The sequence below is a fragment of the Phyllobates terribilis genome, unplaced genomic scaffold (assembly GCF_046119375.1).
Source record: "Phyllobates terribilis strain yellow unplaced genomic scaffold, ASM4611937v1 Scaffold_5__5_contigs__length_657084704, whole genome shotgun sequence".
Taxonomy (NCBI): Eukaryota; Metazoa; Chordata; class Amphibia; order Anura; family Dendrobatidae; genus Phyllobates; species Phyllobates terribilis.
The window spans coordinates 327,336,062-327,624,419 of NW_027362765.1; the positions used below are offsets into that span (position 1 = coordinate 327,336,062).

A 288,358-nucleotide genomic window follows, 5' to 3' on the forward strand; every position below is an offset into this window, starting at 1 on the left:
GGGGCGAGTCAGCTTTGGCGTAGTCGGCAGGATTTCGTGCCCGCTAACAACGGGTACTGCGCGCCTGAAAAGAGACTGTTTCGTTGTACTAAAGATGGCGCCCACCCTAGAAGAACGAGCGCCATAATGTGCGTGCCAATAGACCACAGGAGGCCGTCTCCCATCGTGGGCTGGGTCCCAGAATGGCGCCAAAGAGGAAGCCCGCCCCCGACAACCATGAACACTGCTGTGGAAATGTCCGTCAACGTGGGGGGGCTGCCCCTGAGAGTGATTGTCAGCAGATGCCCCCAAGACCACCCCCCATGGGGGCGGATAGGTAAGAAAACTGCGGGGCAGGGGGTGGTCTGGATCAGTCCAGACAGACCGCACCCGGGGATGGACGCCCTGAGCAGCACCAGCCTCCTGGCCCGAAACCTGCTGCAGGCCGAACCGCTCTGCAGCCTAGCAGGAGTCCTAGCGCAGCTCCCCAGAGACCCGGAGCGTGCACAAGCTGCACTGGAGGACCTGGAGCGGAGGATGGTCCGGGCGCAGCGGAGTGCACTCACCGAGTGGAGAGAGGAACTGGCCCGGCAGGCCGAGACCCACCAGCGACAGGCCTCAGCCGCACCCCGGGGTTTGCCTGCCTCTGAGGACGGCGTAAGAGGAGAGAGGACCAGAGGCGACGCCGCGGAGGGAGCCACGAGGACTGAGGCAAGTGAAGGGGACGTCACCACCCCAAGCCCAGCACCCGCAAGCCTGCCCCAGCCTCCCGTCGCTGCACCAGAAGCCCCACTCACCGCACCTGTTGCCGCGCCGCCACTGCTCCCGGCTAGGCCTCAAGTGGCGAGCGCCGAGGCCACGCCCCGCCCAGCGCCACGCCCCTTGACCCCGGGCGCCGTAAAGCAGGAAGCATCATCGGCCCGGTCGCAAGGCCTGGATGACCCGGGCGCAATCGCCAAGCCTGCGCCCCTGTTCCGGATGGGACTGCCACCTAGCGCAGCCACAAGACCCCCGGCCTCGTCGCGAGGCCGAGTGCCCCCGGGCGCTGCTCCAAGATTAGGTCCCCCCACTATACCATCGCTGGGCGTGGACCTATTGGCACATCACACCGGTCCGGATGGACTGCCGCTGGAGTGGCCGGCTGAAGTGACCGGCAATCAGCCATGGAAGGCCCAACCCCCGCGCGAGCCTCTGATACCGGCTCCTGAACCCGTCGAGGTCACCCTACCCCCACTGGAGGACGTCCAATTTGCGTGGGACCCCACTAGCGAGAACTTGATGGGGTTCTCTCAAGAGACCCGGGCAGATGCGGTCCGTCGTCTGGAGGCCTGTCATCAGCAACTGGCGACCTTTGAGCGGGAGCGACGAGAGAGGCGCGTCAGAGAGGAACGGCTCCAAGCCCAGAGTGCTGGACAAAAGCGCAAGGCCCGCCAAGACCCCCAAGCAGCCCGTGGTCCCCGAATCACCGGGACCATAGTCAAGTTCCACATGGAGAACGGCTGGGGCTTCATCAGGGGCCCAGAAACCGCAGGCGACATCTTTGTGACCCGCAGGGACGTGGAGAGTCATCTACCTGAGGGACATCGTGGCCGTGACCTATACCCTGGTGATGTGGTCGCCTTTACCCGCCACGTAGGTGCAAAAGGACCATACGCCCTACATGTCCATCGGCTCACCGAGGAGGAGCTACAATACCGCGGCTATGAGGAGAGCCAAGAGGACCCGGACGGGTCTGAAGAACCATATGAGGAGGAAGAAGGAGCATATGGAGGACACCGCTACTAGTAAGTAGCAAAGTACCTGTGTACATAGTTACCCGTCAGGGTATCAGAACTGTTTTTGGGACTGTTCCCGTCTTGAAAGTGTGGTCCCCGTTGGGACAAATATTGAACTGTTACCTGTGTGCCCCTCATCCCCTACCAGGCTGAGGACTGTGAGCAGCCATTCCCTTCCCAAAACTGGCCGAGGACTGAGAGCGGTCAAATCCCTTGTATATAGTTGCGCTTCCTAAAGCGCCCCCTACTGGTTTTATACAAAAACCGCAACGTCTACCTCAAGATTTACTAGACTGTTGCACCTTTACCTGGTCGCAAGTTGCACCGCGGCCATGATCCAAGAATCCAAGAATGCGCTTTACTTAAAAATGTTTTACATGAGAAAGTTTAATATGCTGCTAGGTGATAATGCAAATGTTTTACAAGGTGTTTATATGACAAAAGAGTTCCAGAGGCATTAGCAAAGTGTTTTGTCATAGTGACAAGAAAAGAAAAGTGTTTCCCATAAAGGGAATTGAACCATGTTGCCTGCTTTCTGATGTGAAAAGTTTTAAAAAAGTTTTGCATGTCCTGTAATTAACTGTTTTTGCTCTTTTCCAGCCCGAGGACGTGCTGTGCTTTACCAGGGGGGAATGTAGCGCCCCGAGGGTTCGGCCGCTACAGGGGTATTGCACCTCAGTCCAGAGGTGTGATATTCCACTCCCGGGTAAGGATGGAGTATGGACCAGGGCTCAGTTAGCTGCATACAGCACACACACCCCATTTCCGAGGGACAGCTCAACGGTGCTCCCACTAGACATAAGTGCAGGCACGACCGACTATGTCCCCGCCTGGAGTGGGGAGGGGGGTGGAACACCCAGTGCTGTAGGGGCAGATAGGGGTTGGTTCCTGAGCGTAGGAAGGAGCCCATTGGTTGCTGGTCACCTGGGCTCATGGTCAGAGGGAGGTATAAAAGGTGGGCACCATCTTAGATCTAGGTTCGTTCGTTCGGTCAGTTCAGCCAGAGGAGAAGACAGGGAGTAGAGGCTCTGTAGGAGCTCTACTCCAGGAGGGCCTAGTGAGAGGCCGAGGAGGAGGTGAAGGGGAGCTGGGATTTTGGCTCATCTCAGCTCCAAGAGAACGGAACAGAAAGGAACAGAAAGAAACAGAGAAAGAGAAGGAGAGACAGAGAAACAGAAGGGCTCAGGAACAAGAAGGTGGAAGGGACCCTAAGAACCCACGAGATTCCAGGGTGCAGGGTCAGGCAGATTAAGGGTACCGGATCCCAAGTTGGTGGAGGAGAAACTACCCTCAGCCAAAGACCGGTCGTCGTGAACATCTATTGGTGCGACACCTCATCAAACCTGCTAGGAAGGCACCATATAGGACAGCGGAGGACGGGGCCCACGTTTAACCGCACAAGTCCGCGGCAGCCGGACAAAAGTGGGTCACTGGTGAGGCAGGCCAGAGAAAGGATTAAAGGGGGTCCTGTGCCATGCTCCTGAACTGCCTGGGAGTTGACCGAGCCCCTCACCTGGTGGACGCAGCACGGCTCGGGCGGTCACTGCCGACGGAAGTGACCCGGAACAAACAAACTGTGAGTAAAGACCCTGGACTGTAAATTGTTGTCCGTGTGCTCCTTCGCTCCTCCGGCACTAACGGTACTGGGACCTTCACCACCATCACTCCCACCATCCACTACACTGCCCTGGGGCCGCAGTCTTCCCGTGGGGAGTCACACTACCCTAGCTGCACACCTCATCAGCCCCAGCGGTCTGCATGCAGCGGCGGTTCCTAATAACCGCAATCCACGGGTGGCGTAGTCGGACATTATCTGAAGCACGTAGCAGACTACCATTGGCCTGACCACCCTGAGCCGCGGGACCGGGCCGCCACCACTACTTCCCCCATCGTTCCCCTATCGCCCGGATCCGCGTGCCCCACAGCCCAGGGGGCGAGTCACTTGCATACCGATTACCCTTATATAGTAAAGAGTGTATATGGGACGGCTATGGAGCATGTAGCCACATCATCCCTATATAGTGAGAATAATAATACATATACTGTATATTGAGGCTAATACTCTGGATATACTAGATATGTATACATAAGTAAACTGCATCGGGGGCCTGAATACAGGTCACACATATATAATGGGCAATGATCACTTTCATACACAGGATCTGTACACATAGCATGGTCCGTATATAACAGATTAACATATATAGTGAGTAATGATTACTTTCATACACAGGATCTGAACGCATCCATACTTCATACATAGGAAGGGGAGGGGGGTTAATATACATTGTCCTGACAGGAATGCAGCTTCTCCTCTTACATGCATTCTTACATGTACCATCCCCCACCCCGCCTGTTCCTCTCTCACCAGTCTCTAATAAATGTGGCTGCTCAGCCCCAATATAGAGAGCATGGTATTGGCAGACACTGTATGAAACCATATGTGATGTAGGAGCTAATGCTACATTAGTACATGATGTCTGAAGTGAATGTGGTCATATCAACAGTAATATGAGGGTGATGTCCTAGTATTATACTTTCTTGAGGCTGCAGATGATGTTCCTGATGTGTGCTCCAGGGAGATCATGCTGAGGGGTCGCTATGGATGCTGCAGACGTGGGGCTGGAGAGAAGGGAACAGTTGGGAATACACGTGGGGCTGCTGGAGAGAGGATGGGGCTGGAAGGGAACTCAGCAGCAGAGGGACACAGAAGCTGCTGCGACGGTGGGGCTGGGAGCCAGGAGCTGAAATTCAAGCAGGACAGGGGGGAGAGAGCACATGGGCAGGGGCCAGGGGGAGAGACAGAGGGGCAGGGAGAGAATGCATTGCCAGGGGGCAGGAGAGAGACAGAGGGACACAGAGGATGCTGCGATGGTGGGGCTGAGAGGCAGGAGCAGGGAGAGGCAAGAGAAGAGAGAAAGAGGAGAAGCAATCTTATCTGTGTCCAGGGAGTGGAGGGATCTTGTGTTGTCCCCTGAAAATGGTGAAAGAGACGAGGCAACTCCTCCAATGGCTTTATAAGTGGCCCCCACCCCTCCCTATACCTGTCTCCACCTATGCCGCATCCCCGCTGCCTTAGGCTGTTGCTCCAGCCTTTTCTTTTTTGAAAATGAATCATTGCAGACTTTTATGTACTGAAGGTTGATGCCATTGATTAAAGCTGCCATACCATCTTGTCTGCCTGGATGACTATCCACTGACTGTCGCCTGTACCGTTCAGCTGCCTCCAGTGCTGATGGATCACACGCTGCCAGGCTACTCCCTATCCATCATGACATCTAAACTATAGTACTTCTGCTGCGGGGGCTAACATTGCTGGCCCTATATTGCCAAGCATCTCCTTGCCTATCCCATTTGAATTTTCTGCCATGCTGTTCCTGCTGTAGCCATTGCACAGCCATGCCAACCAAACATCTCCTTCCTGTCCACTGTGTTTCATATTGTTTCTAGCATTATGTACTGCTGCTACAGGCTGCTTTTACTGGCCATAAACTGCCAAGCCACTCCTTGCCTGACCCAACTATGCTGCTCCTGCCTTAGCCATGCCAATTACACCTCCTGGTTATACACTGTGTTTCAAAGTGCCTGACTGTCCTGCTTTTGCCGGGGCTGTCATTTCTGGCCCTAAACTGTTTTTGTACCCTCAAGAAACAGCTTTCAAAATAATAATAATAATTTTTTAAATGGCTTGGTGTCAAACAATCATAACTTCATCATATTCAAAACAGTACAGAAATAAGAGGATATTTTTTGGAAGGCTTGATAATTGCTTTATTATTTTGTGATTAGGAAACCAATTGCAGACCCTAAAAAATGGAAACTTTCTTACACTCGGTTGAGAAGCCACAACTTCTTCACATTCTAAACAGTGCAACCAGAAAAAAAGAGGGATAATTTTTGGACAACTTAATAAAAAGCCTTTATAATTGACTAATCATTTTGTGATTAGCAAACCAGTTGCGGACCCCCCAAAAAAGATATTTTTTTTTACTTCTAGCTGAAAGGCCATTACATGTACATAGTCAAAACAGTACAGTACATCCGTTTTGTCTTCATAAAGGGATAATTTTTGGATGCCTTCTGAAAAATCTATGAAAAGCTATTGTTTCTTCATTTAGCAAACTGCAAACCTTTTTATACTCACCATACAGGGATAATTGTTGGACCCAGCCATATGAAAATACCACACTTTCTTCCATTTGCAACACCTGCCTATAAACATCAGTAATTCATGCATCTGCCCCCTCCCCAAAGAGTATAATTTTTATAGCATTTATACAATTTAAGTAACTTAAAAAGTTTCATACTGCAGTATATTGTTAAATACGGTGTTGGTTACCTCTAGCTACAATTCATTTTCCTCTAGCCAGATAGGTGGAAGTCATTTGGACAATAAAAAGGCTGCGTTTGCATTACAGAACTGAAAATGTGTAAATTTGACTATAAGGAGAACTCACAGTGTTATACACATATTTTATAGGCAATTAGAGACACTTTAATTATGCAATTTTCCAAAATGTATTAGACGTGAATCTAATTTTTGAGGAAAATATTGCAAAATCGGCAAATTCAAATTTCAAGCAATCTGCTCATCTCTAATAGTAATATCAAGAGCTCCAAGGAATTTACATTTATCTGTCTGTTATAGCAATATAGAAACCACTCCTTAAACTTGAAGAGGTCTTTTACATACCCATTAAGTACAATAATCATAGATGTGCACAAATCTGCAGGTTATTACAACTTTAAGAATTCATTAAAATGGTAAAATCACTTAGAAATGTAAAACAGATGCATTAAAAAAAATCAAAATAGCACAATTGGTGATAATAATGAAGCTGAAGTAGCAAATAGATATAATAGATACAGCAATTCATCTGATCATACCCTTTTATAATCTATTTTTATTTTTAATAAGCTTTGGAAATAGGATATTACACATTGGTTTCAGCATTCTATCACTTATCTTTTGTCACAAGCAACCAGTTTTAGGAAGGTGTATAAACTTCAAATTCAAGTCCATTCATACTAATTCAATACCTATTCCAAGTTAACAGATAGGGTGCATTTATTCAATTCTTAGAGATTTTTTAAGCTGATTTGATGTGCATGGCTTAAGGGAATATTCTGTAATTAGGCCATTGGTCTAGCTTTGACATCTTGGAACACATAAGGTGGTGGTGCATTTTCTGGTGAAAATGATTGAGCATATCCTGCAAATGTGGCTGGAACTGTAGAAAGATTCGTGGAAACCACAACATCATTTTGGATCAAAAAGACCTACAGTGAGAAGAACAAATAGAAAATACAGTAAACATAAGGAACATAGAGAAAACATGTAACTTTTTTGGGTTTCCAATTTTTGAGGGTTCAAAATCCGTGGTAAAGATTTTGAGATGTGATAATAGGATTATATGTACAACTGGTCGTTTAAGCTAATTAGGTTGGCAATATTTGGGAGCATAGTAATTCTAAGATGATGCTGGTCGCCAACTATCACACCGCTTGTGTGATAGTTGTAAGTGTATTAATATACTGAGCGATCTCTGTCTTCCCCAGTTTGCAGCACTTCTCCAGTCCTCTTCTAGATCACGTGAGCACTCTTCCTCATTGCCAGCTCACAAACTGCTATGTGGGGTGGTGCTACTATCTCCTTTATATGCCTATGGAGTCTCAGAATGAGACACCATAGACTTACATTGTGAAAGCTACTTTGGGTCCACACATAAATCCCTGTGTAATTCAGTGAGTCTAAATTTAAGTCAGGTAACTAAAAAGGGGATTGAAGTGGCGCTGCAAAAAGGGAAAGATGGTGATCGATATGTATGTTAATGCACTTACACTTCATTGTATAAATAGACAGGATTAGGTAAAAATGTTGGGAGTGCTTCTTTAATCTATAAGACTGTTCACATAGACGACTACTTTATGCAGCATCCTCTACATCCATCCGTTTTTCAAATAGAAAACACCCATTGAAGTCTGAAGTAAGTAATTCACACATGGGTGCATTTGTTTTTGTTCTGTATTACATCAGTATTTCATTAGGATTGGCTTGTCTTCAATTTACTTTTGCAATAATTTTTATTGAAAATTTTAAAAGAGTATAGGGAAGAAAGGGGGAATAGGGTAGTAAGAGGTGAGGTTTTCAATCAGATGGGGGAAAGGGCAAGGGATATAGGGAGAACTTAATTTGTTACTGGCTTGCTATAGCAGAAAACAGTATTATAGTATGCAAATAGAATAAACAATTCAACTAAAACAATAAGGCCACGGCCCCTCTATCAGTATTTGGTCAGTATTCAGTCAGTATTTTTTCTCAGAAGTGGGAGCCAAAACCAGGTGAGGAATAGTGTTGAGCCACCCCCGTAGTGTTCGAGTTTGGTTCGGTTCGTCGAACACCCGTGTGTTCGCCGAACTGTTCGTCGAACACCTTTGAACACCGTTAAAACCAATGGCAGGCAAACAAAAACACATAGAAACACATAGAAAACACCTTCAAAGGTGTCCAAAAGCTGACAAACTGCTCAGAAGACATAACTAACACATGGAAAAGTGACAAGTACATATAGTCATGCGAAAAGAAAAGAGGTGGAGGAGTAAAAGGAGGGGGAGACACAGATATAGGCATGTCATGCCCTTCTAAAATCCAAAAAGTGAGAAGCCGACACGTTCAGTCCGCTCCTGCCCGTGCCACCTCCGTGTCGCCGGGTTTGTGCCAGAGCCGCGGTGAACCCTGACGGCCAGCCCCCCTCTCCCAATACTGGTGCCTGTCCGCTGGTGGGTCGAGCGAGCCCCCCTGTGGTGGAGGCAGCTCTAAGCTTTTTAATTTAAATTGTCTCTCTAATTTGAATGAATACACTTTAAATCCATTTACAAGGATCTATTGGAGGGCAAGTCTCATGCCAGCAGCCGCGTAATTCCAGCTCCAGTAGCGTCCACTAAAGCTGCTGCAGTTAAAAAGCTTTTATAAGGATGGAGCTCGGCTGTCCACCGCAAGGCATCCTACTGCCAGTCCCAGCCCCTATGCCTTGGGGTGCCTCCTGATGCTCTTCACTGAGTATCCCGTGGTCCCTAAGCATTTCCTTTGAAAAAATTAAGTGTCCAAACTACAGGTGGTGTAGCTTGCTTAACAGCCGGGATAATCCGCTGACTAGCAGAAACTGCTACTAGGCACAAAGTATTTCCTGGGCTAGATGCAGTTAAAAATTTGTAATTAGATACTCTCGTTGGATGCTGAGAAAGCATTCCATAGAGTCTCCTGGCGCGCCATATATGATTCTCTTAAAAAGCTTGGGGTAGGGGTCTAGGGGACCCTTTTATAGCCAAAATCACGGCCCTGTATCACAATACGTCACCTAGGCTGAAGATAAATGGAACTGTAGCACCCTGAGGGCTCGGTTGTTACAGAGGCATTGCACCTCACCCAGAGGTGTGATATCTCACTCTCAGGTAAGGATGGAGTGTGGATCAGGACCCGACACCTGCATGCATTACACCACATTGCCGTGGGGCAGGGCTACCAATATGCCTCTGAGATGGGCACGACAGTCCCTGTCCCTGGCTGGAGTGGGGGGAGGGAACACTGAGGAAGGGGAACCCTGTAGTGCAGGAGCAGGGAGGAAGCAGTTCCTGGGTGCATTGAGAAGGGAGTATAAAAGGTGGGCACCACTTAGTTCAGTGCAGAGAAGTCTGAGCAGAAGTGGCAGGGAGCAGGGGCTCTGCATGAGCTCTGCTCCGGAGGCGGGCCTAGTAATAGAGGCCCAGGCCTGGAAGAGGGAGAAGGAAGGAAGAGGAGCGGAGAAGGCTCCAGGAACGAGGAATGAAGGGATCCCAGGGGTGCGGACGGGCGAGTCGCCACCGCACGCCCAAATCCACCTGCGTGGAGGGGTCAGGCCAAAGGGGGAGACCGGTCCCCGAAACTAGTGGAGGCAGGAAACGACCCTCAGCTAGAAACCGGAGGCTCTGACATTTTATGTGGCGCAGCCCCTCGCTACACCCGCTAGGAAGGCACCACATAGGGTTAGGGAAACTGGCGCCAAGTTTACCAAGAGGAGGCCCGAGGCAGCCGGACAGAAGGGTTGGTAAGAAAGGCCAGACAAAGGACACACAAAGGGGGTCCTGTGAAGCGCTCCAAAGTTATCTGGGAGTTGTCTGAGCCCCTCACCTGGTGAGCACAGTACGACGTGGGCAGCCGTTACCTGCAGACGTGGTCTGGATAATAAGAACTGTGAGTAAAGGCCCTGGACTGCATCACTGACTCCGTGTCGTTACTGCTGCTGCCCTGCACCATCACCCCCATCCTCCGCATACACTGCCCTGAGGCTATACTCCTCCCGTGGGGAGTTATGCTACGCTCTGCTGCACCCACAACACCAGCCTCAGCGGTCTGCCCTGCAGCGGCGGTTCACTCTGACAGCAATCCACGGGTGGCGTAGTCGGACATTTAAACATCAAAACCACATAAATAGTTCCGCCACTGGTTTGACCACCCTGAGCCACGGAACCGGGTCGCCGCCAAGAAGACTACAACCACCAGCATCCACCAAAAAGGGTCCGGCTCCGGGTGTCCCAAGGCCCAGGGGGTGCATCAGAACATTTTCATCACCTTTCACAATCACCAATGGGACAAGGCAGGGATGTCCTCTGTCCCCTCTCTTATACATCCTAGTGACGGAGCACCTGCTCTCATCAATTCGCCATAACCCCAATATTAGGTGGATTGAGGTGGGAGGCACCGAGTACAAGTGCTCTCTATTTGCTGATGATGTCCTAGTATATATCACTCAATCACATATTTCCATCCCTGCTGTTATGGCTGAAATAGATCACTTTGTTACATGGTCAAATTTTAAAATCAATGCAGCGAAGTCTGAGGCCCTCGATGTCTCCCTCCCCAAATCCATATAGGATTCCATCCAGTCCAACCTTCCCTTTGCCTGGCCCTCACAGGGTATCAAATACTTAGGTATTCCTATTCATAGAGAACTCTCCCATCTATGTTATCTTAATTTTGGGCCCTTTATTGAACAACTCCATACAGACCACGGTTGGCAAGTTAGAACTGTAAGATTCACTACGTGAACCACTGGTGTTTTGTGGAAAAGCACATGTACACTGTGTTCCAAATTATTATGCAAAAAGTGTTTAGGAGTGATAAGGGAAGAATTTGTTTGTTTGTCAGTTAAACTCATTGATGGTGATGTGTGTCAGGGCTCTTTATATCACTGTAAGCAATTGCAGACACCTGTGCTAATTAGTTTGGCAGGTGTGTCCAATGAAAGGCAAGACTACTTAAGAAGGCTGTCTCACATTATTAAGCAGCCTACATTTTCTGCCAAAATGGGAAAGAAAAAGGATGTGTCGGCTGCTGAGAAGCAACAAATTGTGGAGTGTTTAGGTCAAGGCATGACTACTATCAACATTGTGCGATGATCAGGATGAAGTGTCTTGGCAATCAAGAAGTATGTAGCTGATTCACAGTACACACGTGTGCGTGCTGATAAGGGCAAATTGAGGACTCTTTCCTACAGGCAATTACGTCAGGTTAAAAGAGCAGCGGCAAAAAAGCCATAGCAGCAGACAAGTTTTTGAAGCTGCTGGTGCCTCCAACGTCCCCCGAACAACAAGATGCAGGGTCCTTCAGAGGTTTGCAGCTGTGCATACGCCATCCTGTCGACCTCCTCTATCCACTTCACACAAGCAGAAACGGCTCCAGTGGGCTAAACATTACATGAAGACTGATTTCAAAACTGTTTTGTTCACGGATGAGTGCCGTGCAGCGCTCGATGGTCCAAATGGATGGAGTGGAGGATGGCTGGTTGATGGACACCCCACGCAAACACGGCTACAGCGCCAACAAGGAGGAGGTGGAGTAATGTTTTGGGCTGGAATCATGGGGAGAGAGATTGTCGGCCCCTTTAGGATCCCTGAAGGCGCTAAAGATGAACTCCATAATGTATGTGGATTTTTTCAAACAGCACTTCCTGCCATGGTTCAAGAAGAAGAACCGTGTATTTCACAGCAAGATCATTTTTTTGCATGATAATGCACCATCTCATGCTGCACATAAAACATCTGCATCTCTGGCTGATATGGGCATAAAAGGGGACAAACTTATGGTGTGACCCCCATGCTCCCCTGACCTCTACCCCATTCAGAACCTCTGGAGCATCATCAAAAGGAGTGTCTATGATGGCGGGAGGCAGTTCACATCTAAGCAACAGCTCTGGGAGGGTATTCTGTCCTCATGCAAAACAATTGAAGCAGAAACCATCCAAAACCTGACAAATTCAATGGACGAGACAGTTCAGAAGCTCCTTTCGAACAAGGGGTCCTATGTGAAAATGTAACATCACCTAGAATAAAGTTTTGAGTTGAAAACTGTTTGATTTCAGTTTCTAATAACCTGCTAATGCTTATAATTTCAAAAATGACCATTTTTTTGGTCTTTATTAAAATGAAAAGGTTTAATCGAAAAGTTTGGGGGATCTAAGAGTGTGGCAACCCAGTAGTCATGATTACTTCGAATTCTGACAATATGAGGGTCATGTTGCAGGTAGTGCAGCAAGAAGGCACTTATGTGTCTTGCGCATCTCGGAGCCCCAAAATTATTTTCCGGGCTAGATGCAGCTAAAAATTATTATTAATTTTAAATCTCGTGGAGCTTAGTATAGATGGCCTAATAGGATCAGTGCTGCACACTGCTACAAAGCCCAAATTATTTTCCAGCCAAGATACAGATAAACATGATTAGTAATTTTAAATCTGGTGGAGCTTATTATAGATGGTCTAATAGAATCAGTGCTGCACACTGCTACAAAGCCCAAATTATTTTCCAGCCAAGATACAGATAAACATGATTAGTAATTTGAAAGCTTAAAACGGTTGGTAGGGTGATTTTAGCCAATCATCAAGCTTTTACTCTCCCCAGGATGACACAGGGGTAGAAAAGTCGTTTCGGATCCATGATTTGTTCATCTTTATGAACGTGAGTCTGTCTACATTATCAGTGGAGAGCCGCGTGCGCTTATCTGTCAGCACACCACCAGCAGCGCTGAACACACGTTCAGACAGAACGCTGGCTGCGGGGCATGACAAGATCTCCAAGGCGTAAGTGGCTAGCTCCGGCCATTTATCCAGATTGGAAGCCCAAAAAGAGCAAGGGTCCAGTGACACAGTCATGGCTTCAATGTTTACTTGGAGATACTCCTGTACCATCGTCTCTAGGCGTTGACTATGTGTCAGACTTCTTGTCTCCTGTGGCCTTGCAAAGGATGGGCTAAAAAAGTGGTGAAATGATTCCGCAAAATTGATGTTACCAGCAGATACTGTGGTTCTGTTACGGTTTGAGTGCTGAACACTTGACGGTCCCACGGTTGGCAAGTTGGAACTGTGAGATTCACTACGTGCACCACTGGTGTTTTGTGGAAAAGCACATGTAAGATTCTGCAACAGTCTCTGCTGATACTCCTGCATGCGTGCATCCCTTTCTATGGCAGGAATAATTTCGGCAAATTTACTTTTGTACCGGGGATCTAACAGTGTGGCAACCCAGTAGTCAGGATTATTTCTAATTCTCACAATTCGAGGGTCATGTTGCAGGTAGTGCAGCAAGAAGGCACTCATGTGTGTTGCGCATCCAGGAGCACCTAGTCCCTGTTGTGTTGGTGGCGAAGTAACAATCATGATTCTTTCCTCTGTCCTCTCCCCCCAACCTCGCACAACAGAAATGTGATCAAGGTCTCCCTCATCTGATGAGTCTTCCATCAGTTCGTCCTCCACTTCTTCCTGGGCTCCTGCACCTTCCTCACTAGTTTGGCTGCTACCATGCGCCCTGGTAAAACCATCTCCCCCACCCTCACATGCCTGCTGCCTTGGTGCTGCCGACCGTCTGGACCTTGCAGATGTTAGCCCTTCCGCATACAACTCCTCCTCCTCTACTTCCTCCACCTCCTCTTGTGCCACCACCTGACTCCGAATTCTGTTTAACATGTGCTCCAGCATGTAAATCACCGGAATAGTCATGCTGATAATGGCATCGTCAGCACTAAACATCTTCGTCGCCATTTCAAACTGTGCAGAAGGGTGCATAGGTCCCTGATCTGAGACCACTCCTCCAGCGTGATTTGCCCCACCTCTGGATCTCGTTGGCCCAGGCTATACGTCAGAACGTATTGCACCAGGACTTGTCGGTGCTGCCACAGTCGCTGCAACATGTGCAGAGTTGAATTCCACCGGGTAGGCACATCGCATTTTAGCCGGTGAAGTGGCAGGCCCAACGACTTCTGTAGAGATGTAAGTCGCTGAGCTGCGGGATGCGAACGGCGGAAGTGAGCACACAGTGACCGTGCCCTCTGCAGAAGGCCATCTAGTCTGGGATAGTGGGCTAAAAATTGCTGGACAACCAGGTTCAACACGTGAGCCATACAAGGCACGTGTGTGACATTGCCCCGGTTAAGGGCCGCACCCAGGTTTGCAGCATTGTCGCACATGGCCTTCCCTAGTTTCAGGTCCAGTGGAGACAACCATTCATGAAATTGGTTCTCCAGAGCTGACCACAACTCCTCAGCTGTGTGACTCACATTTCCCAGACATTTCAAAGTAAAAACTGCCTGATGACGTTGAGCCCTACTGCCAGCATAGTAAGGAGGTGTGCAGGATCCCTTCTGCGCAGTTAGAAAGCTTGTGGCATGACCAGACAGGCTTTGGGTGCAGGTGGAAGACCGAGAGGAGGTTGAGGAGGCAGAAGCAGTGGAGGAACTTTGACATAAAGAGGATTGACGCACAACTCGTGGGGACGGCAAGACTTGGACAGCAGCCCCTTGTCCTGCTGTCACCATAGTTACCCAGTGCCCAGTCAGCGACATGTAACGCCCCTGTCCATGCCTACTCGTCCAAGTGTCTGTGGTGAAATGCACCCTGTCACACACAGAGTTTCTCAAAGAAGCGGTGATGTTGTGTGCGACATGCTGGTGGAGCGCAGGCACACCTTTCTTTGAGAAGTAGTGCCGACTGGGCATCTGGTACTGGGGCACTGCGACGGACATAAGGTCTCAAAAATCCTCTGTGTCCACCAGGCGGAAAGGCAGCATTTCTGTAGCCAAGAGCTTGCAGATGGTGAAATTCAACCTCTTAGCTTTCTCATGGCTAGGAGGAAATGGTCTTTTTCTTGTCCACATCTGAGGGACCGAGGGCTGGCTATTGTGCTTAGACGGGGTTGATAAGGGTGTCCCCGGCAAACTGCCGGTCTGTGAGGAAGATGCAGGCGGACATGTTAGGTTGCCTTGATCCAAAGGTGGTGCTATCGATGTCGGACAGCGCTCAACACCAGCTGGTGTTACCACCTCCAAAGAAAATGATGACCTGCCAATCACGCTGGCTGTTGCGGGTAAAGAGGTGGCAGGTCTGCGCCCCAAAACAGGTGTGACTGCTGTCCCCCCAGTCACAGAGGATGAAGAGGCCGCGGATGCACAAGATATGGCAGACGGTGGTTGGCCTGGCCGGCTAGGCCGCATTGTAGCACACTGAGCTTCCCACTGCAACTTATGCTTCATGTCCATGTGCCGGTTCATGCATGAAGTACTCAAACTATGTATTTTTTGGCCTCTACTTAGCTTTTGCTGACAAATGTTACAGATAACACGAGTTGGGTCATCTTTATCGATCTGAAAAAATGCCCAGGCTATGCAAGGCTTAGCACCCATGCGACCTGAAGAGCCACCACGACTTGTGGTGAGAGGCAGAGTTGTGTTTGAGGATGCAGTTGTTGACGTGCTTCCAGTACTACGTCTCTGTCCAGGAAAACGCAACCTGGCCTCGTCGTCACTAGCATCTTCCTCCACCTCCTCTGCTGACCTCATCTCTTGGCTGACTGTGGGTTGACAGTAAGTGGGATCTCCAACCTCATCATCATCACCCTGTGCGTTATCACACCCATCGTCCTCAGAGCCAACCTGTTCCTGCCCTGACAAAAAACTAAAGTTGTCGCTCCAATCAGGTATTTGAGTCTCATCATCGTCTTCCTCATTGTCTCCACCAACAGGAGTTACAGTTTGGGAAAGAGGGTCTACATTATGGTCAGAACCTTCTGTGTCTGGCCCTGGATCCGACTCATAAAGATTCTGGGCATCAGTGCAGATCATTTCCTCGTCTGGATTCACAGAAGCGCTGGAGTCGACCTCTGATTCCCAGGCTATAGTATGAGTAAACAGCTCTGCAGACTCAACCATCTGTTCTACCTCATACTCAGACGGGCAGCTGGAGATTTGGGAGCTGTGAGGAAGCAAGTGCGATTGGGGTGACACCTTTGAGGACTGGAGTATTTGTGATGTTGAAGTTGATGTGGAGAAGAGCCCACTTAAAGGAGCACTTGATATCCGTTGAAGCACCTGCTGTTTTTGTGCCTCATCTGGAATTTGTAGCGATTGGCGTGACCGTAAGAAAGGGATCTTATCACATTGTCCGCTAAAAGAAGTAGACATTTTAGTTTGGCTGGAAGATGGTCTTTCTTCTGCAGATGTTACTGTTGCTTTAACACCTACCCCACGGACACAACCTTTTTTCCCCTTCCCAACACGCCTATTCCCCTTTCCACCAGCAGCAGGCCTTTTTCCACTCATTTTGGTGGTTAACTAATTCACAACTCTGGAGTTGTTTGCACAAAAAAACAATGGATGGGAACCGAGCAGAGCTGAGTGGCCAAACTGTGGTATTAGGCCAAAACTATTGGCTGGGTTAGATGGAGAAAAAAATTATATTCGATCTGATGGAGGTCAGTATAGATGGACTAATAGAACACAGCTAGAAGCCCAAATATTTTTTCAGAGGTAGATGCAGAAAAAAAATATATTCAGTTTGCAACCTGATGGAGGTCAGTATAGATGGACTAATAGAGAAAGTCCCACACACTGCTAGAAGGCCAAATATTTTTTCAGAGCTAGATGCAGATAAAAAATTATTTTGAATTTGCAATCTGATGGAGGTCAGTATAGATGGACTAATAGAACAAGTCCCACACACTGCTAGAAGGCCAAATATTTTTTCAGAGCTAGATGCAGAAAAAAATTATATTCAGTTTGCAACCTGATGGAGGTCTGTATAGATGGATTAATAGAACAAGTCCCACACACAGCTAGAAGCCCAATATTTTTTCAGAGGTAGATGCAGAAAAAAAATTATTTTTAATTTGCAACCTGATGGAGGTCAGTATAGATGGACTAATAGAGAAAGTCCCACACACTGCTAGAAGGCCAAATATTTTTTCAGAGCTAGATGCAGAAAAAAATTATATTCAGTTTGCAACCTGATGGAGGTCAGTATAGATGGACTAATAGAACAAGTACCACACACAGCTAGAAGCCCAAATATTTTTTCAGAGGTAGATGCAGATAAAAATTATTTTTAATTTGCAACCTGATGGAGGTCAGTATAGATGGACTAATAGAGAAAGTCCCACACACTGCTAGAAGGCCAAATATTTTTTCAGAGCTAGATGCAGATAAAAATTATTTTTAATTTGCAACCTGATGGAGGTCAGTATAGATGGACTAATAGAGAAAGTCCCACACAGCTATAAGGCCAAATATTTTTTCAGAGCTAGATGCAGATAAAAATTATTTTTAATTTGCAACCTGATGGAGGTCAGTATAGATGGACTAATAGAGAAAGTCCCACACACTGCTAGAAGGCCAAATATTTTTTCAGAGCTAGATGCAGAAAAAAATTATATTCAGTTTGCAACCTGATGGAGGTCAGTATAGATGGACTAATAGAACAAGTCCCACACACAGCTAGAAGCCCAAATATTTTTTCAGAGGTAGATGCAGATAAAAATTATTTTTAATTTGCAACCTGATGGAGGTCAGTATAGATGGACTAATAGAGAAAGTCCCACACACTGCTAGAAGGCCAAATATTTTTTCAGAGCTAGATGCAGATAAAAATTATTTTTAATTTGCAACCTGATGGAGGTCAGTATAGATGGACTAATAGAGAAAGTCCCACACACTGCTAGAAGGCCAAATATTTTTTCAGAGCTAGATGCAGATAAAAAATTATTTTGAATTTGCAATCTGATGGAGGTCAGTATAGATGGACTAATAGAACAAGTCCCACACACTGCTAGAAGGCCAAATATTTTTTCAGAGCTAGATGCAGAAAAAAATTATATTCAGTTTGCAACCTGATGGAGGTCTGTATAGATGGATTAATAGAACAAGTCCCACACACAGCTAGAAGCCCAATATTTTTTCAGAGGTAGATGCAGAAAAAAAATTATTTTTAATTTGCAACCTGATGGAGGTCAGTATAGATGGACTAATAGAGAAAGTCCCACACACTGCTAGAAGGCCAAATATTTTTTCAGAGCTAGATGCAGAAAAAAATTATATTCAGTTTGCAACCTGATGGAGGTCAGTATAGATGGACTAATAGAACAAGTACCACACACAGCTAGAAGCCCAAATATTTTTTCAGAGGTAGATGCAGATAAAAATTATTTTTAATTTGCAACCTGATGGAGGTCAGTATAGATGGACTAATAGAGAAAGTCCCACACACTGCTAGAAGGCCAAATATTTTTTCAGAGCTAGATGCAGATAAAAATTATTTTTAATTTGCAACCTGATGGAGGTCAGTATAGATGGACTAATAGAGAAAGTCCCACACAGCTATAAGGCCAAATATTTTTTCAGAGCTAGATGCAGATAAAAATTATTTTTAATTTGCAACCTGATGGAGGTCAGTATAGATGGACTAATAGAGAAAGTCCCACACACTGCTAGAAGGCCAAATATTTTTTCAGAGCTAGATGCAGAAAAAAATTATATTCAGTTTGCAACCTGATGGAGGTCAGTATAGATGGACTAATAGAACAAGTCCCACACACAGCTAGAAGCCCAAATATTTTTTCAGAGGTAGATGCAGATAAAAATTATTTTTAATTTGCAACCTGATGGAGGTCAGTATAGATGGACTAATAGAGAAAGTCCCACACACTGCTAGAAGGCCAAATATTTTTTCAGAGCTAGATGCAGATAAAAATTATTTTTAATTTGCAACCTGATGGAGGTCAGTATAGATGGACTAATAGAGAAAGTCCCACACACTACTAGAAGGCCAAATATTTTTTCAGAGCTAGATGCAGAAAAAAATTATATTCAGTTTGCAACCTGATGGAGGTCAGTATAGATGGACTAATAGAACAAGTCCCACACACAGCTAGAAGCCCAAATATTTTTTCAGAGGTAGATGCAGATAAAAATTATTTTTAATTTGCAACCTGATGGAGGTCAGTATAGATGGACTAATTGAGAAAGTCCCACACAATGCTAGAAGGCCAACTATTTTTTCAGAGCTAGATGCAGAAAAAAATTATATTCAGTTTGCAACCTGATGGAGGTCTGTATAGATGGATTAATAGAACAAGTCCCACACACAGCTAGAAGCCCAATATTATTTCAGAGGTAGATGCAGAAAAAATATATATTCAGTTTGCAACCTGATGGAGGTCAGTATAGATGGACTAATAGAGAAAGTCCCACACACTGCTAGAAGGCCAAATATTTTTTCAGAGCTAGATGCAGAAAAAATTATATTCAGTTTGCAACCTGATGGAGGTCAGTATAGATGGACTAATAGAACAAGTCCCACACACAGCTAGAAGCCCAAATATTTTTTCAGAGGTAGATGCAGATAAAAATTATTTTTAATTTGCAACCTGATGGAGGTCAGTATAGATTGACTAATAGAGAAAGTCCCACACACTGCTAGAAGGTCAAACATTTTTTCAGATCTAGATGCATATAAAAATTATTTTTAATTTGCAACCTGATGGAGGTCAGTATAGATGGACTAATAGAGAAAGTCCCACACACTGCTAGAAGGCCAAATATTTTTTCAGAGCTAGATGCAGAAAAAAATTATATTCAGTTTGCAACCTGATGGAGGTCAGTATAGATGGACTAATAGAACAAGTCCCACACACAGCTAGAAGCCCAAATATTTTTTCAGAGGTAGATGCAGATAAAAATTATTTTTAATTTGCAACCTGATGGAGGTCAGTATAGATGGACTAATAGAGAAAGTCCCACACACTGCTAGAAGGCCAAATATTTTTTCAGAGCTAGATGCAGATAAAAATTATTTTTAATTTGCAACCTGATGGAGGTCAGTATAGATGGACTAATAGAGAAAGTCCCACACACTACTAGAAGGCCAAATATTTTTTCAGAGCTAGATGCAGAAAAAAATTATATTCAGTTTGCAACCTGATGGAGGTCAGTATAGATGGACTAATAGAACAAGTCCCACACACAGCTAGAAGCCCAAATATTTTTTCAGAGGTAGATGCAGATAAAAATTATTTTTAATTTGCAACCTGATGGAGGTCAGTATAGATGGACTAATTGAGAAAGTCCCACACAATGCTAGAAGGCCAACTATTTTTTCAGAGCTAGATGCAGAAAAAAATTATATTCAGTTTGCAACCTGATGGAGGTCTGTATAGATGGATTAATAGAACAAGTCCCACACACAGCTAGAAGCCCAATATTATTTCAGAGGTAGATGCAGAAAAAATATATATTCAGTTTGCAACCTGATGGAGGTCAGTATAGATGGACTAATAGAGAAAGTCCCACACACTGCTAGAAGGCCAAATATTTTTTCAGAGCTAGATGCAGAAAAAATTATATTCAGTTTGCAACCTGATGGAGGTCAGTATAGATGGACTAATAGAACAAGTCCCACACACAGCTAGAAGCCCAAATATTTTTTCAGAGGTAGATGCAGATAAAAATTATTTTTAATTTGCAACCTGATGGAGGTCAGTATAGATTGACTAATAGAGAAAGTCCCACACACTGCTAGAAGGTCAAACATTTTTTCAGATCTAGATGCATATAAAAATTATTTTTAATTTGCAACCTGATGGAGGTCAGTATAGATGGACTAATAGAGAAAGTCCCACACACTGCTAGAAGGCCAAATATTTTTTCAGAGCTAGATGCAGAAAAAAATTATATTCAGTTTGCAACCTGATGGAGGTCAGTATAGATGGACTAATAGAATGATGCTATGCCCAAAAGATTTTACTTCACTAGGTACAGTAAAAAAAATGGTATTCTATACACAGGTGGTATATCTTGCAACACAGATAGGCTACTCCACTGACTAACACACTCTGCAATAGGCCAAAAAGGATTAGCTTTGCTAGATTCAGCCAAATGCTGTGAAAAAAACTTGCACAGCACTGGCACAGACCTGCCTGGCAAAAACTGATAGGAACTGATGTAACCTAGTCCTGAAAAGGACTGCAATTACAATTAGTCTTTACTCCCACAATCTATCTATTTAAGAGCACAGACCTGACTGATAAAAGTCGTAGGAAATGCTGTAACCTAGTCCTTAAAAGGACTGCAATCACAACTATTCCCTACTCCCAAGCTATCTGTAGATTTGTGCGAAAATTGGCTTGAAATTAACAAGGTATAGCGCACACAGCAACAGCGGTGCCGTCTAACACGCAGCTGCAGCAGTGAGAAAATGGTGGCGACGGGGAAAATGGCTTGGTCTTATAGGGCAAGGACATGTGACATACACTGCCAATGACACATGCCCTTGCTTGTGTGAAAAACAGCAGTTCGCTCCGTGTGTGCGCTGCTGATAGGCTGACAGACTGCACCTCCCCACTGCAAATGCGGGAAAGAGAAAAAAAAATGGAGATCTTCATTATTCCTGCAGAGATCCATCCCCTGCCCCTCCCCCCACCCCGCTGTACACTCAAACGGCGTATTAACATTAATTTTCATCATTACTGAGAAAAAATCCAGTTATGATTTTGGTGCACGAACAGTTATCGAACATAACCTCGAACAGCCGAATTTTTCTCAAATCGTTCGTGTTCGCCGAATGGCTCGAACACCGCCCAAAACAGCTCGAATTTGAGATTGGCGAACAGTTCGACTAGAACAACGCTCATCTCTAGTGAGGAACAATCAGAGAAAAGGTATAATAGAAACAAGTCACCAATTCTGCATTTATCACCCACTTCTGGATTAATAATATAGTAGATGGAGTGGACAGAAATGATATAGTAAAAGAATAATCAGAAATAAATGTTACTGCCATTAATCCTATTACTTTTGAATCTAATTACAACCCACAAATTTTCTGCAGTAATGAATATTATTAACAAATATGTCCCCATGCATTTTCAGGACCCTAATTTAAAACAAGTACTCACGAGCCCTATCAGATTTGTGGAGAGAAAGGCACCCACTTTAGGGAACACTCTTTCTCTGAGCTTATACTTAAATAATGATTCTGTCACCAATAAAACGTGGTTGCATTCCACAGGATTTTACAGATGCGGTCACATGGTCTGCAAATGCTGTAGATGTTACGCTCACGCCTGGATCTTCTGGTGTGAGCGTGGTTAGTGGTCCCACTGGGCCATGAACCGAGGAGTGCCTGGAGGGGCATGACTAGGGGCCTCGCCAGATCCGGCCACGAACACATGGCGGCTTAATTGACTACGTGGTCCGAGGAGGGACGTGGGAGGTGGCCCAGGTGCTACTCCAGGTCAGACCCCTGTCACAGCTGTTGACCTACACCGGGGAATGCAGGAACGGGCAGGTTTGGCTGGTATGCAGACCGGCGGGTACTGACAGGCTCGGAAGACAGGACAGGGCTCTGTTCACCTGGAACAGACTGGGAAACACAGGAAGATAGCTAGAACACAGGAGGTAGATACGGAGGCAGGGAAACGGGACAAGCAGAACCAGATACACACAAGGTACTTGCAATGAAGTAGCGAGTGGACACAAAACTCACAAACAGAAGTACAGAGACAATGAGTAGGAGTTAGGTGCTGGTTCAGACACTGCAGGAAAAGGGAAGGATCGGACATAGAGACAAACAGGTAACCAGCTAGGACACAGTTCAGACAGGAACTGACACTGAAACGAGATACAGGAACGAGCCTGGGCATACAGCCCCCAGGGTGGCAGAAAGGACAAGAAGTCACAGATACAGGTAACAGGCCTGGGTACTCAGCCCCCAGGGTGGTGAAAACAGACAAGATACAGGACAGGACCTGGCAACTCAGTTGCACAGAACACACTGAAAGAAAGTGTTGCTCAGGCACCTCTCACTGGGTGGAGGAGGTTTAAGTATCCAGTGACTCACAGCAATAGGTTGGGGACGAATTAGGACTGCGCACACTGTAATTTTAAGAATCAGGAAGTGCCAGTGCCGCCGCCCTAAGCCAGCAGACAAGAGACATGCACACAGGAAGTAAAGGAGTATAGTGCACAGCCTGGACAGATAGATAAGTTGGCGGTCTTGCATGGTGGGAGATGGTAAGCCATGCCAGCACGCCGCCAGGGATGTTACAGTACCCCCCCTTTACGCCCCCTCTTCTTCAAGAATGCGAGGATTTTCTGCAGAGAAGTTGGAGGCCGATCCTTCACAATGGATTCCCAAGACTTCTCTTCAAGAAGACTACCTGTTCTGTCCATTAGAGGGAACGAGACTGGTCTCACCAGCCTGGTGACTAGGATGCTTCGTCCCACCGAGCCATCCTCAGCATCAGATGAAGTGGACGAAGTACCAGAAACAGGGTGTAGGAAAGTCTCTCTCCATTTATTAATATTAAGTAGCACTCCGGAGGATTCAAGAGACAACTGGAGGTCCTCTGCCTGGTAGGAGGGGTGCAGAGACTTGGGGGTAGCCACCGCCTTGACGTACACTTTACCAAGCTTACTGGATGAAATGGGCGAAGTACCAGGTACAGGGTGTAGGAAAGTCTCTCTCTCCATTTTTTAACATCAGGTAGCACCCCGGAGGATTCAAGAGACAACTGGAGGTCCTCCGCCTGGTTGGAGGGGTGCAGAGACTTGGAGGTAGCCACCGCCTTGAAGGACTTATTGACAGACTTATTAGAGATGGAAGATTCTTGCTTCAGGATCATCTTCAGTCTGGTCTCTGAGATGACACGTCTGCGAGGCGGGGCGGTACCTGAAGCCAGATTATTGGTACAATCGTCGAGACTTAGTGGGGACATCGCTTCCACTTCCCTTCCTTCGGAGACTTCAGCGCACAGCGAGTCAGCGACTAGCAGATCTGGTGAAGAAGAAGACGACATTGCTGACTGTCCTGAAGATATGGGGACTGGACACCCCTTGTACCTCAGCAGTCCCCCAGGAAACACCATACAGGAGCTCCAGACCTGAGCGGGCACTAGAGCTCTCAGCTCTGGACGACCTGTGGGTAAACCAGACAGCACCTAGAATGTGAACTTCTTCATGTGCAATGCTCCAATCTGGAGCTTAATTTGTACAGACATATTTTGACTGTTTCTGAGTAGGGCTCGTCCTACCCCTGACAATGCCCAAACCGGATTCTGGAGTTGTCGGACGGGGATCAGACACCAACTCTTCATGGCTTTCAGCCCTGAACTTCCGGTTAATCCGAGGCCTTCACTTGCCACGGAGACAGTCACGGTCATCTGTGGAGAGGAAACACTAACGCCAAGGGCAGCCTCTCTTACAGGCCTAATGTCTTGGGACTCTCCAACCTTCGCTGGACAAAGACTGTCAGGGTGTTCCAAACAACCGCAGCGGGTCTGCAATCCGATTTTATGACTGAGTTCCGGCCTCTGCTTTGTCTGACGAACATGGTCAACCTTCATGGATTCTGTGCGGGTAGCTGCCTCTACAGGCTGGGGAACAGGAGGTCTTTGGGAGGACAGAACCTGACGTGACGGTTTACCTCTACGCCTTGCATGTCTGGACTGCCTCTTGAGGTCGGGAAGGGAAGTATTCTGCGGAGCACTGTCATCCTGTGTGGATTCTGCTTGGGCAGCAGCCTCTTCAGACTCAGGAACTGGTGGGCTACTTACACGCATCACCCATCTGGACTGCTCCAGGATATTGGGAAGGGAAGCTTTAGCAGAAAATTCAGGGTTAGGGTCATCGAAGACCATTAGAAAGGCCACCAGGAAGGCCTGCAGGTCAGAGACGATAGGATCCCTTGCTTCCCATAGGGGGGTGATCCAATTCAAGGCATCACCGGCTAGGTATGACATCAGAAATGCTACTTTAACCCAATCGGTGGGTAAATAGTGAGCATAGAATTTGAAATGCAGCATGCTTTGCTCCACAAATGCATGGCTTTGTTTTGAATCCCCATAGTACAGTGGTGGATCCGCAGGAACGAGTGCTGATAGCTCCATTTGGGCTGGTGCGTAAGTCGCCTGGACCTCAGCTTGGGAAAAAAAAATTTCTTGGTGCATGTATTCGCCAGACAAGGATTCAAATGTCTCCGAGAGCAAAGGGTCGTGGGACTCATTGGGGACCATGGCCTGAGCAAACTGTTACACACACGCCCGGACTGACTGGCATGAGTGTGGTTAGTGGTCCCTCTGGGCCACGAACCGAGGAGTGCCTGGAGGGGCATGACTCGGAGCCTCGCCAGATCTGACCACGAACACACGGCGACTTAATCGACTTCGTGGTCTGAGGAGGGACGTGGGAGGTGGCCCAGGTGCTACTCCAGGTCAGACCCCGGTCACAGCTGTTGACCCACACCGGGGAATGCAGGAACGGGCAGGTTTGGCTGGTATGCAGACTGGCAGGTACTGACAGGCACGGCTGGTATACAGACGGGCGGGTACTGGCAGGCACGGCTGGTATACAGACTGGCGGGTGCTGGCAGGTAGGTAAACAGGCTGGTTAGGGACCAGTACACACTGGGATACAGGAACAGAGCAGCAGGTGTGAAGGGGAAGTGGAGCAGAGCCGCAGGTGCGGAGGACAAGCGGAGCAGAGCAGGGCCGCAGGTGCGGAGGACAAGTGGAGTGGAGCAGAGCAGAGCAGCAGGTGCGGAGGACAAGCGGAGCGGAGCCGCAGGTGCGGAGGACAAGTGGAATGGAGCAGAGCCGCAGGTGCGGAGGACAAGCAGAGTGGAGCAGAGTCGCAGGTGCGGAGGACAAGCGGAGCGGAGCAGAGCAGAGCCGCAGGTGCGGAGGACAAGCGGAGCAGAGCAGAGCCGCAGGTGCGGAGGACAAGTGGACAAGAGCAGAGCCGCAGGTGTGGAGGACAAGCAGAGCAGAGTCGCAGGTGCGGAGGACAAGCGGAGCAGAGCCGCAGGTGCAGAGGACAAGCGGAGCAGAGCCTAAGGTGCGGAGGACAAGCAGAGCGGAGCGGAGCCGCAGGTGCGGAGGACAAGCGGAGCAGAGCAGAGGGGAGCCGCAGGTGCGGAGGACAAGCGGACCAGAGCGGAGCCGCAGGTGCGGAGGACAAGCGGAGCCGCAGGTGCGGAGGACAAGCGGAGCAGAGCAGAGCCGCAGGTGTGGAGGACAAGCAGAGCAGAGCTGCAGGTGCGGAGGGCAAGCGGGGCAGAGCAGAACGGAGTGGAGCCGCAGGTGCGGAGGACAAGCAGAGCGGAGCCACATGTGCAGAGGACAAGCGGAGTAGAGCGGAGCCGCAGGTGCGGAGGGCAAGCGGGGCGGGGCAGAGCAGAATGGAGCCGCAGGTGCGGAGGACAAGCGGAGCAGAGCAGAGCCGCAGGTGCGGATTATGGCCCTAGCAGTGCTCACTGGAACCTTCAGTAATTTAGAAATTCTCCTGTAACCAATTTCATCAGTATGTTTTGCAGCAATAAGATTGCAAATGTCTTGAGACAGTTCACTGGTTTTAACCATCATGAGATGTTTCTTGTGTAGCACCTTTTAATAGACCATCAGTTGAACCAGCTGATATTAGTTTTCACTAAGTGGCTGGATTGTTTTCTAATTACTGATAGATTTCAGCTCGTGTCATGACTTTACATGGCTTTTTGCACCTCTCTTTCTTCATGCTTTCAATACTTTTTCCCTGTGTCATTTCTCTTTATTAGACATAACTTAATTAATTGACATCTATGATTAGATTGTGTTGCCTGTGTGGATTGGATGGGTTGTTATTGACATCTGGTGAGAATATGATGTCCACCTTTAGAAGTCTATTTACTTAGACAATTGGTGATGTGTTCAATACTTATTTAACCAGCTGGAATATTTGAATTTATAACTAGAGATGAGCGGTGTTCGACTAGAACTGTTCGCCAATCTCAAATTCGAGCTGTTTTGGGCGGTGTTCGAGTTGTTCGACGAACCCGAACGATTTGCAAAAAATTCGGCTGTTCGAGGTTATGTTCGATAACTGTTCGTGCACCAAAAGCGTGTCCTGCATGTCTGGCGCTATTTAGAGCACCAATCATGCAGGGATTGTCTGCCACTCACTGTAATGCCACAGCCATGGTGGTTGTGGCATTACAGTGATTGCCCAAATCGATGGGAACAGTGCCAACAGTGAAACATGAAAAGCCGGCAATTCAGCAGCGGCATACACCTGTACCCGACAATTTAGAACCGAAAGAATAGAGCTTCACACATAGATTAGATAGATAGAAACATGTCAGCCACATATATACGATGTACAGTGACAGTGTTGCTTACTGTACTTGTCATTTAGCGTAAAGGATTTATCAAAAAAAATAATAGTGTTTTCATGCACCGTCTCTTTAAAAAAGCCGGCCGGCAATTCAGCATCTGTACCCGACAATTTATAACAGACAGAATAGAGCTTCACACATAGATTAGATAGATAGAAACATGTCAGTCACATATATATGAAGTACAGTGATAGTGTTGGTTACTGTACTTGTCATTTAGTATTAAAATAAAGGATTTATTATTAAAAAAATTGGCGTGGGGTTCCCCTTAATTTTAGGCTCTAGCGGAGGTTAAGCAGACGGCTGGGGCAGATGTTTGAAGCCTGGGAAGGGGGTAATACCCACGGAGCTTCCCAGGCTACTAATATCAGCCCCCAGCTGAATACATAGCCTTTACTAGCTATTAAAATGGGGGACCCCCCAAAAAAAATGACGTGGGGTCCCCCCTAATTTAATAGCTAGCAAAGGCTAGGCAGACAGCTGGGGGCTGATATTAATAGCCCAGGAAGGGAGCCATGAATATTGGCCCCCTCCCAGGCTAGAAACACCAGCCGTCAGCCGCCCCAGAAATGGCGCATTCATAGGATGCGCCAATTCTGGCACGTAGCCTCGCTCTTCCACGCTGCCCTGGTGCGGTGGCAGGGGGTAATAGGGTTGGGGTTGATGTCAGCTTATAATGCCAGCTGACATCAAGCCCAGGTTAGTAATGGAGAGGCGTCTATAAGACACCCCCATTACTAACCCCATAGTCAAAGTTAAAAAAAACACAAACACCCAGAATAAAGTCCTTTAATTGAAATAAAGACACAATCCTTTATTGTTCTAAATTAAACCATACTTACCGTCACGCCCATTCCAGCTGAAGCCAACGATCTCCTGCAATAAAAGAAAAATAATAAAGCAACCTCATCCTTACCTTTCCATGGTTCCCACGACAGCTTCAGCTCTGCTACATCGAGATGACAGGCTGGACCGCAGCAGAACGCTGCCATCCAGCCTCTCATCCCGCAGACACTGAGAAGCGCAGGCTTGCTTGCGCTGCTCAGCGTCTCTCCGTGACGATATCCAGATGAGCCGAGTTCATGTCCAATGAACTCGGCTCACCTCATGCACGTCACTGACAGCGTGGGAAAATTCTCACGCTGAAGCGGTGAGTGCAGGAGAATTCTTCCACGCTGTCAGTGACGTGCATAAGGTGAGCTCATGTCCAATGAACTCAGCTCACCTCCTGCACGTCACTGACAGCGTGGGAGAATTCTCCTGCACTCAGCACTTCAGCGTGAGAATTCTCCCACGCTGAAGCGCTGAGTGCAGGAGAATTTTCCCACGCTGTCAGTGACGTGCATAAGGTGAGCTTATGTCCAATGAACTCAGCTCACCTCCTGCACGTCACTGACAGCGTGGGAGAATTCTCCTGCACTCAGCGCTTCAGCGTGAGAATTCTCCCACGCTGAAGCGCTGAGTGCAGGAGAATTTTCCCACGCTGTCAGTGACGTGCATAAGGTGAGCTCATGTCCAATGAACTCAGCTCACCTCCTGCACGTCACTGACAGCGTGGGAGAATTCTCCTGCACTCAGCGCTTCAGTGTGAGAATTCTCCCACGCTGAAGCGCTGAGTGCAGGAGAATTTTCCCACGCTGTCAGTGACGTGCATGAGGTGAGCCGAGTTCATTGGACATGACCTCGGCTCATCTGGATGCCGTCACAGCGAGACAGTGAGGAACGCAAGCATGCCTGCGCTTCTCAGTGTCTGCGGGATGACAGGCTGGATGGCAGCGTTCTGCTGCGGTCCAGCCTGTCATCTCGATGTAGCAGAGCTGAAGCTGTCATGGGAACCATGGAAAGGTAAGGATGATGTTGCTTTATTATTTTTCTTTTATTTCAGGAGATCGTAGGCTTCAGCTGGAATGGGCGTGATGGTAAGTATGGTTTAATTTAGAACAATAAAGAATTGTGTGTTTATTTCAATTAAAGGACTTTTTTCTGGGTGTTGTGTTTTTTTTAAATACTTTACTAGAAATTCATGGTGGTCATGTCTAATATTGGCGTGACCCCATGAATTTCGGGCTTAGGGCCAGCTGATAATGCCAAGCTGGCCCTAACCCCTTTATTACCCAGTGAGCCACCGCATCAGGGCCCTGGATGAGTTGGGTACAGCGCCAGAAGATGGCGCTTCTATGAACGCGCCATTTTCCGGGGTGGCTGCGGACTGCAATTTGCAGCGGGGGTGGCCCAGAAAGCTTGGGCCTCCCTGCGCTGCGGATTCCAGCCCCCAGCTGCCTAGTTGTACCTGGCTGGACACAAAAACAGGGCGAAGCCCCACGTCAATTTTCTTTAAATTATTTCATGAAATAATTAAGAAAAAAAGGGCTTCCCTATATTGTTGTGTCCGGCCTGGTACAAATAGGCAGCTGGTGGTTGGGGGCAGCCCGTTCCTGCCTGCTGTACCTGGCTGGACACAAATATAGTGCGAAGCCCCACGTCAATTTTTTTTAAATTATTTCATGAATTTCCTGAAATAATTTAAAAAAATTGAAGTGGGGCTTCGCACTATATTTGTGTCCAGCCAGGTACAGCAGGCAGGAACGGGCTGCCCCCATCCACCAGCTGCCTATTTGTACCTGGCCGGACACAACAATATAGGGAAGCCCTTTTTTTCTTAATTATTTCATGAATTTCATGAAATAATTAAAAAAAATTGAAGTGGGGCTTCGCACTATATTTGTGTCCAGCCAGGTACAGCAGGCAGGAACGGGCTGCCCCCAACCACCAGCTGACTATTTGTACCTGGCCAGACACAACAATATAGGGAAGGCCTTTTTTTCTTAATTATTTCATGAATTTCATGAAATAATTAAAAAAAAGTACGTGGGGCTTCGCCCTATTTTTGTGTCCAGCCAGGTACAACTAGGCAGCTGGGGGCTGGAATCTGCAGCGCAGGGAGGCCCAAGCTTTCTGGGCCCCCCCCCCCCCGCTACAAATTGCAGTCCGCAGCCACCCCGGAAAATGGCGCGTTCATAGAAGCGCCATGTTCTGGCGCTGTACCCAACTCATCCAGGGCCCTGGTGCGGTGGCTCACTGGGTAATAAAGGGGTTAGGGCCAGCTTGATATTATCAGCTGGCCCCAAGCCCAAAATTCATGGGGTCACGCCAGTATTAGACATGACCGCCATGAATTTCTAGTAAAGTATTTAAAAAAAACACAACACCCAGAATAAAGTCCTTTAATTGAAATAAAGACACAATTCTTTATTGTTCTAAATTAAACCATACTTACCATCACACCCATTCCAGCTGAAGCCAACGATCTCCTGCAATAAAAGAAAAATAATAAACCAACCTCATCCTTACCTTTCCATGGTTCCCACGACAGCTTCAGCTCTGCTACATCGAGATGACTGGCTGGACAGCAGCAGAACGCTGCCATCCAGTCTGTCATCCCGCAGACACTGAGAAGCGCAGGCATGCTTGCGCTCCTCACTGTCTCGCTGTGACGGCATCCAGATGAGCCGAGGTCATGTCCAATGAACTCGGCTCACCTCATGCACGTCACTGACAGCGTGGGAAAATTCTCACGCTGAAGTGCTGAGTGCAGGAGAATTCTCCCACGCTGTCAGTGATGTGCATGAGGTGAGCTCATGTCCAATGAACTCAGCTCACCTCCTGCACGTCACTGACAGCGTGGGAAAATTCTCCTGCAATCAGCGCTTCAGCGTGAGAATTTTCCCACGCTGTCAGTGACGTGCATGAGGTGAGCCGAGTTCATTGGACATGAACTCGGCTCATCTGGATGTCGTCACAGAGAGACGCTGAGCAGCGCAAGCAAGCCTGCGCTTCTCAGTGTCTGCGGGATGACAGGCTGGATGGCAGCGTTCTGCTGCGGTCCAGCCTGTCATCTCGATGTAGCAGAGCTGAAGCTGTCGTGGGAACCATGGAAAGGTAAGGATGAGGTTGCTTTATTATTTTTCTTTTATTGCAGGAGATCGTTGGCTTCAGCTGGAATGGGCGTGATGGTAAGTATGGTTTAATTTAGAACAATAAAGGATTGTGTCTTTATTTCAATTAAAGGACTTTATTCTGGGTGTTTGTGTTTTTTTTAACTTTGACTATGGGGTTAGTAATGGGGGTGTCTTATAGACGCCTCTCCATTACTAACCTGGGCTTGATGTCAGCTGGCATTATAAGCTGACATCAACCCCAACCCTATTACCCCCTGCCACCGCACCAGGGCAGCGTGGAAGAGCGAGGCTAAGTGCCAGAATTGGCGCATCCTATGAATGCGCCATTTCTGGGGCGGCTGACGGCTGGTGTTTCTAGCCTGGGAGGGGGCCAATATTCATGGCTCCCTTCCTGGGCTATTAATATCAGCCCCCAGCTGTCTGCCTAGCCTTTGCTAGCTATTAAATTAGGGGGGACCCCACGTCATTTTTTTGGGGGGGTCCCCCATTTTAATAGCTAGTAAAGGCTATGTATTCAGCTGGGGGCTGATATTAGTAGCCTGGGAAGCTCCGTGGGTATTACCCCCTTCCCAGGCTTCAAACATCTGCCCCAGCCGTCTGCTTAACCTCCGCTAGAGCCTAAAATTAAGGGGAACCCCACGCCAATTTTTTTAATAATAAATCCTTTATTTTAATACTAAATGACAAGTACAGTAACCAACACTATCACTGTACTTCATATATATGTGACTGACATGTTTCTATCTATCTAATCTATGTGTGAAGCTCTATTCTTTCTGTTATAAATTGTCGGGTACAGATGCTGAATTGCCGGCCGGCTTTTTTAAAGAGACGGTGCATGAAAACACTATTATTTTTTTAAATAAATCCTTTACACTAAATGACAAGTACAGTAAGCAACACTATCACTGTACTTATTATATATGTGACTGACATGTTTCTATCTATCTAATCTATGTGTGAAGCTCTATTCTTTCTGTTCTAAATTGTCGGGTACAGATGCTGAATTGCCGGCCGGCTTTTTTAAAGAGACGGTGCATGAAAACACTAATATTTTTTTTAATAAATCCTTTACACTAAATGACAAGTGCAGTAACCAACACTGTCACTGTGCTTCTTATATGTGTGACTGACATGTTTCTATCTATCTAATCTATGTGTGATGCTCTATTCTGTCTGTCGGGTACCGGTGTATGCCGCTGCTGAATTTGCCGGCCGGCTTTTTTAAAGAGAGTGTCTTCTGAGCAGTTTGTCAGCTTTTGGACACCTTTGCAGGTGTTTTCTATGTGTTTCTATGTGTTTTTGTTTGCCTGCCATTGGTTTTAACGGTGTTCGACGGTGTTCTAAGGTGTTCGACGAACAGTTCGACGAACAGTTCCTCGAACATCCCGGTGTTCGACGAACCGAACCGAACCCGAACACTACGGGGGTGGCTCAACACTATTTATAACATTTTAGTCCTTTCTTTAAAAGATTTCTTGAGTCTGGATGTCATAACAAGCTTTCTTATTTAAGTAGGAAATGTATGTATTTATATTTATAGCATCAATATTACCTTAAGATTTATATAATCATTTAATCATTTATAGCATCAATTAATTAAATTGAATCATGTACTTGGTCTTCATTTGTTCTTGTTGTCAAAAACTTTCACAATTAGTTTAGGAAATGCTCTTTTATTTCAACTGGCTTATATGTAACATCAGTGTTAAAGTCTCAAATCCAAGGATATCCGAGGCACCTTGTACAAATCCAATCTTTATTCCAAAATATTTAAAACATGACATCAGTGAGGAGACAAAAATAGATCAACGTTTAGGCAATATGGCCTTTCTCAAGCCTAAAAATACAGTTTTTTACAGCCTTGAGACCATTTGGCCGAAACGTTGCTCTATTTTTGTCTCCTCACTGCTGTGATGTTTTGAATATTTTGGAATAAAGATTGGATTTTTTCAAAGCTTTCTATGATGCCTTGAATTTGCTGTTTTTTGGACCTAGTGAGAGGCCCTGCTGAGCACATACTTTTCAATGGTGAATGAGAATTCTATACTGGACTGAATGAGTGTTAAAGTCTATTATCTGCACAATCATTCAGTTTACTTTGCAGAGAACTATGTTGACCTAATTTTTATTATTATTTCATAAATCAATAATACATGTAAAAATAAGAAACTTTATAATATATCTTTTTAGAGAAATCTGTTTTTTTTCTCCTTCCAGGACTGATTATTCATCTTCAAAAGTCTCAATTCACGGGTAAAATCTTTATACAGTGAAGACTGATTTTTACATTACTGCATTAGAAAATGACAATTGGTGTTGATAAGATTCTTATGTAGATGGGAGGGGGCAGGAGGAGGGCTGAGCTCTGCTTATAGCTCCTCCCTTCTGCTCCCCCTACACTCCACATAAAATCTTATCAGTACTAACGATCGCTCCACCCGTGGTCATTAAAGGCAGGCCTGTAACAAGCGATCAAATAGTCACACCTATCCCAAAATAGTATCAATCAAAATGTTGTCTTGCCCCACAAAAAATAAACTCCATCGACCAAAAAATTAAACTGTTACGGATCTCGGAAAATAGCGAAACAACCCCTAAATTTTTTTTTAAATTGTTTTTTTTTCACAATTTCTCCCCACTTGGAATTGTTTTCCCGTTTTCAGGACACTATGTAGTAAAATGAATGGTGTCATTCAAAAGTACAACTTGTCCGTCAAGACCAAGTCCTCGTGTCTGTGTGGACAGAAAAATAAAAAAGTTATGGCTCTGGGAAGTAGGGGGGAAAAAACACAAAACTGCAAAAACAGAATCTGGCCATGTTGTTAAGGGGTTAAGCCAATAGCAAGGTGAAAGACTTCACAAAGACATAAAAACAATGGAAGTCAAATATCAAGGAAGACAGCATGCACACATGATGGCAGACTATTGTGGGAATCTTAATTAGGGATTGTCCTGGCAGATCCTACATGGAAGTTTTACAAAAAGAGCTTCTTGTGTGTCGAATAACTGCAAACTATGAATGGTCACTGCTCCCCACGCCCATAGTCCCGGTATGGGGAGCAGTGATTATACCAGTACAGCATCTCACAGTGTGAGGGCGCATGGCAGTAACGCCATGCGCGGCTCACACAGTGAGATCCCTGTCGGCAGCAGAGCAGGACGCAGTGCTGGAGGAGAGAGGAGGTGAGTATAATTGTTTTGTTTTTTTTGTGTGTGCAGTGTGATACGGATCAGGGGGTGCCCAGCATACCAGGATGAGGGGTGCCAAGAATACCAGGAAGAGGGATGAGAGGGGCTATACATACCAGGAAGAGGTATAAGGGGGGCCATACATACCAGGAAGAGGGATGAGGGGGGCCATACATACTAGGATGAAGGATGAAGGGTGCCATACATCCCAGGTGCCACGCTGCAGATACAGTGTGCGCACTATTAAGGAAAATGAATATTCACTGCTCCCCACGCCTTTAGTAGAGGGCACATTGTAGACTGCAGCAGGTGGCTACTGCCACCTGTGCCCTGCTTCTCCGCTGCTGCTGCTCCCCCCACATCCCCCACCACACACAGCCACAGTATATTTATATATTGGACTACAAGACGCACCCCCCTCACACTTTCCTCCAAAATTTGGGAGGAAAAAGTGCGTCTTATAGTCCGAAAAATACGGTAGCTTGTGGATTGTCTGGCCTGTTATACCATACCTGAGCATTGAAGGTAATTAGCTACAGTTATCATTAATGTGGCTACATGGAGCAGGAATATACACAGTTCTCTGCTACCAAACTGCCTGACTGGTTTATTTACACCATACAAGACCATAACCTACGGGAAATATACACACTATCAGCTACTTCTCCTCTGGGCCTGTTACAATATCTGCTAGGTATTCACCAAAACCCTCTATATTAATAGACTAATCTTAAGGTAATCCTGGCCTGCCAATATACTACATCAACCTATTAAACAGCACAATGGTCTGTATGTATGGCCGGCCGCAGCTTTTACACTTATCTGAAGTTGAGTCCACAACAATCAGCAATTAAGTGGTTCACCTTTAGTTGTAAAATTCATTCTCTTCATAGGACAATCCCTTAATCTCCTTATTTTAAATTAATCAGAAATTTTTTAAATCACCCTTTTATTAGCGCATCCACCCATACAGTACAGTTACATTGTTGAATTTAAAATGTAAGGGTCCTTTTACACGGATCGACCAGTTGCACAATACCACCACTTTTACTGATCGGCGGTCATTTATTAGCCATTTAATAGATCACTCAGTGCGTATGGGCTGCCATAGTTCTCGGCAGTAAGAGTCCTGTTTACACAGACGATGCACCGCCGAGAACGATGATCTTTTGTGCTGCACAATAGATCATTTCACCTGATGAGCGAACATTTTATTAATTTATTGGTTGATCGTAGTCTGTTTACGCTACAGGATAATCAATCATGAAACAAGCGTTTTTTTTCAAGATTATCTTGTAGTGTAAATGCCCATTAACATGTAAATTCACTCACAGACTATATAATTGTAGAAATTAGACTAAATTATTGGACTATTACATCAGCACACTTGTTAAATGATTACACCTTTATTAGAGAAAAATGTTTTATAAGTGTACTACATGAAATCTACTTATTTCATACCAAAAGCACAGATTATGGCACAAAGGAGAGAGGAGGTGAGCATAATTGTTTATTTTTTTGTGTGCAGCGTGATGATGCTCAGAGGGTGCCAAACATACCAGGATGAGGGGTGCCAAGAATACCAGTAGGAGGGATGAGGGGGGCCAAGCATACCAGGAAGAGGGATGAGGGGGGCCATACATACCAGTAAAAGGGATGAAGGGTGCCATACATACCAGGAAGAGGGATGAGGGGTGCCATACATATCAGGATGAGGGATGAGGGGGTACACACATACAAGTATGAGGGATGACGGGGGCCACACATACCAGTATGAGGGATGAAGGGTGCCATACATACCAGAAAGAGGGATGAAGGGTGCCATACATACCAGGATGGGGATGGGGGGGCCATACATACCAGGATGAGGCATGAAGGGTACCATACATACCAGGATGGGGATGAGGGGTGCCATGCATATCAGGATGGGGATGAGGGCCACGTATAACAGGAAGGAGGGGGCCATATATACCAGGATGGGGGATATTAACAGAATTGGGGGACATTACCCCTATAACAGTGTCAGCAGCAGACCCCCTCCCCCTTAACAGGGCATCATGACCACATTTTTTGCTTACATTTTTTTTCTTATTTCCTCCTCTAAAACCTTGGTGCGTCTTATAGTCCGAAAAATATAATTGCTCTCTGTGTTCCAGGGAAATCTACTGTGGATAAAGTTATTGTTTGATTAGGCACTGCGCACTAGGCCCAACTCTGGTGAGTCAGGACTTTGACTGTTTAGTTAATGACCAGTCGGCCTCAAATTTATTTTGCATCCTTTTGTACTTTGTTTTGCTGTTGTACGCAACCAATTAATCTGGCTGCGGCCTTTTGTACCAAACCTGCCTGGTGTGAAATGTGTCTTGGAGTGCCTGAAGCAACCAGTCTATACAAGGTGATAGTGATCCCGCGATCTAATCCAATGTGATTAGTCTGTACTCTTACCTGAGGACTATTTGAAGAAACCTGTGACAGAGAACGACATCCAAAAATGGAGAGGGATAAGGACACGCAAAATAGCAACAAATTTATAATTAGAAGGAAAGATAACACTGCATATCCACCGTTCTGCAAAAACAAAATCAGAAACAAATAAAGAGCTTTACAACACATGGTTAATCGACTTTTATATGACAGTCAGAAATGAAGTTGATTTCTTTTATTTATTTTTTATCACACATGTGTTTTACTCCTGCATACGCGTCTATACCTTACCAGGTATACTGGTACCTATGTACCCAATGCACAGCGTCATAGAAGAGCTTGAGTGAGTTTCAAGGTGGTCAACAAAAAGTAATAAATAATTGGGTGAACTACAGTACCCACAATGATAATGGAATTGAAAAAGTCAGCTAACAACAAGGTCAATACAGAGATCTTCTTAATCATCTATTTACGAGGGTCAGTCAATAAGTAGTGCCTCCTATTTTTTTCTCCTTTTAATTGGCAAGAAATTCAAATGCAATTACATAGGTTGAAAACCACAACATTAACGATTAATTTGTCACTTTTCAATATAATCTCCATCCATTTCCACAGTCTTGGTCCACCATTTAACAAGGGCATGTATTCCAGCATGGTAAAAAGCATTCTTGGGACCCACCGTGCACAAACTTTTCTGTATCCCAGTGGTCCAATAATTTTCCTCACACTGCCTTTACTGAGGCAGATAATGCCACACAATTCATCTGCAGTCACCCGGCGGTCACCACGAATGATGTCATCGACTCGCTGAATGTTGCTTGGAGTCACTGCGGTTACTGGCCTGCCACTCCGCATTCTGTCAGCCAACGGTGATGGCCCTTCAGCTGTGTTACAGCGAGGAACCCATCGTCTAACAGTACTGACATCCACTGCTACATCTCCGAACACGTTTTTCAGTCTCTCATGAATTGGAATGGGCGTTTCACCTTCTGCATGCAAGAATTCAATCACAGAACGTTGTCTAATACGAATATCGATGTCAGCCATTTTGCAAACGGATACAGTCCTGCCACCTGTTGGTGCAGGAAGTTGCAATTGCTGTGGATTGGAGAAGAAGGTTTAAGGAATTGTGCCAAATTCGAATATTTAACATAACTACCTTATTTAAGGAGAAAAAAAATAGGAGGCATTACTTATTGACTGACCCTCGTATAACTAGAAATGTAATCAAGGAGAGACAATCCAACTAATTTATTGGACACTTTCTGCACCAAAAAGTGAATTCTTTTTTGTAAGAGCAGCAAGACTATGGAACTCCCTGTTAATGGAATTTGTCATGGTGAATTCATTGAAAGATTTTAAAAGAGGATTGGATGCCGTTGTTGAGTATATTGATATTCAAAATTATGGTTATATCATGTAAAGTAGAAATCTTGTATGTGTACAGTGCCTTGAAAAAGTATTCATATCTAGTGTTGAGCGAACATGCTCGACACTGCTCGGTACTCGCCCGAGCATCACGCTACTCGGGATGTTCGGCGAGCACCGAGCATTTCCGGGTTACTCGGGCGGGAGCTCGGGTCTCCGCCCTGCATGTTTGGCGCTCTTTACAGAGCCAATGAACATGCAGGGATTGCCAGCCAGTCACTGTAATGCTGCAGCCATGTTGGTTGTGGGCATTACAGTGATTGGCTGGCCGCACAGCGTCACCTCGAGTATTTAAAACGGGGCGCCGCCATCTTGGACACAGTCGCTCCGGATTAGACAGTGTAGGGACAGCGCTGCTGATTTAGGGAGAGATATAAACTGCGAAATAGTGTAGGGTCTGTAAAGGCTGCCAGATCAAACAAACAGTCCTTTTCAGGACTAATATCCATCCCAGATACCAGGCAGGCAGGCTGTATAGGAGACTCAGTGGTTATACCAGCAAACGCTGCATTACAGTCCTGTGTGCTCCTGTTGCTGAAATTGCTGGACTTAGCACCAGGTGTCGGGGGCCAGGAAAAATCCTTTTTTTTTCATCTAAATCCTCCTTTTTTTTCCTCCTTCACACTGTACAAATACCCGTCTTATTAACCTTTTGGTGTGTCCCCCCCCCCAAAAAAAGCATGTCTCTGATTTTTCAGACACAAATATAACTGTTGAAAATAGTCTGGTGTAGGCTAGAGAAACAGAAGTGTTGTTTTGCACTTCCACGGTTCAAACCTCTGTATTATCCATTTTCGGCCATTTGTATCATAAAAAAAAAAGCAGTTTGAGTGTGTCGCTCACTGTTCAGCCGCAAATATCTCTATTTAAAAAAGTGTGATATACCCCAGTAAACAATAACTATGGTTTTGCCATCCCACGGTAAAAAATCTCTATTATTCAGCTTTTGGTAGTTTTTTCCGTAAAGAAAAACAGTAGTGTCTCCTGACTGTTGTGACACAAAAATATATCTGTTGAAAATAGTCTTGTGTAGGCCCAACATCCCAGTGTGGTTTCGCAGTTCCACAGGTCAAATCGCTGTACTATCCAGTTTTGGGCCTTTGGTATCTAAAAAAAAAGCAGTTTGAGTGTGTCACTCACTGTTCAGCCGCAAATATCTCTATTTAAAAAAGTGTGGTATACTCCAGTAAACAATAACTTTGGTTTTCCTCTTCCACGGTTCTAATCTACTCTTTATTACCCTTTTTCCATTGATAGTGCAAGTGTAAGCTATTTTACTTCCTTTACAATGGGCAAGGCGCGTGGCAAGGGACGTGGAAGTGGACGTTCTGGTGATGGTTCGTGCAGAGGACGGGGCCGTGGCCAAGGTGAGAATGTGCCACAACCAACAGCCACATTTTCTCGCTCCCACTTCTTGACCGAATTACTAGGGAAGCACAGAACAACACCAGTATTGAGAACTGATCAGTGTGAACAGGTTATTAATTGGATAGCAGATAATACTTCCAGTTACCTGGGCACCACCACCTCCGGTCTGTCTTCCACACGGTCAACTCTTAGTAGCCGTGAGTCTCGACCGCATACTCCTCCTCACCCTGAAGCTCCTTCCTCCCACCATGCCGAGTGTCGTCAGACAGCAAGTGATCCCACACTTGGACACTCTGAAGAGCTGTTCACTGGTTTCCATTTCCCCTCGCCTGATACGCTTGAAGTGGTGGAAGAGGAGATCCCATGTTGCGATGCCCAAATATTTGAACAGCCACGGCCACAGGAAGTCGACGTTGGCAATCTGTCACAAGAGGTGGACGATGACGAGACACAATTGCCAGGAAGCGAGGAGGAGGATCGTGGTGCGCAAGTGGAAGAGGAGGAGGTGGTGGATGATCTAGTAACTGACCCAACGTGGAAGGAGAACATGCAGAGTGAGGCCAGCAGCACACAGGGGGAGGGAGGCAGAGTACCCCAACAGGCAGGAAGAAGCAGTGTGGTGGCCACAGACAGAAGGCAGGCAACCGTTCCCCGTAACACCAACACGAGGGTCGTTGCCAGTACAAGCGGTAGGTCTTCCAGAGTCTGGAATTTTTTTAAAGACTCTTCTGATAACCCCAAAAAGGCCATATGTTCCACCTGCCATGCCAGCATCAGCAGGGGTGACAAAACTACCAGCCTGACCACCACCAGCATGATCAGGCACATGGCAGCAAAGCACCCGATTTTGTGGGGCGAAACCCAGGGTCCACGACCAGTGTCAGCGGGTGTCACCACTGCTTCTTCCACGGTTGTGCGTGCAATAGAACCCCCTGTTGTGTGTGCAAGGCAATCCCCTGTCCATACTGCATGTAAAGATGCCCCCTCCTCTCAGTCTTCACTTGTTATGGCAGTTTCTCAAGAAACAGCATCAACGTCCACGTCCCACCGCAGCGTTCAATTGTCCATATCCCAGACCTTTGAACGAAAGCGGAAATCGCAGCTAACGCCCCACAGGCCACAGTCCTAAATTCGCACATTTCACGACTGCTTGCATTGGAAATGCTGCCTTTTAGGCTGGTGGAGACGGAATCCTTCCGCAATCTTATGGCGGTGGCCGTCCCTCGGTACTCAGTCCCCAGCCGACACTATTTTGCCCAGTGTGCCATCCCCGCACTACACAAGCACGTGTCCCAAAGCATCTGCTGTGCCCTCAACAACGCAGTTACTGGGAGAGTCCACCTGACAACGGACACGTGGACAAGTGCTTGTGGCCAGGGACGGTACATCTCTCTGACGGCACACTGGGTAAACATAGTGGAAACCGGGACCCAGTCGGACCTTGGGACGGAACACATCCTCCCCACACCGAGGATTGCGGGCCCTATGTCAGTTAGAGTTGCCCCCACAGTGTACAGCTCCTGCGCATCCTCCTCCTCCTCCTCATGTTCAGCCTCCATCTCAGATATCACCACATCAGTTACAAGCTGGAAGCATTGCAGTACTGCCTCCGCCAAGCGGCAATAGGCTGTGCTGAAACTCATAAGCTTAGGTGATAAACCTCACACTGCTTGTGAGTTGTGGACAGCTGTGAAAGAGCAGGCAGATCTGTGGCTGAGACCGCTGAACCTACATCCCGGCATGTTTGTGTGTGACAATGGCCGGAACCTGGTGACGGCTCTGAGGCGAGGTGAGATCACACACGTACCATGCCTGGCTCATGTGCTTAACCTCGTGGTTCAGCGGTTTCTTAAATCGTACCCCGAGTTGCCAGATCTGCTCATGAAAGTACGCCGCCTGTCAGCTCATTTTCGCAAGTCGGCTACAGCTTCCGCCACCCTTGCTGTGTTGCAGCAGCGTTTGCAGCTTCCGGCACACCGACTGGTGTGTGATGTCCCCACACATTGGAACTCTACCCTCCACATGTTGCAAAGGATTTGTGAGCAGAAGAGAGCAGTTGTGGAGTACCAGATGCAACAAAGCCGTCGATATTCAGGTCAGACTCCACACATAAGACCTCAGGAGTGGACCTGGATGTCTGACATATGTACCATCCTGACAAACTTTGAGGAGGCCACCAAGATGGTGAGTGGCGATGACGCCATCATTAGTGTCAGCATCCCACTTGTCTGCCTTTTGCAACGCTCTCTGCAGAGAATTAAAGAGGAGGCATTGCAGCCAGAGTATGATGAGATGGATCAAAAAGCCGTAGCGGGCAATTACACACAGCCCAGCCTCATCTCATCCCAACGTGCATTGGGGGACAATGAGGGAGAGGAGGAGGAGGAGTGTAAGGTGCCCCAGCGAGGTAGTCGTGGGCGAGCTGTAGCCCCCTCTCGCTATGGCACGCTACAGACAATACGTGTCCTCCCTCTGAAGTGTGGCTGTGTATGTAGTGCTCTTCACTTACTTCAAGCCATCCGATCGCGGCTGTCTCCAGGCAATTTTCTTCTGGGACCAGGGCAGCAATAATTTCAGAGGACACGAGGTTCTTAACCAGAACTTGGGCTTTACTTGGGGAAGAGGGATATATACAATATTTACAGTCAGATATAATGGATAAGGCCCGACAGGCAATCATCTCTCTCACAGGCGCTGTTAACTGCTTCAGCCCTGGTTCCCTCTTTAAGCGGAGCATCTCTGTGGCTATAATTCCTGGCCCCAGAGACTCCTCTGTATTGACAGTGACCGGATCCGATATCTCTCCCCCACGTCTTAGCTTGGAGTCCTATTTAGCTTCCTCTGCTTCCTGCAGACTAGAAGTGCCCCGTGTCCTCACTACGCTTTGATGAGTTTCTCCGGCGAGCGAACAGGACTCGTGCTCTTGTGTGGGGAGAATTGCGCACTGGGATCTCACTGTCTGAGGGTTCGGAGCTCCCGTCTACCCTAGCAGCCACTATAGTCAGGCTGTCTGATCAACTTGAGGTCTCGACTCATGCTCAAGAATCGCTTCCTGATTCTGGAAACTTAAACAGAGACTTTCCGAATATGCCCACCCTCAGTGAGCTGTCATCACAGAACTTTAACCCATCACTGTCTATAACTTTGCTGGCAGACTCAACCTGACATCTGCACCCAGAACAGTGGCATCTTGTGGCTGTTTTAAGGTACTACAGCCCAGAAGGAATTACACCAGGAACAAGCTCCATATCTCTCTAGGCTTGCTAAGGGCACAAAGTTCCCCCTCTGCTCTACCAACTGGACCACTAAAGCTAACCCCCTTAGCTTGGCCTACCAAAGTTGGGGAGGTCTGTCTTCAGGAACACTTCCTTTAACTCTCTCAGTCTCAAGGGAAGGCTACGCCCTTCCCCACTATTACATTAGGAAGAACAGGAGCTGCTATCATGCGTTGTAGACGGTAGTACCTGTACAAGTGTCATACCGTCGGTTCAGCGTGGGTGGCCTGAGGACAGGGGGGAGGAGGAAGAGGAGGAGGAGAGCATGGTCAGTCGTCATCTTGGTGAGGACACGGAAATCTTGCCCGTTACCAGTCTGGCACGCATGGCTGACTTTATGTTACGCTGCTTTAACCGTGACCCTCGCGTTGTCAAAATGTTGGGTGACAGTCATTACTGGTTGGTGACACTTGTAGACCCCCGCTACAAGGAGAACTTTCACTCTCTTATTCCTGAGGTGGAGAAGTCTACAAAAATGGGGCAATAGCAGAAGGCCCTTGCTGCAGAACTCTTAAAAAAATTCCCATCTGAACACGCTAGCGGCAGAGGTCACAGTTCGTTGCCCAACCAAGGCGTACAGGCGAGAGAGATGCAACTCCAATCCAGCAGAGGCAGGGGAACACTGTCAACGTTCTAGGACAGTTTTCTGACACCCGCCCAGCTTACAGGCCCTGAGGCGCGGGGTACTCTCACAAGGAGTGGAAAGTTTCAAAAGATGGTGAGGGAGTACCTTGCCGATCGTACCAGCGTCCTCCGTGATTCCTCTGTGCCTTTTAATTATTAGGTATCCAAGCTGGACACTTGGAATGAACTCGCTCTGTACGCCTTGGAGGTCCTGGCCTGCCCTGCCGCTAGCGTGTTATCGGAGCGTGTTTTTAGTGCCGCTGGGGGAATTATAACTGATAAGCGCACTCGCCCGTCAACTGACAATGCTGACAAGCTGACCCCTATCAAAATGAACAAGGGCTGGATTGGGCCAGACTTCTCATCACCACCAAATGACAGCAGAGTAACATAAAGTCAAAACCACTTTTATTTCGGGAGGTGTATTCACATGCACCGCTTCACACCCACACATGGGTATACGCTTCCTCGTTTCGGCTGTTTAATCTTCTTCTCCTTATCCTCAGCCTCCACCACGACTATACCACCAGGGTGCCAGCATTGCGAATTCCTCCGTCCTTATTTTTGGCAGCTTTTGCTTGCAAGGCATAAGCAAATACTATGGGACACCCACTCCCAATAATGGGACTTATGTTTGTAATATGCTGTACTGCATGGCTCTTGTAAGGGGCATTGCAAGTTCCTCCGTCCTAATTTTTGGCAGCTTTTGCTGGGAAAGCATAAGCAAATACTATGGGACACCCACTCCCCAATAATGGGACTTATGTTTGTAATATGCTGTACTGCATGGCTCTTGTAAGGGGCATTGCAAGTTGCTCCGTCCTAATTTTTGGCAGCTTTTGCTTGGAAAGCATAAGCAAATACCATGGGACACCCACTCCCCAATAATGGGACTTATGTTTGTAATATGCTGTACTGCATGGCTCTTGTAAGGGGCATTGCAAGTTGCTCCGTCCTAATTTTTGGCAGCTTTTCCTGGGAAACCATAAGCAAATACTATGGGACACCCACTCCCCAATAATGGGACATAGGTTTGTAATATGCTGTACTGCATGGCTCTTGTAAGGGGCATTGCAAGTTGCTCCGTCCTAATTTTTGGCAGCTTTTGCTTGGAAAGCATAAGCAAATACCATGGGACACCCACTCCCCAATAATGGGACTTATGTTTGTAATATGCTGTACTGCATGGCTCTTGTAAGGGGCATTGCAAGTTGCTCCATCCTAATTTTTGGCAGCTTTTGCTGGGAAAGCATAATCAAATACTATGGGAGACCCACTCCCCAATAATGGGACTTATGTTTGTAATATGCTGTACTGCATGGCTCTTGTAAGGGTCATTGCAAGTTGCTCCGTCCTAATTTTTGGCAGCTTTTGCTTGGAAAGCATAAGCAAATACTATGGGACACCCACTCCCCAATAATGGGACTTATGTTTGTAATATGCTGTACTGCATGGCTCTTGTAAGGGGCATTGCAAGTTGCTCCGTCCTAATTTTTGGCAGCTTTTGCTTGGAAAGCATAAGCAAATACCATGGGACACCCACTCCCCAATAATGGGACTTATGTTTGTAATATGCTGTACTGCATGGCTCTTGTAAGGGGCATTGCAAGTTGCTCCGTCCTAATTTTTGGCAGCTTTTGCTGGGAAAGCATAAGCAAATACTATGGGACACCCACTCCCCAATAATGGGACTTATGTTTGTAATATGCTGTACTGCATGGCTCTTGTAAGGGGCATTGCAAGTTGCTCCGTCCTAATTTTTGGCAGCTTTTGCTGGGAAAGCATAAGCAAATACTATGGGACACCCACTCCCCAATAATGGGACTTATGTTTGTAATATGCTGTACTGCATGGCTCTTGTAAGGGCCATTGCAAGTTGCTCCGTCATAATTTTTGGCAGCTTTTGCTTGGAAAGCATAAGCAAATACTATGGCACACCCACTCCAAAATAATGGGACTTATGTTTGTAATATGCTGTACTGCATGGCTCTTGTAAGGGGCATTGCAAGTTGCTCCGTCCTAATTTTTGGCAGCTTTTGCTTGGAAAGCACAAGCAAATACTATGGGACACCCACTCCCCAATAATGGGACTTATGTTTGTAATATGCTGTACTGCATGGCTCTTGTAAGGGGCATTGCAAGTTGCTCCGTCCTAATTTTTGGCAGCTTTTGCTTGGAAAGCATAAGCAAATACCATGGGACACCCACTCCCCAATAATGGGACTTATGTTTGTAATATGCTGTACTGCATGGCTCTTGTAAGGGGCATTGCAAGTTGCTCCATCCTAATTTTTGGCAGCTTTTGCTGGGAAAGCATAATCAAATACTATGGGACACCCACTCCCCAATAATGGGACTTATGTTTGTAATATGCTGTACTGCATGGCTCTTGTAAGGGTCATTGCAAGTTGCTCCGTCCTAATTTTTGGCAGCTTTTGCTTGGAAAGCATAAGCAAATACCATGGGACACCCACTCCCCAATAATGGGACTTATGTTTGTAATATGCTGTACTGCATGGCTCTTGTAAGGGGCATTGCAAGTTGCTCCGTCCTAATTTTTGGCAGCTTTTGCTGGGAAAGCATAAGCAAATACCATGGGACACCCACTCCCCAATAATGGGACTTATGTTTGTAATATGCTGTACTGCATGTGACGCGCCCCCTGGGCCGTGTGTACACGTGTGTGGGATACCCGGTGCCGGGTCTCTGGGGTCTGTAGTCTCCGTGGCGATGACCCGGTCCCGTGGCTCAGGCTGGTCAAACCAGTGGCAGTCTTTCTTAGGTTTTGAGGTTAATTGTCCGACTGCGCCACCCGTGGATTGCGGTCAGGGAGTACCACCGCTGCGAGGCAGACCGCTGAGGCTGGTGTTGTGTGCGCAGCATAGAATGGGATAACTCCCCTCGGGAGGAGTATAGCCTCAGGGCAGTGAGTGTGGATGATGGGAGTGATGGTGCACGAGCGCAGCAGGAATGGCTCAGAGTCTTTGCAGTGCAGTTCAGGGTCTTTACTGATGATTATAAGGTAGACCCTCCTGGGAGTACTGGCTAGCATAAGAGGCCTGGTCAGTCTGTGAGCAAGCAGGAGTTCCCCTGGCCAGGTGGAGTTGTAGGCCTCCCCGTCTGTCTGCACTCTTCCTGGCTACCTAGCTGTAAGCGGGTAGAAGTAGCCCACGTCCCTGAGTGTACCGTGTAGTGCTCACCCGTATGGCTGGTGACTTGGGGCCTTCTGTTAGCCTCCGCTCCACGACGGCGGTGCTGGTCCCTTGCTTGTGACTGAGCCTCCGGGCTTCTATGGCCAGAGGACCTGAAATCCCCTGCCGGCTGGTTTCTGCTGCTGGATATATAAGTCCTCACAGCTTCGGACTCCTGTGTCCGGTTCCTATTGTCTTCTGCCAGGGCGAGCTCTGCTCAGCTTCCAGCCCCTGGTCTTTAGCTCCTAGCTCCTACAGAGCTCGTTGCTGTTACTTTCCCTTGCTCTCACTCTGACTCTGACTGTTCTCTGACTCACTCAACCCCACCCCAGATCCAGTTTATAAGGGCAGCATTCTCCCCTCCCAGGATTGGGGCAGGAGGATGTTGCATGTTTAAGGGATCCTGACCAGGAAACCTCCCACTTGCTCTCCGACGTAATATCACTATTACTGTGGTGACCAGACCCCTGGGGTGCCACACATGGCTCTTGTAAGGGGCATTGCAGTTCCTCATAATTTTTGGAAAGCCTTCCATTCACTGCTTAGGCCAACAGTGCACGGGAGACCCAGTTGCTATAAATGGAAAAAAAGGTTTAGTTAACGCCCTCTGACCTCCATGTCATTTCCAAGGGGCATTGGAGTGGCTTGAAATTTTTGGTAGGCATTGCACTCACTGTATGCCCTATAACTGTGTAGCCAAACCGCTCCTTTTGTTATTGAAACATATTCTACAAGACATATCTGGTTCACTGGCCTGATATTGATGTGAATGGTCCCTGTTCCTCCTGCTCTTTCTCCTTTCCCACTACCTCATCCATCATTTATCACCTGAAGCTTTGTTTTAACGGGAGTCATAGAACTTGGATAGTAGCAGGAAAACATCCAGCAATCCTCGGAGGAGGTAGGATATGCGCCAAAACGCTGACCACCTCAGGCCTAGCCGCTACTACATACATGCGCTTGCATTACAACAAAACAAAGCAGATGCTAACTTCTATCATCCTCATCATGCTCCTCACCTTGGCACTCTCAACTCCTCTGATGGAGGAGCCAGGGCCCACCGGAGGAGTCTGATAGTCCGGTGGGCTCGGCCAATGCTGCCCTAAAGCAGGCCAGGCTAAGAAAAGTGTGGGAAAGGTTACCGGGACAAATAGGGGTGGCTGGGGACCGAGTATGGACACCCGGCCACCCCCTGGAGGCTGGGGAGCAAGCGGGGACATCCGGCCACCAGAGTATGGATACCAGGCCGCCGACACAGCCATGGCGTGGTGGCCAGATTCCGCCTTCACATGCCTAAAAGGCCCAATTTAAAGTGCAAGCAAGCAGTATGGTATTGCAGCCTGGGGGTGGGTGGGTGGCAGGCTGCATACTTGCGCTTGCATTGCAAGGAATGGGAGAGGTACAATTGAACACTGCCCTGGGACAAGGACTTGAATGGGGATAGTTGCAACGACAGGTGCAAGGTGGGAGGCATCTTCGCATGTACCATGAACAGGGGTTTGGCATGCACACACTACAGCGGAATAGGCTCTCCTTCCCACTAAATGCACTGGGGAGGGCACAGGTAATGTTTTGGTATAAGCGCTTAATCTTATGTATAAGGCACACCAGGACAAATATGGGCGGCTGGGGACTGAGTATGGATACCTCGCTGCCGAGGCAGCCATGAGGTAGTGGCCAGCTTCGGCCTCCTCCAAACTAAAAGGCCCCATTTCAAGTGCAAGCTAGCAGTATGGAATTGCAGTCTGGGGGTGGGGTGGGTGGCAGGCTGCACACTTACACTTGCATTAAAAGAAAACATAGCAGATGCTAACTTCTGTCATCATCATCATGCTCCTCACCTTGGCACTCTCAACTCCACCGATGGAGAAGTCAGGGCCCACCGGAGGAGTCTGGTTCTCTGGTGGGCTCGTCCAATGCTGCCTAAAGCAGGCCGAGCTAAGAAAAGTGTGTGGGGGATGTTCCAAGGAGAAATGGGGGCGGCTGGGGACCGTTTATGGACACCCGGCTGCCCCCAGGCGGCTGGGGACCGTGTGTGGACACCCGGCCACCGGGCGGCTGAGGACTGAGTATGGATTCCAGGCCGCCAACACAGCCATGACGTGGTGGCCAGATTCCGCCTCCACATGCCTAAAAGGCCCAATTTCAAGTTCAAGCAAGCAAGCAGTATGGTATTGCAGCCTGGGGGTGGGTGGGTGGAAGGCTGCATACTTGAGCTTGTATTGCAAGGAATAGGGGAGGTACAATTGAACACTGCCCTGGGACTAGAACTTGCATGGGGATAGTTGCAAGTCTGCATCTTCTGATGCGGTAAGGATCACTTATGATGGGCCCACTTTTAGACAGTGACCTGTGAGTCAGAGATGCTTCCAGGGGTCTTCCCCATGCTGTTCCCTTGTCTTTTCAGCACTTTATGCATGTGCCACACAGCACATGGCCAGATAAGGTTGTAAAATGTTAAAATGACATTTCACGGTAAATGCATTTGTCATAGTTGAAAGCAATGCAAAAGTGCAAAAACGCATAAAAAATACTACTTGTGAAGTATTTTTGTTTTTGGTCATTTATTTTAACTTATACACAAGTCTTTACCCTGGAAAGGATGTTCCTTAACATATTTCACAGGAAAAAAGTTTCACTTTCGTTTTTGAACGTTTTATTGTGAGCCTGTAAAAGTGGCTTAATACCTCTGACCACGTTGTTGACAGCAGTGACCTGGGGGTCAGAAATGCTTCCTGGGGCGATCCCCATGCTGTCCCCATGTCATTTGAGCACTGTCACTATCGTTTTGGGCACTTGTTAGGCTTTTAAAAGACTGCCGGGGGTGCCACCGCAAAAATGCTAGAGTCTCCCGTAGACTAACATTGGGCTCGTTGCTCGGGTCGAGCACCCGAGTATCACGGCGAGCTCGGCCCAAGCTTCGAGCACCCGAGCATTTTAGTGCTCGCTCAACACTATTCATATCCCGTTTTTTCCACTTTTTTTTCACAAAGAAGAAGATCTGTGACCTGAGCTGAGAGGAAGACTGTGACCCGTGCCAGTAGAAGACCGTGAGAAACTCCAGTAGAAGACCGTGACTAGAGCAAAACCATGCTCGAGAGACGATCCACCTGTAGTAGAGGACAGTTTCAGTGGGCCAGCGCAGACGTACGGTACAGGGTGTGTGCCGGAGTCGTACTTCAGGGCACGAAGATAGTCAGTGTGATGAGCACACTGTGTACCAAGTGACTCACATAACTAGGACATGCAGCCTAGCGGGAAATACCCCCGTTAATCCAGTGTAACGATCGGAGTTGCTAAAAGAGAATAGGACGGTGACAGGCCTAGTAGTGAGAGTGACGCCCGTTAAGCTGGAATGTAAAGGCTAAGCATTACTCATCAACCGTTGTTTAACTGCTGGAAAATAAGTACAGTGTATATAATAGAACATTACATAGATATCATATTTAGTTGCACCGCTGTGTCCTGATAGTATCATAACATACTGTATAGGCAATGCTACTGTTAGCCATAATATGGTCTTTACTTCTGTACTTATTGATAGATAAATAAATAGTGTTGGTTGATTGCCACTGTCTACTTATTATCTGAGCTGTTGTATCCAAACAACCTGTATACAAGACTACAGAGGGCTGAAAACAAATGCTAGTCACAATTTTTAGATTTTTATTTCTTTAAATAATTAGAAAACCATGTATTATTTCATTTGCACTTCACAAATACTTGCTACTTAGTGTTGGTACATGACATAAAATCACAATAAAATACATTCAAGTTTGTGGGTGTAACATGAAAAAATGTGGAAAGGTTCACTAGGTTCATATTTTTAACCCCTTACTGGCCCAGGGCGTATTAGTACGCCCCAGGCCATCACCCCCGATTCAGTGAGGGCTCCGGCGGTGAGCCCGCACTGAACCGGGCACATGTCAGCTGATTATTACAGCTGACATGTGCCCGCAACAGCCACGGGTGGAATCGCGATCTACCCGCTGCTGTTAACATGTTAAATGCCGCTATCAATCTCTGACAGCAGCATTTAACATCACTGCGCCGGAAGCGCGGCATTAGCCCCGCCCATCGGTGACCCCGTCACGTGATCGTGGGTCACCGATGTGTGGTCATGACAACCCTAGGTCTGCAGCAGACACCAGTGGTTGTCATGTAAAGATTACTATTACTCCACCTAGTGGTTGGCGCTCATAGTTCAGGAGCATTTCTGCTACGTAGAGGTGATCTGCTGATCACCTTTATGTAGCAGAGGCGATCAGACAAGTGCTGCTTCTAGTCTCCTTTGGAGACTATAGAAGCAAGCAAAAAGTTTAAAAAAATGTTTTTAAAAATATTAAAAAAATAAAAAAAATATAAACATTTAAATCAACCCCCTTTTGCCCCATTCAAAATAAAATAATAAAAAATAAACCCCACATACACATATTTTGTATCGCCGTGTTCAGAATCGCCCGATCTATCAATATAAAAAGATAATTAATCCGATCGGTAAATGGCGTAATGAGAAAAAAATTCTAAACGCCAGAATTACATTTTTTTGGTCGCCCCAACATTGCAATAAAATGCAAGAACGGGCGATCAAAACATCACATCTACCCCAAAATGGTATCAATAAAAACATCAGCTCGGCGCGCAAAAAACAAGCCCTCATCCGGCCCCAGATCCTGAAAAATGGAGATGCTACTGGTCTCGGAAAATGGCGCCATTTTTAAAAAATTTTTTTTAGCAAACTGGATTTTTTCTTCACCACTTAAATAAAAAATAACCTATACATGTTTGGTGTCTACGAACTCGTAATGACCTGGAGAATAATAATAATGGCAGGTCAGTTTAGCATTCAGTGAACGTGGTAAAAAAAATAAAAAAAAAACATCTGTGGTATTGCACTTTTTTTGCAATTTCACTCCACTTTGAATTTTTTTCCCATTTTCCAGTACATGATATGGTAAAACTAGTAAGGGCGTTTAAAAGTACAACTCGTCCCGCAAAAAATAAGCCCTCACATGGCCATATTGATCAAAAAATAAAATGCTATGGCTCTGGGAACAAGGGGAGCAAAAAATGAAAATGCAAAAACGGAAAATCCCAAGGTCGCGAAGTGGTTAAGGCACTGCACATTGTAATACACAGGGTGATGACATATATGTTCAGCTAAGGATATGATCAAGTTAATTCAATAGCCATTTTATATACCTCGTGCTAGTTGCTTTTATACAATCATTGAACTGAGATTATCTAGAGCAAAAAGAACCATAAAGGCGTAGGTGGTGTGCTTCAATCACTGCTCAGCACCTAGTGGCCAGCGGCTGTAAGCATGCCCATCACTGACTAACTACTCTACACTGATGCACTGAGGAGCACGCTGTCAGTTGAGGCACTCAGCATCATGTGCTGAGCGGTGAAGCCATGCTGGCAGCGTCTCTTTGACTGGAAGCCGGAGGCTGTCAGAAAGTATAAGGAACATTTCCTCCTTGTAGGCCAAGCAGCTTATTAATCAGCAGAGTTACCCCACATCAGATTTACCCTATATCTGCAGTTTAATAGCACTTTTTGATATGAGAGGTTCTCTTTACAAAAAGTAACATGGTAATTCTTCTCATTATATTTACTATAGTGTAAAATAAAGAGAAAAGACACCACTTGCTGAGCCACCAGAAAAAACTACAGCAAAGCCACCAGCGAAGCTGCTTCAGGAAAAAGACCACTGCCGATTTCCTGAAGCTCATCACCTAGAAAAACTTGCTGGCTCTGCTGCCGGAAAGAAGTTATTGTGTGCATATACCCTGATAAGGACCCAGCTCATCCTCATACTACAGCTCTTTCATGTCTCCCCAGCAGATGAGTGTGCGGTGATTCACTGCTTACAAATCACGGGGTTCCATCCCACTTCACCAGCACCTCAAAGTTCCAAGATGGCGTGCACACCAACTCCTCCTTCTACGCTTCTTCTTCTCCCCAGCACATGAAGCAGGGGTGTAACTAGAATTCATAGGGGCCCATAGTAGTCCCAAATGAGATGGTGCCCCATAACCTACTATCAGGAAACTGAAACAGTAATAATTAAAGGTTTGCATAATACTATACGCCATATATTATAGAGCCCACATAGTCGTATTAACTAGCAGAAAGCCACCAACTGTCATGAACTATAAAGCAAAGTACAATGATCTTGCACCTGATAAGTCAATAGAGGTAATGAGAAAACATATTAATTACCAGATTCTAGTATATATCAAGCCTGGGCCCTTTCCTGGTATTGTCTGTTCTGTTTTCCAAAACATAAAAAAAGAAACAACTCTTCTTACCTTCCTCCGCTCCCACGACGTGCGGCATCCTCTTCTGTAGTTGGCAGTTGACTTCAGTGTGCCACCATATGCAATACATAACGTCACTTTCATGACTCGCTCATGATTGGCACACCGACGCAAGCTGAACCTGGTCGTGGTCGCTTCCTCTGCGACCGCGATCGTTACACCTCTTTAAAGTCCCTGTAATAGAAGATTTCCACCAGTAAAATTCATATCAGGATGCAACAATTCAGCCCTTGTCAGGGTTCTTAGAAGACACCTTGAACTATTTATTAGCAATTATTTTGCTAAATGGTGCAAAGATGAATAAGACTTACAAGCTGATTCTTGCATCTTTCATAGTCATTATTGTAATAGTCAGTGTAGTAATAGCAATTCCGAAAACTTTCCATGACTGCGAGATCAACAATATTTATGATTAAAGCAATAGTACTGAATACGGAAGTGATGATGTTTAGGGAGAGGGATCCTCTGATCTGTTGAAATAAAAGGCAAATACAGTTTATTATACACCTTGAAAAATATGGGTAAGCATGGCTTTTCTAAATGACCTTTCGTATAGGACTTCTAACTTAGATTATTTTATAGTTCTTATTAATTGTGAAGTGTTTTTTTCATCACAGAAATTTATTGCATAATGAAATTCCAAGAATAAAGGTTCCCAATCTACTATGGACATCAGACAGGAGACCATAAATATATTTGGTATGAGCCAAATAAGTGCAGATATCCTCTGGCATATGGAGACCCAAGACTTCTCATGGTTGATAGTGCTCCCAGAAGTTGGAATAAAATAAATAAATAATAATGTTCAACCTCATAATATTTTGAAACTCTTAGCAATCAGAGCGATTTGGTTCTAAGGTAATAATAATCAGTCAACTTGCAATTTGTTTAAAACGATATAGATTAACGGAATCTCTAAAAAATTTGTATTGTCCTATGAAAGTGTTCATTACATAAAAGAAGGCTATTTAAAAACTTTTGTCTAGCAATTTGTGTTCTTCTTTTAGAAGGGAAATTGTAAAAAAAAGTTCTTTGAAAAATACGAAAAAAAAATACTGTAGGAACAGGGGATGAGCGAGAACTAAAATGCTCGGGTGCTCGTTGCTCAGGACAAGCAAATCGTTATGCTCGGGTGCTCAACGCGAGCAACAAGCCCAATGTAAGTCAATGGGAAACTCAAGCATTTTTCCGGCGGTCTGGAGGAGGCTAAAAATTGGTCAAATCGATGGAAACAGTGCTCAAATGATATGGTACAGCATGGGGAAGAACCCTGTAAGCATCGCTGACTCCCAGGTCACTGCTGTGAACAATGTCGCCAGAGTATTATGCCACTTTTACGGACTGACAATAAAACATACAAAAACAAAGACAAAATGGATTTTCCTGGAAAAAATGTTAAGGAACATTCTTTCCAGGGTAATGACTTGTATATAATGCAAAATAAATAACCAAAAACAAAAATGCTCCTCCACACCTTGAGCTATGTTTACACATAGCGTTTTTGATGCGTTTTTGCACTTTTGCAATGCTTTCAATGGTGAAAAATACATCCACCAGTAAATATAATTTTAACATTTTACTACCTTATCTGGCCATGTGGTGTGTGAGACATGGTCAGACACATCCTGTTTCATTTATGAAGGATGGACTGTGAAAATCACAAAGCCTATTTTTACCAGGCTAACAGGTGGCCCTTACTATTGTTAAAGGACCAGCAGTTGTCCTTCATTATTGTTAGAGGGCCATCAGCCGGCTATGCTTTGTTGTTCCCATTATTAAGAAGTGGGTCTCCTATACTGTTATTGCGTATGTAGTGACTGTAAGGGCTGCCAAAAATTTGGATGCCCTCCAATACCCCTTTGAAGAGACATAGAGGAGAGCCTCATTAAAAAAAATTGTTTCCATTATTAAGGAATGGGTCTCCAATAGTGGTAATGCCCATGCAGTGACTGCAAGGGCTGTCAAAAATTTGGACGTCTTCCAATACCCCTTTGAAGCGACGTAGAAGAGGTCCTCATTAAAAAAAATTGTTCCCACTATTAAAGAGTGGGTCTCCTATAGTGGTAATGCCCATGCACTAAGCGCATGGGCTGAAAAACATTTACCCCTGTGGGGTATACATGAACATACTGTATAACTTACAGAATATTAGAGGTTGATCTCTAAAAAAATTTCCTACAGGCATCATAAACTCCCTTAAAAAATGATGTGGGTGTTGCCTGATGGTCACCCTGTTGATATGTTGGTGGCGGATGAGGAGAAGGAGGAGGGTGACATAAAATAGACAAAATCAGGAAGCGTATACCCATGTCTGGGTGTGAAGAGGTGCATGGGAATAGACCTCCCAACAAAAAACACTAGATTTGACTTTATGTTCCACTGCTATCATTCGGTGGTGTTGAGAAGTCTGGCTTAATCCAGCCCTTGTTCATTTTTATAAGAGTCAGCCCGTCAACATTTTCAGATGACAGGCAGATGCAATTATCAGTTATAATACACCTGGTGGCACTAAAAACCCGCTCTGACAAAATGCTAGTGGCAGGGCAGGCCAGGACCTCCAAGGCATTGAAAGCCAGTTCATGCCACATGTCCAGCTTGGATACCCACTAGTTATAAGGCACAGAGGAATCATGTTGGTATGGTCGGCAAGGTAACCCTTCAGCATCTTCCAAAACTTTTCCCTCCTTGTCAGAGAACCCTGCGCATCAGGGCCTGGGCACTGGGAGGGGCTGAGAAAACTGTCCCAGACCTTTGACAGTGTTCCCTTGCCTCTGCTGCATCGTATTTATGGTTCCCTCACCTGTAGTCGTTAGTTGTCCAACAAACTGTGACCTCTGCCACCAGCGTTTTCAGATGGGATTTTTTTAAATAATTCTAAAACAACAGCCTTCTAGTACTGCAACATTTTATTAGACCTCTCTACCATGGGAAAGAGAGATAGAAAGTTCTCCCTGTAGCATGGGTCTAGAAGTGTGACCAACCAGTAATTACTGTCGCCCAAAATGTGTACAACGCAAGGGTCACGGGAAAGGCAGCAGAACATAAAGTCACCCTTGTGTGTCAGACTGCCAACAACCAAGACTTCACTATCCTAACCAAGAGGATGACTGCCAATGCTCTCCTCCTCCTGGTTCTGCTCCTCATTCTCCCTATTCTCAGGCCATCCACGCTGAACAGACGGTATGACTGTTGTGTGGGTAGTATCATCTGTAGCGCAGGAAAACAGCTCCTGTTCCGCCTCCTCCTCCTCATTATCACCAAATCCACATTGAGATGAGATGAGGCTGGGCTGTGTGACATCACCCTGTATAGTTCCTTGCTCCATCTCATCATGCTCCGCCTGCAATGCCTCCTCTTTAATTGTGAGCAGCGACCATTTCAGTAGACAGAGAATGGTGACGCTAATTATGGCGTCATCGCCACTCACCATCTTGGTGGAGTCCTCTGAGGACGGCACAGATGTCAGACATCCATGCCCACTCTTATGTGCAAAGGCAGAACTGAATACCGACGGGCGTGTTGAAGCTGGTACTCAACAACTTCTCTCTGCTGCTCACAAATCCTTCCCAACATATGCACCAACGCATGGTGACATTGCACACCAGTCTGTGAGCTGGAAGCTGCAAACGCTGCTGAAGAACGGTGAGGGCGGTATAAGCTGTAGGTGACTTCCTGAAATGGGCACACATGCGGCATACTTTCACAATCAGCTCAGGCAGATTCGAGTAGGTTTTGAAAAACCGTTGAACCACTAGGTTGAGCACATGGGTCAAGCATGGTATGTGTGCAAGGTTGCCAAGCTTCAGAGCCGCCATCAGGTTCTGGCCATTGTCACACACGACCATGCCTAGGTGTAGGTTCAGTGGTGACAGCCACAGATCTGCCTGCTCTGTTACAACTGTTAAAAACTCTGCAGCGGTGTGCAGTTTGTCACCTAAGCATATTAGCTTCAGCAGTGCCTGTTGGCTTGGCCAAGGCAGTGCTGCAGTGCTTCCAGCTTCCGAGTGATGTGGTCATTTCAGAGATGAAGGCTGAAGAGGAGGAGGAGGTGCAAGAGCTGTAGAATGTGGGGGCAACCCTGATTGACCAAGGGCCCGCAATCCTCAACGTCGAGAGGACGTGTTCCATTTCAGGGTCTGACTGGGACCTGGCTTCCACTGTATTAACTCAGTGTGTCGTCAGTGAGATGTACCATCCCTGGCCACAATCACTTGTCCACGTGTCCGTGGTTAGGTGGGCTTTCCCAGTAACTGCGTTATTGAGGGCACAGGTAATTTTCTGGGATATGTGCTTGTGTAAGGCAGGGACGGAACACCGGGAGAAATAGTGGCAGCTGGGGACCAAGAACCGAGGGATGGCCGCCGCTATGAGGTTGCTGAAAGATTCCATCTCCATGAGCCTAAAAGGCAACATTTCAAGTGCAAGCATTTGAGAAATGTGGTAGTCTAGTGCTGTGGACTTTGGGTGGTTGGCTGCGTATTTGCACTTGTGTTTAAAGGATTAGGGTAGGGAAAACTGAACGCTGCGCTGGGACAAGGAAGTGGACGTGGTTGCTGATGGTGATGGTTGCAAGTGTGCAACGACAAGTGCAGCGACAAGTGCAGGGTGGGAGGCATCTTTGCCTGAACCATGGACAGGGGATTGGCATGCATGCACAACAGCGGAACAGGCAGTGGTGTCACCCACAGACATTGTTTCTTGACCCTGGCATTCAGCCCAACTAGTCGGGTGCTTTGCTTTCATGTGCCTGAGCATGCTAGTGGTGGTCAGGCTGGTAGTTTTGCTGCCCCTGTTGATGCTGGCATGGCAGGTGTTGCAAATGGCCTTTTTGCGGTTAACTGGACAGTCTTTAACTGGGAAAAGTTGCTAGCCTTGTGTCTGTGGCCACCCTACTGCTTGTTCCTGCCTGTTGTGGTGCTACACCTCCCTCCCTCTCTGTGCTGCCGTCCTCGCTACACATGTCGCCTTGCCAGGTTGGGTCAGTGACTTCAACGTCTACCACCTCATCTTCCACATATGCACCCTGGGCCTCCTCCTGACTTGCTGGCAATTGTGTCTCATCATCATTATCCACCTCTTGCGACAGGAATTGCACTTTCCCACCACAGTAATATCAGCTCACGTCTGATCACAATGGTTTTAGGCAGTGGTCTTGTAGTATGGTATTTGTTAGCGACCAAGTGTAAATAGGTTGAACAATACACAACTGGCAGTCTATAAATTGAGTATAATATCTGCCACACTCCTCAAAATGTCACGATTATTACTGCAGTAATATCGGATCACGTTTGATCACCACGGTTTTAGGCAGTGACGTTAGAGATATGGTATTGGTCAGTGACCAAGTGTGAATAGGTTGAACAACACACAACTGGCAGACTTTAAATGCAGTATAATATTTGGCACACTCCCCAAAATGTCACGATTATTACCGCAGTAATATCAGATCACGTCTGATGATGGACAAGTTTCTCTGCTTCCACAATACAGCAATGTGAATAAAATGAAACAGCAGTAAAAATGGTGTATTATGTTGATTTTTAAGCAAATAATCAGGATTTAGAGCAAAAAGAATAATAGCCCTGATATCTAGGGCTATGAATAACTGTAACAGCAAGAGACAGAACGTGCAATGGACCCTATTCTGCTCTATACACTCTCCACAAACTCAGCCTGCCTAACTCCTGCTATCACAAGGATTAATAATATGCATCTGGATTAGTCCTTAGAAGGACTGTTAGTTGAGATGTATATTGCTCTGGAATATCAATTACCTAACTAAATAAACCGCCAATTCTCTCCCTAGCTCAGTAGCAGCTCTCCCTACTCTGCCTGTCTGAAAAGTAGACAGTGACGAGCATAGGGTCACCGGGTCTCATATAGACCTAATGACGCTATGCGGCCAGCCAATCACTGTAATGCCACAACCAACATGGCTGCGGCATTTCAGTGAGTGGCAGGCAATCCCTGCATGTTTATCCACTGTCTAAACAGCGCCAAACATGTGGGGTGAGGACTAGAGCTCCCGTCCGAGCATCCTTGAAGTACTCGCCGGGCACCAAGCATCTCGAGGAGTGAGATGCTCGGGCAAGTACCGAGCAGTAGCAAGTACGCTCGCTCATCACTAGCAGGCACTAATTCATCAATTTGTGGCAGAAAATTGGTGCAAAACTTGCAAATGTGGCAACATTTTAGAGCAACACATATTTGCACAAATAAATTTGTGGCTTTTGTACTTTTTATACCAACATCGCTTATTTTATGAAAATTGAGTGAATCTTTGTTTCAGTAGAGATGGCTTAGAGTAGCCAATCAAATCCAAAATAATTTAAGCCACATAAGTAGTGACTTAAGCACAGTTTTGACTCTCGTGCACTGATAAAGAGACCTCAATGTATTTGGCGCAGCTTACTCCAATGGACTCTGCATTAAGATTGGTGTAGAAAATGCTAATCTTGATGCATTAGCCCAATTGAGCCTTATATGTCTTAACTGTCTAACAGAAATACTGTCTTTTTTACCCATAGAATAAAAAAACAAGCTCTAGTTAAATGAATCCTGCTCTATGATTTCTTGTTATGGGCAACAGACATTTTTTTATTTTACACAGATTTTATAATTCTGACCCGTACTGTAGAAATGGTTTCCTGATGTGGCTTCATTCATTTCTATATATCATATTCTTTTCTGGTTGGCAGGAAAACAGACCCCTGTAGTGCCTTAGTGACTGGTAGTGCTAATTTTACAGTTCTGCCACGTCAAGATCACTTGATTAACAGGTCCAATATAAACAGCTAAGGTAATCTGACCTAGAGAGGACAAAAGTGGCAGTATATAGCCTCTGTCTGATCTTCAAGGCTTCTGGAGGTCTCTGACAACTGGAACCCTGACCCTATGTTGCTGTATTGAAAGAAGCTAAAGCATCATTATACAGACAATGGCAGAGGTTTAAAGCCCAAGACGAAGCAGTATACATTGCATAAAGACTTTTGATGCTGTTATTACAGGTGATCAGACATGCAGATTGGCTTGGATTTGTAAATTAGATCATTTTTTATTTACCCTGAGCGTACTGGAAGCTTATTCTGTACTCTAAAAAGAATTATGAGCAGTAGGTCTGTTTCATACGTTAGACCCTGCTTCATCAACTTAACTGGCTTGACCTACAGTTCTCCTTAGCTGAGCCAACTGTCTCATATATGCTCTTATGGCAGTTAGCTCACGTCAGGAGACACTGTGGTTAGGCTGGAGATGTACACATTTGACGGACATGTGGAGCAGGACTTAAACTGGCCTATATGTGTCAATAAGGATCAAAATAATAATGACCACTACCCTCACTGTAATAAGGTGACATTGACAAAACACAACACCATTTATAAGGTCACTCACCAAGCAGACGTTGGGTTTAGGATGAGCACAAATTGTCAGAACTCCTGCGATGATGTACTGTAAAAAGAATAAATACTTTTTTATACAACACACTACCTGTAAGTAAGCTTATTATACACCAACATCCACCAATAGAAAATGAATGCCACTTCCAATCAATAGAAAACACTAGCTCAGACTAAATGTAAAGTCAGAGTACCGAAGAGATCCATGATAAAAACTATTTTTATTGAGACATTTAAAACAAATGCAAAGTAAAAAAGCAGAATGTCCAAAAGGGGACGCTGGAATGGGCAGTATACAAATACGGTAGTATGCAAATAACGCTAGAAGAATGTAAAAACACCACGTAAAAAAAATAAATGAATCAGGTACTGCGATCACACATCAATAGAACAACATGTACATTGTACATCAAAAAGATAGAAACATAAAGCCAATTTAGGAATGGATAGCTCAGTGTGGGAGCACATAAAGTCTACACAATATGATTCTGTAGTAATGGTGCTAGTCACATATACCAATAATACTAGTAGGACCAACCCAGTCAGTACAAAGTAAAGGGCAGATGTGCATACCAAGATAGACCATGCGCTGTCAGTTACAAGAATATCTAAATCAGAAGGTGATCCTAATAAAGATCATAGTTCTTAAGGTGATAGCAATAGTACCTGTGTGTAGTGATGGAAGAGAATCCTCCATAAAGTAAGGATGGCCACCCCAAGGTGAGGGGACATCTCGAGTGGCCATCCTTACTTTCTGGAGGACCTATTACTGACAGGGTTGGTTGTTTTTATCATGAATCTCTTCGGTACTCCGACTTTACATTTATTCTGAGCTTGTGTAAGTAAGCTTGACAGGTAATATTGTCTTATAACACTGTCTTCAAGTTCACATTGTTGAGACTTCTAGTCTTCTACAATTACTTGAAGTAATTCGGTCTAAGGGGTAACGTTTCTCCTTGTGGAGAGTGACACACCGGCACTGGTATGCCAAGGTTAAGGAGGCTTATTCGTCGTGCAATGCTCCTCTGGGAAATTTTATATGCAAATTGCCTCTTCAGAGAAAATGAGGACTTGTACTCTATAGCTCCACCTATTGGAAGCAGCAATCCTACAAGTCACAATCAACCCTCTAACGAGTCGTGCAATATGACTTAGGATAAAAGCCAAATCAGAATCTCAATGTGCAGACATGGTGTTTCGGGCTGTTGGCACTCGTCAGTGCATAGTATTTAAGTAATTCATAATTTGCCCTGTCCTTCTTATCAAACCTCTAAGTGACAGAACAACGATATACTGTATGTATCATATACCATGCCCTTGATCCAAACTAACCTAAGAGTTATGTAAGGGTATGTGCACATGTTCGGTATTGGCAGCGCTTTGAACACAGTATACTTTATGCTGCGTCCACAGTGCTGCACGCAGGTGAATCCGCATGTGTTCATTGAACTATGCTGATTCACCGCATCCTATACATTGCACTGATGTAATTCATCTTGAAATTGACATCCTGCGGTCTGTAAAGACGCGTCGCATGTCCGTGTACGCGGGTGATCCGCAGGTGCATGGAGACGCATAGTGGGAATGGCATTTCTACAAATCCCATCCACTGCTGTAACATCTGGCCGCTGCGGTTTGCACACAGTGCAAGTGCGCTGCGTGCAATCCGCAGCAATTACTGATCGTGTACACGTACCCTAACACTCTTCAGCTACAAGATTTTGCTGCATCTCATTCAGGACACTGCAGTGTTAGTAGTTCTATTTCCTCCCTGTGTAGGTTCTCCTCTTACAACCCCCAGCATCTAGTCTGAGCTCAGCAGATGCTGCCTTCATGTATGTCATTATTTCCTTTTCTTAAAGTGTGGTCTTTCCTGTGATGTAAATGCAAAACCTGTAGCATGGCAGACCGAAACATTAGCAGTGAGTCACAGGCAGCACTGCTAAAAATGGGAGAGATTTTTTTTCCTCTAAAATTATAAAAAAATAATGAAAAATAATTTAAATAGTCACATTTTTAATACAGCTTTTAAAAATATATTTCACAAATCAGTAAATAACAAGGACATGTCAGGTATCCCTGATATTGCAACAGCCTGTACAGTACAGTGAACAGATTATTTACAATGATCAGTAGAGATAATCAATCTAATATGCTGTTAATCTAATTTGAGTTGAATTTCATGAAATTTGCACATCCTGAAGAATTTGAACATATTGTGGTTTGATTCTCGCAGATTGCAAAAAAAAATTCCTGACACCATTTGACACATTGCTGGAGATTTCATTAGCCAGAGAGCAGGCTCACTTGATATCAGGCCCAGCTGTCCAGGCTTCCCCATAATGCTTTGCTGCTATCACATCACATGGCCTTGCACAGTCAATCAGGGGGACCATTTCAGGCACTATAAAAATGAATGCAAGGAAAGCAGTGGCCGTTTTTGAGGTTTTACAGCTTAGGCTTAGGAGGTCAGGGCAAACAACTCATAATTACAGATAGGAATAGAAAATGCTAAATGCTGGGTGAGGAACATAGTAAATATGAGTGGCAGGGCTCGCTCACTCAAGCGTATAACATGGCCGAGTGCTATCTGATGTTTTATTGTATAATACTCAGCCCAATGTTATACTCTGGGGCAGTGTAAATCTATGATTATTTTCTCATGTCGAGAATCAGATCGCACACACCCATACAAGTCTATGGGTGCGTGTCAAACATCGGACTGCACTTGGATATCATCGCAGTGAGATTGCCAGAGTAACGCATGTTGATTGTGCATGTGAAGGTTCATGAATGTAGTAGTCAAATTATTGCACTTTTTCCCTCTACTGAGTTTTTTATCGCAAAGTTTACACATAACGTGAGCTGGCTCATCCTTTGCGGTCTCAACCCTTGCCGCCCCTGCGAACCACAGTTGTGGCTACGGATGCAGTGCTCCTCATGCTTGCATCACTCCGTGTCTGCGCCATAAGATGCAACGTAACCTCCTCGTCATCCTCCTCCACCTCCTCAGATGAGCTACTCTGCTGCGTGCCCCTGGGTTCACACCAAGTTGGATGTGCAACTCATCAAGAGAATTCCAAGAGTGTGCAAAGCAGTCAAAGCAAAAGGTGGCTACTTTGAAGAACCTAGAATATAAGACATATTTTCAGTTGTTTCACACTTTTTTGTTAAGTATATAATTCCACATGTGTTAATTCATAGTTTGATGCCTTCAGTGTGAATGTACAATTTTCATAGTCATGACAATACAGAAAAATCTTTAAATGAGAAGGTGTGTCCAAACTTTTGGTCTGTACTGTATATATCAGAGCTAGGCAGACTACAGAGTGTATGCAACACAAGAGGGACCATTCCAGTTATGTCTGCTGCTGCTTTTACAAATATTTCTAGAAATAGCCCCAGGTATCAGGGGCCAGGGATAATTATTTTTTTTATCTTAATCCTGATTATTTGCTTAAAAAGCAATCCAGAGAACACCGTTTTTCTGATCCATTTGCTTGTTGCCACTGCAGAATACAGCCAGGTTCATTCCATATTACAGCAATAAAAATCCAGAAATTTGTAGTGAACGTGGAAAATATTGGCCTCCATTTAAATTTCGTTGCAGTGTGTTAGTGAAGTTATTGACACCAGGTCGCTGTGAAAAATAGTAACCTACAGGCCAGCTATATAAAACTGTGGTTTTCCATCACACATATCACATATCACTGCAGTTCAAATCCAGCCATAGTGAACGTGGAAAATATTGTCCTCCATTTAAAATGGGCAAGGCGCGTGGCAACGGACAGGGAAGTGGACATGATGGTGATGGTGCATGCAGAGGACGAGGCCGAGGCCGTGGGCAAGCTGAAATTTTGCAAACACCAACATCTTGTCGCTCGACCTTCCTGTCCCAATTAATAGGGGACCGCAGAACACCACTATTGAACACAGAGCAGTGTGAAAAGGTTATTGGTTGGATAGCAGATAATGCTTCGAGTCACTTAGCCACCACCACCCTGTCTTTCACACGGTCAAGTCTCAGTAGCCGTGAGTCTGGACTGTATATTCCTCACCCTGAAACTCCTTCCTCCCATAATGCCAAGTGCCCGGACAGAACTGATCCCACACTTGGATACTGTGAAGAGCTGTTCACTCTTCCATTTAAAGGTTCGGGCCTCTCGCCCGGTCCACTTGAAGCGGAGGAAGAGGAGGTTGCATGTAGCGATGCCCAAATATTTGACCAGCCATGGTCACACGAAGGTGACAGTGAGAAACTGTCACAAGAGATGGATGATGATGAGACACAATTGCCAGAAAGTCAGGAGGAGGACCAGGGTGCGTAAGTAGAAGACGAGGTGGTGGATGATATAGTAACTAACCCAACCTGGCAGGGGGACACACAGAGCGAGGACAGCAGCACACAGGGGGAGGGAGGCGTAGCACCGCAAGAGGCAGGAAGAAGCAGTGTGGTGGCCGCAGATAACAAGGCGAGAAAGCGTTCCTCGTAATGCCAACACGACGGAAGTTGCTGTTATGATCTGCTACAAGCACTAAGGAAAGACAGGAGATCTGTCCCTACAATAGAACTAAGCTGGATCCCTACAATGTAACGGGGAACCTGATCCTGCAATCAGACCCGCTAAAGTCCTCGGCTAGTCTGAACGAAGACCTATAGATGTGAGGAAGGGATCCCTACAAGAACTAGGGACTGGGAGAAAGATGGACACCTCCTAGCAGAAATTGTAGCAGAAATAAGACAAACAAACAACATAGAACATAGAGGTCCGAAGACCTAGCAAAACTGACTAAGAAAGGTAACAGAGCACCAAGCTAGCTCAAGAGTAGAAATTACAATGAAGTCCAGCAAGGCCAGGAGGGCGGAGCCGGATTAAATAGGCAAAAAAGGTCATGTGACCAGCAAACTAGAAAAAACCTAACAGGAGAGTTCTAACAGTACCCCCTCTTCTAAGAGGATCCTCCGGATCCCCTAGGCCTGGGCTTATCAGGAAACCTCCTGTGAAACACTCTGACAAGTCTGGAAGCAGAAACATCATCCGCCCTCACCCATGAGTTATCCTCGGGTCCGAAACCCTTCCAAGCGACGAGATACTGCAAACTCCCTCTATACCGTCTAGAATTTAGGATGCGGGAAATTTCATATTCCTCGTCCTCCGCCACCGGAGGAACAGTGTCAGAGGCGTCACCATCCGACACATCAGCTCTTTTCAACAGAGAAACATGAAACACAGGATTAATCTTCCAGGAGGTAGGAACCTCCAACGTAACAGCAGATTGGTTAACTATCTGAAGCACCTTAAAGGGCCCTACAAACTTGGGACCCAATTTTTTAGAAGGAATCCTCAATCGCAGATTCTTAGAGGATAACCAAACCATGTCACCAATAGCAAACGAAACCTCTTGCCGTTTCCTATCAAAGTACCTCTTAGATTTTTTGTTAGCCTCCTGAAGATTACCACGCACATCCGTCCAAACTCTCTCCAAATCACCGGAAAAACTCTCCTCCTCAGGCACAGCCGATACCAATTTGGAGAATGACCCAAAAGACGGATGTCTCCCAGAACAACATAAAAAAGGCGAACACCCAGCAGAAGAGGATGTATGGTTGTTAAGAGCAAATTCAGCAAGTGGCAGAAACTCAGACCACCCCTCTTGATTGTCTGCGACAAAGCAACGCAAGAACTGCTCAACATCCTGGTTCTTTCTTTCTGTCTGGCCATTAGACTCAGGATGATATCCAGATGAAAACGACAAATGAACTCCCAACCTGTCAAAAATGGCACGCCAAAAACGAGCCACGAACTGAGGTCCCCTATCAGAAACAATGTCAGTAGGAACGCCATGTAGTCTGACAATTTCCTTGACAAAGGCCTTAGCGAGTGTCTTAGCGCAAGGCAGTTTGATGAAGGGAACCAAGTGACACATCTTGCTAAAACGGTCCACGACCACCCAGATGACCGTGAAACCCTCAGAGGGGGGAAGGTCAGTAATAAAGTCCATAGCCAGATGTGTCCAAGGTGCAGTAGGAACCTCCAGAGGGCAAAGCAACCCCGCAGCAGGAGCATGCGAAGACTTAGATCTAGCACACACAGTACATTGCCGCACCCACTTAATGACTTCCTTCTGCCATCCAGGCCACCAAAAACTGCGACCCACAAGTCTCTTGGTCTCAGAAATTCCTGGATGACCTGCCAACCGAGACTCATGACACTCAACAAACAAATCTCTCCTAAAGGTCCTAGGCACAAACAACCTCCCATGGGGAGTGTTAGATGGGGCATTCTCCTGAGCTTTAAGAATCTCATCCTCCAAAGCGGAGTCCAAAGCAGCAATCACAACACCTTCTTGTAAAATGCTCTCCTCCTCCTCCTCAGCACCGACCATGGGAGAAAAGCTGCGAGACAAAGCATCAGCTTTAACATTCTTGGTACCCGGGATGTAAGTAACGGAAAAATTAAACCGCGAGAAAAAAAGTGCCCACCTAGCCTGACGGGCATTCAAGCGCTTGGCAGCATCCAGATAGATCAGATTTTTATGATCAGTGAAAACTTGAATGGGAAATTCAGCACCTTCCAAGAGATGACGCCAGTGTTCAAATGCGAGTTTAATAGCCAGCAATTCCCGATTACCAATATCGTAATTAAGTTCAGTCTCAGAAATTTTTTTTGGAAAAAAAGGCACAGGGATGTACTCCATCCTTGCTTTCCTGAGACAACACCGCACCGACCCCCACAAAAGAAGCATCAACCTCAACCAAAAACGGCTTAGTCACATCAGGCTGCATAAGGAGGGGAGCAGAGGTGAACCTCTCCTTTAGAAACACAAACGCTTCAATGGCCTCAGTAGTCCACTGAACCGCATTAGCACCTTTCCTGGTGAGATCGGTCAGTGGTTTGACAATAATAGAAAATTTTTTTATGAATTTTCTGTAATAATTGGCGAAGCCCAAAAACCTCTGTATCGATTTCAAACCAATAGGCCTAGGCCATTCCTGCACAGCTTGAACTTTAACCGGATCCATCTCAAAACCTTCACTGGAGATAATGTAACCCAAAAAACTAATTCTCTGTACAGCGAACTCACATTTCTCTAGCTTAGCAAAAAGCGAATTGTCCATTAATAACTGTAAAACCTCACGTACGCTCCGTCAATGAGACTCCAGATCCGGCGAATAAATCAAAAATGTCATCCAAATACACAACCACATTTTTGCCGCTCAAAGGTCTAAGGATGTCATTAATAAGATTCTGAAAAAATGCTGGAGCATTGGTAAGACCAAAAGGCATAACTAGATTCTCAAAATGACCCACAGGAGTGTTAAAAACAGTCTTCCATTCATCACCCTCCTTCATGCGCAACAAATTGTATGCCCCCCGGAGATCAATTTTAGAGAACCACTTGGCCCCCACTAACTGGTTAAACAAATCAGGAATCAATGGCAGTGGGTAAGGATTGCGTACAGTAATTTTATTAATCTCATGAAAGTCCAGACAAGGACATAAACCGCCGTCCTTTTTTTTAACAAAAAAAAATCCAACAGCCACAGGAGACTTGGAAGGCCTAATGTGACCGGCGGCCAAGCTTGTCTGTATGTATTCCTCCAAAGCCTTTCTCTCAGGAATAGTAAGATTAAATTAACGACTTTTAGGAAGAGTCGCTAGAGGGACAAATTCAATGGTACAATCATAGTCTCTATGGGGAGGCAAAATTTGCGATTCTTTCTCAGAAAAAACTTTCCAAAAATCCTGAATAGGTACAGGTAATTCCCCTTTATCCACAGCAGCAATGCACCCGTTACAACACTTGTCATAACACTTAGGGCTCCAGGACTTAATTTCATTGGTAGACCAATCCAGTACAGGATTGTGCAATTTTAACCAGGGTAACCCCAACACTACTGGAGAAGGCAAATTATTTAATACTACCAAATCCAAATTCTCTTGGTGAATACCATTAATAGTGAGGGGAAATTCACAGACCTTGTGAGTAACACTCTTTAAGGGAGAGCCATCGACAGAAACCACAGCAATAGGGGATGACAAAGGTTTGGGTTTTAATTTAAGTTTTTCCAAGAACCCCCCATCAATCACATTTAGAGTAGAACCACAATCCACAAATACCCGAAATTCAATTAATTCTTCCTGAGCAGTGGTAGTAGCAGAAAGAAGTGCACCCTTAGTATTTAAACAGGCTATACGGGCGTAACTGACCTTTTTTTTTTCTTTGCTCACACGAAGCACACAGTTCCTAATGAAATGGTCAGATCCACCGCAATAAAAGCACAAACCTTCAGAAAATCTGTGGTCTTTTTCCTGAGAGCGGGGTGACATCGCCCCAATCTCCATCGGCTCTCCAATGTCAGAACAGACCCTCTCAAGACTCGGAGCTGACATGGCAGAGGATTTACTCTCATTAACCCTTGCACGCAGTCTCCTGTCCACCCGTATAGCTAATTGCATTGCCTCCTGCAAGTTTCCAGGTGAAGGATAAGCAATCAGCAGATCCTTAACCCTTTCACCTAGCCCCGCAAGAAACAAACTTTTCAAAGCTGAATCGTTCCACCCTACCTGAGCAGACCACCGACGGAAGTGAGTACAATAATTTTCCACATTACCTGATCCTTGCCTCAAACGTCTTAATTCAGACTCAGCAGATGAGACTTGATCAGGATCATCATACAACAACCCCAAAGCAGAAAAAAAACTATCCACTGATCTAAAGCACGGATCACTAGATTGGAGAGAAAAGGCCCATCTCTGAGGTTCTTTGCGCAAAAGTGACATTATGAACCCTATGCGCTGTGATTCATCACCAGAGGATCCGGGTCTTAAACGAAAATACAATAAACAAGCATTTTTAAAGGAAAAAAAATCTTGTTGTTCACCAAAAAATAGATCAGGCAGACATACCTTTGGCTCCACAAAATGTGCTCCAGAACAGCTACTCACGTGTTGTTGGAGCTTGGCCACCTCCAGAGAGAGTCCCTGCAAGCGTTGAGCCAAATCCTGAACCGAGACCATGATGGAAACTGGAGATCTTTCCTTAGAGAATTTTTTTGGCTGGACTTACTGTTATGATCTGCTACAAGCACTAAGGAAAGACAGGAGATCTGTCCCTACAATAGAACTAAGCTGGATCCCTACGATGTAACGGGGAACCTGATCCTGCGATCAGACCCGCTAAAGTCCTCGGCTAGTCTGAACGAAGACCTATAGATGTGAGGAAGGGATCCCTACAAGAACTAGGGACTGGGAGAAAGATGGACACCTCCTAGCAGAAATTGTAGCAGAAATAAGACAAACAAACAACATAGAACATAGAGGTCCGAAGACCTAGCAAAACTGACTAAGAAAGGTAACAGAGCACCAAGCTAGCTCAAGAGTAGAAATTACAATGAAGTCCAGCAAGGCCAGGAGGGCAGAGCCGGATTAAATAGGCAAAAAAGGTCATGTGACCAGCAAACTAGAAAAAACCTAACAGGAGAGTTCTAACAGTTGCCAGAACAACTGTTAGGTCTTCCCGAGTCTGGTTGTTTTTTAAAGACTCTGCCGATAGCCCCAAAAAGGCCATTTGTACCACCTGCTAGACCAGCATCAGCAGGTTAGCAAAACTAGCAACCTGACCACCCCCAGCATGATCAGGCACATGGCAGCAAAGCACCTGACTTTGTGAGCCGAACCCCAGGGTCCAGCAACAATGTCTGCAGGTGACACCAGTGCTTGTTCCGCTGTTGTGCGTGCATGCCAATCCCCTGTCCATGGCGCATGCCAAGATGCCTCCCGCCCTGCACCTGTCATTGAACATTCTCAACTAGCACCATCAGCAAGCATGTCCATGTCCTTGTCCCAGCGCAGTGTTCACTTGTTCCTACCCCAGTCCCTGGAACACAAGCGCAAATATGCAACAAACGCTCCATAGGCCATAAAACTAAATTAACACATTTCGCGAATGCTTGCGCTCGAAGTGTTGCTTTTTAGGCTCATGGAGACGGAAGCTTTCCACAACCTGATGGCGGCAGCCGTCCCTCGGTATTCGGTCCCCAGCCGCCACTATTTCTCCCGGTGTGCTGTCCCCGTATTACACAAGCACGTGTCCCACAACATTAGCCAAGCCCTTAACAATGCAGTTACTGGGAAAGTTCACCTAACCACGGACACGTGGACAAGTGCTTGCGGGCAGGGAGGCTACATCTTACTGATGGCACTCTGGGTGGAAGCCGGGAACCAGTCGGACGTTGAGAGGGAACATGTCCTCCCAATGCCGAGGATTGCGAACCCTGGGTCAATCAAGGTTGCCCCACATTCTACAGCTCCTGGACCTCATCCTCCTCCTCCTCCACCACTTCAGCCTCCATCTCCGAAATGACCACATCAGTCACAAGCAGGAAGCACTGCAGCACTGCCTCAGCCAAAAGCCAATAGGCTGTGCTGAAGCTAATATGCTTAGGTGAGAAACCGCACAATGCTGAGGAGTTGTGGACAGCTGTAAAAGAGTAGGCAGATCTGTGGCTGACACCGCTGAACCTACAGCCAGGCATGGTCATGTGTGCCAATGGCTGGAACCTGGTGGCGGCTCTGAGGCAAGCTCACACACGTACCATGCCTGGCCATATGTTAACCTCGTGGTTCAGCGGTTTCTCAAGACCTACCCAGATCTGTCAGATCTGCTTGTCTAAGTATGCTGCCTGTGTGCCCATTTAGAAAGTCAGCTACAGCTCTTGCCGTGCTTTAGCAGCGTTTGCAGCTTCCAGCTCACCGACTGATCTGTGATGTTCCCACGCGTTGGAACTCTACATTGCAGATGATGGGAAGGATTTGTGAGCAGAAGAGGGCAGTAGTTGACTACCAGCATCAACAAGGCCGTCGATATTCAGGTCAGACTCCACACATAAAACCTCAGGAGTGGACATGGATGTCAGACATATGTACCATCCTCAAAAACTTTGAGGACTCCACCAAGATGGTGAGCGGAGATGATGCCATAATTAGCGTCACCATCCCGCTTCTCTTTCTTCTGCAACGCTCTCTGCTCTCAATTAAAAAGGATGCATTGCAGGCGTTGCACGATGAGATGGAGCAAGGAACCATACAGGGTGATTACACGCAGCCCAGCCTCATCTCATCCGAACGTGGATTGGGTGACAATGAGGAAGAGGAGGAGGAGGATAAACAGGAACTAATTTCCTGCGCTATAGATGGTACTACCTGCACAACTGTCATACCCTCTGTTCAGCATGGATGGCCTGAGGACAGGTAGGAGGAGGAAAAGGAGGAGGATGAGAGCTTAGTCAGTCGTCCTCTTGGTGAGGACACGGAAGTCTTGCCTCTTTGTAGTCTGGCACACATAGATGAGTTTATGTTACGCTGCCTTTCCCGTGACCCTCGCGTTGTCCAAATTTTGGGTAACAGTCATTACTGGTTGGTAACGCTTCTAGACCCATGGTACAGGGAGAACTTTATGTCTCTTATTCCGTTGCAGGACAGTCTTAATAAAATGGGGCAGTACGAGAAGGCCCTTCTTGCGGATATAGTGAAACAATTCCCATCTGAAAACGCTGGCGGCAGAGGTCACAGTTTGTTGGACAACCAAGGAGTATAGGCGAGAGAGCCATAAATGCAATCCAGCAGAGGCATGGGAACACTCAAAGTTCTGGGACAGTTTTCTCAGACCCTCCCATCACAGAGGTCCTGAGGCAGGGGGTAGTCTCACAAGGAGTGCAAAGTTTCAGAAGATGGTGAGGGAGTGCCTTGCCGACCGTACCAACATCCTCTGTGATTCCTCTGTGCCTTATAATTATTGGGTATCCAAGCTGCACATGTTGCATGACCTGGCTCTCTACGCCTTGGAGGTCCTGGCCTGCCCTGCCGTTAGCGTTTTGTAAGAGAGGGTTTTTAGTGCCACCAATAGACGCATCTGCCTGTCAACTGAAAATGCTGACAGGCTGACTCTTATAAAAATGAACAAGGGCTGGATTGGGCCAGACTTCTCAACACCACCGAACGATAGCAGTGTAACATAAACTCAAATACAGTGTCTTTTTTGGGGAGATCTAACTCTATTCCCATGCACCTCTGTCTTCACACCCAGACATGGGTATACACTTCCTGATTTTGTCTATTTGCTCTTGTCCTCCTCCTTCTCCGCATCCTCATCCTCTACCACCATAAAACCACCATATGTACCATATCAACATATCTATGTCTCTTGCAAGAGCATTGGAATTCCTCCAAATTTTTGGCAGCCGTTGCTTCACTGCATAGGCAAACACTATGAGAGACCCACTTCCTAATAATGGAAGCATTGTTTTAAGGAGGATCTCTGACCTCACGTCTCTTGCAAGGGGCATTGGAGTTCCTCCAAATTTTTGGCAGCCATTGCTTCACTGCATAGGCAAACACTATGGGAGACCCACTTCCTAATAATGGGAACATTGTTTTTAGGAGGCTCTCTGACCTCTACGTCTTTTGCACGGGGCACTGGAGTTCCTCCAAATTTTTGGCAGCCGTTGCTTCACTGCATAGGCATACACTTTGGGAGACCCACTTCCTAATAATGGGAACATTGTTTTCAGGAGGCCCTCTGAACTCTAAGTATCTTGCAAGGGGCATTGGAGTGCCTCCAAATTTTTGACAGCCATTGCAGTCACTGCATAGGCAAACAGTATGGGAGACCCTCTCCTTTCTAATGGGAATATGTCGTTACTGTGGCCCTGCTCTATGTGTCTTTAAATTGTTAGTGGGGTTTTTCCTAAATTTTGGCAGCCGTTGGACACACTGCATACCCTATAACTGTATAGCAGACTCTCTCCTTTCTAATGGGAACATGTCGTACTCATTACTGTCGCCAGCTCTATGTGTCTTTAAATTGTTAGTGGGGTTTTTCCCAAATTTTGGCAGCTCTTGCAGTCACAGCATGGGCATTACCACTATAGGAGACCCGCTCCTTTATAATGGGAACATTATTTTTACTGAGACCCTCCTCTATATCTCTTCAAATGGGTATTGGGTTGCGTCCAAATTTTCGGCAGCCCTTGCAGTCACTGCATACGCAATAATAGTATAGGAGACCCACTTTTTAAAAATGGGAACAACCGGCTGATGGCTCTCTAACAATAGCGAGGGCCGACTGCTGGCCCTTTTAAGAATAGTAAGGGCCGCCTGATAACCCTATAAAAATAGGCTTTGTGACTTTCAGAATCCCTCCATCATAAATGAAACAGGTTGTGTCACACACCACATGGCCAGATAAGGATGTAAAATGTTAAAATAACATTTCCCGGTGAATGCATTTGTCTTAAAAATAACGTAAAACAAAAAAAAATAAAAAAAATAAAAACACAGTAGGATATTTGTTTAGTATGAAAAACAGACTTGCCAATGTTACCTCAATATAATCACATTGTTCAGCTCCTGCACCTCCTCCTCCAGTTCGGCCTACATCTCGAAATGACCACATCAGTCACAAGCTGAAAACACTGTAGCACTGCCTTGGCCAAGCGGCAACAGGCTATGCTGAAGATAACATGCTTAATGCTAAGGTGACAAACCATCCACCGCTGCAGAGTTGTTGAAAGCTGTAACACAGCAGCCTGATCTGTGGCTTTCACCACTGAAAATACAGCCAGGCATGGTCATGTGTGACAATGGGCAGAACCTGGCGACAGAGAAATGACAGCAGGAGTAGATATGGTTTCCCTCTGTGCCAGTCCTTTCACCAAACTAAAGAATATGGCTGTGGTGAAATACAACTCCCACTGAGATGCAGTTTCAAACTGAAAAAACATTGGGCCCACCAGAGGATTTGATTCTGAGGGCTCACCTTTCTCTCCTGCTCAAGAGCCCCATAGCTGCTGCAAAGTTTGCGCTATCATGAACTCTCCAGGGCTCTCTGGTGGGACCATCCAACCCTGCCAATAAGCAGTCCTGGCTAAGAATATGTGTGGAAAGGTTCCCGGACACTCTATGGCTGCTTTTTTACTGAGGTGGAAACCCACGCAAACACGGGGAGAACATACAAAATCCTTGCAGATGTTGTCCTTGCTGGGATTTGAACTCAGAATCCCAGCGCTGCAAGGCTTCAGTGCTAAAGACTGAGCCAATGTGCTGCCGTTCACCCTGTGATATCTAACAGGCTGGAGAAACTTGCACCTACTGCTACTCTATCTTCAGCTCCTTTGTGAGAAACTAATGTATTTGGGCAGCCACTCAGTCTACCAAATAAAATTCCTGAGAAGGAAATTGTGGATGACTTCGCTCCTGGTACTGGGGGCAGTGCTAATACTATGGTGTCATACCATAGTTCACTGTAAATATTCCAGGCTGGTAGGAGGCAAGCAGATTCCCACAGAAAAGTACCAGCAGTAATGTTCTGGGACCCGTGCTTGTGGAAGGCGGAGATGATACCGGGAGACATAGTGGTGGCTGGGGACCGAGTATGGACACCCAGCCACCGCCGCCGCCATGAGGTTGTGAAAAGTTTCCGCCTCCACGAGCCTAAAAGGCCACATTTCAAGTGCAAGCAGCTGTCAAAAATTTGGCAGTATAGTATTGCAGCCTGTGGGTGGGTGGATGGCTGGCTGCATACTTGCGCTTGCATTCCAAGTAACAGAAAACTAAGCAGATGGTGGCCTGTATCATCATCAAGGCCTCACCTCAGCACTATGAACTCTCCCGAAGGAGAAGCCAGGGCCTGCCGGAGGAGTCTCCAGTTCTCTGGTGGGCCCATCCAACCCTGCCGAGAAACAGCCCTGGCTAAGAAAAGGGTTTGGGAAGGTTCCCGGACACTCTATGGCTGCTTTTTTTTAATGTGGATTGGACGTGCTTAATTGCATGTTATTTCTGAAACCGCATTGAAGATCAGGCCATTACCCAACTCTGTAGTCATGAAATTAAAGGGCAAAGAAAGATGTTCGTGTGTCAAAGCACCACCGACAAGTGCAAGCTGATGTTGGACGGGCTGCTGCCATTGCTTATGCGCCAAGCTGCATTAGAGGACTTCCTGGGAGAAATGACAGCTGGAGTAGATACGGTTTCCCAAAAGTCAGTCCTTTCACTGAACTAAAAAATATGGCTGTGGTGAAATACAACTCTCACGAACAAGCTGTGGACTGGGTCCATACCGTCCCTGGCCACATTCACTTGTTCACATGTTTGTGGTTTGGCGGTCCTTCCCAGTAAGTGCACTGGGGAGGGCACGGGTAATGTTGTGGGACGCGTGCTTGTGGAAGGCGGAGATGATACCGGGAGAAATAGTGGCGGCCGCCTCCATGAGGTTGTGGACAGCTTCCGCCTCCACGAGCCTAAAAAGCCACATTTGAAGTGCAAGCAGCTGTCAAAAATTTGGCAGTATAGTATTGCAGCCTGTGGGTGGGTGGGTGGCTGCATACTTGCACTTGCATTTCAAGGAATGGGGTAGGGACAACTGAACGCTGCGCTGGGACAAGGATGTGGACGGTGATTTTTGCAAGTCTGCAATGACAGGTGCATGACGGGAGGCATTTTCGCATGCGCCAAGGATCACCTATGATGGGCACACTTTTAGGCAGTGACCTGGGAGTCAGAGATGCTTCCAGGGGTCTTCCCCATGCTGTTCCCATGTCTTTTCAGCACTGTATGCATGTGGCTGATGATGTGTGACACACCACATAAGGTTGTAAAATGTTAAAATGACATTTCCCAGTGAATGTTCCACCATTTGTCTTGGTTGAAAGCAATGCTAAAGTGCAAAAATGCATCAAAAATGCTACGTGTGAACATAGCCCAAGGTGTGGAGGAGCATTTTTGTTTTTGGTTATTTATTTTGCCTTATATACAAGTCATTACCCTGGAAAGGATGTTCCTTAACATTTTTCCCAGGAGAATGCATTTTGGTTTTGGTTTTGCATGTTTTATTGTGAGTCCGTAAAAGTGGCATAATACCTCTGATAATATTTTTGACAGCAGTGATCTGGGTATCCGAAATGCTTCCAGGGGTCTTCCGCATGCTGATCCCATGTCATTTGAGCACTGTTCCCATCGATTTGGGCAATTTTTAGGCCCTCTGCAGACCGCCAGGGGGGTGCCGCCGGAAAAATGCTCGAGTTTCCCATAGACTTACATTGGGCTCGTTACTCAGTCCGAGCATTCGAGCATTCCAATTTGCTCGACCCGAACAACGAGTACCCGAGCATTTTAGTGCTCGCTCATCACTAATCACTGTACAATAGATACCCTCAATTTGATCGTGCAACATTTATTTCTGAAATACAGTGGGTACGGAAAGTATTCAGACCCCTTTCAATTTTTCACTCTTTGTTTCATTGCAGCCATTTGGTAAATTCTAAAAAGTTCATTTTTTTCTCATTAATGTACACTCTGCAAATTTATTAAAAAATAAAAACTGAAATATCACATGGTCATAAGTATTCAGACACTCATATTTAAGTCACATGTTGTCCTTTTCCTTGTGATCCTCCTGGAGATGGTTCTACTCCCAGCTGTGTTTCATTAAACTGATAGGACTTGATTTGGAAAGGCACACACCTGTCTATATAAGACCTCACAGCTCACAGTGCATGTCAGACCAAATGAGAATCATGAGCTCAAAGGAACTGCCCAAAGAGCTCAGAGACAGAATTGTGGCAAGGCACAAATCTGGCCAAGGTTATAAAAGAATTTCTGCAGTACTCAAGGTTCCTAAGTGCTCAATGACCTCCATAATCCTTAAATGGAAGAAGTTTGGGACCACCAGAAGTCTTCCTAGACCTGGCCGTCCAGCCAAACTAAGCAATCATGGGAGAAGAGCCTTGATGAGAGAGGTAAAGAAGAACCCCAAGATCACTGTGGCTGAGCTCCAGAGATGCAGTAGGGAGATGGGAGAAAGTCCCACAAAGTCAACTATCACTGTAGCCCTCCACCAGTTGGGCCTTTATGGCAGAGTGGCCCCACGGAAGCCTCTCCACAGTGCAAGACATATGAAAGCCCACATAGAGTTTGCTCAAAAAACAGATGAAGAACTCCCAGACTATGTGAAATAAGATTCTCTGGTCTGATGAGACAAAGATAGAACTTTTTGGTGATAATTCTAAGCGGTATGTGTGAAGAAAACCAGGCACTGCTCATCACCTGCCAAATACAATCCCAACAGTGAAACATGGTAGTGGTAGCATCATGCTATGGGGGTGTTTTTCAGCTGCAGGGACAGGATGACTGGTTGCAATTGAAGGAAACATGAATGCGGCCAAGTACAGAGATATCCTGGATGAAAACCTCTTCCAGTGTGCTCTGGACCTCAGACTTGGCCAAAGGTTCACCTTCCAACAATGACCCTAAGCACACAGCTCAAATAACAAAGGAGTGGTTTCAGAACAACTCTGTGACCATTCTTGACTGGCCCAGCCAGAGCCCTGACCTAATCCCAATTAAGCATCTCTGGAGAGACCTGAAAATGGCTATCCACCAATGTTCACCATCCAACCGACAGAATTGGAGAGGATCTGCAAGGAAGAATGGCAGACGATCCCCAAGTCCAGGTGTGAAAAACTTGTTGCATCATTCCCAAGAAGACTCATGGCTGTACTAGCTCAAAAGGGTGCTTCTACTCAATACTGAGCAAAAGGGTCTGAATACTTATGACCATGTGATATTTCAGTTTTTCTTTCTTAATAAATTTGCAAAAATTCCTACATTTTGGCATTTTTTTCAATAAAGATGGGGTGCAGAGTGTACATTAATGAGAAAAAAAATGAACTTTTTTGAATTTACCAAAAAGCTGCAATGAAACAAAGAGTGAAAAATGTAAAGGGGTCTGAATATTTTCTGTACCCACTGTATATTCCCTGGGACAAAGTGGAGCTTATTGCCATGAGAATCTGGGCTCACTTCAACCATTTTTATGTGTTGAAGAGCAACCACCAGTATTTGCAGTGACAGAGCTGTATGTCAGAACCCCTGGTTGATTTGCGAAGTTGAAACCTGACGAAATTTAGTACCACATGTGTTGCAGCAACTGTATTAGCAACATCAGACAGTGAGGTGACTGCTAATATTATGGAGCATAGAACTTGCAATTCATTTTTTGGAAGCAACATCTGGGGTGAATTTCCCAGTTAGGATCCTGTGCAGGATTGGGCCCCTTCACAAGGATGAGCACAAAGGGCAAAAATTGTTATGAAAAAAGAAATAGTTAGGCTTCTATGATTCTCAATTCTCTCTGGGTCTCTGCTTCACCATCATTTTAATGTACATCAAATGGTTTTGGGGTAATATCTGGATTAATTTTTCCCAGGCAGGATTTGGCTCCTGTGTATAAATGAGCACTAAGAGCTAATATTGTTAGAAAAAAAATAGTTGGGCTACTCCCAATTTTCCTTTAATCTCATCTTCTTTTTGTCTAATTATTTTTTTTGTGGGGCATCAACTGTGGTAAATTAGTATCTTATACATGATTGTGTGCTTTGTGAACTATGTACGGTAGTTTGGCATTTTTTGTGTTTTGCTTCCTCATAACCTGGAATTTCATATTTTTTTCTTGAGGGTTTGCCTTAGTTCATTTAAAGAACATGTCTACAACTGTGAACATTTGTGGCAAGATATCGCAGCCCGTGAAGGACACGTGTGGCGCCCCTGAGGGTTCGGTCGCCACAGGGGTATTGCATCTCAACCAGAAGTGTGGTACCTCACTCTCAGGTAAGGAAGGAGTATGGCTCAGGACCCTAACACCAGCATTCACTACACCACATTTCCGGGGGACAGGGCGAGATTGCTCCTACTGGAGAGCACAGTCCCTGGTCCCTGGCTGGAGTGGGGGGAACCACCTAGAGAGGGGGAACCATGTAGTGGATGGGGTGGAGGAAGTAGAAAAGGGGAGCACTTGCCAGGAGCAGCATAAAAGGGGATGGAACCATCTAGAAGCAGACAGTCAGAGGAGGAGAAGTGACAGAGCAGGGGCTCTGCAGGAGCTCTGCTCCGGAGGCGGGCCTAGCCTGTGAGGCCCAGGACTGAAGGAGAGAGGAGCAAGGAAGGCTCCAGAAGGATAGAGTTGATCCTAGGGGTACGGGCAGTGCTGGAGGCCACCCGTACGCCCGAATCTGCAGGAACGTGGAAGGATCAAGCCGCAGAGGGGACCGGCCCCTTAACTAGTCAAGATACTGCAAGTCTAACTAGCAACCGGAGGTGGCTGTACTTTCAGGGTGCAGTTGCCCACCACCACAGTTAATACTCGCCGAAAAGGCAGCCACAGAGGGTCCAGGGGACTGCAGGTCGCCCACCAAGACCCGAGGCCACCGGATTGGGACACTGACTGTGAGGCGCAGGGCAGGAGGGAGAGAGCCAGCGCAGGAAAACGACTGAGGAAGGCACACAGAACGGGGTCCTGATAAATACTCTGGAAGTACCTGAGGGTGGACTGAACCCCTCCCTGAGTAAGCAAGGAACGACGAGGGCCGTTACACGGGTCCCTGTAACTGCAACAACTGTGAGTAAAGACCCTGGGACTGCACTGCACTGACTCCATGGTTATTACTGACACCCTGCACAACCGCCATCATCCACACACTGCCCTGAAGCTAACTCTTCCTGTGGGGAGTTATACCACCCTTGCTGCAAAACCATCAGCTTCAGAGGACTGTTCCGCAGCAGCGGCCTCCATTAGCCGCATTCCACAGGTGGCGTAGTCGGACATTATAAAACCTATACATATAAATTCCCCTTGGATTGACTGCCCTGGGTCACGGACCGGGTCACCGCCACAGTGACTACAACTCCCAGCATCTACCGGCCCGGCACCGGGTACCCCACGGCTCAGGGGGCACGTCATACGCAGAACCACCCGCTGTGATCTTTGTGTCCAACAGCTCTCCGCTGCCCCCTATCATCCAGAAAATTACACAATTAGGCTGTCATCACTACAAAGCCGGTTCTCGGGAAACAGTGAGCGTATGGTGTATACACCTCCGATTCCAGCACATGGAATACATGTACATATCTCCAATACGGTCACTGCTAACTCCATGATAACCCAAGAAAGATTATTAGCTACCACCACCAGTCGAGTTTTATACAGGCTGACTGGAGGCCTCGTAGTTAGCATATGGCTTTGAGGTGTGGTTTACAGAACAAAATTAACAGAACTATTACATTTTATATTTAATCCAAAAGGAAGAAGTGATTATGAAAAATATACAAAAGATTTTGCAAAGGGGACAAAACAATACTGCATATACAGTCATGGCCAAAAGTTTTGAGAATGACACCAAAATTATATTTTCACATGATCTGCTGGCCTCTGGTTTTTATTAGTGTTTGTCTGATGTTTATATCACATACAGAAATATAATTGCAATCATATTATGAGTACCAATAGGTTACATTGACAGTTAGAATGAGTTAATGCAGCAAGTCAATATTTGCAGTGTTGCCCCTTCTTCTTCAAGACCTCTGTAATTCTCCCAGGCATGCTCTCAATCAACTTTTGGACCAAATCCTGACTGATAGCAGTCCATTCTTGCATAATCAATGCTTGCATTTTGCCAGAATTTGTTGGTTTTTGTTTGTCCACCCGTCTCTTGATGATTGACCACAAGTTCTCAATGGGATTAAGGTCTGGGGAGTTTCCAGGCCATGGACCCAAAATCTCTATGTTTTGCTCCATGAGCCATTTAGTTATCACCTTTGCTTTATGGCAAGGTGCTCCATCATGCTGGAAAAGGCATTGTTGGGCGCCAAACTGCTCTTGGACGGTTGGGAGAAGTTGCTCTTGGAGGACATTCTGGTACCATTCTTTATTCATGGCTGTGTTTTTAGGCAAGACTATGAGTGAGCCGATTCCCTTGACTGAGAAGCAACCCCACACATGAATGGTTTCAGGATGCTTTACAGTTGGCATGAGACAAGACTGGTGGTAGCGCTCACCTCTTCTTCTCCGAATAAGCTGTTTTCCAGATGTCCCAAACAATCGAAAAGGGGATTCATCAGAGAAAATGACTTTGCCCCAGTCCTCAGCAGTCCACTCCCTGTACCTTTTGCAGAATATCAGTCGGTCCCTGATGTTTTTTCTGGAGAGAAGTGGCTTCTTTGCTGCCCTCCTTGAAACCAGCCCTTGCTCAAAGAGTCTCCGCCTCACAGTGCGTGCAGAAGCACTCACACCAGCCTGCTGCCATTCCTGAGCAAGCTCGGCACTGCTGGTAGTCCGATCCCGCAGCTGAAACAGTTTTAAGATACGGTCCTGGCGCTTGCTGGTCTTTCTTGGGCGCCCTGGAGCCTTTTTGACAACAATGGAAGCTCTCTCCTTGAAGTTCTTGATGATGCGATAGATTGTTGACTGAGGTGCAATCTTTGTAGCTGGAATACTCTTCCCTGTTAGGCCATTTTTGTGCAGTGCAATGATGGCTGCACGGGTTTCTTTACAGATAACCATGGTTAACTGAAGAGAAACAATGATACCAAGAACCAGCCTCCTTTTAAAGTGTCCAGTGATGTCATTCTTACTTAATCATGACTGATTAGTCGCCAGCCCTGTCCTCATCAACACCCACACCTGTGTTAATGGATCAATTACTAAAACGATGTTAGCTGCTCCTTTTAAGGCAGGACTGCAATGATGTTGAAATGTGCTTTGGGGGTTAAAGTTCATTTTCTGGGCAAATATTGACTGTGCAAGTACAGTAATTGCTGTTAAGCTGATCACTCTTTGACATTCAGGAGTATATGCAAATTGCCATTACAAAAAATGAAGCAGTAAACTTTGGAAAAATTACTATTTGTCTCATTCTCAATACTTTTGGCCATGACTGTACAGGTACAGAAAATAAAAGGGATTAACAAAAGAACTTACTACGCTGCTCACAGAGATGAACTTAGTGGATGGAAGCAATCCGTTGAAAACGTCTGGTTAAAGAGATCAAGCCTACACTGAAATGTATCTTTGCATTGAACACAGATAGAGATGGATGAGAACTAAAATGCTCGGGTCAAGCTAATTGTAATGCACGGGTGCTTGACCCGAGCAACGAACCCAATGTAAGTCAATGGAAAATTCGAGCATTTTTCCCCCGCCCCCCCTCCCCCGGAGGTCTGAAGGGGGCCTAAAAATTGTCCAAGTCGATGGAAACAGTGCTCAAATGATATGGGTATAGCATGGGGAAGACCCCTGGAAGCATCTCTGACTCCCAGGTCACTGCTGTGAACAATGTTGTCAGAGTATTACGCCACTTTTACAGACTGACAATAAAGCATACAAAAACAAAGCCAAAATGGATTTTCCTGGAAAAAAATGTTAAAGAACATTCTTTCCAGGGTACTAACTTGTATATAAGGCAAAAAAATAACAACAAAAATGCTAGTCCACACCTTGGGCTATGTTCACATGTAGTGTTTTTTTGCACTTTCGCATTGCTTTCAACGGTGAAAAATACGTTTACCAGTAAATGTAATTTTAACATTTTACTTCCTTATCTGGTCATGTAGTGTGTGAGACATGATCAGACACATCCATATAGTGCTGAAATGACATGGGAACAGCATGGGGAAGACCCCTGGAAGCATCTCTGCATCCCAGGTTACCTGCCTAAAACCATGGTCATCAGATGTGATCCTATATTACTGCGGTAATAATACAGACATTTTTGTCAATGTGACATATATTAAACTCCATTTAAAATGGGCAAGGCGCGTGGTGAGGGACAGGGAAGTGGACGTAATGGTGATGGTGATGGTGCACGCAGAGGCCGAGGCCATGGGCAAGATGAAACTGTGCCTGCTGAGGGAACACAACAAGCATCTACATCATGTCAACCTAGCTTCCTGTCCCACTTTCTAGGGGACCGTGGAAGACCACTCTTGAAGCCAAACCAGTGTGAAAAGGTTGTTGGTTGGATAGCAGATAAATAGATAATGCTTCCATTCACTTTGCAACCACCACCTTCCACACAGTCCAGTCTCAGTAGCTGTGAGTCTGGACTATATTATTATTATAATTATAGCGGCATTTGTTCCATGGCACTTTACATGTGTAAAAGGGGTATACATAACAAAAACAATTGCAATAATCTTGAACAGAAACATGACAGCGACTGTTATAGGAGGAGAAAGGACCCTGCTCACAGTCTACAAGGGATGGGTGAGGATACAGTAGGTGAGGGTAGAGCTGGTCATGCAGCGGTATGGTGGAGCTAGGGTTAATGCAGGTTATACGCTTGTCAAAAGAGGTGGGTCTTCAGGTTCCTTATGAAGGTTTCAACAGTAGGCGAGAGTCTGATATGTTGGGATAGAGATTTCCAGAGTAGGGGGGATGCACGGGAGAAATCTTGTACGCGATTGTGGGAAGAGGCGATAAGAGGGGAGTAGAGAAGGAGATCTTGTGAGGATCGGAGGTGGCGTGCAGGTATGTATCAGGAGACTAGGTCACAGATATATGGAGGAGACATATTGTGGATGGCTTTGTATGCCAAGGTTAGGGTTTTGAACTGGAGTCTCTGGGCAATGGGGAGCCAGTGAAGGGATTGACAGAGAGGAGAGGCCGAGGAATAGTGGGGGGACAGGTGGATTAGTTGGGCAGCGGAGTTTAGGATAGATTGGAGGGGTGCGAGAGTGTTAGAAGGGATGCCACAGAGCAGGAGGTTGCAGTAGTCAAGGTGAGAGATAATGAGAGCATGCACAATTGTTTTTGCAGATTCTTGTTTGCAGAATGTGCGGATCCGGGAGATTTTTTTTACTTGGAGTCGGTGTATTCCTCAACCTGATCCCCCTTCCTCCCGCCATGTCGAGTGCTCGGAAACAACTGATCCCATACTTAGACATTCCGAACAGCTGTTTTGTTCATCTTTCCATTTATATATTCTGGCCTCTCGCTCGGTCCGCTTCAGCCGGGGCAACAGGAGAACGCATGTAGCGATGCCCAAATATTTCAGCAGCCATGGTCACATGAAGGTGACGGTGGGAAAGAGCAATTACTGTCGCAAGAGGTGGATGATGATGAGACACGATGGACAGAAAGTCAGGAGGAGGACCAGGGTGCGGAAGTGTAAGACAAAGTTGTGGACGATGAAGTCACTGACCCAACCTGGTAAGGTGACATGCATAGCAAAGACAGCTGCGCAGGGGGGAGGAGGCATAGCACAGCAACAGGCAGGAAGAAGCAGTGAGGTGGCCACAGACACAAGGCGGGCAACTGTTCCCCAAAACACCAACACCAATACCAGGGAAGTTGCCAGTCCAACTGCTAGGTCTTTCCGAGTCTGGCTCTTTTTTAAAGACTGTCCAGTTAACCCAAAAAAGGCCATTTGCACCATCTGCCATGCCAGCATCAACAGGAGCAGCAAGACTACCAGCCTGACCACCACCAGCATGGTCAGGCACATGACAGCAAAGCACCCGACACCAGGGTCCAGAAACAGTGTCTGCGGGTGACACCACTGCCTCTTCACCTGTTGTACGTGCACGCCAAACCTCTGTCCATGATGCAGGCAAAGATGACTCCCACCCTGCACCTGTCATTGCACACTTGCAACCATCACCATCAGCAACCACATTCACGTCCTTGTCCCAGAGCAGCGTTCAGTTGTCCCTACCCCAGTACTTGAAACGCAAGCGCATATACACAGCCACCCACCCACAGGCCACAATGCTAAATTGCCACATTTCTTGAAGGCTTTCACTAGAAATTTTGCCTTTTAGGCTCTTCCGCAACCTCATGGCAGCGGCTGTCCTTCAGTACTCAGTCCCTAGCCGCCACTATTTTTCCCGGTGTGCCGCTCCTGCCTGATACAAGCCCGGTTCCCAGTACATTACCTGTACCCTCACCAACACAGTTACTGGGAAGGACCACCTAACCACAGACATATGGACAAGTGTTTGTGACCAGGGACAGTAAATCTCACTGATGGCACACTGGGTTAATATTGTGGAAGCCAGGACCCAATGCAGAGGATTGTGGGCACTGGGTCAATCAGGGTTGCCCCCACACTCTACAGCTCCTGCACCTCCTCCTCCTCTTCGGCCTCCATTTCAGAAATGACCACATCAGTCGCAAGCTAGAAGCACTGCAGCACTGCCTCGGCCAAGAGGCAACAGGCTATCCAAACCTGCCAGAGCTGCTTGTGAAAGTATCCCCCTACTTGTGACACGCATCCCCCTGGAAAAAGCACATTGGGGCCAGTGATTCATTTAACCAGGTCATTCTTGCTGCTCCTTTTTTCTATTATAAGAACATTACCTCATAAACCTCTGCATCTAATTAAGGAATTTGTATTTATGTGCACTTTGCACTGTACTAGGCATTTTATTTGATTCACTTTTTTATATAATGTACTAAATTCTAATACTTGAGTTACATAAATCCTTATATTTATTATGGGCATATACACTTTGCACTATATTAGGTACCTTATTTAATCTGCACTTTATGTCCTTAATATTCTTTCCTTTTCCTCCACTTTAGTTGGATGTTTGAATTTTACATGATGTGGAGTAATCAGTTGATTACATGTTTTTCCTAATGTGAACAGTTATATGTATGGACAATTACACCATTGAGGTTTTATATACTGTACTGGTTTAGACTAGTGTTGATCGAGCACTAAAATGCTCGGGTGCTCGAAGCTCGGGCCGAGCTCGCCGTGATACTCGGGTGCTCGACCCGAGCAACGAGCCCAATGTTAGTCTATGGGAGACCCGAGCATTTTTGCGGTGGCACCCCCGGCAGTCTTTTAAAAGCCTAACAAGTGCCCAAAACGATAGTGACAGTGCTCAAATGACATGGGGACAGCATGAGGATCGCCCCAGGAAGCATTTCTGACCCCCAGGTCACTGCTGTCAACAACGTGGTCAGAGGTATTAAGCCACTTTTACGGGCTCACAATAAAACGTTCAAAAACGAAACTGAAACTTTTTTCCTGTGAAATATGTTAAGGAATTTCTTTTCCAGGGTAAAGACTTGTGTATAAGGTAAAATAAATAACCAAAAACAAAAATACTCCTCTACACCTTGGGCTATGTTCACAAGTAGCATTTTTGATGCGTTTTTGCACTTTTGCATTGCTTTCAACTATGACAAATGCATTCACTGGGAAATGTCATTTTAACATTTTACAACCTTATCTGGCCATGTGCTGTGTGACACATGCATAAAGTGCTGAAAAGACATGGGAACAGCATGGGGAAGACCCCTGGAAGCATCTCTGACACCCAGGTCACTGTCTAAAAGTGTGCCCATCATAAGTGATCCTTGCCGCATCAGAAGATGCAGACTTGCAACTATCCCCGTGCAAGTTCTAGTCCCAGGGCAGTGTTCAATTGTACCTCCCCCATTCCTTGCAATACAAGCGCAAGTATGCAGCCTGCCACCCACCCACCCCCAGGCTGCAATACTATACTGCTTGCTTGCACTTGAAATTGGGCCTTTTAGGCATGTGGAGGCGGAATCTGGCCACCACGTCATGGCTGCGTTGGCTGCCTGGAATCCATACTCAGTCCCCAGCCGCCCGGCGGCCGGGTGTCCATGCTCGGTCCCCAGCCGCCCCGCGGCCAGGTGTCCACACACGGTTCCCAGCCGCCTGGGGTCAGCCGGGTGTCCATAAACGGTCCCCAGCCGCCCCTATTTCTCCTTGGAACATCCCCCCACACACTTTTCTTAGCCCGGCCTGCTTTAGGGCAGCATTGGACGAGCCCACCAGAGAACCAGACTCCTCCGGTGGGCCCTGGCTTCTCCATCAGGGGAGTTGAGAGTGCCAAAGTGAGGAGCATGATGATGATGACAGAAGTTAGCATCTGCTTTGTTTTCTTTTAATGCAAGTGTAAGTGTGCTTCCTGCCACCCACCCACCAACCCCCAGACTGCAATGCCATACTGCTAGCTTGCACTTGAAATGGGGCCTTTTAGTTTGGAGGAGGCCGAAGCTGGCCACTACCTCATGGCTGCTTCGGTAGCGAGGTATCCATACTCAGTCCCCAGCCGCCCCTATTTGTCCTGGTGTGCCTTATACATAAGATTAAGCGCGTATACCAAAACATTACCTGTGCCCTCCCCAGGGCATTTAGTGGGAAGGAGAGCCTATTCCGCTGTAGTGTGTGCATGCCAAACCCCTGTTCATGGTACATGCGAAGATGCCTCCCACCCTGCACCAGTCATTGCAGACTTGCAACTATCCCCGTTCAAGTCCTTGTCCCAGGGCAGTGTTCAATTGTACCTCTCCCATTCCTTGCAATGCAAGCGGCAGTATGCAGCCTGCCACCCACCCACCCCCAGGCTGCAATACCATACTGCTTGTTTGCTTGCACTTTAAATTGGGCCTTTTAGGCATGTGGAGGCGGAATCTGGCCACCACGCCATGGCTGCATCGGCGGCCTGGTATCCATACTCAGTCCCCAGCTGCCCGGTGGCCGGATGTCCCCGCTTGCTCCCCAGCCTCCAGGGAGCGGCCGGGTGTCCATACTCGGTCCCCAGCCACCCCTATTTGTCCCGGTAACCTTTCCCACACTTTTCTTAGCCTGGCCTGCTTTAGGGCAGCATTGGCCGAGCCCACCAGACAACCAGACTCCTCCGGTGGGCCCTGGCTTCTCCATCAGGGGAGTTGAGAGTGCCAAGGTGAGGAGCATGATGATCATGATAGAAGTTAGCATCAGCTTTGTTTTGTTGGAATGCAAGCGCATGTATGTAGTAGCGGTTAGGCCTGATGTGGTCAGCATTTTGGCGCATATCCTACCTCCTCCGAGGATTGCTGGATGTTTTCCTGCTACAATCCAAGTTCTATGACTCCCGTTAAAACAAAGCTTCAGGTGATAAATGATGGATGAGGTAGTGGCAAAGGAGAAAGAGCAGGAGGAACAGGGACCATTCACATCAATATCAGGCCAGTCAACCAGATATGTCTTGTAGGAAATGTTTCTGTAACAAAAGGAGCGGTTCGTCTACACAGTTATAGGGCATACAGTGAGTGCAATGCCTACCAAAAATTTAGAGGCACTCCAATGCCCCTTGGAAATGACATGGAGGTCAGAGGGCCTTAACTAAACCTTTGTTTCCATTTATAGCAACTGGGTATCCTGTACACTGTTGGCCTAAGCAGTGAATGGAAGGCTTTCCAAAAATTATGAGGAACTGCAATGCCCCTTACAAGAGCCATGCAGTACAGCATATTACAAACATAAGTCCCATTATTGGGGAGTGGGTCTCCCATAGGATTTGCTTATGCCTTCCAAGCAAAAGCTTCCAAAAATTAGGACGGAGCAAGTTGCAATGCCCCTTACAAGAGCCATGCAGTACAGCATATTACAAACATAAGTCCCATTATTGGGGAGTGGGTCTCCCATAGTATTTGCCTATGCCATCCAAGCAAAAGCATCCAAAAATTAGGACGGAGCAACTTGCAATGCCCCTTACAAGAACCATGCAGTACAGCATATTACAAACATAAGTCCCATTATTGGGGAGTGGGTCTCCCATAGGATTTGCTTATGCCTTCCAAGCAAAAGCTTCCGAAAATTAGGACGGAGCAGCTTGCAATGCCCCTTACAAGAGCCATGCAGTACAGCATATTACAAACATAAGTCCCATTATTGGGGAGTGGGTCTCCCATAGGATTTGCTTATGCCTTCCAAGCAAAAGCTTCCAAAAATTAGGACAGAGCAACTTGCAATGCCCCTTACAAGAGCCATGCAGTACAGCATATTACAAACATAAGTCCCATTATTGGGGAGTGGGTCTCCCATAGGATTTGCTTATGCCTTCTAAGCAAAAGCTTCCAAAAATTAGGACGGAGCAACTTGCAATGCCCCTTACAAGAACCATGCAGTACAGCATATTACAAACATAAGTCCCATTATTGGGGAGTGGGTCTCCCATAGGATTTGCTTATGCCTTCCAAGCAAAATCTTCCGAAAATTAGGACGGAGCAACTTGCAATGCCCCTTACAAGAGCCATGCAGTACAGCATATTACAAACATAAGTCCCATTATTGGGGAGTGAGTCTCCCATAGGATTTGCTTATGCCTTCCAAGCAAAAGCTTCCAAAAATTAGGACGGAGAAACTTGCAATGCCCCTTACAAGAGCCATGCAGTACAGCATATTACAAACATAAGTCCCATTATTGGGGAGTGGGTCTCCCATAGGATTTGCTTATGCCTTCCAAGCAAAAGCTTCCAAAAATTAAGACGGAGCAACTTGCAATGCCCCTTACAAGAGCCATGCAGTACAGCATATTACAAACATAAGTCCCATTATTGGGGAGTGGGTCTCCCATAGTATTTGCTTATGCCTTCCAAGCAAAAGCTTCCAAAAATTAGGACGGAGCAACTTGCAATGCCCCTTACAAGAACCATGCAGTACAGCATATTACAAACATAAGTCCCATTATTGGGGAGTGGGACTCCCATAGGATTTGCTTATGTCTTCCCAGCAAAAGCTTCCGAAAATTAGGACGGAGCAACTTGCAATGCCCCTTACAAGAGCCATGCAGTACAGCATATTACAAACATAAGTCCCATTATTGGGAAGTGGGTCTTCCATAGGATTTGCTTATGCCTTCCAAGCAAAAGCTTCCAAAAATTAGGACGGAGCAACTTGCAATGCCCCTTACAAGAGCCATGCAGTACAGCATATTACAAACATAAGTCCCATTATTGGGGAGTGGGTCTCCCATAGTATTTGTTTATGCCTTCCAAGCAAAAGCTTCCAAAAATTAGGAAGGAGCAACTTGCAATGCCCCTTACAAGAACCATGCAGTAAAGCATATTAGAAACATAAGTCCCATTATTGGGGAGTGGGTCTCCCATAGGATTTGCTTATGCCTTCCAAGCAAAAGCTTCCAAAAATTAGGACGGAGCAACTTGCAATGCCCCTTACAAGAGCCATGCAGTACATCATATTACAAACATAAGTCCCATTATTGGGGAGTGGGTCTCCCATAGGATTTGCTTATGCCTTCCAAGCAAAAGCTTCCAAAAATTAGGACGGAGCAACTTGCAATGCCCCTTACAAGAACCATGCAGTACAGCATATTACAAACATAAGTCCCATTATTGGGGAGTGGGTCTCCCATAGGATTTGCTTATGCATTCCAAGCAAAAGCTTCCGAAAATTAGGACGGAGCAACTTGCAATGCCCCTTACAAGAGCCATGCAGTACAGTATATTACAAACATAAGTCCAATTATTGGGGAGTGGGTCTCCCACAGTCTTTGCTTATGCCTTCCAAGCAATAGCTGACAAAAATACGGACAGAGGAACTTGCAATGCTGGCACCCTGGTGGTGTAGTGGTAGTGGAGGCTGAGGATAAGGAGAAGAACATAAAACAGCTGAAATGAGGAAGCGTATACCCATGTGTGGGTGTAAAGCGGTGCATGTGAATACACCTCCCGAAATAACACAGTGGATTTGACTTTATGTTACTCTGCTGTCATTTGGTGGTGATGAGAAGTCTGGCCCAATCCAGCCCTTGTTCATTTTGATAACGGTCAGCTTGTCAGCATTGTCAGTTGACAGGCGAGTGCGCTTATCAGTTATAATTCCCCCAGCGGCACTAAAAACACGCTCCGATAATACGCTAGCGGCAGGGCAGGCCAGGACCTCCAAGGCGTACAGAGCGAGTTCATTCCAAGTGTCCAGCTTGGATACCCAATAATTAAAAGGCACAGAGGAATCACGGAGGACGCTAGTACGGTCGGCAAGGTACTCCCTCACCATCTTTTGAAACTTTCCACTCCTTGTGAGAGCACCCCGCGCCTCAGGACCTGTAAGCTGGGCGGGTGTCAGAAATCTGTCCCAGAACGTTGACAGAGTTCCCCTGCCTCTGCTGGATTGGAGTTGCATCTCTCTCGCCTGCACGCCTTGGTTGGGCAACGAACTGTGACCTCTGCCGCTAGTGTGTTCAGATGGGAATTTTTTTAAGAGTGCTGCAGCAAGGGCCTTCTGGTACTGCCCCATTTTTGTAGACCTCTCCACCTCAGGAATAAGAGAGTGAAAGTTCTCCTTGTAGCGGGGGTCTAAAAGTGTCTCCAACCAGTAATGACTGTCACCCAACATTTTGACAACGCGAGGGTCACGGTTAAGGCAGCGTAACATAAAGTCAGCCATGCGTGCCAGACTGCTAACGGGCAAGATTTCCGTGTCCTCACCAAGATGACGACTGACCATGCTCTCCTCCTCCTCCTCCTCCTCCCTCCTGTCCTCAGGCCACCCACTCTGAACCGTCGGTATGACACTTGTACAGGTACTACCGTCTACAGCGCATGATAACAGCCCCTGTTCTTCCTCCTCCTCCTCCTCACCCTCATTGTCCTCCAATGCACGTTGGGATGAGATGAGGCTGGGCTGTGTGTAATCGCCCACTATGGCTTCTTGATCCATCTCATCATACTCTGGCTGCAATGCCTCCTCTTTAATTCTCTGCAGAGAGCGTTGCAAAAGACAGACAAGTGGGATGCTGACACTAATGATGGCGTCATCGCCACTCACCATCTTGGAGGACTCCTCAAAGTTTGTCAGGATGGTACATATGTCAGACATCCAGGTCCACTCCTGAGGTCTTATGTGTGGAGTCTGACCTGAATATCGACGGCCTTGTTGCATCTGGTACTCCACAACTGCTCTCTTCTGCTCACAAATCCTTTGCAACATGTGGAGGGTAGAGTTCCAACGTGTGGGGACATCACACACCAGTCGGTGTGCCGGAAGCTGCAAACGCTGCTGCAACACAACAAGGGCGGCGGAAGCTGTAGCCGACTTGCGAAAATGAGCTGACAGGCGGCGTACTTTCACGAGCAGATCTGGAAACTCGGGGTACGATTTAAGAAACCGCTGAACCACGAGGTTAAGCACATGAGCCAGGCATGGTACGTGTGTGATCTCACCTCGCCTCAGAGCCGCCACCAGGTTATGGCCATTGTCACACACGACCATGCCTGGATGTAGGTTCAGCGGTCTCAGCCACAGATCTGCCTGCTCTTTCACAGCTGTCCACAACTCACAAGCAGTGTGAGGTTTATCACCTAAGCTTATGAGTTTCAGCACAGCCTGTTGCCGCTTGGTGGAGGCAGTACTGCAGTGCTTCCAGCTTGTAACTGATGTGGTCATATCTGAGATGGAGGCTGAACATGAGGAGGAGGAGGATGATGCGCAGGAGCTATACACTGTGCGGGCAACTATGACTGACATAGGGCCCGCAATCCTCGGTGTGGGGAGGACGTGTTCCGTCCCAAGTTCCGACTGGGTCCCGGCTTCCACTATGTTTACCCAGTGTGCCGTCAGAGAGATGTACCGTCCCTGGCCACAAGCACTTGTCCACATGTCCGTTGTCAGGTGGACTCTCCCAGTAACTGCGTTGTTGAGGGCACGGCAGATGCTTTGGGACACGTGCTTGTGTAGTGCGGGGATGGCACACCGGGCAAAATAGTGTCGGCTGGGGACCAAGTACCGAGGGACGGCCACCGCCATAAGATTGCGGAAGGATTCCGTCTCCACCAGCCTAAAAGGCAGCATTTCCAACGCAAGCAGCTTTGAAATGTGCGAATTTAGGACTGTAGCCTGTGGGGCGTTAGCTTTGAATTTCCGCTTTCGTTCAAAGGTCTGGGATATGGACAATTGAACGCTGCGGTGGGACGTGGACGTGGACGTGGACGTTGATGCTGTTTCTTGAGAAACTGCCATAACAAGTGAAGACTGAGAAGAGGGGGCATCTTTACATGCAGTATGGACAGGGGATTGCCTTGCACACACAACAGGGCGTTCTATTGCATGCACAACGGTGGAAGAAGCAGTGGTGACACCCGCTGACACTGGTTGTGGACCCTGGGTTTCGCCCCACAAAGTCTGGTGCTTTGCTGCCATGTGCCTGATCATGCTGGTGGTGGTCAGACTGGTAGTTTTGTCACCCCTGCTGATGCTGGCATGGCAGGTGGAACATATGGGCTTTTTGGGGTTATCAGCAGAGTCTTTAAAAAAATTCCAGACTCTGGAAGACCTACCGCTTGTACAGGCAACGTCCCTCGTGTTGGTGTTACGGGGAACGGTTGCCCGCCTTCTGTCTGAAGCCACCACCCTGCTTCTTCTTGCCTGTTGGGGTACTCTGCCTCCCTCCCACTGTGTGCTACTGGCCTCACTCTGCATGTCCTCCTGCCACGTTGGGTCAGTTACTAGATCATCCACCTCCTCCTCCTCTTCCACTTGCGCACCACGGTGCTCCTCCTCACTTCCTGGCAATTGTGTCTCGTCATCGTCCACCTCTTGTGACAAATTGCCAGCGTCGACTTCCTGTGGCCGTGGCTGTTCAAATATTTTGGTATCGCTACATGGGATCTCCTCTTCCACCACTTCAAGCGTATCAGGCGAGGGGCACAAATATGGAAATGGACCAGTGAACAGCTCTTCAGAGTGTCCAAGTGTGGGATCAATTGCTGTCTGACGACACTCGGCATGGTGGGAGGTAGGAGCATCAGGGTGAGGAGGAGTATGCGGTCGAGACTCACGGCTACTAAGAGTTGACCGTGTGAAAGACAGACCGGAGGTGGTGGTGCCCAGGTAACTGGAAGTATTATCTGCTATCCAATTAATAACCTGTTCACACTGATCAGTTCTCAATACTGGTGTTGTTCTGCGCTTCCCTAGTAATTCGGTCAAGAAGTGTGAGCGAGAAGATGTAGCTGTTGGTTGTGGCACATTTTCACCTTGGCCACGGCCCCGTCCTCGCACGAACCATCACCAGAACGTCCACTTCCGCGTCCCTTGCCACGCGCCTTGCCCTTTGTAAAGGAAGTAAAATAGCTTACACTTGCACTATCAATGGAAATAGGGTAATAAAAAGTAGATTAGAACCGTGGAAGAGGAAAACCACAGTTCTATTTCTCTGGCCTACACCCGACTCTTTTAAACAATCTGAACAATCAGGGAGAAACTATTACTGTTTTTCTTAACGTAAAAAATAACAAAACCTGAATAATAGAGATTTTTTACCGTTGGATGGCAAAACCACAGTTATTGTTTACTGGGGTATACCAGACTTTTTTAAATATATAGATTTGCGGCTGAACAGTGAGCGACACACCCAAACTGTGTTTTTTTAGATACCAAAGGCCCAAAGCTGGATATTACAGAGATTTGACCCGTGGAACTGCAAAACCACACTGGGATTTGTCGGGCCTACACCAGACTATTTTCAACAGATATATTTTTGTGTCACAACAGTCAGGAGACACTACTGTTTTTCTTTACGGAAAATATACCAAAACCTGAATAATAGAGATTTTTACCGTGGGATGGCAAAACCACAGTTATTGCTTACTGGGGTATACCAGACATTTTTAAATATATAGATTTGCGGCTGAACAGTGAGCGACACACTCAAACTGCTTTTTTTTAGATACCAAAGGCCCAAAACTGGATAGTACAGAGATTTGACCCGTGGAACTGCAAAACTACACTGGGATTTGTCAGGCCTACACCAGACTATTTTCAACAGATATATTTTTGTGTCACAACAGCCAGGAGACACTACTGTTTTTCTTTACAGAAAATATACCAAAACCTGAATAATAGAGATTTTTTACCGTGGGATGGCAAAACCACAGTTATTGTTTACTGGGGTATACCAGACTTTTTTAAATATATAGATTTGCGGCTGAACAGTGAGCGACACACTCAAACTGCTTTTTTTTTAGATACCAAAGGCCCAAAACTGGATAGTACAGAGATTTGACCCGTGGAACTGCAAAACTACACTGGGATTTGTCGGGCCTACACCAGACTATTTTCAACAGATATATTTTTGTGTCACAACAGTCAGGAGACACTACTGTTTTTCTTTACGGAAAATATACCAAAACCTGAATAATAGAGATTTTTTACCGTGGGATGGCAAAACCACAGTTATTGTTTACTGGGGTATACCAGACTTTTTTAAATATATAGATTTGCGGCTGAACAGTGAGCGACACACTCAAACTGCTTTTTTTTTAGATACCAAAGGCCCAAAACTGGATAGTACAGAGATTTGACCCGTGGAACTGCAAAACCACACTGGGATTTGTCGGGCCTACACCAGACTGTTTTCAACAGATATATTTTTGTGTCACAACAGTCAGGAGGCACAACTGTTTTTCTTTACGGAAAATATACCAAAACCTGAATAATAGAGATTTTTTACCGTGGGATGGCAAAACCACAGTTATTGTTTTCTGGGGTATACCAGACTTTTTTAAATAGATATATTTGCGATTGAACAGTGAGCGACACACTCAAACTGTTTTTTTTAGATACAAATGGCCCAAAAGTGGATAATGCAGAGGTTTGAACCGTGGAAGTGCAAAACAACACTTCTGTTTCTCTAGCCTACACCTGACTATTTTCAACAGATATATTTGTGTCTGAAAAATCAGAGACACGCTTTTTTTTGGGGGGGGGGGGAACACCAAAACGTTAATAAGATGGGTATTTGTACAGTGTGAAGGAGGAAAAAAAAAAGAGGATTTAGATGAAAAAAAAAAGGATTTTTCCTGTCCCCTGAGACCTGGAGCTAAGTCCAGCAATTTCAGCAACAGGAGCAGCACACACGACTGTAATGCAGCGTTTGCTGGTATAACCACTGCGTCTCCTATATTGCCTGCCTGCCTGATATCTGGGATATATATTAGTCCTGAGAAGGACTGTTTGTTTGATCTGGCAGCCTTTACAGACCCTACACTAACTATTTTGCAGTTTATATCTCTCCCTAAATCAGCAGCGCTGTCCCTACACTGTCTGAACCGGAGCGACTGTGTCCAAGATGGCGGCGCCCGGTTTTAAATACTCGAGGTGACGCTGTGCGGCCAGCCAATCACTGTAATGCCCACAACCAACATGGCTGCGGCATTACAGTGACTGGCTGGCAATCCCTGCATGTTCATTGGCTCTATAAAGAGCGCCAAACATGCAGGGCGGAGACCCAAGCTCCCGCCCAAATAACCCGGAAATGCTCGGTGCTCGCCGAACATCCCGAGTAGCGTGATGCTCAGGCGAGTACCGAGCAGTGTCGAGCATGTTCGCTCAACACTAGTTTAGACACATGTTCACAATATACTTACCCAAGTTCTCATTTTCAAATTTGCACTTGCTGCAGATGAGAGTTTATGGTTATATTATGGAGCTTGGTCTCCCTCTAGTGTCATAGCATGTTATGATGGGTCTATGAATTTTTTTCTACTAGTGCTTTCCCCTATTTTTAATTGTTTTTATAATAATTTGACAATAAATAAATGTGATGTTCTCAATTTAGTGGTTCGGTGGTTTCTCAAAACCTACCCAGATCTGCCAGAGCAATAAATAAATGTGTTTTTTCAAATATTATGGCTTTTTGACTTCCATGAATTTGTAGGTTCTTGCCAGAAATTTAGCATAGTTGACAGAAATTCATTGAAGTTCGCAGACATTTTTCATATTTGAAAGAAATTAATCAAAGTTAATAAAATGTAATGATTTAATGTGTCATTGCCAGTTTCTCTACAACTTCTGAGGTAGTGGTTGCAGACTTGATGCTACTGGAGCTGGAATTACCACTTCAGAACTCTCCAGTGCTTTGTTTCCACCCATTTCTGGGTGCTTCTTGAAGTATGTTTGGGGTCATTGTCCTGCTGGAAGTCACATGACCTAGGATGCAAACCCAATTTTTTGACACTGGGCACTACTACATCTTCACATTTCATGATGCCTTGGACATAGTCAAGGCACCCTGTGCCAGAGAAAGCAACACATCCCCTAAATATCTTCGAACCTCCACCATATTTGACTGTTAGTACTGTGTACTTTTATTTGTAGGCCAATTCCAATTATAGTAAACAGTTGAATTATGTGCTGCTTTACCAAAAAGCTCTATCTTGGTCTCATCTGTCCCCAAGATGCCTGCTGGCCCTCTAAAAATAGTGGTGACCGCCTGCTGTCACTCAATAAATTGTGAAGGCAACCTGCTGGACATCAAAAAATTGTGAGGGCCACCTGATTGACATCAAAATTTCAAACATGACAGAATATATACGAAAAAGAAAATGTGACCACCTCAGATGGATACGTTATATGCGGCTATGAAAAGCATAGCTGGTTGATAACCCTCTAACAATAGTGAGGGCCAATTGCTAGCCCTCTAACAATGGTAAGGGCCTCCTGATGGTCCTGTAAAAATAGGCTTTGTGACTTTCAGAGTCCCTCCCTCACCTTCATAAATGAAACAGGATGTGTCTGATCATGTCTCACACACCACATGGCCAGATAAGGTAGTTAAATGTTAAAATTAAATTTACTGGTGAATGTATTTTTCACCTTTGAAAGCAATGCGAAAGTGCAAAATCGCATCAAAAACACTACGTGTGAACATAGCCCGAGGTGTGGAGGAGATTTTTATATTTTCTTATTTATTTGGCCTTATATACAATCATGACCCTGAAAGGAATGTTTCTTAACATTTCTTCCAGGAAAATCCATTTTAGCTTTGTTTTTGTATGTTTTATTGTCAGTCCGTAAAAGTGGCGTAATACTCTGACAACATTGTTCACAGATATGGCATTGGTCAGCGATCAAGTGTGAATAGGTTTGAACAACACACAACTGGCAGACGTTAAATGGAGTGTAATATTTGGCATGCTCCAAAAAATGTCATGATTATTACCAAAGTAATATGGGATCACATCTGATGACCACGGTTTTAGGCAGTGGCCTTGGCGTGTGGTATTGATCAGCGACCAAGTGTGAATAAGTTGAACAACACACAATTGGCAGACATTAAATTGAGTATAATATTTGGCACGCTCCAAAAAATGTCACGATTATTACCACAGTAATATGGGATCACATCTGATGACCACTGTTATAGGAAGTGACCTTGTAGTATGGTATTGGTCAGCAACCAAGTGTGAATAGGTTGAATAACACACAACTGGCAGACTTTAAATGGCGTATAGAGATGAGCGTTGTTCTACTCGAACTGTTCGCCAATCTCAAATTCGAGCTGTTTTGGGCGGTGTTCGAGCCGTTCGGCGAACACGAACAATTTGAGAAAAATTCGGCTCTTCGAGGTTATGTTCGATAACTGTTCGTGCACCAAAATCATAACTGGATTTTTTCTCAGTAATGATGAAAATTAATGTTAATACGCAGTTTGAGTGTACAGCGGGGTGGGGGGAGGGGCAGGGGATGGATCTCTGCAGGAACAATGAAGATCTCCATTTTTTTTTTCTCTTTCCCGCATTTACAGTGGGGAGGTGCAATCTGTCAGCTTATCAGCAGCGCACACACGGAGCGAAGTGCTTTTTTTCACACAAGCAAGGGCATGTGTCATTGGCAGTGTATGTCACATGTCCTTGCCCTATAAGACCAAGCCATTTTCCCCGTCGCCACCATTTTCTCACTGCTGCAGCTGCGTGTTAGACGGCACCGCTGTTGCTGTGTGCGCTATACCTTGTTAATTTCAAGCCAATTTTCGCACAAATATACAGATAGCTTGGGAGTAGGGAATAGTTGTGATTGCAGTCCTTTTAAGGACTAGGTTACAGCATTTCCTACGACTTTTATCAGGCAGGTCTGTGCTCTTAAATAGATAGGTTGTGGGAGTAAAGACTAATTGTAATTGGAGTCCTTTTCAGGACTAGGTTACATCAGTTCCTATCAGTTTTTGCCAGACAGGTCTGTGCCAGTGCTGTGCAAGTTTTTTTCACAGCATTTGGCTGAATCTAGCAAAGCTAATCCTTTTTGGCCTATTGCAGAGTGTGTTAGTCAGTGGAGTAGCCTATCTGTGTTGCAAGATATACCACCTGTGTATAGAATACCAATTTTTTTACTGCACCTAGTGAAGTAAAATCTTTTGGGCATAGCATCATTCTATTAGTCCATCTATACTGACCTCCATCAGGTTGCAAACTGAATATAATTTTTTTCTGCATCTAGCTCTGAAAAAATATTTGGGCTTCTAGCAGTGTGTCGGACTTTCTCTATTAGTCCATCTATACTGACCTCCATCAGGTTGCAAATTCAAAATAATTTTTATCTGCATCTACAGTACCTCTGAAAAAATATTTGGGCTTCTAGCTGTGTGTGGGACTTGTTGTATTAGTCCATCTATACTGACCTCCATCAGGTTGCAAACTGAATATATTTTTTTCTGCATCTACCTCTGAAAAAATATTGGGCTTCTAGCTGTGTGTGGGACTTGTTGTATTAGTCCATCTATACTGACCTCCATCAGGTTGCAAACTGAATATATTTTTTTCTGCATCTACCTCTGAAAAAATATTGGGCTTCTAGCTGTGTGTGGGACTTGTTGTATTAGTCCATCTATACTGACCTCCATCAGGTTGCAAACTGAATATATTTTTTTCTGCATCTACCTCTGAAAAAATATTGGACTTCTAGCTGTGTGTGGGTCTTGTTCTATTAATCCATCTATACAGACCTCCATCAGGTTGCAAACTGAATCTAATTTTTTTCTGCATCTAGCTCTGAAAAAATATTTGGCCTTCTAGCAGTGTGTCGGACTTTCTCTATTAGTCCATCTATACTGACCTCCATCAGGTTGCAAATTAAAAATAATTTTTATCTGCATCTACAGTACCTCTGAAAAAATATTTGGGCTTCTAGCTGTGTGTGGGACTTGTTGTATTAGTCCATCTATACTGACCTCCATCAGGTTGCAAACTGAATATATTTTTTTCTGCATCTACCTCTGAAAAAATATTGGGCTTCTAGCTGTGTGTGGGACTTGTTGTATTAGTCCATCTATACTGACCTCCATCAGGTGGCAAACTGAATATAATTTTTTTCTGCATCTAACCCAGCCAATAGTTTTGGCCTAATACCACAGTTTGGCCACTCAGCTCTGCTCGGTTACCATCCATTGTTTTTTTGTGCAAACAACTCCAGAGTTGTGAATTAGTTAACCACCAAAATGAGTGGAAAAAGGCCTGCTGCTGGTGGAAAGGGGAATAGGCGTGTTGGGAAGGGGAAAAAAGGTTGTGTCCGTGGGGTAGGTGTTAAAGCAACAGTAACATCTGCAGAAGAAAGACCATCTTCCAGCCAAACTAAAATGTCTACTTCTTTTAGCGGACAATGTGATAAGATCCCTTTCTAACGGCCACGCCAATCGCTACAAATTCCAGATGAGGCACAAAAACAGCAGGTGCTTCAACGGATATCAAGTGCTCCTTTAAGTGGGCTCTTGTCACGGGTGTGTCGCCACGAAGATCGTCACGAGTACACAGCCTGACTTCTCGCAGCTGACTTGTTGGTGCTTTGTGTTTTTCGGCAGTGAGGGAGTTAATTCTCTCTCTCTCTGTGCTAGACGAGGTCCAGCCTCGCCCAGCTGCAATCAATACTTCTGTAGTGAGACTCCTTCAAATGCCTGCTGGTCTGTTTGGGAAGTGTCGGTGAAAGCATTTCATTCAGACTTACAGAGCGGATCGTGGTGTTTGGAGTTTCTGAGATAAGTGTACTTGGAGTGTATTTTCCCTTCCTCGCTTTATCATTTATCTCCTTTCCCGTTGGTGTTCCCTCTGTTGTAGTTGTGTAGTTGTTGTATGCAAGGTGGTTTTGGTTTTTCCCTTGTACTGTCTCGTTCGTCTAAGTACTGTGTGTGGGCATATTATTTCTTGTCCCCTTTTGTTGTGATCGGGGTCCTTCTCAGGACTAGATTACTTAGGTGCAGGGATCCTCAGGAGGTAGGGGTTACGCTGGCGGCCTGGACCTCTGTACCTTTAACAGTACCTCCAGGTTGAGGGATTAGTCAGGGCCCCAGCTTAGGGTCAGCTTAGGCCCCCTACCTCCAGTATTCTGAGACAGCGTGACATTTTCACCGACCCACTTAGTTTTTCTCCAGCTACCATGGATCCAGTAGCCGGTCTAGCTCGGCAGTTGCAGAGTTTGTCCATGGAGCTGGCGGACGTTAGGTCCAAGGTTTTGCATCCTCAGGAGCAAGCCGGACCAGAACCTAAAGTAGCTCTCCCTGACAGGTTCACTGGGGGGCGGGACAAGTTTTTTGTTTTCCGGGAGGCATGCAAGTTGTACTTTCGGCTGCGGCCTCGGTCATCGGGGAGTGAAGAACAAAGGGTGGGAATTGTCACCTCGCTCCTACTAGGGGACCCACAATCTTGGGCGTTCTCTCTTCCCCCGGGCTCCCCGGCTCTCCAGTCAGTGGATAGGTTTTTCGCTGCTCTGGGACTCGTATATGATGACCCAGATCGGATCTCCCTTGCTGAGTCTAAGTTACGTAGGATCCAGCAGGGAGATCGTCCGGCAGAGGAATTCTGTTCGGAGTTCCGTAGGTGGGCCACGGACACCCAGTGGAATGACCCGGCTCTTAGGAGCCAGTTTTGTCATGGTTTATCCGACAAATTACAGGATGTGTTGGCACAGTATGACTCTCCCGCGTCACTGGAAGCCGCTATGGCCCTTGCTATTCGCGTTGACAGACGGCTTCGGGAGAGGTGCGGGATAACTCTACCCCCTGTGATGACTCCACCTCCTACAAGGTCCCCTCATAGGGTGGTTCCCCTGGTCAGTCCAGAGGAGCCTATGCAATTAGGAGGGACATCATTTCGGGGGAGGGGACCGGTGGTGCGCCATAAGACAGGAAGGTGTTTCTTCTGCGGAAGAAAGGGACATTTTATTGGGGGGTGTCCATCCTGTCCCTTGCAGAGTGAAGAGTCGTCGGAAAACTGTTGATCCCAGGTTGTGTGGTGGACGGCAATCTGGGAGTAGGTATTTCGTCCCTAGGTTCGTCTCAGTTTCTCGTACCGGCGGAGGTGGTGGTGGGTACGAGAACTGAGAGGATATCTGTTCTTCTGGATAGTGGGGCCGGGGCTAATCTGGTTGATGCTCGGTTTGCCCGGGTTCAAGGTATGCGATTGAGTGAGTTGGCTAAACCCATCCCCATATTCTCGATCGATGCCAGGCCTCTCGGTCAGGGAAGTTTTTTGCAAGCTGTGCATGACGTAAAACTTCAAGTGGGGGCGATACATAAAGAACTGTTGTCTTGCTACGTGTTGGAGGGTCTTCCCACTCCTATAGTGTTGGGCCTTCCCTGGTTAGCTAAGCATAACCCGGTTATTAATTGGCAAACCAGAGAGATAAGCCAATGGAGTAAATTCTGTAATAAAAACTGCATGAACACGGTCATCGGTGCGGTTACTCCTTGGGTCTTACCTCCATTTCTGGCGGACTTTGAGGATGTATTCTCGGAGAAAGGGTGTCAGGAACTACCTCCTCATCGCGAGTATGACTGTTCTGTAAAACTGCTCCCTGAGGCCAAGTTACCTAAAGCTAGGTTGTATAACCTTTCTGGTCCTGAGAGGCAGGCCATGAAGGATTATATTTCAGAAAGTCTGGCTAAGGGGCATATTAGACCTTCATCTTCACCGGTGGCTGCGGGGTTCTTCTTTGTTAAGAAGAAAGATGGAGGCCTACGCCCTTGCCTGGATTTCCGTGAACTTAATCGGATTACGGTCCGAGATCCGTATCCACTCCCACTTATTCCCGATCTCTTTAATCAGATCGTGGGCGCCAAATGGTTCTCTAAGTTGGATCTCAGGGGGGCGTACAATCTGATTAGGATGAAGGAGGGGGATGAGTGGAAGACGGCGTTTAACACTCCGGAGGGGCATTATGAGAACCTTGTCATGCCATTCGGTCTGACTAATGCCCCGGCGGTGTTCCAACACTTTGTTAATGACATTTTTCGCCGCCTGGTGGGACAGTTTGTTGTCATATATCTGGATGATATCTTAATTTACTCGCCGGATCTGGTGTCTCATCAGGAGCACGTTAGGCAGGTGTTACAGATCTTGCGGGATAATAAACTGTATGCCAAATGGGAAAAGTGTGTGTTCGCCGTACAGGAACTCCAGTTTTTAGGCTTCCTGGTTTCAGCGTCCGGTTTTCGTATGGACCCTGGGAAAGTGCGGGCAGTTCTTGAGTGGGATCGGCCAGAGAATCTTAAGGCACTACAACGTTTCCTGGGGTTTGCTAATTATTACCGGAAGTTCATTCGTAATTTCTCGTCCATGGTTAAGCCTCTCACAGACATGACTAAAAAGGGGACGGATTTTTCTAGGTGGTCTGACAAGGCTTGTCAAGCATTCTCCTCCTTGAAAAAATGTTTTGCCTCGGCACCCATACTCATTCAACCTGATGCGTCACAGCCATTCATTGTAGAGGTAGACGCTTCCGAGGTAGGGGTGGGAGCAGTATTGTCACAGGGTTCGTCCCCTGGTAAGTGGCATCCGTGCGCCTTTTTCTCTAAAAAATTGTCGTCCGCTGAGAGGAATTACGATGTCGGCAATAGGGAACTCTTGGCCATTAAGTTAGCTTTTGAGGAGTGGCGCCATTTTTTGGAAGGGGCAGTCCATCCGGTCACCGTCATCACCGATCACAAGAACCTGCTATATCTGGAGTCTGCGAAACGTCTGAATCCCAGACAAGCTAGGTGGTCATTGTTTTTTACCAGGTTTAATTTTGTCGTTACATATCGTCCTGGGTCAAAAAATGTAAAGGCGGATGCCTTATCTCGTAGTTTCCCTGGGGCCGGGAATACGGACGACCCGATTCCTATCCTTCAGGAGGGGGTGGTGGTTTCGGCAGTATGCTCTGAGCTGGAGGAGGAGGTATTGGAGGCTCAGGGGGACGCCCCTGTTGGACCTCCGGGGAGACTGTTTGTTCCAGATCAGTTGCGACAAAAGGTGATCGAGGCACACCATAACTCAGTTTTTGCAGGACACCCGGGGAGTAAAGCAACTGTGGATCTCCTCTCGCGTCGGTTTTGGTGGCCTAACTTACATAAGGAGGTGGTAACTTTTGTCGCGTCCTGTGGGGTTTGTGCGCGCTCTAAGACCTAACATACCCGTCCGTCTGGGGCCCTCTTACCTTTGAAGATCCCGGAGCGTCCTTGGACTCATCTGTCTATGGACTTTATTACGGACCTCCCTCCGTCTTCGGGTAAAACGGTCATACTCGTTGTAGTGGACAGGTTCAGCAAGATGGCACATTTTATCGCTCTTCCGGCTCTCCCTAATGCTAAAACTCTTGCGCAGGTGTTCATTGGGGAGATTGTGAGGCTTCACGGGGTACCCTCCGAGGTGGTGTCTGATCGGGGGTCTCAGTTTGTGTCCAAGTTCTGGAAGGCGTTTTGTGCACGGCGGGGGATGCATTTGTCATTCTCATCGGCTTTTCATCCTCAGACCAATGGTCAGACGGAACGTATGAACCAGAGCTTGGAGACATATCTCCGGTGTTTTGTGTCAGAGAACCAGGAGGACTGGGCTTCTTTCTTACCTCTGGCAGATTTTGCTCTTAATAATAGGCGGAGGGAGTCCACTGGTAAGTCCCCGTTTTTTGGGGCATATGGTTTTCACCCCCAGTTTTGTACTTTCAGTAGGGGGGGCTCTTCGGGGGTTCCTGAGGAGGAACGATTTTCCTCATCACTCGCTTCAGTATGGAGAGGGGTGCTGAAGAATCTGAATACTATGGGGAACCGATACAAACGTATGGCTGATAGGAGGAGAGTGTCTGGTCCGGACCTAAGTGTGAACGATCGGGTATGGTTGTCTACCAGGAATATTAAACTTAAGGTTCCCTCCTGGAAACTGGGTCCCAGGTTCATCGGGCCGTACAGAATCAGTTCTATTATTAATCCGATGGCATTCCGTCTTGACCTCCCCCCTACGTTTAAAATTCACAACGTGTTCCACAGATCATTGCTTAAGAGGTATGTGGCGCCGGTGGTACCGTCACCTTTACCTCCCCCTCCAGTGGTGGTCAATGGTAACTTGGAGTTCCAGGTATCGAGGGTCATCGATTCACGCTTTAATCGCCGGTCCCTTCAGTACCTGGTTCATTGGAAAGGGTATGGTCCTGAGGAGAGGATGTGGGTTCCTGCGTCGGATATTAACGCAGACCGATTAGTTCGGGCCTTCCACACGACTCACCCGGATAAACCTGGCCCTGAGGGTCCGGAGGCCCCTCGTAGAAGGGGGGGTACTGTCACGGGTGTGTCGCCACGAAGATCGTCACGAGTACACAGCCTGACTTCTCGCAGCTGACTTGTTGGTGCTTTGTGTTTTTCGGCAGTGAGGGAGTTAATTCTCTCTCTCTCTGTGCTAGATGAGGTCCAGCCTCGCCCAGCTGCAATCAATACTTCTGTAGTGAGACTCCTTCAAATGCCTGCTGGTCTGTTTGGGAAGTGTCGGTGAAAGCATTTCATTCAGACTTACAGAGCGGATCGTGGTGTTTGGAGTTTCTGAGATAAGTGTACTTGGAGTGTTTCTTCCCTTCCTCGCTTTATCATTTATCTCCTTTCCTGTTGGTGTTCCCTCTGTTGTAGTTGTGTAGTTGTTGTATGCAAGGTGGTTTTGGTTTTTCCCTTGTACTGTCTCGTTCGTCTAAGTACTGTGTGTGGGCATATTATATCTTGTTCCCTTTTGTAGTGATCGGGGTCCTTCTCAGGACTAGATTACTTTGGTGCAGGGATCCTCAGGAGGTAGGGGTTACGCTGGCGGCCTGGACCTCTGTACCTTTAACAGTACCTCCAGGTTGAGGGATTAGTCAGGGCCCCAGCTTAGGGTCAGCTTAGGCCCCCTACCTCCAGTATACTGAGACAGCGTGACAGCTCTCCTCCACATCAACTTCAACATCACAAATACTCCAGTCCTCAAAGGTGTCACCCAAATCGCACTTGCTTCCTCACAGCTCCCAAATCTCCAGCTGCCCGTCTGAGTATGAGGTAGAACAGATGGTTGAGTCTGCAGAGCTGTTTACTCATACTATAGCCTGGGAATCAGAGGTCGACTCCAGCGCTTCTGTGAATCCAGACGAGGAAATGATCTGCACTGATGCCCAGAATCTTTATGAGTCGGATCCAGGACCAGACGCAGAAGGTTCTGACCATAATGTAGACCCTCATTCCCAAACTGTAACTCCTGTTGGTGGAGACAATGAGGAAGACGATGATAAGACTCAAATACCTGATTGGAGCGACAACTTTAGTTTTTTGTCAGGGCAGGAACAGGTTGGCTCTGAGGACGACGGGTGTGATAACACACAGGGTGATGATGATGAGGTTGGAGATCCCACTTACTGTCAACCCACAGTCAGCCAAGAGATGAGGTCAGCAGAGGAGGTGGAGGAAGATGCTAGTGACGACGAGGTCAGGTTGCGCCTTCCTGGACAGAGACGTAGTACTGGAAGCACGTCAACAACTGCATCCTCAAACACAACTCTGCCTCTCACCACAAGTCGTGGTGGCTCTTCAGGTCGCATGGGTGCTAAGCCTTGCATAGCCTGGGCATTTTTTCAGATCGATAAAGATGACCCAACTCGTGTTATCTGTAACATTTGTCAGCAAAAGCTAAGTAGAGGCCAAAAAATACATAGTTTGAGTACTTCATGCATGAACCGGCACATGGACATGAAGCATAAGTTGCAGTGGGAAGCTCAGTGTGCTACAATGCGGCCTAGCCGGCCGGGCCAACCACCGTCTGCCATATCTTGTGCATCCGCGGCCTCTTCATCCTCTGTGACTGGGGGGACAGCAGTCACACCTGTTTGGGGCGCAGACCTGCCACCTCTTTACCCGCAACAGCCAGTGTGATTGGCAGGTCATCATTTTCTTTGGAGGTGGTAACACCAGCTGGTGTTGAGCGCTGTCCGACATCGATAGCACCACCTTTGGATCAAGGCAACCTAACATGTCCGCCTGCATCTTCCTCACAGACCGGCAGTTTGCCGGGGACACCCTTATCAACCCCGTCTAAGCACAATAGCCAGCCCTCGGTCCCTCAGATGTGGACAAGTAAAAGACCATTTCCTCCTAGCCATGAGAAAACTAAGAGGTTGAATTTCACCATCTGCAAGCTCTTGGCTACAGAAATGCTGCCTTTCCGCCTGGTGGACACAGAGGATTTTCGAGACCTTATGTCCGTCGCATTGCCCCAGTACCAGATGCCCAGTCGGCACTACTTCTCAAAGAAAGATGTGCCTGCGCTCCACCAGCATGTCGCACACAACATCACCGCTTCTTTGAGAAACTCTGTGTGTGACAGGGTGCATTTCACCACAGACACTTGGACGAGTAGGCATGGACAGGGGCGTTACATGTCGCTGACTGGGCACTGGGTAACTATGGTGACAGCAGGACAAGGGGCTGCTGTCCAAGTCTTGCCGTCCCCACGAGTTGTGCGTCAATCCTCTTTATGTCAAAGTTCCTCCACTGCTTCTGCCTCCTCAACCTCCTCTGGGTCTTCCACCTGCACCCAAAGCCTGTCTGGTCATGCTACAAGCTTTCTAACTGCGCAGAAGGGATCCTGCACACCTCCTTACTATGCTGGCAGTAGGGCTCAACGTCATCAGGCGGTTTTTACTTTGAAATGTCTGGGAAATGTGAGTCACACAGCTGAGGAGTTGTGGTCAGCTCTGGAGAACCAATTTCATGAATGGTTGTCTCCACTGGACCTGAAACCAGGGAAGGCCGTGTGCGACAATGCTGCAAACCTGGGTGCGGCCCTTCGCCGGGGCAATGTCACACACGTGCCTTGTATGGCTCACGTGTTGAACCTGGTTGTCCAGCAATTTTTAGCCCACTATCCCAGACTAGATGGCCTTCTGCAGAGGGCACGGTCGCTGTGTGCTCACTTCCGCCATTCGCATCCCGCAGCTCAGCGACTTACATCTCTACAGAAGTCGTTGGGCCTGCCACTTCACTGGCTAAAATGTGATGTGCCTACCCGGTGGAATTCAACTCTGCACATGTTGCAGCGACTGTGGCAGCACCGACAAGCCCTGGTGCAATACGTTCTGACGTATAGCCTGGGCCAACGAGATTCAGAGGTGGGGCAAATCACGCTGGAGGAGTGGTCTCAGATCAGGGACCTATGCACCCTTCTGCACAGTTTTGAAATGGCGTCGAAGATGTTTAGTGCTGACGATGCCATTATCAGCATGACTATTCCGGTGATTTACATGCTGGAGCACATGTTAAACAGAATTCGGAGTCAGGTGGTGGCACAAGAGGAGATGGAGGAAGTAGAGGAGGAGGAGTTGTATGCGGAAGGGCTAACATCTGCAAGGTCCAGACAGTCGGCAGCACCAAGGCGGCAGGCATGTGAGGGTGGGGGAGATGGTTTTACCAGGGCGCATGGTAGCAGCCAAACTAGTGAGGAAGGTGCAGGAGCCCAGGAAGAAGTGGAGGACGAACTGATGGAAGACTCATCAGATGAGGGAGACCTTGATCACATTTCTGTTGTGCGAGGTTGGGGGGAGAGGACAGAGGAAGGAAGCATGATTGTTACCTCGCCACCAACACAACAGGGACTTGGTGCTCCTGGATGCGCAACACACATGAGTGCCTTCTTGCTGCACTACCTGCAACATGACCCTCGAATTGTGAGAATTAGAAATAATCCTGACTACTGGGTTGCCACACTGTTAGATCCCCGGTACAAAAGTAAATTTGCAGAAATTATTCCTGCCATAGAAAGGGATGCACGCATGCAGGAGTATCAGCAGAGACTGTTGCAGAATCTTACATGTGCTTTTCCACAAAATACCAGTGGTGCACGTAGTGAATCTCACAGTTCCAACTTGCCAACTGTGGGACCGTCAAGTGTTCAGCACTCAAACCGTAACAGAACCACAGTATCTGCTGGTAACATCAATTTTGCGGAATCATTTCACCACTTTTTTAGCCCATCCTTTGCAAGGCCACAGGAGACAAGAAGTCTGACACATAGTCAACGCCTAGAGACGATGGTACAGGAGTATCTCCAAGTAAACATTGAAGCCACGACTGTGTCACTGGACCCTTGCTCTTTTTGGGCTTCCAATCTGGATAAATGGCCGGAGCTAGCCACTTACGCCTTGGAGATCTTGTCATGCCCCGCAGCCAGCGTTCTGTCTGAACGTGTGTTCAGCGCTGCTGGTGGTGTGCTGACAGATAAGCGCACGCGGCTCTCCACTGATAATGTAGACAGACTCACGTTCATAAAGATGAACAAATCATGGATCCGAAACGACTTTTCTACCCCTGTGTCATCCTGGGGAGAGTAAAAGCTTGATGATTGGTTAAAATCACCCGACCAACCGTTTAAAGCTTTCAAATTACTAATCATGTTTATCTGTATCTTGACTGGAAAATAATTTGGGCATTGTAGCAGTGTGCAGCACTGATCCTATTAGGCCATCTATAATAAGCTCCACCAGATTTAAAATTAAAAATAATTTTTAGCTGCATCTAGCCCGGAAAATAATTTTGGGGCTCCGAGATGCGCAAGACACATAAGTGCCTTCTTGCTGCACTACCTGCAGCATGACCCTCATATTGTCAGAATTCGAAGTAATCATGACTACTGGGTTGCCACACTCTTAGATCCCCCAAACTTTTCGATCAACCTTTTCATTTTAATAAAGACCAAAAAAATGGTCATTTTTGAAATTATAAGCATTAGCAGGTTGTTAGAAACTGAAATCAAACAGTTTTCAACTCAAAACTTTATTGTAGGTGATGTTACATTTTCACATAGGACCCCTTGTTCGAAAGGAGCTTCTGAACTCTCTCGTCCATTGAATTTGTCAGGTTTTGGATGGTTTCTGCTTCAATTGTTTTGCATGAGGACAGAATACCCTCCCAGAGCTGTTGCTTAGATGTGAACTGCCTCCCGCCATCATAGACACTCCTTTTAATGATGCTCCAAAGGTTCTGAATGGGGTAGAGGTCAGGGGAGCATGGGGGTCACACCATAAGTTTGTCCCCTTTTATGCCCATATCAGCCAGAGATGCAGATGTTTTATGTGCAGCATGAGATGGTGCATTATCATGCAGAAAAATTATCTTGCTGTGAAATACACGGTTCTTCTTCTTGAACCATGGCAGGAAGTGCTGTTTGAGAAAATCCACATACATTATGGAGTTCATCTTTAGCGCCTTCAGGGATCCTAAAGGGGCCGACAATCTCTCTCCCCATGATTCCAGCCCAAAACATTACTCCACCTCCTCCTTGTTGGCGCTGTAGCCGTGTTTGCGTGGGGTGTCCATCAACCAGCCATCCTCCACTCCATCCATCTGGACCATCGAGCGCTGCACGGCACTCATCCGTGAACAAAACAGTTTTGAAATCAGTCTTCATGTAATGTTTGGCCCACTGGAGCCGTTTCTGCTTGTGTGAAGTGGATAGAGGAGGTCGACAGGATGGCGTATGCACAGCTGCAAACCTCTGAAGGACCCTGCATCTTGTTGTTCGGGGGACGTTGGAGGCGCCAGCAGCTTCAAAAACTTGTCTGCTGCTATGACAAGGCTTTCTTGCCGCTGCTCTTTTAACCTGACGTAATTGCCTGTAGGAAAGAGTCCTCAATTTGCCCTTATCAGAACGCACACGTGTGTACTGTGAATCAGCTACATACTTCTTGATTGCCAAGACACTTCATCCTGATCATCGCACAATGTTGATTGTAGTCATGCCTTGACCTAAACACTCCACAATTTGTTGCTTCTCAGCAGCCGACACATCCTTTTTCTTTCCCATTTTGGCAGAAAATGTAGGCTGCTTAATAATGTGAGAGAGCCTTCTTAAGTAGTCTTGCCTTTCATTGGACACACCTGCCAAACTAATTAGCACAGGTGTCTGCAATTGCTTACAGTGATATAAAGAGCCCTGACACACATCACCATCAATGAGTTTAACTGACAAACAAACAAATTCTTCCCTTATCACTCCTAAACACTTTTTGCATAATAATTTGGAACGCAGTGTACATGTGCTTTTCCACAAAACACCAGTGGTTCACGTAGTGAATCTTACAGTTCTAACTTGCCAACCGTGGTCTGTATGGAATTGTTCAATAAAGGGCCCAAAATTAAGATAACATAGATGGGAGAGGTCTCTATGAATAGGAATTCCTAAGTATTTTATACCCTGTGAGGGCCAGGCAAAGGGAAAGTTGGACTGGATGGAATCCTATATGGATTTGGGGAGGGAGACATCGAGGGCCTCAGACTTCGCTGCATTGATTTTAAAATTTTACCATGTAACAAAGTGATCTATTTCAGCCATAACAGCAGGGATGGATATATGTGATTGAGTGATATATACTAGGACATCATCAGCAAATAGAGAGCACTTGTACTCGGTGCCTCCCACCTCAATCCACCTAATATTGGGGTTATGGCGAATTGATGAGAGCAGGTGCTCCGTCACTAGGATGTATAAGAGAGGGGACAGAGGACATCCCTGCCTTGTCCCATTGGTGATTGTGAAAGGTGATGAAAATGTTCTGACGCACCCCCTGGGCCTTGGGACACCCGGAGCCGGACCCTTTTTGGTGGATGCTGGTGGTTGTAGTCTTCGTGGCGGCGACCCGGTTCCGTGGCTCAGGGCGGTCAAACCAGTGGCGGAACTATTTATGTGGTTTTGATGTTTAAATGTCCGACTACGCCACCCGTGGATTGCGGTCAGAGTGAACCGCCGCTACAGGGCAGACCGCTGAGGCTGGTGTTGTGGGTGCAGCAGAGCGTAGCATAACTCCCCACGGGAGGAGTATAGCCTCAGGGCAGTGTATGCGGAGGATGGGGGTGATGGTGCAGGGCAGCAGCAGTAACGACACGGAGTCAGTGATGCAGTCCAGGGCCTTTACTCACAGTTCTTATTATCCAGACCACGTCTGCAGGTAACGGCTGCCCACGTCGTACTGTGCTCACCAGGTGAGGGGCTCAGACAACTCCCAGATAACTTTGGAGCACTTCACAGGACCCCCTTTGTGTGTCCTTTGTCTGGCCTTTCTTACCAACACTTCTGTCCGGCTGCCTCGGGCCTCCTCTTGGTAAACTTGGCGCCAGTTTCCCTGACCCTATGTGGTGCCTTCTTAGCGGGTGTAGCGAGGGGCTGCGCCACATAAAATGTCAGAGCCTCCGGTTTCTAGCTGAGGGTCGTTTCCTGCCTCCACTAGTTCGGGGACCGGTCTCCCCCTTTGGCCTGACCCCTCCACGCAGGTGGATTAGGGCGTGCGGTGGCGACTCGCCCGTCCGCACCCCTGGGATCCCTTCATTCCTCATTCCTGGAGCCTTCTCCGCTCCTCTTCCTTCCTTCTCCCTCTTCCAGGCCTGGGCCTCTGTTACTAGGCCCGCCTCCGGAGCAGAGCTCATGCAGAGCCCCTGCTCCCTGCCACTTCTGCTCAGACTTCTCTGCACTGAACTAAGATGGTGCCCACCTTTTATACTCCCTTCTCAATGCACCCAGGAACTGCTTCCTCCCTGCTCCTGCACTACAGGGTTCCCCTTCCTCAGTGTTCCCTCCCCCCACTCCAGCCAGGGACAGGGACTGTCGTGCCCATCTCAGGGGCATATTGGTCGCCCTGCCCCACGGCAATGTGGTGTAATGCATGCAGGTGTCGGGTCCTGATCCACACTCCATCCTTACCTGAGAGTGAGATATCACACCTCTGGGTGAGGTGCAATACGTCTGTAGCAACCGAGCCCTCAGGGTGCTACAGTTCCATTTATCTTCAGCCTAGGTGACGTATTGCGATACAGGGCCGTGATTTTGGCTATAAAAGGGTCCCCTAGACCCCTACCCCAAGCTATTTAAGAGAATCATATATGGCGTGCCAGGAGACTCTATGGAATGCTTTCTCAGCATCCAACGAGAGTATCTAATTACAAATTTTTAACTGCATCTAGCCCAGGAAATACTTTGTGCCTAGTAGCAGTGTCTGCTAGTCAGCGGATTATCCCGGCTGTTAAGCAAGCTACACCACCTGTAGTTTAGACACTTAATTTTTTCAAAGGAAATGCTTCGGGACCATGGGATACTTAGTGAAGAGCATCAGGAGGCACCCCAAGGCATAGGGGCTGGGACTGGCAGTAGGATGCCTTGCGGTGGACAGCCGAGCTCGATCCTTATAAAAGCTTTTTAACTGCAGCAGCTTTAGTGGACGCTACTGGAGCTGGAATTACCGCGGCTGCTGGCATGAGACTTGCCCTCCAATAGATCCTTGTAAATGGATTTAAAGTGTATTCATTCAAATTAGAGAGACAATTTAAATTAAAAAGCTTAGAGCTGCCTCCACCAGAGGGGGGCTCGCTCGACCCACCAGCGGACAGGCACCAGTATTGGGAGAGGGGGGCTGGCCGTCAGGGTTCACCGCGGCTCTGGCACAAACCCGGCGACACGGAGGTGGCATGGGCAGGAGCGGACTGGCCGTGTCGGCTTCTCACTTTTTGGATTTTAGAAGGGCATGACATGCCTATATCTGTGTCTCCCCCTCCTTTTACTCCTCCACCTCTTTTATTTTCGCATGACTATATGTACTTGTCACTTTTCCATGTGTTAGTTATGTCTTCTGAGCAGTTTGTCAGCTTTTGGACACCTTTGAAGGTGTTTTCTATGTGTTTCTATGTGTTTTTGTTTGCCTGCCATTGGTTTTAACGGTGTTCGAAGGTGTTCGACGAACAGTTCGACGAACAGTTCGGCGAACACACGGGTGTTCGACGAACCGAACCGAACTCGAACACTACGGGGGTGGCTCAACACTAATGGCGTATAATATCTGTCATGTTCCCAAAAATTTCAAGATTATTACCGCAGTAATATCTGATCATGTCTGATGACCACGGTTTTAGGCAGTGGCCTTGTAGTATACTATTGGTCAATGACCAAGTGTGAATAGGTTTGAACAACACACAACTGGCAGACTTAAAATAGAATATCATATTTGTCACGTTACCAAAAATTTCAGGATTAATACAGCAGTAATATCAGATCACGTCTGATCACCACGGTTTTAGGCACTGGCCTTGTAGTATGGTATTGGCCAGTGACCAAGTGTTGATAGGTTGACAACACACAACTGGCAGACACAATACAGCAATGCAAATAAAATTAAACAAATCTAGCTGTATGCTGCTAACAGGCAAATGGAGCAATGGTGATTATATTGCTTTTCAAGCAAATAATCAGGATTAAGAGCAAAAAGAATATTAGCCCTGATATCTAGGGGTATGGATATCATTAACAGTAGCAGACCAGACAGAATGTGCAATGGACCCTATTCTGCTCTATACACTCTCCACAAACTCTGCCTGCCTAACTCCTGCTATCACCAGGATTAATAATATGCAGCTGGATTAGTCCTAGAAGGACTGTTAGTTGAGATGTATACTGCTCTGAAATACCTAATACCTCACTAAATAAACTGCCAATTCTCTCCCTAGCTCAGGAGCACCTCTCCCTACTCTGCCTGTCTGAAGGGTAGACTGTGACAAGCATAAGGTCACCAGGACTGATATAGACCCGATGACGCTATGGGGCCAACCAATCACTGTAATGCTACAACCAACATGGCTGCAGAATTTCAGTGAGTGGCAGGTAATCCCTGCATGTTTAATCGCTGTCTAAACAGCACCAAACATGCAGGGGGGGGACTCGAGCTCCCACCCGAGCATTCAGGAAGTACTCACCGAGCATCTCGAACAGTGAGATGCTTGGGCGAATACCAAGCAGCATCGAGCACGCTCGCTCATCGCTACTTGGATGTTCATTACTAGAGATGAGCGAACTTGTTTGAAAAACGTTCGCCAATCTCAAAATCGTCACGAACATTGCATATTCGGATTCATGTTCAGATTCCCGTACATTTTCGAGTTTCCACTAATGCTTTTGTTAGGACTTTGGCTAGGTTAGTGGTGCTGCATGATGAGCGGTGAGGGGATGGGGTGGAGAGAGGTCAGGGAATTGGCAGACTGTTTTTTTTTTTTATTAATTTAATGTGTGTAGATTCTGGCAGCCAATCAGGGTGGAGAAACCATCTATGACGTCCAGACTCAAGAGCTTGTGTCATTGGCTGCCGAAGTCACATGTCCCTATCCATATAAAAAGTGGACATGTGGCTTTGGCACCATTTTGTCAGTGTAACAATGTACTGAGGCTGGTCCTGCTGCTGCTGCAAGTAGTCAGATAGTTAGCTAGGCGGTTTATTGTCAGCTAGTTCAGATAGCTAGGATCCTGGGTGAAATCGACCTTTCAGCATATTAATCCTTTGTGCTAATATGGTGGTCCAGACACCAGTCCACATTTCAGAATCTAAATCCATTGTGCTAACGTTGTGATCCAGCCACACTATCTCAGCAAATAAATACTGATTGTTCATTTAGTAACAGGTGACTGGCAGGACTGGGCCTAAGGTTGTGAAACAGCTGGTTAAAATAGGAGAAGGGTACATCCAACATGAGTGAGAAAAACGAGGTCGTGGTGGAAGGGGGAATAGGCTTGGTATTCAAGGTGTATGTGGGGTAGGTGGTGATGTTACTGAAAGCTCTACTGAACAAACACCGTCTCCTTTGGCAGTCGCACAGCGGTACGCCTTGTGGATGAGGGCCAGAAAGAGGATGTGCTCCAGTTGATGGCAAGCACTGCATCAAGTGGCCTTTGCTCCTCTTCCTCCACCTTAACATCACACACAGTAAAATCCTAAGAGGTGGCACCCCAATTACCCTTGTTTCCCGTACGTCAAAACTCTCCAACCGCCCAACTGACTGTGGGGAACCACAGATGGGCAAGTCTGCAGAGCTGTTTACACATTGTATTCCATGGGCATGAGACGTCTGCTCCAAAGATTCACAGACTCAAGAGGAGGAAAGCATCTGCTCTGATGCCTCAAATTTTTTCAGTTGGATGCAGGGCGGAGAAACCCTCATCACCAGATATTAATCCCCGGGGGTGGAGGTAATCCTGAGGAGACTTAGATACCTGAGGCACACGCGGACTGTACTGTGCTGTCAGGGCAGGAAGAGGAGGAGAGTGACTCTCAAGATGAGGAGTGGGAGAACAGAGAAGATGATGATGTGGTTGTAGTTCCACTTGGTATGAACCCAGAGGCACGTAGCTGAGTAGCTCAGCGAAGGATTTGCTGGAGACGGAAGACAAGGAGGTTACGTAGCGGCTTCCAGCAGGCATGGAGTGATGCAAACACGACAAGCACTGCATGCTCAGTCACAACTCTGGCTGTGGCCAGCAGCGGTTGTGGGTCTGCAGTTCGCAGGGGTGATAAAGGTTGCCCAGCCTGAGTTAATTCACGTTATCTGTCAACTTTGTAAAAAACGACTCAGCAGAGGCAAAATTTCCAATAATTTGACTACTACATACATGAACCGGCACAAGCACAAATCAACATGTGTTAGTCTAGGAATCTCAGTGCACTAAAATGGTTTCTAGCGGGCCTCGCCAACCACCAGCCACCCCATCAATCGCATCTGCACCATCTTCCTCCTCCATCATCGTGCCAAGTGTGCTCACACAGGTCTCCGGCTGCAGAACCTTCACTTGTTTACTCGCTGCAGTCGGAGTGAGTGATAGCCCGTTAGCTGTTACGGAAGTGGACATGCCTGCTGTTTTTGTTTCACCGAGCACACCGGTCTGGCTCCAATATTACTCCGGTTGGTCCCTCGGGAGTCTTACGGGATTTTGGCCATCTTTGTTACCTTGGCGCCCAGAAAGCACGTTACACTGTATGGCTTACTATACTAATTCAATTCCAAAAATTTTTGGAACGCTTTTTTGGATTGTTATATACCAATCAAACGTACCCCGAAACACGTTATACTGTATGGATGAGCAATATAATACCGATAAATTTTTTACATTTTTTTTAGAGGGTTAAATACCAGCGAAATGTGCTCCAGACCAGGGAATAGTCTATGGGTGAGCAATATAATAACAATAACATTTTGGAACAAGTTTTTCAGGGTTATATACAAACAAAATGTACTCTAGACCATAGAATAGTCTATGGGTGAGCAATATAATAACAATAACATTTTGGAACAAGTTTTTTGAGGGTTACATACCAACGAAATGTACCCCAGAACACGGAATAGTGTATGGATGAGAAATTTAACCTAGCAAAATTTTTAAACGCTTTTTTAAACTATACTCCTTGAAAAAGCCATCTGTCGAAATGGTGTTGGAGGTTATGGGGATCTGACTATATGGCATTTATTCTTGCTTGTATATTTATTTCTATATGTTATTTATTTAGTATAGCACTTCTATTTATTATATATCCACTTGGATTTGATTATTTATATCTGATATAAATTAAGTTGTTGCTACACTTATTTATTGGATTTATTAATTCTAACACATATTCAAGAAAAAACATTTATTATCATATGTATGTTATTCCCCATATACAAACGTTCTAGAAATATTGTATATCCCTAAGTTATCTCCTTATTAGTGTTGAGCGAGCATGTTCTATTAACCCTTTCGCCAAGTATGCTCGGGCCGAGCACAGAGTATTTACAGCTGCTCTCTGATATGGTTGAATCGCTCCCGTGTGCATGATTTGCAACTGTTTGACAGCTTTATTACATGGGAGGAATGTCTATTTCTTACACATTCCTCACATGTAATAAAGCTGTCAAACAGTTGCAAATCATGCACACGGGAGCGATTCAACCTTATCACCGAGCAGCTGTAAATACTTGGAGCTCGGCCCGAGCATACTCGGACAGAACATACTCGCTCAACACTACTCCTTATATAATCCCTTTCCTCTTTGATTTTAATCATGTATATCAATAAAAATTCAAATATTTTATATTTTACAATACTTTTGAGTCTATTCATCATTTATTTGAGTAGGTTTAATTTATTGTGGTATGAATATTCAGTTATATTTAAAAATCTTTTCTTGTGGTATTGTTCGGGTTTTTGGAGTATCATATGTCACACAAATGTCCCAGAGAACACAGAATAGTGCATGGGGAAGAAGTTTAACCCAGAAAAATTTTGTAACGCTTTTTTGGAGTGTTATATGCCACAGAAAAGGACCACAAAGCATATAATACTGTATTGGTGCAAAATTTAACCCAGCAAAATTTTTAAACGCATTTTTGGAGTTTTATATATCACAGAAATGTACCCTAGACCACGGAATAGTGTATGGGTGAGAAATGTAATCCAGCCAATTTTTTTAATGCTTTTTTTGAGTGTTATATGTCAGAGAAATGGACCAGTAAAAAATAAAAAATTTTGGGGGAGTTTTACATACCACCGTAATGTACCAATAACCACGTTAAACTGTATTGATGACTAATTGAATCCTGAAAATTTTTTTGAACGTAATTATTTTGGAAGTGTAGTTTATGTACTTCTACACTCATAAAGGCTTTGCAGAAAGTGCAAAGCCAGGAAAAAATTATAAGGAGGGTCATCTATAGACACCTGAAAGGCAACAACTGACGGGGCTCATTCAAATATTTTTAAACTATAGTTGCTGTACTCCTACACTCAAAGGCTTTACACAAAGTACAAAGCCAGTAAAAAATTGTAAGGAGGGTAATACAGTAATCCTCTTCAGGTGTCGCTTCTTCTTCTCCTTCCTCGTGAAGCTGGGGGGACTGCCTCCATCTGCTTCCTGGAGCCTGGGCTGTAAGTTACCCAGCTTCCAGTAGTGCTGGAGGCCCTCACATATAGAAATGGGCACCTGCACTACAGCCTGCTCCCACATAGGATGTGGGGAACCCCAAGGAGAGCACTATCTCTCGGGGGTGGTTAGTAGTGCTGGGTCTCCCATCCGCAGTCCACAAGAACCCCAGTGGTAAAGGATGCGGCCTGTGCCCTGTAGGTTAAAGACCATCATTTAAAAACTGCATTTTGTGTTTCCTTGTGTTATTTTTGTCTAATATTTAAATTTGTTTTGTTATTTGAAACATTTAAGTGTAACGAACATGCAAAAGAGTAAGAAATCAGGAAGGGGGCAAACACTTTTTCACCCGACTCTACTTATAAATGTGAGCACATACTGTATAAATTGGTGGAACCTGATGGAGGGGGGGTTCAGACACAATTCCTGCAAAGATACCCTTCACAGTCAATGTCCTCCCCTACATAAATGGGCACATATTTGCAGGAGCTTAGTACACAAGGGACTGAGGGGATAAAGTTGAAGTTGCAAGGCATATACTAGGTGAGTATAGGTTCTTTCGCTATTTTGTTATATTACCTGACTTTGGCAAAAAAATGTATGTATTTGGAAAACCCATTTAATCTCCAGTTGGCCTACACCTTAATTTTTATTTCATAAATCAGTAGAACACATGAAAATAAGTAATTATGTAATATATCTGATCATAGAAATCGGCTTCTTTTTCTGACAGAATTTATCTGTCATTACTCATTATGAAAATTCTCAATTCTGACAAAAAATCTGTATTGAGTGAAAACAAACTTTCTCATTACTGAGCTAGGAGATGGCAGCTGCTACTTATGATTCTGTCTACATAGAAGGGAGGGGGAGGAGGAGGAGCTCTGTCTCTAGCTTTTCCCTCCCGCCTACATAGAATTCTATCCATAGCAGCTGCCATCTCCTATCTCAGTACTGGGAAAGTCTGTTTTCACTAAATACTGATTTTACCTCAGAACTGAGAATTTTGATAATGACTGGTCAGCCCTGGCAGAGAATGAAGCAGATTTCTATGACAAGATATATTACAAAGTTACTTATTTTCATGTTCCTATTGATTTATGAATAGTGATGAGCGAATGTGCTCGGATAAGGGGTTAACCAAGCATGCAGCTGCAGCGACTCAAACCTATTTTTCGAGCAGTTAGCACCTGAGTGTGCTCGGTTAACCCCTTATGCGAGCACTTTTGCTCTCAGCACTATTTATGAAATAAAAAATTAAATGACGGTTAAACTTTAACAGCTGAATTGAGAAGTTCAGTGTTGTTCAAGGCATAGAAAATAATGTCTCCCACTTTTCAGGCCCTAGCTAATATAAAAGAAGCATTTGAGGTTAATCACTCTTCCTTCTGTAAGGAGCCATGTTTATTTTCTATTTTCAGTATGGCTAGGCCACTGAGCTGAACTAAGGTCGTTTCTAGGTGTGCTCTATGTCAGATGTTGGTGCATTACAGTCCAAAATAATAATGATACTTACAAAAATTGGCCCCCAAAAAGGAATACCAGATGGTAAAGTTATGGAGAAGCTGGTGAAACCCAGAGCAATTCCCAAACCAATCTCCAAGATGGCCGAAATAATCAGTACAATCTGAAAAAAAGTAGGCAAAAAGATATAAAACATAACATATTTTAGGGAGACTCCACATATTTTGAAATAACTGCAGATTTTCCCTGGCTCCAGGTTTTCGTTGGCCCCAGGCAAAAGAGTCTCAGTGGCCCCTTTAACACATACCACGATACATGATGCACAGATATGGCAGAGAAATATATATATATACACAAATATATATATATACTGTATGTATATATATATATATATATATATATATATATATATATATATATATACACATACATATACGGTGGGGGAAATAAGTATTTGATTCCTTGCTGTTTTTGTAAGTTTGCCCACTGACAAAGACATGAACAGTCTATAATTTTAAGGGTAGGTTAATTTTAACATTGAGAGATAGAATATCCAAAAAAATCAAGAAAATCACATTGTATAAATCATATACATTTTTTGCATTTTGCAGTGAGAAATAAGTATTTGATCCCTCTGGCAAACAACACTTAATACTTGGTGGCAAAACCCTTGTTGGCAAGCACAGCAGTCAAAACTTTTTTTGTAGTTGATGATGAGGGTTGCGCACATGTCAGGAGGAATTCTGGTCCACTCCTCTTTGCAGACCATCTCTAAATCGTTAAGATTTTTTGAGGTCGCTTGGCAACTCGGAGCTTCAACTCCCTCCATAAGTTTTCTATGGGATTAAAGTCTGCAGACTGGCTAGGCCACTCCATGACCTTACTGTGCTTCTTTTTGAGCCACTTCTTTGTTGCCTTGGCCAAATGTTTTGGGTCATTGTCTTGCTGGAAGACCCAGCCACGACCCATCTTCAATGCTCTTACTGAGGGACGGAGGTTGTTGGCCAAAATCTTGTGATATCGCTCCCTCTGACCGGAGATGTCACAGTCAGGAGACGTGGAAGAGACAGGACCTGCAGAGGAACGGGGAGAGGTAAGTACTGTGACGGGGCCATGAGCAAGCCCAGGCCCAGCCATGGGTGCTGGCACCAGACTCCCCCGCTCGCGGGCCCCATAGTGCGCTGCCCGGCGGCGAGTGGGCCCCCCTCCTGCTAAGGGCCCTGGCACTTGCCCGGGTGCGCCGGTGCTGACGCCGGGCCTGATGTCAGAACACTACATCCTGGCACATTGGTTATTTATTTAACCTGTTAAGGACCAGGGAATTTTTCATTTTTTCACTTTTGTTTTTTCCCACATTCTTCCAAAAGCAGTATTTTTTATTTTTCCATTGCATAGCTATATGACGGCTTTTTTGCAGAGAGTTGTAATTTTGAATGGTACCATTCATTTTATCATATAATGTATTGAAATACGGGAAAAATTCCAATTTTGATTAAATAGTGAAAAAAATGCAATTTTGACATTGTTTGCTGGATTTTGTTGTTTATATGACTTAAAAATGAACTAGAGAAGTTTTTGTCCAGTTAAGTCCGATTACATGGATAACAATCAGGGAGCAATTTTTTTCCATTTAAGAGAAAAAAATTCAGAACATTGTAAAAAAATGTGTTTATTTTTGCTTTGTGTCACCATTTTGAGAGATGCGTATTTTTATTTTTCTGTTGATGGGGCTGAGTGAGGGCTTATTTTTTTGCATGGTAAGCTGTGTCTATGAATACTGATTTTGTGTACAGTAGATGCTTCAGTTATTATAGCATTTTTGGGAGGTGAGGTTACCCCCCCCCCAAAAAAAACACAATTATGGCAGTTTGATTTTATTTATTCTCATGCGTTGCTTTGGCGTTAAGCAACCAGGTTGCTTAATTTTATATTTTAACCCCTTCGGTCCAGAGCCTGTTTTCAACTTCCTGATCAGGCCACATTTTACAATTCTGTCCAGCGTCACTTTATGAGGTAATAACTCTGGAACGCTTCAACTTATCCTAGTGATGCTGAGACTTTTTTTTGTGATATGTTCATGTTAGTGGTAAATTTTGGTCGATATCTCTATTTAAAAAAATTGAAAATGTTGCAATTTTCAAACCTTGAATTTTTATGCTCGTAAACCAGTGATACTACACAAAATAGTTAAAAAATAAACTTATATCACATGTCTACTTTACATCAGCACAATTTTTTTAAACAAAATATTTTTTTGTTAGGAAGTTAGAAGGTTTAAAATTTATCAGCAATTTCTACATTTTTCCAGCAAAATTCACAAAAACAATTTTTGTTAGGGTCCACGTCACATTTCAAGTGACTTTGAGGGGCCTATATGACAGAAAATACCCAAAAGTGACAACATTTTAAAAACTGCACCTCTAAAAATGTTAAAAAACACAAACACATTTAGGCTGAGTTCACACGATACGTTTTTCATGCGTTTCCGCGGCGTTTTTGCAGTTGCGTAAACGCCGCGGAAACGCATGAAAAACGCATGGTAGAAGGGCAGCAATGTTCCCCAATGGAAATCCGCATGTGCTGTGCCCATGATGCGGATTTTTCTGCAGCGTTACGCTGCGGTCAAAAATCCGCAGCATGTCAATTAATTTTGCGGAGACGCTGCTCTTTTGCCGCCATTGACTTGCATTAGACCGCATGGAATCCCCATCACTGTATATGTTGATGCACTTTTCATGCGGTCTAATGTGCGGATGGTACCCGGGTGTGGATGAGAGGACTCTCATCCAGACCCAGGTACCATTAAAAAAAAAAGAATAAAATAAAAAATATATATATTCTCACCTTCTGACGGCCCGCGCTGCGTCCTGCCGGCTTCCCGGGCACTTCGCGGTTGAATGAAGGACCTTCGCTGACGTCAGAGTCATGTGATGGGTCACGTGACGCTGACGTCGGAAGGTCCTACAGTCTTCACTGCCGGCAGCCGGGACCGATGAAGCAGGACACCGGGGGCCATCAGAGGGTAAAGTATAGATTTATTTTTTATTTTTTGACATCACACACTATATAAATCCATGCCGGCTGCATGGATTTATATAGTGTGAAGTTGACAAGCACTTTCCAAGTGATGCTAAAATCGCTTGGGAAGCGCTTGATAACCCGCATGCGGAAATGAAAGTGAAGACCGCTTCATTTCCGCATGTCCCTGGCAGGAAACCGCATGTACAATCCGCATGCGTTTTTTCCTGCCAGAGAGATGCAGAAACGCTCAGGAAAAAATCCTGAGCATTTCTGCATCGTGTGCACATACCCTTAAGAAGTTTATTAACTGTTTAGGTGCTTCACGGGAATTAAGTCAATGTGGAAGGAATACATGACAATTTTAATTTAAATTTTTTCCCAAAATGTATCATTTTCACAAAGGTAACAAGAGAAAATGGATCATGCAGCTTATTGTGAAATTTCTCCTGAGCATACTGATACCCAATATGTGGTGGAAAACTATTGTTTGGGCACATGGCAGGGCTTGAATGGGAAGGAGCGCGATTTGACTTTTAGAATACAAAATTCTCTGGACTACATAGCAGGCGCAATGCTAAGTTTGCAGAGCCCCTGATGTGCCTAAACAGTGGAAAGCCCAAAAAAGTGACCCCATTTTGGAAACTACACCACTCAAGGAAATTATGTAGTGGTGTGGTAAGCACAACTAACCCACAGGTGCTTCACAGAGTTCATAATGTTGAGCCGTGAAAATGAAAAATTACATTTTTCTTACATGCTTTAGACCCAAATTTTTCATTTTCACGAGGTCAACAGGAGAAAATGGACCATAAAATGTGTTGTTTAATTTCTCCTGAGTACACTGATATCCCATTTGTGGTGGAAAATTACTATGTGGGCTCACAGCAGGGCTGAGAAGGGAAGGAGCGCCAATTGCATTTTGGAGCTCAATTTTGAATAGAATAGGTTGCAGATGCCATGTCACATTTGAAGAGACCCTGACATGCCAAAACAGCAGAAACCCCCACAAGTAACCACATTTTGGAAACTTCACCTCCCAAAGAATACCTCTAGGGGTGTAGTGAGCATTTTTAATCCTCAGGCAATTCACATAATTGTATAACATTGGTAATATAAAATTACCATTTTTTTCCATTAAAATGTTGCTTTGGTCCCCTGTTTTTAATTTCATAAGGGATAATAAGAGAAAAATGAATAGTTTAATTTGTTACACAATTTCTCCTGAGTACACCAATACCCTATATGTGGTCGAAAGCTACTTTTGAGACACAGTGCAAAGCTCAGAAAGGAAGAAGTGTCATATTGGAGTTCAGATTTTGCAGGAATGGTTTGAGGGTGCCATGTCACATTGGCAGAGCCCCTGAGGTGCCAGAACAGTGAAACTCTCCATAACTAACCCGATTTTACAAACTACGCCCCCCAATGAATTAATCTAGGAGTGCAGTGAGCATGTTTATGACTCGCCCCCTGGGCCGAGGGGCACCCGGAACCGGGCTTCTGGGGGTGGTAGTCTCCGTGGCGGTGACCCGGTCCCATGGCTCTGGGTGGTAAAACCAGTGGCAGTCTATTTATGGGATTTTTATGGTTAATTGTCCGACTACGCCACCCGTGGATTGCGGTCAGTGCGGACCGCCGCTGCAAGGCAGACCGCTGGGGCTGATGGTGTATGCAGCTTAGGCAGTGTGACTCCCCACGGGAAGAGTGCAGCCCCAGGGCAGTGTAGTAGATGGTGGGGGTGATGGTGCGGGCATCCCAGCACTAATAGTGCTGGTGCGGCGATGGAGCACAGAGACGTGGGGTTGCAGTTCAAATGCTTTACTCACAGTTCTTTATGTTCCAAATCACTTCAGTACCGGTAGTGACTGCCCAAGCCGTGCTGCGTCCACCAGGCAAGGGGCTCGGTCAACCCCCAGGTAATTCCAGAGTGTGGCACGGGACTCCCTTCTATTCCTTTCGCTGGCCGTGCCCCACCAGTGACACTACTTTTGTCCAGCTGCCTCGGGCCTTCTCTTGGGATGCTGGATGTCCACTTCCCTGACCCTATGTGGTGTGCCTTTCTAGTAGGTGTAGTGAGGGGTCACACCAAGATGTGATCACGACCGCCGGTCCTTGGCTGAGGATTAGTCGCCTCCACCAATTTGGGATCCGGTACCTTGTTCTGCCAACCTGTCACCCGCAATCTCCTGGGCCTTTGGGGTTCCTTCTGCCCTCGTGTCTCAGGGCCTCTCTGGGTGTTCTGTTCCTTTCTTCCTTTCCTTTCTGTTCCTCTCCTCTGGCTCTGACCTTCACTCTAGGCCTGCCTCGTGGAGCTGGGCCCAGACTAAGCCACAGCTCCCTGTCAGCCCTCTCTGGCTGAACTCCTCTTCTCCTCACTCCTCTGACTGTCTGTTTGTCTCTAAGATGGTGCCCACCTTATATACCTCCCTCTCTGTGTATGAGCCCAGGTGACTTGCAACCAATGGGCTCCTGCCTATGCCCAGAAACCCAACCTCTATCTGCTCCTACATCACTGGATTTTCCTCCCCCCTCCCCACTCCAGCCAGGGACAGATGCTGTCGTGCCTGCACTTCTGTCTAGTGGGAGCACCATTGAGCTGTCCCTCGGAAATGGGGTGTGTGTGATGCATGCAGCCTACCGAGCCCTGGTCCACACTCCATCCTTACCCGGGAGTGGGATATCACACCTCTGGTTTGAGGTGCAATACCCCTGTAGCGGCCGAACCCTCGGGGCGCTACATTTACACCACATGTGCCTCACAGAATCTTATACCATTGGGCGATGAAGAATGAATAATTACATTTTCACCACTAAAATTATGTTTTAACCCTAATTTTTTAATTGTTATGAAGGCTAATAGGTAAAAATAGACTTCACAGTTTGTTGTGCAATTTCTCCTGAGTGCGTCAATACCCTTCATGTAATTGGCAACTCATTTCCTGGAAAACTCAGAAGGTAAAAAGCACCACATTATAGCGCACATTATGCGGTTATGGTTTGCTGGTGCCTTAACTCACTGGAAGAGCCCCTAAAGTGCCAGAACAGCAGAACTCCCATAAGTGACCTCATTTACTAAATTACACCTCTCAATGAATTCATGTAAGGGTTCAATGATCATACTGACACCACAGGTGTGTCACAAAATGTTATAATGTTATACCATTGGGCAGTGAAGAAAAAATAATTATATTTTTGTCACAAAAATGTTGTTGCATCCTCAGATTTTACATATCCCCCAGGGAAATGGGTAAAAATGGCACCAAAATTTGTCACAATTTCTGCTGAACATGGCAATACCACATATGTGTCACGGCGAGACTCAGGAGGGAAAGAGCGCTATTTGACTCTTGGACAAAAAATTTTTGTAGAATAGTTTGTGGACTCCATTTACAGATCCCCTAAGTGCCAGAAGAGCAGAATCCGCCCTTCCAGTGACCCCATTTTGGAAATTACATCCCTCTGGGAATTTATCTATAGTTGAAGTGACAATTTTGACTCCAAGGGTGTCTTCCAGAAAAAAACAGCAGCAGATGTTGCTGAGTGAATATTACAAATCCGCCATTGTAGTGCCCAGCAAGTTGTAGTGCCCGTATGTTATGATCAGCTCTTGCTTCAGGAGAAGCACACCCCATGTGGATGCTAAATGTGGTTTGGGTACACTATGGGGCTCAGAATGGAGGGAGCATTTGGATTTTGCAGCACAGAATTTGCTGGATTTCTTTTGGGGGCTGAGAAGCCATAGAGCTTTTCCAGAGCAGTTGTGCTACCAATAATGTTGAAACCCCTACATAATTATATAACAGTTTGGATCACATTTATCCTGCACTCTACGCTGAGAACTTACATCGAGGTTTCCATCTAAATCCCCGAATGACATGATTCAGATTAAACCCCAGAGAGATCCATTTACTATAATGAGGCTGCAGAGATACTCTGGACTCTGTTCAACGGTGTCCTCCTGAATCACGTATTTCAGAGATTGAGGCTATGTGCCCACGATGCAGAAATGCTCCGGATTTTTTCCTGAGCGTTTCTGCATCTCCCTGGCAGAAAAAACGCATGAGGATTGTACATGCGGATTGTACATGCGGATTGTACATGCGTTTTCCTGCCAGGGACATGTGGATGTGAAGCGTTGTTCACATGCATTTCTGCATGCGGGTTGACAAGCGCTTTCCAAACGATTTTAGCATCACTTGCAAAGTGCTTGACAACTTGGTCATACTATATAAATCCATGCAAATGGCGTGGATTTATATAGTGTGACCCCAAAGAACGTCAAAAAATAAAAAAATAAATCTATACTTACCTTCCGATGGCCCCCGCAGTCTAGCTTCGCTCTGTCCTGGCTTGCCGGCAGCTCGCGGTACACTACACTGAAGGACCTGCCATCACATGACTATGACGTCAGCGCAGGTCCTTCAGTCCACCGCAATCTGCTGGCAAGCGAAGACAAGCGCAGCGGGGGCCGTCAGAAGGTAAGTATAATATTTATTTTATTCTTTTTTTTACAGGTTCTATGGTACCCGGGTCCGGAGGAGAGACTCCTCTCCTCTAGACCTGGGTACCATCGGCACATTGAAATGCATGGATTCCGGATCTACAGATCCAATGATGCAGATTCCATGTGACGCGCCCCCTGGGCCAGTGTTGTTTGGGGATACCCGGAGCCGGATCAGATGGGGGTTGTAGTCTCCGAGTGGCTGTGACCCGGTCCGTGCCCAGGGTGTCAAGCTCAGTGTGTGGCAGTCCTATGATGTTACTGGATGTTCTTTATGTCGACTACGCCACCCGTTGAATTGCGGTCACTACGGCCGCCGCTGCAGCAGGGTCCGCTGAGGCTGATGGTGTTTGTGCAGCTTCGGTAGTATAACCCCCAACGGGAGGGGTATGGCCTCAGGGGGTCAGGTGCAGAGGATGGTGGTAGTGGAAGTGCAGTGAAGATGGTAATGAGAGTCGGGTTGTGCAGTTCAGGGTTTTTACTTACTGCTGTTTTTGTACCGGTCACTCCGGCCTTGAGTGACCACCCGAGCCGTGCTGCGTCCACCAGGTCCTGGACTCGGCCAACCCCCAAGTAGTTCCGGAGCGTGGTTCTGAGCTCCCTTTCTGTCCTGTCCTCTTCTCTGGCCTTCCCCACCAGGGATCCACCTATGTCCGGCTCCCTCGGGCCTCTTGGTGGTAAACCCTTGTCTCTGGGTTCCCTGACCCTATTCCTGGTCTGCCTTCCGGGTGGATTTAGTGGGTGGTCGTGGCAGATCCTGCCCACGACCTCCGGTCTCTGGCTAAGGTGTGCTGTAGCCTCTGCCAGCTTGGGATCCGGTACCCTGTTGCCAACTATTCACCCTCTGATCTAATTTGGGCTCTTGGAGTTCCTTCGTTCTCCCCCTCTGGGTCTTTCTTTCTCCTCTCTCTCTCTCTTGGCCTTGGAGCTGCTCTTCTCCTCTGCTCTCTTCCTCTGCTCTGCTCTGACAAAAGACTGACAGACTGACCCTGATCTAAGATGGTTCCCACCTTATATACTCCCTCTATGTGTGAGCTCAGGTGACCAGCACCCAATTAGCTCCTAGCATTACCCAGACTGCTCCCCCTATCTGCCCCTACACTACTGGGATGTTCCACCCCCCTCCCACTCCAGCCAGGAACAGACACTGTCGTACCTGCACATTTCTCTAGTGGGAGTACCATCGGTCTGTTCCTCGGAAATGGGATGTGTGTAGTGCATGCAGCTAACTGAGCTCAGTTCCACACTCCATCCTTACCCGGGAGTGGAATATCACACCTCTGGGTTGAGGTGCAATACCCCTGTAGCAGCCGAATCCTCAGGGTGCTACACATGTGTGGCACTTCTGAGGGTTCAGTCACCACAGAGGTACTGCACCTCACCCAAAGGTGTGGTGTCTCCTTCTCTTAGATAAGGAGGGAGTGCTGCCCGGAACCCCAACACCCGCATTCAACACTACACTACTCCAGGCCGGCTGGAAGGGCAAGATGCATTGTGTTCCTGCTGAGCCCTGTCCCTGGCTGGAGTGGTGGGAGCCAAAGAGAGGGGGGAACCAGTAGTGAGTGTGGGTGGAGGGGAGCACCATAATAGGAGGTATAAAAAGGGAAGCCAACTTAGGGTGGCAGGTCAGTCAGTCAGTGAGTAGTAAGGAGAGGAGGGGAGCAGAGTCTCTTCAGGAGCTCTGCTCCATAAGTGGGGCCTAGTAATAGAGGCCCAGGAGGGGAGCAGAGGAGAAAGGCTCCGTTTTACAGAAGGGATCCCAGGGGGTACGGTGAGTGCAGGACGGCACCCGTACACCCCGAATCTGCCAGGTGTCAGAGGGATCAGGCCGCAGGAAGGGAACCGGTCCCTGGACCAGCCATGTTACTCCAGGTCTCGGCTGGAAAAAACGGAGGCTTCTGCACTTCCATGGTGCAGTCGCCACAGTCTCACCCTAGTCACCGTAAAGGGCATCAAGTAGGTCCGGGAACTCCAGGTTGCCCAGAGGGACTTCAGAGCACCTGATCAGAACTGTGTGTGGGAAGCGCAGGGCAGGAGGGAGAAGACCCAGCGCGAGAAGTCTGTCTAGTAAGGAACATAAAGAAACCGGGGTTCCGTCAAGCGCTCCTGATATATTTGAGAAAGTGCTGGACCCCTTATCTGGCAGACGCAGTGCGACGTGGAGGCTGACAACCGTACAATGTACCTGAGAACCTTGAACAAGAACTGTGAGTAAAACTCGGATGACTGCACGGCACTGCCTCTGTCAGTTATTTCCGCTGCGCCATCTCTCCTGCACCACAAGTCCCAGCATCACCACCATCTGCACCTACACTGCCCCAGGGGCCCGCTCCGCCTGTGGGGAGCAGAAACATCCCAGCTGCCATCCCATCACCCCCGGAGGTCTGCAGCAGCGCCGTAACCATTACCGAAAACCACAGGCGGTTTCACGAGACAAACTGTACACTAAAACCCCTTTTTAAAAAGAGACCCAGAGAACGGGCCCGGGAGCCAACTGCTGTGACCTCCTAAACAAGGTAAAAGGCCTGGGTACCGAGTCCCCTATATCCCCCATGGGTGACACTCATGCGTTCCAATGCAAGTCAATGGCGGCGAAAACGCAGCGCTTCCGCAAAATAATTGGTAGTGCTGTGTTTTTTTCCGCAATGATAATCCGCAGCGGAAATTTCCGCAGCATGTGCACAGCATGCGGATTATCATTGGGAAACATGGCAGACCTTCTACCAAGCATTTTTAAGTGTTTCTGCAGCATTTTTCCGCTGCGGAAATGTTTAAAAAACACATCGTGGGCACACAGCCTTACACGGAAACCGAGTGTAAGCGCTCAGTGCAGGATATATGTGAACTGAGCCTGAGCCTTACTGTGATCTTTGGGAGGCAGCATGAACAAAACAAGAACAGGTCAAGAATTGTTTTTATTTATTTTTATGCTGTTCACCATGCGGTGTAAGTAATTAGACGACTTTATTCTTCGGGTCAGTGTGATTACAGAGATACCAGATTTATGTTGTTTTTTTTTATGTTTGGCTACTATCACACACTAAAAGATGCTTTTCTTTACAACAAAAAGATTTGGCCATATTTTGAGAGCTATAGTTGTTGTATATTTCTCCCAATAGAGTCATATGAGGGCTTGTTGTTTGCCGGAGGAGTTGACGTTTTTATTGGTACCATTTTCGGACACAGCATTTTTTGATTGCTTTCTAGAAGGCATGAAGGTATGAACAAAAACCAGCAATTCAGGAATTGTTTTTTAGAGTATTTTTATGCCATTCACCGTGTAATAAAATTGATAAGGCTGCTTTACTTTTTGGGTCAGTAAGATTACAGGGATACCACATTAATATCATTTTTTCAACGTTTTTCAGCTTTTGCACTATAAAAACTTTTTTCAGAAAAAAGAATTGTTTTTGTATCGCTGTACTCTGAGAGCTAAAGCTTTTTTATTTCTCCACTGATGGAGCTGTATGATGACTGTTTTTTTGTGGGACAAGATGACGTTTTCAGCTATACCATTTTTATTTACATTCGACTTTTTGATCGTATTTTACTACACATTTTGTTTGGAGGTATGTTGAAAAAGCATTGTTTTTTTGCTATGTTTTTTATTTACTTTTTTATGGTGTTCACTGAAGGCATCACTAGTCACTAGTGTCACATTTTTATAGATCAGGTCGTTCCTGATCTATAAAAATGTGATTTACACAAATTTACGTATTTATTGGTATAATATTTGTTTTCTTTTTTGGGTATATGCTCATGATACATCCGGGCCTGCGGCCCAGACGCTGCGGAAGAGCCGCCTGCGGTTTCCGCTCATTTTATGCAAATGAGCAGTGGATATTTTTTTAAGTCTGCAGCATCAAACCCGCAGAGTCTCCGGATCATGGGCACACATGCTTTCTGTTCTTTATTTTGTGATTTTTAAAAGTATTTTTACAATTTTCTTAAACTTTAATTTTACTTTTTTACTTACAGTTCTGCTCACCATTATTGGCACTCCTTCATTTTTTCATTGACTGTACAATATATTCAGAAATAAATGGAAATGTACCAAAGTTATATCCTCAGGATATAATTAATTAGTGGTCCAAAGTAATACAACAATAAAACATTGTTTTTCAACTTCCATATTGCAATTTCAAAGAATAAACAGCATGCGCAGCAATAAAGGCACCCCTAATTAATACTTGTTTGCACAACCTCTGGCAATGCTGACAAACATTTCTTGAAGCCATCTATAAGCTTCTTGCACTTCTCCGCTGGAATTTTTTTCTCCCACTCTTCCTTTGCAGTTTGCTCAAGCTCTTAAAGCACACCTGTCAGCAGGATTGTGCTTAGTAAACCACATACACTGTCAGGTGGGCGCCATTACACTGATTAAAATGATACCTTTGTTGATGAAATCCATCCAGTGGTTCTTTTATAATCTTTATTTTCATTTCTGAGATAATGATAAGCTCGTGCTTTGGGATCGCGGCACCATATTGCTGCAGGCATATTGCGGCAGGTAAGCAATAGGTGCCACTGCGCACACGCGGGCACCATTTTGCTAGAAGAAAAATTATTTGGCTGCAGCAATATGGCGCCGCTGGCCGCGCATGCTCAGTTGCATCTCTCAGCAACTGAGAGATGCTACTGCGCAAGCGCGACTGGTGGCGCCATATTGCTGAAGGCAAATTTATTTTTCTTCCAGAAAAATGGTGTCACTAGTGACTCTTGCACAGTAGCATGTATCGGCAAGCAATAGATGCTACTGCGCGTGCACGGGCACCATTTTGCTGGAGGAAAAAGAAACTTGCCTGCAGCAATATGGCACCGCTGTTGACGCTTGCGCAGTAGCATCTCTTGGCAAACAAGAGATGCTACTGCGCATGCGTGGGCGGCGGGGCAGTTTTGCTGCAGGCAAATTTCTTGATGTGCACCACAATTATACATGCAGTATTTAAAATAGGAAGCAGAAGCTATACATATGAATACATAAGCAGAGCATCAGCTAAAGCCCCTCCCCAAAGGCACGCCCCAAAGCACGAGTATATCATAATCTAAGGAATGAAAATAAAGATTAAAACAGAACCACAGGATGGATTTTATCAACAAAGGTATGATTTTAATCAGTGTAAAGGAGCCCACCTGTATGTGGTTTACTAAGCACAATCCTGCTGACAGGTGTGCTTTACATGCTTGCAGGGTTCTTTTTCCCAATGGCAGATTTCAGCTCACTCCAAAGATTTTCAATGGGATTGAGGTCAGAACTCATTGCAGGCCATTTTAAAACAGTCCATTTTTTTCTTTTTCAACCATTTCTGTGTACTTTTAGATGTGTGCTTTGCAGGGCCAGCGTCAGCACTCCGCACACCCTGGAAAGTGTAGGGGCCCTGAGCAGGCGGGGGGGGCCCACTCACTGTAGGGCACCCCAGCATGCTATAGGACCCGTGAGCGGTGCGGTGCCGGTGTAATCTTTTCCCCGCTTTTCCCCGCTTGTTCAGGGCCCCGGCACAATACTTACCTCTCCCCGTGCCTCCGCAGCAGCTCCGGTCACTTCCGTGGCTGCTGCACTGTGACATCTCAGGTCAAAGGGCGTGGTGACGTCTTTACACCGCACTCTCTCCTGAGCCGTCACAGGCAGCACAGAGAGGGGAAGACGCCGGCGCGGGTGAGGAGTCCAGAGCAGCGGCAGCAGATGAGAAGTGAAGTGAGTATTTGATTTTTTTTTATATGTATGGAGGCATGAGGCATCATTATATGGTGGGGGGGAACAAGTGACATCCTGCATGGGGCATTTTATCTGGGGGGACAAGTGAAATCCCTCATGTGGCATTATATGGGGGGTGACATCCTGCATGGGGAATTATATGGGGGGTGATATCCTGCATGGGGCATTATATGGGGGGGAGAGGTGACATCCTGAATGGGGTATTATATGGGGGGGTGACATCCTGCATGGGGCATTATATGGGGGCCAGTATTCTGTATGGAACGTTATAAGGGGGCCAGTATCCTCTATGGAGAGTTATATGGAGGCCAGTATCCTGTATGGAGCATTATATGGGGACCAGAATCCTGTATGTTGCATTATATGGGGACCAGTATCCTGTATAGAGCTTTATATGGGGACCATACTCTCCTCCAGACCCGGGTACCATAGAACCTGTAAATAAAAAGAATTTCAAATTAAAAAATACATTATACTCACTTTCTTATGGCCCCCGGTCTCCTTAATGATGCGTCCTGGCTCCCCAGCGGCTCGCAATAGTCTAAAAGGACCTTCCATGATGTCATTTAGTCATGTGATGGGTCACGCGACCGCTGACGTCGGTAGTTGTGTGACCTGTCACATGACTAAATGACGTCATGGAAGGTCCTTTTACACCACCGCGAGACACCGGGGAGACCGGACGCATCGGATAAAGAGACCGGGGGCCATCGAAAGGTGAGTATAATGTTTTTTTTTATTCTTTACCATTTGTATTCTTTTTTTTAACTAACTGGGTCACACTATGTAAAATCCATGCCGTTTGCATGGCTTTATATAGTGTGAACAAGTTGTCAAGCACTTTTCCAAGTGATGCTAAAATCGCTTGGAAAGCACTTGACAACCCGCATGCAGAAATGCATGCAAAAACGCTTGACAAACGCTTCTACCTGGCAGGAAAAATGCATGTACAATCCGCATGTACAATCCGCATGTACAATCCGCATGCACAATCCGCATGTACAATCCGCATGTACAATCCGCATGTACAATCCACATGTACAATCCGCATGCGTTTTTTCTGCCAGGGAGATGCAGAAACGCTCAGGAAAAATCCGGGGCATTTCTGCATCGTGGGCACATAGCCTTAATCGCTTTTGTGATTTACCACAGACGAGTCAAAATGTGTTTCCTTAATGTGTTACATTACTAAATTAATGTAAAGGGTGACAATACCAGTGTCACAGTAAGCTTTAGGTTTTTCTATTTTCCCTCCTATTGTTTTTTGTTTTAATATTATTGTTTATCATTTGCTCTTTTGTATTTAACATGAGTGCTCGATACTAAAAATTGTTTCACTTGATTCATTTTTTTCAGGAGATATTTCATATTATGTTCTTAAACTTCATGGGTGCCAATAAGGTTGAGCCGGACTGTATGTAGACAAAAGCCTCTTTGTGAAACTTTCTTTCTTCTAAATGTAGTAAATTCTCCCTCATTACACTTACAGCCTTGGATGTACATACTAATTAAGTAATCTCCAACTTCTAATTTTTACAAATGAATTTACACATTCTCTCATCTTTCATTCCTCTGCAACTATTTCATATATTTCTTTGTTTTTCTATTTTTAATTTATTTTAGCTGTTATATATTCCTCTATTCTTTACAATTAGTTGCAAATAATCCTTCTTTAATGTATTGTTGTTACTAGCCTAAGGTCTTGTCTCAACTGTAAGTAAGCAAATGTTATTCTGAATGATTTCTACAATCTCATTCAGAGACGGACATATCATTGATTCAACTTGTGCAGCTGCACCAGGGCCTAAGATGTAAGTGGCCCATTTACTGTACACCTCGAAAGCAGATGGAATTGTGTATTATGAGGAGCTATTGAACTTGAAAGGGCCCATATATTTCTCTTGCACAGGGGCCCTCTTCTGACTGTGTCCACTCCTGATCTCATTATTAAAAGGAATCTGTCAGCGCTATTTCACACACCAAACTATTTACATGGACATGAAGCTTTTTCAAAAACAAGTCCAGCAATCCCTTTATGTGGCCAGTCCTCTCTTCCATTACTGAGAAATCAGCATTTGAATTGATATGCAAATGAATGAGACTAAAGAACTATTTGTGGGTCCAAAGCCTCTGTCACTCCAGCTGTATTCCCCGCCCAGCCCCGCCTCTTTTGGGCCTAACCCAGGCTTTGTTCATTTTTAACAGAGTGAGCCAGTCAGCATTTTCTGTCTGTTATGACTCCCACCGGTGACAATAAAAACCTGCTCAGACAAGACACTAGCAGCAGGGCAGCACAACACCTCCAAGGCAGAAAGGGAAAGGTCATGCCAGGTCTTCAGCTTTGAGACCCAACAGTTGAAGATCACAGATGAATTAGGGAGTACGCTGGTTTGGTCGGCCAGGTATTGCCTGACCATCTTTAAAAACTTTTCCCTCCTTATCAAAAATACCTGGTTATCAGGCCTTGGATGCTGGGAGGTTGTCATGAAATTGACCCAAACTTTTGAGAATGTACCCCGGCCCCTGCTGTACCTGGTGTGTGTATCTCACTCCTCTCCTCCTTGGTTGGGCAGGGAAGCTTGCCCACTGATGCAAGCATTGTCTCATGGGAATTTTATCAACATATTTTCCACAATGGCCTTCTGGTATAGCACTATTTTAGTAGACCTCTTCGCCTCAGGAAGGAGAGATGCAAAGTTCTCCTTGTAGCGTGGGTCTAGCAGGGTGAATAACCATTACTCTTTTTTAGCCAAGATGACTGTAAAGCAAGGGTCATGGGAAATGCAGCGGTACACAAAGTTGGCCATATGTGCCAAGCTCCCTACAGCCAGCACTTCCTTGTCTCCACCATAATGACGACTCTCCATTACCTCCTCCTCTTCCTCCCTCTCTTCCTCCTCATTCCCCTCCTCAGCCCATCTACGTAGGAGAGACAGGACAAAGCTTGTGTGGGTACTAGCCTCTGTTGTGCTAGCAACCAGCTCCTGTTCTTCCTCCTCCTCAGCCTCCACCTCCTCATAGTTAACCAATCCGCGCTGAGCAGATGAGATGAGGCTGGGCTCGGTAGTATCTCCCTGTCTCATGTCTTTCTCCCTCTCCACCTGGTCCGCATGCATATTTAATTGTGAGCAGCGATGGTTTAAGTAGGCACAGATTATGGCATCATCGCAGCTCACCATCTTTGTGGAGTCCTCAAAGTCTTGGAGAACCGCACAAATGTCAGACATTCATTCCCTCAGTTATATGTTATATGTGAAGGCTGACTAGAATACCAATGAGCGTGTTGGTCCGATATTCGACAACTGGTCTCTGCTTCATACAATGCTTTGCCAGCATGTGCAGTGTGGAGTTCCAGCGCATGGTCATGTTGCATACTAGCCAGCGAGATGGTACTTGCATGCACTGCTGCAGGACTGCCAGAGCAGCGGCACCTGTAGGTGACTTGCAAGAAATGGGCACTGACGCGGCGTATTTAGACCATAAGCTCTGCTAAATCTAGGTAGGTTTTCAGAAACCACTGAACTACCAAGTTGTGCACGTAGGCCAAGCATGGTATGTGTGAGCTTGCCAAGCTTCACAGCCGCCACCAAGTTATGGCCATTATCAGACACGACCATGCCTGATTGTAAGATCAGCGCCAAAAGCCACAGATCAGTCTGGTCTGTTATTCCTTTCAATAACTCTACCGCAGTGTGCGGTTTGTCTACTAGACAAATTAGCTTCAGCAGAGCCTCTTGACGATTCGCTAAGGCAGTGCTGCAAAGCTTCCAGCTTTCAGCTGATGTGGACGATGTGCTTTGAGATAACAAAATAGTGATGAAAGATGAGGAGAAGCAGGAGGGGTGCAGGAACTGGTGTAGGAGTTGGAGGAAACCCTGATAGACGTAGGGCCAGCAATCCTCAGCATCGAGAGCACATGTGCCATGCCAGGGTGGGACTCGGCCCCAGCCGTCATAATGTTCACCCAGTGTGCCATCGGGGAAATGTAGCGTCCCTGGCCATAAGCGCTTGTCCATGTGTCGGTTGTTAAGTAAACAATCCAAGTTAGGGCACAGGGGATGTTCGTGGGCACATGCTGATACAAGGTGGGGGACGCCACACTGGAGAAATAGCGTCTAGGGACCGAGTATCGAAGGAATAGTTGCAGCCTTAAGTCGGCGGAAATTCTCTGTGTCTACAAGGCTAAATAGCAATATTTCCTCAGCTAGCAGCCTGGAAATGTGCCCATTTAGCGTTTGGGCCTGTGGATGGGTGGCTGGCAGTGGTAACTTTCTTTTTCGTTCCAAGGCCTGTTGTAGGGACAGCTAAACGCCGTGTTGGGACAATGATTTGGAAGTGCCTGATGATGGTGCCTCAGAATGTGCAAGGACAGGTGCAGGGCAGGAGGCGTGAACAGGGGATTGGCAAGCACCTAGCACAGGTGAAGAGGCAGTGGTGTCATCACCTGGCACCAATCGTGGACCCATGAGTTGGGTCCACTGAATCGGGTGCTTAGATAACATGTGCCTGATCATGCTGGTGGTGGTTAGGCTCTTGGTGGTCAGGCCACTGCTGATCTTGTCATGGCACAAGTTGAAAATGACTATTTTTTTTGGCTCAGAACTCTCTTTAAAAAAGTCCCAGATTTAGAAACACCTAACTCTTTGACTAAGAAATTCGTGAGTGTCGGTGCTCTGCTGAACAGTTGCCCGCTTTCTTCCTTTGGTCACCCCACTGGCTCTTCCTCCCTGTTTTGGTGCTCCCGATCCCTCCTCCTCAGCGCTGCTGGCCTTGCATCACATGCCAGCTTCTCAGGTTGGGCCAGTGACTTCATCATCCACAACCTTGTCTTCCACGCCACACCCTGGTCCTCCGGTCTTGGTGACTTAAAAACAACTGACTTATTGGCTACTGTGTCTCATCATCAGCTACCTCCTTAGACAAAATTTGCCATTCCTCACCATCATCTTCTTGTGATCGTGGCTGCTCTAAGTTTTGTGCATCACTAAACAGCATGTCCTCCTGTTCCTCTTGGAGGAAGGGTGAGAGGCTGAAATTAAGAAATGATGATGTAAAGAGCTCCTCAGAGTGTCCTAATGTGGGATCACTGGTCTCCTGGAACTCAATATGGTGAAAGGAAGGAGGATCAGTGAGAGGATTTAGTGATCCAGACTCTTGACTGGTGAGACTGGACCATGTGGAAGACTGGGTGGTGCTTGAAAGCAGGCTGTATTCTGCCACTCTCTCTGCTCCTGCAACTGTCCCTCCCAAGGCTAAATGCAGAATGTATATGATACAACTAACAAAGCACAGGCTTAGGCCTTAGAAGGACTGTTAGTATAATGGTTCAACATTACCACCAGTATCACCACTTGTGGACTCTGATTTGTGAAACTGTACACACACAAATATGGACAACTACTCTCTCCCTCCAATCACAACTGTCCCTGATCTGTGCAATGGCTTCAGTGTGCCGACCGTGGAGGCACCAGTCCTTTTATAACCTCGGATGAGGTAATGCGGCCAGCCAATTACAGTAATGTAACTACTAAGATGCATATGGAATAACAGTGACTGGCAGGCAATCCCGGCATGTTTATTGGCTGTGTAACAGGCTCCAGGATTCAAGCTTGAAATCCAAGCACCAGTCAATGCTCACCGAGTGCCGAGCACACTTGGCACCCAGATACTTGAGTGATATCCAAGTGTCACCAAGCACATTCGCTCATCACTAATTATACAATAAAAAACACAATAAACCTGCATGTTAATATTCACACAACAATTGTTGTCATCAGGGGCAGGCATACAACAGTCTCTGTCACACCCTTATATGTCACTTACCAATTTCATCATCTCCTCTTCTAGTCCTCAGCATGTGATTAGCTTTAGCCTTGGACTTGAAAGAGAAAATATTAATCATTCCACGCTGCGGATGGATAGATAAAGGATCCAAAGCCAGGAGTTTGTATAATAGTGGTTTTTAATCTACGCATTTTGAATCACACACACTTGTCCCTCAGGACATAATCACTTGTTATGTCCTGAGGAAGAAGTGTGTGTACTTCGAAATGCATAAATTAAAAAAGAATATTATACAAACTCCTGGCTTTGGATCCTTTATGTTCTCATCAGTAGCGCGGACTCATTCATGTTTTCTCTCACAAGTCCATGGTATCAGTCGGATGACCTGTGGATCCTCAGCAGCTGGAGTCTCTATTGTTGTGTGATCACAACTCTTTCAGGTTAGCACAACCTTTATTTATTTTAACTGATGTATCCTGGGTAAGACTCTATTGCGCTTTTTCGGCTCCTCAGCTCCTACACATATAGCTGTAGCCATGACATTCTGGCCATGCTGGTGGGGAGGTTGAGGAAGTGAGGAGTCCAGAGGAAGATGCAGGCAGATGTATGGAGGGTTGTCAAGGGTCTGGTAGGTAAGTATATGTTCTTTTCTTTTGTTTTAATGACCAGTAGTATTTAGATAACCCCTCTACCTTGTACTTGGGACTGTGCAGGCAGATGTAAAAGGAGGCAATTTCTGTGAGTGTGGAGAGCGATATCAGAGGAGCAGTAGACAATGGTGGAATACCTGCCCGCAGCAAGCTCTGGCTGCATAAAAACAACAGTGCTACACATTGCTGGACAAGACTATGAAAAAAAGAAACTATTTCTATGGTTGCATCAACTTATAAGTATTCAGAAACTTCTAGATACTTTTCTTTATTTTTTATAGACTCGGAAAACCTTTTTAGATAATATGACAAATTAAAATCTAAATAATATAAATTACAGAATAGGTACTTACTATTCACTGGTTACTTACCCCCAATGCTTTTGGTTTGCTTTTCAGAAATGTTTGGTAAAAAGGAGATGAAGGGTGAGTATTTGGTGCCATTACACTAGCCACACTCCATTGTGGGGTCACCGTGGGAATAGCCCACATTTGTGTTGAAGGGGAGGCAGAATATGCAGGTAGAGGTGGGCTGACATTCTGCTGGTATGTTGGAACTGATGTATTCCAGTTAGGGACAGCCGATGGAGCTTGGTTCTGTATGGTCTCATACGTATGAGGAATGTTTTCATTGTTTGTTGCAGACATTTTGGCGTTGGCACTAAAAGTAAAAATGTAAAGTGAGCTCAGCAACTATTACAACTTAACTGCGGTCATACTCAAGTCATAACCTCTTCAAGTGCGTACATCACATTTAGAATTTAAAAATACACATTAAATCATATTGTAATTTTTCATAGACTTGTTATATTTTCTTTCTACGATTTTGTGAGCAGCCATCTTTAGTTTGACATTTTGCAAATGCAGCTGCAGAGACTTGCTTTAGAAAAGACTGCTAAATATAGGTAAAAAATTGGGATGTAGATTTCAAAATTTCCCTGAAGTGAGAGTACTACCATCTCATATTTAATGGTATAGAGTTGATAAGCATACATTAACTCTGTTAGAAAAGAACCTACTGACTTCTGTTTGAGAGTGTAGTGAGCATGTTCAATGTTGAGTTTTTCCATCATCTTTTGTCAATGGTGTGATCTTGTATTACCTTCTTCTAGGTTTACTAAAATTGATCTTCTCTCATTGTAATTTAGTTATGGAGATGAATACTGACTCTCACGACAGAGTACACAGCAGAAGTCATCATTAGTGAAGCTCTACCTCCCAATTTTCACAGAACAGAAATAGGGACAAGTGCCATTTCACCATTTTTGTCCAAGTCCTTAGACACACCTCTAGCCATACCGATTTACCATGTATTCTACCCTGACAAGAGGAGATGTCAGAATGAGCATGGTGGCAGTGATGGACATTCAGCAAGTAACCTGGGAGAACTGGGAGAAGACCCAAGGAAGGAGTGTGTTGTAATCGGGATGGTTGGGATCTGTGTGTTTTATTTTTGTTCATTCATTCATAGTTGTAGCAGCCATAACGTTTACATTTTTACATAAGCTTCACTATATGAAGCCTTCTTATAGTTTTTTTAAGTGCCATTTTGTCAAACACATCTTTAAGACTGTGTTCACAAATAGCGTAAATTCATATTTTTGTGCAGAAAATAGACTGCATTTGACTGTCCAAGTAATGTGATTTCATGAAAGTTCCCGCCCGCTATGCATCTAAAGACGTTGTTGAACTGTGTGTTTTTCGGTGAAGTTTTCTCTATCAGTTTCTATTGGGAGTCTGAAAAAAACGCATAGAAAAATACAGTTGCATATTTAAGTACGGAATCAATGCTTTTCTGTACAACAAAAACCCTGCTTCATGCTAGGTGCGCACGATCAGGATTTGAAGCAGAAATTTCCTGAGCGTTTCTGCATCTCCTTGGCAGGAAAAAAGCTGGGCCTTTTTGATGCTTTTTTGATGCGTTTTTGCTTGCAGTTTTTGAAGAGTTTTTGTACATCAATGAATGCTTTTTGGAGCTAAATAAAGTTATTTAGTGGGACATTGCTTAAACCCTTGGATTACCATCAGAACTTGGGTGAGTATGTTGGCTAATTTAAATGATTAAAGAATGTGTCTGTTGTATTTCAAGTGAAGTGTTTGTTCTGTGTTTGTGTATTTATTTAACTCTTTACTTTAATTAGGTTTGGTCATGAAAAGGTCTGATTGACACCTTGTCATCACCAAACAAAAGAGCTAGGTGTCAGCTAGTCCCATTCACCCAATCTTCATTAGCATTTCCATTCATGTCATTAGCATTCCCATTCATGTAATTTGTTTGGCAGGTGTAAGTTGCTATTCTTAGCCTGGGAAGGTGCCATTTGCAAACATGGTCCCTGGCTATAATTATCAGGTCACTGATGTTTCGCCACTATATCCCCACGAACAGCAACAAGCAGTGCTTTGGACGCAGCGTATTTTTGTTGCGTACAAATCGCTGTGTTCTAATGCAGCATTTTTGCTTTTTCCGCAATGCTAATCCTGAGAGGAAATTTCTGCATCATGTGCACAGCACATCAGGATTAGCATTGCTATAGCTGGCAGACCTATTAACAAGCATTTTTGCAGTGTTTCTGCAGCGGAAAAACCGCCGCGAAAACGCATCTAAGACGTATCGTGTGCACTTAACCTCAAACTTCACTAACAATGCATCAAATAAAGAGGAAAAGTACTCAATTAAAAAACACAGTGAAAATACCATAATTAGACAAGACTGTTATTGCATAGTGTTGTGCAGACACCTATAGGCACCGTGCAGATAAAAAGCAACAAAAAAAATAGCATTTCTATTACATTTTTTATGGGTTTAATGGAGAAAAGGACACAATTTTTTTACTTTATATAGCAATCACCATAAAAAATCTGTTTACTGTATTATCCGAGCTATTATAATTACAACCACACCAAATATGTGTGTGTTATTTGCTGATTTATTATATATTTTTCTGAAGTACATTAAAAATGTTATTATTGGAATTGTTTTTCATTATTTTTTAGTAATTATATATATGGAAACAAAAATTAATTGGTCTTTTAATTTCCCCGTAAAATGCAGGTGCATATAAAATGCAAAGGTACAAAAGGTGCAAAGATGTATTGCTTTATGCCAGTACAATGTGCCTATAATGAAGAATGCCAGTCATACTAAGGGCTTGTGCACACGACCGTAAAAATTGGATGAGTGCTATTTGTCATTTTGACAGATAGCACTTGTCCCTAGATTATTCTATGGGGCTGGGCATATGTCCGATTTTTCCTCTGACTAAGTCGGTCTGAGGAAAAAATTGCAGCATGCACGAGTTTCATCCATTTATCGGATTACATTCAGCAATTCATGTCTATGGGTGCGTGAAAAAAAAGAAAATCGGACAGCACTCAGATGACATCCAAGTGCCGTCCGACTTTCACAAACAGACTGAATGGAGAAGCTGGAGAAATGTATTTTTATTATTCTCCTCTTCTGAGAAAATCAGATCACACTCTGATCAGAATTTGCTCAGAGTATGATCAGAGTGTGATCACAGTGTCATTAGCATAACTGGACCGATTTTCTCGGGTGAGAGAAAACCAGTCATGTGACCCTAGCCTAAGTAGAATAAGTCTCCTACATGGCTCATTGCAACAGCTGCTGATTGCCATGTAAAACAGATGATGGCCCTTCCAACTGAGTTGTCGTGGTCGGAACTACTGAGCAATAAACTCCTTAGAAACCCGTGAAGTGAGCCGTCAAGGAGCAAAGACATTGCAGACACAGAGTAAAAGTCGGGAGATAGCCCTGACCTCATGGGACATCTCCACCAAATTGGCACCCTCCTGCAGGATCCAGGATGTTTGGCAGCTAGAGTTAAGTGGAAGTGTCAGTCTTTAGTGGTTGCTCAGTGACCAGTGTAAAAACTGCAATATTTCATTTTTTAAAGAAATACTGAAAAATATAATTAAAATAGAACAGCAACATTTTTATATAAAAACTTACAGAAGTATTATAAGAGTATTTGGGCTCATAAAAGTTCAAGTCCTGTAATGGGACTGCAAAATAAAAGGAAAAAACTGTATACAATATAAAAGAAAAAACATTTTTTTCCTGTTATAAACAAAAATAATATGCACATTAGTTTTGTTAGCACTCAGAATAATTATTTAAAATAGCTTCACCTGCATAAATAAGTGTGTAATGTAGTGTAAGTTCAGTAACGTACTCACTGATCACCCTCCTCCCTGGTTTGCAGCGCCTCTCCAGTCCTCTTCTTATTCATGTGACTCCTATTCAGCTCATGCTTGAGCTAGAAAAAGAGTGGAATCCTGACATTGGACAATATGCACAATCTGCAGTTCCATAGAGTAACTGCAGAAATGTAACTGAAGCCTGGAAACCTCCTTATAGGAGGGGGCTGGAGACAGCAAGGCTAGGGGGAAGCCACCCATGACCGGGGGTTGGCCTGGAGGTTTTACCCCACCCCCCCTTTTTGTTTGGTTTGGAATAGTGGGATTCTGGGATTGGGTAATGGGAGATGGGGCGGGTAGCTGGAAGGGGGATATATAAGGGAAAAGTGCGGGAAAGCGGCCATTCCCATTGGAACAGCAGAGGCAATCACCTGTCATGGCGTCCGTGGAATTGCTGGGAGCTGCAGGAGTTTCGGAGGCGCAGGACGGAGTTGGTAGAAGAAGCAGGAGGACCCGACCCCCGGAGAGACTCTCCCCAGAGGTATCAGCACAGAACAGGCGCAGGCCCCGGAGCCCCTCAGGGGACCCTGCGGGGGGAGAGCAAGATGGCGCGGTTCCTGCCTGCCGCTCTCGCCCCGGCAGGAATCCATCCAGCCGGCCTGTTGCTGTTGTTCGACGCGGAGCGCGGCCTAAACCAGAAGTCAGGGCCACGCCGGAAGTGAGGGCCGCACGGGATGTTCGGCACGACGTAGGAGCGACGCGGGACACAGAGGTTCCGGCCCCAGACGAGCGACGCAGGCGCGGCGCACCTGCGACGCGCAACGCGACTGCGACACGCAACGCAGCTGCGACGCGCAATGCAGATGCAAGAGATGACGCAGCTGTGATGGGAAACGAAGCTGCCATCAACGTCGGGGGCCTGAATGTATGGCCTGAATGTATGGAGAGGACCCAGGACTATCGTGGGAGCGGAGACGGGAATGGCAGGCACCACTGGCGATGTTCCTGTCAGGGTGCCTGCTGGGAAGGCCATGAGGACACCAAGGAGGCGAGCACCGGCGGGCAGGCAGCAATCCGGGCATCCACGGCTGCTTGGCTCACAGGGAAGACGCAGAGGAGAGGGAGCGATGGGCAGCAACGTTGAGCTGCCGGGCATCGTCGGTTATGGCAGCACGGACCAGGCCCGTGCGCCTGGGTCTGGTAACAGAAGGAGGCCCGGTTCAACACCAAGGGTTGCAAGTCGGTCTGGTGGGAGGCGGTCACCGAGGAGACAACACCCGGCAGCATCCATGACCATTCAGGTCCCCCCTGGTCCAACCTGGTGACGGGGAGGCCAGGGGCGCGGGCCTTGAGCGGCGAATGGAAACAGATGGATCCGATTCAAGCAGCGACAGGGGTGGAAGAACCAATCGTCAGGACTCAGGATTTACGGCTGGCAGGGACACAGCACCATGTCTTGTTTGCCGCCCGCAGGGGCAGCTTCACTGGGGGGAGTTAGCGGTCCTTTTGTTGCCTCAGAGGGGAGGTGTCTAGCCGGTCCGGGAGGGACGGAGGTATCGGGAATTAGGGAAATCTTAAATAGTATGTCGCAGGTTCTACTGAGAATGGAGAGCGCAGCAGTGGGTGGGTCAAGGGCATCTCCTACAGAAGCCTGGTTACCAGGCCAAGAGGTGTCGCTTCAACCCAGTGATGTGGTGGTAGGGTCTGCGGTTGGTGCAGAAGGGGCAGTTGCTGGAGTTTCAGTATCGGTTCAGACGGAGAAGGACAAGGGCGATACGGTGAAGTTGGATGACAGGGCAAAGGGGGAGGTGTATGTGTGCTTCAAGGGGCTATTAGGAACACATTTAAAAAAAGAGGTGAAGGAGAAAATTTGGCGTAATGAATACGTGGAAATTTTCTCATTCCTTCCCCTGGAGAAGTTTAATTTGGACAGGGGGAAAATAGACGATAGCAAAAAGGAGGAGGAGGAAAAGCGGAGGTGGCACTTGATACCTCAAACTTTTACGAATTGGCTTCAAGCATTTGCGATTTTGGCCGGGGTCATAGAGGAAAAGTTTCCTGAAAATTGCTCAGGCTTATTTTGTTATTTGGATGCCATCGGGGAAGCACATCGTACTTATGGGGGACAAACTTGGCTGAGGTACGATGAGCAATTTAGGCAGAGGAAGGCGGTACGGCCCGAGATTAAGTGGGACCAGAAAGATATTGGCCTTTGGTTAAAGATGATGGCTCCCGCTAGATACGGGCAGTCCTTTCACGGGAGCGGAGGAAGTGGGAGTCAATCGGAAGGAACAAGTGGAGGTAGTCAGGGAGCGCAGGGAAGTAAAGAAAAATCAGGAACGTGCTGGCAATTTAACGACGGCCAGTGCAAATACGGGGCAGGTTGTAAGTTTAAGCACGTTTGTTCCCATTGCAACGGGAGCTCTCATTGGGCGGCAAAATGTTACAAAAAAGGAAAGGGTAGAATGTCTGTGGGTCCCGGTCAAGGGGGTGACTCCAGTGAATCTGGAAAAGATGGCCCCCTTTCTAAGTAGATATCCTGATCAATTGAAGGCCAGGATTATTAGGGATGGTTTTTCAGAGGGTTTCAGGATCCCGTCACCCGACCATAAAGTTCTTTTTTCAGTTAAGAATTTAAGGTCTGCTTTGTTGCATCCAGAAGTTGTGGAGGTTAAGTTGGCAAAGGAGGTGGAGTTAGGTCGTATGGCGGGGCCGTTTCATAGCTTGCTGGTTGAAGGTGCGGTCATTTCTCCTCTAGGGGTAGTGCCTAGGAAGGAGCCGAACAAATTTCGCCTGATTCAGCATTTGTCGTACCCAAAAGGTTGTTCGGTTAATGACGGTATAGCCCAGGATTTATGTTCGGTTGAATACACATCATTTGATGCGGCTGTGTCATGGGTTCGGAGGTACGGGCCTGGGTCATTGATGGCAAAAACCAACATTGAGTCAGCGTTTCGGCTCCTTCCTGTTCACCCGGCTAGCATTCCACTTTTGGGTTGTTTTTGGAACAAAAGTTATTACTTGGATAGGTGTTTGCCAATGGGCTGTTCTATTTCATGTTCATTGTTTGAAACCTTCAGTACTTTTTTAGAATGGGTGGTTAGGGATGTTGCAGGAGTGCAGTCTGTTATCCACTATCTTGATGATTTTTTGTTTTTGGGTCCCCCAGATTCATTGGTATGTGGTAATTTGTTAGCAGCCATGAAGTGGGTTACTGAACGCTTTGAGGTCCCTTTGGCAAAAGAAAAGACCGAGGGGCCTTGTACGGTTTTAATTTTTTTAGGGATTCTAATTGATACGGAGCACATGGAGTGTCGATTGCCAGAAGAAAAATTGTTGTTACTCAGGCAGGAGGTTGAGCGAATTGGAAAACTGCGTAAGGTGACATTGAAGGAGCTCCAGTCGCTGCTAGGGAGATTGAATTTTGCCTGTAGGATCATGCCGATTGCTAGAATATTCTGTCGTAGGTTGTCAAGGGCAACAGCGGGTGTGCGAGCAGCGCATCACTTTATTCGCTTGAATAGAGAGCACAGAGAGGACTTGGGGGTGTGGAAGCACTTTTTGGACACTTACAACGGCAGGTCGTTGATTCAGCAGGAGTTTCTGAATAGCTTTGATTGCGAGATTTACACGGACGCGGCAGGTGGAGTTGGATATGGAGCTTTTTGTAGGGGAAAGTGGAGCGTCGGTAAATGGCCCGATTCCTGGAAGGAGAGGGGTCTTACAAAGAATCTCGCTCTTTTGGAATTATTCCCAACTGTAGTTGCGGTCTCGATTTGGGGTGAGTTCTTTTTGAATCGGAGGGTCAGGTTCCATTGTGAAAACGTGGGCGTAGTAGCAGTGATTAACAGCTTATCGGCCTCGTCTCCTCCGGTTATCAAGCTGGTTAGGGAACTGGTGCTACGGTGTTTGGAACTGAATGCATGGGTCTCGGCGGTACATGTGTCCGGTGTTCAAAACTCTATAGCGGATGATTTGTCTCGTTTCCAGTGGGAGCATTTCCGTTCGCTGGCACCAGAGGCAGAAGTCGCAGGAGTGGAATGCCCTTCGCAGTTGTGGCAGATGGTTTTGGAAGAGCTGGAAGATTGATTCAGGAGTCGGTGGCAAGTTCAACCTGGGTGGCTTATGAGACATCGTGGCGAGTATGGCAAAGCTGGGTGTCGCAGTGGGGGGCATTAGAGAGTGATGAGGATAGGACTTTGGCGGTTTTGTTTTTGTAGGTAAGGCTGCGGATTTAGGGTGGTCGTCATCCAGAATTAGCAAATTTATAGCCGGGCTGGCTTTTGGTTTTAAGTTGCAGGGTTGGACTGATGTCACTAGATCATTTTTGGTCAGACAGGCACTCAGAGGTTTTCAAAAGGGTAACAAGATTTTTGATAAGCGGAGACCAGTAAAGTTTTACATGTTAGAAAGGTTAGGTCTGGTTTTGGAGAGCATTTGTTGTTCTGTTTTTGAGGCGACGCTGTTTAAGTTAGCCTTTGCCTTACCATTTTTCGGGGCGATGAGAGTAGGGGAGTTGGTTGCCCCCAGCAAAAATAGGGAAGGAGGGCTATTGGCCGAAGACATGGGTTCTTGGGCCTGGGGCATTGATTTTTGGATTAGACGGTCTAAAACTGATCAGATTGGTAGAGGTAAGAGGGTCGTTTTAGGAAGAGTGGAAGGGGCTCTGATGTGTCCAAGAAGGTGTTTGGAGGCTTATTGGCAATTGTGGACAGGGAGATCTGGCCCACTCTTACGTCATTGTGACAGGTCATTTCTTTCCCGTTTCCAATTTATAGCGGTCTTAAAAAAGGGGTGCAGGAGTTGGGCCTTAACCCGGAGGTTTATGGTTCGCATTCCTATAGGATTGGCGCAGCATCTGAGGCTAGCAGGCGCGGCTTGGGGGCGGAGGTAATAAAACGGATCGAAAGATGGAGTTCAGACCGTTATTTGACATATGTTCGCCGCTAGTTGATACAATACTTTGTTAGTTGTATAACAATAGTTGAATATGCTTGTTTATCATTCTTTTAGGTGAAGTTCCCACCTTAGCTTGGATTCTTGGACACTCATACGTGCATTGGAGGGCACGGCGGGCCGATGTCAGGCGTGACGGTAGGCAATTGGGCTTTCCGAGGGCACAATTGATTATTAGGTGGCTAGGTTTTAGGGCCATGTTATGGAACCGGTTTTTGGAGGAAGTTCATAAGGCTGCGAGATTGGACAGAGTACCGGATATTTTAGTTGTGCATCTGGGGGGGAACGATTTAGGGGGAAGGCCGGTAAGGGAGTTGATTCGGGATATCCGTTTCGACTTCTTGAGATTGTGGACTTCGCTTCCGGGAGTTATAACAGTGTGGTCGGATATAGTCCCCAGGAAAAAATGACGGGCGGTCAGATCGGAAAAGGGCATAAACAGGGCACGGATAAAATTAAATAGGGCGGTGTCTAGTTTTGTGTCCAGGAATGGGCGCATAAGTGTTAGGCATTTGGAGTTGGAATCCGGAGTCGGAAATTTGTGGTTGGAGGACGGGGTACATCTCAACGATATTGGCATGGATCTTTGGGCAATTTCAATTCAGGAGGGGATTGAGAGGGCATTGGTGGCTTTGGGGCACGCACGAGCCTTAGGTTTCAGGGCTGTTCGTGGTTGGCTGGGGGTGGGGTTCATGGAGTTGGTTAAATTGAGTGGGGAGGTGATCTGGCAGTCGTTTATGGGCTCTGGACGGGGTATTACCTCGGGAGCATTTTGGTAGTTGATTGGCCTGCCACGGAACGTGGAGGTCTATTGGTGCCCTTGAGCTGGTGATGAACGGCTGGGGGTAACATGGCGGTGCAATGTTATAGTGAATTTAATGCCAGATCTATTAGCTCCAAGAACCCTCCCTCCTTTTATATATATATATATATATATATATATATATATGGATATATATATATTGGTATACTGATATTTTATTTCATTGTTATTTGTTGTTTGTTAATAAACGGTCGCTGTGGCCACAATTTATCCAACAAATAACTTGTTGTGGAGTTTTTATTTCAGGGGACGGGATCATGGGATCGCTGGGTATGTTGGGCAGAGTGAAGGTCAGGTAGTAAAACCACACTGGGCCATAACAGGTCAAGGAGGGGGCTGGAAACAGCAAGGCTAGGGGAAGCCACCCATGACCGGGGGTTGGCCTGGAGGTTTTACCCCACCCCCCCTTTTTGTTTGGTTTTGAAAAGTGGGATTCTGGGATTGGGTAATGGGAGATGGGGGCGCGTAGCTGGAAGGGGGATATATAAGGGAAAAGTGCGGGAAAGCGGTCATTCCCATTGGAACAGCAGAGGCAATCACCCACCCTCCCTCCCTTTTTTGCTGAATTTTGCTAAATTATATGTAATGATTCTTTTCTGTTTTTCTTTGTCACAGTGGCTTGGTTGGCGGGGGGTGGGGTTCATGGAGTTGGTTAAATTGAGTGGGGAGGTGATCTGGCAGTCTTTTATGGGCTCTGGAGGGGGTTTTACCTCGGGAGCATTTTGGTAGTTGATTGGCCTGCCACGGAACGTGGAGGTCTATTGGTGCCCTTGAGCTGGTGATGAACGGCTGGGGGTAACATGGCGGTGCAATGTTATAGTGAATTTAATGCCAGATCTATTAGCTCCAAGAACCCTCCCTCCTTTTATATATATATATATATATATATATATATATATATATATATATATATGGATATATATATATTGGTATACTGATATTTTATTTCATTGTTATTTGTTGTTTGTTAATAAACGGTCGCTGTGGCCACAATTTATCCAACAAATAACTTGTTGTGGAGTTTTTATTTCAGGGGACGGGATCATGGGATCGCTGGGTATGTTGGGCAGAGTGAAGGTCAGGTAGTAAAACCACACTGGGCCATAACAGGTCAAGGAGGGGGCTGGAAACAGCAAGGCTAGGGGAAGCCACCCATGACCGGGGGTTGGCCTGGAGGTTTTACCCCACCCCCCCCTTTTTGTTTGGTTTTGAAAAGTGGGATTCTGGGATTGGGTAATGGGAGATGGGGGCGGGTAGCTGGAAGGGGGATATATAAGGGAAAAGTGCGGGAAAGCGGTCATTCCCATTGGAACAGCAGAGGCAATCACCCACCCTCCCTCCCTTTTTTGCTGAATTTTGTTAAATTATATGTAATGATTCTTTTCTGTTTTTCTTTGTCACAGTGGCTTGGTTGGCGGGGGGTGGGGTTCATGGAGTTGGTTAAATTGAGTGGGGAGGTGATCTGGCAGTCGGTTATGGGCTCTGGACGGGGTTTTACCTCGGGAGCATTTTGGTAGTTGGTTGGCCTGCCACGGAACATGGAGGTCTATTGGTGCCCTCGAGCTGGTGATGAACGGCTGGGGGTAACATGGCGGCGCAATGTTATAGTGAATTTAAAGCCAGATCTATTAGCTCCAAGAACCCTCCCTCCTTATATATATATATATATATATATATATATATATGTGGCACCCCAGGGGTCTGGTTTCCCACAGTAATGTAATGTTATGTCTGAGAGCAGGTGGGAGGTCCTTTGGTCAGGGATCCTGTGCATGCCACACCTCCTGCCCAGTCTTGGGAGGGGAAGAACTTCCCCTATATAAACCCGGGGCTGAGGCAGGGTGAGGAGTCAAGGAAAGTAGAGACGAGAAACAGTCATAGGAAGAAACAGCAGAAGCTCAGTGGGAGCAAGACTACTTCGAGTCAGGGGCTGGCAGCTGCAGAGCTCGCCCTGACTGAGAAGCTTTCTTACCGGACCCGGCGTCCGAGGCTGTGGGGACTAACTCTTACCCAGCAGCAGAAGCCGACCGGCAGGAGATTTAAGGTCCTCAGACACAGAAACCTGAAGGCAAGGTCCCACCTGTGGGACCAGCACCGCCATCGTGGAGCGGAAGCCATTAGAAGGCCCCGAGTCACCGGCCATACAGGTGAGCACCACACGGCACACTCAGGGACGTGGGCTACTTATATCCGCTTCTAGCAAGGTAGCCAGAAGAGTACAGTCAGTTTGGGAGGCCTACAACTCCGCCTGGCCAGGGGAGATCCCATCTGCTCAAGGACTGACCAGGCCCCGTTCGCTAGCAAGTACTCCGGGAGGGTCTATCGTTGTTACCAGTAAAGACCCTGAATTACACCGCACCGTCTCTGAGTGGTTCCTGCTACCCCCATCTTCCACGTCGGCTGCCCTGAGGCCATACCCCTCCCGTTGGGGGTTATACTATCACGCTGCACAATTCTACACCGGCCTCAGCGGTCTGCCCTGCAGCGGCAGCTCCATAGCTGCAAATCAACGGGTGGCGTAGTCGACACTCAAATAACACCTATCAAGACTGCCACACACTGAGTTTCACTCCCTGGGCACGGACCGGGTCCCCGCCACTCGGAGACTACAACCCTCATCTGATCCGGTTCCGGGTAAGCCCCCGTGCGCGAGACGCTGCGCGACACAGCAGGCCCAGGGGCGCGTCAACTTTTGGCGTAGTCGGCAGGATTTCGTGCCCGCAACCACCGGGTACTGCGTGCCTGAAAAAGACTGTTCAAACTTACCTGTGGTGAAGATTCCCGCCATCCGGCGCCATCTTCCGCTTCCTTCCCGCCATCGGTGGAGTTTTCCCGCCATTCGGCGCCATCTTCGGCCTTCTTCCCGCCAGCCGTGGAGTTTTCCCGCCATTGGACGCCATCTTGAGGACGCCGCGCGGGAAGAAGAGGGGCGTGGACTCCGAAAGCGCGCGAGAACTGAAGCCCCGCCTCACGTCCGGACGTTGCGTAAGGTCCTGGAAGGAGCCCAGCAGACGCCGACGTCACAGGAGCGCGACGGAAGGTCCTCAACCCTGACGATCCACTGCGGAGCCGCGGCCTACGGAAGAGGATCATCGCAAGGTAGGCCACGGTCCACTAGGGGGGAGAAGGATGTCGGATACGGAGGAGAGCTTCACCGCTTCAACCCCCGCCCGCGCCACCGCTGTCGCAGTCATGCCTTTCACCATGCCCTATATCCCGGGGGCAGCCTGGCTACCCCAGTACTCAGGGGAGTCACATACCCTGCAGGACTTTAGAGAAAGGCTGGATAGCCTCTTCCAGGTGTACCCCCTCACAGAAGAGCAAAAAGTGAGCATCCTGGTGGCCCAATTAACCGGAGCAGCCCGAAGGGAGGTAAAGTCCTGGCCACCTGGGGGGAGGACTGTCGCAGGGATACTAACCCGGCTGAGGGACACCTTTGATACCCGCACCTCAGCCGAGATCAAGCTTAGATTCTACGGGTGCAAACAGCGGGCCCATGAGAGTATAAGGGACTATGCCCTGAACCTACAAGAGGCCCTGAGAGCCGTTAAGCAGACCGACCCTGACGGCATGGGAGACGAGGACAGGCTGTTGACTGAACAATTTATAGAGGGTTTATATTGCAATGCCCACCGAACCCAGTTGCGGGCAATGGCCCTACAGGACCCTCATCTGGGATTTGCACAGTTCAAGGACAGAGCCATCCGGGTGCTCCGAGAACCGGCACCGGATGGCGTTGTGACCCACAGGCGCCCAGCTATCACTTACCACCAGGAGGCGGCGCCCTTGTCGGCAGGGCCTGTAGGGGCTGATGCGCAGGCTTTGAACAATGACCCGGCTCCAGACCTGCACCATCAGGTCCAAGAGCTAGCTAAAAGCGTTGCCACGTTAACCCGAACTGTGCAGTCTTTACAGGCTTCCACTCCAGGGAAGATCCAGCTGGCATCCGGACCGGAGAACATCCCGTGGCGTCGACCAAGGAGGACCCCACCGGCCAGAGGAAGACCCAGTGACCGGTACCACGAGGACGGACGACCCATCTGCCGCCGCTGCAATCAACCTGGACATATGGCAAGGTACTGTCCTTTAGACTGGCACAGCCTGGGGGTGGAGGGCCAACCCCCAGGAAAAAGATCACCAGGCCCATCGAACTGGCGCGACAAATATGTCGGAGGACGTCCAGTCTTGCCTGTGGTACTGGATGGCATCCCTATGAGTGCCCTACTGGACACCGGGTCACAGGTCACCACCATCCCGTACGTGCTCTTCAAGCAGTACTGGAATGACTCGGATATAACCCGCTACCCTGACGACGACTTGAGTATCATCGCCAGCAATGGTCAGCCCGTGCCACAGATCGGATTTAAAGAGGCGACCATTAAAATTGGTAGAGTCGAACTAGCAGCACAGGGACTGATTATTGTAGACATTGACAAACACGAGAGTCACCCAAAGATAACGCTAGGAACTAATGTAATTGAAAATTGTCTTGCAGAGGTGATTTTCCTTTTACAACAGGTTGCCAAGAACGCCAGCTCCGGCGAGCAGCGGGTGCTCCAGAAAGAGATCCGGGCACTGATGCGACGGCAACAGGTGGAACTCTCCGGCGGTGAGATTGGTAGCGTAAGAATGTGTGACCCTTTTCCTATTGCCATGCCCCCAAAAAGTGAAATGATGATTTGGTGCCGGGCAGCTATTGGTCTGAGAGGTAGAGATTACCAGGCAATGGTAGAACCAGTTTACTCAGACAGTAGGCCCACCATCTTGATAGCACGGGGGGTGGTTAATGTACGCCATGGGAGGGTGCCCGTTCGCATAATCAATATCGGGAAGAGGGAAGTGTACCTGCCCCGGTATGCCACGCTAGCCAAATTATATACCATTAACCAAAATGCTATACAATCTGTGGAACCCTTGCCTCCATCTCACCCGGAGGAAGGTAACGGCTCTAAGAAAACAATGGAGGACTGGTGTCAGCAACTACATTTGGGTACTGACTCCACTCCCTCACATCAGAAACAGGGAGTCTATCGGGTGGTTCAAGAGTACGAGAGAGTGTTTAGTAAACACCCGTTAGAATTCGGGCGAGTCAAGGGGGTAGAACACCACATCCCCACGGGAGACCATCCTCCCATAAAAGAGAGGTATCGACCCGTACCCCCTGCACACTACCAACACGCCAAGGGGATGCTTAGAGACATGAAGGAGGCTGGGGTGATCAGGGATAGCTGTAGCCCCTGGGCAGCTCCACTAGTCTTAGTCAGAAAAAAAAGACAACACCATGAGGATGTGTGTAGATTACCGGAAAATCAACCGTATCACACACAAGGATGCGTACCCCTTACCAAGGATAGAGGAGTCATTGGCTGCTTTAAGATCTGCTAACTTCTTCTCTACCTTGGATCTCACTAGCGGGTACTGGCAGGTTCCTGTAGCAGAGGCGGACCGGGAGAAGACCGCATTCACCACCCCGATGGGACTTAGCGAGTTCACCTGCATGCCGTTCGGACTCTGCAACGCACCAGGAACCTTCCAACGACTAATGGAGTGTTGTCTGGGCCACAGAAACTTCGAGACGGTCCTGTTGTACCTGGACGATGTCATCGTATATTCCAAGACGTATGAGGACCACCTGAAACACCTGGCGGAAGTGTTCGAAGCTCTGGCGAGTTACGGCCTAAAGGTGAAACCCTCCAAGTGTCACCTCCTGAAACCAAAGGTGCAGTACCTGGGACACGTGGTGAGCGCTGACGTAGTGGCTCCCGACCCTGATAAGATCACCGCAATTAAGGAATGGCCAAGCCCCTCCAGCGTAAAAGAAGTGCGGCAGTTCCTCGGGTTGGTAGGCTACTACCGAAGGTTTATTCCCGGTTTCACCAAAAAGGCAGCACCTATGCAGGACCTCCTGATAGGCCAGTCCCGGAAGGCCAAGAACCAGAAGCCGCCCTTCAAATGGGAGGAGCTGGAAGAAGAGTCCTTCCGCCAGCTGAAGATGGCCCTCACGGGGGACGAAATCCTGGCGTACCCGGATTATAGCCAGCCCTTTATCCTCTACACCGACGCCAGTAACATCGGGCTAGGAGCCGTACTGTCCCAGATCCAGCAGGGGAAGGAACGAGTAATCGCCTACGCCAGCCGAAAGCTGCGACCCACCGAAAGGAACCCCGAGAATTACAGCTCATTTAAGCTAGAGTTCCTGGCCGTAGTATGGGCAGTCACCGAGCGCTTTAAGCATTACCTCGCTTCTTCCCGGTTCACCGTGTACACGGATAACAACCCGTTGACACACCTGGACACGGCAAGACTCGGTGCCCTGGAGCAGAGGTGGATGGCCCGTCTGTCCAACTACGAGTTCACAATCAAATACCGGGCCGGACGCTCCAATACCAACGCGGACGCCCTGTCCAGGATGCCCAACCTGCCGGACGAAGGAGAAGATCCGGAGGGACTGGAAGAAGTTGAACTCCCTGCGTTCCACCGTCATGGGACTATCCAGTATTCCCACCGGGTAAGGAGTAAGCAGGCTGCTACGTTGAACCCCTTACCTCACTACAACTGGGCGGAAACGCAAGACAGCGACCCTGCCGTCCGACTGGTGAAGGAGATGCTGACTCGCCCGGAGGCTTGCCTTGAACCAGACGCTCCGGAGGAAGCCAAACAACTATGGGCAGAGAGGAGTCGACTGTTCCTTAACAAGGGGAATTTGTGCCGCAGAATGGTTAACTCCCGGACGCATGAACTACTCTGGCAAGTAGTGGTGCCACGAAGAGACGCAGCCATGGTGATGGAGGCATACCACGACGGAGCTGGACACTTTGGGTGGAAGAAGCTGGAGTTCCTGCTGCGCGAGCGATTCCACTGGGTAGGCATGAGGGGAACCATTGAGAAGTGGTGCAGAGACTGTGGCCCGTGCAACCTAAGAAGGAAGGACCGTGCCAGCCAGAAGACTCCCCTGCAGTCCATCGTCACCCGGCAGCCGTTGGAACTGGTAGCCTTGGATCATGTAAAACTGACCCCAAGCAGAAGTGGCTACGTCTACGCACTAACCATCGTGGATCACTACTCCCGGTTCTTGGTTGTCGTCCCCGTCAAGGACTTAACAGCTCGGACAGCAGCGAGAACCTTCCAGCAGCATTTCTGCCGTCCACACGGGTACCCGGACCAAGTGTTGACAGACCAGGGACCTGCCTTTGAAGCGGAGGTCTTCCAAGAATTCTGCACTCTGTATGGCTGCCGGAAGATAAGGACGACACCCTATCATCCGCAAACTAATGGACTTTGTGAGAAAATGAACCAGGTGGTAATGGATCTTCTGAAAACGTTGCCCCTGGAAGAACGCAGTCTGTGGCCTGAGAAGCTGCCCGATCTGGTGGACCTATACAACCACATCCCGGTAGGTTCCACCAACTGTACCCCGGCTTACCTAATGAGGGCAAGACCTGGTAAGTTACCTGTTGACCTGGAAATGGGAGTCCTGACACCCGAGGACACTTCACCAGAAGCAGACTGGGACACAGAGAGGCAGCAGCAGTACCGGAGAGTACAGGAGAGCGTGGAGCGAAGTCTCTGTCAGGCTAGGGAAAGACAAGAGAAAACTTACAACCAGTATGCTCCCGCTGTTCCCCTGGTACCCGGAGAGCAGGTCTTGAAGAGGAAGAGACGGCTCCACAAGTTGGACGACCAGTGGGAGAAGGACCCGTACACCGTACTGCCCTCAAGCCACGAGAACCCGAAGGTTTGTACCATCAGTAAAGACGGAGGGGAAACCACAGCCATTGTATCCCGGGTCCACCTGAAGAAGTGTCCCGAACAACTGAGGAACCCTGAAGAGGAACCAGAAGACCATCGACCCGTAGAGGAAAGGGAAGATATGGTTAGTACTGTGCTCGGGGACTTCCCTCGGTCTTGGACTCAAGTCAATGGTGCAGTTGTGGTACCCGTACTCACCTTCCTCCAACCAGCATCCCAAGCACCTACGGAGCAACAGGTAGAGCTGGAAGAACAGCCGGTCCAGGAGGCAGAAGACCCCACACCCGCAGACCAGGAGGATCAACCCTCTGCTTGCAGTGAGCCTGCCATATCCCTAGTGAGCCAAAGAGCCGGTAGACAGCTGCCCAGTTTACCCTTGACAGCTCCTACACCCTGTAGTTCAGGGCTAGACAGTCAGCTCCGTAGGTCCACTAGGGCCACTAGAGGCCAGTTACCCGCACGTTGGAGGATTTGAAGTGTATAAATTGTTTTATTTATGTTTACCTGTGTATTGTTGCTTGTGTATAATTTTGTGTTTCTAGTTATTTGTAGGAGTCCTTGGTGGATTTACCGGGAATCCTTTGTACATAGTTGGAGCGTAACCCAGGACGGACTAAAGACTGTTAAGGACTCGGGGCAGGACAAACCCCTACCTGGTTACGTCTCCCTGTTTTGGTGAAATGGACACCTTGCTTTTCTTCAAAGACTACACCCGGTTACGGACATGCCGTGACCACCTTTATGTGTTTCTTCTTATTGTACTATTATTGTTGTTATATCTTGTTATGTTTTTCTAAGATATGTTTAGTCCTGGAGTACTAAATTTCACTAGGGGGGAATGTGGCACCCCAGGGGTCTGGTTTCCCACAGTAATGTAATGTTATGTCTGAGAGCAGGTGGGAGGTCCTTTGGTCAGGGATCCTGTGCATGCCACACCTCCTGCCCAGTCTTGGGAGGGGAAGAACTTCCCCTATATAAACCCGGGGCTGAGGCAGGGTGAGGAGTCAAGGAAAGTAGAGACGAGAAACAGTCATAGGAAGAAACAGCAGAAGCTCAGTGGGAGCAAGACTACTTCGAGTCAGGGGCTGGCAGCTGCAGAGCTCGCCCTGACTGAGAAGCTTTCTTACCGGACCCGGCGTCCGAGGCTGTGGGGACTAACTCTTACCCAGCAGCAGAAGCCGACCGGCAGGAGATTTAAGGTCCTCAGACACAGAAACCCGAAGGCAAGGTCACACGCGTGGGACCAGCACCGCCATCGTGGAGCGGAAGCCATTAGAAGGCCCCGAGTCACCGGCCATACGGGTGAGCACCACACGGCACACTCAGGGACGTGGGCTACTTATATCTGCTTCTAGCAAGGTAGCCAGAAGAGTACAGTCAGTTTGGGAGGCCTACAACTCCGCCTGGCCAGGGGAGATCCCATCTGCTCAAGGACTGACCAGGCCCCGTTCGCTAGCAAGTACTCCGGGAGGGTCTATCGTTGTTACCAGTAAAGACCCTGAATTACACCGCACCGTCTCTGAGTGGTTCCTGCTACCCCCATCTTCCACGTCGGCTGCCCTGAGGCCATACCCCTCCCGTTGGGGGTTATACTATCACGCTGCACAATTCTACACCGGCCTCAGCGGTCTGCCCTGCAGCGGCAGCTCCATAGCTGCAAATCAACGGGTGGCGTAGTCGACACTCAAATAACACCTATCAAGACTGCCACACACTGAGTTTGACTCCCTGGGCACGGACCGGGTCCCCGCCACTCGGAGACTACAACCCTCATCTGATCCGGTTCCGGGTAAGCCCCCGTGCGCGAGACGCTGCGCGACACAGCAGGCCCAGGGGCGCGTCATATACATATATATATATATATATATATATATATATATATATATATATGGATATATATATATTGGTATACTGATATTTTATTTCATTGTTATTTGTTGTTTGTTAATAAACGGCCGCTGTGGCCACAATTTATCCAACAAATAACTTGCTGTGGAGTTTTTATTTCAGGGGACGGGATCATGGGATCGCTGGGTATGTTGGGCAGAGTGAAGGTCAGGTAGTAAAACCACACTGGGCCATAACAGGTCAAGGAAATCTGTCAGTAGGATAAACCCTCCTAAGCTGTCTGTATAGGCATGCAGGTTCTAGAAAGTTGAATAAAATCATACCTTGATATCTGCAATGCAATGTCTTTTTCCCAAGAAATCTATGTTTTTCTTTGGATTTAAATGAGCTGTTAAGATCTATAAACCAGACACAGATCTCCCTGAGAATCTGCCTCCAGAGCTTATTTTATATGAAAGGGTGCGTTACCAGTGTGAGACATGTAAATCAAGAAAGAAGATTGTTAGGGAGAGCTATGTCCATCCCAGAGATCATATTAAGAACAATGTTGATTACTCTGGAATAAAATATTAGATCACAGATATCAAGATATAATTTTATTCAACTTTCCATGACTTACATGCCCATATAGACAGCTTAAGAGGGTTGATCCTACTGACATATTCAATTTAAAACTAAGTCCGCCTTGTTCTTTCAAAAATTACTACCTAAACCTCACTCTTATGTTCTGAAGTTTCAAGGATAGACATAATCTGTTCAGTTGCCACACGGGACAGTAGACCCTGTTTCAAAGGAAATCGTACTTCACAGGTTATTATGTAATTGTCTTAATATTAATTAATTATAAATGCTTCATTTATGCTAATTTATGTAGTGTATTTCCCTGCAGCATATCCATAACCAGGCATTGCTGCTGCTGCTGCTCAGCAATGTGTCAGTTCCCATTCTTGGATGCTTAATAATGTGAATGACAATTTATGTAAGAATCATCCCAAGTCAATTGTGCAAAACAGGTTGCCACTGATAGGTAAGATATCTGAAGAGCTTCTCATTGAAAGGAACCTGTCTCATTCAGAAACATTTTGTATTTTTAGGCTGGGAAGGACCCAATAACCATGGACATTTCCAGCCTGATAATACAAGCCCAAGCTGTCTGCTTTACTTTTGCTAGTTATCAAAAATAGTGGGGACCCCGCATAATTTTTTTTTATTATTCAAATATACACATATTTAGTATCGCCACATTCAGAATTGCCCAATCTAACAATACATAAAAATAATTAATCCGATCGGTAAACAGCGTAATGAGAAAAAAAATAAAAATGACAGAATTACTTTTTTTAGTAATTAGAATTAGAATTACGTTATTGCGATAAAATGCAATAACGGGCGATCAAAACATTGTATCTACCCCAAAATGGTAACAATAAAAATAAAAAATAAGCCCTCACCCAGCCCCAGATCCCAAAAAATGGAGACGCTACGGGTCTCAAAAAATGGTGACTTTTTTTTTTTTTTTTTTAGAAAATTTGGATTTTATATTCACCACTTAAATAAAAAAGAACCTATACATGTTTTGTATCTGCGAACTCGTAATGACCTGGAGAATAAGAATGGAAGGTCAGTTTTAGCATTTAGTGAACATGGTAAAAAAAAATGGCTCTGGGAAGAAGGGGAGCAAAAATTGAAACGACAAAAACGGAAAAGGCCCTGGGGTAAAGGGGTTAAGGACATTAAAATTCCAAGTTCGAAAATTGAGAATTTTTCACATTTTTTGTAAAATTTCCGATATTGTCAAAAATAAATGGAAATTATATTGACTTAAATTTACCACTAACATGGTAAAATGTGTCACAAAAAAACATCCTCATCATCACTGAGACACTGAGATATGTAGAAGTATAAAGAAAGATATTACCAACAAAAAGTGCCACATTGCAGATTTTAAAAATTTGGTCTCGTCAGGAAGGTAAAAACTGGTTTTGGTAGGAAGGAGTTAAAAGGGCGCACCAGCACCTATTCAAGCTCACCTTATATGCCACTCTCTGTACACACTTGCAATATGGAAAGATAATCATAAGGTTTATGAGTTTATGCTACAGTTTACTTGGTAGTTTGCTTGGTAGTTTATGGTACAGTGTAGGGAACAATAAACAAAACGGGGTTTTCAGGTTTATCAATATGGAAGGTCAGTGATTTTTGTAATATATATTGTAGAAGTGAATATGGGTTCAGAAAAATAAACATTCTTCTTCCTTGAAATACGAAGAAAGGATGGAGTACAATTTATCTTTAATGACAAAATATCTATTTTTATTTGCTGCATTCTAGGAGCTATAATATTTTACATTTTTTAATTGAAGTAGTTGTATGAGGCCTTTCTTTTTTGCAGGACAAGTTGTATTTTTCTATGACTCCATTTTAGGGTCCCATAACTTTTACATTGTTACATCATTGGTAGTGATGAGCGAGCATGCTCGTCACTACTCGCAGGGCCGGCTCCAGGTTTTTCTGGGCCCCGGGCGAAAGAGTCTCAGTGGGCCCCTTTAACACATACCACGATTCATGATGCAGAGATACGGCGGAGAAATATATATATATATATATATATATATATATATATATATATAGTACAATGCAAAGGTTTCACTTCTTACATTACATGAGTGATATCTATTGTAAATTCCACAATAGCTCAGGAACCGGTGGATCGCTCCACACAGAATACTGGCCCCCATATAAGGCTCCATACGGAATACTGGCCCCCATATAACACTTCATACGGAATACTGGCCCCCATATAAGGCCCCATACGGAATACTGGCCCCCATATAAGGCCCCATACGGAATACTGGCCCCCATATAAGGCCCCATAAGGAATACTGGCCCCCATATAAGGCTCCATACGGAATACTGGCCACCATATAAGGCTCCATACGGAATACTGGCCCCCATATAACACTTCATACGGAATACTGGCCCCCATATAAGGCTCCATACGGAATACTGGCCCCCATATAAGGCTCCATACGGAATACTGGCCCCCATATAAGGCTCCATACTGAATACTGGCCCCCATATAAGGCTCCATACGGAATACTGGCCCCCATATAAGGCCCCATACGGAATACTGGCCCCCATATAAGGCCCCATATGGAATACTGGCCCCCATATAAGGCTCCATACGGAATACTGGCCACCATATAAGGCTCCATACGGAATACTGGCCCCCATATAAGGCTCCATACCGAATACTGGCCCCCATATAAGGCTCCATACGGAATACTGGCCCCCATATAAGGCCCCATACGGAATACTGGCAACCATATAGGGCCCCATACGGAATACTAGCCCCCATATAAGGCTCCATACGGAATACTGGCCCCCATATAAGGCTGCATACGGAATACTGGCCCCCATATAAAGCTCCATACGGAATACTGGCCTCCATATAAGGCTCCATACGGAATACTGGCCCCCATATAAGGCTCCATACGGAATACTGGCCCCCATATAAGGCTCCATACAGAATACTGGCCCCCATATAACGCTCCATACAGGATACTGGTCCCCTTATAAAGCTCCATACAGGATACTGGCCCCCATATAACGCTCCATACAGGATACTGGTCCCCTTATAAAACTCCATACAGGATACTGGTCCCCATATAACGCTCCATACAGGATACCGGTCCCCTTATAACGCTCCATACAGGATACTGACCCCCTTATAATGCTCCATGCTGGCTGTTACCCCCCCTTATAATGCCCCATACAGGCTGTCACCCCCTCTCTCTATAATGCCACATGCAGGATGTCACCCCCTATCTTTATAATGCCCCATGCAGGATGTCACCCCCCCCTCTTTATAATGCCCCATGCAGGCTGTTCCCCCCACATAATGCACTATGCAGGCTGTCCCCCCCCTTTATAATGCCCCATGCAGGCTGTTCCCCACTTTATAATGCCCCATGCAGGATGTCACCCCCTCTCTTTATAATGCCCCATGCAGGATGTCACCCCCCTTTTTATAATGCCCCATGCAGGATGCCACCCCCACTCTTTATAATGCCCCTTGCAGGATGCCACCCCCCTCTTTATAATGCCCCATGCAGGATGCCACCCCCTCCCCTCTCTTTATAATGCCCCATGCAGGATGCCACCTCCCTCTCTTTATAATGCCCCATGCAGGATGCCACCCCCCCTCTCTTTATAATGCCCCATGCAGGATGCCACCCCCCTCTCTTTATAATGCCCCATGCAGGATGCCACCCCCCCTCTCTTTATAATGCCCCTTGCAGGATGCCACCCCCCCTCTCTTTATAATGCCCCATGCAGGATGCCACCCCCCCTTCTCTTTATACTGCCCCATGCAGGATGCCACCCCCCCTCTTTATAATGCCCCATGCAGGATGCCACCCCCCCCTTTATAATGCCCCATGCAGGATGCCACCACCCCCCTCTTTATAATGCCCCATGCAGGATGTCACCCCCCCTCTTTATAATGCCCCATGCAGGATGCCACCCCCCCTCTTTATAATGCCCCATGCAGGATGCCACCCCCCCTCTTTATAATGCCTCATGCCTCCATACATTAAAAAAAAAAAAAATCAAATACTCACCTTCCTCCTTCTCACCTGCTACCTGCTGCAGCTGCTCGGGTCTGGACTCCAGCGTTGTCGGCGTCTTCCCGCTCAGCGCTCCCTGTGACGGCTCAGGGGAGGGCGCGGTGTAAAGACGTCACCGCACCCTCTGACATGAGACGTCACAAGGAGCGCGCACCAGGAAGACAGCGCATCTGCGGAGGCACGGGGAGAAATAAGTATCCGGCTGCCGGGGCCCTGAGCAAGCGGGGGGAAGGGCGGGCGCTGACACCGCTCTCCTCCGCCCATAGCCTAGCGGGGTGCGCGACCGCCAGTGGGCCCCTCTGCCTGGTCAGGGCCCGGGTGCGCCGGGTGCTGACGCTGGCCCTGACTACTCGTCACTCATCAGAGCATCACTGTGCTCAAGATGCTTGTTACTTGGCAAGTATTTTTTGAAAGCTCGGGCGGAAGCTCGAGTCCCCGGCCCGCATGTTTGGTGCTTTTTAGACAGCCAATAAACTTGTGATTGCCTGCCTATCACTGTAATGCTGTAGTCATGTTGGTAGTTGGTAGTGCCATTACTGTGATTGGCTGGCTGCCTAGCATCATTGGATCTATATAAGACCCGGGACCCTTTGCTTGTCACAGTCTACCCCGGATACAGGCACAGTAGGGAGAGCAGCTGCTGAGCTAGGGACAGAATTTTACCTGTGCTTAGGCAGGGATTCCACATTACTTTTATTACTGTAAAAGGCTCATTCTAATGAATATTAATACTGCTGTTAGCAGTAGTTAGGGAGAGATTGTGGAGGGATAGTGTAGGATGTGGCGCCCCTGAGGGTTCAGTCGCCACAGAGGTACTGCACCTCACCCAGAGGTGTGGTGTCTCCCTTTCACTCAGGTAGGGAGGGAGTGCTGCACGGAACCCCAAACACCTGCATCCTACACTACACTGCTCCAGGCCAGCAGGAGGGGCAACATGCAGAGCGCAGCTGCTGAGCCCTGACCCTGGCTGGAGTGGGGGGAACCCAAAGGTAGGAGGAACCAGTAGTGGGTGTGGGAGGAGGAAGTAGTTCATGGGAGCACTCATACAGTAATGATATAAAAAGAAGCCATCTTAGAATAGTGCTGTCCAGTCAGTGAGAGGAGAGAGTAAAGACAGTCAGGGAGCAGAGTCTCTGTCAGAGCTCTGCTCCCCAAGCAGGGCCTAGCCTCAGAGGCCCAGGAGCGGAGCAGGGAGGAAGCTCCGTTCTGAAGAAGTCTCATGCTGCACATAACACATCTGCATCTCTGGCTGCTATGGGCATAAAAGGGGACAAACTTATGGTGTGGCCCCCATGCTCCCCTGACCTCAACCCCATTGAGAATCTCTGGAGCATCATCAAAAGGAGTGTCTATGATGGCGGGAGGCAGTTCACATCTAAGCAACAGCTCTGGGAGGGTATTCTGTCCTCATGCAAAACAATTGAAGCAGAAACCATCCAAGACCTGACAAATTCAATGAATGAGATAGTTCAGAAGCTCCTTTCGAACAAGGGGTCCTATGTGCAAATGTAACATCACCTAGAATAAAGTTTTGAGTTGAAAACTGTTTGTTTTTAGTTTGTAATAACCTGCTAATGCTTATAATTTCAAAAATGACCATTTTTTTGTTCTTTATTAAAATGAAAAGGTTGAAAACTCTGCTGTGCATAATAATTTGGAACATGCATTTTGAGTGCAGTTTGAGTTTTTTATTTTTTTAAAAATATACTGTTATCATAGGCAGTTTGTACAAAAACCTTTCAATTGTACTCTAATAGTTATTTGACTGTAAAATTACAATGACTGCAATTCATATAGGTAATTTGGGAAAATCTGAGAAAATATTATTTGCATAATAATTTGGAACACAGCGTATATAAATCCATGCAACCTGCATGGATTTATATAGTGTGACCAAGTTAATAGTTAAAAAAATAATAAAAATGGTAAAAAATAAAAAAAAAACATTATACTTACCTTCTGATGGCCCGCGGTCTTCTCTCAGATGCGTCCGGTCTCTCGTACAGCTCGCGGTGGTGTAAAAGGACTAGAGATGAGCGTTGTTCTACTCGAACTGTTCGCCAATCTCAAATTCGAGCTGTTTTGGGCGGTGTTCGAGCCGGTCGGCGAACACGAACAATTTGAGAAAAATTCGGCTGTTCGAGGTTATGTTCGATAACTGTTCGTGCACCAAAATTATAACTGGATTTTTTCTCAGTAATGATGAAAATTAATGTTAATACGCAGTTTGAGTGTACAGCGGGGTGGGGGGAGGGGCAGGGGATGGATCTCTGCAGGAACAATGAAGATCTCCATTTTTTTTTCTCTTTCCCGCATTTGCAGTGGGGAGGTGCAATCTGTCAGCCTATCAGCAGCGCACACACGGAGCGAAGTGCTTTTTTTCACACAAGCAAGGGCATGTGTGATTGGCAGTGTATGTCACATGTCCTTGCCCTATAAGACCAAGCCATTTTCCCCGTCGCCACCATTTTCTCACTGCTGCAGCTGCGTGTTAGACGGCACCGCTGTTGCTGTGTGCGCTATACCTTGTTAATTTCAAGCCAATTTTCGCACAAATATACAGATAGCTTGGGAGTAGGGAATAGTTGTGATTGCAGTCCTTTTAAGGACTAGGTTACAGCATTTCCTACGACTTTTATCAGGCAGGTCTGTGCTCTTAAATAGATAGATTGTGGGAGTAAAGACTAATTGTAATTGGAGTCCTTTTCAGGACTAGGTTACATCAGTTCCTATCAGTTTTTGCCAGGCAGGTCTGTGCCAGTGCTGTGCAAGTTTTTTTCACAGCATTTGGCTGAATCTAGCAAAGCTAATCCTTTTTGGCCTATTGCAGAGTGTGTTAGTCAGTGGAGTAGCCTATCTGTGTTGCAAGATATACCACCTGTGTATAGAATACCAATTTTTTTACTGCACCTAGTGAAGTAAAATCTTTTGGGCATAGCATCATTCTATTAGTCCATCTATACTGACCTCCATCAGGTTGCAAATTAAAAATAATTTTTTTCTGCATCTAGCTCTGAAAAAATATTTGGGCTTCTAGCAGTGTGTGGGACTTGGTCTATTAGTCCATCTATACTGACCTCCATCAGGTTGCAAATTAAAAATAATTTTTTTCTTCATTTATCTCTGAAAAAATATTTGGGCTTCTAGCAGCGTGTGGGACTTGTTCTATTAGTCCATCTATACTGACCTCCATCAGGTTGCAAATTAAAAATAATTTTTTTCTGCATCTAGCTCTGAAAAAATATTTGGGCTTCTAGCAGTGTGTGGGACTTGGTCTATTAGTCCATCTATACTAACCTCCATCAGGTTGCAAATTAAAAATATTTTTTTTCTGCATCTAGCTCTGAAAAAATATTTGGGCTTCTAGCAGTGTGTGGGACTTGGTCTATTAGTCCATCTATACTGACCTCCATCAGGTTGCAAATTGAATAAAAAAATTTTCTGCATCTAGCTCTGAAAAAATATTTGGGCTTCTAGCAGTGTGTGGGACTTGGTCTATTAGTCCATCTATACTGAACTCCATCAGGTTGCAAATTAAAAATAATTTTTTTCTGCATCTAGCTCTGAAAAAATATTTGGGCTTCTAGCAGTGTGTGGGACTTGGTCTATTAGTCCATCTATACTGACCTCCATCAGGTTGCAAATTAAAAATAATTTTTTTCTTCATTTAGCTCTGAAAAAATATTTGGGCTTCTAGCAGTGTGTGGGACTTGTTCTATTAGTCCTTCTATACTGACCTCCAGCAGGTTGCAAATTGAATATAATTTTTTTCTGCATCTAGCTCTGAAAAAATATTTGGGCTTCTAGCGGTGTGTGGGACTTGGTCTATTAGTCCATCTATACTGACCTCCATCAGGTTGCAAATTAAAAATAATTTTTTTCTGCATCTAGCTCTGAAAAAATATTTGGGCTTCTAGCAGTGTGTGGGACTTGGTCTATTAGTCCATCTATACTGACCTCCATCAGGTTGCAAATTAAAAATAATTTTTTTCTTCATTTATCTCTGAAAAAATTTTTGGGCTTCTAGCAGCGTGTGGGACTTGTTCTATTAGTCCATCTATACTGACCTCCATCAGGTTGCAAATTAAAAATAATTTTTTTCTGCATCTAGCTCTGAAAAAATATTTGGGCTTCTAGCAGTGTGTGGGACTTGGTCTATTAGTCCATCTATACTGACCTCCATCAGGTTGCAAATTAAAAATAATTTTTTTCTTCATTTATCTCTGAAAAAATATTTGGGCTTCTAGCAGCGTGTGGGACTTGTTCTATTAGTCCATCTATACTGACCTCCATCAGGTTGCAAATTAAAAATAATTTTTTTCTGCATCTAGCTCTGAAAAAATATTTGGGCTTCTAGCAGTGTGTGGGACTTGGTCTATTAGTCCATCTATACTGACCTCCATCAGGTTGCAAATTAAAAATAATTTTTTTCTTCATTTAGCTCTGAAAAAATATTTGGGCTTCTAGCAGTGTGTGGGACTTGTTCTATTAGTCCTTCTATACTGACCTCCAGCAGGTTGCAAATTGAATATAATTTTTTTCTGCATCTAGCTCTGAAAAAATATTTGGGCTTCTAGCGGTGTGTGGGACTTGGTCTATTAGTCCATCTATACTGACCTCCATCAGGTTGCAAATTAAAAATCATTTTTTTCTGCATCTAGCTCTGAAAAAATATTTGGGCTTCTAGCAGTGTGTGGGACTTGGTCTATTAGTCCATCTATACTGACCTCCATCAGGTTGCAAATTGAATAAAAAAATTTTCTGCATCTAGCTCTGAAAAAATATTTGGGCTTCTAGCGGTGTGTGGGACTTGGTCTATTAGTCCATCTATACTGACCTCCATCAGGTTGCAAATTAAAAATAATTTTTTTCTGCATCTAACCCAGCCAATAGTTTTGGCCTAATACCACAGTTTGGCCACTCAGCTCTGCTCGGTTACCATCCATTGTTTTTTTGTGCAAACAACTCCAGAGTTGTGAATTAGTTAACCACCAAAATGAGTGGAAAAAGGCCTGCTGCTGGTGGAAAGGGGAATAGGCGTGTTGGGAAGGGGAAAAAAGGTTGTGTCCGTGGGGTATTTGCAGAAGAAAGACCATCTTCCAGCCAAACTAAAATGTCTACTTCTTTTAGCGGACAATGTGATAAGATCCCTTTCTTACGGCCACGCCAATCGCTACAAATTCCAGATGAGGCACAAAAACAGCAGGTGCTTCAACGGATATCAAGTGCTCCTTTAAGTGGGCTCTCCTCCACATCAACTTCAACATCACAAATACTCCAGTCCTCAAAGGTGTCACCCAAATCGCACTTGCTTCCTCACAGCTCCCAAATCTCCAGCTGCCCGTCTGAGTATGAGGTAGAACAGATGGTTGAGTCTGCAGAGCTGTTTACTCATACTATAGCCTGGGAATCAGAGGTCGACTCCAGCGCTTCTGTGAATCCAGACGAGGAAATGATCTGCACTGATGCCCAGAATCTTTATGAGTCGGATCCAGGACCAGACGCAGAAGGTTCTGACCATAATGTAGACCCTCATTCCCAAACTGTAACTCCTGTTGGTGGAGACAATGAGGAAGATGATGATAAGACTCAAATACCTGATTGGAGCGACAACTTTAGTTTTTTGTCAGGGCAGGAACAGGTTGGCTCTGAGGACGACGGGTGTGATAACGCACAGGGTGATGATGATGAGGTTGGAGATCCCACTTACTGTCAACCCACAGTCAGCCAAGAGATGAGGTCAGCAGAGGAGGTGGAGGAGGATGCTAGTGATGACGAGGTCAGGTTGCGCCTTCCTGGACAGAGACGTGGTACTGGAAGCACGTTAACAACTGCATCCTCAAACACAACTCTGTCTCTGACCACAAGTCGTGGTGGCTCTTCAGGTCACATGGGTGCTAAGCCTTGCATAGCCTGGGCATTTTTTCAGATCGATAAAGATGACCCAACTCGTGCTATCTGTAACATTTGTCAGCAAAAGCTAAGTAGAGGCCAAAAAATACATAGTTTGAGTACTTCATGCATGAACCGGCACATGGATATGAAGCATAAGTTGCAGTGGAAAGCTAACTGTGCTACAATGCGGCCTAGCCGGCCGGGCCAACCACCGTCTGCCACATCTTGTGCATCCGCGGCCTCTTCATCCTCTGTGACTGGGGGGAGAGCAGTCACACCTGTTTTGGGACGCAGACCTGCCACCTCTTTACCCGCAACAGCCAGCGTGATTGGCAGGTCATCATTTTCTTTGGAGATGGAAACACCAGCTGGTGTTGAGCACTGTCCGACATCGATAGCACCACCTTTGGATCAAGGCAACCTAACATGTCCACCTGCATCTTCCTCACAGACCGGCAGTTTGCCGGGGACACCCTTCTCAACCCGTCTAAGCAAAACAGCCAGCCCTCGGTCCCTCAGATGTGGACAAGTAAAAGAATGTTTCCTCCTAGCCATGAGAAAGCTAAGAGGTTGAATTTCACCATCTGCAAGCTCTTGGCTACAGAAATGCTTCCTTTCCGCCTGGTGGACACAGAGGATTTTCGAGACCTTATGTCCGTCGCAATGCCCCAGTACCAGATGCCCAGTCGGCACTACTTCTCAAAGAAAGGTGTGCCTGCGCTCCACCAGCATGTCGCACACAACATCACCGCTTCTTTGAGAAACTCTGCGTGTGACAGGGTGCATTTCACCACAGACACTTGGACGAGTAGGCATGGACAGGGGCGTTACATGTCGCTGGCTGGGCACTGGGTAACTATGGTGACAGCAGGACAAGGGGCTGCTGTCCAAGTTTTGCCGTCCCCACGAGTTGTGCGTCAATCCTCTTTATGTCAAAGTTCCTCCACTGCTTCTGCCTCCTCAACCTCCTCTCGGTCCTCCACCTGCACCCAAAGCCTGTCTAGTCATGCCACAAGCTTTCTAACTGCGCAGAAGGGATCCTGCACACCTCCTTACTATGCTGGCAGCAGGGCTCAACGTCATCAGGCGGTTTTTTCATTAAAATGTCTGGGAAATGTGAGTCACACAGCTGAGGAGTTGTGGTCAGCTCTGGAGAACCAGTTTCATGAATGGTTGTCTCCACTGGACCTGAAACCAGGGAAGGCCGTGTGCGACAATGCTGCAAACCTCGGTGCGGCCCTTCGCTGGGGCAATGTCACACACGTGCCTTGTATGGCTCACGTGTTGAACCTGGTTGTCCAGCAATTTTTAGCCCACTATCCCGGACTAGATGGCCTTCTGCAGAGTGCACGGTCGCTGTGTGCTCACTTCCGCCATTCGCATCCCGCAGCTCAGCGGCTTACATCTCTACAGAAGTCGTTGGGCCTGCCACTTCACCGGCTAAAATGCGATGTGCCTCCCCGGTGGAATTCAACTCTGCACATGTTGCAGCGACTGTGGCAGCACCGACAAGCCCTGGTGCAATACGTTGTGACATATAGCCTGGGCCAACGAGATCCAGAGGTGGGGAAAATCACACTGGAGGAGTGGTCTCAGATCAGGGACCTATGCACCCTTCTGCACAGTTTTGAAATGGCGACGAAGATGTTTAGTGCTGACGATGCCATTATCAGCATGACTATTCCGGTGATTTACATGCTGGAGCACATGTTAAACAGAATTTGGAGTCAGGTGGTGGCACAAGAGGAGGTGGAGGAAGTAGAGGAGGAGTTGTATGCGGAAGGGCTAACATCTGCAAGATCCAGACGGTTGGCAGCAATAAGGTGGCAGGCATGTGAGGGTGGGAGAGATGGTTTTACCAGGGCACATGGTAGCAGCCAAACTAGTGAGGAAGGTGCAGGAGCCCAGGAAGAAGTGGAGGACAAACTGATGGAAGACTCATCAGATGAGGGAGACCTTGATCACATTTCTGTTGTGCGAGGTTGGGGGGAGAGGGCAGAGAAAGAAAGCATGATTGTTACCTCACCACCAACACAACAGGGACTTGGTGCTCCTGGATGAGCAAGACACATGAGTGCCTTCTTGCTGCACTACCTGCAACATGACCCTCGAATTGTGAGAATTAGATATAATCATGAATACTGGGTTGCCACACTGTTAGATCCCCGGTACAAAAGTAAATTTCCAGAAATTATTCCTGCCATAGAAAGAGATGCACGCATGCAGGAGTATCAGCAGAGACTGTTGCAGAATCTTACATGTGCTTTTCCCCAAAACACTAGTGGTGCACGTAGTGAATCTCACAGTTGCAACTTGCCAACCATGGGACCGTCGAGTGTTCAGCACTCAAAACGTAACAGAAACACAGTATCTGCTGGTAACATCAATTTTGCGGAATCATTTCACCACTTTTTTAGCCCATCCTTTGCAAGGCCACAGGAGACAAGAAGTCTGACATATAGTCAACGCTTAGAGACGATGGTACAGGAGTATTTCCAAGTAAACATTGAAGCCATGACTGTGTCACTGGACCCTTGCTCTTTTTGGGCTTCCAATCTGGATAAATGGCCGGAGCTCACCACTTACGCCTTGGAGATCTTGTCATGCCCCGCAGCCAGTGTTCTGTCTGAACGTGTGTTCAGCGCTGCTTGTGGTGTGCTGACAGATAAGCGCACGCGGCTCTCTAGTGATAATGTAGACAGACTGACGTTCATAAAGATGAACAAATCATGGATCCGAAATGACTTTTCTACCCCTGTGTCATCCTGGGGAGAGTAAAAGCTTGATGATTTGTTAAAATCACCTCACCAACCATTTTAAGCTTTCAAATTACTAATCATGTTTATCTGTATCTTGGCTGGAAAATAATTTGGGCCTTGTAGCAGTGTGCAGTACTGATTCTATTAGGCCATCTATACTAAACTCCACCAGATTTAAAATTACTAATCATGTTTATCTGTATCTTGGCTGGAAAATAATTTGGACCTAGTAGTAGTGTGCAGTACTGATTCTATTAGGCCATCTATACTAAACTCCACCAGATTTAAAATTACTAATCATGTTTATCTGTATCTTGGCTGGAAAATAATATCGGCTTTGTAGCAGTTTGCAGTACTGATTCTATTAGGCCATCTATACTAAGCTCCACCAGCTTTCAAATTAATAATAATTTTTAGCTGCATCTAGCCCGGAAAATAATTTTGGGGCTCCTAGATGCGCAAGACACATGAGTGCCTTCTTGCTGCACTACCTGCAACATGACCTTCAGACTGTCAGAATTCGAAATAATCCTGACTACTGGGTTGCCACACTCTTAGATCCCCCACACTCTTCGATCAACCTTTTCATTTTAATAAAGAACAAAAAAATGGTCATTTTTGAAATTATAAGCATTAGCAGGTTATTACAAACTGAAATCAAACAGTTTTCAACTCAAAACTTTATTCTAGGTGATGTTACATTTGCACATAGGACCCCTTGTTCGAAAGGAGCTTCTGAACTCTCTCGTCCATTGAATTTGTCAGGTTTTGGATGGTTTCTGCTTCAATTGTTTTGCATGAGGACAGAATACCCTCCCAGAGCTGTTGCTTAGATGTGAACTGCCTCCCGCCATCATAGACACTCCTTTTGATGATGCTCCAGAGGTTCTGAATGGGGTTGAGGTCAGGGGAGCATGGGGGTCACACCATAAGTTTGTCCCCTTTTATGCCCATATCAGCCAGAGATGCAGATGTGTTATGTGCAGCATGAGACAGTGCATTATCATGCATGAATATGATCTTGCTGCGGAATACACGGTTCTTCTTCTTGAACCATGGCAAGAAGTGCTGTTTGAGAAACTCCACATACATTATGGAGTTCATCTTTACCCCTTCAGGGATCCTAAAGGGGCAGACAATCTCTCTCCCCATGATTCCAGCCCAAAACATTACTCCACCTCCACCTTGTTGGCGCCGTAGCCGTGTTTGCATGGGGTGTCCATCAACCAGCCATCCTCCACTCCATCCATCTGGATCATCGAGCGTTTCACGGCACTCATCGGTGAACAAAACAGTTTTGAAGTCAGTCTTCATGTATTGTTTGGCCCACTGGAGCCATTTCTGCTTGTGTGCAGTGGATAGAGGAGGTCAACAGGATGGCGTACGCACAGCTGCAAACCTCTGAAGGACTCTGCATCTTGATGTTCGGGGGACGTTGGAGGCACCAGCAGCTTCAAAAACTTGTCTGCTGCTATGACAAGGGTTTTTTGCCGCTGCTCTTTTAACCTGACATAATTGCCAGTAGGAAAGAGTCCTCAATTTGCCCTTATCAGCACGCACACGTGTGTACTGTGAATCAGCTACATACTTCTTGATTGTGCGATGATCAGGATGAAGTGTGTTGGCAATGTTGATTGTAGTCATGCCTTGACCTAAACACTCCACAATTTGTTGCTTCTCAGCAGCCGACACATCCTTTTTCTTTCCCATTTTGGCAGAAAATGTAGGCTGCTTAATAATGTGGGACAGCCTTCTTAAGTAGTCTTGCCTTTCATTGGACACACCTGCCAAACTAATTAGCACAGGTGTCTGCAATTGCTCACAGTGATATAAAGAGCCCTGACACACATCACCATCAATGAGTTTAACTGACAAGCAAAAAAATTCTTACCTTATCACTCCTAAACACTTTTTGCATAATAATTTGGAACACAGTGTACATGTGCTTTTCCACAAAACACCAGTGGTTCACGTAGTGAATCTTACAGTTCTAACTTGCCAACCGTGGTCTGTATGGAGTTGTTCAATAAAGGGCCCAAAATTAAGATAACATAGACGGGAGAGGTCTCTATGAATATGAAATCCTAAGTATTTGATACCCTGTGAGGGCCAGGCAAAGGGAAAGTTGGACTGGATGGAATCCTGTATGGATTTGGGGAGGGAGACATTGAGTGCCTCAGACTTCGCTGCATTGATTTTAAAATTTGACCATGTAACAAAGTTATCTATTTCAGCCATTTCAGCAGGGATGGATATATGTGATTGAGTGATATATACTAGGACATCATCAGCAAATGCAGAGCACTTGTCCTCGGTGCCTCCCACCTCAATCCACCTAATATTGGGGTTATGGCGAATTAATGAGAGCTGGTGCTCCATCACTAGGATGTATAAGAGAGGGGAGAGAGGACATCCCTGCCTTGTCCCATTGGTGATTATGAAAGGTGATGAAAATGTTCCATTTATCTTCAGCCTAGGTGACGTATTGTGATACAGGGCCGTGATTTTGCCTATAAAAGGGTCCCCTAGACCCCTACCCCAAGGTTTTTAAGAGAATAATATATGGCGTGCCAGGAGACTCTATGGAATGCTTTCTCAGCATCCAACGAGAGTATCTAATTACAAATTTTTAACTGCATCTAGCCCAGGAAATACTTTGTGCCTAGTAGCAGTGTCTGCTAGTCAGAGGATTATCCCAGCTGTTAAGCAAGCTACACCACCTGTAGTTTGGACACTTAATTTTTTCAAAGGAAATGGTTCGGGCCCCCGGGACACTCAGTGAAGAGCATCGGGGAGGCACCCCAAGGCATAGGGGCTGGGACTGGCGGTAGGATGCCTTGCGGTGGACCGCCAAGCTCGATCCTTATAAAAGCTTTTTAACTGCAGCAGCTTTAGTGGACGCTACTGGAGCTGGAATTACGCGGCTGCTGGCATGAGACTTGCCCTCCAATAGATCCTTGTAAATGGATTTAAAGTGTATTCATTCAAATTAGAGAGACAATTTAAATTAAAAAGCTTAGAGCTGCCTCCACCACAGGGGGGCTCGCTCAACCCACCAGCGGACAGGCACCAGTATTGGGAGAGGGGGGCTGGCCGTCAGGGTTCACCGCGGCTCTGGCACAAACCTGGCGACACGGAAATCGCACGAGCAGGAACGGACTGGCCGTGTCGGCTTCGCACTTTTTTGGTTTTAGAAGGGCATGACATGCCTATATCTGTGTCTCCCCCTCTTTTTACTCCTCCACCTCTTTTCTTTTCGCATGACTATATGTACTTGTCACTTTTCCATGTGTTAGTTGTGTCTTCTGAGCAGTTTGTCAGCTTTTGGACACCTTTGAAGGTGTTTTCTATGTGTTTCTATGTGTTTTTGCTTGCCTGCCATTGGTTTTAACAGTGTTCGAAGGTGTTCTACGAACAGTTCGACGAACAGTTCGCCAAACATACGGGTGTTCGACGAACCGAACTCGAACACTACGGGGGTGGCTCAACACTACTCCCAATCAGCCACCCTCTCAAAGACTGTCAGAAAGGCTTCTACATTATCCCCGAGGGTCATCTTCTGCATGGCCCATCTTACCGCCTTCCTGAAGTGGGAGTCATCAGTCGGCCCTGGGGTGGGGCGGCTACCCTGCCCTGGATGGCATCCGCCAGAAGATGAATCTGCTGCTGCTCCTGCTGGTGCAGCTGCTGTGCCTTTTGCTGCAACTGGATCTGTTGCAGCAACAATTTGGTTGTCTCCTGATGCTGCTGCATGCTCTGCTGGCTCTGCAGGTGCTGCTGCTGGTACTGTGCCTGCTGTACCTGCTGCTGCTGTAGCTGCAGCTGGTGTTGCGTTTGTTGCAGATCCTGTGCCTGCAACGATGTTTAAGCAGGTCCTCCATGCTGTCGGATTTCTCTGGTTGGCTGGCGGCCTTTACTCAGGACATCCACCCGTCTCTGTGGCATGTACACGTGTTCCTGGAATCTTGCCAGCACTCTCACACCAACTGTGGTAGGACGACTCGCTCGGCCACTTCTGGAAGTAGACTCAGGAACCTGTTTTTTTTTTGCAGGCTTTATTTACAGCTTAAAGCTCTGCACTCCAGCAAAAAACATACAGCATTACTTGGCAAAACAACAAAACAAAATATAAACTGTAGCACAGTCCATATATGTGTGTGCGGTTCACCCACACAGGTTGTGTCCAGCCTTATATATTTATAGATAAATTGTAAGGTGGCTGTAGGACACCTAGTGGATGGGAGATAAATCTGGAGTAATGCTTTAGTACATATGGGACTAAGAGGGTTTAATCGGCCATGACAGGTTGACTGCTAGCATCAGAGGAGTTTGGAGAGATGGCTGCTCACCATGTTTCCACCCCTGGGTGTAGTACACTTTGTAAAATGAGACCTGTTTGTCTAACACATGGATGTGTATATAGAGGTCACAGATCTCCTGGATTGAGTTCCTTTGCTAAAGGACTAAGAAGCTGGACTCTAAGTCAGGCAGTCTAACCAGCACCATTGTATGGACTTGTTGCCATATGTTTTACTTTGTGCCGGACAAGATCTGTTCCTGTGAAGTTTTCCTGTGATGATTTATGAGAATTAAAATAAACTAGCAGGAATTTAAATAAAAATAGTTCCTGTCATACATCAGATCGCTGCTAAGTGAGTAGCATTGTTACAATATATATGGAGTTCTTATCTATATCATGCATATGAAATAACCACACACCACTGAACTGTTCCTTTTATATCTGATATTTCTGGGATCTATAACGGATTGCTATACAGCCTTTAAATACCCTACTCTTATTTTGCTCAGACATAGCTCTGTTGTCCGTAAATGCAACAAAGCGCCCATGCTATAACTCTGCCAGCACGAAAAGCTGTACAACATTAAGAGTTTGCTGACACTGGTGTATATTCTCTCATGAGAGAGAATTGGGCCGATTATGCTAATGACACACAGCTCAAACTATTTTAGCGCTTGATACGAGTGTCATATTAGAGTGATAGTGTGATCCGATTCTCTCGCATGTGATAATCGCAGCAAAGGTGTGGAGAAGATAGAGAACGTAATTTCTCCATCTTCTAAATTGTCTCTGTGCGCATACATCGGACTGCACTCATATGACATCCCAGTGCAGTCCAATGTTTTGCACACACTCACAAACTTGTATGGGTGCACGTGATCTGAATATCGGAGCCACTCACAGCATGCTGCGATTGTTTTCTCATGCCAAATCGAATAATCGCAGATATGCACTGTCGCTTAGTATAACAGTGGTCTGAGTGCTATCAGATAAAACATCAGATAGCACTCGGCCATGTTATACGCCAGTGTGAGCGAGTCCTAAAGGACAGGCATAGCTGAGTCCATGATACTGTCCAGAAACAGCTGAGCTAGGATCCTTATGCAGCATGGGCACTCTGGATGCCAACCACAGGGTTCTGTGAAGGGATGAGACGTTAGCCCCAATGGAACCAATGAACAGGTGCCTGAACACAGTGTGAAAGAACCCTAAGGAAAAACCTTGTCAGTCAAATTGGATCAAAACAAATTATTTGTTATAACTATTTCCATACCAAGGACTTATTTCACATGCCCTTGTAGATTGGCAACTCAGTAGCCAAAGACGTACGAGATAGATTGGCTACTAATAGCCATATCTCAGCCTAGATCACAGCTACAACAATTAAATGCTTCAAAATGAGCCCAGAGATATTGGGGGTTAAGTGAAGGCTGCATGTCTCTGTATATCTCAAGCTGGGTCGGGACTACAGGGCAAAATGAGCCCTAGATCACTGTCATAGCTGCTTTAGGTGCTCCAGATTTTTTCCTGTGCGTTTCTGCATCTCCCTGGCAGAAAAAACGCATGCAGATTGTACATGCGGATTGTACATGCGGATTGTACATGCGGATTGTACATGCGGATTGTACATGCGGATTGTACATGCGTTTTTCCTGCCAGGGACATGCGGATGTGAAGAATTCTTCACATGCATTTCCACAAGCAGGTTGACAAGCGCTTTCCAAGCGATTTTAGCATCACAACCGGTATAGGTTTATATAGTGTGACCGAAAGAATGGTAAAAAATAAAAAATAAATGTTATAGTTACCTTCTGATGGCCCCCGGTGTCTTTATTCGATGCGTCTCGGCTTGCCGGCAGCTCGCAGTACACTAAAGGACCTGCCGACGTCAGCAGTCGTGTGATCCGTCACATGACTAAATGACGTCACTGCTGGTCCTTGAGTCCACCGCGATCTGCCAGCAAGCCAAGACAAAGACACTGGGGGCCATCAGAAGGTAAGTATAATATTTATTTTTTATTTTATTCTTTTTTTACAGGTGCTATGGTACCCGGGTCCGGAGGAGAGTCTCCTCTTCTCCAAACCCGGGTACCATCCGCACATTGAAACGCATGGAATCCGCATGTACAGATGCAGTGATGCGGATTCCATGCGTTCCAATGCAAGTCAATGGCGGTGAAAATGCAGCACTTCCGCAAAATAATTGGTAGTGCTGCGTATTTTTCCGCAATGATAATACGCAGCGAAGATTTCCGCTGCATGTTCTGTGCACATGCTGCAGAAATCTCCGCTGTGGATTATTATCATTGGGGAACATGGCAGACCTTCTACCAAGCGTTTTTTAAGCGTTTCCGCAGCGGCAAAAAATGCATCATGGGCACACAGCCTTATAGGCTGAGATTAAAATGCCCTACTTGACTTCGGCCAGTGTGAAGGAGAGATGAATTCTGGGGCAGCAGACAGACTGCGGGAGGGAAATCTATGATATGTGACCTCCTCCTGTCCTCTTTTGAGAAGATATAAAAATCACACTGGTAAGAAAAAGGTAAAATAAAAATAAAAACTATTTAAGTCTTTACATGTTTTTTTTTTTAAGTCCTTTAACAGAAAAAAAATAACCTACTCATATTTATCATCGCCACATCTATAACAACCTGAATGATTAGACTAGATTATAATTAGCTATTCCTGTGAATGTTGTAAAAAAAATGCCAGAATTGCTATTTTTTGGTCACTTAGCCTCTAAAATAATTGGATAAAAAGTGATCAAAAAGTCACAAGCCCAAAAATTATACCAAATAAAATTTCACTTTGCCCCAGAAAAAAACAAAATGTTCTCATACACCCCTGTAGATTAAAAAAGTAAAAAAGTTAAGGAGCTTTGAATGCGGAAAAACTAAAAACATTTTTTAAATCAAATTTTATTGTGAGAAAGTATAAGTAAACTATATATATGTGGAATCGCCATATGCATAATGACCCAAACTATAAGATGAGCACTATTTATGCCACCCAGTAAACATCATTAAAATATACAGAATGGCAGTTTTATCATTTCATTTAAAAATATTGAATAAAATGCGATCAAAAAGTTTCATCAAATCAAAATTGTGCCCATAAATTTTCTACAGTTCATCATGCAAAAACACAGCTCCATCAACAAAAAATAAAAAATTACAACTCTTACAATGTGGCAACATATACAAGCATAAATTTAGGGGGAAACTGAATTTAATTGCAATATAGGTGATAAAATATAGATAAAATATTCATAGTTGGTATCATATTGTCTAGAATGACGCAAACTATGAAATGATCATAAAATTTGTCCTGCTGAAGGGAACACTAAAAAAATCTGAATCACTGTTTTTATGTCATATTGTCTCACAAATGATGGAATAAAAAGCCATTAAAAAGTCATATACACCCCAATCGGTGCCAAAGTAGAAAACTTCCTTCAAAAGCATAAGCCATGATCCAGCTCCATCAACAGAATAATAAAAAGGTTACATCTCCCAGAATATGGCGACAAAAAAATATTTTGGTTTATTTACCAATTATTTTTATTGTACAAACATAGTAAAAAATAAATAAAACTATATTTTGCCAATCATACTGACCCACGGAAAAATATATCACTGATACTGAACAGTTAACATTGAAAAAAAATAAACCCTAATTGGGAAAAGAAAATGTAATTTTTCACTTTTTGCCATCTACTGCACATTGATCTCTTGAAGAAATTTTGGGGTGAAAATAGTCACTATACCCACTGATAAAGGCCTTGAGGGGTATAGCTTACAAAAAAATGGATTCTTCTGGGTGGTTTCCTCTGTATCAACACATCAGGAGTTCTACAAATGCAATGTGGCAACAAGAAACCATTCCAGAAAATGTGCGCTCCAAATAATACTCCTTCCCTTGGGAGCTTTGCAGTGCGCTCATACAGTAGGATATTTCCAGAGTAGGAAGAAATTGTAAAAAAAAGTTTCTTCTTTTTTGTGTGTCTTATTGTGTATAAATATGTGACTCTTCAGATTTTGTGGTATAGTAGCCTGATGAAGAGACCTGAGTAGTCTCGAAAGCTTGCAATTTGTTACCATCTTTTCAGTTAGCCATTAAAATGTATCAACCACTGAGGACTCTCAACTCTAAATATTAAAAAAAATGTGATATTACTCCATTTGATATTGAAAAAATTGGGGTTAAAACCGCATTGTAATGGAAAAAAATTAATTTATGCTTTCCATTTTGTAGATGGCCGAGGTCATGTGCACTGTATCCTGTAGTGGCAGAGAGGTGGCCCTGGACCTGTGGAGGGTCAGTATAGGTGTGTTTGTTATTCTCTACAGCTGCATTTCTAGGAACAAAGGAAAAAATAATCCTGGACAACCCCTTTAAGGACAGTTTGAGCATAAAACATTAAATTTAAATCAATTCAGAATATTAAAGATTTTGTAGTACCTGCCGGAAACCCCAATAATTCATTATTCCATTTAAGGAACGGACAATGCACACAAAAAAGCAGGATCTACATGGGAGCCAGCATAGATCAAATAAAATGTGTATTTATTGCACAAAAGACATCACATTTGTAATCATGTAGTCATTGATTTAGTAATCGTTCCTTTTCTGGCGGAAATATGATTCATGACATCAACATAATTAATGAACACAAGACTAAAACACACAAAAAAACTGTCCAAACAATATTCACTAAGGAAAGCTAAAAGAAATTCCCCCCAATGAAAACTGACTATTAATATATTTAATGAATGTATTCAACACACTTGTTCAAATCCTATGGCATTAAAATGTATATTGTAAAAATCCCCAAAAGGTCATCCTTATTCTTTAATTGTTTATTAATTTTCTATTATTAACTAATAAATGGAAAGGATTGTGTGTTCTCAGGAATCAACTCAATTATAGTCAATTTTACAACTGTTGGATCCTTATTATGTTCAAGTAAAAAAATGTTTAGATACTCTGTGTGTGAATAAATGTGTCTATGTAAATGACTGCATGTACGGCCGTGTGTGCCTGAGGAAGGTACCTGACCAGTTCTGAAATTATTGTTTTTTTTTTTGTTTTTTTCCATGGTGGAGCCCTTCTTGTGCAGATGGAGAGGCGAGCCACGCTTTTATCTACTCGTCTAACTTCAATGTTGTGCCTGCATTTGCACAACCTCAGTGGGTCAATGCACATTTGTAACCATCACACTTTTACATTACAATTTTACACTTTAGGGCGCTTCTCTTTCTTTAATTCATATTTATTACCCTGAATCAAACGTATAGGATCCAGGAAGCTGAGATGTGGGGAGCTGTTTGGTAAGGTTCTTATTCTGTGAAGTGGCTTCAACTGTACTTGTCCAAGCTATAACAGAAACGGCAAAGAGTGGTAACTAGCCAAGACGTCAAATTAGATTTCAGGAAAATCCAATCACGGGTGACTACAGTATTCTGTCCATCTCACCTGCCGCTCCAAACTGTGAGAACGTCACCAAACTAGTCTCCAAATGTAAAATGGCTGTATCTCATGCCATATACACGAAAGCTAGCTGAAGGTGTCAATGTGCAAAGTACTGTCTCCCATAGATATCTACCTGTGACCATGTTATGAGGCTCTAACAGAACACAATTGTACAGATATATTCACAGGTCTTCTTACCGTATCTGTGCAGCAATCCTGAGATCTGCTTCACAACACCTCCACAGCAAACACTCACCTGTTCTCTTGTGTTGTTGTAACCTCACCAGCTTAGTCAGTTCCTCTTGTAATGGAAAACTCAGGGCGTAATATTGTTCTGTTAATCTTGTGCAAAGAGAGACACCAGTAAGGAACTGTTCAATTTTTTTATGCATACTTCCTTGAGAAATATGAGGCTAAACCTTATTTTTAGAGTTGCTCAACCACTTTTATACTGACAAATCCTGTCACATCTGATAACACTATTAACATGCAGATATAGGGTTAATCTGCAGGTTAATAGTATTAGAATGGTGCCTGGCCAGAAAGTTGTTTTGCCCAATCTGACATATGAGTTTTGCACAAAAGCATTTAAGGGAACCTGTCAGCAAGTTTTTGCTATTTAGACCACGGCCCCACTATTAGTATGTGGCCACGGCCCCACTGTCAGTATTTGGTCAGTATTAGTTCAGTATTTTTTCTCACAAGTGGGAGCCAAAACAAGGTGAGGAACAGTCAGAGAAAAGGTCTAATAGAAAAAATACTGACCACATACTGATAGTGGGGCCATGGTCCAAATGTTGGTGAAGCACTGCCAGAGTGGAGGAAATGGGCACACACGCGGCGTACTTTCACAAGTAGCTCAGGCAGATCCAGGTAGCTTTTGAGAAACTGCTGAACCACTAAGTTGAGCACGTGGGCCAGGCATGGTACATGTGTGAGGTTGCCAAGTTTCAGAGCCGCCACCAGGTTACGGGCATTGTCAAACACAACCATTCCTGGTTGTAGGTTCAGGGGTGAGGGCAACAGATCAGTCTGCTCTGTTACAACTATCAACAACTCTGCAGTGGTGTGCGGTTTGTCACCTAAGCAGATTAGCTCCAACAGAGCCTATTGCCACATGGCCGAGGCAGTGGTTCCAGCTTGCGACTGATCTGATCGTTTTGGAGATGGCGGCTGAAAAGGAAGAGGAGGAGGACATGTAGGAATTGCTGTAGAAGGTAGGGGCAACCCTGATTGAACCAGGGCCCGCAATACTCTGCATCGATAGCACATGTTCTGTTCCAGGGTCCGACTGGGTCCCGGCTTCCACAATATTCACCCAGTGTGCCGTCAGTGAAATATAGAATCCCTGGCCACAAGCACTTGTCCACGTGTCCATGGTTAGGTGGACCTTCCCAGTAACTGCGTTGGTGCGGACACGGGTAATGTTCTGAGACATGTGCTTCTGGCACCCCAGGAGTCCGGTTGCCACAGTGGCATTGCCTCCCTCACAAGGGGGTGATGCCATGCCTGGAAGCAATGAGGGGTCCCCTAATCAGGTTTTGCTAGCATGCAACACTTTCCTGGCTCCAGACCAGCAAGGGGAGCTCCTCCCCTTAGCAATTGTGATCTGGACGCGGGGTTAGTTAGTATGAGGAGAGCAGAGAGGAGTTGAATACAGGACGTCGATGAGGAAAGACCTGGGAAGTGGAGCTGTCAGCCAGCTCACCCCAGAGGGGTGTGCAGAACAACCAGAGTCCGAGGTTGTGGGGCACTGAAGGCCCAGCAGCAGAAACCGGAGGGCAGGAGACTGCAGGTCTCCTGGCCCCATCAGACGCCCGGAGGCTCAGCAGCACGATAGGGCCCAGCACCGCCACGTGGGAGCGACACTCCAGGAAGACCTGAGCTGCCTGCTATACGGGTGAGCACAAAGACATTTTACTCAGGGACGAGGGCCACAGCATAGCTACAAGCAGCAGGGCCAAAGAGATTAGCGCAAAGGGAAGGCTTACAACTTCACCTGGCAAGGTGGATTCCCAACTTGCTTCCAGGCCGCCCAGACCTCTACTATTAGCTAGTACCCATGCCCCGGTTTGCCTAACCACCGCAAGTAAAGATAAGAGGAAACCGCCATTAAGTTATGGACTGATTATTAACTGCGCCATCCTCTGCACTACACCACACACCAACATCTATAAAATTACTACTTCCTGCCCTGGAGCTAAGCTCTGCCTGTGGAGAGCTGAACCAAATCTGCTGCCTCATCACCGGCTCCAGAGGTTCTGCACTGCAGCAGCGGCTCCATATAGCCGCATACCACAGGTGGTGTCACAAACATTATATAAAAACTATAATCCCCTTTCCCAAATTCCTCTTTTATTGACCGCCCTGGGTCATGGACCTGGTCCCCGTCACTGTGACATCTCCCCTAGCAACGACCGGCCCGGCTTTCGAGTACCCCACGTCATGCTTGTGTTAGTCGGGGGCGTTACATCGGGAGAAAAAGTGGTGGCTGGGGACCGAGTACCGAGGGACGTCCGCCGCTATGAGGTTGCAGAAAGCTTCCGTCTCCACAAGAATAAAAGGCAACATTTCCAGTGAAAGCAGTCTGGAAATGCGTCAGTTTAGTATTGTGGCCTGGGGGTGGGTGGCTGCATATTTGCGGTTGCATTCCAATGACTGGGGTAAGAACAACTGAATGCTGCTCTGGGACAAGGACATGGATGTGGTTGCTGACGGTGGTTGCAAGTGTGCAACGACAGGTGCATGGTGGGAGGCATCTTCGCCTGCATAATGGACAGGGGATTGGCATGTATGCACAACAGCGGAACAGGCATTGGTGTAACCCGCAGACACTGTTTCTGGACCCTGGTGTACGACCCAACTAGTCAGGTGCTTTGCTGTCATGTGCCTGAGCATACTGGTGGTGGTCAGGCTGGTAGTTTTGCTTCCCCTGCTGATCCTGGCATGGCAGATATTGCAAATGGCCTATTTTGGGTTAACTGCACAGTCTTTAAAAAAGAGCCAGAAAAGGGAAGACCTAACAGTTCGACTAGCAACTTCCCTCGTGTTGGTGTTCTGGGGAATAGTTGCCTGTCTGTTGCCCCACTGCTTCTTCCTGTCTATTGTGGTGCTACAGCTTCCTCCCCCCCATGCTGCTGTCCTCATTATGCATGTCAGATTCCCAGGTAGGGTCAGTGACTTCATCGTGCAACACCTCGTTTTCCACGTTCTCACCCTGGTCCTCCTCCTGACTTCATCATCATTCACCTCTTGCAACAGTAATTGCACTTTCCTACCATCGCTTTCTTGTGAACCTGACTGCTCAAATGTTTGGGCATCACTACATGCACACAGACAGCTTAGTGCCCCTGTTAAAGAAATGTGTTTGAGCCCCTCTCCTTTTATGGCGACCAAGCTATCCAGAAACTGGAGCCGCTAGCTGACTTCGGTGTCCCCAACATCGCACATGAAGTCACTGCCCCCAGTCATGGGCACGCCAAGGTCAGCTGCTGGCCGCAAATTGGAAGTGCAGTGCAGGGAGTGGTCGGTTCCACTGCGATGCAATATATTTCAGCTGAATATGTATCCGAGGATGTACATCTAGCTGAAATATTGGCTAGTGTCAGTGGGCTTCACTCCACCTCTATGCATCTACACTGGCAATTCGTCTGCCCCTGGGAAACTCCCTTAAAGGGAACCTGTCATGTTTTATCTACTATGTAAACTGTCCCCATTGCGTTGTTAGTGATGCAATGTGCATCACTAACGTGCTTTTTTCATTTAAATTGGTGCTAAGATAATGAGTAGTGATGGGCAAAAGTGCTTGCCACTGCTCGGTACTTGCCCGAGCATCACTGTGCTCAACAAGCTCAGCAAGTATATCCGGGTTGCTCGGGTGGGAACTCGGGTCCCCTCCCTGCATGCTTGGGGCTCTTTAGATAGTCAATGAACATGCAGGGATTGCCTGTCATTCACTGTAATAAAGTAGTCGTGTTGGTTGTGGGCATTACAGTGATTGGCTGGCCGCACAGCATCATCAGGTGTATATAAGACCTGGCGCCGCTATGCTCTTCACAGTCTACCCCGGAATTAGGCAGAGTAGGGAGAGGTGCTGCTTGTTTATAGTTAGCATAGGTATTCCACAACATATATATCCAACTGAACTAACAGTCCTTCTGAGGACTAATCCAGCTACATATATTCAATGGTGATAGCAGGAGTTAGGCAGGCAGGCACGGTATGTGGCAAACTGCAGTGCATGATACAGCACAAGAGGGTTCATTGAACGACCTGTTAGTATAGGTATTCCACAAAATATATATATATATATATATATATATATATATCCATCTGAACTAACAGTCCTTCTAAGGACTAATCCAGCTGCATATAATCAGTGCTAGGCAGGCAGGCAGTGTATGTGGCAGACTGCAGTGTATGATGCAGTACAAGAGGGTCCATTGACCGTCCTGTCTGCTGCTGCTGTAATAATTACAGATATTTGTAGACATAGCCCCAGATATCAGGGGCTAGGGCATTTTTTTTTATCTTAACCCTGGTCATTTGCTTAAAAGGCAATCCAGAGTAAACCATTTTTCTGCTATATTTGCTTGCTCTCACTGCAGAATAAAGCCAGATCTGTTCCATATTTCAGCGATAAAAATCCAGAAATTTGAACTAAGCGTGGAAAATATTGGCCTACTTTTTCATTCTGTTGCAGTGTGTCGGTCAAGCTATTCACATTAGGTCTCTGTGAAGAATAGTATTAGTAAATTAGAGGCCTGCTATTTAAACCCGGTATTCTCTGTCAGACATATCACCTTTAAGACTGTTCCAAGATCAGAGATTTCTTCCATTTTCATTCAGTTGCAGTGTGTCAGTCAAGCTATTCACACTAGGTGTCTGTGAAGAATAGTATTAGTAAATTACAGGCCTGCTATTTAAAACCGTGGTTCTCTGTCAGACGTATCATATATAAAATCGTTCCAAAATCAGCCATTTCCGCCTTCCATTTTTTGGAGTGTTTTGGTCAAGCTATTCACACTAGGTCTCTGTGAAGAATAGTATTACTAAATTAGAGGCCTGCTATTTAAACCCGGTATTCTCTGTCAGACATATCACCTTTAAGACTGTTCCAAGATCAGAGATTTCTTCCATTTTCATTCAGTTGCAGTGTGTCAGTCAAGCTATTCACACTAGGTGTCTGTGAAGAATAGTATTAGTAAATTACAGGCCTGCTATTTAAAACCGTAGTTCTCTGTCATATCACATATAACAGCGTTCCAAAATCAGACATTTCTTCCATTTTCATTCCATTGCAGTGTGTCAATGTGGTGCCCTGCTGCGCACTGGTGCCACGGAACCCAGAAGGGTGCATGGATGGACTTCTCCACAAGAGGCTCTCACACATTCACACACCTCCACCCTACCACCTCAGACCAGCAGAGGGAGCCCGTTAGGGATATATATAGGGAGGGTGGAGCCAGGCAGCTCAGTTTAGTGTTCAGAGACAGAGAGGAACACAGCTCAGAATTGAGCAGAGAGCGTGCTGACGCTCAGAGAGCAGCACGCTGGCTGCTGTGCTTAGGCGAGCCAAGGCCTACAGCACGTGTGAAAGCCTAGTGCGGGCCTTGAGTGGGCCGAAGGCGAGAGGAGAAGAAAGAAGTTGCGAGGGGGCAGAGGAGCATACCAGGCTCACCCCAATATATATACCGGACACCGGGTCCACGCCTACAGGGACTCCTTATACCCAGTAGGAACCACCGGAACCCCTGGAGGACTACAGGTCCCAGGTTTACCAAACGCTGACTACAATACCAGGGCTAGGAGGCACGGAGGCCCCAGCGACCAGGCAGAGTGATCTCCAAAGAGAAGGCCCTACGACCATGTCAGCAGGTGCAGAGAGAGACAGTAACCAAGCTAGGCCTAGCTCCAGGCAGGTCAGATGCTTAGAGAATAAAGCAACGGATCAGGAGGCCCTATACCCGCTCACTGGGGAGAGTCCAAAAGTGTGCCCTTCGCCCAGAGTACCCTCCGGGACCGTCCTGCCGTCTCTCCCCCTGCACTGCCATCCACTACACCCCACACTGCCCTGGAGCTAGCTCTACCTGTTGAGAGCCACACCATCCCTGCTGCCGTAACACCAGCTCCAGAGGACTGCTCCGCAGCGGCGGCACCCCTTACCCGCATTCCATAGGTGGCGTCACAAACTTTCCAAATCCCCTACAAATTCCCCCTTTTTACTGACCGCCCTGAGTCACGGACCGGGCCAGCCACCGTGATATCCCCCCAGCAACCAGAGGCCCGGCTGCCGAGTAGTATCCCACGGCCCAGGGGGCACGTCAGCCTTGGCATCACGAACAGGATTCCGTTGTCGTTGCCACTGGGTACTGTGCGCCTTAAAAGACTGCAATACTCACTGTGGTGAAGGTTTCCCGACATTTCCGAGTTTTCCCCCCATTGTCCGCCATCTTCCTGTCGCCACGTGGGAAGAAGAGGGGTGTAACCGTGGGAATCGGAGAGGCGTAACCACTGGAAGTGCGTGAAGCCTAGGACACGCCCCGCCCCTGATGTCGAACCAGGAAGTGTCAGTTCCTGGAAGGAGCCCAGAGGACGCTCTGATGTCAGACGCAAGCGACGCAAGGTCCTGGAAGAAGACCGTTGCCCGCGGAGCTGCGGCCTGCTCCGTTGATACCCATGGCCCTTCCGGATATCCCTGGAGCGAAGTGGCTCCCCCAGTATAATGGCAAACCAGACACCCTGTCTGGATTCAAAAGATTCACGAGAAAAATATGCGGTGTGCTAAACATGTACTCTATGACCGGTAAACAGAGAGCTGCTGTTGTGCTGGGACAATTGACTTTTGCCGCAGAGCGGGAAGTTGACACCTGGCCAGCCGCAGACCAGGAATCAGTATCCATCATCTTTAAGAGACTGCAAACTGTGTTTGAAAAACGCAGTGAGACGGATCTCCGGATGAGGTTCTACCACTGTGTCCAGAAACCTGAGGACAGTGTCCGGGACTACGACTGGCGCTTACAGGAAGCCCTGCGGGTCCTGAAACAGGTTAGTCCAGCCAGCATACAAAATGAAAATAAAATGCTGATGGAACAGTTCATCCGGGGGTTGAGGTTCCAGGAGGAGAGCAGAACTGTAAGGTGGTGGGCCTAAGACCATCCAGATGCCACCTTTGACAACCTTAAGGACATGGCTATAAAGGGTCTGCAGCCCCTGGAAACAACAGATACTGCTATCCAGCATTACCAGGGTGGGGCCGCCCCAGTGCCCGCAGCACCCACTGCTCTTTCATTAACGGCTGCAACAAAGATGCAAACAGTGCCTCCTAGCGAGCTGGACAGCCTACGCTCTGAAGTGCGTCAGTTAAGTAAAACCCTGGCCACTGTCCTGAGCACCCTGCAGCTACAGGAGGAGCCCGAGTTGGAAGGAAGGATACTACTCGCCGACAGCGGATGTCCCCTGGATTGGAAGAAGAAAGAGGACAAAGCCACCCCGGAGGAGGACAACGCCACCCCGTGGGAGGACCCATGAACAACGTTGCCCTCCAGGAGAGTTCATCTGCTATCGCTGCCAGAAGGCAGGCCACACAGCGCGGAACTGTCCTTTAAACGAGCAAACCCTGGGGCCGAGGGCCGACACCCAGGAGTAGATCAAGCAGGCCCATCAAATTAGTACCATCGGTTCGTGGGAGGAAGATCTTTCCTGTCCATTGTGCTGGATGGCATCGCGACACCTGCCCTGCTGGACACTGGATCTCATGTAACCATCATGCCTGATGTCCTCTACAAAAGGTTCTGGTCCATAGACGAACTTCACCCGCCAGCTCCAAACCTTTCCGTGTATGCCTCCAATGGCCTTCCCTTTAACCTAGTCAGAGTTAAGGATGTGGCAGTAAAGGTGGGAAGAGTGGAACTGAAGGACCAGGGATTAATTGTAGTAGAGACTAATCCTGATGATACAGACTTGTTCATGATACTTGGTACTAATGTTGGTAACTGTTTGGGAGAAGTGTTATTTTTGCTTCAACAGATGGCTGACACTGCCAAGCCAGGGCAGAAGAGGGTGCTCCAGAAAGAGATCTGAGCCATTATGTACCAGCAACAGGTAAAGCTATCAGGTGGTGAAATTGGTAATGTACGGGTGACAGACCCGATACCCATTGTGATTCCCCCGATGAGTGAAATGCTGATTTGGTGTAGAGCAGCAATAGGTCTCAAAGGACAGAACTACCAGGTGGTAGTGGAGCCCATTAGTTCGGAGCACAGACCTACACTCTTAACTGCCAGAGGGGTGGTTGATGTACGCAATGGGAGGGTACCCGTACGACTCCTAAATTATGGGGAGGATGAAGTTAAATTACCAAGATACGCCACTGTTGCCAGGTTGTATATTGTGGATAACAACGCCATACACACAGTGGAATCCTTGACCCCACCAGATACAGTGGAGGACAATGACTTCGATGCTCAGTTGGAGGATTGGTGTCAACAGCTCCATGTTGGGACTGACGCCACTCCTGTCCATAAAAAACAAGGTGTATACAGGGTGGTCCAGGAATACGAACAGGTATTCAGCAAACACCCACTTGATTTTGGGAGGATTAAAGGTGTACAACACCATATACCCAAAGATGACCATCCACCCATCAAAGAACGTTACAGGCCCATACCACCAGCACACTACCAGAAAGCGAAGGAAATGTTGCATGACATGAAGAAGGAAGGGGTAATAAGAGATAGCTGTAGCCAGGGCCGGCGTCAGCACCCGCCGCACCCGGGCCAGTGCCGGGGGCCCTGAGCAGGCAGAGGGGCCCACTGGCAGTCGCGCACCCCGCTGGGCTATGGGTGGAGGAGACCGGTGTCAGCGCCCGCCCTTCTTTCCCGCTTGCTCAGGGCCCCGGCAGCGGGATACTTACCTCTCCCCGTGCCTCCGCAGATCCGCTGTCTTCCTGCTCTGCGCTCCCTGTGACGTCTCAGGTCAGAGGGCGCGGTGACGTCTTTCCACCACGCCGTCCCCCTGAGCCATCACAGGGAGCACAGAGCGGGAAGACGCCGACAATGCTGGAGTCTGGACCCGAGCAGCTGCAGCAGGTGAGGAGGAGGGAGGTGAGTATTTGATTTTTTTTTAATGTATGGAGGCATGGGGCATTATATGGGGGGGGGGGTGACAGCCTGCATGGGGCATTATGGAGAGAGGGGGTGACAGCCTGCATGGGGCATTATGGAGAGAGGGGGTGATATCCTGCATGGGGCATTATGGAGAGAGGGGGTGACAGCCTGCATTGGGCATTATGGAGAGAGGGGGTGACAGCCTGCATGGGGCATTATGGAGAGAGGGGGTGACAGCCTGCATGGGGCATTATGGAGAGAGGGGGTGACAGCCTGCATTGGGCATTATGGAGAGAGGGGGTGACAGCCTGCATGGAGCATTATGGAGAGAGGGGGTTACAGCCTGCATGGGGCATTATGGAGAGAGGGGTTGATATCCTGCATGGGGCATTATGGAGAGAGGGGGTGACAGCCTGCATGGGGCATTATGGAGAGAGGGGGTGACAGCCTGCATGGGGCATTATGGAGAGAGGGGGTGACAGCCTGCATGGGGCATTATGGAGAGAGGGGGTGACAGCTTGCATGGGGCATTATGGAGAGTAGGGGTGACAGCCTGCATGGGGCATTATGGAGAGAGGGGGTGACAGCCTGCCTGGGGCATTATGGAGAGAGGGGGTGACAGCCTGCATGGGGCATTATGGAGAGAGGGGGTGACAGTCTGCATGGGGCATTATGGACAGAGGGGGTGACAGCCTGCATGGGGCATTATGGAGAGAGGGGGTGACAGCTTGCATGGGGCATTATGGAGAGAGGGGGTGACAGCCTGCTTGGGGCATTATGGAGAGAGGGGGTGACATCCTGCATGGGGCATTATGGAGAGAGGGTTTGACAGCCTGCATGGGGCATTATGGAGAGAGGGGGTGACAGCCTGCATGGGGCATTATGGAGAGAGGGGGTGACATCCTGCATGGGGCATTATGGAGAGAGGGGGTGACATCCTGCATGGGGCATTATAAAGAGAGGGGGGTGATATCCTGCATGGGGCATTATAGAGAGAGGGGGTGACATCCTGCATGGGGCATTATAAAGAGAGGGGGGTGATATCCTGCATGGGGCATTATAGAGACAGGGGGTGACAGCCTGCATGGGGCATTATGGAGAGAGGGGGTGACAGCCTGCATGGGGCATTATGGAGAGAGGGGGTGACAGCCTGCATGGGGCATTATGGAGAGAGGGGGTGACATCCTGCATGGGGCATTATGGAGAGAGGGGGTGACAGCCTGCATGGGGCATTATGAAGAGAGGGGGTGACAGCCTGCATGGGGCATTATGGAGAGAGGGGGTGACATCCTGCATGGGGCATTATGGAGAGAGGGGGTGACAGCCTGCATGGGGCATTATGGAGAGAGGGGGTGACAGCCTGCATGGGGCATTATGGAGAGAGGGGGTGACAGCCTGCATGGGGCATTATGGAGAGAGGGGGTGACAGCTTGCATGGGGCATTATGGAGAGAGGGGGTGACAGCCTGCATGGGGCATTATGGAGAGAGGGGGTGACAGCCTGCATGGGGCATTATGGAGAGAGGGGGTGACAGCCTGCATGGGGCATTATGGAGAGAGGGGGTGACAGCCTGCATGGGGCATTATGGAGAGAGGGGGTGACAGCCTGCATGGGGCATTATGGAGAGAGGGGGTGACATCCTGCATAGGGCATTATAAAGAGAGGGGGGTGATATCCTGCATGGGGCATTATAGAGAGAGGGGGTGCCATCCTGCATGGGGCATTATAAAGAGAGGGGGGAGATATCCTGCATGGGGCATTATAGAGAGAGGGGGTGACAGCCTGCATGGGGCATTATGGAGAGAGGGGGTGACAGCCTGCATGGGGCATTATGGAGAGAGGGGGTGACAGCCTGCATGGGGCATTATGGAGAGAGGGGGTGACAGCCTGCATGGGGCATTATGGAGAGAGGGGGTGACATCCTGCATGGGGCATTATGGAGAGAGGGGGTGACAGCCTGCATGGGGCATTATGAAGAGAGGGGGTGACAGCCTGCATGGGGCATTATAGAGAGAGGGGGTGACATCCTGCATGGGGCATTATGGAGAGAGGGGGTGACAGCCTGCATGGGGCATTATAAAGAGAGGGGGGGTGACATCCTGCATGGGGCATTATAAAGAGGGGGGGTGACATCCTGCATGGGGCTTTATAGAGAGAGGGGGTGACTGCCTGCATGGGGCATTATAAGGGGGGGAACAGACTGCATGGGGCATTATAAGGGGGGGGGACAGCCTGCATAGTGCATTATGTAGGGGGAACAGCCTGCATGGAGCATTATGAGGGTGGGGTAGCCTGTATGGGGCATTATGTGGGGGGTAGCAGCCTGCATGGAGCATTATAAGGGGGGGGCAGCCTGTATGGGGCATTATGTGGCGGGTAACAGCCTGCATGCAGCATTATGTGGGGACCAGTATCCTGTATGGAGCGTTATATGGGGGCCAGTATCCTGTATGGAGCTTTATAAGGGGGCCAGTATCCTGTATGGAGCATTATATGGGGGCAAGTATTCTGTATGGAGTCTTATATGGGGGCCAGTATTCCGTATGGAGCCTTATATGGGGGCCAGTATTCCGTATGGGGCCTTATATGGGGCCCAGTATTCCGTATGGGGCCTTATATGGGGCCCAGTATTCCATATGGGGCCTTATATGGGGCCCAGTATTCCGTATGGGACCTTATATGGGGGCCAGTATTCCGAATGGGGCCTTATATGGGGGCCAGTATTCTGTGTGGAGCGATTCGCCCGTTTCTGAGCTTTTGTAGAATTTACAATAGATATCGCTCATGTAATGTAAGAAGTGAAATCTTTGCATTGTACTATATATATATATATATATATATATATATATATATATATATTTCTCTGCGGTATCTGTGCATCATGAATCGTGGTATGTATTAAAGGGGCCCACTGAGACTCTTTCGCCCGAGGCCCAGAAAAACCTGGAGCCGGCCCTGGCTGTAGCCCCTGGGCAGCTTCCCTGGTCCTGGTCAGGAAAAAGGATGGAAGCATGAGGATGTGTGTAGATTACAGACAGGCAAATCGCATAACACAAAAGGATGCATACCCTTTGCTCCGTATAGAGGAATCCCTGGCTGCACTAAAGTCTGCAAATTACTTCTCTACCCTTGACGCCACTATTGGGTACTGGCAAGTAGCAGTTGCAGAAGAGGACCGGGAGAAGACGGGACTCTGCGAGTTCAATAGTATGCCGTTCGGACTCTGCAACGCCCCTGGAATGTTCCAGAGATTGATGGAGTGCTGTTTGGGACACCGTAACTTCGAGACCGTGCTAATATACCTGGATGACATGATAGTGTACTCCAAAACGTATGAGGACCATCTGAAGCACCTGGCGGAGGTATTTGAATCATTGTCCCTGTATGGGATGAAATTGAAGCCTTCTAAGTGCCACCTGCTCAAACCGTTCAGTACCTGGGGCACATCATCAGTCCAGAAGGAGTAGCATCAGACCCGGAGAAGGTCACTGCCATCCAGAAATGGCCGGAGCCAAAGAATCTCAAGGAGGTACGTCAGTTCCTGGGACTGGTCGGGTATTACCGGAGATTTGTAAGGGACTACACTAAGAAGGCAGCGCCTTTGCAAGATCTCCTGGTAGTACCGTCCAACAGAGGCAAGAACTCCCCCTTTCAGTGGGGTAAAGAGCGGGCTGAGTCCTTTGCAGTGATGAAAGAGATCCTGACTGGCGAAGAAATCCTGGCCTACCCTGACTACAGCCAACCATTCCTGCTGTACACTGATGTCAGCAACGAGGGACTAGGAGCTGTGTTGAGCCAGAAGCAGTATGGCAAAGAGAAGGTGATTGCCTATGCCAGCAGGAAGCTTCGTCCGACCAAGAGGAATCCGGAAAACTATAGCTCCTTCACGTTGGAGCTCCTGGCCTTTGTCTGGGCCATCACTGAACGATTCAAGCACTACTTGGCCTCCAGTAAGTTCATGGCTTACACTGACAACAACCCCCTGACACATCTAGAGACAGCCAAGTTGGGAGCCATGGTACAGCGTTGGATGGCCCGGCTGTCAAACTATCAGTTCACCATCAAGTACTGGGCAGGCCACAAGAACGCCAACGCCGATGCCCTATCCAGAATGCCTCACCAGTCAGACACTGAAGAAGAAGTTGATAACCTGGAGGAGATTGAGCTACCTGCCTTCCACAGAAATGGGATGGTCCATGAGCAGCGCACCTCAAGGAGGTATCGTGGTAAGACATTAAACCCCTTACCTCATCACAGTTGGAAGGAGACCCAGAAGGAGACCCAGGAAAGTGACCCAGTTGTCAGCTGTATCAAAGAACTGATAACCAAGGAAGGTTCCTCCCTGGAGAAGGACGCTCCTCCCCAAGCCAAGCAACTGTGGAATGAGAGAAGCCGGCTGTTGATCTATAGAGAGAAGCTGTGCCGAAGGTATGTCAACCCTAGGACCCATGAGATGGTATGGCAGATCGTAGTGCCCAGGACAGACATCCAGATGGTATTGGAGGCCTTCTACGATCAAGCAGGGCACTTTGGCTGAAAGAAGCTGGAAACCCTCATGAAGAATCAGTTTTATTAGGTCAGAATGCGGAGTTCCATAGAGAGGAGGTGCCGGGATTGTGGACCCTGTAGCTTCAGAAGAAAAGACTACAGCAGCCAGAAGGCACCCCTGCAGTCCATCAAGACAACCCAGCCCCTGGAGATCATCGCTCTGGATCACAACAAGTTGTCACCCAGCAGGTCAGGCTACTCCTATGCCCTGACCATGGTGGATTACTACTCCCAGTTCTTGGTGGTAGCCCCCGTCCAGGATCTGACGCCAGAAACTGCAGCAATGACGTTTCAAGCCTACTTCTGCAGGCCCCATGGATACCCGGATAAGGTGCTGATGGATCAAGGCCCTGCCTTTGAAGCCGAGCTGTTCAAAGAGTTTTGCCATCTGTATGGGTGTAAGAAGATCCGGACTACACCGTACCACCCCCAAACCAATGGGTTATGTGAAAATATGAATAACATAGTCATCGACCTGTTGAAGACCTTACCTCTAGAAGAAAGAAACCAGTGGCCGGACAAACTACCTGACCTGGTAGATCTGTACAATCACATACCTGTGAGTTCCACCAATTGTACTCCAGTGTACCTCATGAGAGCAAGACCTGGAAAGTTGCTCATGGACCTGGAACTTGGAGTAGTAGAGTCAGAAGCAGATATGTCCACTGAAGGCTGGGATACGACCCAACAGGAGCAGTACAGGAGAGTACAGGCCTGTGTCAAAGACAATCTAAGTAGGGTGAGAGATAAGCAGGAAGCACAGTACAACAAGAGTGCACCAGCCGAACCCTTGACACCTGGAGAAGTTGTGCTGAAACAAAAGAGAAGAAGCCACAAGCTTGACAATCAGTGGGAAAGGGAACCTTACACTGTGTTTAATTCCAGATTCGACAATAGAAAAACCTGTCTAATTAGCAAAGATGGAGGAAGAACAACTGCAACTGTATCGAGAGACCATCTGAAGTTGTGCCCAAGTCCGCTGAAGGCCCAGGAGGAAGTGCCTCTCACCGCACCGGAGGAGCCAAAAGAAGAAGTACTCCATACTGTCTTAGGAGATTTCCCGGCAGATTGGCCTCAACTGGATGGAGCGGTAATAATACCTGTGATACACTTCTACCAACAGCCAGAAGACCCTCCACTGCAAGTAAGACCTGTAAGTGCCCCAGAAGAGCCTGCTCAGGAAGAATCCCCAGAAGAAGGATCACCGGTAGAAGCAGAGCCAGTAGGCCCAATGACCAGTGTACTTGCCAGTCCCGTAGAGAGGTTAAGGCAGTCTTGCAGTCCACCGACACATAGAGCGGAAAATAGCGCAAGTATCCACACTACACGCATTCCAGTACTACGTATGTCATCGCGTAGCACAAAAGGCCAGACCCCTGTCAGGTATAAGGAGTAAGTTAAAAATACCTGTAGTATAAATGGTTACCCAGTAGGGTATTGCATAATATTTATTGTATAAACTGAAAGATATGTGTATATTTACTTGCCCGTAAGGGTATATATAAAGGACTCGTAGACTGAGAACTGTGAGCAGCCCAAAAACTGTCATGTACATAGTTGCACTCCCTGGAGTGCCCCTTAGGTGACCACTGAACAAAAACCTGTTTGGCGTGGCCGAAGACGTGGTCCGACCCCGGATCACCTATGCCCTGTAGCCACGCCCAGGGCCTACATTGAGGGTTCTCAGGCGGGTCCCTCATGTTCCTTCATCGGTGAAATGGACACCAGGTTACGAGACTTGCTGTAACTCTATTTTTGCTATTTATAATTGTTATTATTGTATTATAATGTCACCTGTAATGTTCAAGAAAAGTCTCTCCCATAAAGGGAAGAAATATTATTGTTGAACCTGTTTTGAAAAAAAAATGTTTCAGTCCAGGAGTACTGAGTTTTACGAGGGAGGAATGTGGCGCCCTGCTGCGCACTGGTGCCACAGAACCCAGAAGGGTGCATGGATGGACTTCTCCACAAGAGGCTCTCACACATTCACACACCTCCACCCTACCACCTCAGACCAGCAGAGGGAGCCCGTTACGGATATATATAGGGAGGGTGGAGCCAGGCAGCTCAATTTAGTGTTCAGAGACTGAGAGGAACACAGCTCAGAGTTGAGCAGAGAGCGTGCTGACGCTCAGATAGCAGCGAAGAGAGCAGCATGCTGGCTGCTGTGCTTAGGCGAGCCAAGGCCTACAGCACGTGTGAAGGCCTAGTGAGGGCCTTGAGTGGGCCGAAGGCTAGAGGAGAAGGAAGAAGTAGCGAGGGGGCAGAGGAGCATACCAGGCTCACCCCAATATATATACCGGACACCGGGTCCGCACCTACAGGGACTCCTTATACCCAGTAGGAACCACCAGAACCCCTGGAGGACTACAGGTCTCAGGTTTACCAAACGCTGACTACAATACGTGGGCTAGGAGGCACAGAGGCCCCAGTGACCAGGGAGAGTAATCTCCAAAAATAAGGCCCTACCACCAGGTCAGCAGGTGCAGAGAGAGACAGTAACCAAGCTAGGCCTAGCTCCAGGCAGGTCAGATGCTTAGAGAATAAAGCAACAGATCAGGAGGCCCTATACCCGCTCACTGGGGAGAGTCCAAAAGTGTGCCCTTCGCCCAGAGTACCTTGGATCGTGCCTTCAACATCACCAGTAAAGGTACTGAAGCTTACCCCCATGTGAGTGTAAGTCTTTCCTCCAAGACCGTCCTGCCGTCTCTCCCCCTGCACCGCCATCCACTACAACCCACGCTGCCCTGGAGCTAGCTCTCCCTGTGGAGAGCCACACCATCCCTGCTGCCGTAACACGAGCTCCAGAGGACTGCTCCATAGCGGCGGCACCCCTTAGCCGCATTCCACAGGTGGCATCATGAACTTTCCAAATCCCCTACAAATTCCCCCTTTTTACTGACCGTCCTCGGTCACGGACCGGGCCAGCCACCGTGATATGCCAAGTAGTACCCCACGGCCCAGGGGGCGCGTCATCAGCCAAGCTATTCACACTAGGTATATATATCAAAAAGCAAAATTAAAGTCCTAGCATAATAAGTACAATTGCTGAACCAGCATAAACATATAAATATCAGTTAACTCAGTCCAAGTCTGATAAAAAGTCAGAGACCAAGTACGTTCAGCAAATTAGAGATATTTATTAATCAGAATATACAAACAAACACCATAGCGACAATAAAAGACATCTCCAACTGTGAAGGATCCAAAAAATACTACGGGAGCCCAAAATTGTAATTTGAACATAGTACCTATACTGACATGTAGTATGAACTTGCACTCAATGAGTAAAAATAACCCTAATACATAAACAGTATTAAAGCATGGTAAACATACCTATAGATAGTTAAAGCAATGGGCTGCCGTATTGTGCAGGATCCTTCTACCCCGACGCACGTTTCATCATTGTGACTTGGACTTGGACTGAGTTAACTGATATTTATATTCACACTAGGTGTCTGTGAAGAATAGAATTAGTGAATTACAGGCCTGCTATTTAAAACCTTGGTTTTCTGTCAGACATATCAACTATAAGACTGTTCCAAAATCAGACATTTCTTCCATTTCCATTCTGTTGTAGTGTGTCGGTCAAGCTATTCACGCTATGTTTCTGTGTAGAATAATATTAGTAAATTACAGGCTTACTGTTTAAAATCGTGGTTCTCTGTCAGACGTATCACATATAACTGCGTTCCAAATTCAGCCATTTCTCGTGAACGTGGAAAATATTGTCCTCCATTAAAAATGGGTAAGGTGCGTGGCAAAGGATGTGGAAGTGGACGTGATGGTGCATGCAGAGGCTGAGGCTGAGGACGTAGCCATGGGCAACCTGAAATTGTGCCATAACAAACACCCAAATCTTTTCGCTAGACATTCCTGTCCCAATTACTAGGGGACCGCAGTACACCACTATTGAACCCAGAGTAGTGTCAAAAGGTTGTTGGTTGGATAGCAGATAATGCTTCCAGCCTCTTTAGCACCACCACCACCCTGTCTTCCATGCAATCAAGTCTCAGTAGCCGTGAGTCTGGACCGCATATTCCTCACCCTGATCCTCTTTCCTCCCACCATGCCGAGTGCCCGGAGACAACTGATCCTACACTTGGACACTCAGAAGAGCTATTCACTTTTCCATTTGTAGATTTGGGCCTCTCGCTCAGCCAGCTTCAAGCAAGTCAAGACAAGAACGCGTGTAGCGATGCCCAAATATTAGAGCAGCCACAGTTGCATGAAGGCAATGGTGGGAAAGTGCAATTACTGTCGCACGAGGTGGATGATGATGATGAGACACAATTGCCAGAAAGTCAGGATTGCGACCAGGGTGTGGAAGTGGAAGACGAGGTGGTGGGTGATATAGTAACTGACCCAACCTGGCAGGGGGACATACAGAGTGAGGACAACAGCACACGGGGGGAGGGGGGCATAGCTCCACAACAAGCAGGAAGAACCAGTGTGGTGGCCACAGACATAAGGCGGGAAAGCGTTCCTTCTAACGCCAGCACGACGGAAGTTGCCAGTACAAATGTTAGGTCTTCCCGAGTCTGGTTATTTTTTAAAAACTCTGCAGATAACCCCAAAAAGGCAATTTGCACCACCTGCCAGGCCAGCATCAGTAGGGGTAGCAAAACTACCAGCCTGACCACCACCAGCATGATCAGATACCTGGCAGCAAAGCACCCAACTAAGTGGGCTAAACCCTAGGGTCCAGCAACAGTGTCTACAGGTGACACCACTGCATGTTCCGCTGTTGTGCGTGCACGCCAATCCCCTGACCATGGCGCATGCCAAGATGCCTCCCGCCCTGCACTTGTCGTTGAACACTTTCAACTAGCACCATCAGCAAGCACGTCCACGTGCTTGTACCAGTTCAGCGTTCAATTGTCCCTACCCCAGTCTTTGGAATGCAAGAGCAAATACGCAGCCAACGACCCACAGGCCACACTACTAAATTCACACATTTTGTGAATGCTTGCGCTCAAAATGTTGCCTTTTAGGCTCATGGAGGCGGAAGCTTTCCGCAACCTGATGACGGCGGCCGTCCCTCGGTACCCGGTCCCCAGCCACCACTATTTCTCCTGGTGTGCCATCCCCGCATTACACGAGCACGTGTCCCCCAACATTAGACATGCCCTCAACAATGCAGTTACTGGGAAAATCCTCCTAATCACGGACACGTGGACAAATGCTTGTCAGCAGGGACAGTACATCTCGCTGACAGCACAGTGGGTTACTATAGTGAAAGCCGGGACCCAGTCGGACCTTGGGACGGAACATGTCCTCCCAATGCCGAGAATTGTGGGCCCTGGGTCAATCAGGGTTGCCCCCACATTCTACAGCTCCTGCACCACCTCCTCCTCCTCCTCTTCAGCATCCATCTCTGAAATTACCACATCAGTCGCAAGCTGGAAGCGCTGCAGCACTGCCTCGGTCAAGCAGCTGTGCTGAAACTGATATGCTTAGGTGACAAACCACACAATTCTGAAGAGTTGTGGACAGTTCTGAAAGAGCAAGTAGATCTGTGACTGACACCGCTGAACCTACAACCAGGCATGGTCATGTGTGACAACGGCCGGAACCTGGTGGCAGCTCTGAGGCGAGACGAGCTCACACACCTACCATGCCTGGCCCATGTGCTTAACCTTGTGGTTCAGCTGTTTCTCACAACCTACCCAGAGCTGCTGAATCTGCTTGTCAAAGTACGCCACCTGTGTGCCCATTTTAGAAAGTCACCTACAGCTCCCGCCACCCTTGCCGTGTTTCAGCAGCCTTTGCAGCTTCCGGCTCATCGACTGGTGTGTGATGTCCCCACGCATTGGAACTCTACATTGCAGAGGTTGGGAAGGATTTGTGAGCAGAAGAAGGCAGTTGTTGACTACCAGCATCAACAAGGCCATCGGTATTCAGTTCAGACTCCACACATAAGACCACAGGAGTGGACATGGATGTCAGACACCTGTACCATCCTCCAAAACTTTGAGAACTCCACCAAGATGGTGAGCGGAGATGACGCCATAATTAGCGTCACCATCCCACTTCTCTGTCTTCTGAAACGTTCTCTGCTTACAATCAAAGAGGATGCATTGCAGGCGGAGCACGATGAGATGGAGCAAGGAACCATACAGATTGATTACACACAGCCCAGCCTCATCTCATCCCAACGTGGATTGGGTGACAATGAGGAAGAGGGGGAAGAACAGGAGCTATTTTCATGCGCTATGGACGGTACTACCTGCACAACTGTCATATCGTCTGTTCAGTGTGGATGGCCTGAAGACAGGGAGGAAGAGAGCATGGTCAGTCATCTTCTTGGTGAGGACACGGAAGACTTGCCTGTTAGCAGTCTGGCACGCATAGCTGAGTTTATGTTATGCTGCCTTGGGTGACAGTCATTACTGGTTGGTGACACTTCTAGACCCACGCTACAAGGAGAACTTTGTATCTCTTATTCCTGAAGCGGACAGGTCTACAAAAATGGGGCAGTACCAGAAGGCCCTTGTTGTGGAATTATTAAAAAAATTCCCATCTAAAAACGCTGGCGGCAGAGGTCACTGTTCGTTGGACAACCAAGGAGGACAGTCGAGAGAGACATAAATGCAATCCAGCAGACTCAGGGGAACAAGGTCAAAGTTCTGGGACAGTTTTCTTAGACCCTCCCATCTTACAGGCTGTAACATACCTGGCGGCGTCCTTGCATACTGGTCCATCAACCACTGTGCAGGACTTGTTCTCCAGTCAAGAATGTCTCTCTGGTTTCCCTCCATGCTGTCTGTTTGTGTCTGTTTCTGCTGCTTAAGGGCGGCGCCATATCACTTCCTGCTTTTTGTACCTGCTGTGGGTCACACCCCTTGTGCGTCCTCAGCCTATTGCTGTCACCTGGTATATAACTCAGCTGCTCCAATCAATCCCTGCCTGAGCATTGTGTTTCATTCAGTGTGTGCTTGCACTCTGAAGGTGCCAGGTCCCGTTCTGTGTTCTCTTGTCTGCCTATCCTGGAGGCTGTATTTCCAGGCCTGTCTGAACACGCTCCTAGCCTGTTCCTCCCGCCTTCTAGGGGCCGATTACCTAGACCCGCTCCTGTATCTTGTCTGTCCTGTCTGAGCACGCTCCTAGCCTGTTCCTCCCGCCTTCTAGGGGCCGATTACCTAGACCCGCTCCTGTATCTTGTCTGTCCTGTCTGAACACGCTCCTTGCCTGTTCGTCCCGCCTCTCTGGGGGCCGTATTCCCAGACCCGCTCCTGTATCCCGCTGCAGTGTCGGTCTCTTCCGTACACTCAGTTCCCGTCTGTACTCTCTCCTATCTTTTACCTGTCTTTTCTCTATGTCCGTTCCTTTCCTTTTTCTGCAGAGTCTGAACTCGTACCTAACTCCTGCTTGTTTTCTCTGTACTCCCGTTTGTGAGTTTGTGGTCCACTCGCCACTTCACTGCAAGTACCCTGTGGGTATCTGGCTCTGCCTTTCCCTTCCTGTCTGTTCCGTGTGAACAGAGCCCTGTCCCCCCCTGCTCAACCTTGCCTGCTCTGACTCCTTTGCTCACCGCTCCGGCGGTTCTAGCCTGCTCTGACTCATTTGCTCACCGCTCCGGCGGTTCTAGCCTGCTCTGACTCCTTTGCTCACCGCTCCGGCGGTTCTAGCCTGCTCTGACTCTTTTGCTCACCGCTCCGGCGGTTCTAGCCTGCTCTGACTCCTTTGCTCACCGCTCCGGCGGTTCTAGCCTGCTCTGACTCCTTTGCTCACCGCTCCGGCGGTTCTAGCCTACTCTGACTCCTTTGCTCACCGCTCCGGCGGTTCTAGCCCGCTCTGACTCCTTTGCTCACCGCTCCAGGCGGCCTCGTCCTGCTCTTACTCCTTGCTCACTGCTCCGGCAGTCTCGCTCAGCTCTGACCCTTTGCTCACCGCTCCAGGCGGCCTTGTCCTGCCCTGCTCTCGCTCACCTCTCTGGGCGGCCTCACTCTGCTGTGTTTGTCCGCCACATCTGTGGTTCTGTTCCTGAGTCCCAGTGTGTACTGGGTCCTATTCCCCCTGTGTTCCTACCTGCTAGTGCCTCCCTGTCTGCACTCTAGCCGTGCTTGCCTGTACCCCCCTGCCTGCATACCCGCCTGCCTGCATACCCGCCTGCCTGCATACCAGTCGTGCCTGCCTACCAGTCGTGCCTGCCTATTCCCACCAGTCTGTGTGCCAGTCTACCTGTCTGTTCCTGTGTGGGTCAACAGCCGTGTCCGGGGTCTGTCCTGGAGTAGCACCTGGTCCCTCTGCTCGGTTCCTCCTTGGTGCACTGGCGTCGTATGCCGTCGTGCGACCCTGGTCGGATCGGGTGAATACCTAGTTACGCCCCTCCAGGCATTCACTCTCCGGCACGGTCCAGTGGAATCACACGCACACGCCGCTCAGCCCGGGCGTGTGCATTACACAGGCCATGAAGCGTGGGTACTCCCACAAGGAGTGCAAAGTTTGGGAAGATGGTGAGGGAGTACCTTGCCGACCATACCAACGTCCTCTGTGATTCTTCTGTGCTTATAATTATTGGGCATCCAAGTTGGACATGTGGCATGAACTGGCTCTCTACGCCTTGGAGGTCCTTGCCTGCCCTACCGCTAGCGTTTTGTCAGAGCGGGTTTTTAGTGCCGCTGGTGGAATTATAACTGATAAGCGCATCCGCCTGTCAACTGAAAATGCTGACAGGCTGACTCTTATAAAAATGAACAAGGGCTGGATTGGGCCAGACTTCTCAACCCCACCGAATGATAGCAGCGTAACATAAACTCAAATCCAGTGTCTTTTTTTGGGACGCCTATTCCCATGCACCTCTTCACACCTACACATGGGTATATGCTTCCTGATTTTGTCTATTTGCTCTTGTCCTCCTCTTACTCCTCATCCTCCATCATCATATCATTTACCAAAATACCTACCCTATCACTTCCTCTACGTGTCTTGCAAGGAGCATTGCAGTTCCTCCAAATTTCTGGCAGCTTTTGCATTCACTGCATAGGCAACCACTATGGGAGACCCACTTCCTAATAATGGGAACATTTTTTCATGAGGCCCTTTACTTCTCATCCAAGGGGCATTGGAGTGCCTCCAAATTTTTGGCAGCTTTTGCATTCACTGCATAGGTAAACACTATGGGAGACCCATTTCCTAATAATGGGCACATTGTTTTTAGGAGGCTCTCTGACCTCTACGTCTCTTGCAAGGGGCATTGGAGTTCCTCCAAATAACGCAATAACGGTATAGGAGACTCACTTGTTAATAATGGGAACAACAAAGCATAACCGGCTGATGGCTCTCTAACAATAGCGAGGGCCGACTGCTAGCCCTTTAATAATAGTAAGGGCCGCCTGATGGCCCTATAAAAATAGGCTTTGTGACTTTCAGAGTCCCTCCATCATAAATGAAACAGGATGTGTCTGATGATGTGTCACACACCACATGACCAGATAAGGTTGTAAAATGTTAAAATTACATTTCCTGGTGAATGCATTTGCCTTGGTTGAAATGAATGCAAAAGTGCAAAAACGCATCAAAAACGCTAAGTGTGAACATAGCCCAGGGTATGGAGGAGCATTTTTGTTTTTGTATATTTATTTTGCCTTATATACAAATCATTACCCTGGAAAGGATGTTCCTTAACATTTATTAACATATTTCCCAGGAAAATCCATTTTGGTTTAGTTTTTGTATGTTTCATTGTGAGTCCGTAAAAGTAGTGTAATACCTCTGACAGCATTGTAGACAGCAGTGACCTGGGAGTCAGGAATGCTTCCCGGGGTCTTCCCCGTGCTGTTTCCATGTCATTTGCGCACTGTTCCCATCAATTTGGGCAATTTGAGTTACCCATAGACTTACATTGGGCTTGTTACTCGGACCGAGTACTCGAGCATTCGCTCGACTCGAACAATGAGTACCTGAGCATTTTAGTGCTGGCTAATTACTAGTAATGAGTATAAAGCACTTTATAAACTTATATCTTACCTGCTCGCTCAGTCATAGGGGTGTGATCCTCACATTCAGTCTGTGCTGGCGCCATCCACGCATTTCAATTCTGCTCCCGACTCATGCTGAAGCAAGTATGGAACACTTGCGCAGTATGTCATGGCCAGCCAGCAAAGATAGTAGCACTGGGAGCCGCACATGCGCTGAGACGAGTGGCTCAGGCTGCACACAGTGAAGCTGGGAACTACACAGCCACACTGCACACGCGCGGGGAGCCTCTTGTCACATAGCTTGCGCGGCTCCCAGCACTACAAGCTTTGCTGGCTGGCCTTGACATACTGTGCAAGTGTAGCACCCTGAGGATTCGGCTGCTACAGGGGTATTGCACCTCAACCCAGAGGTGTGATATTCCACTCCCGGGTAAGGATGGAGTGTGGAACTGAGCTCAGTTAGCTGCATGCACTACACACATCCCATTTCCGAGGAACAGACCGACGGTACTCCCACCAGTTTATGTGCAGGTACGACAGTGTCTGTTCCTGGCTGGAGTGGGAGGGGGGTGGAACATCCCAGTAGTGTAGGGGCAGATAGGGGGAGCAGCCTGGGTAAAGCTAGGAGCTCATTGGGTGCTGGTCACCTGAGCTCACACATAGAGGGAGTATATAAGGTGGGAACCATCTTAGATCAGGGTCAGTCTGTCAGAGTTGAGTCAGAGAAGCAGAGCAGCTCAGCCAGCTCCAAGGCCAAGAGAGAGAGAGAGAGAGAGGAGAAAGAAGGACCCAGAGGGGGAGAAGAGGGAACTCCAAGAACCCAAAATTAGATCAGAGGGTGAAGAGTTGGCACAAGGGTACCGGATCCCAAGCTGGTGGAGGGCCCTAATCCTTAGCCAGAGACCGGAGGTCGTGGGCAGGATCTGCCACGACCACCCACTAAATCCACCCGGAAGGCAAACCAAGAATAGGGTCAGGGAACCCAGAGACAAGGGTTTACCAACAAGAGGCCCGAGGGAGCCGGACTTAGGTGGATCCCTGGTGGGGAAGGCCGGAGAGGAGGACAAGTCAGAAAGGGAGCTCAGGACCACACTCCGGAGTTGCCTGGGAGTTGACCGAGTCCAGGACCTGGTGGACGCAGCACGGCTTGGGTGGTCACTGCTGTACACAGTGACCCGAGCAACACCAGTAAGTAAAACCCTGGAACTGCATTTTATGCCTCTGAGTCTCCTTGCTGCACCTTCACAACCACCATCCTCCACGGCTGACCCCCTGAGGCTATACCCCTCCCGTTGGGGGTTATACTACCGCAGCTGCATACACACCACCAGCCTCAGCGGACCATCTTGCAGCGGCGGCCTTTTGACCGCAAATCAACGGGTGGCGTAGTCGACACTAATAACATCTATAAGGACTGCCGCACACTGAGTTTGACACCCTGGGCACGGACCGGGTCACAGCCACTCGGAGACTACAACCCCCATCTGATCCGGCTCCGGGTATCCCTAACAACATGGCCCAGGGGGCGCGTCACAAGTGCCCCATACTTACTTCAGCGCGAGCCGGGAGCAGAATGCAAATGCGTGGGCAGCGCCAGCACTGACTGAATGCGAGGATCACACCCCTATGACTGAACGAGCAGTTATGATATTGACGCACCCCTGGGCCTGTGTCGCACAGCGTTGCGCATGCAGGAGCTTACCCGGAGCCGGATCTGTTGAGGGTTGTAGTCTCGTGGCGGTGACCCGGTCCGTGCCCAGGGAGTCAGACTAAGTGGCGTTGTATTAGCGGTAGATGTTGGACGACTACGCCACCCGTTGAATGCAGCGAAGGAGCTGCCGCTGCAGGGCAGACCGCTGAGGCCGGTGGTAGGATTGTGCAGCGTGATAGTATCACCCCCAACGGGAGGGGTATGGCCTCAGGGCAGCCGACGTGGATGATGGGGGTAGCAGGAATCACTCAGAGACGATGCGGTGTAGTTCAGGGTCTTTACTGGTGATAAAGATAGACCCTCCCGGAGTACTGGCTAGCGATCGAGGCCTGGTCAGTCTTTGAGCAGATGGGATCTCCCCTGGCCAGGCGGAGTTGTAGGCCTCCCAAACTGACTGTACTCTTCTGGCTACCTTGCTAGAGGCGGGTATAAGTAGCCCACGTCCCTGAGTGTACCGTGTGGTGCTCACCCGTATGGCCGGTGACTCGGGGCCTTCTAGTGGTGTCCGCTCCACGACGGCGGTGCTGGTCCCACGCGTGTGACCGTGCCTTCGGGTTTCTTGGCCAGAGGACCTGAAATCCCCTGCCGGTCGGTTTCTGCTGCTGGGTAGGAGTTAGTCCCCACAGCCTCGGACTCCGGGTCCGGTGATAGCTTCCCAGTCAGGGCGAGCTCTGCAGCTGCCAGCCCCTGACTCCTTATAGCACTGCTCCCACAGAGCTCCTGATGTTCTTTTCCTATATCTGCTGCTCTTCTCTGTCTCTACTTCTTCTCTACTCACTAACCCTGCCTCAGCCCTAGGTTTATATAGGGGAAGTTCTTCCCCTCCCAGGACTGGGCAGGAGGTGTGGCATGCATAGGATCCCTGACCAAGAGACCTCCCACCTGCTCTCAGACATAACATGGCTGTTACTGTGGAAACCAGACCCCTGGGGTGCCACAATATAAGTATATAAAGTGCTTTATATTCATTATCTTAGTGACAATTTTAATGAAAAAAGCTTGTTAGTGAAATACATTGCTTCACTAACAACGCAATGGGGGCAGTTTACATACTACACAGGACATCACAGGCTCCGTTTAAGTGATATTTACCTTTACACATGCTGTCTACAGATATATATATATATATATATATATATATATATATATATATATATATATATATATACACACATGTTATACACACACAGATAACTACTGTACACTACTGTCCCTACTGCTAAAGAAAATGAATATTCACTGCTCCTTAATAGCAGCACACAGTGTAGCCGGGCTGTGGCTCCTGCTGTTGCCAGAATCGCCTGTGCCCGCTGTTAAAGAGCATGAATATTCAACCTCTCTCCACGCCCATGGGCGTGGGGAGGGGGTGAATATTCATGCCCTTTAATAAGGTGGCACACGCGATAGCCCGGCAGCAGCAGGAGCCGCAGCGTGGCTACACTGTGTGCCGGCTATTAAGCAGCATGAAGTTGTGACGTCTCTTACTCGAAAGCCCTTTTCTTTACCCTGGGAGATGGGGGACTCGGAGTGCTCAGGGCCGTCACAATTAAAAGGATGGTGTGGGCTTATCCGGGTTGAGCGGCCTATGTTGTTACTACTCCCCACAGGCGAAGCAAGGCCTCAGGGCAGAGAGACAGGATGACAGTAGTAGAGGAGTGCGGGCACCGAGTCGTACAGTGTAGCGCAGAATAAACAGTCCGGAGGCCATAGGGGTGAACTTCCAAGGCTTTACTCACATTCGAGATGGCAGAAGGAAAGTGACTCCCTGCTCCCCGCGGAGTCCTGCGGTCACCAGGGACGGGGGTCCGACTACCTCCGAGCAAGTTCAGCATTCAATCAGGACCCCGTACCAGAGTGTTCCTGAACTACAGACCATATCCTTTCCTGTCCGTGTGTGTAGATAGGCCGGGTCTCCCTCTGAGCTCCTCTCAGAACAAGGGCACAGGTGGCAGCTCTGCTCCATCTGATACCCGGTGGGATCCTCAGGGCCTACTGGGCTTTCCCGACCAGGACATAGAGTAGCAAGGTCAGGTGTCGGGGGCCGGTACCCCTCTTGCAGCCGGACTCCCTCTGAATATATCAGGTTTTCGAGGACAGGTGGCGTACTCCACTCCATCTGCATCCTCCCTGGGATCCATTTGCTGTGGAGCTACACTCGTAAGCTCCGGGCCTTCTTGGTCGTGATCTTTGGCCGGGTTGAGACATTCCTCGTCTGCAACTTTCCCCTCGTCCCAAGCCGGGGTACAAGGGCTGTGTCTGTTAGAACTCTCCTGTTAGGTTTTTTCTATTTTGCTGGTCACATGACCTTTTTGCCTATTTAATCCTGCTCCACCCTTCTGGCCTTGCTGGACTTCATTGTAATTTCTACTCTTAAGCTAGCCAGGTGCTTTGTTACCTTTCTCAGTCAGTTTAGCTTGATCTTTTGACCTCTATGTTCTATGTTGTTTGTTTGGCTTTTTACTGCTACAATTTCTGCTAGGAGGTGTCCATCTTTCTCCCAGTCCCTAGTTCTTGTAGGGATCCCTCCCTCACATCTATAGGTCTTCGTTCAGACTAGCTGAGGACTTTAGCGGGTCTGATCGCAGGATCAGGTTCCCCGTTACATCGTAGGGATCTAGCGTAGTTCTATTGTAGAGACAGATCTCCTGTCTTTCCTTAGTGCTTGTAGCAGATCATAACAGTAAGTCCAGCGCAAAAATATCTCTAAGGAAAGACCTCCAGTTTCCATCATGGTGTCGGTTCAGGATTTGGCTCAACGCCTGCAGGGACTCTCTCTGGAGGTGGCCGAGCTCCAACAACACGTGAGTAGCTGTTCTGGAGCGCATTTTGTGGAGCCAAAGGTACGATTACCTGATTTATTTTTTGGTGAACAACAAGATTTTTTTTCCTTTAAAAATGCTTGTTTATTGTATTTTTGTTTGAGACCCAGATCCTCTGGTGATGAATCACAGCGCATAGGGTTCATAACCTCAGGGATGGGCCTTTTCTCTCCAACCTAGTGATCCGTGCTTTAGATCAGTGGATAGTTTTTTTTCTGCTTTGGGGTTGTTGTATGATGATCCTGATCGTGTCTCATCAGCTGAGACAGAATAGAGACTTTTGAGGAAGGGATCAGGTAATGTGGAAAATTATTGTACTCACTTCCGTCGGTGGTCTGCTCAGCTGGGGTGAAACGATTCTGCTCTGAAAAGTTTGTTTCTTGCTGGGCTAGGTGAAAGGGTTAAGGATCTGCTGATTGCTTATCCTACACCTGGAAACTTGCAGGAGGCAATGCAATTAGCTATACGGGTGGACAGGAGACTGCGGGTAAGGGTTAATGAGGGTAAATCCTTTGCTATGTCATCTCCGAGTCTTGAGAAGGTCTGTACTGACATTGGAGAGCCGATGGAGATTGGGGCGATGTCACCCCACTCTCAGGAAAAAGGCCGCAGGTTTTCTGAAGGTTTGTGCTTTTATTGTGGAAAATCTGACCATTTCATTAACAACTGTGTGCTTCGTATGAACAAAGAAGAAAAAAAGGTCAATTACGCCCGTATAGCCTGTTTAAACACTAAGGGGGTATTTCTTTTTGCTACTACTGCAGCTCAGGAAGAATTAATTGAATTTCGGGTATTTGTGGATTGTGGTTCTACTCTGAATGTGATTGATGGGGGATTCTTGGAAAAACTTAAATTAATACCCAAACCTTTGTCATCCCCTATTGCCGTGGTTTCTGTCGATGGCTCTCCCTTGAAATGTGTTGCTCACAAGGTTTATGAATTTCCCCTCGCTATTAATGGTATTCACCAAGAAAATTTGGATTTGGTGGTATTAAATAATTTGCCTTCTCCAGTAGTTTTGGGGTTTTCCTGGTTAAAATTGCACAATCCTGTACTGGATTGGTCTACTAATGAAATTAAGTCCTGGAGCCCTAAGTGTTATGACAAGTGTTGTAACGGGCGCATTGCTGCTATGAATAAAGGGGAATTACCTGTACCTATTCAGGATTTTTGGAAAGTTTTTTCTGAGGAGGAGTCGCAAATTTTGCCTCCCCATAGAGACTATGTGTAACGGGTCTGGGAGGCGGAACCTCTGAGCTACTATACAAGGGGGCGGCCCTTGTAAGGAAGCGGGTGGCGCCCAGGGAAGACGGGCAGGTAGTCACAGCAAGTGACAGGGACAGTCTCTGGGTAAACGGGCAGGTGGTCACGGCAAGTGACCGGGACAGTCTCTGGGTAAACGGGCAGGGGATCACAGCAAGTGACCAGGACAGTCTCTTGACTGGCGGGTGGTCACGGCAAGTGACGGCAGAGCCTCCAGGTAGGCTAGCAGGCTGGTAGCAGGTGGACGCTCCCAGGTGAGCGAGCAAGAGTCTCTGGACAGGCAGGTGGTCACAGCACGTGACGGCAGAGCCTCCAGGTAGGCTAACAGGCAGGTAGCAGATGAGCGCTCCCAGGTGAGCGGGCAAGAGTCTCTGGACAGGCAGGTGGTCACAGCACGTGACGGCGGAGCCTCCAGGTAGGCTAGCAGACAGGTAACATATGAGCGCTCCCAGGTGAGCGGGCAAGAGTCTCTGGACAGGCAGGTGGTCACAGCACGTGATGGCGGAGCCTCCAGGTAGGCTAGCAGGCAGGTAGCAGATGTGCGCTCCCAGGTAAGCGGGCAGAAGGATCCATAGACAGACTGGCAGGGCTGGTAGGCAGACTGTCGGACCGCAGGAATAGTAGCAGGTAGACACGAGACAGGCAGGTGTCAGACAGGAAACTGGCAGGTAACTGGCAGGAAACTGGCAGGTAACTGGAAACGGGACCTGAGGGCTGAAGCAGAGTGATGAACTGTGCTACAACATTGCTCGGGCACCTCCATTTTGGAGGAGGTGCCTTATATATGGTGAAGTCCTCCGGCCATTGGCCGGGGACTTCTTAGGACGGCGCGCGCGGCCCCTCTAAGAGAGGGGGAGCGCGCGCGCCCTAAGCACCGTGGCCGGGAAAGAGCGCGCGCTGCCAGCAGAGCGGGAGGAAGACGCCGGGCACGGAGTGGAGAGGTGAGGGGAACAGCGTCCCTGCCTAGCAGGAGGCAGGGACGCCGACGCTACACTATGATTGTACCATTGAATTTGTCCCTGGAGCGACTCTTCCTAAAAGTCGTTTATTTAATCTTACTATTCCTGAGAGAAAGGCTTTGGAGGAATACATACAGACGAGCTTGGCCGCCGGTCATATCAGACCCTCTAAGTCACCAGTGGCTGTTGGATTTTTTTTTGTTAAAAAAAAGGACGGCGGTTTACGTCCTTGTCTGGACTTTCGCGAGATTAATAAAATTACTGTACACAATCCCTACCCACTGCCATTGATTCTGATTTGTTTAACCAGTTAGTGGGGGCCAAGTGGTTCTCTAAAATTGATCTCTGGGGGGCATACAATTTGTTGCGCATGAAGGAGGGTGATGAATGGAAGACAGCTTTTAACACTCCTGTGGGTCATTTTGAGAATCTGGTTATGCCTTTTGGTTTTACCAATGCACCAGCATTTTTTCAGAATCTTATTAATGACATCCTTAGACCTTTGATCGACAAAAATGTGGTTGTGTATTTGGATGACATTTTGATTTATTCGCCTGATCTGGAGTTTCATTGGGGGAGCGTAAGTGAGGTATTACAGTTATTAATTGACAATTCGCTTTTTGGTAAGCTAGAGAAATGTGAGTTTGCTGTACAGAGAATTAGTTTTTTGGGCTACATTATCTCCAGCGAGGGTTTTGAGATGGACCCAGTGAAAGTTCAAGCTGTGCAGGAATGGCCTAGTCCTATTGGTTTGAAATCGATACAGAGGTTTTTGGGCTTCGCCAATTATTACAGAAAATTCATTAAAAAATTTTCTATTATTGTTAAACCACTGACCGATCTCACCAGGAAATGTGCTAATACGGTTCAGTGGACTACTGAAGCCATTGAAGCTTTTGTGTTTCTAACGGAGAGGTTCAGCTCTGCCCCCATCCTTATGCAGCCTGATGTGACTAAGCCATTTTTGGTTGAGGTTGATGCTTCTTCTGTGGGGGTCGGTGCGGTGTTGTCTCAGGAAAACAAGGATGGAGTACATCCCTGTGCTTTTTTTTCAAAAAAATTTTCTGAGACTGAACTTAATTACGATATTGGTAATCGGGAATTGCAGGCTATTAATTAACTCGCATTTGAACACTGGCATCATCTCTTGGAAGGTGCTGAATTTCCCATTCAGGTTTTCACTGATCATAAAAATCTGATCTATCTTGATGTTGCCAAGCGCTTGAATGCCCGTCAGGCTAGGTGGGCACTTTTTTTTTCGCGGTTTAATTTTTCCGTTACTTACATCCCGGGTACCAAGAATGTTAAAGCTGATGCTTTGTCTCGCAGCTTTTCTCCCATGGTCGGTGCTGAGGAGAAGGAGAGCATTTTACAAGAAGGTGTTGTGATTGCTGCATTGGACTCTGCTTTGGAAGATGAGATTCTTAAAGCACAGGAGAATGCCCCATCTAACACTCCCCATGGGAGGTTGTTTGTGCCTAGGACCTTTAGGAGAGATTTGTTTGTTGAGTGTCATGAGTCTCGGTTGGCAGGTCATCCAGGAATTTCTGAGACCAAGAGACTTGTGGGTCGCAGTTTTTGGTGGCCTGGATGGCAGAAGGAAGTCATTAAGTGGGTGCGTCAATGTACTGTGTGTGCTAGATCTAAGTCTTCTCATACTCCTGCTGCGGGTTTGCTTTGCATTCTGGAGGTTTCTAGTGCACCTTGGACACATCTGACTATGGACTTTATTACTGACCTTCCCTCCTCTGAGGGTTTCACGGTCATCTGGGTGGTCGTAGATAGAGATGAGCGTTGTTCTATTCGAACTGTTCGCCAATCTCAAATTTGAGCTGTTTTGGGCGGTGTTCGAGCCGTTCGGCGAACACGAACGATTTGAGAAAAATTCGGCTGTTCGAGGTTATGTTCGATAACTGTTCGTGCACCAAAATCATAACTGGATTTTTTCTCAGTAATGATGAAAATTAATGTTAATACGCAGTTTGAGTGTACATCGGGGTGGGGGGAGGGGCAGGGGATGGATCTCTGCAGGAACAATGAAGATCTCCATTTTTTTTTCTCTTTCCCGCATTTACAGTGGGGAGGTGCAATCTGTCAGCCTATCAGCAGCGCACACACGGAGCGAAGTGCTTTTTTTCACACAAGCAAGGGCATATGTCATTGGCAGTGTATGTCACATGTCCTTGCCCTATAAGACCAAGCCATTTTCCCCGTCACCACCATTTTCTCACTGCTGCAGCTGCGTGTTAGACGGCACCGCTATTGCTGTGTGCGCTATACCTTGTTAATTTCAAGCCAATTTTCGCACAAATCTACAGATAGCTTGGGAGTAGGGAATAGTTGTGATTGCAGTCCTTTTAAGGACTAGGTTACAGCATTTCCTACGACTTTAATCAGGGAGGTCTGTGCTCTTAAATAGATAGGTTGTGGGAGTAAAGACTAATTGTAATTGCAGTCCTTTTCAGGACTAGGTTACATCAGTTCCTATCAGTTTTTGCCATGCAGGTCTGTGCCAGTGCTATGCAAGTTTTTTTCACAGCATTTGGTTGAATCTAGCAAAGCTAATCCTTTTTGGCCTATTGCAGAGTGTGTTAGTCAGTGGAGTAGCCTATCTGTGTTGCAAGATATACCACCTGTGTATAGAATACCAATTTTTTTACTGCACCTAGTGAAGTAAAATCTTTTGGGCATAGCATCATTCTATTAGTCCATCTATACTGACCTCCATCAGGTTGCAAATTGAATATAATTTTTTTCTGCATCTAGCTCTGAAAAAATATTTGGGCTTCTAGCAGTGTGTGGGACTTGTTCTATTAGTCCATCTATACTGACCTCCATCAGGTTGCAAACTGAATATAATTTTTTTCTGCATCTAGCTCTGAAAAAATATTTGGCCTTCTAGCAGTGTGTGGGACTTGTTCTATTAGTCCATCTATACTGACCTCCATCACGCTGCAAATTCAAAATAATTTTTTGTCTGCATCTAGCTCTGAAAAATATTTGGCCTTCTAGCAGTGTGTGGGACTTTCTCTATTAGTCCATCTATACTGACCTCCATCAGGTTGCAAATTAAAAATAATTTTTATCTGCATCTACCTCTGAAAAAATATTTGGGCTTCTAGCTGTGTGTGGGACTTGTTCTATTAGTCCATCTATACTGACCTCCATCAGGTTGCAAACTGAATATAATTTTTTTCTGCATCTAGCTCTGAAAAAATATTTGGCCTTCTAGCAGTGTGTGGGACTTTCTCTATTAGTCCATCTATACTGACCTCCATCAGGTTGCAAATTAAAAATAATTTCTATCTGCATCTAGCTCTGAAAAAATATTTGGCCTTCTAGCAGTATGTGGGACTTTCTCTATTAGTCCATCTATACTAACCTCCATCAGGTTGCAAATTAAAAATAATTTATGTCTGCATCTAGCTGTGAAAAAATATTTGGCCTTCTAGCAGTGTGTGGGACTTTCTCTATTAGTCCATCTATACTGACCTCCATCAGGTTGCAAACTGAATATAATTTTTTTCTGCATCTAGCTCTGAAAAAATATTTGGCCTTCTAGCAGTGTGTGGGACTTTCTCTATTAGTCCATCTATACTGACCTCCATCAGGTTGCAAACTGAATATAATTTTTTTCTGCATCTAGCTCTGAAAAAATATTTGGCCTTCTAGCAGTGTGTGGGACTTTCTCTATTAGTCCATCTATACTGACCTCCATCAGGTTGCAAATTAAAAATAATTTATATCTGCATCTAGCTCTGAAAAAATATTTGGCCTTCTAGCAGTGTGTGGGACTTTCTCTATTAGTCCATCTATACTGACCTCCATCAGGTTGCAAATTAAAAATAATTTTTTGTCTGCATCTAGCTCTGAAAAAATATTTGGCCTTCTAGCAGTGTGTGGGACTTTCTCTATTAGTCCATCTATACTGACCTCCATCAGGTTGCAAATTCAAAATAATTTTTGTCTGCATCTAGCTCTGAAAACATATTTGGCCTTCTAGCAGTGTGTGGGACTTTCTCTATTAGTCCATCTATACTGACCTCCATCAGGCTGCAAATTAAAAATAATTTTTATCTGCATCTACCTCTGAAAAAATATTTGGCCTTCTAGCTGTGTGTGGGACTTGTTCTATTAGTCCATCTATACTGACCTCCATCAGGCTGCAAACTGAATATAATTTTTTATTGCATCTAGCTCTGAAAAAATATTTGGCCTTCTAGCAGTGTGTGGGACTTTCTCTATTAGTCCATCTATACTGACCTCCATCAGGTTGAAAATTAAAAATAATTTTTTGTCTGCATCTACCTCTGAAAAAATATTTGGGCTTCTAGCTGTGTGTGGGACTTGTTCTATTAGTCCATCTATACTGACCTCCATCAGGTTGCAAACTGAATATAATTTTTTTCTGCATCTAGCTCTGAAAAAATATTTGGCCTTCTAGCAGTGTGTGGGACTTGTTCTATTAGTCCATCTATACTGACCTCCATCAGGTTGCAAATTGAATATAATTTTTTTCTGCATCTACCTCTGAAAAAAAATTTGGGCTTCTAGCAGTGTGTGGGACTTGTTCTATTAGTCCATCTATACTGACCTCCATCAGGTTGCAAATTGAATATCATTTTTTTCTGCATCTACTTCTGAAAAAATGTTTGGGCTTCTAGCAGTGTGTGGGACTTGGTCTATTAGTCCATCTATACTGACCTCCATCAGGTTGCAAATTAAAAATAATTTTTATCTGCATCTAGCTCTGAAAAAATATTTGGGCTTCTAGCAGTGAGTGGGACTTGTTCTATTAGTACATCTATACTGACCTCCATCAGGTTGCAAATTGAATATAATTTTTTTCTGCATCTAGCTCTTAAAAAATATTTGGGCTTCTGGCAGTGTGTGGGACTGGGTCTATTAGTTCATCTATACTGACCTCCATCAGGTTGCAAATTAAAAATAATTTTTATCTGCATCTAGCTCTGAAAAGATATTTGGGCTTCTAGCAGTGTGTGGGACTCATTGTATTACGCCATCTATACCAAGCTCCACCAGCTTTGAAATTAATAATAATTTTTAGCTGCATCTAGCCCTGAAAATAATTTTTCCCAATAGTGGTAGCAATAGAAATATGGGGCGCGCGCATGGCTAACAAAAATATACGCTACATAACACAAAACACCAGCCTAGCGCACTGCATTAATAAGATGGCATCATCGTCTCTCCCAGTGCTAGGCCTACTACGCAGGCTAGCATTCCTGTGCCTAAAACACAATGTATGGGTCCGCGCTAGCCACTATGCTGAGGGGTATAAAGCTGCTGCTAGCGCTTTATAACAATTCAATTGGCAGATTTTCACAGAGCTCTTCCACAACGCCCACCCATCGGGCAACAGTTGCCCACCCTCCCTATGGGATCTAGTGGCGAATAGTTGATGCCATTAATCAGAGCGTCAGTTGCCCCGTCAACGTGGCAAGCATACGGTAAGGCATGGGAAGAGTGGACACGACTAGTAGCAGGCAGACGGGTTGACCAATGTGAACAAGCCAGATCACAAGTCACCATAGAATTTCTCCACCAGCTAATGATGAGGGGCATATCAGGAGCGTCAGCGCTGCGGTGTCTGACCGGAGTAGCATTTCACTTCCAACTACTGAATTGGGGAGATGTGACAAAGATTCATCATCAGACAATCCATAAAAGGGTGGAAAAGGGGTCAGCCAAGTCAGGAATGTAGATGTCCCGTCCCGTGTCACTAAAACTGATTTCTCACATCTTATCCCTAACACCATTAACATGACACTCACAATTTGAATCAACACTAATGTCTACTGCATTTGTGATCGCCTTCTTCGGGGCGCTATGTATAAGCGAATTAGTCCCTCAATCCAAAATTACCACCAGTGGAGGCTTATTACACCAGGACGTAGTCATAGCCAATAATGCAATACGTCTACGCATACACCAATCGAAAACGGTTCCAGCGGGCAGGGGTACTTGGGTACTTCTACAACCCACAAACGGTACACTGAGTCGGGTAACAATAGTAAAAACATATCTAACCATCAGATCACAAAGTAATTTCTTCCTATCACACATTGATGGAACGCCATTATCAAGATACCTGTTCCAAGCTATATTTAATAAATGTATAACATCGGCAGGGAACCACCCCAAAGATTATGGTACACACTCATTCCGCATAGGTGTGGCCACGGAAGCAGCAAGAGCAGGATTGTCAGAAACGGAAGTTCAGAGGATAGGGAGATGGCGATCCACGTGTTTGGCGAGATACATAAGACCGGACTTGTTATCCTAACGTGGTTTGTTTCTTTTACAGGTGACGCTAAGCCAACAGTGTGAGTGATAGGCCACTCGTATATATATTGGGCACAAAAAAGGGCGAAAGTCCGCCCAGGCGGGAGGAAATTAGAGTTTCATAACACATATTTCAACTGGAGAGGTATTAGAGGCCTGCTATGGCCACAGGTACTAATGGAGGTAATCAAGGTAGGGAGAGAGGCAAGAGGTCCGGTCATCTTAGTTATACAGGCCGGGGGAAACAACCTAGGTCATCACAAGAGCGCATAACTAATGGCAATAATGAAACTAGACACTGAGCGCTTCAGAGAATTTTTCACAAAACTAGCTATAGTATGGTCAGAGATTGTGCCGATAGCGGTATGGCAAGGTGCGCGAGACATCACGGCCATCGAATGGACAAGGCGGGTAATAAATATTCGGATGGCAAAATTTAGAAGAGACAGAGGCGGTGTAGTGATACGACACCGACAACTGGAAGGAGATAAAGCAGGCCTCATACGGCCCGACGGTGTTCACTTAATAGATATTGGACTGGACATATTCCTGTCAGGACTCCAGGACGGAGTGGAACAAGCGTTAAGAGTGATGAGTGGGGGTCAGAGTCCTGCATACGAGTACGCTGGATCCTCCGTGGCCTGGAAATAGAAAGGACATGTTGGAGAGTTACACTTGTTGGCCAACTTGCCGGAGTGGGGACCCAGGGCATGCTGCAACAAGCTGAATTATTTTAGAAATAAAATGCCTTTCTAATGGAATGAGTGTAAAGAGTTAATAAAGCTGTGACCGATCCTCACCCATCCAGTTGTAAGAGTTACATTATTGTATTGTCCATGAAAGGGGGGCGGTAGGGGGGCTGAGCGTCTGGGTTTGGTTGGGGGTCCCCACAGTCTGCCTAGGCTAGATTCATTTAAAAATTCTTATTAGATACACAGGCGGTGCAGCTTGCTTCGCAGCTGGGCTACTACGCCCAAAGTATTGCCTAGGCTAGATGCAGTTAAAAATTCTACGCTGACTAGCAGACACTGAAGATTTGGAGCAGACCTCTGAGTAAACAGCTCTTCAGACTCAACCATCTGTGTTACCCCAAGCCATAGTGTATGTAGTTTCTTACAGTTAAAAGGGGGGGGGGTGCGACCCAACCCACCTGGAATTGACGATGCCAACGTCACGTAAGACACTGCAAGGGGACTCCCAAAATTGTGGCACAGACACCACTTAACCCTAGAACGCATACCTGTGGCCTTGCAGGCCCGCCCAGTTAATTGTTTTCTATTTTCTGCAAGATTACTTTAGTTAGAATTTTGAAACTCTAGGTATTCTTCATGTATATAGTTGTTTGTCATTTGAGTTTGAGTTATTCCATGTTATTTGCACACGGGCCTAAAGGGCCCCAGGTATGTGAAAGTGTAGATTTTTATGGTCATGCGTTCTAGGGTTAAGTGGCATCAATTGCCCCACTGTTGCTTAAAACGGTTGGTGAGGTGATTTTACCAAATCCCCAAGCTTTTAGTCTCCCAAGGATGACACAGGGGTAGAAATGTCCTTGCGAATCCATGATTTGTTCATCTTTATGAATGTGAGTCTGTCTACATTCTCAGTGGACAGCCGCGTGCGCTTATCTGTCAGCACACCACCAGCAGGGCTGAACACACGTTCAGAGAGAACGCTGGCTGCATGGCATGACAAGATCTCCAAGGCGTGAGTGGCGAGCTCCGGCGATTTTTCCAGATTGGAATACCAAAATGAGCAAGGGTCCAGTGACACAGTCATGGCTTCGATGTTCACTTGGAGATTCTCCTGTACCATCCTCTCTAGGCATTGACTATGTGTCAGACTTCTTGTCTCCTGTGGCCTTGCAAAGGATGGTCTAAAAAAGTGGTGAAACGATTCCACGAAATTGCTGTTACCAGCAGATACTGTGTTACTGTTACTGTTTGAGTGATGAAGACTCGACAGTCCCACCGTTGGCAAGTTAGAACTGTGAGATTCACTACGTGCACCACTGGTGTTTTGTGGAAAAGCACATGTAAGATTCTGCAACAGCGTCTGCAGATACTCCTGCATTCGTCAATACCTTTTTATGGCAGGAATTATTTCGGCAAATATACTTTTGTACCGGGGATCTAAGAGTGTGGCAACCCAGTAGTCGGGATTACTTTGAATTCTGACAATCCGGGGGTCATGTTGCAGGTAGTGCAGCAAGAAGGCACTCATGTGTCTTGCGCATCCAGAAGGACCAAGTCCTTGTTGTGTTGGTAGCGAGGTAAGAATCATGCTTCCTTCCTCTGCCCTCTCCCTCCAACCTCGCACAACAGAAATGTGATCAAGGTCTCCCTCATCTGATGAGTCTTCCATGCCCATCGCCAGTTCGTCCTCCACTTCTTCCTCGGCTCCTGCACCTACCTCAACAGTTTGGCTGCTACCATGCGCCCTGGTTAATCCCTCTCCCCCACCCTCCCATGCCTGCCGCCTTGGTGCTGCCAACCGTCTGGACCTTGGAGATGTTATCCCTTCCGCATACGACTCCTCCTCTACTTCCTCCACCTCCTCTTGTCCCACCACCTGACTCTGAATTCTGTTTAATGTGTGCTCCAGCATGTAAATCACCGGAATAGTCATGCTGATAATGGCATCGTCGTCAGCACTAAACATCTTCGTCGCCATTTCAAAACTGTGCAGAAGGGTGTGTGGCGCCCCTGAGGGTTCAGTCGCCACAGAGTTACTGCATCTCACCCAGAGGTGTGGTATCTCACCCTCAGGTAAGGAAGGCGTATGGCTCGGAACCCTAACTCCTGCATCCAACACATACCCGCAGTGGGGGTAGGGCGAGATTGCTCCTAAGGGAGAGTACAGTCCCAGGTCCCTAGCTGGTTTGAGGGTCCTATGTAGTGGGTGCTTAGGGGAGCAGCTTAGGGGAGCACATGACAAGGAGAGTATAAATAGGAAGCCATCTTAGAAAGAGCAAGCCAGACAGAGGAGGAAAAGTGACAGGAGCAGAGACTAGGCATGAGCTCTGCTCCGGAGGCGGGCCTAGCCTGGGAGGCCCAGGACTGAAGGAGAGAAGAGAGGAGTGGGAGCTGGAAGGCTCCAGGAACCGAAGGGACCCTACGGCTACGGGCCGTGCAGAAGGCCACCCGTACTCCCGCTGCTACCAGGAGGTAGAGGGGTCAGGCCAGATAAGGGGAACCGGTCCCTCAACTAGCGGAGAAACAGCAAGGCTCAACTAGAAACCGGAGGCTGCTGTATTTCATGTACTGCAGGCCAAAGTCCACACCAGTCTCACTAAGAAGGTAGCCACATAGGACCCAGGGGACGGAACACACGTCACCCGCCAAGGCCCGAGGATACCGGATAGAAGTGTCACTGGGTGTGAGGTGCAGGGAGAAGGCCAGAGAAAGGACACACAGAAGGGGGTCCTGCTAAGTACTCCGGAGCTATCTGGGGGTGGACTGAGCCCCTCACTGAGTATGCACAGCACGACGGGGGAGATTGCTCTGGTACCTGTAATCTGGACTACAACAACTGTGAGTAATATCTTGAGACGGCATCACACGGACTCTGTGTTCATTACTGACTCCCTGCGCTACAACCACCATCATCCACCCACACTGCCCTGAAGCTACACTCTTCCAGTGGTGAGTAATAATACCGTTGCTGCAAAACCACCAGCTTCAGAGGACTGTTCCGCAGCGGCGGCCCCTTTGGCCGCACTCCACAGGTGGCGTAGTCAGACATTATAAAATCCATATATACAAATTACCCTTGGATTGACCGCCCTGGGTCACGGACTGGGTCACCGCCACAGTGACTACAACCCCCAGCGTCTACCGGCCCGGCTCAGGGTACCCCATGGCCCAGGGGGCGCGTCAACTTCATAGGTCCCTGATCTGAGACCACTCCTGCAGCGTGATTTGCCCCACCTCTGGATCTCGTTGGCCCAGGCTATACATCAGAACGTATTGCACCAGGGCTTGTCGGTGCTGCCACAGTCGCTGCAACATGTGCAGAGTTGAATTCCACCGTGTCGGCACATCGCATTTCAGCCGGTGAACTGGCAGGCCCAACGACTTCTGTAGAGATGTAAGTCGTTGAACTGCGGGATGCGAACGGCGGAAGTGAGCACACAGCGACCGTGCCCTCTGCAGAAGGCCATATAGTCCGGGATAGTGGGCTAAAAATTGCTGGACAACCAGGTTCAACACGTGAGCCATACAAGGCACGTGTGTGACATTGCCCCGGCGAAGTGCCGCACCCAGATTTGCAGCATTGTCGCACATGGCCTTGCCTGGTTGCAGGTCCAGTGGAGACAACCTTTCATGAAACTGGGTCTCCAGAGCTGACCACAACTCCTCAGCTGTGTGACTCACATTTCCCAGACATTTCAAAGTAAACACTGATGCCGTTGAGCCCTGCTGCCAGCATAGTAAGGAGGTGTGCAGGATTCCTTCTGCGCAGTTAGAAAGCAGGTGGCATTACCAGACAGGCTTTGGGTGCAGGTGGAGGACCGAGAGGAGGTTGAGGAGGCAGAAGCAGTGTAGGAACTTCGAGATAAAGAGGATTGACGCACAACTCGTGGGGACGGTAAGACTTGGACAGCAGCCCCTTGTCCTGCTGTCACCATAGTTACCCAGTGCCCAGTCAGCGACATGTAACGCCCCTGTCCATGCCTTCTCGTCCAAGTGTCTGTGGTGAAGTGCACCCTGTCACACACAGAGTTTCTCAAAGAAGCGGTGATGTTGTGTGCGACATGCTAGTGGAGCGCAGGCACACCTTTCTTTGAGAAGTAGTGCCGACTGGGCATCTGGTACTGGGGCACTGTGATGGACATAAGGTCTTGAAAATCCTCTGTGTCCTCCAGGTGGAAAGGCAGCATTTCTGTAGCCAACAGCTTGCAGATGGTGAAATTCAACCTCTTAGCTTTCTCATGGCTAGGAGGAAATGGTCTTTTACTTTTCCACATCTGAGGGACCGAGGGCTGGCTGTTGTGCTTAGACGGTGTTGAGTAGGGTGTCCCCGGCAAACTGCCGGTCTGTGAGGAAGATGCAGGCGGACATGTTAGGTTGCCTTGATCCAAAGGTGGTGCTCTCGATGTCGGAGAGCGCTCAACACTAGCAGGTGTTTCCACTTCCCAATGAACTGACGACCTGCCAATCACACTGGCTGTTGCGGGTAAAGAGGTGGCAGGTCTGCGTCCAAAAACATGTGTGACTGCTGTCCCCCCAGTCACAGAGGATGAAGAGGCTGCGGATGCACAAGATATGGCAGACGGTGGTTGGCCCAGCCGGCTAGGCCGTATTGTAGCACAGTGAGCTTCCCACTGCAACTTATGCTTCATATCCATGTGACGGTACATGCATGAAGTACTCAAACTATGGATTTTTTGGCCTCTACTTAGCTTTTGCTGACAAATATTACAGATAACACGAGTTGGGTCATCCTTATCGATCTGAATAAATGCCCAGGCTATGCAAGGCTTAGAGCCCATGTGACCTGAAGAGCCACTACGACTTGTGGTCAGAGGCAGAGTTGTGGTTGAGGATGCAGTTGTTGACGTGCTTCCAGTACTCCGTCTCTGTTCAGGAAGGCGCAACCTAACCTCGTCGTCAATAGCATCTGTGATGCCCCGCTGCGCTTGGTATCACAGATCCTAGAAGAGTGCATTGTTGGAATCCTCCACAAGAGGCCCCCATAAACATTCACACATCTCCACCTTCCACCTCAGACCAGCAGAGGGAGCCCGTTAGGGATATAAATAGGGAAGGTGGAGCTAGGCAGTTCAGTTCCTCTGAAGAGTTCCTGCAGTAGAGAAGCCTAAGAGAGGTCAGTCTGCAGTGGAGCTCAGTCTAGTCTAGAGAACTCAGTTAATAGTTCAGCAGTGGAGCACGAGGCTCCTGCTTGCTAGATTCAGGGAGCCCAGATAGAGCTTAAGGTGTGCCGGTGCCGTAAGATCAGTGAAGCGCGGCAAGCTGCCGTTAGTGTGTATAGCCTAGTGAGGGCCCGAGTAGGCCGAAGGCAAGTGGTGAGTTAGTACATAAGGGGCAGAGGAGCTTAACCATCTCACCCCGAAGCATTTACCGGACACAGGATCCGAGCTTACTGGTATCTCTATGACCCAGTAAGGCATAACCGGAATCCCTGGAGAACTACAAGTCCCAGGATCGCTAAGGTGCTGATATGTAACAGAGCCAGGAGACGCTTAGGCCCCGCATACTGGGAGCGTGTACTCCAAGAGAAGGCCCTACCACAAGGTCAGCCAGCGCAGGACAGAGACAAAGTTAGGCCTAGCTCCAGGCAGGTCAGAAACTTACTACGCAGAGGCAAGAAACAGGAGGCCCTACACCCGCTCATTGGGGAGGATCCTGATATGCACCCTTCACCCTACAGTGCTCCGGGATGTGCCTGAATTTCCATCAGTAAAAGGTACTGAAGTGACTACCGTGTCCGTTCCCGTTCTTGCTCTGACCCAGCTGGGTCTCGCCTGTCCTGCATTCCCCCTGCATACGCTGCCCTGAGACCTAGCTCCACCTGTGGGGAGCTATACCATCAAGCTGCCTTATCACCGGCCTCAGTGGACTGCTGCAGCGCTGGTGCTTGTCACCAGATACCACAGGTGGCGTCATGAACTCTTATAAAATTAACAATTATCCACCCTTTTAAAGAAAGACCCCAGGGTACGGGCCAGGGAGCCGACCACCGTGACATCCCCAAGGCCAGGCAAATGCCCGGGTACTGAGTCATCCCCATCCCCAGGGCTAGTCACATCCTCCTCCACCTCCTCTGCTGACCTCATCGACTGGCTGACTGTGGGTTGACAGTAAGTGGGATCTCCAACCTCGTCATCATCACCCTGTGTGTTATCACACCCGTCGTCCTCAGAGCCAACCTCTTCCTGCCCTGACCGAAAAGTCAAGTTGTCGCTCCAATCAGGTATTTGAGTCTCATCATCGTCTTCATCATTGTCTCCACCAACAGGAGTTACAGTTTGGGAACAAGGGTCTACATTATGCTCAGAACCTTCTTCATCTGGTCCTGGATCCGACTTATAAAGATTCTGGGCATCAGATCAGATCATTTCCTCATCTGGATTAACAGAAGCTCTGGAGCAGACCTCCATTTCCCAGGCTATAGTATGAGTAAACAGCTGTGCAGACTCAACCATCTGTGTTACCCCATACTCAGACGGGCAGCTGGAGACTTGGGAGCTGTGAGGAAGCAAGTGCGATTGGGGTGACACCTCTGAGGACTGGAGTATTTGTGATGTTGAAATTGAGGTGATGGAGAGCCCACTTGAAGGAGCACTTGATATCCATTGAAGTACCTGCTGTTTTTGTGCGTCATCTAGAATTTGTAGCGATGGGCGTGTCCGTAAGAATGGGATCGTATCACAATGTCCACGAAAAGAAGTCGACATCTTAGTTTGGCTGGAAGATGGTCTTTCTTCTGCAGATGTTACTTACCCCCCCCACCGTGGGGGGCCTCGACCCACCGGCGGACAGGCACCAGTATTGGGATAGGGGGGCTGGCCGTCAGGGTCCACCGCGGCTCTGGCACAAACCCGGCGACACAGAGGTGGCACGGGCAGGAACGGACTGGCCGTGTCGGCTTCTCACTTTTTGGATTTTAGAATGGCATGACATGCCTATATCTGTGTCTCCCCCTCCTTTTACTCCTCCACCTCTTTTCTTTTCGCATGACTATATGTACTTGTCACTTTTCCATGTGTTAGTTGTGTCTTCTGAGCAGTTTGTCAGCTTTTGGACACCTTTGAAGGTGTTTTCTATGTGTTTCTATGTGTTTTTGTTTGCCTGCCATTGGTTTTAACGGTGTTCGAAGGTGTTCGACGAACAGTTCGACGAACAGTTCGGCGAACACACGGGTGTTCGACGAACCGAACCGAACTCGAACACTACGGGGGTGGCTCAACACTAGTCGTAGACCGTTTTAGCAAGATGTGTCACTTGGTTCCCTTCATCAAACTGCCCTGCGCTAAGACACTCGCTAAGGCCTTTGTTAAGGAAATTGTCAGACTCCATGGTGTTCCTACTGACATTGTTTCTGATAGGGGACCTCAGTTCGTGGCTCGTTTTTGGCATGCCTTTTGTGACAGGTTGGGAGTTCATTTGTCGTTTTCATCTGGATATCATCCTGAGTCTAATGGCCAGACAGAAAGGAAGAATCAGGATGTTGAGCAGTTCTTGCATTGTTTTGTGGCAGACAATCAAGAGGGATGGTCTGAGTTTCTGCCGCTTGCTGAATTTGCTCTTAACAACCATACATCCTCTTCTGCTGGGTGTTCGCCTTTTTGTTGTTGTTCTGGGAGACATCCGTCTTTTGCGTCATTCTCCAAATTGGTATCGGCTGTGCCTGAGGAGGAGAGTTTTTTCCGGTGATTTGGAGAGAGTTTGGACGGATGTGCGTGGTAATCTTCAGGAGTAGTGTTGAGCGATACCTTCCGATATCGGGAAATATCGGATCGGATTGGATCGGACCGATACCGAAAAAGTATCAGATATCGACGATTCCGATACCGGAAACCAATGCAAGTCAATGGGACAGAAATATCGGAATGAAAATAAACCCTTTCTTTCCTTGTAGGTTAATTCTACATGAAGGAAAATAACTAAGAATAATGTCAGGGAGATCCAGAGTGATTACCAAGAACCATTTCAAAAAGCTTGAACTTGGAAATGTAGCAGAAGGTACAAGAAAGCTGAGGAACTACCGAGAACCAGCTGACGGTACTGGAACCCGGATGGGTAGCAGAAGGTACAAGAGCCAATGGAACTGCCGAAGACCAGCTGACGGTACTGGAACTCGGTTACTAAGCAGGAGGTACCTGTGCCAGAAAGCACTACCAAGGACCAGCAGACGTTGGTGGAACTTGGATACCGAGAAGGAGGCACCTAATCCAAAGGCACTGCCGAGAACCAGCTGACGGTACTGGAACCCGGATGGGTAGCAGAAGGTACCCATGTAAAAAAAAGTTCAAGGCCGCGAGCCGGCCGCAGTTACCAAAACCCACAGTCCTACAGGGGGTGCTTGTCCTATTGGCACTATGGAACCAGCCTTCATTGCCTGATCCCGCAGCCCACATAGGAGTCACCTAAACTGCAGGCACCATAGAGTCGGCTAACCCGACCGCAACACGCCAGGACAACGCATTGGAGGCAAAGTGACGTTGACACTACCCGGAAACAGCTGGTGTGCTGCAACCAGGCTGGGCAGGAGGGAGTACCCGTGCCAAAGTCACTGCCGAGAACCAGCTGACGGTACTGGAACCCGGATGGGTAGTAGAAGGAACAAGAGCAAATGGAACTACCTAGGACCAGCTGACGGTACTGGAACCCGGATGGGTAGCAGAAGGTACAAGAGCCAATGGAACTGCTGAAGACCAGCTGACGGTACTGGAACTCAGTTACTAAGCAGGAGGTACCTGTGCCAGAAAGCACTACCAAGGACCAGCAGACGTTGGTGGAACTTGGATACCGAGAAGGAGGCACCTTATCCAAAGGCACTGCCGAGAACCAGCTGACAGTACTGGAACCCGGATGGGTAGCAGAAGGTACCCATGTAAAAAAAAGTTCAAGGCCGCGAGCCGGCCGCAGTTACCAAAACCCACAGTCCTACAGGGGGTGCTTGTCCTATAGGCACTGTGGAACCAGCCTTCAATGCCAGATCCCGCAGCCCACATAGGAGTCACCTAAACTGCAGGCACCATAGAGTCGGCTAACCCGACCGCAACACGACAGGACAACGCATTGGAGGCAAAGTGACGTTGACACTACCCGGAAACAGCTGGCGTGCTGGAACCAGGCTGGGCAGGAGGGAGTACCCGTGCCAAAGTCACTGCCGAGATCCAGCTGACGGTACTGGAACCCAGATGGGTAGTAGAAGGTACAAGTGCAAATGGAACTACCGAGGACCAGCTGACGGTACTGGAACCCGGATGGGTAGCAGAAGGTACAAGAGCCAATGGAACTACCAAGAACCAGCTGGCGGTGCTGGAACCCAGGGTAAATACTAAAAACAGAGTGGAGCCAGAGGTGTAATTGGAGCAAGTTTTAAATCAGTAGTACAGTGGATGTGGACAAAGCAGGAGAATTTGCCGGACACACAGCAGGGGAACAGCTGACGTTACTGAACCCCAATAACATGGCAGCAAGTGTTGACTGTGCAGACGGCACTTCCGAGCGCCAACTGGCGGTGTTGGAGCTCAGGGATAATACTGAAAACAGAGGAGCCAGAGGTGTATTTGGAGGAGGTTTTAAATCAGTAGTACAGTGGATGTGGACAGAGCAGGAGAAATTGCCGTCCGCACAGCAGGGGAACAGCTGACGTTACTGAACCCCAATAACACTGGAGCCAGTGTTGACTGTGCAGACGGCACTTCTGAGCGCCAACTGGCGGTGTTGGAGCTCAGGGATAATACTGAAAACAGAGGAGCCAGAGGTGTAATTGGAGCAACTTTAAAATCTGTAGTAGTGAGAATGTGGACAGAGCAGGAGAAATTGCCGTCCGCACAGCAGGGGAACAGCTGACGTTACTGAACCCCAATAACACGGCAGCAAGTGTTGACTGTGCAGACGGCACTTCCGAGCGCCAACTGGCGGTGTTGGAGCTCAGGGATAATACTGAAAACAGAGGAGCCAGAGGTGTAATTGGAGAAACTTTAAAATCTGTAGTAGTGAGAATGTGGACAGAGCAGGAGAAATTGCCGTCCGCACAGCAGGGGAACAGCTGACGTTACTGAACCCCAATAACACGGCAGCAAGTGTTGACTGTGCAGACGGCACTTCCGAGCGCCAACTGGCGGTGTTGGAGCTCAGGGATAATACTGAAAACAGAGGAGCCAGAGGTGTAATTGGAGAAACTTTAAAATCTGTAGTAGTGAGAATGTGGACAGAGCAGGAGAAATTGCCGTCCGCACAGCAGGGGAACAGCTGACGTTACTGAACCCCAATAACACTGAAGCAAGTGTTGACTGTGCAGACGGCACTTCTGAGCGCCAACTGGTGGTGTTGGAGCTCAGGGATAATACTGAAAACAGAGGAGCCAGAGGTGTAATTGGAGCAACTTTAAAATCTGTAGTAGTGAGAATGTGGACAGAGCAGGAGAAATTGCCGTCCGCACAGCAGGGGAACAGCTGACGTTACTGAACCCCAATAACACGGCAGCAAGTGATGACTGTGCAGACGGCACTTCCGAGCGCCAACTGGCGGTGTTGGAGCTCAGGGATTACAGTTCAGGTGGTAGAAACATGAACTGAACAGGAGACCTGGATACTGTTGCCAACCAATTATTTATTCTGGAAGAGGACTGGCAAATTCATGAGAGATCCAGGCCTTGTTCATTTTGAGAAAAGTAAGCCGGTCAACGTTATCGGAGGATAGTCGCATGCGACGGTCTGTTAGTACACCACCTGCGGCACTAAAGATGCGTTCCGATAATACACTAGCAGCAGGGCAAGCTAGCACCTCCAATGCATACTGACTAAGCTCTGGCCATGTATCCAGCTTACAGACCCAAAACTTGAAGGGAGAAGAGCCGTCTGGGAGTACACTAAGAGGGCAAGACATGTAGTCTGTCACCATCTGACGGAAACGTTGCCTCCTGCTGACTGGAGCCGTCTGTAATGGTGTAGACATTTGTGGCGGCGGGGACACAAAACTTTGCCACATTTCGGCCATACTGGTCTTGCCTTGTGCTGAGGCGTTGCTTCTGCTCCCTCTTTGTGCAGAGCTTCCTCCACTGACTCGACGCACTGAGCTGCTTTGTAAAGCACTAGCAGCACTGCTCTCGGTTGGAATGGAGAACATGATGGAATGCACCAGTGCGTTTTGGTACTCCCGCATTTTACGCTCCCGGTTCAACGGTGTTATGAGGCTTTGTAAGTTGTCCCGGTAGCGAGGATCTAGGAGGGTGGACACCCAATAATCAGCCGTGTTGAGAATGTGGGCGATGCAGCGGTCGTTTCTCAGGCACTGCAGCATGAAATCAACCATGTGCTGCAGACTGCCAACTGGCCTAGAAACGCTGTCCCCTGCTTTAGGCGTGATCTCTGCCTGCTCTGCATCACCCCACCCTCGCTCTAGATACTGACTACTAGAGCATTGTGTACCTCCCTCCTCTGGACAGATGTCTTCCTCATCCATTGACTCCTCCTCATCCTCCTCACAAATTGTTTCCTGCCTAGGCCTTTGTGAGGAATCACGTTGCGCAGACTGTAGAGAAGCAGATGGCATTTGTGACTCCTCATCCTCCACCTCTTCCAAAACCTCGTCCCTTAGTGCTTGCAGTGTTTTTTCAAGCAGGCAGATAAGGGGGATAGTCATGCTGACTAGTGCATCATCTGCACTGGCCATCCGCGTGGAATAATCGAAGGCACGCAAAAAGTGGCAAATGTCCTTCATAGAGGCCCACTCAGTGGTGATGAAGTGTGAACGGCGCGCACTGCGACTTGTTTGCACCTGCTGCAGCTGGTACTCCATTACTGCTGCCTGCTGCTCACACAACCTCTCCAACATATGTAACGTTGAATTCCACCTGGTGGGTAGGTCACATATGATGCGATGTTCCGGAAGACGTAATCGGCGCTGCAGAGCTGCAATGCGTGATCTTGCATTGCTGGAACGCCGCAAGTGAGCGCACTCTATGCGGACGTTGTGAAGCAGTGCATCAAGATCCGGATAGTCCCTCAAAAAACTCTGCACGACCAAGTTGAGCACATGTGCCAGACATGGGATGTGAGTGAGGCTGCCTAGGCCCAGAGCTGCCACCAGATTTCGGCCATTGTCACACACTACCATGCCTGACTGGAGATTCGCTGGCACAAACCACACGTCGCTCTGCTGCTTGATGGCATTCCAGAGCTCCTGCGCTGTGTGGCTTCGATTCCCCAAAGAAATTAATTTTAATACGGCCTGTTGACGTTTGGCCACGGCTGTGCTCATATCGGTCATCATAACAGGTAACCGTTCACGGGTCGATGTGGAGGTAGACCGTGACGGCTCCTGCAGCGCTGATTCAGAGGAACTGGAGTATGAGGAGGAGTCAATGTGTACAGACTGGATTCCTGCAATCCTTGGAGTTGGCAGAACACATACAGCGCCACTCTCAAGATTTGTACCCGGCTCCACAACATTCACCCAATGGGCAGTGAGGGAAAGGTATCGTCCCTGTCCATGCTTACTGGTCCACGCATCGGTGGTCAGGTGGACCTTGCTACTGACGGCGTTTTGTAGCGCATGTTTAATTTTTCCCTCCACATGATGTTGCAGGGCAGGGACGGCTTGCCTGCTGAAATAAAAGCGGCTGGGCACGTTGTATTGTGGGACTGCCAATGCCATAAAGTTAAGGATGTGTCAGTCTCCACCAGCCTGAATGATAGCATTTCAAGGGCCAGTAGTTTAGCAATGCCAGCATTCAGAGCCTGTGCTCGGGGGTGGTTTGCCGAGTATGGGCGCCTTTTCTCCCATGCCTGTGCTAACGATGGCTGTAGACTGGCCTGGGAGTGTGAGGATGACTGGAAAAGTGGTGCTGTGGGTGGAATTACACTGTGTCTCTGTACAACAGTGCCAGAGATTCTTCCATGGTGATCCTGTGAGGAAGCCGAACCAGCTGCGTGTGAGCTGGAGGAAGAGGCTACAACATGAGCTGAAGAGGTGGTAGGTGGCGCTGTAGGTTGGCCTAGGTCTTCAGTGTGTTTTTGTAACTCCACCACATGCTTGGTCCGCACATGTTTCCACATATTTGTGGTATTGAGGTTGCTGACACTTTTCCCTCTTTTCACCTTCTGATTACACAGCTTGCATTTGACAAAGCAAATGTCATCTGCAACTGTGTCAAAAAAGGACCAGGCACTGCAAGTCTTGGGAGCGCCCGCTTTGGATTTTGGAAGAGCCATGCTCCTAATGGGTGCCGAAGTGGAGGCTACAGGCAACCAAGTCTGCCCCCTCCCTCTCCCTCCTTTTTGGGCCGTTCAGGGAATCTCTTCCTCAGAGCTGCTCCCACCACCTTCCTGTCCCTCACGCCATGATGGGTCAAGGACCTCATCATCTACACCACCCTCTTCAAACAACTGCTTCTCCTGGGTAGTCTCGACAGCACAGTACGCACCAGAAAGTGGCACCTGAGTCTCATCATCAGATGCGTACTGAGGTGTGCTGCTGACCATAGGCACTGGCCCACCCGCCTCTTCAGATTCAGAGAGACAAAACAGTTGCGCATCACTGCATACTACCTCTTCTTCAAATTCTAGAATTCTGCTTGGCTGGCCCCCTCTTTCCAAGCCAAGAGATTCAGAGAACAGAAGTAGAGATGGCTCCTGTCCAGGGCTCTCTGACTGCCTGGGCAATTTGGCAGGTGGTGAAGAGACAGATGGGTGCTTTTCAGTGCTCAGGACCTGAGAGGATCTGGAACTAATTGAAGTCAATGCATTAGCTGCCATCCATCCGACAACGGCTTCAATTTGGTCCTCGCGCAGCAGTGGGGTACGGCTAGCTCCTACAAAGCTGCGCATAAAGGACTGTTCCCTGGTAAAACTGGGGGATGCTGAGTCACTGGTGCCCGCAGCAGGCACAGAATCCCCACGTCCTCTCCCTGCAGGCACAGAATCCTCACATCCTCTTCCTGCAGAAACTCCACGCCCACGACCACATGCCTTACTCCCTGCCTTCTTCATCTTGGTAGACTGATAAAGATAGGCAGAAAAGTACTAAGGGCTTAGTGTGCTTATTCCTGAACAGCTGCTAACAGGTATAAGAAACACTAATTTTATAAAGTGTGGACTAGACTTTAATATGAGCTAATGTGGCCTACACAACTGTAAAGTGGAGTGTTTGGTGAACTTTATTTAGGTTTTTTTTGTCACAAAAAGACACTGGATGTGCCTAAAGATGTAATAACGATAGTATCACAAACTTTTTGTAGCTATTACAATGTAGGAAGGTAACCTACAATGCAATAGATGAGGCTGCAAAAAATAGGCTAATACTAATCTGGCTGGGGCTGCAGGGCCCAATGCTGCAGAAAGGCTCTTCTAACTACTCCTATATAGTGTGTTTGGAACCAATTTAGCTGAATACGGATGGAACCACCACACTAATAGGAGAAATCAGGAAAAATTATGAATTGGCAAAAAAGGACAATGTATGAGGCAGTGACACACACTGAGTGCACTACAACCAGACGTGGTGGAAGCACACACTACAGGGTGAGCTGCACTCACACACCAGACCTTGCAGACAGCGGTGAACAGTACAGATGCAGAGCACTGTGCACTAGCGCTGCAAGACCAAAAAAATGGCTCTATCTACTCCTATATAGTGTGTTTGGAACCAATTTAGCTGAATACGGATGGAACCACCACACTAATAGGAGATATCAGGAAAAATTATGAATTGGCAAAAAATGACAATGTATGAGGCAGTGACACACACTGAGTGCACTACAACCAGACGTGGTTGAAGCACACACTACAGGGTGAGCTGCACTCACACACACAGACCTTGCAGAAAGCGGTGAACAGCACAGAGAACTGTGCACTAGCACTGCAAGGCACAGTGATTTATAAAGTAGCTTGGGTAAAGCAGAATAGACCAAATAGGTAGCTAAAACTGTCCCTCAGAACAACAGCGTCCTATCCCTAACTGAATTCACAGCAGAGTGAGCTCAAAATGGCGGCGGCGGCTTTTATAGTGCATCATGACATCATTTCAGCAGCCAATCACAGCCATGCCATTAGTTAAGATGCCTACATGCCTAACAGGATGTGCCCACACTTCTTAGGATCCTCATTGGCTGAATAAAATGAAAATGGCTCATTGCATTATGGGAACTTCCGATTCCGGTATACGATATTGCAAAAGTATCGGAATTAAGTATCGGAATTCCGATACTGCGAATATCGGCCGATACCCGATATTTCAGTATCGGAATGCTCAACACTAGTGCTCACTCATCACTAGTCCCTTCCCCATTCCTTGGAATGCAAGCATAAGTATGCAGCCAGCCACCCACCCACGCACAGGCTGCAATACTATACTGACAAATTTTTGATAGCTGCTTGCACTTGAAATGTGGCCAGGTGAGTGTGGCCAGGGACAGTACAAAGCCAGTCCACATTAAAAATGCAGCCATAGAGTGTCCGGGAACCTTCCCAAACACATTTCTTAGCCAGGGCTGCTTCTCGGAAGGGTTAGATGGGCCCATCCGAGAATCCTCGGGTGAGCCCTGGCTCCTCCATCAGGAGAGTTCATAGTGCCGAGGTGAGGCCACGATGATGATAGAGGACACCATCTGCTTAGTTTTCTGTTACTTGGAATGCAAGCGCAAGTATGCAGCCAGCCACCTACCCACCCACAGGTCACAATACTAAACTGCCACATTTCAGGACTGCTTGCTTGCTCTTGAAATGTTGCCTTTTAGGATTGTGGAGGCGGAAGCTGTCCACAGTCTCATGGAGGCGGCGGTCGGGTGTCCATACTCGGTCCCCAGCCGCCACTATTTGTCCTGGTATCGTCTTCTACTTCCACAAGTGCGGGTCCCACAACATTACCCGTGCCCTCCCCAGTGCACTTACTGGGAATGACCGCCTAACCACAAACATGTGGACAAGTGAATGTGGTGGTAAGGAGCCAGTCCACAGCTTGTCGGTGAGAGTTGTATTTCACCACAGCCATATTTTTTAGCTCGGTGAAAGGACTAACTTTTGGGAAACCATATCTACTCCAGCTGTCATTTCTCCCAGGAAGCAATGGCAGCAGCCTGTCCAACATTAGCTTGCACTTGGTTGTGCTTCGACACAGAAACATCTTTCTTTACCCTTTAATTTCATGACTACAGAGTTGGGCAATGGCCTGATCTGCAGTGCGGTTTCAGAAATAACGTGCAATCAAGCACGTCCAATCCACATTAAAAAAATCAGCCATAGATTGTCCGGAAATCTTCTCACACACTTTTCTTAGCCAGGGCTGCTTCTCGGCAGCGTTGGACGGGACCACCAGAGAACTGGAGACTCCTTCGGTGGGCCCTGGCTTCTCCTTCGGGAGAGTTCATAGTGCCGAGGTGAGGCCATGAAGATGATAGAGGCCACCATCTGTTTAGTTTTCTATTACTTGGAATGCAAGCGCAAGTATGCAGCCAGCCACCCACAGGCTGCAATACTATACTGCCAAATTTTTTACAGCTGCTTGTGTGGCGCCCCTGAGGGTTCGACCGCCACAGGAATGCTGCACTTCTCTAATGGAGTGTGGTGTTCCTCCTCCGAGGTAAGCCCAGTGTGATGGTTGTGACCTAACCTTTTGCATCCAACACCACATCTCCACCAGAGGGAGCTTGTATGCACTAGGTGCTGCTCCCCTGGTTACAGGGAGACTGGGGAACACAAAGTGGTAGGAACCAGTTAGTGGGTGTGGGTGGAGGAACAACTAGTTAGTGACACTTCAAATTCCATATTTAATAGAATTCCATCTTTGATCTTGGTTCTTTTGGTCTTTTTCGGTCCGTCCTTCTGCTAATTCTCCATAGTGATTAGTTGGTCGTGCTGTGCTGTCAAAACTACTGTGTGTTAATGTGACTTCCCTCCGGGAGTGCAGATCCTGTGTGGGCCTGCACCGGCAAGGGACACAGCCCTCGTACCCCGGCCTCGGGACGAGAGGTAGGTTGCAGACAAGGAATGTCTCAAACCGGCCGAGGACCAGGATCAAGAAGGCCCCGGCAGCTTTAGAGTGTGGCTCCCTAGCAAATGGGTCCCGGGGAGGATGCAGACGGAGCGGAGCTCGCCACCTGTCCTTGCCTACCTGATCTATTCAGAGGGATTCTGGCTGCAAGAGGGGTACCGGCCCCCGACACCCGACCTTGTACTCTATGTCCAGGGCAGGAAAGCCCGGTTAGGCCCTGAGTATCCCACCGGGCATCGGATGGAGAGGAATTGCCACCCGAGCCCTACACCTGAGAGGAGCTCAGACGGAGACCCGGCCTATCTACACACGCACAGACGGGAAAGTGTGAAGTCTGTAGTGCAGGAACACTCTGGTGTAGGGTCCCTACCGAACACTGGACTTCCTCGGAGGTAGTTGGACCCCCGTCCCTGGTGGCCGCAGGACTCCGCGAGGAGCAGGGAGTCGCCTTCCCGCTAACATCTCTGAGTGAGTAAAGCTTTGGAAGTTCACCCCTATGACCTCTGGACTGTTCATTACGCGCCACACCATGCGACGCGGTGCCCGTACTCCCCGCACTACTACCCCCTCTCTTTCCTGTTTGCCTTCCCTGAGGCCTTGCTCCGCCTGTGGGGAGCAGTGAGAACTTTGGCCGCCATGACACCTGGCCTCAGCGGACTGTAGTGGCGCTGGTGACCCTTCACCAGGCACCACAGGTGGCGTAGTCGTTAATCAGCCACTCAACCCGGACAAGCCCACACCATCTCTTTTGAATGTGAGGGCCCTGAGCACGGGTCGGGCCCGGGCCACGGCTGCATCCCATCTCTTCAACGCAGGGCCCGACACCGAGTCCCCCAACACCCAGGGTAAAACACGGGCTTTCTGAGTAGAGGCGTCACACTTGCAGTTGAAATGTGCCCTTTTAGGCTTGTGGAGGCGGAAGCTTTTCACAACCTCGCGACAGAGGCTGGGTGTCCATACTCGGTCCCCAGCCACCACTATTTCTCATGGTACCGTCTCCGCCTTCCACAATCAAGGGTCACTGAAATTTACTGCTGGTACTTTTCTGTGGGAATCTGCTTGCCTCCTACCAGTCTTTAATATTTCCAGTGAACTATGAGATGCCATGGTATTAGCACTGCCCCCAGTACCAGTAGTGAAGCCATCCCAAATTTCCTTTTCAGGAATTTTTATTTGGTAGACTGAGTGGCTGCCCAAATACATTAGTTTCTCACAAAGGAGCTGAAGATAGAGTGGCAGTAGGTGCAAGTTTCTCCAGCCTGTTAGATATCAGAGTATGAACGGCAGCACATTGGCTCAGTGGTTAGCACTGAATCCTTGCAGCCTGGGATCTTGAGTTCAAATCCCAGCAAGTACAACATCTGCAAGGATTTTGTATGTTCTCCCCGTGTTTGCGTGGGTTTCCACCTGAGTAAAAAAAGGAGCTATAGAGTGTCCCAAACCTTCCCACACACTTTTCTTAGCCAGGACTGCTTCTCGGCAGGGTCGGACGGTCCCACCAGAGAATCCTCGGGTTGGCCCTGGCTTCTCCATAAGGAGAATTCATGATAGCACAGACTTTGCAGCAGCTATGGGGCTCTTGAGCAGGTGAGAAGGTGAGCCCTCAGAATCAAATCCTCTTGTGGGCCCAATGTTTTTCAGTTTGAAACTGCTTCTCAGTGGGAGTTGTATTTCACCACAGCCATATTCTTTAGCTCGGTGAAAGGACTGGCATAGAGGGAAACCGCATCTACTCCGGCTGTCATTTCTCCATCACCAGGTTCTGCCCATTGTCACACACGACCTGTATGTTCAGCGGTAAGAGCCACAGATCAGGCTGCTGTGTTAGAGCTTTCAACAACTCTGTAGCGGTGGGGCGGTGGGCGGTGTTTCGTACACGCCCGGGCAGACTAGCGTGAGCGTGATTAGTGATCCCACTGTACCATGAACTGAGGAGTGCCTGGAGGGGCGTAACTAAGTATGAACCCGATCCGACCAAGGTCACATGGCGGATCAGTCGACTCCGTGAACCAGGAAGGAACCGAGCAGAGGCACCAGGTGCTACTCCAGGTCAGACCCCGGTCACAGCTGTTGACCCACAGCGGGGAATGCAGGAACTGGCAGGTTAAACTGGCATATTGACTGGTGGGTACTGGCAGGCATGGTTGGTATGCAGACAGGTGGATATTGACAGGCACAGCTGGTATGCAGACAGGTGGGCACTGGCAGGCACGGCTGGCATGCAGACAGGTGGGCACAGAGAGGCACGGCTGACATGCAGACAGGCGGGTACTGGCAGGTAGGAACGCAGGCAGGATAGAGACCAGTACAGACTGGGATACAGGAACAGAGCTGCAGGTGCGGTAGACAAGCAAAGCAGAGCAAAACCCGCAGATGCAGTGAACAAGCAAAGCAGAGCAAAACCGCAGATGCGGTGAACAAGCAAAGCAGAGCAAAACCCGCAGATGCGGTGAACAAGCAAAGCAGAGCAAAACCGCAGATGCGGTGAACAAGCAAAGCAGAGCAAAAAACACAGATGCGGTGAACAAGCAAAGCAGAGCAAAACCTGCAGATGCGGTGAACAAGCAAAGCAGAGCAAAACCGCAGATGTGGTGAACAAGCAAAGCAGAGCAAAACCCGCAGATGCGGTGAACAAGCAAAGCAGAGCAAAACCGCAGATGCGGTGAGCAAGCAGAACAAAGCAAAACCCACAGATGCGGTAGACAGGACAGGGCTCTGTTCACATGGAACAGACTGGAAAACACAAGAAGATAACTGAAACACAAGAATTAGATACAGAGGGAGGGAAACAGAACGAGCAGAACCAGATACACACAAGGTACTTAAAATGAAATATCGTGTGGACACAAAACTCACAAACAGAAGTACAGAGACAACGAGTTGGAGTTAGATGCAGGTTCAGATACTGCAGGAAAGAGGGAAGATACAGACATAGAGACAAACAAGTAACAGACTAGGACACGGTTCAGACAGGATCTGAACCAGGAACAAGATACAGGAACGAGCCTGGGAACTCAGCCCCCAGGGTGGCAGAAACTGACTAGAAGTCACAGGTACAGGTAGAGGCCGTGGGTACTCAGCCCCCAGGGTGGCGGACAGACTAGAATCAGGACAGTACCTGGCAACTCACAGTTGCACAGAACAGATTGTAAGAAAGTGTTGCTCAGGCACCTCCTACTGGGTGGAGAGGGTTTAAGTATCCAGTGACTCACAGCAATAGGCTGGGGACACATTAGGACTGCGCACACTGTAGCTTTAAGAATCAGAAAGCAACAGCGCCGACGCTCTAAGCCAGCAGACAAGATACATACAAACAGCAGGTACTGGAGCAAAAGTGTGCAGCCTGGCCTGAAAGGTAAGATTGCGGTCTTGCATGGTGGGAGATGGTAAGCCATGCAAGCACGCCGCCAGGGATGTTACAGGCAGTTTGTCACCTAATCATTAAGCATGTTATCTTCAGCACAGCCTGTTGCCGCTTGGCCAAGGCACTGCTACAGTGCTTTCAGCTTGACTGATGTGGTTATTTCAGAGATGGAGGTCGAACTGGAGGAGGAAGTGCAGGAGCTGAACAATGTGATTACATTGAGGTTACATTGGCGAGTCTGGTCTTTATACTAAACAAATATCCTACTGTGTTTTTATTTACTATTTTTTTGTTTGTTTTACGTTATTTTTTAAGACAAATGCATTCACCCGGAAATGTTATTTTAACATTTTACAACCTTATCTGGCCATGTTGTGTGTGACACATCATCAGACACATCCTGTTTCATTTATGATGTAGGGATTCTGAAAGTTGCAAAGCCTATTTTTATAGTGTCATCAGGCAGCCCTTATTATTCTTAAAAGGGCCAGCAGTCGGCCCTCGCTATTGTTAGAGAGCCATCAGCCAGCTATGCTTTGTTGTTCCCATTATTTACGAGTGGGTTTCCTATACTGTTATTGCGTATGCTGTGGCTGCAAGGGCTGCCAAAAGTTGGGAAAAACCCCACTAACAACTTAAGGACACATAGCGCTGGGCCACAGTAACGAGTACGACATGTTCCCATTAGACAGGAGAGGGTCTGCTATACAGTTATAGGGTATGCAGTGAATCCAACAGCTGCCAAAATTTAGGAAAAAACCCACTAACAATTTAAAGACACATAGAGCAGGGCCACAGTAAAGACATGTTCCATTAGAAAGTAGCGGGTCTGCTATACAGTTATAGGGTATGAAGTAAGTCCAACGGCTGACAAAATTTAGGAAAAACCCCACTAACAATTTAAAGACACATAGAGCAGGGCCACAGTAACGACATGTTCCCATTAGAAAGGAGAGGGTCTGCTATACAGTTATAGGGTATGCAGTGAGTCCAATGGCTCACAAAATTTAGGAAAAACCCCACTAACAATTTAAAGACACATAGAGCTGGGCCACAGTAACGACATGTTCCCATTAGAAAGGAGAGAGTCTGCTATACAGTTATAGGGTATGAAGTGAGTCCAACGGCTGCCAAAATTTAGGAAAAACCCCACTAACAATTTAAAGACACAAAAGTGGGCCTCAGTAATGACATATTCCCATTAGAAAGGAGCGGGTCTCTCATACTGTTTGCCTATGCAGTGACTGCAATGGCTGTCAAAAATTTTGAGGCACTCCAATGACCCTTGCAAGAGATGTAGAGGTCGGAGGGCCTCCTGAAAAAAATGCTCACATTATTAGGAAGTGGGTCTCCCATACTGTTTTCCTATGCAGTGAATGCAAGAGCTGCCAAAAAATTGGAGGAACTCCAATGCCCCTTGCAAGAGACATAGAGGTCGGAGGGCCTCCTGAAAACAATGTTCCCATTATTAGGAAGTGGGTCTCCCATAGTGCTTGCCTATTGCACTGAAGCAACGGCTGCCAAAGATTTGGAGGAACTCCAATGCCCCTTGCAAGAGACGTAAATATGTGGATATGGTACATATGGTGGTGATATAATGGTGGAGGATGCGGAGAAGGAGAAGGACAAGAGCAAATAGACAAAATCAGGAAGCGTATACCCATGTCTGGGTGTGAAGACAGTGGTGCATGGGAATAGAGTTAGACTTCCCCAAAAAAAGACACTGTATTTAAGTTTATGTTATGCTGCTATCATTCAGTGGTGTTGAGAAGTCTGGCCCAATCCAGCTCTTGTTCATTTTTATAAGAGTCAGCCTGTCAGCATTTTCAGTTGACAGGCAGATGCTCCTATCGGTTATAATTCCACCGGCGGCACTAAAAACCCGCTCTGACAAAACGGTAGTGGCAAGGCAGGCCAGGACCTCCAAGGCGTAGAGAGCCAGTTCATGCCACGTGTCCAGCTTGGATACCCAATAATTAAAGGCACAGAGGAATCAAGAAGGACGTTGGTACAGCCGGCAAGGTACTCCCTCACCATCTTCCGAAACTTTGCACTCTTTGTGAGAGTACCCCGCGCCTCAGGGCCTGTGCGATGGGAGGGTCTGAGAAAACTGTCCCACAACTTTGACAGTGTTCCTCTGCCTCTGCTGGATTGCATTTGTGTGTCTCTCTCTCGCCTGTACTCCTTGGTTGTCCAGCGAACAGTGACTTCTGCCGCCAGCATTTTCAGATGGGAATTTTTTAAATAATTACGCAACAAGGGCCTTCTCGTACTGCACCATTTTATTAGGCATGTCCTGCAAGGGAATAAGAGACATAAAGTTCTCCATGTAGCATGGGTCTAGAAGCGTCACCAATCAGTAATGACTGTCACCCAAAATTTGGACAACGCAAGGGTCACGGGAAAGACAGCATAACATAAACTCAGCTATGTGTGCCAGACTGCAAAGAGGCAAGACGTCCGTGTCCTCACCAAGAGGATGACTGACCATGCTCTCCTCCTCATCCTCCTCCTCTTCCTCCTCCTCCTCCCTGTCCACAGGCCATTCACGCTGAACAGACGGTATGACAGTTGTGCAGGTAGTACCGTCTATAGCACAGGAAACTAGCTCCTGTTCTTCCTCCTCGTCCTTTTCCTCATTCTCACCCAATCCATGTTGGGATAAGGTGAGGCTGGGCTGTGTGTAATCACCCTGTAGGGTTCCTTGCTCCATCTCATCGTGCTCCGCCTGCAATGCATCCTCTTAATTGAGAGCAGAGAATGTTTCAGAAGACAGAGAAGCGGGATGGTGATGCTAATTATGGCATCATCGCCGCTCACCATCTTGGTGGAGTCCTCAAAATTATGGAGGATGGTACAGATGTCTGACATCCATGTCCACTCCTGAGCCTTTATGGGTGAAATCTGACCTGAATATCGACTGCCTAGTCAAGAACTTCCCTCTTCTGCTCACAAATCCCTCCCAACATCTGCAATGTAGAGTTCCTATGTGTGGGGACATTGCAGATCAGTCGGTGAGCAGGAAGCTGCAAACGCTGCTGAAGCACAGCAAGGGCGGCGGAAGCTGTAGCTGACTTTCTAAAATGGGCACACACGTGGCGTACTTTGACAAGCAGATCCAGGTAGGTTTTGAGAAACCACTGAACCATGAGGTTAAGCACTTGCGCCAGCCATGGTACGTGTGTGAGCTCGCCTCACCTCAGAGCCACCACCAGATTCTGGCCATTGTCACACACGACCATGCCTGGCTGTAGGTTCAGCAGTGTCAGCCACAGATCTGCCTGCTCTTTCAGAGCTGTCCACAACTCTTTAGCATTGTATGGTTTGTCACCTAAGCATATTAGCTTCAGCACAGCCTGTTGCCGCTTGGCCGAGGCAGTGCTGCAGTGCTTACCACTTGCGACTGATGTGGTCATTTTGGAGATGGAGGCTGAAGAGGAGGAGGAGGTGCAGGAGCTGTAGAATGTGGGGGCAACCCTGATTGACCCAGGGCCCGCAATGTGTTCCGTCCCAAGGTCCGACTCGGTCCCGGCTTCCACTATGTTAACCCAGTGTGCCATCAGTGAGATGTACTGTCCCTGCCCATAAGCACTTGTCCACGTGTCCGTGGTTAGGTAGAATGTAACTGCGTTGTTGAGGGCACGTCTAATATTGTGGGACACGTGCTCGTGTAATGCGGGGACAGCACACTGGGATAAATAGTGGCGGCTGGGGACCGAGTACAGAGGGACGGCCGCCGCCATCAGGTTGTGAAAAGCTTCCGTCTCCAGGAGCCTAAGGCTATGTGCCCACGATGCAGAAATGAAGCAGAAATTCACCTCCTTGGCAGAAAAAACACATGCGGATTTTACATGCGTTTTTCCTGACCGGGAGAAGCGTTTTTCACGCGTTTTTGCATGCATTTCCACATGCGTTTTTCCAAGCACTTGGCATGGATTTATATTGTGTGTCCAACTTATGCTGCTTTAAATGCAGCATCAATGGTAAAAAAAGAATTAAAACGTAAAAAATAAAAAAAAACAAAAAATTTCCACTGTGGATTATCATTGTGGAAAAATCCACAGCACAACCATTTCTTGTGCGTAAATGTGGTGAAATCGCCGCCATTGACTTGCATTGAATCGCATAACATCCGCATGTATACATGTATGCATGCAGATGTTATGCGGTTCAATGTGCGGATGATACCCGGGTCCTCAGAAGAGGAAACTCTCCTCCAGACCCTGGTACCATTAGTAAAAAAAAGAATTAAAACGTAAAAAAAAAAGAAAAACATACTTACCTCTCCGGTGGCCCCCGGTCTCCTTCTCCGGTGGCGTCCTCTGTCCTCGGCGTCCCGCGGTGTTCTGAAAGGACGTCATTTAGTCAGCTGACAGATCACGTGACCGCTGATGATAGCGGTCGCGTGACCATCACATGATTAAATGACGTTAGCGCAGGTCCTTTCAAAACACCGCGGGACGCCGAGGATGGAGCACGACACCGGAGAAGAGACCGGGGGCCGCCGGAGAGGTAAGTATGTTTTTCTTTTTTTTTTTTTAAGTTTTAATTGTTTTTTTTACTAATGGTACCAGGGTCTGGAGGAGAGTCTCCTCTTCTCCAGACCCGGGTATCATCCGCACATTGAACCGCATAACATCTGCATGCATACATGTATACATGCGGATGTTATGCGATTCAATGCAAGTCAATGGCGGCGATTTCACCACATTTACGCACAAGAAAAGGTTGTGCTGTGGATTTTTCCACAATGATAATCCACAGTGGAAATTTCCGCAGCATGTGCACATGGCAGACAACTTAACATGCATTTTTAATGCGTTTTTATCCGCATCGTGGGCACACAGCCTAAAAGGCAATATTTCGAGCACAAGCATTTGTGAAATGTGTGAATTTAGTAGTGTGGCCTGTGGAGCGTTGGCTGCGTATTTGCACTTGCGTTCCAAGGACTGGGGTAGGGACAACTGAACGCTGTGCCGGGACAGGACTTGGACGTGCTTGCTGATGGTGCTACTTGAGAGTGTGCAATGACAGATGCCAGGCGGGAGGCATCTTGGCATGCGCCATGGAAAGGGGATTGGCGTGCGCGCACAACAGCAGAAGAAGCAGTGGTGTCACCTGCAGACACTGTTGCTGGAACCTGGGGTTCAGCCCACTTAGTCGGGTGCTTTGCTGCCATGTGCCTGATCATGCTGGTGGTGGTCAGGCTGGTAGTTTTGCTGGCCTTGCAGGTGGTGCAAAAGGCCTTTTTGGGGTTATCAGCAGAGTCTTTAAAAAACAACCAGACTAGGGAAGACCTAACAGTTGTACTGGCAACTTCCGTCGTGTTGACGTTGCAAGGAACACTTTCCCGCCTTGTGTCTGAGTCACCACACTGCTTGTTCCTGCCTGTTGTGGTGCTACGCCTCCCTCCCCCCTGTGTGCTGCTATCCTCGCTCTGTGTGTCCCCCTGCCAGGTTGGATCAGTTACTATATCATCCACCACCTCGTCTTCCACTTCCACCACTTCCACACACTGGTCCTCCTCCTGACTTTCTGGCAATTGTGTCTCATCATCATCATCCACCTCTTGCGACAGTAATTGCACTTTAACACCGTCGTCTTCGTGTGACCGTGGCTGCTCCAATATTTGAGCATCGCCACATGCGTTCTTCTCTTAACTCGCTTGAAGCTGGCCGGACGTGAGGCCCAAATCTACAAATGGAAAAGTGAACAGCTCTTCTGAGTGTCCAAGTGTGGGATCAGTTGTCTCCGGGCACTCGGCATGGTGGAAGTAAGGAGGATCAGGGTGAGGAATATGCAGTCCAGACTCACGGCTACTGAGACTTGACCGTGTGGAAGACAGGGTGGAGGTGGTGGTGGCCAAGTGACTGGAAGCATTATCTACTTTCCAACCAACAACCTTTTCACACTGTTCTGTGTTCAATAGTGGTGCTCTGCGGTCACCTAGTAATTGGGATAGGAAGGTCGAGTGAGAAGATGTGGGTGTTTGTTGTGGCACAATTTCACCTTGCCCACTACCACGTCCTTGGCCTCTGCATGCACCATCACATCCACTTCCCCGTCCTTTGCCTCGCACTTTGCCCATTTTAAATGGAGGACAATATTTTCCACATTCATAAGAAATGGCTTATTTGGAACGCAGTTATATGTGATATGTCTGACAGAGAACCACGGCTTTAAATTGTAGGTCTGTAATTTGCTAATACTATCCTTCACAGACACATGTGAATAGCTTGACCGACACACTGTAACGGAATGAAAATGGAAGAAATGTCTGATTTTGGAACACTCTTATAGGTGTTATGTCTGACAGAGAACCACGGTTTTAAATAGCAGGACTGTAATTTGCTAATACTATTCTTCACAGACACCTAGTGTGAATAGCTTGACTGACACACTGCAACAGAATGGAAAATGAGGCCAATATTTTCCACGTTCAGTTTAAATTTCTGGATTTTTATCGCTGAAATATGGAACAGATCTGGCTTTATTCAGCATTGAGAACAAGCAAATGGAGCAGAAAAAAATGGTGTTGTTTTTTCTGGATTGCTTTTTAAGCAAATAATCAGGATTAAGATAAAAAAAATTGCCCTAGCCCCTGATATCTGGGGCTGTCTAGAAATATCTGTAATTTTTACAGAGGCAGCAGACAGGATGTTTAATGGACCCTCTTGTACTGCATCATACACTGCAGTCTCCACATACACTGCCTTCCTGCCTAGCCCTGATTATATGAAGCTGGATTAGTCCTCAGAAGGACTGTTGGTTCAGATGGATATAGATATATGTTGTGGAATACCTATACTAACTATAAACAAGAAAATCTCTCCCTGATGCAGCAGCATCTCTCCCTACTCTGCCTGATTCCGGGGTACACTGTGACGAGATTGGCGGCGCCCGGTCTTATATACACCTGATGGCGCTGTGCGGCCAGCCAATCACTGTAATGCCCACAACTAACATGGCTACGGAATTACAGTGCGTGACAGGCAATCCCTGCATGTTCATTGGCTCTCTAATGAGCACCAAACATGCAGGGAGGGGACTCGAGTTCCCGCCCAAGCAACCCGGAAATACTTGTTGAGCGCTGAGCTCGTTGAGCACAGTGATGCTCAGGCGAGTACCGAGCAGTAGTGAGCACGTTCTCTCATCACTATTTGTTAGCAAAGAAAAAATCATGAATGTAGGAAAGTTTATTGCAGACGGAGCGAGCGTTCCAAAGAGCCCCTGTTAGTGCGTCTGGGGAAGTGGGGGCTGGGAAGGTGGGGGCTGGGTGAATGTTATGTTGTGACATATGTTGTGACAGATCGTTGATAGGAGGTGGAAGTGACTGTGGGGATGTGGTGAGGAGGACTAGGATTTGGAGAAATATCCCAGCAGTGAGGAGGAGAAAAGAAAGTGTTAGCAGATGGGAGCAGGAGAGAGCATGAGGTGGCTGTCTGTGCTTAGAGACACAGGATTGAATGTTGAGGAATAGTTCTGAGGAGGGAGAGATGAACAGTAGTGTTGAGCCACCCCCGTAGTGTTCGAGTTCGGTTCGGTTCGTCGAACACCCGTGTGTTCGCCGAACTGTTCGTCGAACTGTTCGTCGAACACCTTCGAACACCGTTAAAACCAATGGCAGGCAAACAAAAACACATAGAAACACATAGAAAACACCTTCAAAGGTGTCCAAAAGCTGACAAACTGCTCAGAAGACACAACTAACACATGGAAAAGTGACAAGTACATATAGTCATGCGAAAAGAAAAGAGGTGGAGGAGTAAAAGGAGGGGGAGACACAGATATAGGCATGTCATGCCCTTCTAAAATCCAAAAAGTGAGAAGCCGAGACGGCCAGTCCGCTCCTGCCCGTGCCACCTCCGTGTCGCCGGGTTTGTGCCAGAGCCGCGGTGAACCCTGACGGCCAGCCCCCCTCTCCCAATACTGGTGCCTGTCCGCTGGTGGGTCGAGAGAGCCCCCCTGTGGTGGAGGCAGCTCTAAGCTTTTTAATTTAAATTGTCCCTCTAATTTGAATGAATACACTTTAAATCCATTTACAAGGATCTATTGGAGGGCAAGTCTCATGCCAGCAGCCGCGTAATTCCAGCTCCAGTAGCGTCCACTAAAGCTGCTGCAGTTAAAAAGCTTTTATAAGGATCGAGCTCGGCTGTCCACCGCAAGGCATCCTAGTGCCAGTCCCAGCCCCTATGCCTTGGGGTGCCTCCTGATGCTCTTCACTAAGTATCCCGTGGTCCCGAAGCATTTCCTTTGAAAAAATTAAGTGTCCAAACTACAGGTGGTGTAGCTTGATTAACAGCCGGGATAATCCGCTGACTAGCAGACACTGCTACTAGGCACAAAGTATTTCCTGGGCTAGATGCAGTTAAAAATTTGTAAGTAGATACTCTCGTTGGATGCTGAGAAAGCATTCCATAGAGTCTCCTGGCACGCCATATATGATTCTCTTAAAAAGCTTGGGGTAGGGGTCTAGGGGACCCTTTTATAGCCAAAATCACGGCCCTGTATCACAATACGTCACCTAGGCTGAAGATAAATGGAACTGTAGCACCGAGGGCTCGGTTGCTACAGACGTATTGCACCTCACCCAGAGGTGTGATATCTCACTCTCAGATAAGGATGGAGTGTGGATCAGGACCCGACACCTGCATGCATTACACCACATTGCCGTGGGGCAGGGCGACCAATATGCCCCTGAGATGGGCACGACACCCTGTCCCTGGCTGGAGTGGGGGGAGGGAACACTGAGGAAGGGGAACCCTGCAGTGCAGGAGCAGGGAGGAAGCAGTTCCTGGGTGCATTGAGAAGGGAGTATAAAAGGTGGGCACCATCTTAGTTCAGTGCAGAGAAGTCTGAGCAGAAGTGGCAGGGAGCAGGGGCTCTGCATGAGCTCTGCTCCGGAGGCGGGCCTAGTAACAGAGGCCCAGGCCTGCAAGAGGGAGAAGGAAGGAAGAGGAGCGGAGAAGGCTCCAGGAACGAGGAATGAAGGGATCCCAGGGGTGCGGACGGGCGAGTCGCCACCGCACGCCCGAATCCACCTGCGTGGAGGGGTCAGGCCAAAGGGGGAGACCGGTCCCCGAACTAGTGGAGGCAGGAAACGACCCTCAGCTAGAAACCGGAGGCTCTGACATTTTATGTGGCGCAGCCCCTTGCTCCACCCGCTAGGAAGGCACCACATAGGGTCAGGGAAACTGGCGCCAAGTTTACCAAGAGGAGGCCCGAGGCAGCCGGACAGAAGTGTTGGTAAGAAAGGCCAGACAAAGGACACACAAAGGGGGTCCTGTGAAGCGCTCCAAAGTTATCTGGGAGTTGTCTGAGCCCCTCACCTGGTGAGCACAGTACGACGTGGGCAGCCGTTACCTGCAGACGTGGTCTGGATAATAAGAACTGTGAGTAAAGGCCCTGAACTGCATCACTGACTCCGTGTCGTTACTGCTGCTGCCCTGCACCATCACCCCCATCCTCCGCATACACTGCCCTGAGGCTATACTCCTCCCGTGGGGAGTTATGCTACGCTCTGCTGCACCCACAACACCAGCCTTAGCGGTCTGCCCTGTAGCGGCGGTTCACTCTGACCGCAATCCACGGGTGGCGTAGTCGGACATTTAAACATCAAAACCACATAAATAGTTCCGCCACTGGTTTGACCGCCCTGAGCCACGGAACCGGATCGCCGCCACGAAGACTACAACCACCAGCATCCACCAAAAAGGGTCCGGCTCCGGGTGTCCCAAGGCCCAGGGGGTGCGTCAGAACATTTTCATCACCTTTCACAATCACCAATGGGACAAGGCAGGGATGTCCTCTGTCCCCTCTCTTATACATCCTAGTGACGGAGCACCTGCTCTCATCAATTCGCCATAACCCCAATATTAGGTGGATTGAGGTGGGAGGCACCGAGTACAAGTGCTCTCTATTTGCTGATGATGTCCTAGTATATATCACTCAATCACATATATCCATCCCTGCTGTTATGGCTGAAATAGATCACTTTGTTACATGGTAAAATTTTAAAATCAATGCAGCGAAGTCTGAGGCCCTCGATGTCTCCCTCCCTAAATCCATATAGGATTCCATCCAGTCCAACTTTCCCTTTGCCTGGCCCTCACAGGGTATCAAATACTTAGGAATTCCTATTCATAGAGACCTCTCCCATCTATGTTATCTTAATTTTGGGCCCTTTATTGAACAATTCCATACAGACCACGGTTGGCAAGTTAGAACTGTAAGATTCACTACGTGAACCACTGGTGTTTTGTGGAAAAGCACATGTACACCGCGTTCCAAATTATTATGCAAAAAGTGTTTAGGAGTGATAAGGGAAGAATTTGTTTGTTTGTCAGTTAAACTCATTGATGGTGATGTGTGTCAGGGCTCTTTATATCACTGTAAGCAATTGCAGACACCTGTGCTAATTAGTTTGGCAGGTGTGTCCAATGAAAGGCAAGACTACTTAAGAAGGCTCTCTCACATTATTAAGCAGCCTACATTTTCTGCCAAAATGGGAAAGAAAAAGGATGTGTCGGCTGCTGAGAAGCAACAAATTGTGGAGTGTTTAGGTCAAGGCATGACTACAATCAACATTGTGCGATGATCAGGATGAAGTGTCTTGGCAATCAAGAAGTATGTAACTGATTCACAGTACACACGTGTGCGTGCTGATAAGGGCAAATTGAGGACTCTTTCCTACAGGCAATTACGTCAGGTTGAAACAGCAGCGGCAAAAAAGCCTTGTCATAGCAGCAGACAAGTTTTTGAAGCTGCTTGTGCCTCCAACGTCCCCCGAACAACAAGATGCAGGGTCCTTCAGAGGTTTGCAGCTGTGCATATGCCATCCTGTCGACCTCCTCTATCCACTTCACACAAGCAGAAACGGCTCCAGTGGGCCAAACATTACATGAAGACTGATTTCAAAACTGTTTTGTTCACGGATGAGTGCCGTGCAGCGCTCGATGGTCCAGATGAATGGAGTGGAGGATGGCTGGTTGATGGACACCCCACGCAAACACGGCTACAGCGCCAACAAGGAGGAGGTGGAGTAATGTTTTGGGCTGGAATCATGGGGAGAGAGATTGTCGGCCCCTTTAGGATCCCTGAAGGCGCTAAAGATGATCTCCATAATGTATGTGGATTTTCTCAAACAGCACTTCCTGCCATGGTTCAAGAAGAAGAACCGTGTATTTCACAGCAAGATCATTTTTCTGCATGATAATGCACCATCTCATGCTGCACATAAAACATCTGCATCTCTGGCTGATATGGGCATAAAAGGGGACAAACTTATGGTGTGACCCCCATGCTCCCCTGACCTCTACCCCATTCAGAACCTTTGGAGCATCATTAAAAGGAGTGTCTATGATGGCGGGAGGCAGTTCACATCTAAGCAACAGTTCTGGGAGGGTATTCTGTCCTCATGCAAAACAATTGAAGCAGAAACCATCCAAAACCTGACAAATTCAATGGACGAGAGAGTTCAGAAGCTCCTTTCGAACAAGGGGTCCTATGTGAAAATGTAACATCACCTAGAATAAAGTTTTGAGTTGAAAACTGTTTGATTTCAGTTTCTAACAACCTGCTAATGCTTATAATTTCAAAAATGACCATTTTTTTGGTCTTTATTAAAATGAAAAGGTTGATCGAAAAGTTTGGGGGATCTAAGAGTGTGGCAACCCAGTAGTCATGATTACTTCGAATTCTGACAATATGAGGGTCATGCTGCAGGTAGTGCAGCAAGAAGGCACTTATGTGTCTTGCGCATCTCGGAGCCCCAAAATTATTTTCCGGGCTAGATGCAGCTAAAAATTATTATTAATTTTAAATCTGGTGAAGCTTATTATAGATGGCCTAATAGGATCAGTGCTGCACACTGCTACAAAGCCCAAATTATTTTCCAGTCAAGATACAGATAAACATGATTAGTAATTTGAAAGCTTAAAACGGTTGGTAGGGTGATTTTAACCAATCATCAAGCTTTTACTCTCCCCAGGATGACACAGGGGTAGAAAAGTCGTTTCGGATCCATGATTTGTTCATCTTTATGAACGTGAGTCTGTCTACATTATCAGTGGAGAGCCGCGTGCGCTTATCTGTCAGCACACCACCAGCAGCGCTGAACACACGTTCAGACAGAACGCTGGCTGCGGGGCATGACAAGATCTCCAAGGCGTAAGTGGCTAGCTCCGGCCATTTATCCAGATTGGAAGCCCAAAAAGAGCAAGGGTCCAGTGACACAGTCGTGGCTTCAATGTTTACTTGGAGATACTCCTGTACCATCGTCTCTAGGTGTTGACTATGTGTCAGACTTCTTGTCTCCTGTGGCCTTGCAAAGGATGGGCTAAAAAAGTGGTGAAATGATTCCGCAAAATTGATGTTACCAGCAGATACTGTGGTTCTGTTACGGTTTGAGTGCTGAACACTTGACGGTCCCACGGTTGGCAAGTTGGAACTGTGAGATTCACTACGTGCACCACTGGTATTTTGTGGAAAAGCACATGTAAGATTCTGCAACAGTCTCTGCTGATACTCCTGCATGCGTGCATCCCTTTCTATGGCAGGAATAATTTCTGCAAATTTACTTTTGTACCGGGGATCTAACAGTGTGGCAACCCAGTAGTCAGGATTATTTCTAATTCTCACAATTCGAGGGTCATGTTGCAGGTAGTGCAGCAAGAAGGCACTCATGTGTGTTGCGCATCCAGGAGCACCAAGTCCCTGTTGTGTTGGTGGCGAGGTAGCAATCATGCTTCCTTCCTCTGTCCTCTCCCCCCAACCTCGCACAACAGAAATGTGATCAAGGTCTCCCTCATCTGATGAGTCTTCCATTAGTTCGTCCTCCACTTCCTCCTGGGCTCCTGCACCTTCCTCACTAGTTTGGCTGCTACCATGCGCCCTGGTAAAATCATCTCCCCCACCCTCACATGCCTGCCGCCTTGGTGCTGCCGACCGTCTGGACCTTGCAGGTGTTAGCCCTTCCGCATACAACTCCTCCTCCTCTACTTCCTCCACCTCCTCTTGTGCCACCACCTGACTCCGAATTCTGTTTAACATGTGCTCCAGCATGTAAATCACCGGAATAGTCATGCTGATAATGGCATCGTCAGCACTAAACATCTTCGTCGCCATTTCAAAACTGTGCAGAAGGGTGCATAGGTCCCTGATCTGAGACCACTCCTCCAGCGTGATTTGCCCCACCTCTGAATCTCGTTGGCCCAGGCTATACGTCAGAACGTATTGCACCAGGACTTGTCGGTGCTGCCACAGTCACTGCAACATGTGCAGAGTTGAATTCCACCGGGTAGGCACATCGCATTTTAGCCGGTGAAGTGGCAGGCCCAACGACTTCTGTAGAGATGTAAGTCGCTGAGCTGCGGGATGCGAACGGCGGAAGTGAGCACACAGCAACCGTGCCCTCTGCAGAAGGCCATCTAGTCTGGGATAGTGGGCTAAAAATTGCTGGACAACCAGGTTCAACACGTGAGCCATACAAGGCACGTGTGTGACATTGCCCCGGCGAAGGGCCGCACCCAGGTTTGCAGCATTGTCGCACACGGCCTTCCCTGGTTTCAGGTCCAGTGGAGACAACCATTCATGAAATTGGTTCTCCAGAGCTGACCACAACTCCTCAGCTGTGTGACTCACATTTCCCAGACATTTCAATGTAAAAACCGCCTGATGACGTTGATCCCTACTGCCAGCATAGTAAGGAGGTGTGCAGGATCCCTTCTGCGCAGTTAGAAAGCTTGTGGCATGACCAGACAGGCTTTGGGTGCAGGTGGAAGACCGAGAGGAGGTTGAGGAGGCAGAAGCAGTGGAGGAAAAATGACATAAAGAGGATTGACGCACAACTCGTGGGGACGGCAAGACTTGGACAGCAGCCCCTTGTCCTGCTGTCACCATAGTTACCCAGTGCCCAGTCAGCGACATGTAACGCCCCTGTCCATGCCTACTCGTCCAAGTGTCTGTGGTGAAATGCACCCTGTCACACACAGAGTTTCTCAAAGAAGCGGTGATGTTGTGTGCGACATGCTGGTGGAGCGCAGGCACACCTTTCTTTGAGAAGTAGTGCCGACTGGGCATCTGGTACTGGGGCACTGCGACGGACATAAGGTCTCGAAAATCCTCTGTGTCCACCAGGTGGAAAGGCAGCATTTCTGTAGCCAAGAGCTTGCAGATGGTGAAATTCAACCTCTTAGCTTTCTCATGGCTAGGTGGAAATAGTCTTTTACTTGTCCACATCTGAGGGACCGAGGGCTGGCTATTGTGCTTAGACGGGGTTGATAAGGGTGTCCCCGGCAAACTGCCGGTCTGTGAGGAAGATGCAGGCGGACATGTTAGGTTGCCTTGATCCAAAGGTGGTGCTATCGATGTCGGACAGCGCTCAAGACCAGCTGGTGTTACCACCTCCAAAGAAAATGATGACCTGCCAATCACGCTGGCTGTTGCGGGTAAAGAGGTGGCAGGTCTGCGCCCCAAAACAGGTGTGACTGCTGTCCCCCCAGTCACAGAGGATGAAGAGGCCGCGGATGCACAAGATATGGCAGACGGTGGTTGGCCCGGCCGGCTAGACCGCATTGTAGCACACTGAGCTTCCCACTGCAACTTATGCTTCATGTCCATGTGCCGGTTCATGCATGAAGTACTCAAACTATGTATTTTTTGGCCTCTACTTAGCTTTTGCTGACAAATGTTACAGATAACACGAGTTGGGTCATCTTTATCGATCTGAAAAAATGCCCAGGCTATGCAAGGCTTAGCACCCATGCGACCTGAAGAGCCACCACGACTTGTGGTGAGAGGCAGAGTTGTGTTTGAGGATGCAGTTGTTGACGTGCTTCCAGTACTACGTCTCTGTCCAGGAAGGCGCAACCTGACCTCGTCGTCACTAGCATCTTCCTCCACCTCCTCTGCTGACCTCATCTCTTGGCTGACTGTGGGTTGACAGTAAGTGGGATCTCCGACCTCATCATCATCACCCTGTGCGTTATCACACCCGTCGTCCTCAGAGCCAACCTGTTCCTGCCCTGACAAAAAACTAAAGTTGTCGCTCCAATCAGGTATTTGAGTCTTATCATCGTCTTCCTCATTGTCTCCACCAACAGGAGTTACAGTTTGGGAATGAGGGTCTACATTATGGTCAGAACCTTCTGCGTCTGGTCCTGGATCCGACTCATAAAGATTCTGGGCATCAGTGCAGATCATTTCCTCGTCTGGATTCACAGAAGCGCTGGAGTCGACCTCTGATTCCCAGGCTATAGTATGAGTAAACAGCTCTGCAGACTCAACCATCTGTTCTACCTCATACTCAGACGGGCAGCTGGAGATTTGGGAGCTGTGAGGAAGCAAGTGCGATTTGGGTGACACCTTTGAGGACTGGAGTATTTGTGATGTTGAAGTTGATGTGGAGGAGAGCCCACTTAAAGGAGCACTTGATATCCGTTGAAGCACCTGCTGTTTTTGTGCCTCATCTGGAATTTGTAGCGATTGGCGTGGCCGTAAGAAAGGGATCTTATCACATTGTCCGCTAAAAGAAGTAGACATTTTAGTTTGGCTGGAAGATGGTCTTTCTTCTGCACCTACCCCACGGACACAACCTTTTTTCCCCTTCCCAACACGCCTATTCCCCTTTCCACCAGCAGCAGGCCTTTTTCCACTCATTTTGGTGGTTAACTAATTCACAACTCTGGAGTTGTTTGCACAAAAAAACAATGGATGGTAACCGAGCAGAGCTGAGTGGCCAAACTGTGGTATTAGGCCAAAACTATTGGCTGGGTTAGATGCAGAAAAAAATTATTTTTAATTTGCAACCTGATGGAGGTCAGTATAGATGGACTAATAGACCAAGTCCCACACACCGCTAGAAGCCCAAATATTTTTTCAGAGCTAGATGCAGAAAATTTTTTTATTCAATTTGCAACCTGATGGAGGTCAGTATAGATGGACTAATAGACCAAGTCCCACACACTGCTAGAAGCCCAAATATTTTTTCAGAGCTAGATGCAGAAAAAAATTATTTTTAATTTGCAACCTGATGGAGGTCAGTATAGATGGACTAATAGACCAAGTCCCACACACCGCTAGAAGCCCAAATATTTTTTCAGAGCTAGATGCAGAAAAAAATTATATTCAATTTGCAACCTGCTGGAGGTCAGTATAGAAGGACTAATAGAACAAGTCCCACACACTGCTAGAAGCCCAAATATTTTTTCAGAGCTAAATGAAGAAAAAAATTATTTTTAATTTGCAACCTGATGGAGGTCAGTATAGATGGACTAATAGACCAATTCCCACACACTGCTAGAAGCCCAAATATTTTTTCAGAGCTAGATGCAGAAAAAAATTATATTCAGTTTGCAACCTGATGGAGGTCAGTATAGATGGACTAATAGAATGATGCTATGCCCAAAAGATTTTACTTAACTAGGTGCAGTAAAAAAATTGGTATTCTATACACAGGTGGTATATCTTGCAACACAGATAGGCTACTCCACTGACTAACACACTCTGCAATAGGCCAAAAAGGATTAGCTTTGCTAGATTCAGCCAAATGCTGTGAAAAAAACTTGCACAGCACTGGCACAGACCTGCCTGGCAAAAACTGATAGGAACTGATGTAACCTAGTCCTGAAAAGGACTCCAATTACAATTAGTCTTTACTCCCACAATCTATCTATTTAAGAGCACAGACCTGCCTGATAAAAGTCGTAGGAAATGCTGTAACCTAGTCCTTAAAAGGACTGCAATCACAACTATTCCCTACTCCCAAGCTATCTGTATATTTGTGCGAAAATTGGCTTGAAATTAACAAGGTATAGCGCACACAGCAACAGCGGTGCCGTCTAACACGCAGCTGCAGCAGTGAGAAAATGGTGGCGACGGGGAAAATGGCTTGGTCTTATAGGGCAAGGACATGTGACATACACTACCAATCACACATGCCCTTGCTTGTGTGAAAAAAAGCACTTCGCTCCGTGTGTGCGCTGCTGATAGGCTGACAGATTGCACCTCCCCACTGTAAATGCGGGAAAGAGAAAAAAAAATGGAGATCTTCATTGTTCCTGCAGAGATCCATCCCCTGCCCCTCCCCCCGCCCCGCTGTACACTCAAACTGCGTATTAACATTAATTTTCATCATTACTGAGAAAAAATCCAGTTATGATTTTGGTGCACGAACAGTTATCGAACATAACCTCGAACAGCCGAATTTTTCTCAAATTGTTCGTGTTCGCCGACCGGCTCGAACACCGCCCAAAACAGCTCGAATTTGAGATTGGCGAACAGTTCGAGTAGAACAACGCTCATCTCTAATGAACAGTTCATTACTAGGTCTAGGGATTAGGGGGGTTAGTAGAAAGTGAAGGACTATAGGGGAGAGAGTGAGAACTAACAAAAAAAAGGTTAAAAGAGAGTAAACAGTCAAAATGTGAGTTACCTGAGTCCTGCCCTGACTAACTGCCTCTGAAGTAAGGCTATGTGCCCACGATGCAGAAATGAAGCAGAAAATTTCTGCAGCATTTCTGCATCTCCCTGGCAGAAAAAACACATGCAGATTGTGCATGCGTTTTTCCTGCAGAATACATGCGGATCCACATGCGGATTCACATGCGTTTCCGCATGCAGATTGACAAGCGCTTTCCAGGCGATAACATCACTTGGAAAGTGCTTGACAACTAGGTCACACTGTATAAATCCATGCAAACAGCATGGATTTATACAGTGTGAACCGTAAAAATTAAAACAAATAAAGCTATACTCACCCCCGATGCCCGGCGTGGCTGCAGCGCTGCTTCCTGTCTGGTTCCTGGCTGCCGGCATATCGCGAGACAGAGCGGTGAAGGGCCTGCGGTCACATGACTGTGACGTCACCGCAGGTCCTCAAGCGATGCCGGCATTCAGAGAAAAGCCTTCGGACAGGTGAGTATAAACTTTATTTGTTATTTTATTCTTTTTTTACAGGTACAATGGTACCCAGGTCTGGATGAGAGTCTCCTCTCCTCCAGAACTGGGTACCATCCGCACATAGAGACGCATAGAAGCCGCTTGTACAAATGTACAGTCGCGATTTCTATGCGTCTCAATGCAAGTCAATGGCGGGAGTTCCGCTGCGCTTCCGCAAAATTAAATGACATGCTGCGGATTTTTGTACGCAGCATAAACGCTGCGGAAAAATCCGCAGAATGTGCATAGAACATGCGGAATCCCCTTGGGGACCATGGGGTGCGGATTACCTAGCGTTTCACAAGCGTTTATGCTGCGGAAGACACACTTTGCGGAAGATAACGTGTGCATCAACCCCACATGCATGCACCCCATGTGTACCTTCTAAATTGTGTAAGACTAAACCATCAGGTGAGGGGCATTGTGGGAGCTGCTTGTGGATAAATTAGCAGCTGGTTAGATCACCAGGGCTGGGTGGGGATATGCGGTTTAGCACCTTTAGATATCTGATAAAGTTTACAGTGGGGAAAGGACAGACATACCAGTGAGTATTGAATGGAATGTAATAGATAAAGCTGAAATATCAAGAAGAGGTATTGTACCATTAGATTATTTCAAGGGGGGAGTAGCAGCACATGACAGACAGCAAGCAGACGTATTGTATCCAGTCGCATACCACCAATGGCGGCAGACCACGCAACTGCTATGGAACCTGTGAGCGAGGGAATGAGGAGGATAGGTGAGTATTGGGGGTAGGGAGGTTGTGGCGGCGGAGGAGCGGGTCACACGCGGTAGCAGCTGCTGCAGCTACTGCGTGTGCCCGCTGCTAAAGGGGCATGAATATTCCCTCTTCTCCAATCCCATGGGTGTGGAGAAGAGGGAATATTCATTCTCTTTAGTAGCGGCATGGAGGAGCACTGAGCCGCGGCTCCTGCTGACAGAATGCATATTCACTCTTTTCCATGCCCATAGTCCCGGCATGGAGAGGAGTGAATATGCCAACAGCAGCAGCTCACCTCGGCATCTGAGAGCCCGCGCTGCTCAGATGCTGACATGAGCTGCCTGGCAGACAGAACACAGCAGCGCTGGAACAAATGTGAAGAAGAAAGGTGAGTATAAGTGTTTATTTTTTTATGTGTAAAGTGATTGGGACACACATACCAGGAGTGGTGAATGAGGAGGCCACAAATACCAGGATTGGTCGATGAGGAGGCCACACATACCAGGATTGGGGGATGAGGGGGCCACATATTACCTGGATTAGGGGATGAGGGAGCCCACACATACCAGGATTGGGGGATGAGGGGGCCACACATACCAGGATTGGGGATGAGGGGGCCCACACATACCAGGATTGGGGGATGAGGGGGCCACACACCAGCATTGGTGGATGAGGGGTCCACACGTACCAAGATTGGGGGATGAGGGGGGTCACACATACCATGAATGGGGGATGAGAAGGCCACACATACCAGGATTGGGGGGGGTGAGGAGGCCATACATACCAGGATCGGGGGAAGAGGGGGCCATGCATACCAGGATTGGGGGGATGAGGGGGCCACACATGCCAGGATTGGAGGATGAGGGTGGCCATGCATACCAGGATTGGCGGGATGAGGAGGCCATACATACCAGGATTGGGAGATGAGGGTGGCCATGCATACCAGGTTTGGGGGATGAGGGGGCCACACATACCAGGATTGGTGGATGAGGAGGCCACACATACCAAGATTGGTGGATGAGGGGGCCACACATAACAGGATTGGAGGATGAGGGGGCCACACATACCAGGAATGGGGGATGAGGGGGCCACACATACCATGATTGAGGGGATGAGGAGGCCATACATAGAGGAGGCCATACATACCAGGATTGGGGGGATGAGGGGGCCATACATACCAGGATTGGGGGATGAGGAGGCCATGTGTACCAGGATTGGGGGATGAGGTGGGTCATACGTACCAGGATTGGGGGATGAGGGGTGCCATACATACCAGGATGGGGAAGTTTACCAGTAGCTGCTGCATTTCCCACCCTAGGCCTATACTCGAGTCAATACATTTTCCCAGTTTTTTGTGAAAAAATGAGGGGCCTCGGCTTATACTCGGGTCGGGTTATTTAAAATATACATTATTTTTAAATCAGGGAGTACGTGGTGCCCATAATACTGCAGGACTGTGGGGTGCATTATACTATATTGGGGCTGCATTTTACCCTATAGGGTGTGTAATATACTGTATGGAGGACTATGGGGAGTGCATTATATTCTATGGAGGACCATGGGAAGTTCATTATACTATATGGAGGATTATGGGGGGCGCATTATACTATATGGAGGATTATGGGGGGCACATTATACTATATGGAGGATTATGGGTGGCGTATTATACTATATTGAAGGCTATGTGGGGCCATTATAATACTTTGAGCGCTATGTGGGGGGGTCATTATACTTTATGAAACAATTATACGGTGTGAAGGTTTGTGTGGGGGCCATCATACTGTTTGGAGAGCTAGTGCGGGCCATTATACTGTATGGAGGGCTGTGTGGGAGTCACAGTTGGGGGATCATACTGTGTAAGGGTCACCATACTTTGCCCTGGGAGTTGAGGTGGGGTAAAATGGGGTCATTATACTGTGCATGTGGAGGATAATGCGGAGGAATGCACCATAGGGGTATCATCATACTGTGTTCGGGGGCACTTTTATTGGCATTATACTTTATGGGGCAATGAAAGAGGAATCCATGACTTCAGCAGGAGGACAATTACTATGCAAAGGCTGGAAAGTTGTGAGATCTGCTCTTCTGAGACACAGACAAATATTTGTTTTTTGTTTTTTTGGGGGGGGGCCAGTTAGAGTTTCTGCTATGGGGCACCATGATTTCTATGTACACCCCTGATTTTACCATTAGATTGTTTCAAGGGGAAAGTAGCAGCACATGACAGACAGCAAGCAGAGGTATTGTACCTGTGTGGAGAGAGAAAAAGATGAGTGTTAGTCCACTGCCTCTGAATTAACTGCCCACACTTGTCGATGATGACACACTTTGCGGAAGAAAACGCGTGCATCAACCCCACACGCATATAATGGAAGACATTACCTCCTGTGAGATGTGGTGCCAAGCCACATTGACTAGATTCATGTGTAACACAGACATATACAGGTGCACCTCACAAAATTTCAATATCATCAAAACGTTAATTTATTTCAGTTCTTCAATATAAAAAGTGAAACTCATATTATATACAGTCATTACAAACAGAGTGATCTATTTCAAGTGTTTATTTCTGTTAATGTTGATGATTATGGCTTACAGCCAATGAAAACACAAAACTCATTATCTCAATAAATTAGAATAATGAACAAAAAACACATACAGAGGCTTCCTAAGCATTTAAAAAAGTCCCTTAGTCTGTTTCAGTAGGCTCCACAATCATGGGGAAAATTGCTGACTTGACAGATGTCCAGAAGGCAGTCATTGACACAGTCTACAAGGAGGGTAAGCCACAAAAGGTCATTGCTAAAGAAGCTGGCTGTTCACAGAGTGGTGTATCCAAGTATATTAATGGAAAGTTGAGTGGAAGGAAAAAGTGTGGTAGAAAAAGGTGCACAAGCAACCGGAATAACCGCAGCTTTTAAAGGATTGTTAAGAAATGGCCATTCAAAAATTTGGGGGAGATTCACACGGAGTGGACTGCTGCTGGAGTCATTACTTCAAGAGTCACCACACACAGACGTATCTAGGACATGGGCTACATGTGTCGCATTACTTGTGTGAAGCAACTCATGACCAATAGACAATGCCAGAAGCATCTTACCTGAGCCAAGGAGTAAAAGACCTGGACTGATGCTCAGTGGTCCAAGGTGTTGTTTTCAGATGAAAGAAAATTTTGCATTTCATTTGGAAATCAAGGTCACTTAGTCTGTTTCAATAGGCTCAACAGTCATGGGGAAGACTGCTGACATGACAGATGTCCAGAAGGCAGTCATTGACACAGTCCACAAGGTCCCAGAGTTCCAATTTTCATTTGGAAATCAAGGTCCCAGAGTCTGGAGGAAGAGTGGAGTGGCCACAATCCAATCTGCTTGAGATCTAGTGTGAAGTTTCCACAATCAGTGATGGTCTGGGGAGCCATGTCATCTGCTGGTGTAGGTCCACTGTGTTTTATCAAGACCAAAGTCAGCGCAGCCGTCTACCAGGAAATTTTAGAGCACTTCATACTTCCCTCTGCCGACAAGCTTTTTGAAGATGGAAATTTCATTCTCCAGCAGGACTTGACACCTGTCCACACTGAAAAAAGTACCAATACCTGGTTTACAAACAACAGTATCACTGTGCTTGATTGGCCAGCACACTCGCCTGACCTTAACCCCATAGAGAATCTAAAGGGTATTGTCAAGGGGAAGATGAGAGACGCCAGACCCAACAATGAAGATGAGCTGAAGGCTGCTATCAAAGCAACCTGGGCTTCCATAACACCTCAGCAGTGCCACAGACTGATAGCCTCCATGCCATGCCATATTGATGCAGTAATTGATGCAAAAGGAGCCCAGACCGAGTATTGAGTGTGTGGCGCCCCTGAGGGTTCAGTCGCCACAGAGGTACTGCACCTCACCCAGAGGTGTGGTATCTCCTTCTCTCAGGTAAGGAGGGAGTGCTGCCCGGAACCCCAACACCAGGATCCAACACTACACTGCTCCAGGCCGGCAGGAAGGGCAAGATGCAATGTGTTTTCATGCTGAGCCCTGTCCCTGGCTGGAGTGGGGGGAACCCAAAGGTAGGGGGAACCAGTAGTGGGTGTGGGTGGAGGAAGTAGAGTAGGGGAGCACCATAGAAGGAGGTATATAAAGGGAAGCCATCTTAGGGTGGCAGGACAGTTCAGTAGGTCAGTGAGTGAAGACAGTCTGGGAGCAGAGTCTCCTTAGGAGCTCTGCCCCACAAGTGGGGCCTAGTGCTAGAGGCCCAGGAGGGGATAAGAGAAGGAAGGCTCCGTTCTATTGAAGGGATCCCAGGGGGTACGGCGAGTGCAGGATGGCACCCGTACGCCCCGAATCTGTCAGAAGACAGAGGGATCAGGCTGTAAGAAGGGGACTGGCCCCTGGACCAGCCGTGTTACTTCAGGTCTCGGCTGGAAAAACCGGAGGCTTCTGGCTTTTATAGTGCAGTTGCCAAAGCCTCATCCTAGTCACCGTGAGGGTCAAGCAGGTCCGGGAACTCCAAGTTGCCCAGAGGGACTTCAGAGCACCCGAGTGGGACTGTGAGTGGGGAAGCGCAGGGCAGGAGGGAGAAGACCCAGCGTGAAGACGGTCTAGAGAGGAACATAAGAAAGCTGGGTTCCATCAGGTGCTCCTAACCTACCTGAGGAACAGCTGAATCCCCGGTCTGGTGAACGCAGCGCGATGTGGGAGGCTGGCACCCCCGCAGTGTATCAGTGGAACGTACATGAGAACTGTGAGTAAAGACTCGGATGACTGCACTGCACTGCCTTCGTCCATTATTTCAGCTGAGTCATCACTACCACCTGTACTACAAGCCCCAGCATCACCACCCACCATCAAACTCCACACTGCCCCGGGGGCCCGCTCCACCTGTGGGGAGCAGAAACACCTCAGCTGCCATCCCATCACCCCCCGGAGGTCTGCAGCAGCGCTGGTAATCCTTATCAGGTGCCACAGGTGATAAGGATTTACTTTATTTTTATTTTCTATCCAAGTTACAATATCCCCTTTTTGGTTGACCGCCACGGACCGGGCCAGCCACTGTGACCTATCACCCACCAGCATCCATAGGCCCGGCTGCCGAGTACCCCATTGCCCCGGGGGCACGGCCAGTGTATTTGCTGAGCATACATTTCAGTAGGCCAACATTTTAGATTTTAAAATTATTTTTCAAGCTGTTGTTATAAAGTATTCTAATTTACTGAGATAATGACTGTTTTCATTGGCTGTAGGTCATAATCATCAACATTAACAGAAATAAACACTTGAAATAGATCACTCTGTTTGTAATGACTCTATTTAATACATGAGTTTCATTTTTTGTATTGAAGAACTGAAATTAATTAACTTTTTGAGAAGCACCGGTATATGTATTTTGTGTTTATATGTGGAATTGTGGCGCCATCTTGTGGTTTCCCACTTTTCACTAGTTTTTAATGCACAATATTTTTTGTATTTTTGTAATTATTAAACTTCGTATATATTTTTGCAACATTCAAGTTCTTGTGTACAAATTTTTTGTATGATCATATGTGTTATTTTTAATGAACCTGTTATGCATTCCATGCAGACACTTTGGCACTTTAATATTGTTTTTTGTTTAAACATGTGCCTTGACTGACACATTTTTTTTAAAATGTATGTGTAAATATAGCCTATGGCTATTTTCCCACACAATGAGTTTTTTACACTGCGTATTTTAGAAAAAATGCAAGTAACTATTTTATTTAATGAGTGCAGAAATTCTGTAACTTCAAAAACTCACCAAAAGCACATTATGGGAAAATAGCCTAAGGCTATGTGCCCACGATGCATCTCCCTGGCAGAAAAAACGCATGCGGATTGTACATGCAGATTGTACATGCGGATTGTACATGCGGATTGTACATGCGGATTGTACATGTGGATTGTACATGCGGATTGTACATGTGGATTGTACATGCGGATTGTACATGTGGATTGTACATGCGGATTGTACATGCGTTTTTCCTGCCAGGTAGAAGCATAAGTGAAACGTTCTTCACTTGCATTTCCACATGCAGGTTATCAAGCGCTTTTCCAAGCGATTTTGAGCATCACTTGGAAAGTGCTTGACAACTTGCAACCGGCATGGATTTATATCATGTGACCATCTACTGCTTTAAATGCAGCATCGATAGTAAAAAAAAAAAAAAACATTATACTCACCTTCTGATGGCCCTCAGTCTCCTCAGCGATGCGTCCTGGCTCCCCGGCGGCTTGCGATGGTGTAAAAGGACCTGCCGTGACGTCATTTAGTCATGTGACAGGTCATGTGACCACCAACATCAGCGGTCGCGTGACCAGCACATGACTAAATGACGTCATGGAAGGTCCTTTTAAACCTTCGCCAACCGCCTGGGAGCCAGAAAGCATCGCTGAGGAGACCGGGGGGCCATCAGAAGGTGAATATAATTTTTTTTATTTTAATTCTTTTTTAACTACAGGTACTATGGTACTCGGGTCTGGAGGAGAGTCTCCGCATGTATACTTGTATGCATGTGGATGTTATGCGGTTCAATGCAAGTCAAAGGCAGCGTTTTCGCGACAGAAATGCAGCCGCGGAAACGCATTAAATCCTCATCGAGGGCACGCAGCTTAAGAGTTATATATCGGGTTATATGAATTAGTTATATATTGCAAAGCTCAGGGTAAACTACTTAAAGTAATATGTAAATTTTTGTTAACTAGCGATTATGGTGGACTAGGGGTAAATATAGCACCTATCACCACGTGCATGATGGTGGCATGCTTTTTTAAATATTATTGTGATTAGAACCACAAATAAACCTTTGAAGCCACTAATGTAGAAGAGACCTGAATGCAGAACAGCCAAGCAACGCACAAGAATTGTTAAAGTTCTTCATTTATCTTATCGTGGATAAATGCCTGATTGCTGGGTGCATTCTTAAAAATGGAGATAACGACTAGAGATGAGCGTTGTTCTACTCGAACTGTTCGCCAATCTCAAATTCGAGCTGTTTTGGGCGGTGTTCGAGCCGGTCGGCGAACACGAACAATTTGAGAAAAATTCGGCTGTTCGAGGTTATGTTCGATAACTGTTCGTGCACCAAAATCATAACTGGATTTTTTCTCAGTAATGATGAAAATTAATGTTAATACGCAGTTTGAGTGTACAGCGGGGCGGGGGGAGGGGCAGGGGATGGATCTCTGCAGGAACAATGAAGATCTCCATTTTTTTTTCTCTTTCCCGCATTTGCAGTGGGGAGGTGCAATCTGTCAGCCTATCAGCAGCGCACACACGGAGCGAAGTGCTTTTTTTCACACAAGCAAGGGCATGTGTGATTGGCAGTGTATGTCACATGTCCTTGCCCTATAAGACCAAGCCATTTTCCCCGTCGCCACCATTTTCTCACTGCTGCAGCTGCGTGTTAGACGGCACCGCTGTTGCTGTGTGCGCTATACCTTGTTAATTTCAAGCCAATTTTCGCACAAATATACAGATAGCTTGGGAGTAGGGAATAGTTGTGATTGCAGTCCTTTTAAGGACTAGGTTACAGCATTTCCTACGACTTTTATCAAGCAGGTCTGTGCTCTTAAATAGATAGATTGTGGGAGTAAAGACTAATTGTAATTGGAGTCCTTTTCAGGACTAGGTTACATCAGTTCCTATCAGTTTTTGCCAGGCAGGTCTGTGCCAGTGCTGTGCAAGTTTTTTTCACAGCATTTGGCTGAATCTAGCAAAGCTAATCCTTTTTGGCCTACTGCAGAGTGTGTTAGTCAGTGGAGTAGCCTATCTGTGTTGCAAGATATACCACCTGTGTATAGAATACCAATTTTTATACTGCACCTAGTGAAGTAAAATCTTTTCGGCATAGCATCATTCTATTAGTCCATCTATACTGACCTCCATCAGGTTGCAAACTGAATATAATTTTTTTCTGCATCTAGCTCTGAAAAAATATTTGGGCTTCTAGCAGTGTGTGGGACTTGGTCTATTAGTCCATCTATACTGACCTCCATCAGGTTGCAAATTAAAAATAATTTTTTTCTTCATTTAGCTCTGAAAAAATATTTGGGCTTCTAGCAGTGTGTGGGACTTGTTCTATTAGTCCTTCTATACTGACCTCCAGCAGGTTGCAAATTAAAAATAATTTTTTTCTGCATCTAGCTCTGAAAAAATATTTGGGCTTCTAGCAGTGTGTGGGACTTGGTCTATTAGTCCATCTATACTGACCTCCATCAGGTTGCAAATTAAAAATAATTTTTTTCTTCATTTATCTCTGAAAAAATATTTGGGCTTCTAGCAGCGTGTGGGACTTGTTCTATTAGTCCATCTATACTGACCTCCATCAGGTTGCAAATTAAAAATAATTTTTTTCTGCATCTAGCTCTGAAAAAATATTTGGGCTTCTAGCAGTGTGTGGGACTTGGTCTATTAGTCCATCTATACTGACCTCAATCAGGTTGCAAATTAAAAATAATTTTTTTCTTCATTTAGCTCTGAAAAAATATTTGGGCTTCTAGCAGTGTGTGGGACTTGTTCTATTAGTCCTTCTATACTGACCTCCATCAGGTTGCAAATTGAATAAAAAAATTTTCTGCATCTAGCTCTGAAAAAATATTTGGGCTTCTAGCGGTGTGTGGGACTTGGTCTATTAGTCCATCTATACTGACCTCCATCAGGTTGCAAATTAAAAATAATTTTTTTCTGCATCTAGCTCTGAAAAAATATTTGGGCTTCTAGCAGTGTGTGGGACTTGGTCTATTAGTCCATCTATACTGACCTCCATCAGGTTGCAAATTGAATAAAAAAAATTTCTGCATCTAGCTCTGAAAAAATATTTGGGCTTCTAGCGGTGTGTGGGACTTGGTCTATTAGTCCATCTATACTGACCTCCATCAGGCTGCAAATTAAAAATAATTTTTTTCTGCATCTAGCTCTGAAAAAATATTTGGGCTTCTAGCAGTGTGTGGGACTTGGTCTATTAGTCCATCTATACTGACCTCCATCAGGTTGCAAATTGAATAAAAAAATTTTCTGCATCTAGCTCTGAAAAAATATTTGGGCTTCTAGCGGTGTGTGGGACTTGGTCTATTAGTCCATCTATACTGACCTCCATCAGGTTGCAAATTAAAAATAATTTTTTTCTGCATCTAGCTCTGAAAAAATATTTGGGCTTCTAGCAGTGTGTGGGACTTGGTCTATTAGTCCATCTATACTGACCTCCATCAGGTTGCAAATTGAATAAAAAAAATTTCTGCATCTAGCTCTGAAAAAATATTTGGGCTTCTAGCGGTGTGTGGGACTTGGTCTATTAGTCCATTTATACTGACCTCCATCAGGTTGCAAATTAAAAATAATTTTTTTCTGCATCTAACCCAGCCAATAGTTTTGGCCTAATACCACAGTTTGGCCACTCAGCTCTGCTCGGTTACCATCCATTGTTTTTTTGTGCAAACAACTCCAGAGTTGTGAATTAGTTAACCACCAAAATGAGTGGAAAAAGGCCTGCTGCTGGTGGAAAGGGGAATAGGCGTGTTGGGAAGGGGAAAAAAGGTTGTGTCCGTGGGGTAGGTGCAGAAGAAAGACCATCTTCCAGCCAAACTAAAATGTCTACTTCTTTTAGCGGACAATGTGATAAGATCCCTTTCTTACGGCCACGCCAATCGCTACAAATTCCAGATGAGGCACAAAAACAGCAGGTGCTTCAACGGATATCAAGTGCTCCTTTAAGTGGGCTCTCCTCCACATCAACTTCAACATCACAAATACTCCAGTCCTCAAAGGTGTCACCCAAATCGCACTTGCTTCCTCACAGCTCCCAAATCTCCAGCTGCCCGTCTGAGTATGAGGTAGAACAGATGGTTGAGTCTGCAGAGCTGTTTACTCATACTATAGCCTGGGAATCAGAGGTCGACTCCAGCGCTTCTGTGAATCCAGACGAGGAAATGATCTGCACTGATGCCCAGAATCTTTATGAGTCGGATCCAGGACCAGACGCAGAAGGTTCTGACCATAATGTAGACCCTCATTCCCAAACTGTAACTCCTGTTGGTGGAGACAATGAGGAAGACGATGATAAGACTCAAATACCTGATTGGAGCGACAACTTTAGTTTTTTGTCAGGGCAGGAACAGGTTGGCTCTGAGGACGACGGGTGTGATAACGCACAGGGTGATGATGATGAGGTCGGAGATCCCACTTACTGTCAACCCACAGTCAGCCAAGAGATGAGGTCAGCAGAGGAGGTGGAGGAAGATGCTAGTGACGACGAGGTCAGGTTGCGCCTTCCTGGACAGAGACGTAGTACTGGAAGCACGTCAACAACTGCATCCTCAAACACAACTCTGCCTCTCACCACAAGTCGTGGTGGCTCTTCAGGTCGCATGGGTGCTAAGCCTTGCATAGCCTGGGAATTTTTTCAGATCGATAAAGATGACCCAACTCGTGTTATCTGTAACATTTGTCAGCAAAAGCTAAGTAGAGGCCAAAAAATACATAGTTTGAGTACTTCATGCATGAACCGGCACATGGACATGAAGCATAAGTTGCAGTGGGAAGCTCAGTGTGCTACAATGCGGCCTAGCCGGCCGGGCCAACCACCGTCTGCCATATCTTGTGCATCCGCGGCCTCTTCATCCTCTGTGACTGGGGGGACAGCAGTCACACCTGTTTTGGGGCGCAGACCTGCCACATCTTTACCCGCAACAGCCAGCGTGATTGGCAGGTCATCATTTTCTTTGGAGGTGGTAACACCAGCTGGTCTTGAGCGCTGTCCGACATCGATAGCACCACCTTTGGATCAAGGCAACCTAACATGTCCGCCTGCATCTTCCTCACAGACCGGCAGTTTGCCGGGGACACCCTTATCAACCCCGTCTAAGCACAATAGCCAGCCCTCGGTTCCTCAGATGTGGACAAGTAAAAGACCATTTCCTCCTAGCCATGAGAAAGCTAAGAGGTTGAATTTCACCATCTGCAAGCTCTTGGCTACAGAAATGCTGCCTTTCCGCCTGGTGGACACAGAGGATTTTCGAGACCTTATGTCCGTCGCAGTGCCCCAGTACCAGATGCCCAGTCGGCACTACTTCTCAAAGAAAGGTGTGCCTGCGCTCCACCAGCATGTCGCACACAACATCACCGCTTCTTTGAGAAACTCTGTGTGTGACAGGGTGCATTTCACCACAGACACTTGGACGAGTAGGCATGGACAGGGGCGTTACATGTCGCTGACTGGGCACTGGGTAACTATGGTGACAGCAGGACAAGGGGCTGCTGTCCAAGTCTTGCCGTCCCCACGAGTTGTGCGTCAATCCTCTTTATGTCAAAGTTCCTCCACTGCTTCTGCCTCCTCAACCTCCTCTCGGTCTTCCACCTGCACCCAAAGCCTGTCTGGTCATGCCACAAGCTTTCTAACTGCGCAGAAGGGATCCTGCACACCTCCTTACTATGCTGGCAGTAGGGCTCAACGTCATCAGGCGGTTTTTATATTGAAATGTCTGGGAAATGTGAGTCACACAGCTGAGGAGTTGTGGTCAGCTCTGGAGAACCAATTTCATGAATGGTTGTCTCCACTGGACCTGAAACCAGGGAAGGCCGTGTGCGACAATGCTGCAAACCTGGGTGCGGCCCTTCGCCGGGGCAATGTCACACACGTGCCTTGTATGGCTCACGTGTTGAACCTGGTTGTCCAGCAATTTTTAGCCCACTATCCCAGACTAGATGGCCTTCTGCAGAGGGCACGGTCGCTGTGTGCTCACTTCCGCCGTTCGCATCCCGCAGCTCAGCGACTTACATCTCTACAGAAGTCGTTGGGCCTGCCACTTCACCGGCTAAAATGCGATGTGCCTACCCGGTGGAATTCAACTCTGCACATGTTGCAGCGACTGTGGCATCACCGACAAGCCCTGGTGCAATACGTTCTGACGTATAGCCTGGGCCAACGAGATTCAGAGGTGGGGCAAATCACGCTGGAGGAGTGGTCTCAGATCAGGGACCTATGCACCCTTCTGCACAGTTTTGAAATGGCGACGAAGATGTTTAGTGCTGACGATGCCATTATCAGCATGACTATTCCCGTGATTTACATGCTGGAGCACATGTTAAACAGAATTCGGAGTCAGGTGGTGGCACAAGAGGAGGTGGAGGAAGTAGAGGAGGAGGAGTTGTATGCGGAAGGGCTAACATCTGCAAGGTCCAGACGGTCGGCAGCACCAAGGCGGCAGGCATGTGAGGGTGGGGGAGATGATTTTACCAGGGCGCATGGTAGCAGCCAAACTAGTGAGGAAGGTGCAGGAGCCCAGGAAGAAGTGGAGGACGAACTGATGGAAGACTCATCAGATGAGGGAGACCTTGATCACATTTCTGTTGTGCGAGGTTGGGGGGAGAGGACAGAGGAAGGAAGCATGATTGTTACCTCGCCACCAACACAACAGGGACTTGGTGCTCCTGGATGCGCAACACACATGAGTGCCTTCTTGCTGCACTACCTGCAACATGACCCTCGAATTGTGAGAATTAGAAATAATCCTGACTACTGGGTTGCCACACTGTTAGATCCCCGGTACAAAAGTAAATTTGCAGAAATTATTCCTGCCATAGAAAGGGATGCACGCATGCAGGAGTATCAGCAGAGAATGTTGCAGAATCTTACATGTGCTTTTCCACAAAATACCAGTGGTTCACGTAGTGAATCTTACAGTTCTAACTTGCCAACCGTGGTCTGTATGGAATTGTTCAATAAAGGGCCCAAAATTAAGATAACATAGATGGGAGAGGTCTCTATGAATAGGAATTCCTAAGTATTTGATACCCTGTGAGGGCCAGGCAAAGGGAAAGTTGGACTGGATGGAATCCTATATGGATTTAGGGAGGGAGACATCGAGGGCCTCAGACTTCGCTGCATTGATTTTAAAATTTGACCATGTAACAAAGTGATCTATTTCAGCCATAACAGCAGGGATGGATATATGTGATTGAGTGATATATACTAGGACATCATCAGCAAATAGAGAGCACTTGTACTCGGTGCCTCCCACCTCAATCCACCTAATATTGGGGTTATGGCGAATTGATGAGAGCAGGTGCTCCGTCACTAGGATGTATAAGAGAGGGGACAGAGGACATCCCTGCCTTGTCCCATTGGTGATTGTGAAAGGTGATGAAAATGTTCTGACGCACCCCCTGGGCCTTGGGACACCCGGAGCCGGACCCTTTTTGGTGGATGCTGGTGGTTGTAGTCTTCGTGGCGGCGATCCGGTTCCGTGGCTCAGGGCGGTCAAACCAGTGGCGGAACTATTTATGTGGTTTTGATGTTTAAATGTCCGACTACGCCACCCGTGGATTGCGGTCAGAGTGAACCGCCGCTACAGGGCAGACCGCTAAGGCTGGTGTTGTGGGTGCAGCAGAGCGTAGCATAACTCCCCACGGGAGGAGTATAGCCTCAGGGCAGTGTATGCGGAGGATGGGGGTGATGGTGCAGGGCAGCAGCAGTAACGACACGGAGTCAGTGATGCAGTTCAGGGCCTTTACTCACAGTTCTTATTATCCAGACCACGTCTGCAGGTAACGGCTGCCCACGTCGTACTGTGCTCACCAGGTGAGGGGCTCAGACAACTCCCAGATAACTTTGGAGCGCTTCACAGGACCCCCTTTGTGTGTCCTTTGTCTGGCCTTTCTTACCAACACTTCTGTCCGGCTGCCTCGGGCCTCCTCTTGGTAAACTTGGCGCCAGTTTCCCTGACCCTATGTGGTGCCTCCGGTTTCTAGCTGAGGGTCGTTTCCTGCCTCCACTAGTTCGGGGACCGGTCTCCCCCTTTGGCCTGACCCCTCCACGCAGGTGGATTCGGGCGTGCGGTGGCGACTCGCCCGTCCGCACCCCTGGGATCCCTTCATTCCTCGTTCCTGGAGCCTTCTCTGCTCCTCTTCCTTCCTTCTCCCTCTTGCAGGCCTGGGCCTCTGTTACTAGGCCCGCCTCCGGAGCAGAGCTCATGCAGAGCCCCTGCTCCCTGCCACTTCTGCTCAGACTTCTCTGCACTGAACTAAGATGGTGCCCACCTTTTATACTCCCTTCTCAATGCACCCAGGAACTGCTTCCTCCCTGCTCCTGCACTACAGGTTCCCCTTCCTCAGTGTTCCCTCCCCCCACTCCAGCCAGGGACAGGGACTGTCGTGCCCATCTCAGGGGCATATTGGTCGCCCTGCCCCACGGCAATGTGGTGTAATGCATGCAGGTGTCGGGTCCTGATCCACACTCCATCCTTACCTGAGAGTGAGATATCACACCTCTGGGTGAGGTGCAATACGTCTGTAGCAACCGAGCCCTCAGGGTGCTACAGTTCCATTTATCTTCAGCCTTGGTGACGTATTGAGATACAGGGCCGTGATTTTGGCTATAAAAGGGTCCCCTAGACCCCTACCCCAAGCTCTTTAAGAGAATCATATATGGCGTGCCAGGAGACTCTATGGAATGCTTTCTCAGCATCCAACGAGAGTATCTAATTACAAATTTTTAACTGCATCTAGCCCAGGAAATACTTTGTGCCTAGTAGCAGTGTCTGCTAGTCAGCGGATTATCCCGGCTGTTAAGCAAGCTACACCACCTGTAGCTTAGACACTTAATTTTTTCAAAGGAAATGCTTCGGGACCATGGGATACTTAGTGAAGAGCATCAGGAGGCACCCCAAGGCATAGGGGCTGGGACTGGCAGTAGGATGCCTTGCGGTGGACAGCCGAGCTCGATCCTTATAAAAGCTTTTTAACTGCAGCAGCTTTAGTGGACGCTACTGGAGCTGGAATTACCGCGGCTGCTGGCATGAGACTTGCCCTCCGATAGATCCTTGTAAATGGATTTAAAGTGTATTCATTCAAATTAGAGAGACAATTTAAATTAAAAAGCTTAGAGCTGCCTCCACCACAGGGGGGCTCGCTCGACCCACCAGCGGACAGGCACCAGTATTGGGAGAGGGGGGCTGGCCGTCAGGGTTCACCGCGGCTCTGGCACAAACCCGGCGACACGGAGGTGGCACGGGCAGGAGCGGACTGGCCGTGTCGGCTTCTCACTTTTTGGATTTTAGAAGGGCATGACATGCCTATATCTGTGTCTCCCCCTCCTTTTACTCCTCCACCACTTTTATTTTCGCATGACTATATGTACTTGTCACTTTTCCATGTGTTAGTTATGTCTTCTGAGCAGTTTGTCAGCTTTTGGACACCTTTGAAGGTGTTTTCTATGTGTTTCTATGTGTTTTTGTTTGCCTGCCATTGGTTTTAACGGTGTTCGAAGGTGTTCGACGAACAGTTCGACGAACAGTTCGGCGAACACACGGGTGTTCGACGAACCGAGCCGAACTCGAACACTACGGGGGTGGCTCAACACTAATAACGACCCATGGCAGTCTTCCCTGTATCTTGGGCTCATAGCGATGTTGCCCATTATTACACAGCATATAGAAAAATGAACACTGTGACCCTCATTCATCATGTTCATAAAGGCTGTGCTAAGATAAATGGTATAATTCTGAGACTTTCTATTTTTATTGAATCAACATCACATATTTACCAATATCACCTTTATCTTGCTGAACCATGAAAAAATGAAAGGAATGAAAGTCAAAGTATACAAAGAAGATATGAATCTGTCTGTGTTTATAATGGACACAATCTTAAAACAAAGTCAGAAGAAAAGTTAAAGGTACTGTATATAGAGGATGAATCAGCGATAAAGCTATTTCGTTACTTGTCTCCTTACCTCAAATCTGCAGACTGAATATGTGAAGAGCAGGGTCATAAAAAATATATATACCGTGTTTTTCGGACAATAAGGCGTACCTGACCTTAAGACACACCTAGGTTTTAGAGGAGGAAAATAGAAAAAGATTTAAGCAAAAATTGTGGTCATGATGGCCTGTTATGGGGGAGGGGGTCTGCTGCTGACACTGTTATAGGGATAATGTCCCCCAATTCTGTTAATATCCTCCATCCTGGTATACGTGGCCCCCATCCCCATCCTTGTATGCATGGCACCCCTCATCCCCTTTCTGGTATGCATGGCACCCCTCCTCCCCATCCTGGTATGCATGGCACCACTCATCCTGGTATGAATGGCACCCCCTCATCCTGGTATGCATGGCACCCCCTCATCCTGGTATGAATGGCACCCCCTCATCCTGGTATGCATGGCACCCCCTCATCCTGGTATGCATGACACCCCCTCATCCTAGTATGCATGGCACCCCCTCATCCTGGCATGCATGGCACCCCCTCATCCTGGTATGCTTGGCACCCCTCATCCCAATCACACTGCACACAAAAAATAAACAATACTACTCACCTTCCTTCCCTCTGCTCCAGCACTGCATCCTGCTCTGTTGCCACCAGCTGATCTGACCGTGTAAGCCACGCATGAGGTCACTGCCATGCGCCCTCACAAGGTGAAATGAGCTACCGGAATAGTCATTGCTCCCCATGCCTGGACAATTGAAGTAGGGAGTAGTGACTATTCACTCTCCTTAATAGCGGACACAAACTGTAGCTGCAACCGCGGCTCCTGCAGCTGAATATGCTGAATATGAAACTCCCTGTGGTTTCTAGCAAAGAGATTTTTATTCATTCTTACTAGTGATGAGCGAGCACTAAAATGGTAAACTCAAGCATTTTAAACCGCCCCCTTCCCCCCCGGAGGTTTGGAGGGGGCCTAAAAATTGGCCAAATCGATGGTAACCGTGCCCAAATGATATAGGAACAGCATGGGGAAGCCCCCTAGAAGCATTTCTGACTCCCAGGTCACTGCTGGGAACAATGTTGTCAGAGTATTATGCCACTTTTACGGACTCGCATTAAAACATACAAAGATAAAGCCAAAATGTATTTTCCTGGAAAAAATGTTAAGGAACATTCTTTCCAGGGTACTGACTTGTATATAAGGCAAAATAAATAACCAAAAACAAAAATGCTCCTCCACACCTTGGTGTTCATACATAGCATATTTAATGTGTTTTTGCACTTTTGCATTGCTTTCCACGGTGAAAAATACATTCACCGGTAATTGTAATTTTAACATATTACTACCTTATCTGGCCATGTGGTGTGTGAGACATGATACATCCTGTTTAATTTATGAAGGACAGACTGTGAAAGTCACAAAGCCTATTTTTACAAGGCTTACTATTGTTAGAGGGCCAGCAGTCGTCTCTCACTATTGTTAGAGGGCCATGCTTTGCTGTTCCCATTATTAAGGAGTGAATCAAGAAGAGTATATCCAGCCTATGAATGGCAGCGCTTCCCATGATTCACATCCAAAGATGATATTTTATATTTTTTTGATAAGTTAAAATAGAGGAGATACAATGTGTTTCGGATACAGTATATATCCTTCTTCAGGTATCATAAAAACACACTACAAATCCTACTAGTATAAAATTCAATCCCCATGCAAGGGCTGCCAAAAATTAGGATGTACTCCAATACCCCTTTGAAGAGACGTAGAGGAGGGACTCATTTAAAAAAAATTGTTCCCATTATTAAGGAGTGTGTCTCCTATACTTTTAATGCCCATGCACTAAGTGCATGGGCTGAAAAACATTACCTGTGGGGGATATACAGTACAGACCAAAAGTTTGGACACACCTTCTCATTTAAAGATTTTTCTGTATTTTCATAACTATGAAAATTGTACATTCACACTGAAGGCATCAAAACTATAAATTAACACATGTGGAATTATATACTTAACAAAAAAGTGTGAAACAACTGAAAATATGTCTTATATTCTAGGTTCTTCAAAGTAGCCACCTTTCGCTTTGATGACTGCTTTGCACACTCTTGGCATTCTCTTGATGAGCTTCAAGAGGTAGTCACCGGAAATGGTCTGCCAACAATCTTTCAGGAGCTCCCAGAGATGCTTAGCACTTCTTGGCCCTTTTGCCTTCACTCTGCGGTCCAGCTCACCCCAAACCATCTCAATTGGGTTCAGGTCTGGTGACTGTGGAGGCCAGGTCATCTGGCGTAGCACGCCATCACTCTCCTTCTTGGTCAAATAGCCCTTACACAGCCTGGAGGTGTGTTTGGGGTCATTGTTCTGTTGAAAAATAAATGATGGTCCAACTAAACGCAAACCGGGTGGAATAGCATGCTGCTGCAAGATGCTGTGGTAGCCATGCTGGTTCAGTATGCCTTCAATTTTGAATAAATCTCCAACAGTGTCACCAGCAAAGCACCCCCATACCATCACACCTCCTCCTCCATGCTTCACGGTGGGAAACAGGCATGTAGAGTCCATCTGTTCACCTTTTCTGCATCGCACAAAGACACGGTGGTTGGAACCAAAGATCTCAAATTTGGACTCATCAGACCAAAGCACAGATTTCCACTGGTCTAATGTCTGTTCCATGTGTTCTTTAGCCCAAACAAGTCTCTTCTGCTTGTTGCCTGTCCTTAGCAGTGGTTTCCTAGCAGCTATTTTACTATGAAGGCCTGCTGCACAAAGTCTCCTCTTAACAGTTGTTGAAGAGATGTGTCTGCTGCTAGAACTCTGTGTGGCATTGACCTGGTCTCTAATCTGAGCTGCTGTTAACCTGCGATTTCTGAGGCTGGTGACTCGGATAAACTTATCCTCAGAAGCAGAGGTGACTCTTGGTCTTCCTTTCCTGGGGCGGTCCTCATGTGAACCAGTTTCTTTGTAGCGCTTGATGGTTTTTGCAACTGCACTTGGGGACACTTTCAAAGTTTTCCCAATTTTTCGCACTGACTGACCTTCATTTCTTAAAGTAATGATGGCCACTCGTTTTTCTTTACTTAGCTGCTTTTTTCTTGCTATAATACAAATTCTAACAGTCTGTTCAGTAGGACTATCAGCTGTGTATCCACAAGACTTCTGCACAACACAACTGATGGTCCCAACCGCTTTTATAAGGCAAGAAATCCCACTTATTAAACCTGATAGGGCACACCTGTGAAGTGAAAACCATTTCCCGTGACTACCTCTTGAAGCTCATCAAGAGAATGCCAAGAGTGTGCAAAGCAGTCATCAAAGCAAAAGGTGGCTACTTTGAAGAACCTAGAATGTAAGACATATTTTCAGTTGTTTCACACTTTTTTGTTAAGTATATATTTCCACATGTGTTAATTCATAGTTTTGATGCCTTCAGTGTGAATATACAATTTTCATAGTCATGAAAATACAGAAAAATCTTTAAATGAGAAGGTGTATCCAAACTTTTGGTCTGTACTGTACATGAACATACTGTATAACATACAGAATATTAGAGGTAGGCCTATAAAAAAATGTCCTATGGACATCATGAACACCCTTAAAAAAATCATGTGGCTGTTGCATCATGGTCACCCTGGTGATATGGTGGTGGAGGATGAGGAGAAGGAGGAGGACAACAGAAAATAGACAAAATCAGGAAGCGTATACCCATTTCTGGGTGTGAAGAGGTGCATGGGAATAGCCCCCCCCCCCCCCCCAAAAAAAAAGCACTGGACTTGACTTTATGTTCCTCTGCTATCATCTGGTGGTGTTGGGAAGTCTGGCCCAATCCAGCCATTGTTCATTTTTGTAAGAGTCAGCCTGTCAGCATTTTCAGTTGACTGGTGGAGTCACCTATCAGATATAAAACCCCCGGCTGGCACTAAAAACCCGCTCAGACAAAACACTATGTAACGGGTCTGGGAGGCGGAACCTCTGAGCTACTTATACAAGGGGGCGGTCCTTGTAAGGGAGCGGGTGGCGACCAGGGAAGATGGGCAGGCAGTCACAGCAGGTGACCGGGACAGTCTCTGGGTGAACGGGCAGGAGGTCACGGCAAGTGACCGGGACAGTCTCTGGATAAACGGGCAGGAGGTCACGGCAAGTGACCGGGGCAGTCTCTGGGTAAGGGTAGGTACGACCTGTGAGGGCTAGCAGGCTGATGGTAGATGTGTGCTGCCAGGTGAGCAAGCGAGAGTCTCTGGATAAACGGGTGGTCACAGCATGTGACGGCGGATCCTCCAGGTAGGCTAACAGGCAGGTAGCAGATGAGCGCTCCCAGGTGAGCGGGCAAGAGTCTCTGGATTAGCAGGTAGTCACAGCACGTGACGGCGGAGCCTCCAGGTAGGCCAACAGACAGGCAGCAGATGAGCGCTCCCAGGTGAGCGGGCAGGAGTCTCTGGAAAGGCAGGTGGTCACAGCACGTGACGGCGGAGCCTCCAGGTAGGCTTAGCAGGCAGGTAGCAGATGTGCGCTCCCAGGTGAGCGGGCAAGCTGGTTCATAGACAGACTGACAGGAGTAGGTAGGCAGACCGTCGGACCTCAGGCTAGCAAGCAGGTAGGAGGAATGTCAGGCAGGAAACAGACAGCAAACTGGTAGGATTCTGGCAGGTAACTGGCAGGTAACTGGCAACGGGACCTGAGGGCTGAAGCAGAGTAGTGAACAGTGCAACAACATTGCTCGGGCACCTCCATTTTGGAGGAGGTGCCTTATATATGGTGAAGTCCTCCGGCCATTGGCCGGGGACTCCTTAGGACGGCGCGCGTGGCCCCTTTAAGAGGGAGGGAGCGCGCGCGCGCCCTAAGCACAGTGGCCGGAAAGGAGCGCGCGCTACTAGCAGAGCAGGAGGAGGACGCCGGGCTCGGAGCAGAGGGGTGAGGGGAACAGCGTCCCTGCCTAGCAGAGGGCAGGGACGCCGGCGCTACAGTACCCCCCCCTTTAGGCCCCCCCTTTTTTAGGCCAGAGAGAAATTTAGCTAGGATGAGAGGGGCATGGATGTTCTCCCGGGGCTCCCACGTTCTCTCTTCAGGACCAAACCCCTTCCAATCTACTAGAAAAAAGGTCTTCCCTCTTACCCTTTTGGTGGCCAGAATGTTCTCTACCTCAAATTCGTTTTCAGCGGAACCCGGAGCAGGAGGCGTACCTGTAGACTTGGAAAAAGAGTTAAGTATCACAGGTTTGAGGAGAGATACATGGAAGGAGTTAGGGATCCGCAAGTTGGCCGGGAGTTTCAATTTATAGGCCACCGGGTTGATCTGACTGATGACCTCCAGAGGACCGATGCACCGAGGCCCTAACTTATAGGAAGGAATCTTGAGCCGGACATACTTGGACAAGAGCCAGACCTTATCCCCTGGACGGAATTGAGGAGGATCAAGACGTTTTTTGTCAGCATGTCTTTTCATACGCTCGGATGACAGAAGGAGTGCGGACCGTGTACTCTCCCATATGGAGGAAAATTTGTTAACAAGAGATTCCGCAGCCGGATTGTCCACCGAGGTGGAGACGGGAAATGGGATCCGAGGATGCTGACCGAAGACTACAAAAAGTGGGGATTTGGAGGAAGATTCGCTCTCGTGATTGTTGTAAGAAAATTCGGCCCATGGCAGGAGATCCACCCAGTCAGAATGGTGGGCATTAACGAAGTGCCGGAGGTAACTGGTCAGGATCTGATTGATCCGCTCCACTTGACCATTGGACTGTGGGTGGTAAGCGGAGGAGAAGTCCAGGGTGACGTCTAGCAATTTACAAGTGGCTCTCCAGAAACGTGAGGTGAACTGTACCCCACGATCCGACACGATGTGACGGGGCAGGCCATGAAGACGGAAGATGTGGCGGATAAAGTCTTTAGCCAGCTCGGGTGCAGACGGGAGGCCTGGCAGGGGAATAAAGTGAGCCATCTTGGAAAAGCGGTCAGTGACCACCCAAATGACCGTACAACCGGCAGAGACGGGGAGATCAGTTATGAAGTCCATAGCTATATGCTGCCAGGGGGCAGCGGGTACAGGAAGCGGAAGGAGGCGACCGGCAGGCAGGTGTCTCGGAACTTTGTTGCGGGCACAGGAGACACAGGCAGAAACAAAGTCTATTACGTCCTTGTGCAGGGTAGGCCACCAGTAGTGCCGGGTAATAAGCTGGAGGGTCTTTTTCTGACCGGCGTGGCCAGCCAGTTTAGACGAATGACCACAGTGTAGGATCCTCTCCCGATCGGGTACCGATACGAACGTCTTACCGGGAGGGAGACGATTTAGGCTCACGGGAGCCACCTGCATTACTCTGGCGGGATCGATGATATGTTTAGGTTCTTCCTCAAGATCAGACACCAGAAAGGATCGGGACAAGGCGTCCGCATTGATGTTCTTGTCAGCCGGGCGAAAATGTAGAACAAAATCAAAGCGAGCAAAAAACAAGGACCACCGGGCTTGGCGTGGGTTAAGTCTCTGGGCATGCTGGAGGTAAGCCAAGTTCTTGTGGTCAGTGTAAATTATTACCGGATGAAGAGCCCCCTCGAGTAGGTAACGCCACTCCTCCAATGCCAGCTTGATGGCCAATAACTCTCGGTCTCCTATGGAATAATTGCGCTCAGAAGAGGAGAAGAGTTTGGAGAAGAAGCCGCAAGTTACCATCCTCCCGGAAGATGATTTTTGAGTAAGTACCGCTCCGGCTCCAGAGGAGGAGGCGTTAACCTCCAGGAAGAACTGCTTGTTGCCGTCCGGGCGATGCAGCACCGTGGCGGAAGAGAAGGCCTGTTTTAAGGAAAGAAAGGCCTCCTCTGCTTCGGGCGGCCACTCTTTGGGATTAGTGCCCTTACGGGTGAGCGCGGAAATTGGGGCAGTCCGGGAAGAGAAGTGCGGTATGAAGAGACGGTAGTAGTTGGCGAAGCCCAGGAACCGCTGAATGGCCTTCAACCCCTCCGGTCGGGGCCATTTCTCGATGGCAGACAGTTTCTCTGGATCCATTCGTAGGCCGGTCTGAGAAATAATGTAGCCCAAAAACGGAAGCGAGGTCTGCTCAAAGAGGCACTTCTCATATTTAGCGAAGAGGTGATTCTGCCTGAGCCTGAGCAGGACCTGACGAACGTCCCTCCAGTGAGTCTGGAGATCCGGAGAAAAGACCAAGATGTCGTCCAGGTACACCACTACGCAGGAGTAGAGAAGGTCCCGGAAGATGTCATTGACCAACTCTTGAAAGACGGCAGGAGCGTTACAGAGACCAAAGGGCATTACCAGATATTCATAGTGGCCGTCCCGGGTGTTGAATGCAGTCTTCCATTCATCCCCTTGACGGATACGGACCAGGTTGTACGCCCCACGGAGGTCCAGTTTGGTGAAGATTCTAGCCCCCCTCAGACGATCAAATAATTCTGGAATGAGCGGAAGGGGGTACTTATTCTTCACCGTGATCTGGTTAAGGCCTCTATAGTCTATACAGGGACGGAGAGAGCCGTCCTTCTTTTTTACGAAAAAGAAGCCTGCTCCCGCCGGGGAGGTAGATTTCCGGATGAATCCCCTGGCCAAATTCTCCTCAATATATTCGGACATCGACCGGGTCTCAGCAGCGGACAATGGGTAAATACGCCCACGGGGAGGCGTAGCACCGGGTAACAGGTCGATAGGACAGTCGTATGGTCTATGAGGGGGTAATGTCTCTGCCTCCTTTTTATTAAAGACATCAGCAAATGACCAATAGGGAATCGGAAGTCCAGGTAGATTAGTTGGGGTAGGAGAAAGACGGACGGGATGAACAGGAACCAAACAAGTCTTATGACAGTCCTGTCCCCAGCGAAGGACCTCTCCGGTCTGCCAGTCAAGCACGGGTGCATGTCTCTGGAGCCAAGGTAGACCTAGTAAGAGGGCGTGAGAGAGACCAGGCAGAACATGAAAAGAGATGCTCTCAGAATGCAGCATTCCCACCTGCAGAGTTATGGATTCGGTGATGAGTTGGATGGGACGTGGTAAGAGTCTCCCATCCACGGCAGCGACAGATAATGGTACAGCCAGAGGTTTGGTGGGGATGCGGTATTTTTCTACCAGGGACTGTGAAATAAGATTCCCGGCCGCTCCAGAGTCAAGTTGGGCTAGTTCGAAATAACGATTCTCCCCGCAGATAATTGAGACTGACAGCAGCAGAGATGGAGAGGATTTATTCTTGTCTAGGTCGACCTCTCTGAGCGAACCTAGACACAGGCGTTTCCCGACCTCTCCGGGCAGGTACGGATCCGGTGCTCCTTACTGCCACAGTAGAAGCAGCTCCCCTCGGCACGGCGTAAGTCCTGACGGGTTTTGACCATCTTGGTCTGGTCGACCTGCATAGGCTCAGGAGAGTGTACCTGGGGAGAAACAGAGGGAGTGACGGGTTTCTGAAAAGTAGGAGCTAGACGTGGAAACCTCCTCTCACGGGTGACCTCTTTGGCACGCTCCTGGAACCGTAGGTCAATCCAGGTGGCAAGAGTTATTAGGTCATCGAGAGTGGTAGGAATGTCCCGACCGGCGAGTTCATCTTTAATACGGCCGGACAGACCCTCCCAGAAGACAGATACCAGAGCGTCGTTATCCCAGGCCAGCTCCGAGGCAAGGGTACGGAACCGTATGGCATATTGGCCCACGGTGAGACTCCCCTGACGGAGGCGTAGCAGAGATGATGCGGATGAGGTCTTCCGTCCGGGTTCGTCGAAGACTTTCCGGAAAGCCGTGAGAAAGGCAGGCAAGTCGGACACCAGGGGGTCTCCTCTCTCCCATAGAGGATTTAGCCAGGCCAGGGCCTCCCCGGTGAGATGGGACATGATGAAGGCAATTTTGGCCCGGTCGGAGTTAAACTGGTGGGACAGGAGTTCAAAGTGCAGGGTGCACTGATTTATGAAGCCCCGAGCCTGAGCGGAGTCGCCTCCGAAGCAAGGAGGTGCAGAAAGCCGGGGTCCGGAGTAGGAAACCATGGTATTGGTGGGCAGCGGAGCTGCCGGACTGCGAGTCATGGCACTGGCGGTGGTTGCTGGTGGAGCAGTCAGAGTGTCCAGGCGAGAATTGACATTCCGCAGGTGACCCAGGATGGACTCCTGTTGGGACCTCTGACGGGACAGTTAATGACACAGGTCCGAGAGCAAACTGTAATGGGTCTGGGAGACGGAACCTCTGAGCTACTTATACAAGGGGGCGGTCCTTGTAAGGGAGCGGGTGGCGACCAGGGAAGACGGGCAGGCAGTCACAACAGGTGACCGGGACAGTCTCTGGGTGAACGGGCAGGAGGTCACGGCAAGTGACCGGGACAGTCTCTGGATAAACGGGCAGGAGGTCACGGCAAGTGACCGGGGCAGTCTCTGGGTGAACGGGCAGGAGGTCACGGCAAGTGACCGGGACAGTCTCTGGGTAAGGGTAGGTACGACCTGTGATGGCTGAGCCTCCAGGAGGGCTAGCAGGCTGATGGTAGATGTGTGCTCCCAGGTGAGCAAGCGAGAGTCTCTGGATAAATGGGTGGTCACAGCATGTGACGGCGGATCCTCCAGGTAGGCTAACAGGCAGGTAGCAGATGAGCGCTCCCAGGTGAGCGGGCAAGAGTCTCTGGATTAGCAGGTGGTCACAGCACGTGACGGCGGAGCCTCCAGGTAGGCCAACAGACAGGCAGCAGATGAGCGCTCCCAGGTGAGCGGGCAGGAGTCTCTGGAAAGGCAGGTGGTCACAGCACGTGACGGCGGAGCCTCCAGGTAGGCTTAGCAGGCAGGTAGCAGATATGCGCTCCCAGGTGAGCGGGCAAGCTGGTCCATAGACAGACTGACAGGAGTAGGTAGGCAGACCGTCGGACCTCAGGCTAGCAAGCAGGTAGGAGGAATGTCAGGCAGGAAACAGACAGCAAACTGGTAGGATTCTGGCAGGTAACTGGCAACGGGACCTGAGGGCTGAAGCAGAGTAGTGAACAGTGCAACAACATTGCTCGGGCACCTCCATTTTGGAGGAGGTGCCTTATATATGGTGAAGTCCTCCGGCCATTGGCCGGGGACTCCTTAGGACGGCGCGCGCGGCCCCTTTAAGAGGGAGGGAGCGCGCGTGCGCGCCCTAAGCACAGTGGCCGGGAAGGAGCGCGCGCTACCAGCAGAGCGGGAGGAGGACGCCGGGCTCGGAGCAGAGGGGTGAGGGGAACAGCGTCCCTGCCTAGCAGAGGGCAGGGACGCCGGCGCTACACACTAGCGGCAGGGCAGGCCAAGACCTCCAAGGCGTAGAGAGCCAGTTCATGCCACGTGTCCAGCTTGGATACCTAATAGTTATAAGGCACAGAGGAATCAGGGAGGATGTTGGCATGGTTGGCAAGGTTCTCCTTCAGCATTTTCCAAAACTTTTCTTTTTTTGTCAGAGTACCCCACGCATCAGGGCCTAGGTGCTGGGAGGGTCTGAGAAAAACTGTTCCACACCTTTGACAGTGTTTCCCTGCCTCTGTTGCATCGTATTTGTGTCTCTCTCGCCTGTACTCCTTGGTTGTCCAATGAACTGTGACCTCTGCCGCTGGAATTTTCAGATGGGAATTTTTTTAATTCCTCTACAAGGGCCTTCTGGTACTGCAACATTTATTAGACCTCTCCACAATGGGAAGGAGAGATAGAAAGTTCTCCTTGTAGCGTGGGTTTCGAAGTGTGTCCAACCAGTAATGACTATCACCCAAAATGTGTACAACATGGGGGGCACAGGAAAGGCAGTGGAACATAAAGTCAGCCAGACTGCCAACAGCCAAGACTTCCCTGTCCTGACCCTCCTCCTCCTCCTGGTCCTCCTACTCATTCTCCCTCTCCTCAGGCCATACACGCTGAACAAATGGTATGTCTGTTGTTTGGGTAGTACCGTCTGTAGTGCAGGAAAATAGCTCCTGTTCCTCCTCCTCATTATCACCCAATCCGCGTTGACATGTGATGAGGCTGGGCTGTGTGGTATCACCCTGTATAGTTTCTTGCTCCATCTCATTGTGCTCCGTCTGCAATGCCTCCTCTTTAATAATGAGCAGCAAGCGTTTCAGTAGATAGAAAAGCGGAATGGTGATGCTAATTTTGGCATCATCACCACTCACCATCTTGGTGGAGTCCTCAAACTTTTGGAGGACGGCATAGATGTCAGACATCCATGCCCACTCATCAGCTCTTATGTGCGGAGGCTGACCTGAATACGGACGGGCGTGTTGAAGCTGGTACTCAACAACTGCCCTCTACTGCTCACAAATCCTTCCCAACATATGCAAGGTTGAGTTCCAATGCGTGGTGTCATCGCACACCAGTCAGTGAGCTGGAAGCTGCAAATACTGCTGAAGCACAGCGAGGGCGGCGGAAGCTCTAGGTGACTTTCGGAAATGGGCACACACGCGGCGTACTTTCACAAGCAGCTCAGGCAGCTCCAGGTAGGTTTTGAGAAACCGCTGAACCACTAGGCTGAGAACATGGGCCATGCATGATAGGTGTGCGAGCTTGCACAGGGTTCTCTGACAAGGAGGGAAAAGTCTTAGAAGATGCTGGAGGACTACCTTGGTAGCCATACCAGTGCCCTCCATGATTCCTCTATGTGCCTTACAACTGTTGGGTATCCAAGCTGGACACGTGGCATGAACTGTCTCTATATGCTTTGGAGGTCATGGCCGCTAGCGTTTTGTCAGTGCTGCCAGGAGCATTATAACTGAGAAGCGCATTCGCCTGTCAACTGAAAATGCTGACAGGCTGACTCTTATCAAAATGAACAAGGACTGGATTGGGCCAGACTTCTCAACACCACAGGATAGCATAGAACATAAACCCAAATCCAGTGGTTATTTTTGGGGGGGGTCTATTGCCATTCACCCCTTCATACCCAGATATGGGTAATATATACTGTATGCCTCAGGATTTTTTCTATTTTATGTTGCCCTTCACCTCTACCTCCACCACCATATCACCAGGGTGACCATCATGCAACTCCCACATAATTTTTTCAAGGTTGTTTATGATGCACGTAGGAACTATTTTTAGAGGCCTACCTCTAACTTCATATATAATATATATGTATACCCTCCAGGGGTGAATGTTTTTCATGGGCATGGGCCATTACCAGTCTAAAAGACCCACTCCTTAATTATAGAAAATACATTTTTAACTATGGCCCTCCACTACTGTGACGAAACAGCTTATAGTTTTAATCAGCTAGACAGTTGTATTTCTCTTGGCTTAACAAATCTACTGTTTCGTTTGTGTTGACTTGTGAATGTATGTGTATTTCTGTGGTGGGTCAAGAAGGACAGACCAGTATTTGTATAATCCTGATTGTTGTCTTCCCTTCTTGTTCTGAAACAATGATGGTTGTTACTATGCTAATTGCATATTATACTAAAGCCAGCTAGATGTTTATTCACATGAGCCCCCTGCTATACCCCCTGCCTAATCCTTGACCTGTGGATGTGTACTTCAAAGAACAATTGAACTATTTAAGGAACATATGCCTCTGTAGCAGGAGATTTGAGACAGAGAATTGAAAGAGACTTTACAAGAATAGTCAAAGATCAGATTCTCTGCAGACCATCAGCTTGGTAGCATGGCTTTATCCAAGGAGACACAGACACTGCTGGAGAGGAGCCATGGAGTAGAAGGGAGCAGCCAGTGCAGTCTGCAAGCTCAACTTTGTGAACAGGAAAAATAAAGCTGGACTCATCGAGTGGATACGAAGCTCTAATGTATCACTGGTGGAAGAGAATGGACAAAGGAAATATGGTGGCCCCCCTCCAGGTTGGGTTGGAGAAGCTCCTCCACATGGTTCTGAAATTTTTATTGGCAATATTCCTCAGGCGATCTATGAAGATGCATTGATACCCCTCTTTTAGTCTGGGGGAATGCTGTATGAGTTTCACTTAATGATGACTTTCAGTGGATTAAACCGTGGCTTTGCTTATGCTCGTTGTTTCTCAAAACGCATTGCAGATCAGACCAACTGTGTAGTCATGAAATTCAAGGCGTAAAGAGATCTTTGTGTGTCGAAGCACCGAGAAGTGTGAGCTGATGTTGGACAGGCTGCCATTGCTTATGGAACAAGCTGCATTAGAGGACTTCCTGGGAGAAATGACAGCCGGAGTAGATACAGTTTCCCTCTATGCCAATCCTTTCACCGACCTAAAGAATTTGACTGTGGTGAAATACAAGTCTCACCGAGAAGCAGCCCTGGCTAAAAGTCTGTGTGAAGGTTCCCGGAAACTCTACAGCTGCTTTTTTACTGTGGACTGGCTCCAGCAATCTATAAGACTTAAGATCTGCAATCTGGCACCTTGGCCAAGCCCAATTCTGTTCTCCATCTGATATCTAACAAACAGGTCATGCTGTAGAAACGTGCACCTATTGCCACTCAGTGTCTTCAGCTCCCTTGTGAGAAACTAATGTTTAGGCCGCGAGTCTACCAAATAAAATTCCTGAGATATGGAAATTGTGGAAGGCTTCACTTATGGTACTGGGTGCTAATACCAAACCATGGTGTGCCATTCACAGGATATTCCTGGCTAGTTGGAGACAAGCTCATTCCCACAGAAAAGTACCAGCAAGCTAAGGAGATGGTGGCATTTATTATCATGAAGGAGTTTGCTCATTGTCTAGGATACCGACCACTACTGCTGTCTACCTTGTGAACATTGTGTTGAAGCGTGCAAGGATTAAGAGGTTACATTGGTGAGTCTCATTTTTATACTAAAGATCCTGCTGTGTTTTTCTAGTTTTTTTTATTTATTTTTTTTTATTTGGCCTTATATACAAGTCATGACTTT

At 47.3% G+C, this 288,358-nt stretch overlaps 1 protein-coding gene across 2 annotated transcripts; it reads right to left on the reverse strand.

The window, feature by feature from the left end:
- Positions 1 to 5,500: 5,500 nt before the first annotated feature.
- Positions 5,501 to 182,946, reverse strand: LOC141273147 (membrane-spanning 4-domains subfamily A member 8-like). Of its 2 annotated transcripts, XM_073684591.1 has the most exons (8): positions 182,796 to 182,946; positions 182,347 to 182,443; positions 140,321 to 140,609; positions 120,333 to 120,443; positions 60,428 to 60,484; positions 53,347 to 53,505; positions 36,848 to 36,970; positions 5,501 to 7,034 (listed from the first exon to the last, which is right to left on the reverse strand). In XM_073684591.1, exons 1-8 carry the CDS (start codon positions 182,929 to 182,931, stop codon positions 6,888 to 6,890), a joined length of 1,119 nt encoding a protein of 372 aa, XP_073540692.1. In that variant the 5' UTR covers positions 182,932 to 182,946; the 3' UTR covers positions 5,501 to 6,887. The 2 variants fall into 2 exon arrangements, with proteins under 2 accessions (XP_073540692.1, XP_073540693.1); XM_073684592.1 differs by lacking the exon at positions 182,347 to 182,443 and having other exon boundaries at positions 182,738 to 182,946.
- Between the last annotated feature and the right edge of the window lie 105,412 nt (positions 182,947 to 288,358).

Coding starts and splice junctions, on each gene's coding strand:
- LOC141273147 (XM_073684591.1), bottom strand. CDS start 182,931: ATGCATAAAAAAATTGAACAGTTCCTTACTGGTGTCTCTCTTTGCACA. Junction 140,610..182,346: donor TCCTATACGTTTGATTCAGG/GTAATAAATATG, acceptor TTTTACTTTTAG/TGCCAACGCCAAAATGTCTG. Junction 7,035..36,847: donor TTTCTTCAAATAGTCCTCAG/GTAAGAGTACAG, acceptor TTCTCACTGTAG/GTCTTTTTGATCCAAAATGA.